The sequence below is a fragment of the Jaculus jaculus genome, chromosome 4 (assembly GCF_020740685.1).
Source record: "Jaculus jaculus isolate mJacJac1 chromosome 4, mJacJac1.mat.Y.cur, whole genome shotgun sequence".
Lineage (NCBI taxonomy): Eukaryota > Metazoa > Chordata > Mammalia > Rodentia > Dipodidae > Jaculus > Jaculus jaculus.
The window spans coordinates 108,129,979-108,418,336 of NC_059105.1; the positions used below are offsets into that span (position 1 = coordinate 108,129,979).

General features: G+C 42.5%; 1 protein-coding gene, 1 non-coding gene and 2 pseudogenes across 4 annotated transcripts; 2 read left to right on the forward strand and 2 right to left on the reverse strand.

Annotated features, from left to right (window-relative positions):
• Positions 1 to 18,624: 18,624 nt before the first annotated feature.
• Positions 18,625 to 172,365, reverse strand: Nck2 (NCK adaptor protein 2). Of its 3 annotated transcripts, XM_045148141.1 has the most exons (7): positions 172,326 to 172,344; positions 159,132 to 159,195; positions 77,465 to 77,641; positions 56,984 to 57,021; positions 49,850 to 50,091; positions 28,973 to 29,694; positions 18,625 to 19,982 (listed from the first exon to the last, which is right to left on the reverse strand). In XM_045148141.1, the coding sequence occupies exons 5-7, from the start codon at positions 50,073 to 50,075 to the stop codon at positions 19,788 to 19,790; spliced, it is 1,143 nt and encodes a 380-aa protein (XP_045004076.1). In that variant the 5' UTR covers positions 50,076 to 50,091; positions 56,984 to 57,021; positions 77,465 to 77,641; positions 159,132 to 159,195; positions 172,326 to 172,344; the 3' UTR covers positions 18,625 to 19,787. The 3 variants fall into 3 exon arrangements, with proteins under 3 accessions (XP_045004076.1, XP_045004074.1, XP_045004075.1); XM_045148139.1 differs by lacking the exon at positions 56,984 to 57,021 and having other exon boundaries at positions 172,326 to 172,343; XM_045148140.1 differs by lacking the exons at positions 56,984 to 57,021; positions 159,132 to 159,195 and having other exon boundaries at positions 172,326 to 172,365.
• LOC101600297 lies at positions 65,327 to 66,177 on the reverse strand (annotated as a pseudogene).
• An 18,404-nt stretch (positions 172,366 to 190,769) lies between the features above and the next one.
• Positions 190,770 to 190,873, forward strand: LOC123460457. Its single transcript, XR_006637016.1, has one exon. It is a non-coding gene; the product is annotated as a U6 spliceosomal RNA (small nuclear RNA).
• Positions 190,874 to 278,656: 87,783 nt separating this feature from the next.
• LOC101600007 lies at positions 278,657 to 279,495 on the forward strand (annotated as a pseudogene).
• The last annotated feature ends 8,863 nt before the right edge of the window (positions 279,496 to 288,358 follow it).

The following is a 288,358-nucleotide window of genomic DNA, read 5'->3' on the forward strand; positions in this document are numbered from 1 at the left end:
AATCACACTTCCTGATTGCAGGAATTCTTTTTGTTGTTGTTTATTTTTATTTATTTATTTATTTGACAGAGAAAGAGGGAGAGAGAGAGAATGGGTGTGCCAGGGCCTCCAGCCACTGCAAAGAACTCCAGACACATGCTTCCCCTTGTGCAGCTGACTAATGTGGGCCCTGAGGAATTGAACCTGGATCTTTTGGCTTTGCAGGCAAATGCCTTAACTGCTAAGCCATCCCTCCAGCCCTATTATTTATTTATTTATTTATTTTCAAGCAACAGACAGACACAGAGAGAAAGTGGCAGAGAGAGAGAGAGAGAGAGAGAGAGAGAGAGAGAGAGAGAGAATATGGGCGTGCCAGGGCTTCCAGCCACTGCAAACGAACTCCAGATGCATATGCCCCCTTGTGCATCTGGCTTAGATGGGTTCTGGGGAATCGAGCCTCAAACTGAGGTCTTTAGGCTTCACAGGCAAGCGCTTAACTGCTAAGCCATCTCTCCAGCCCTGATTGTAGGAATTCTCAGAGCCCCTATGTATTAACTGATGTTGTGATTCATGTTTTATGTGTATCCAGATTGGTGAGGAGAGATACATCTTGCCTCTGTGCATCCGCTGAAGATCCACCTGGAAAGATTGTGTGGGCTCTGCTCTGGGGCAGCACTTGTACCAAGGGCCCCTCCTACCTTCCACCCTCAGATTCTTCCTCTCTGAAGAAATGGCCAAAGATCCAAGGCACACCAAAGCTAGACCCACTGAGAAAACTGAGTTGCTTGCAGTTTCTGGCATTGTGCTGACTGGCTTTTGGCCAATGAACTTCATTTAATAACGGCAGAGGAATTTGCTAATACTCCACCAAATGAGACCATTGTTCCAGGCTGTTGTGCTAGTCTTTTCTCCAGATCGCAGAGGGCTTAATTGCCCTCTGATTTGTGTGATTATAAATCTCAAAAGCTAACATATACACATATACACATGCACACAATTTAACTACTGAGAGAAAGAAAAGGAGAGCACCTCATATCAATACCTGGTTCATTTAACTGTGGGAAACAATATAACCAATTTTCAATCAATGGTTTTATGACTGTAAAATGTTGTGTTCAGAATCTTACTCAATAATCATTTGTATTATTTCATATCCTGGCTCCAGTCATCCCACAGCATGGGGGCGGTAGAAGAAAAGCCCATCTTTGGCCTGGATACAATAAGCTGCAGCAAACGGAGGCTGAGTTTGGCTGGAAGGGGGCCAAGAAACTCATTTGCTTCAATCCATCATGCCAACACTCGCTGCTGGTCTTTTCCACTGTCCTTCCTCCTTGGTCTAGTCCTTCCTCCTTGGTCTACAGCTCAGTTTACCCTGACCCAGCCTCCAGCCTCTGCTTCCCAAACCTGGCTCACTCGTTAAAAATAAAACAAAAACAAAAACAAATGTCAACTGTGGGAGGTTGGTCTTTCCATCCTAGGCATTTTCTTCCTCTATTGGCTCAGGCTTCCTGGTTTTGTCATCAGTGAGCAACAATTTATTAAACAGTGTGGTCTCATTGTGACAGGCCACGCAACGTACTTCTACTGGGTGTGTATATGTAGTATCTTCCTTTAGTTATTTATGGTCAACCATAATCTGAAAACATTTGGTGGAAAGTTCCAGAAATAAGTAAGTTTTTAAAATCTCACACTGTTTTGAATAGTGCAATAAAATCTGAACTTATCCTACTGTGTCTCTCCTGGAATGCTAATTTTCCTTTTGTCCAATGTACCCATGCTGTACTGTTGGTATACATGGAAAATATTGTGTGTTTGATACATTCATATAGAAAGAGATTGAGATGGATGGAACCCATGGTTTCAGGCATTCACTGAGGTCCCAGAGAGCATTACCCACAAGTAGGGGGAACTATAGCATAAAGGAATTCTGTGGGTTTATTTTTTAATATATATATTTTTTATTTATTTATTTGAGAGTGACAGACACAGAGAGAAAGACGGGTAGAGGGAGAGAGAATGGGCGTGCCAGGGCTTCCAGCCTCTGCAAACGAACTCCAGACACGTGCGCCCCCTTGTGCATCTGCCTAACCTGGGGAACCGAGCCTCAAACCGGGGTCCTTAGGCTTCATGGCAAGCGCTTAACCGCTACGCCATCTCTCCAGCCCAATTTTTAGTATTTTTATGTATTATTTTAGAGACAGAGAAAAAGAGGCAGACAGAGTGAATATGGGCATGTCAAGGCCTTCTGCCACTGCAAACGAACTCCAAACATATGTTCCATTTTGTGCATCTGGTTTACATAGGTACTGGGGAATCAAATCCAGGTGGTTAAGCTTTGCAAGCAAGTGCCTTTAACCTCTGAGCCATCTCTCTAGCCCAGGTTTGGGTTTTAAAAGGCAGCTCTGGGCTGATCTGGTTGAATCCATTATTTCTTTCTCTTCATCTTCATGACAATTAAATGAAAGACTAACCTGTCTTGTGGTAGACCAGGTCTGCCAGTTACCTCTAGAATCCCTTTGAAACTTGCCCTTTCTTGTCTGGAAGATCACGACGGGTGCCCTTGTTCTTTTGAGAACCTGTATACCCACTCTCCTCCAGTCATTGTGGAACTGCTTTGAGTCCAGTCCCAGGGCATAACCATCTCAGGACCTGATGGACAGGTTTGAACAGGGCCAGCCTTGCAGCAGATACCTGGTTTCAGCTGACAGTCTCATATCACAGGTCAGTGAACAAAAGAGCAATTTAGTTCTTGAGAAAACTTGCAAAATTTCCATGCAAGTTTCCTTCTTGAAATCACTTTTTTCTTTGTTTTATAGAAAGGGACTCAATGAGAAATGAATACTTTCCAGCCCACACAGAACCACTGGACCCCCCACAAACAGTGTTTCTGCATGGATCTGTTTTAATTTTTATTCCCATGGTTTTTAAATGTAGAATAAATGTTTTTTCTAATCTGTAGTGCTGCTCTGTGATGATTAAGCTGCCATCCACGCTTCAATGGACAAAGCACTTCATCGATCAGTAATAAATGTGGTCCTAAGGACATAGCTGTTATATTTGTTTGACTCATGGGAAAAGAGCCAAGAGCCTTTTGTAAGTTCTCTTGGCTGTTGCTCTCCCTGAGGTTATAGTAACAGTAACTCCAATCTGGGTTATCTTTCTAATTCTCACATCCAGTGACGGGCTGAATACACAAGTACTTGAAGAGGGATAAGTGGTGAGGAAGCTCCAATTACTGATAAAATATATTCAAGGTGATGAATGTTTGCTGATTTTCTTTGCAAACCCATAATGAAGCACCTGTGTGTTCTAGGAGATGGTCGCAACGATGGAGCTGTGGTTCTCCCACAATTCTATCTTGTATCACCTACCTTCCTCTTCAGCAAAATGGAGGAATTGGATTCCTGCCAAGCCTCATAATCTAAGAATCTACTGACCACATACAGAATTAGGAAGACTGGGTGAATTTACAGTCATTGTTTTCCCCCTGATTAACAGTTAGGGCCTGTGAGAAGTCACATCCATACCAGGCTGTGCCCCAGCCCCTAGGAAAAGGGAGGGCGCATGAGCTGTCAGCATCCCATCTGCCCCATGGTTAGGCCTTGCCAGCTCTCCTATAGTTCAATGGTGAGACTCCCACCTGAGTCTTCTGACAGATGGTTCTCACGTTGCACCTGATTTCCTCAGGGTTCAGTTGCAGAGAAGAGTTCACTTGAGCTGAAAGCTATTTATCATGTACTGCTAAAATGGCATATGCAATCCTTGGGAAAACCAAAAGAACAAATTGTAGACTGCCTAGCAGAACCTGGTTCTCTTTCTCCCTCTTCTCCCCCCTCCCTTTCCCTCTTTGCAAATAAATTTAAAAAAATAAACATATTAAAGTAAAAACAATTTTAAAAAAACAAAACAAGTAAAGCCAGAAGGGACTTATTCAGGGCTTCCCTTGGTTTCAGAAGAGTGTGTCTTGCTTGTTTTCTGAACTTTAAAAGAAGAATGACTCAAAGTGTCTGAGACAGACAAACCTCCTGAAGGACCCAACCTCTCCTGAGGCACTAGACAAGTGTCATGCACAGTCAAGACATTACTAAAATATGTTTTATAAACTCACTGCTGTTGCTAATGACAAGTTTTGTAAGTTTATGTGGTAAGTACTCTTCATGGTGTTTTTTCTCCTGACCCTCCAAAATCTCACTTGCTACCTGAGTTGCTGTGAGCAAAAGGACTGTCTAATAGCCACCATCATGTCTGCACTGGCTATCATGTATACTCCACAGATGCCTACAGAAACTCCACAAAAGACTACTGTTGATTGCCTTGGCTCCTGAAAACATCACTCTATCCAGCACTGTGCTAATATTTTGCAATCATAAACCTGGATTTAGCATTTCTGTCTTGGTCAGAGAGAAAGAACTTCCCCTGCTAGAGGATCTATATTAGTTCACGGTTCGAGGCTCATTTCCCCAGGACCCACGTTAGCCAGATGCACAAGGGGGCGCACGCATCTGGAGTTCGTTTTCAGTGGCTAGAGGTGATGGCACACCCATTCTCTCTCACTCTCTCTATCTCTGTCAGTTGCTCTCAAATAAATAAAAATAAACAAAAAAGTTAAAAATAAATAAAAAAAGAACCACACAAGCCTAGGGCTGGAGAGATGGATTAGCAGTTAAGGCATTTGCCTATGAAGCCTAAGGATCCACGTTTGACTCTCCAGGCCCCATGTAAGCCAGATGCACAGTGACACCGCATGCAGTGTCGCACAAGCACACAGGGGAAGATCATGTCTGGAGTCAGCAGCTGGAGGCCCTGGCATGCCAATTCTCTCCTCTCTGTCATATAAAAAAGGCTAGTATGTTGGGCTTGCCTAAAAAAAATCATAAAAAACAAAAACATAAGCCTTAATGACTGTGATTGGTGCCAGTGGCAAGACTGTGATTGGTGAAACCAATACTTAAGATTGGCTCAAATAGCCCTCCTCAAGTTATCAAAGCAGGCTGTTTAGGTTTGTCCAGTGAATCAAGTGGGAGACAGTTTCCTTTTCTACCTCCCCTGGAGTTGCAATATCAACAGCACTAAAGTTCTATCTATGGATAAGACTTCCCTTCACTCACCTACTTTCAGGAGTGTAAACTGCACTGGAAACTGAAAGAAAGAGGGAGCAGAGGACAGCAGCTACGTGCCACTTGACAGCTCAAATAGAGACAGTGGTACCAGCCCTCAGGCAGCAGCTTGTGATTCACAGGCCGCACATGAACCTGACCATGTGGGAGCTGGGTGTATCCCCTGGAAGCTTGGCAGCCAAAGGAAGCCCCCACTACCCCTGGTGCTTGATCTGAGAGTGAGGCACAAAGTTCATGTCCCAGGGTGCTGTGCTGAAGCTCTTGAAGGACACTGAGGAAACCCGGCACTGCCCACAGTTATACTGTGAACCCACTATGACCAGGCGCTGCCCCTGAATGGCATATCACTTCTAATCCCGGATGCTGGGCTCCCAATGGGCCAGTGTATGCTGTTGAGGCACTGGAGTTTCCACAACTGCTTGACAGCTAGGGCAGACCAGTGGCCTCACTGGAATCTGGGGGCTGACACGCTATTTTTGTTACCTAGCTGTGGGCTCCCTGCTTATGACTAGCACCTGTTTTCCATGGCTGGGGTGACTTCATAGCACAGAGCACCCACGAATGTTGCTTATCTGCTAAAGAAGTGGCCTGTGGAGGACTTGGCACAACCACTGACAGCTGACAAGGTGGCCCCCGGTGGAGGCCCTGGATCTGTCCGCCCCTCCCTCAAGGCCTGAACCTGCCCTGCAATGCCTGTATAGCACAGCAGCCTACCACCACCTGCTGATTGGGCCTGAAGGCCCCATTCTGCAGGATCCCACCTTCAGTAGGAGAAGATGCCTGTGCCTGAGTGATCTTGGCAGTACCTAGTTCCTGAAGGGACCTGCAGGTACAAATGCTACCTCAACAAGCAGGTATCCCCAGTGGGCCTGGCAGTGGTCACTGAAAACTGCAGGAATAGTTACACTCTTGAGAGTGGTCATGACAAGAAGACAGAGCAGGGAAGCAGAAGCAGAGACAAGAAGAGTGGAGCATTGTAAGGAGCCAGCCAAGGGAAACTCAGGCCTTGGTTGTTTGAACAGTTCGAAAGAGCTGTCATGTTGTTAGGACCAAAGGTCTGAGATCCCAGGTTGAGAGCAGTGACAGTGGCCACTGATAAGGATCAAGGGTCCCAAAACCAAGGCCAGCACAGGGACTGTAACATGAGGGGGCGCTACCTGCTGCAGGGCCGCTCTTTCATGGTCCAGTGCTCTCCAACATTCGAAAGCTGCTAGAGACCAGCATTTTAAAAGCTTATCCACCCAGGATTCCTACCCGGGTAAGTCAAAAGAACCCTCAGGCAGCTGGCTGGTGACACTCCCATCAGAGAAAATAAAAGTATGAATTTCATCATGGTTACCTTAGCAGCACAGGCGTTTCTTCTTGTCTGTACCTTCTGGAGGCCTCAGCATCCCATCACCCCAGGCCTCGTAATATTATATCCTCTTTATTTCCAGAAGGTACAACTGCCTATGGAGAAAATTGGATAGGGAATCTTCAAAAAAGCTATTAGAATTAATAAGTTTAATATGAATGATTGCAAATACATCTTGTTAAAATTTCTCAAACCAAATTATTAAAGTAAGGATTCCCCATTGTAGTAATGGCTTTTCCTCTCACATGTTGAACTGGAAAATCAGCAGTTACTGATTTCTCAAGGATGAATAAACTCATTTTTTTGCATACATTACCCTTTGAGATGATATGGTCACTGCTTCATAAATTGAGTGCAGTAGGCCACCTCATCGTCTTAGTCAAATCCGGTTTAGCTGCACTGCAGTTCCAGACAGAAGAGCATTGCTCTGCTCCCAGTGAGCTTTCAGGTCAGCAGTCTTGAAAGTGATTTTCTGATGCAAAAATTAGTATTCAGCTCTTTGTTACTTGATGCTTCAAGTTCAGGAAGCTTGTAAGCTTCTGGACAAGGGCTGTGCCAGCAGTCCTTCAGGGTTCAGTCTCCACGAGAAATGTGGCTTCATGGGCTCCTCTCCGGCAGTCAGACACTCCAGGGATCTATCAAGCAATCTTTACTTCATTGTCTTATCAGAGATTCTGGGGTCTGCTGTATTAGGGATTTTGAGGTCTGCTACAGGCACCAGGACCACTGGTCTGCATAGCACAGCCTCTGGAAGCAAGCCCACTTATAATGTCACTTTCTCTGAACTAAAATTAGCAAATGTTTTTGACTTTTATGCCAGGCAACATTTAGGAGACAGTACATTAAAATATGAATAGCACTGGGTGTGATGGCACATGCCTTTAATCCCAGCACTTGGGAGGAAGAGGTAGGAAGATCACTGTGAGTTCAAGGCCACTCTGAGAATACATAGTGAATTCAAGGGATGCCTGAACTAGGGTGAAACCTTACCTGGAAAAAAAAATTATAGCAACATTCACTACTCATTTTTAATAATCATCAAAGACTAATCAGGAGTGAAGAAATGTATTTTATATGCTAACTTACTAACTGGTAGTGAAAATGAGTGGAGATATACACATTGGTTAAATTTTATTAATAGAAAGTGGAGGGAAAGAAGCAGACACAAGACAGTACAGCAGAGTCCATACATATAGTTTTCATGCAGGTTAAACCAAACTCTACTGCTCAGGGACATATCTACCTATGCTGAAACTGGGAAGAGTTGGGAATAAGTAAGTAATTACCTCTACAGGAGAAGAGATTTACAGGCCATGGGCTCTGTTTGCTAACCTGGGTGCACTTATGTGGGCATTTGTTTTATAAATATGCAAAATATGCATGTGTTTATGCATTTTGTGTTAGTGTATTACATTTCCCAGTTCAGAACTGTCTTAAAAAGAAAGGTAAGTATAAGACTAGTTGATACTCTTGTTCCCACCTCAGCTTAAGGAATGACACATCATCTGTACAGTCAGGCACAGTATGTCCCTTCCTGAAAATCCCTTCTCCTTTATTCAAGGTAACTGCTGAATTTGTTATTGACCATTCTGATTCATTTTGTACTTCAATTATATATATGTATGCACACATAACCTTAACTACAATGTATTCCTGTTTTGTATTGCTGTTACTTTTATAGAACTTATGTCACATGTAAGTTGTCTTTTAGTTTTCCCTCAAATAGCAAATTCATGTGATTTCTTATAGCTAGAGTCACTCATGATTATAGCTGATTATATTACTTAGTTAACTACTGTGTTGTAGGACATGTGGTTGTTTTAGCTTTCTAATCTATTATAACATTGTCTCTATGAACATGTTTGCCTTTCATGCTCTGTATGCCTCTGTGTTTGCACGTACATGTTCTGCATAAACCAGGAATTACCATCTATATACATAGAATACAATAGTTTATGGAATGATGAATATAGTCAGCCCTTGGCATTCACAAGGGATTGGATCCAGTATTTGTGGACATCAAAAGCCTTAAGTCCCTCATTTAAAATGGCTTGATATTTGCACATATCCTCTGCACATCCTCAAGTGAATACTTGAAGACAACTTTGGGACATTATCTTCCGGTTTTGTGTGTGTGTTACTTCATGGCCTCACATTACTGACATTGCCTCCACAAGACCTCCACAATACTGAGCTCATTAACATTTTGACATAGGTGATAGAGGTGGGTTAAAACAGCCACCACAATAGAAAGACTATTCAGAAAGAACATTTCAGTGGAAAGGAGGAGGCAAAGGGGGGCAATAGGAGGTATTGGAGGGGATTGTGATCAAATTGTTTAAGTATGAATATTGTCAAAAAAAGAAAAGCAAAAATAAAAAAGAAAAACATATCATACTCTCCATTACTTTAAATAGATAATAGAGTATAAGTGCTTTGCAAAAAGTTATGCTGTATTGTTTACGGAATAATGACAAGATAAAAGGTCTGTACATGTACAAAACAAACAATTCTTCCTCAACTTATTTCCAATCTGTGATTGATTGGACCCCCAGATGTGGAACATTGGATACAGAAGGAAGATTCTATTGTGGAAATATATGTACAGACATATCAATATATAAATATATACTGTCTAGATATGCCTATAAGTATGGAATTTTATAATATATTGAAGAGTGGAATTTCTTGATCATTCAGTATGGTTATACTCAGTCTTATTAGATATGCCAATTTGTTCCCAAGATTGCATCAATTTGCATTCCTGGGCTGGGAATATAGTTCAATGGTAGAGCACTTGCTCTGGGTTCAATATCTAGAACAGAAAAAAAAATTGTATTCTCAAACAACAGCACACACTGAACTACAACATCAGCACGCTATGACTGATGAGTATAAGGTAGTTCTGAAATTTGGACTTAGCTTAGTAATTCTAAGGGTGTATGGGTGTGTGCAGGCCACAGGCCCGTGTGGAGGCCAGAGACAACTGTGAGGGGTTTGGACTCTTCCACCTTCTTTGCGACAGGGCTCTGACCCCAGCTACTGCCTAGCAGACAGGACTTAATCTAGCAAAAATGCTGCATTCTGCAAATGTTTTGAAATGTAGTCTGCCAGGTCAGTATAGGAGCTGGCCAGCAGCCCACCTGTCTCTCACCCTTAAACTCCAAATGGAGCACGGACCCCTGCTCTGACCACATTCAGTCAAGAACTGGTATGGCACCACCCTGCTGTCTAGATCTTGGCTTCTGCTTTTTGTATAGGCAGAAAGAAGGTAAGGTGACCAGAAACACAGGCCAGGCCAGCAGGAGGTTGGTAGAAACCACACCCTCTGTGTTTGGGGCAGAACAGTGGAAAGAGGCCTGGGACACTAGCAAACTCTGCCCACTCAGGAGTCCAGAGGGGATGGACCAGGCAGGTACTCTTGGTGAGTCAGCTCTAGGCCATACTGCCCTCCTGCTGGCTTTCAGCTCACACAATAGCCCTGTTGTGTGTCATCGCACTTAGCAGTGGCTTGGGTTCCAACCCAGGGACACAGCCCAGGGGCTTCTAGGGACAGAGAGAAACAACTATGAGAGAACTCTTTGTGCAAATCTGTTCACAGGAAGGCGCCTCCAGAGTCACGGTCAGTGTGGCTGTGGCTGAGGAAGGACAACACACTGCAAGAGAGGAAATGGTTTCTGCCCTTTGCATGGACTGGTGCTGCAAGGGTGCTGGAAACTGAGTAAGACATTGCTGTACAGTTTCAGTGGAGGTTCAGACAAAAGTCCTGGAGTCCAAGAAAGATTCAAAGTCTCGACAATGCAATGCTATTAACTAAATGATTATTTTTGGGCACTTACTTTTCTCTTGGCATTATACACAGAACCCTATATGAGACTGTTTAAAAATAAACATTAAGGGTGGGAGTTAGGGCAGCCAAGGGTCTTTTGGAGTAATGACTCAGACTGCCCTGGAGAAAAGCTCAAACCCAATGATTTCTGATCATTTATTACTTGCAGTAATCCACTACAGGTAGAGTATCACTGTAGCACCCTTTTGACCCAGGATAGAAGGGGGTGCTAGCTTATTTCTGAGAAACAAATTTCAAATAATGCCCTTGCAGAAATATGGCCAGAACAGTTACTCTCCTTTCTTCTCTGAGATAGTAAACGACAATCTCTTGCACTCTTTTGAATCTCTAGGCTGTGTTGAAATAGTAAATGTAGGGTGACCTCTATGGACTCAGTAATTACTGAGGGCTCCACGATGTGACAGTAGCCAGGAAAACTGGTTTTTCTGACTTTACCCTGTTCATTAGCCCTGGGGTTCCACATCCACTGAGTTTCGCTTAATGATGTCCAGAGACATTGCGTGTTACTTGCTGCTTTCAGGCTTCTCACTCAAATCCAGAGTGGATCCAAGATCACATTCTTCCAATGAGGCCCTGCTAGTAACTAACCACAGCTCTATTTCTAGGGCTGCCACTCTCCTCGGCGTGTTCTCCTCTGCTGGCAAGGATAGAAATCAATGGAGTAAGGGTGGAAACAATTCTCAGAAAGAAAGAATGTTCTCTTTCTCCTTGCCTTCTTTCCTCCACCTGTATCACATTCCTTGTTGAGGGTCAGAAACACTTGTGTAAATCAATTATCTATTTCACCTCCTGTCATCTGTTCATAGGTAAGCTTGAGTCTAAATGGAAACTTAAATATGCAAGTCTCCCCTCAGGCTGGCTTCCCTTTTGGCATGGCGGTTCAAATTCCAATGCAGTCAGCAGAAACCACATCACCTTGTTGACGTCACCACTGGTTAGGCGGCATCACTTCTGCCTCACTCTATCAGTAAAAACAGTTCCGAAGGCCTCTCAGCTTCAAGGCATCTAGACTTTACCTCTTGGTGGCTGAGTGAAACTAGCCATCTTTAGAAAATGCAATTTCTACTATGCAACAACAATGTGAAAGTTAGAGTCAAGGTTGGGGTTAGAATCACAGAGGCCATTAGGAGACTTTTTTAGTAAGAAAAGGAAAGAATGGAGAGACGAAGATGTATTCCAAAGTCCTAGTCTCTAAGAGTCAGAAAGAGCAGCTCAGAAATTATGGACTTGCCAAGGGCCAGGGTCCCCTTGCCAGCAGGTAGCTGTCAGCCTGCAAAGGCCATTTCTGCTGGTGCTTTGCACTTTGGCCTCAGCACCACATTCTGTGGAGAGAGTGGCGTCTGCTTCTGTGGTCTCCATGTCAACTATACTCCCAAGAGTCCAATGTCCTTCCATTGGGCAATGACGTGCATTGCATATACTAGCTCTTCATGATGCCCACAGACCCAAACCTTCTCCAAAGGGCTGCTGCTGGGCAGCTTCTAAGAGAGAATGAGAAGGTCTGGTCCACTTCACAAGAATGCAAGGCTTCATAGTGCCCTGCAGGAGGCAGGGGAGTGTGGCTCCAAAAGCTTGGACATCATTTGGGAATCAAGATCATTCAAGATGATTCCCAAAAAGGTGCTTGTTTTTACAGGCACAACTGACATGCCTACCAAAAAAAGAAACAGAAAAAAAAGCCAGTCTGGAGCTAGCACTGCAAGGCAAAGCTGAGGATCCTTTCTTGGTGCTGTCAAGGCTGAATCATCAATACTAAAGAGCTCCTTTCCATAGTAACCCATTTGAAAATGATCTAAAGTGTTCCTTGTCATAACATCCCACTTAAATAATGGTGCACTCCAGTGGGCTGTATGAAGAAGGCTGTTGCTGTTCTTTATACTCAATGCTGTCCCAATGCTCTTCTTATGATGTTGACCCTATAACCTTTCCAAGCTTCAGTTCTATAATGTGGGAAAAGCCTGGTTCTAGAAAATTTCTAAGGCACTTTAAACTCAGGACATTCCAGGAATGTGATTCTACACTAAATAGTCACAGTCTTCTGAAGAAACAGAATGATCAGGATACAGAGATATAAGAAATTTATTTTAGAAATTAACTCAAGATTTTGTGTCGCACCTGTGAACTGGAGACCCAGGAAAGCTAGTGGCATCACTGAGTCTGACTCCAAAGTCATGAGAACCTACCTAGAAGGCTGATGACAGAAGTCCCGGAGGCTGAAAGGCTGTGTGCCAGGAGCAACATCTGAAAGACGGATGCCCCAGTTCAGGAAGAGAAAGTTCAAGCTCCTCTGCCTTTTATGAATTCATTCTGGCAATTCTGATGACAGTGGAGTCCAGAAACGTCCTCTTGTTTTTCCAGTGATCTGGGCATCCCTTAGTCCAGACAAGCAGACATACTCCTTTCCAGGGAAGTGACCAAATGGATTTTGATCACTGAATTGAGCAGAGCTCTGAACTTCATTTTTTTTTTTAAGAGCAAGAAATTTGTTGAGATCAATCCAGCTTCTTGGTGTTCATCTTTCCAGTGATACTTTTTCTCCTTGCTCACCAATTGCTCCACTTTTATTTCACACGATCCATTCTAAAGCCACAAGGGCTCACTGCACCAGTTCATTTACTTCATCTGTGATTTCCCAGTTCATCGACCCTTGCAGTTTTATCTTTCTTTATGTGAGTGGCTGGGAAATTGACCTAGGCCAGCAGACTTTGCAAGCAAGTGCCTGTAACTTCTTAGTCATTTCCTCAGTCTTTATCTTTCTTCATCTGTTCCTCTTTATTTTTGTGTAATATATCTGTTTGTCATTGTTTTCACTCAGTTTCTGGCTTGTAACTCAAAGGATCATAGACATTAAAAAATTTCCTGCCTTTACCTAACCCTAATGAAATTCTATGACCTACCTTACCTGATATTAAGACCCTTTTCATTTCAGAAGGGTCCTTCCCATGATGTGGGGAAAGAAAATTGCTCAAAGAGGGACACAGACAGACAGGCCTGTCTGGGTTTCTGTCCTACGTACCACCATCATGCCTCTGTAGTGACATCATGGTACAGAGAGCTTCTGGACAGGCCACTGGGAGGCTCCTGGAGCGTGGCAGGCCTCAGAGGTACAGGAACGACGTCCTTCCCTCTTGACCTATCCCTTTATCCACATCCTTTCCAAAAACCTCTATAGTAAACCAGCAAAAATGTTTCCGACTTGTGGAGAACCACCTGACAAATTAATTGAATCCAAGGAAGGAGGGGGTAATGGGAATTCTGATTTATAGCTGATTGCTCAGAAGCTTAGGTTAAAAGTTTTAGGCTTGTGATTGGTATCTGAAACGAAGAGTGGGCAGTCTTGAGGACGGAACCCTCCACTGGTGAGATGTGCTGCACTGTCCATATAGGTTAAGTGTCAGAACTGAGTTCAATGAGAAGATTACAGCTGGTGTCTGCTATAGAATAGCTTACTTGCTGGAAGGGAATTAAAAAACAAAACTCCAAACTCCATACTTTCTGAGATAAGAGAAGTTTTCTGTGTTTAAAGAGGAAAAACAAGGAGTTACTTTTCCCAACTTTCCCTTTCATTCAATTTAGAATTCATGATTTATCTTCCTAACTGTAGTAGAGGGTATTTTGTCCAGTGTAATTTGGTCTGGCAACTTAGGTTTTTTAAAAAGTAAACTTTTCTAAAAAGTGTTATAAGAAGTGCCAGCACCTTTTTGTAGAATCGTTCGGGTTTAAGCATGTAAGTGGTGCTCTCTCACCAACCTTGACTCGTGCTTTCCTTTCAGCCTGGGCCCGCCAGCTGGAATTCTACCTTGACAAGGAACAAAAAAGCCCCTCTACAATGTCAACTTTGGTTTCCTTTAGTGTAGAGAATAGCAAGTGACACCAAAGGACTGATTTAAGTGCACCTTTGTTTGTATAGCAACATGTGAGCAGGGACAGACAGGCGCTGGAGTACTATAAAGCTGAGAACGGAGCGGATGTTTGCTTGTCATATTCTCCAACAGCAGAACCTGGGTGAAGGCTCAAGAGCCGAGTGGAACCACCTGGTTGCCTGATCAAACCATCATGTTTCTTGAAGGCCATTGCCTTGACTTTCTTCCCTCCTCACCTCTCCACCCCCACCCCACCCAGCCTTCTCAGCTCAATGGTTTCCAGATCATTTTGTAAGCAACACCATTCCCACATGGGGGAGGGGTAGAAGAGCAATCCAAAAGATCGTGCAGTGCTGATAACTCCAGGTACACTACTAGAAGGTGGGACTATGCCCAAAGTTCCAAAAGCACTGTTAGCATAGATGGCAGCTGTGGTCGTCTAACACCCTGGACAAACATTGTGATAGGATTACTGTGACTAGATGAGTATTTGCACATCAACGTTCCAGTTTGGAAAATATTTTAGTTAGTTTCATTACTTCAGTGTCATGCTGTATTATATGCATTTTTTTTTTAAATGTGAATTCCACCCAGAGCATTTGTAGAAATAAATCCTGCTGGCATCCATGTATGATGAGATGAGAATTCAAGGCTAGGATCATTTTAATGCGCTGTAATACTACCATGAGAAGATGAGGCCTGGCCTGGAATTTCACATCACTCATTACTAATTTCATTTAGGTAACAATTTAGCACATAAACCTACTTTTTCCTTTTCACTAAGGTCATTTAACAAACTAAACACTGTACTCAGTATGGAACACATGCTTGTTCAGCCCATCCAGTGTATCTTAAGTAACTGTAAGACCATCTTAAACAGCTGCTCTGCACCATGACGTGAAGGCCACTGAGGCAGTTCTGGCACTTGTTGATGGTCACTCCACAGGTGAGGGCAAAACCTGGCCGTAACTCCTGGGAAGATTCTGAAGTAGGCAGTTTGGCTACCATGAGAGCAGAATATGTGCTTTATACAAGCCCACTCTTTAGACTGGGGAATTCTTCAAGCCACACCTTCACCTTGGACGACCGCTTATCCTCTCTCACTCGTAGCTACTTGAGGACAAGTAAATGGTGATCTGGTTCTGCCTCCAGCTGCAAGAAGATGGCCCTAGACCTGCCTTGTGGAGAGAAGGTCATTACTTTAAAACTCTGTCAAAGGTGAGCACTACGCAGGCCCATCAAGCAGTAGTTCACAGGGCCAGCAGCTGCACTGTACAGAGCAGTGGAGGCCGGGACAGACAGGCTATTGGAATGAAGGCCATGCTAGGCATTCACCACCACACGTGGTCAGAAGGAAAAGATGTGCCTTGCTCTACTCTCGCCCCATACTCAATAAACCATGGTGGTGTCAGACTCAGTAGAGACTGTTCTACACACCCCCACCCTCAAACAGAAAAAAGAAACCCCCAAAGAACCATTTCTTTAGGACATAGTCAGCCACTTCTGGCGAGAAGGTGGCTGCTGTGCATGGCAGAGCATGAACCATGGTCTTTGGTTTCTAAATGCTAAAGAAGGATGGGCTTGAGGGGTTGGTTGAAGCAACCCTTCTTAAAGCCTGTTCATGAGGAGTCCAATTAGTCAGGAAAAATGGTGAGCTGGCCCCATGACGCATTGTGAGGCTGACCATTTTTGCTAGGTTGTTCTTCCTTCATATGAGGCACCTTCACCCTGCTAAATCTTTCAACACCCTGAGAATTCCAAAGATGGATAGCAGCCCTCAGTCACTCCTGAGAAACTACGTTCCAATCAACTGGAATGCTGAAATAACATTGCTTGAAATAACAGGCCTGATAAGACAGTGTCAAGCACCTCTCAAGTGGTAAAACTACAATGACTGAAACAATGAAACAGAGGGAAAGCCTGTGTTAGCTTTCTGTCATGGTGACTGAACACCTGAGGTCATCAACCTGTAAGGAAGGAAGATTGATTTTGGTTCAGTTTTAGAGGTCCAGACTTCAGAAGCTTTATCTGTGGTTTCTGACTAGTGGCAGGGCAGCGGTCCATCATGGTGGGAGCACATGAAGGACAAGATGGTCTATTCACCTCATGGCAGCTGGAAAGCAAAAGATTAGAAGGAAGGAAGGAGCGAAAGTATGAATGTCCCCATTCAAAGGCATACTCCCAGTGACTTACTAGTCCTCACCTGAGTGTCCTGCCATCTCCTTAGTGCCATGAGCTGGGGACCTTAGTCGTTAACACCTGGACTTTGGGAGATGCTCAAGATCCAAAATTTAATACAGCACCTTATTCTGAGTTTCCAAGTAACTCTCTGGGCTGCCCAGTGTTAGGGTAGTAGACTGCAGACAATGACTAAGTGTGGGCCATGATGGTATCCATTAATGATGTTTGCTCCAACCAACTTCCCCACACCTCAGCCCACTAATATCCCTAAACCCAACCTTGGGAGATACATTTGAGAACTGCTCTCCCACCTCTATACTCCTGGCAACCTTGTGAATAGTCTTCCAGTTCTTCAAAACCATTGTTTCAGTGACTGGTACACTGTATGGTGGGGAAGACATTATACAGTCACATACTAATAAAAAATAAGTAAAAATGGTCCAAAATGGACTTGTGCCTGTGGCAAAATACTGTCAAGTACTGTATAATGCACTTTGGTCAAGATTGAATAGTCAACCACAATTCTATAAAATAATGCTGCCTGGGGGCGGGGGCGGGGGCAGTAGCCATCTTCGTTTGTGTATGTTCCCTCTATGATGCTCATACAATGATGAAATTAGTGAAGCAAGACTACAGGGTGAAACACTTAAGACTATGAAACCCTTATGAGTTCTAACTGTGATAGAAAAGGCTTTGGCATTCTGGCACTGATTAGTAGGCAGAATAGAAAGGTAGATTATAAGCAAGTTGGCACACAGAAACCTAAAGTAAAAGTTATACTGACACTATAAATAATTTGTTGGGAAATGTCAGTTTCAGAAGATACAAAAGTACAAATTTAGGATTTCAGTTTGTGATGCACCTGCCTGTGACAGTCTCCTAGAAACATTACTTGGCCATAAGCCACCTGAGAAGAACTCTCATTCAGTGGGGTTCCCAAAGATGATGTTTACATACAACAAATGCACATTGAAATGCCCAAAAAGGAGTAAGTGAGCGATGCTACCTGAGTTCAGTGTAACTGACCTGTATCGTCTTTCAACGATCTGTGCAAAGCAGCGATGGAAGGCAGAACTTGTGTTTGGGAAGCTGCAGGCATGCAGGAAGGCTGATGGCATTTGTGCCACCTGGGCAGAGCACTAGTGGCCCTGGCTTGGTCTTCCTTTCTACAGAACCTTCCTCTGCTGGTGTACTTGCCTCCAGTGTCATCCCACGGTGCTAATTTTTAAGGATACAGCTGCATACTGTCCAATGGTAGAGCATAAGACTCAATACTCAAGACTATCAAAACAAACAAAACCACAGAAACAAAACTAAACCAAATCGAAATAAATCTGGGTCTACTTTGGGCATCCAGAAGACTTTCACCAGGCAGTTTGTGACAAGATCAAAGACAACTGCTAGTAGTGATGATGAGTCTTGAAGTCCCTGAAGCCACAATGTATATGTCTTCTGTCTATTAATCACTTGTTTCTCCCTGAAGTGCTATGTGGTCTTTCTGCTACATGGGTACTTACTAGTCACAAGGTTAAAGTATAACATCTAACACCGAGACCTGACAGTTCATCAGAGATACTGCACTTCCACAGGAGAGGAAGAGAACATAAGTCTAAGGCAAAAGACCTGCTTCACGCACTGTAAACCAGGTGCTACCAATTTCAGGCATCAAACATCAACTTTCAAATGATCATCTAAGGCAACAAAAGGATACACCAGACTCCTGGGAACAGGAATGGCAAGGTGAGTGCACACTCACAGGCCATGCATTTTCCTTGTGGCCCTTTTCTAGGTTAGGGCAGAGCCCTGGGATTATGTTGCTGTGCATTCCAGGGAGCCACCTGCCAGAGCTGTGATGATATAAAACATGGGGGGGGGGGGGGTCAGTGGGAGCCACTTCCCAGGATTGTGAGGGGCAACAGAAAACACTATGCTAGGCAGAGAAAGCCCCCCATACATGTGAACTGAGCCAGCCTCCAAGGGTGCAAACCTTGTCTTTGGTACTCTGTTAATGTCTGTACAATGAACTTTCACTGTTGGAGACACACTGAGTGGGAGAACACTGCCATACAACAGCTCAGTAAAAGAGACTTTCTGACGCAAACCTTACCTGCTGCGTGCTCAGAGTTTCACTAACCAATACTCATTATATCAGCACGCAAAAATGTAGAGAAGAAAAAGCAAGCACCCAAGTGGTAGGCTCCTCTGAGAAAGTTCCAATCTGTGATGAGTTTCCTTCCCTGGGAGCCAGTTAGGTCTCTCCAAAGACAAACACACACAGTCTTGTCATATGCTTTTTTTTTATTACAATATTCAAAAAACTGGGTATGCAAGTTTAGGGGATCTCAAGACCCTTCTTCAACTGTAGGAATGTGCCATCTCAAGACTGTATAGTCAAACTATAAAGAAATTCAAATGTAAAGAAAGAAAAATGCAATTTCTTCAACATTCTATGTCTGTTACTACCAATCACATATGCTTTTATGAACCCTGAAAAAAATTTCCCTGTAAAGCAAATTTCATATATATATATATCTACATATATATGTATATGTATATATATATATATATATATATATATATATATATATATATATATACATATATATATATATATATAGTGTGTGTGTGTATATATAAAGTATTGGTAGCACCCTTCCCCAAAGATCAGCTGTTTTCCTTAGTCACCTGTCATTAGTGTCAACAAATAGCTACAGATTCATATTACTTTGAGAATTAAATACGTAATTGGAAAATTCAAACAAGCTGAAGGGCAAGAGGGAAAAAAAGCACTATGTGGATGGCACATCTGGGGGTAAATTACCAAAGCATCTATCATTCTGCGTCACTGGCTCCCTCTTGCAGACTGACTTTTACAAAAACCCTCTTTTTTATTGCAAGCACAGCCTCAAAGGCACTGGGCAGTCCCCTCACTGCCACCTCCCCAAGGGTTCCAGTATTGCTATCTGCACCACACATGCACTGAATCCCGCAGAGCCTGGATACCACATCAGGGCACAGGCCCCAAGACACAGACTGCTGGCTGGGCCCAGCATGGCCTACGGGGAGCTCTAAGCACCAACAGACACAGCTTCTCAGGTCATGTGTGCATTCGAAATTCACAGCCTCGCTGCCTTCTGAATAAGCCTGTCTTTTAATGTGTGTGTTTGTGTGTATAAAAGACAAATGAAAAAAAAAACGTGAACAACTGTGCCCCTTCTGACCCCCACTATCAGAAAGTGGCTGGGAGGTGGTGACCATGGGTGTGGCTGTGAGGGTCTTGGGGAGCTATGGGCTATGAACAGAGCTGAACAGAAAGACAGACTCAGGCTGCGGAGGTGATCCAGGCCAGATGGGTAGAGGTGGCCAACATCACTGGACTTTAGGAGGCGAAGGTGGCAGCGAGGCCGCAGTGGACAGGGCACAGGCAGGCCACTGCGCCTCCCTCACTGCAGGGCTCGGACGAGGTAGAGCTTCTCCCCATGCTCGCTGGTGAAGATGGGTGCCTTCTTGTAGTGTTCTACCAGCTCATCCATGCTGTGGAATCGCCGCTGCCCAATGCAGTAGACATTGTCCACGAGCTGCACCTTGAAATGCTTGTTCTTCCCTGACGCTTTGAGAGACACGGAGAAGTCACTGGGCTGGGGAGGAAACAGAAGGGAGTGACCACCAGGCAAAGGCAGGAAGCTGCAAAGGTGACAGCCTGACTCAATGTGACCTGCCCACTGGCTCTGCTATTTTAAAGTCTAGAACAGCATAGTCCACAGGCTAGCCCTGACCAGGCCCAGATTCTCCTGTTCTCAAATACAAATGACATTTTGCTTAGTATGGTTTCAGGGACAAATTTATCTTGGTTGTTTGACAAGCAGAAACTCATGACAGAAAAAAATGACAACCGCGTTAACCTGAAGTCTAATAGAACTTGAAATTTCTATATTCCAAATTATTTCTGATAAACTGGCTTAACATTCAGGCCAGAGACTTCACTTCTTCTATTAGAAATTAAGCTATCAAAATTATAATTATAGGCTCTATAAATAAATACTAAGGATCATATAATAAATGTTTTAAAGGCAGTAGAAAATTCTGGTGCATTTTAAATACAGGTCATAAATGAACCAAAGATGGCTTCACTATACTTCCAGCACAATTTCACATAGAAAAGTTTAAATTCTGATAATTCCAGTGCCTTATTTATGTCTGAGTATATTTTAGGAACATGCCAGTATTTTTAGTAAATTTGGTACATTTACTAAAAAAAAAAAAATGCAGGAAGGATATTGAATAGAGAATTTTTTCTTTTGCACAAAAGCATTGATTAATTTAATAAATGACAATTATTTACTGAATGCCAATTACATGCTAGGCAAGCCATGCCCTGAAAATGTGGTAAGACATCACTATGACATCTAGTGAGGACTAAGGACTACTGAACTCTATGCAGACAAAACAGTGCTCCACAGACTTCTGCGGCTGTGCTGCTCTCAAATCATCACGACTCTCAGGACCAAGTCAGATGGCTACAGGTATTCTCAGTGTTGCAATCCAAGGTAGGTGCCACTTGCTGTGTTGAAAGGAAAACAAAATAAAACAAGCACTGCCCAGCAGGTGTATCACCAGGTGGGAAGGCCCAAGCCTTAGCATCGTGAGGTGTTTCTCTGTCATCAGTCATGGAGTCATCATCGTGGCCAGCCACGTACACCGCGTTCAACAAACAAAACCATATGCAACTCAGCAATTCAACCATTTTCCCAGTGGGTCCACGTTTTCTTCAAAGCAATTTCATTTCAGTTTTGGGTTCCTCGTTATTAATTTTCTCTCAGTTATCTATGCCCTGTGCTATGGAAAGATGGAGGTGCTCTCACGCTGACAGTCTGCCAGGAGGCAAGCTCTGTGCTAATCAGACATTCTTTAACCAACCTCGACAAAGCTACTTTGTTTTCAGTGTTGGCAGAAAGAGAGTAAGTAGGTATGATGCACCTGGTGCTAAGATGACTTTTTGGATAGGGAAATTTACTTTTAATTTGAGCTCCTTAATTTAACACCATGGTGTGATTGGGCTTGTGTGCATTACATCAGTAAAATGACACTGCAAAAAAGGTAACTTTTAATTTTATGGCTTCCTTCAGTAGAAATCTTATAAGTTAAGGACACAGAAACAATTCATGCCAAGCCAGAGTACAGAAAGCAAGACAATGAACAATTTGCACTAGTGTTTATTTTTACATGGAGCTGGGTACACATCTCTTACCCAAGGTACTTAGGACCACAGAAGTGCTCTGGATCTTGGACTTTTGACTTCTGGAATATTTGCATATGCACTGAAATGTTTTGGGGGTGTGACCAAAGTCTAAAACAATGATTTATGTTTCATAAACAGCTGACACATATAGTTTGACAACACAGTTCTATAGAATAATTTAAAAAATTTTACACTTGTGGCCCATATCAACCCTCAGGACATTTCAGATTATAGTGAGAGGTACTACACATGCGCCTGTGACCAGCTCTCCATGAAGTTATAAGGTTATAGACCAGTGTTCTCTCCGAGCATGTGCTCAAGGAGAGCAGCACCAGTATCATTCAGGTGACTTTACCCAGACAGATTCCCAGGCTGGCCCCAGCCCTGCTAAGCAGAAATTCCCCTGGGGCAAAGTCTGGCCACCTGAGTGGCCTTCAGGTGATCCTGATGCAGTTTGAGAATGAAATAAAATTTGGGAAAACCACCAATAGTGTTGGAGCCCCTGATAAATGTACACTACCCCTATCCCCACCAGGAAAAGAGCAGGTGTAATTTAAGAGCCAAGCAGACAAAAGAGGGAGTAAGTCTCCCAGTAAACTTCACCAAACCTCTGTCGTGCCCTTCTGACTCTGCCTAGACATTCCTTGAGAAAAACTCCCCTGGTGGGACAGCTGAACTTGCTGGAGAAGGGAGGCTAAAGTTTGCTCCCTTCACAAATGAGCCAGGCCCAGGGCCAGTGGAGATGGAACTATTCGGCAAAGAATGAGTGCCCTGAAGGCTACTGCATCATCATCTGTGCCTGGCTTTCTGAACGAGCCACAGAGACATCAGATGGAAGAGCAGCATGCCACATGTACCCTGCTAAGAATACTGTGACACGTACTCAAAACATCACTTGTCTGAAAACCCCAACACAGAAGGCTACAAGCCTGTAGCACCTGGTGATCATTTTCAGTTTTTCCTCAGGACCAGGGAACAGCGGTAAGCTCTCCCCAGGCAACAATAATCTTTGGACTTCCTAAGCACTAACGCTGGCTGGTGAGTGGGCTTCATCCTCCGCGAACCACACTCATTAACCCATGTTTCAAAAATGCTAGGACACTGGCTCTGGCTGGTGAAGCCACTGTGCCTCTCTGATCAGGTGACATTAAGATTTTTGGAAATTACCTTTGTTGGGACAAAGTACCTTCCTAACACATCTCAAGGGCAAAACAACGATCTCTTACTGAATTTCTTTCCGAAATGGCAGAGGAACTTTTTCAGTGGATGTTGGACATGGCTCTCAGCTGTGTGGCAGAGACTGTTTAAGGAAAAGCCACATCTACTTGCCTTCCCAGAACCACATCCCTAACACTGCTCCACTTGAAGGTAGCGTGACAGCATATGGACCATGGTGCCTCCTGGAGCCATTTGATGACCTGCCACACACTTCAGCCTCTCCAAAGTAGAAAAGCCCCATGGAAGGGCCAGGACGAGTCTGCTGGGCATCATCCCCTGCACTGCTCAGCATATGTGTTTTGTTAGAGAAAACTATGGTTCACCTCTCACTGCTTATATGATTTTATCTCAGTGCAAATATAAGTGATGTGATTGTCAGACTGCTTTAAAGCCTAACTTCACAACTCTTCCATAAACCAAATGAAGATCTCAATCTATAAGACAAACATAATCAGTGTTCTCTGCAACCACAGCTAAGAACTCAAAATAGGCAAAAACAAACAATAAAATGGAAACCAAAAAACAATTGTCACTGAAGTAGACCTAAAAGGAACCCAAAATGGCCCAGGGAATTTCACGGAAGAGGGGGTGGAAGATTGTTAAGAGCCCCTAGTTGGGATGTTACGCCTCTTCCCCATAACCAATGGCTACCCCCATAATGCACGACCCACAATCCCCATTGAGGAGGGTCCCTTTGGGCAGGGGACAGGGATGAGGGTAAGGCTGTTACCAACATGTGCTATTTATACACTGAGCATGTCCATAACTAATAAAAAAATAAATAAATAAACCCCAGAAGGTTCACATTGGTGCAGCAAATCTACTAGCCACACAGACCTTCTTCATCCTTAAGAGCATTTGAACCAGATTTGGTTTTGATTTTTTTTTTTTTTAGGGAAAAAAAGAAAAACCCTTATTGTGCACCAGCAATTTTATGCACGCTCCACATAAATATTTCTAAATTAAGCTACCAATGTGAGGGATTTCAATGAGAACATTTCTAAATGCTGTTATGACTAAATTTACTGATATTGACATCTTTTCTGTCTGAAAAGCTGTTCTTTAGCTGCTGGTGAAAGTGGATAACTGACCACTTCTCTCTCATCATGCCTGTAGGCCTGAAGACCCAGTGTCTGGATCCCACAGTAACAACAGAAATTGTATTCCTGAGGTCAATAGGTCACAGTTTTGACCCAAGTCAACCAGCACATCATTCCAGCCCTACAGGGGCTGGGCCACAGGATGAACTGGGTAACTTTAGAGCCACACTGGGCTGGGTGCTGACTCCTCTTGCTAACTCTACAGGCACATTCTATATTATCAACTCACCCTTTTTAGGTGAAGAAGTTCCTGGGCTTCAATGAAAAAAAAGACAGCCAGGACAAGTTTTCTTGACACTGACTTGGCCTCTGATAGGGGCAACACAGCCAGGTAACAAGACATCCACATCCCCGTGTTAACCCCTGTTGAAGGGGGCCTGCCAGGGGACGGAGGAGCACATGGCTCAGGGATTCAGGTCAGCCAAGGCTTCCCAGAAGCAAAGGTGGCAAGAATGAGATGGGAGAGACGCATTTGCAAGGGTCAGGGCTTATGCTCTCGAGTTCCCCACACCTGGACAGGTCTGGGAAGGTGATAGCTATGTAGGAAGAGTTGATGGGAGGGTCATGTGACAGGAACTTGGTGAAGGGAGGAAACATCATGAAACATAAGACCTAAAAGGCTGGGAGCAACAGAGAAGACATCCACATGGCTGTCAGCAATCAGGAGCTGCTGGCTCAGCTAGTTCACTCACTCACCTTGTTAAAGTTATTGTTAGGTCCCCCACCCCCAAACACACACTGTTGAGTCATGTAGCCCAAACTGGTCTCAAACTCAATATATAGCCGCAGATGACCTCGAACTTCTGACCTTCCTACCATTACCTCCGGGTGCTAGGAGTACAGGAGTGTACGACCATTCTCAGTATGATGTGCTTCTGAGATCAAACCCTGGGCTTTGTACATACTAGCCAATAGAGATTCTTTTATTTCCTGACCAAGTACTGTTAAAAGGTTAAAAAAAAAAAAAAAAAAAGGAATGAAATATCCAGTGACTTTTCTTGTGGTCAGTATATACATTAATTATTTCTTGGCAAAATACTTTTCCTGCCTGAATCAAATGTGCTGCGTGACAACAGCCTTCGTACGTTATTACAGTGGGACCTGAGGCACAGATGGAGAGTATCACGTCTCAGATCTCAAGTTTCAGGGCAGCACTCCCTGGACTTCTGGCTAATACCACCCTGAACCACCTTTTCAGATGTCTTCCTATTTTGGACCTGACACCTTCCAAAGCTCTTTACAAGGATGACAGATACAGTAACTGAGCAAATTAAACAATGACAACTTGCATAGCTTCTCAGAAAATCAGTTAATTTTAAGTATAGCCTCCTAAGTAAGCATCTCCACAGACTCAATGCAGATTGCATAAGTGAATAAAGATTTATGGCACACATGCAGAGAGGCAGGCCAAGAATTCTGGATTTTCTACATCAGGCAGGCTGTGTGCACAGTGGTACAGGTTAGATAACCACACATGGAAGACAGAAAGGATATAGTTCCCTCTTCACAGCTAAGAAAAATTGAGACGTAGAGGTGAGAAAGGAAAACAAGAGGAAAAGAGGACAGAAGAAAGAACAGGTAGTAGGCATTTGGGTTCATGAGGGGAAAGAGCCAAACAGGTCTGCTTGCTTGTTCATTTATTCCTCAAAATTAGCACAGGTCCAACTGTGATCTGAAATACCCAGCACTTCCCAACCTCAGATAGTGCAGGTTGGCAATGTTTGTGTTGCCAGAAATATGTATCTCTCTCCTCAAAAACCAGACTTCCTGACACTCAGAGATGAGATTTTAATAACTAAAAGAAGAAAAACATTAAGCATTTTAAAAATTTTATTTATTTATTTATCTGAGAGTGACAGACAAACAGGGAGGGAGGGGGGAGGGGGGGGGGAGAGAGAGAGAGAGAGAGAGGGAGAGAGAATGGGTGCACCAGGGCTTCCAGCCACTGCAAACTAACTCCAGACGTGTGCGCCCCCTTGTGCATCAAGCTAATGTGGGTCCTGGGGAATCGAACCTCGAACTGGGGTCCTTAGGCTTCATAGGCAAGCAATTAACCACTAAGCCATCTCTCCAGCCAACACTAAGCATTTTTTTTTAACACAACATATCATCAATTGAGAGCCTAGCTCATTAACTTTGCAATGACTTGGGATATGAGACAGAGAAAGAGAGAGAGAGAGAAAGAAGAGAAAGGTAGAAAGAGTGGATATGTGTGTGTATGGGAATGCCAGGCCCTCCTGCCACTGCAAATAAATTCCACATGCATGCAGCACTTTGAACATCTGGCTTTATGTGGGTCCTGGGGAATCAAACTAGGGCAGATGGGCTATGCAAACAAGTACCTTTAGTCCCAAAGAATATGTTTTTAACTGGCATTTGTGTAGAAGATATGCTTCCCACACTGCTATAATTATTCAGAAGTCAGGCTTACCATGACAACCACCATCAGGTGGGTCCCAACCCCAAAAACTGCATGCGAATAAAAAAAAAAGAAAGAAAATGAAGGTATCTGCCTCAGAGCCCTGTAAGAACCTTTTCTATCCCCTAATGCCATGATGTGCAATTATTCTAAATCAGGAACCAAAGGGCTCTGGTGGTCGTCTGGGCTTGGCTGTGAAACCCTGTCTTTGACCTAAGAAATGCTGAAAAGAACAGGAAAAAAAATGACAGAAGAGGGGAAGGGAGAGGCAGTAGAACGTGAAAAAACATAACAAAGGGATCCATCAACTTGTTCACTAAAGCAGGGCCTTTACATTCACAGAGTGGACCTGAGAACAGACCAAAAAGCATCAAGTCCAAACTATTGTCCTACCAACAGAAAACACTTCACACACCCTGGAGCCCGTTGCCACCTGTCCTGAATACAAACTACAGCTCACAGCTTAAACGTGCCCGCGTATGTGGCAAGACCACTAGGACAAGCTGCTGTGCACAGCTGCAGGCCAAATGAGCCACAAACCAGTGTTATGGGGTAAGCAGAGATGCTGCTGTTTCCACCCTCTCACACGTGGAAGCAAAAAGACCTGGACACATGGCCAGTGTGTCCTACCTCAGTTTTCTAAATTAAGGTAGAAAAGGTACTATGGTTGTTTGAATGTCAAATGTTTCATGTGTTTGAATACTGGTGACCCCAGGTGGTGGCACTATTTGGGAAGGCGGTGGAGCCTTGACAGAGTAAGTGTGTCACTGGGGTCCCTCGGGGTGCTATAGCCTAGCCCCACTCGCCACACTCAGCTGGCTTTTGCTACTTCTTCCCCTGCTGATATAAAGATGTGGTGCCCAACTGTCTGCTCCTGCCATGTTTTCCCAATCATGATGAAGTTTTTCTTGGAACTATAAGAAGGAAATAAACCCTTTCCTTCCATAAGCTGTTTCTGGTTTGGTATTCTGTGCTAACAGCAAGAAAGTTACTGCTACATGTAACCAGAATAAAAGGGTTAAAACACTGCTTAGAAACAGTGTACTTGTTCTTTTATTCAATAGAGACTATGGGGTGTGTGCACATTCTGAGACAGAACCCAAATATATGTGTCTGTCCCTATCCAAAAAGATTTGCACCTCCCCCTCCAGGCTCAGAGAGTGACAACCAATTATATGTATCCCACAGAAAAGCAACAGATCTTTCTCCTTCGTTGAGAAAACCCAGGGTCTTTCTAAGGGGTAAGTACTTTTCTCTTTCCCTCAAGTTGTAGACAAAACAATGAATGTGGCTAATTCCCTCTACCATGTATTTTTGGTCCCTGTCCATCCCAAGAGGCCACTTCTAAGTGTTTCATTGGAATTAATTACACATCTATTTGGGCTCTGGTAAGCAATGTAAACCGAACACCTTATACTCTAATTGGTTTTCCAATGCTTTCTGCAAGTTTCTGCTTCAGCTAAAAGTGCTTCTGCCGTTCATTCCCCATAGGTCTAGAATCCGATCTAAGGGAAGCCAAGCACAGAGCCTCTGTGGCGTGAGAGCAATCCCATGTGTCCTGCCAGCAGAGATAAATCCTAGAGGCTTGATCAGCACATCCCTGCGATCAGATTTCAGATGCAGTGAGCGTTACCCGTCCTTACAGAACATCTAAGGCTGCCGAGCCTGCAAAGCTGCTGACACCATTAGGGGTCCAGTTCCCACTAACACAATGCCCCTTCTGCTTCAAAGAACAGACCTCAGTTGCCCTTCTCTGCAAGGGGCTGTGAACTCCTCAGATCAGGACCAGGAGTCCAGAGTGTGGATCACTCACTGTGCTGTCATCTGCACTCGTCTTAACAGTTTGCAGTTAAAACATGAAACCAGAGCCTAAGAGAACCGGTAATGTTTGAACACACTATACTGTTTAAAAATCTTGCTTGAGGGTTTGGAGGAGTACCTGTAAAGGTCTCTACAAAACTGGTTATTCCTATCCATCAAACACAGAAGAGCTGTCTGGGCCAAGCTGCCTGGCCCTTGCAGAGAGTCCCAAGGGAACTACAGCCCCCCTGCACTGGCCACCCGCTGGAAGAGGACTAGGACTGGCTGTGCCAGACTAGTGGCCTCACTGTTTGGATTTCCATCCACAGAACTCATCTCACTTGAGTACCTCACCTTTCTGTGCAATTCTGCACCTAAGTACTTTAAGAGCTTTTCAGAGAGTTTCATTGGCACTCCCAGCAAGAGAGATGACCTCAGGATTATGTAGTTTACAAAGAGAAACAAATCACCAACAAAAGGCTGCGTCAGAAGGCAGGCAGTCCCTGGCTCAACACTGTGCAGAGAGCATCAAGTACAGGCAATCACGGGGCCCTTTTATACCCACAGCCAGGAGGGAAAGGGGACCTGTGGCTTTAGAGTAAAGAGGGGAGCCTTAGGACAGGCCCACAACCACCTTCAGGTTGGGTTTGCTTTTGCCCCTCCTGCAACGAGCTCTGGATATACTGATGATAAACTTTAGCTCACAAATTAGGCATGGTTAAAGATTTAACAAGTAATAACACTGGAAAATATGAAGCTTCTAAAACACACGCCAGTTCCAACCTCTTGATTATTTACTGTGAGAATTTTGCATTAACAATTCTCCTGACCAGGGCTGGCTGCGGCACTTACCGAGGACTCGCTGTCCCTAATGAGGAAGTCGCCCTCGACGCCCCGCTCGTTGAGCGCGCACTCGGCCTGGTGCCGCGTCACGTTGCCGTAGTACCACTCGCGGCCCGCGAAGCGCCCGCTGGACGAGGGCCCGGTGTAGCTGATCTGCGGGGCGTGAGCGGGGTGCAGGGCTGGCCCGTCGCTGAGGACCACCACGTAGTTCTTGGGGACAAGGCCCACCTGGCCCCGGGCGTTTTTGCATTTCCACCACTCAGGGTCATTCTCGGGCTTTTCGATCACCTCCATGGTCTCCCCCTTGTCAAAGTTGAGCTCCTCCTCGGTGACCGAGCTGAAGGGGTACAGCGTCTGCACCACGTGCAACACACGCGCACCCTGCCCGTTGCTCAGCGTGGCGCCCCGACGCAGGCTCAGGAAGCTGGGGGCCTCGGCCGCTGCTTCGTCCGCCTCCTCCAGCACGTAGTTGGAGGGAAACCAGCCCACCTGCCCGTTGAAGCTCCCGCGCCACCAGCCGTCGCTGCACTTCTCCATGACCGTGACGCGCGAGCCCTTCACCAGGGACAGCTCATCCTCCCGCTCGGCCACGTAGGCGAACTTCACGAAGGCCGGGATGTTGAGGTCATAGATGCGGTCAGCGCCGCTGCCATTGGCGGGGTACTCAGCATCCGTACTGGGCGTTGGAGACGCATCCCGAGCGCTCGGCTTCCGGCGAGTCTTGCCCAGGCCTGCAGAGACACAGCAAGGGCTCAGTGGACTCGGGGTACACAAGGCGCACTACACCGGCTCCCGCCCTGTCAGGATATGCGCGTTTTGCACCTGGACGCAGACTGTTTTCAAACCACACTGGCTGTCTGGAAAATAAAACAGTGTTGGCTGCATGGTGTGTTGAAGTTGCGTGATCTGTCCTTTATACCCACTAAAATAATGCCAAAGCATGTATGACAATAACGAGAACAGAGGAAAGTGAAAATGTCCTGGAATGAGGTTACCTAGCTTTAGAGAACCTCTAGGCCATTCCAGCAGAAAAATAAATATTGGGGAAAAAAAAGAAATAAAATACCTGAATTCTTACTTTGGGTAAGAAGTTGGACTGAATGAATTCAAATACCTGTGGTCATTCTATATTGGATCAGGTCTAGCCAGCAGTCTGTATTTCTACACTGCACACCTTCTCCCACACAGATGCCCAGTCCTGTCAGAGATTACTGTCTGGCATGGTTTCCACAGAAAATGGCCCCAAGAACAAACCGAAGTGGAGAGAACCAATCTCTCCACTCATCACCCAAGGTCAATGTTTCCTCCAGTTCTAGAAAACGACAACTGTCCCCACATCTTCTGGGGGGGGGATGGGGGCTGAGTGTGCTGAGGCCTGAGATTTGGGGAGGTATGACAAATTATGAAGGAGGTCATAGACAGCAAGAAGGCAGGTCAGGGTGGGATTGAGGGTGTGACCTGGGTGGCAAGTATATGAAAATGGGTACATGAAAAAGCCCATGTCCCCATCTTTCCTCTACTTCCCTCTACAGCCTAATCCTGCCCAAGTGCAGAATTTGTGCAGGGTTGGCTGGAAGAGAAAGGACAAGAACCCTGGTCGTAATGCCAATGAATACAAAGCAAAATTTAATTTGTTCCATACATTTACTCTGAGGATACAGGGGAACAGGAAAAAAGTGGGGTTTGGGGGAGGGAAGAGTGGGAGTGGTTGGGCATGGTGTCTCAGGATAAGAGACAAATGAAATTACACTAAGGGTGGCATTCCTTCCTGTGTGGACAATGGTACAAATTGTAACCCTGAGCTCAGGCTAGCCTGCAATAGGACACAGTCAGGTCTGGGGGCTCCAAAACTCCTATCACATTCTTCTGTCCTGGACTTCCCTGAAGCTTTGCTATGGTTCTATGAAAACCGAGTTCACAAGTTCATGCAAAGATAAATCTGTTGTACTGTGGCCATGGCGAACCTCAGAGGAGCACCACACTCTGGGCCCTGCCGAGGCCTGATAAAGGTGTCCCCCATAAATGTAGGTGTTCTCAATGACAGGTTCTCAGCTGCTAGATATTCAGCAATTAACGTCTCCTGGACACAGTGCCTTGTTGGGGACAGGCTTACGGGTGTTATAGCCAGTTTCTCCATGCCAGTGTTTGGCACACTCTCCTGTTGCTATTGTCCACCTTATGTTGGCCAGGGTGTGATGTCCACCCTCTCTGCTCATGCCATTGTTTTCTCCTGCCATCATGGAGCTTCCCCTCAAACCTATAAGCCAAAATAAACCCCCCTTTTTCCCACAAGCTGCTTTTGGTCGGGTAATTTCTGCCAGCAATGTGAACCTAACTGCAACAGAAGCCCTGTCTAGGCTCTGGCTCCAGCAATGGCTCTAATTGTAAGGTAAATCCAGATGAGTGTATTAGTTACTTTCTTGTTGCTATGATAAAATACTGTCAGGAAGTCGAAGCTTAAGAAGGCAAAACTGCCTTAGAGTTCCAGGGGATACATTTCATCATGGCAGCAGGCCAGCTGATCAGACTGCATTGGCAGTCATGAAGAGGGTGAACAGAAAGTAAGGGGGCTCTAAAACCTCAAGTCCCGCCCCCAGAAGCCCTTGTCCCACTGCAAAGTGCCATCTCCCATAGGTTCCACAACCTTGCCCAACAGTGCCATCAGCTGCAGACCCAGTGTTCAAACACATGAGCCTAGGGGGCTATTTTATATTCAAAACAAAATGGGGCAGATAGTGACTCTCCTGCTTCTTGGTGTGTACATTTCCTATTCATCTTCCCTCTATATCACTTAAGTCACACCACCTACTTCTTCCCTTCAGAAATCCCCAGCATGTCTTTTTAAAAAAATATATATTTATTTATTTGAGAGAGACAGAATGGGTGCACCAGGGCCTCCAGACACTGCAAATGAACTCCAGATGTGTGTGTCCCCTTGTGCTGGCTTATGTGGGTCCTGGAGAATTGAACCTGGGTCCTTTGACTTTGCAGGCATGCGCCTCAATTGCTACACCATCTCTCCAGCCCTGCACCATGGTTTTAATAGGGTAGTAATGAGGATTTCTTCCCCTCACAGAATTTGACACATTTTCAACGAGAGGCAGGCTCTCATACCCATTTCTCAAAGACCCAGGCCATAATTTATTCACTATTAATAACTAACCAAAATATGGCAGATCAGAAGTATTATGCAGAGCTTCTGCTCAATCTCATTGCATCTGGGGACAACATATTTCCCGGTGTTGTCTCCAGAGTCTTGCTCATTTTGGTCTCAACAGCAAACCACAGTGCAGGTGCAGGCTCCACTGAGGACAGAAGAACCTCCCACAAGCAGGTGGCTGTGTCCAGAGAGGTGCTGGTCGCAGCTTCCTTCCCTACATATGCGGACCCTCACCCACAGAGAACATCTTGACGGGCCTCGTGCCTGACACCTTGGACCTACTGAGGCATGGGGCACCAGAATGCTGAGCCCAGGCTTTGCAGGTGTTTTGCTTTCAGTTCTCATGTTAATTATAAAACCGCTACAAATTGTGCCACAACTTCACCTGCACTTAATAACAAAATCACATGTGCACTAGGAATGCACTTCTTGTACAGTGAGCAGACAGATGGCATTATTTTAAATGGCCAACAGCTGAGCTGGATTTAAAGATAAACTATACCTTTCCACTTTTGTTACAATTTCCCAACTCTAGGCTATCAGATCTCCAACCCCGAGTTACATTTTTACTGATGATAATAGGCACATTTAACTTTCCTGAATAAAATTACATATATTAAAGGCTGAGTTCTAACAAAAGTTTGAATATGTCATACATTATTAATGCTAGTAATTTAAAAGTCAAAATCTTTCACATTCTTCTCTGAAGATGAAGGGATGCTACAACAAAAGCCTTTAAACCATGCTCTGACAATCCTTTCCCAGGTGGAGTTCAGGAAATTTAAGAGAAAATGCCAAACAAATCTGATAGTCCTGAAATATATTCAAAGTCATCTCATCTAGATGGAGTGTGCTCAAGTTTTAGGAACTCTAGGACAATACCACACAAAGTTTGCCAGATCGGATCTATAACATAAACCAGACTGAACTCAAAATTTTCCTTATACTTAAAATGCAATTTATACTAAGTTATGATTAGAGGTTATTAACTTATGGGGATTTGCTCCTCTACAGTTAGGACCTATTATTACAGTCACTAAAGATTATGAAAAGCCTTTATTAATTACTAAATGCCACATGGACCCAACAAGATTTGATTAAGGGACAAAGGAACCATAGTATATTTTCACATAAGACCAAGTATTTAATATTTTGGCTTCTAACTGCTATTTATGTCACTGTATACTGGTTTGATTTGTATCTACTTCTTGAGGCAATTCTGGTTAACATCAGCTGACACACTGACCAGAGTATCCAGTACAAAAATTTATCACCAAATACCAGATATAGGTAAAAAGGCAAAACTCCAACTTGCCAAGTATAAGAATAACACAGTGAATCTCAGTTTAACCTGATCAATGTCCCTTCTCTCTTGTGCTCAAAGGGCTTTTCCACCTGGCTTAGCAGGTACCATCTCAGCAGCATCTCTCATCTCATCGTAGCAGGTACCTGTGGCTCTCCCCCACCTGTTGTTCTATGAGCTTTTCTGGGACCATGTGGGAAATGCTGTCTCTAAGAGGCAGTGCTCAGCAGATGCCAGCAGCATACTTGTAGAGGAAGAGAGTAGGGTAAGTCCCAAAGACAGAGCCCCAAAGCATACAACATAAAACATACATTCTCGTGATGTGTGTCAACTTGAATCTTTTTCTTTTTAAGCCATGTTTCACCTGCCTTTCTGTCCTGAAAATGTAAGGTCATCCTTCCTTCTTCCTCAATCCTTCCCTCCTACCTCCTTCAATGTGCCAAACCATTGACTGTTACTTGGGAAACTGGTATCTGTGGGTGAGTAAACTGAACATAGGACTGGTTTGGGGACACCTGGGTTTAGGTGTGGCAGTGAGAATGACAGACAGACAGACACGCATGCTTTGTGGACACCATAAACCACTGCATAGTGCACATGTTGCTTAAGCCTAGAGTGCTTTGGGATTTTCTACCAGAGCTCTGTGAAAGTAGCACCTTCATTAGATCTGACCCACCACCAGACATAATCGTCTAACCCCAGTCTTCAGCCAGCTATATGATGTGATGGAAGGTGGCCTGAATACATTCACTGTGGCCATATATTAGAGTGTATCAAAGAAACCCTGTGGTGGTTCATACATGGGAAAGGCTATTTGGTGCAAAGCAATCCAAAGTCAAGTTTAAATAAGACAGGATTCATGTAGACGTGCCGTCAGTTCCTTTGGCCACACAGTTACTCAAATATGTTACTAACCACTTATAGTGGTTCACAGGCCAGGACAAGTGGGATCTGGAAGGTCAGTGGTGTTTTCCTGGCAATTGGGCCGCCTCAGCCATAGCATAGCCACCAGTGGAGGCAGATACGAAGTGGTCGAGAAGCTGCCCAGCATACCATCCTGAAGAGGGTATAAATTTACTTTCGGCTCAACCAGTGTGAGGTGAGCTCCATGCCAAGGGGGTAGAATTGCCTTTTCAAGACTTTTGGACATCAGTACAGAATCCTTCTAAGCAACAGATGGCTCTTAGACTGCAAAATCTTTCAGGAGAACTCTACAGACCATAGCTACCTGCCCCTCAATCTCTCCTGATACACTGAGCCACGTTCAGCCAGGATTATAGGGTAGAACTCTACAAATGGCACTTGAGCTGTGCTTCTTTCTTCCTTCTCTATTTTCTCAAGCAAGATGAATGACCTCCTGTCCTCCTGGGCTTCACAGATGAGTGAGTCATTTACACATTACCTAAGGTTCAGATGCCCATCAGTGGCAAGTATCATAAAGGGAAAGGGATCAGGGAAGGACCCCATGTGAATGTAGCTTTTGAGCTTGTAGGAGAAAAAGTGTCCTAGTGAGGACAGGAAGTGCCCACAGCAGGGACTACAGGCTACTCAAAGCTGTAATTGTATAGGTTTGGAGATGTGGAGACCTGGGTACAGTGTGGAGGGTCAGCACAGGTAGAGGACATGCATGGGCTTAATGGGCAGGCACACAGCAGAAGGTTCAGGAGGCCACTCAAAACACTGCAGGGAGGGGCTAGAGGGCAGGAGCAGTGATATCCAGCAGAGGCTGGCAGAACTGCATGGCTTCTCACTCCTAGTGTTCTGCTGAGAGAACATGCAACACACCAAAGTGACTAGATCTGGAATTCTGGAATCTCTAAAGAAGTTGGCCAAGTTGGAGGGAGTGCCACCTCCTTTCAGTGACCACCTCATGTCATGTCCATGTGTTCCATGCATGGAAGGCCCTTCTCAACGGGTGCTATTCCTCCTTCCCCAAAAGCCTTGAAAACCTCTTCCTAATGCTTCTTCCCTTTTACTTAGGATCCCACCATCCTCTTGCGGAACCCGAGGACTCGAACCTTACAGAGGGGAGAATGTATATCCTTTAATAGTCAGAATGTGTTAGAACAAATGAGACAGATCTGAGTGGGTCATTTGTGCCTCCAAGTCAACTCCAGCTTTTTTCCTCTTTTTAACTTTAGCTTTAAAAATGAAAGCCAGTGCATTCTTCAAAAGCTAAGTTGATACCCATATTCCCTGAGCCTGCAGGTCATGCTGAGCTAGTTGTATGATCAGAAACCCTAGGGGCATGTGCAGGATTACAGCATGGGAGGTATTCATGGGTTTTTCCTTCCCAGCAAGAGGAGTTCATCCCACAGATCTGCTGAGCCCCCAGATCTACAAACAGCATTAAAATGCAGCAGTGGAAAACCCAGCAGCAAGGGGTCCATCTTATGAAGATCCCATAGGCCCTTGGAGCACCCACACATCAAAAATGGTGCTCAATTAATGAGTTTTGCTCTATCTCATCACTGAAATTTAATATACATGATTAACCCTTCCCGACCAATGCTGGTAATTGCTAGGTGCCTCTGCAGGTCAATCGCCAGGCACAGACATCTCATGTCCCCAGAGCACACCACATTAATTCTACCATACCAGCCTTCTTCCTCCCATCCTTTAGCAAAGCTTGAGACCTCCCTGTGTGCCAGGGAAGGTGGGAAAGTGCTCTGAGGCTAGACTGTTTGGTGGATCTGCCATATAGGGCTTCCAGTCCCTTTCTCACTTTCTTTTCTCCTCACCCTGCAACTCAGATTCACATTTATTACTTCTGGGTAATGTAAACTTTATAATGAAGTATGCTCACATTCAGAGAGAAGGGTGTCACAGGTTGGAAGAAGGGAGGGAGACTTGTAAGGTGGGTGGCAACTGCCACCTCTGAGGTAAACCCATAGGGGCTGGGTGGTAGTTGTCACTACTTGTCATCTCAATGCCCAGCCAGTCCCTCTTCCAGGGAATGATGCACTATGAGCTAGCCCAGGGATGGGACGGATGTGTGGGTAAAGGACCCTCCAGACCATCACACAGGTCACCATGCACAGGGCTCTGAGTCTGAACTTCCATTCCTGGTCATAAAAAAAAAAAAAAAAAAGCCTATTCCAGCCAGGCGTGGTGGCGCACGCCTTTAATCCCAGCACTCGGGAGGCAGAGGTAGGAGGATCGCCATGAGTTCAAGGCCACCCTAAGACTACAGAGTTAATTCCAGGTCAACCTGGACCAGAGTGAGACCCTACCTCGAAAAAAAAAAAAAAAGAAAAAAAAAATGCCTATTCCTTTGTGAATATGTAAGTACAAAGACCAGACATTTAAACTTGGAAAAAATAATGAGTTAGATGTTTAGGACTTTTCACAAATGTGAACGTCAAATGGTAACACAGATGCCAATGAAAACAGCTTAAATTATTTTCATTATAATTTCTGATGAAAAATACATATTCAGTACCTCTCAACACATATACCCGATCCAGAAACATGAGCACTTTGAATATGCAAGAGTATACAAGATGTGGCACTGATCATATGTGTCATTCTTGAGCATGACTTGAAGTATCAATCCACTGGCAAAAGTTGAGCACACCCAACTTTTCAGATTATATTTGCTCTAACAACAACAACAACAAAAGAACATGGCAAATAGGATTGAACAAAGGTACAGAGTGGTCACGGAGCATCCACAAAGAGTGGCTGACACAGTCACAGGCTAACCACGCAACAATGGTGGTCTGTACAGTGGCTGAGGAAAGCACCAGGTATGGTAAACAGCACACAGCAAGAGCTGTCCTTGGGCTTGTCAGCATTTTGATCAGCTAATGTTAGAGGTGAAATTACAGGAGGATCAAGTAGAGAAAGGAAGAGGTGGGACTTTCTCAACTGAGGTGTATGCATCTATCTTTCCCCTACCATGATGGGTCACTCCCTCAGGACGTCTGGGTCAGAAGCAGCTGACATGAGAGGGTACCTGGGAATATCCAAAGCATGCTCACTCAACACAAAAGGATTTTATAGGGACAGCAAAAGGGGCCACTCCTCAGATAAAGGTGGATCTCTCAGAGCTCAGGGTGAGGCAAGTCAGGCTGATAGTCACCCAATGCTCCAGAGCACCAGGTGCTTTCTCTCTGTTCCTGCTGCAGGAGAAGGGCCCCTAAGTCCTGATGGATAGTGCTCAGTTGGGACACAAGGGGCCTTGCTTCTGGCTTTGCTGGGAAATGAGATAGTAATGTTGGCTGAACCCCAACTTCTTGATTTTCACAGAAAAATGTGTCATGGTGATAACAAGGTTTCTTCCAGGTTCATCATCAAAAGTCCATTAAACACACCAATCTAAGCTTGCGGGAAAAATTAACATTAAAGCTACAAGGGAAGTAAGGTGTCCTTTGGGTACCACATAGCCACCTTTTATCATTGCTCATTTTTTCTGATTAGCATGCAAGGTTAATAAACATTATAGATCTGGTCAACCTAAGTTAGTAGCATGACAATGACTGAATGTTTATTACTAACTCTGATCACAAATACCACTTGTAATCAGCCAGTCAACAGTATGTCCCTTAAGAGAACAAAACTACAAAAGTAGATTCTTCACATACAGCTGCCGCCCTTGGCTTCCTTGACTCTTGCCTCAAAAACTTCTAACAGCCCTGCAGGTGGCCTTCATGGTGGGGAGAACCAAGGCCAACCTGAGTATGTTCACAGAACCTGTGAATTCAGAAGCACAGGGCAAGCCTGGAGGGACAGACTTCTAAGCAAAGGTGTCATGTGGGAACATGTAGGCTGGTGAGCAGAAATACACCCAGTGCCACCTACACAGGCTGAGCACATCAACGAGACCCTGGCTGCATGTGGCCAAGCAGGAGCCCTTGATGGCCACCTTCTCTCTCCTACTGCAGTAGTGGCAGGCACACGGTAGGAAGAGAACTGATAGCAGCGGGTACTCCAAGCAGTCAGCACAGAGCGTAAGACAGTTAGCAATGCCCTTGGGAGCCTCACAGCTGCCCAGGGCTACACACACTACCTTGTAGTAGAGAAAACGAACATTTTAGACATATGGGTGAGAGTTAAAAAAAAAAAGAATTCATGCCATATGGGTAGATGCAGTACGGAGAATGGATTCACTCATTCTCAGGCTAGCTCATATCCCTCTATTCCACAACTTGAATATCTCTTTAGTTCCAAGGGGAGTGCTTTAGAAAGCTGTCACACAGTGAGAGGGCAGAAGCAACCAAAACATCAGCTTGCAGGAAAAGGCTGTCCTTCAGGGTCCTCAGGGCGTGGTCACAGGATTCCCCCCACAGACACCAAAACCCTGTTTGTGCTTGTCCCTTATATACTACATCAGAACATTTGCTTATAAAAGAACCTATGCAATACTCCCATAAACTTCAAGTCAAGTATTACCCAATACAAGGCAAATGCCATGTAAACAATTGTTATACTGTAGTATTTGCAGAATAATGTCAAAACAACAATCATCTATACATATTCACACTGATATTATTTGCCAACTATTTTTTTCTTTTCTTATTTTTTAATCGGATTTTTTTTTTTAATTTAAGTCAGCATACATATGTGTCAATCATTCTTTACCAACTGTTTACAGTCTGTTTGTGGCTGGTGAAATCACAGATGTGGAACCTGCAGATAGACATGAAGACTCACAGTACCTGACTTAATATTTGATCCTTCATTAGGACATGAAGAGCTATTGCCAGCCAGTAGGTAGAGTGATTCAGGTTTCACACAACTCACTGTTAGCTGCACCTGCTTCTTCAGTTTTGTAAGGTATACCCCCTCCACTTCTCATGGTCTCTCCTGGATTTTATCCCATTGCTAATCTTTCTCAAAACAATCTGTCTCTATTTGCTCTGTAATTATCCTCCCACTAATCTGTTATGAGTTGTTTTACATTTTTGGTTCTAAATACTGGGAAGCTTATGACATACAAAAACAAATCTGAGTTTACTTTGGAGTGTCTGGCAGCATACCTCCAAGTTTCCATAGTATTCGGGCAGTACATGTGACAGCCTGTTTCTATTGTGAACAATCTGGTGAGCCGGAGTTGTAATGAATTCTAAATTATGATGCATTATATTTAATTCATGCCCACACATGGTAGATTATACAACAGCGTGGGAGAAGTAAACCTCAGGTATTTTATGGGGCTCATCCATCATGTGGTGAAGAGGTGGCATTTTTGGAGACACTGAGCACTGAAATAGAACTGAGATATCTGCACTTCTCTTCTTACAATACAGATTCTCTGGAAGAGGCGTGCGGCCTTTGTCCTGTTCTGCAGTGAAGCGGCTCGAGTGACAGCATGCTCCAGGACAGGCAGGATGACTGGTAGGAGTGGTCTCGCTCCCAGGGACAGACAACATGGAAGCACAGAGACTTCTAAGACAAACATGCAATCAGCATCGCCTTTAACATGATATGGAGAATATTCAAGACACTGATCATCTGACCACGACTGTCATAAGAACAGACACTACAATCCCCACCTGTGTCAAGCTCAGTCACCCTGTAAAAAGAAATCCCCATTCTTCAGACTAACTGTATTCTCATCTATATCACATAATCCTCATAGTGTGTGTATATATATAAACATTTGAAAAATAAGCAAAATGGTAACTATGATTATTTCTGACTTGAGATTTGAGAGGATTAATTTTAATCTTTTCCACATATTCCAATTTTCTTAAAAGTATGCCTGCTGTTTTTAAGACTATGAAGGATAAAAACAGCTAGAACAGTGTGCATATTTACCAGGATACACATGCCATGCATGACACTTATGCCAAAATACAAATCAACTTAGGAAAAAGAAGGTAAGTTCTGGGATATTCAGCTTATAAATCATTTAAATGAATGCCTCGTATTACTCTTGACATTAGAGGACTAGATGCAATTATTAATGGGTGAATACCTTGGGCCATAGCCAATACTCACTGAAGAAGGAGCCATTTGCTAGCTCTTTGAGGGACTATAGAGTAAGGGAAGCAAGCAAATCAGCTGTTTGAGGGAGAAGGAGAGTCGGCTCACCAAGATAAACCACATGGATTCACCTGGGCAGTCACCGTATGTCCTTCACTCTCCCATGTTCCAAATTTCTGTGACTAAACAACAACAGACGGTAAAGTCAGGCCACCCTGAGTTTGAATTTCAACCCTATGATTTATATTAGGCACAAGAACTAACTACTAACTTACTTCTGAGGCTCAAAGTTTTCACATGAAAAACAATTAAGATTCATGAAATCACCTGCCACAAACTTGGGCACTTGCACAGAAATAGTCCGTGGTGCATGCTCACAGGGAAAATGTATATGAAAAGATTTGGGATCTGGTGTGGGACTTCTGCCCCATCAGCTTTCTGCTGGCCTTTGAGGTTGGCACTGTGCAAACGCAGGTGCTGAGTGGGAGAATGTGCACCCAGGACCAGCTGCCACATGTTATTGTGAGGTCTCTCAGGGGCCTTCCTGCCAGGGGGTGCTGCAGTGAGGGATGCTTCCTCCTGTCTCTCTTCACCTCTCTCTGGCATTACTCTATGGGAGCTGAACTGTTCAGAGCCACATGAGAAAGAAAAGGGAAGTCATAGGTCAGCAAGAGGTCACAGGTCTTCATTCTGGATTCACCAAGCTAGTCATGTCCAAGGAGACATGAAAGTACCCAAAAGTGGACAGAGCATCTGAGGCCAGCCCTCGAGCAAAGACAAAGGCAATCTGGCTAAAGTGCCTTATGAACTACTTCAGCATTGCCAGGTCTCTGCTGTACTCACCGCAGTGTTATTTTTTAGTCTAAAACCTAAAATTCAGGAAAACAAAACAAGTATGTATGGTGGTTTGGATCCCAAATTCACATACTGGAAATACAATCTACAGTGTGCAGAAGTGGGCCTTCAGGTGACTAGCTCACAAAGGCTCTGCTTCCATGAATGCCTCTATTCCTAGAGATCACTTGCCACAAGAATGGCTTTTTCAGGAACAAGCTGGTCTGGCTCTCTGGAGCCTGCTTCTCTGCCCCTCCACCACAGGGTGGTACAGTGCAAAGTGCCCCGCCTCTAAAACTGGATGTGTCACTGTCTTTCTTTTTCTTAAACAGGGTCTCAGTGCAAACTCCAAGAGGTCTTGTCCAGCAGTTCAGCCTTCCTGCTTTAAGAATCTGCTGGTCATTCAGGCTCAGACACTTTGAGTCATCAGTGACTTATATTTCTTTGTCCCATATACAGCTAGCAAAGTCTACAAGGGTTCCCTTCAAAATTCTCCCATGTTGACCCGAGAGCTTTAGAAGTTACCTATGGGTCATTCTGAGGACGTGTTTCCAGCCTCTGTAGACAAACTTGGTCCTCTGTAGTGCCATCCAAAAGATTAGGGTCAGGATACCTACTGTATATGCCATTAGTCATCTCCATCAACCAAGTGGGAACCCTTCAGGCCTGCTGTCCAGGGACTGTGCAGAGCAGGACCTCCTGAACACTGAGGCCAACCTGCTCTGGTGTACTCTAGTCTACTGGCTTACTGGCTGTCCTTCCACACATCTACACCATGTGGCTAGGTGGTTCCCAGGTGCAGGCTCCCTGCAGCTAACCTCTCATTTGTACTCTCCCTCTTTAACTGAAACTCCACACCAAGTTTCAATCCAGGGGAGTCATTCTTTTTTATTTATTTATTTATTTATTTATTTATTTGGGAGCTACAGACACAGAGAGAAAGGCACATAGAGGGAGAGAGAGAGAATGGGCGCGCCAGGGCTTCCAGCCACTGCAAACGAATTCCAGATGCGTGCGCCCCCTTGTGCATCTGGCTAACGTGGGACCTGGGGAACCCAGCCTTGAACCGGGGTCTTTAGGCTTCGCAGGCAAGCGCTTAACCGCTAAGCCATCTCTCCAGCCCGAGTCATTCTTTTTTAATTAAAACATTTTTATTTATTTGAGAGAGAGAGAGGAGAAAATGGGTGTGTTATGGCCTCCAGCTGCTGCAAACAAACTCCAGATGAAAGCACCACCTTGTGCATCTGGTTTACATGGGTCTTGGGGAGTTGAGCCTGGATCCTTTGGCTTTGCAGGCAAATGCCTTAACCAATAAGCCATCTCTCCAGCCCCAGAGTCATTCTTTACATGAACAATATCATTTGCTTGTCAAAACCTTTTTGAAGAGTTGAGGAGCTGGCTCATGCGTAAACTGGGTGCCATGAGAGCATGAGGACCTGAGTTCGGATCCTCGGTGCTCACATAAAATGTCCAGCATGGCGGTGTGCACCTTTACCCCCATGCTGGGGAGGCAGAGACAACAGAATCCTAAGATTTGATGACTAGCTGGTTAGTGCACTATGTGTTTAGTGAGAGATCCTGTCTAAAAATATGATACAGAGATACAGGAAGATAGCTGACATCATCCTTTGACCTCCACATGCAAGTGCATACATCCATACTTACCTGTGCCCAAATATACAACACCACACATGCTAATAAAAACCAAACCAAACAAACAAAAAAATGAGAGAACAGGCCACTTTTCCCTTATATATAGATAATGCAACCAAGGTTTGGGGAGTTCAGCCAACTGGCCAAGTAATTCAAATGTAGATGACATAGCCTAGACTTGAACACCATGTAGTCAGATTCCAGAGTCCTCCCTCTAAGCCACTATGAATGGATGGCTGCCAAACTTCACAATTCATCCCTAATGTCCAATGGGTCAGGCTGGGCCAGTGCCATGGTTTGGATGAGGGTAGTACATATTGTGAAACTGTTATTTTCCCAGTTAGATGGCAAGCTTCAGACAATGGAGGACCAGGCCAGATCAAACCACAGCTGACTAGATGCCATGTGTGATCAGAATCTATCACCTCTATCACTCTGCGCCGATCCCTCCATGACATCTGTGTCCCAACTGCAAAGCCTCTGGTTGTTTCCCAAGGGCACTTCAGCAGGGAATGCAGTGGCACAGAAGAGATTTCCAAGCTCACGCTGGGCCTCGATGACAGCGAGACTGGTGCATTCATTTCCTAGTGTCAGATCTGTCCTGAAGGTTACGCCCTGTACTAATACCTCAATGGGAAATTACCAGATTTTCTACAACCATGGAGGCCACACCTTGACCCCACATTTGCTATAACCAATGAAGACAGAACTGGCTCAAAAAACAACCTGAGGTCGGGTGTGGTGGTGCACACCTTTAATCCCAGCACTCCGGAAGTAGAGGTAGGAGAATCATTGTGAGTTCAAGGCCACCCTAAGACTACAGAGTGAATTCCAAGTCACCCTGAACTAGAGTGAGACCCTACCTTGAAAAACCAAAAAATAAATAAATAATCGGAGGCTGGGTGTGGTGGTGCACGCCTTTAATCCATGGGCGTAGGTAGGCGGATTGCTTTGTGAGCTGGGGCCAGACTGAGACTACATAGAGAATTCCAAGTCAGCCAGGCTACAGCAAGACACTACCTCAAAAAAAAAAAAATAAATAAAAAAAAATAACAAAAACAAAAACAAAAACAAAAGAAAAATCAAAACCAAAAATCAGAAAAACCATCCGAGGGGATGCAGTAAGAAGCAAGCATTCCCTGCCAGTATCCCAGATATGGAAAGAACACGTCAATGACAAAGAGCTCTGCAGCAAGTGGCAGGAGGCCCGTGAGATGAGGAAATCAGTTAGGTGTGTGGACATCTGGTGTTTCCCACACATCTTACATCCGGCTGCAGCACGAACTTGTCTCCAAAAGACCAATTCCTACTGAAGTCACCACAATGTCATAAATGCTCCCAGAGCCAGAAGCCAAAGTCACAGCAACTCCCTGACTACAAAGGAACTTACTTTGTGACCTGGGTGGTCTCTAGGCAATTCTAGAGACCTAGAATGTGCTTCCTAATGATTTAATGCACTGGAAGGTGACACAAACAGAACAAAGAATGTTATTTTCTGTGATCCCCTGAGACTAAGCTGCTAAGACCATGTTCCAACATCCCAGAAGTTCATGTGTTTCTGCAAACAAGGACATCTATCAAACCAGGAAATGTATATCAACATATAACCACCATCTAACCCTGGGACCTCATTCAAGCTTTGCTTATTAGGCCCTTGTTTTTCATGTCTAAAATGAAGAACTTGGTATTTCTGAAATTCCTTCCAACATTCCGTAAGTGCTGACTTGGGGATAGTGTCCAATCCAATAAACAAAGAGGCCTGTCACTAAATCCAGATGGTCAACTTGGCACAGGGAAAACACAGTGGAGCTGAAGTGTGTTCTAGGTCTCTGATCTGTGACAAGGGTATTTGCGGGGAAGTCACCGGGCCATACTAAGGCCAGGGTTGGTGTTATCTGCTTTTATAAAAACAACTGATCCTTTCATAAATTCACTTCCTGAATATACACATTTTGCTTACTTTCTAACCTGAACCTTTCCACTAAGGCACAAGAGCATGTGAGCATGCACTGTGTCTCAAGAGGCCCTCCAGGGACATCATCTGATGACCCCAAACCCTTTGTAGATAGAATTCTGCCATCTTTACTCTTTATATGAAAAATGCATGTAAGGAAGCTGTTTGGGAAAAGGTAGGTAGAGGACTGCATGACTTTCAAGCTGTTCTTATTCTAAGCGCTTGTGCATCCTCTCCTGATACGGCCCGTGACACCTGGCTCCTGCCCAGGATGATCTAGGACAAATCACAGAGGGGCTATGGCACCTGCTTGAAGCATCATTTGTGGAAAACAGGTATGCTTTACAACAAGTGATCTCTGAATGGCGGCAGCAGCCACTCAACTTTTGACATGGATGCCGTGAAACGAAGAAATCACCCTGTGGGTCTGATCCCCAGGTCCTATTTGGCCAGAGAGAGACTCAGAACCAGATTCACTAGTTTACTTCCTTCAAAATACATGTGGTCTCTCCATAGAGCTCGGAAAGATTATGTGTGGTGGTCTTAATGCTTAGAAGTGTAAGAAGCTGGGCATGGTGACTCTCACATGTGATTCCAGCACTTACAAGGCTGAGGCAGGAGCACTGCTGCCAAGTTCAAGCCCAGCCTAGCCTACAGAGCAAGGTCCTGTCTTGAAAAAAAGCAAAGCAAACAAACGAAGACACAAGAGCTGTGAGAATGTGTGCTATTACAGGAGACAGGCAACTATTTTTTTCTATAAAGGGGAATTCACTTCCTAAGTAAGGTCTACGATCAGACTTGATAAAGGAGTGGACAATCAGTCACAGAGCCAGGCAATGCAACTGCTCTCTTCTCCCTAAGAACTTTTACAAGTTGGTCCACAGTATTCTGGGCAACCTGTGTCTCTCCATGACTGACAGAGGTTCCTATACCAAGTAGGACCTAACCTAACTGCCTGACTGCTATTCCTCTTTAGGAGTCTTATTGACCCCTCCCATAGTGCAGTCCTTGACCCCCCCTGAATAGGATCGTAGCAAAAACAAAACAAAACTCACTATTCCTTATGTCTTCAAAGTCAGAGTATAGGGAACAGTCATCTAGGGAACACTGAAAAGTAAGCATCCTGGATGTTACCTCATCCCAGTGCACCAGGGAATTTACTGCTTTAAGTTGCCCTGACATACAGTAGCTGACAATACTAAGCTTACTACAATTCCAGGCAGGGCATGGGTCCACACATTGCCTCTTCTCACAGCTCCTCATTCCTGCCTGTGCCCCTCCTGCTAACCTATCTTCCCACCTCTCTATATGTCCTGAGTTAGGGCTCTGAGCCTCTGGACTGGACCAGCATATGCCTCTCTCCTGGGCCTCTGCTTTTCTTCATCTTCAGTTTCCCCTCAGACCTGCAACACACCACAAATAGTTCTGCTCAAAACTTCCATAGTTCATGATCACACCGACAAGGCCCAAATTCTTCAGGGGCAGTGGTGGTTTCTAACCAGAATAGGCATGCTAATGAAAAAGGCACTTCAGGAGCCTGCAGGGAACTCTTTGAAAACTCTTTCCCTATGAGCAGTTTCCCCATCTCTACAGGGTTTTTGTAAAACCCAACTCCCAACATGGCTTTATAGATCAAGTAGCAATGTCAAGGCTAGATATGGCCTAGGCTGGCTTACTGCTGAGTGCAGAACTATCAATGTCTGAACTTTCAAAAATATCAAGTGGAGCCTGCTCAACAATCACTCCCCATCTGTGGAAACATTCTCTTGACTACTCATGACAACAAGTTGAATCTGAAAGAAGATCCATTATAATAATGTTATGCCCTTGTGAAAATATGTGCCATGTTGTTTGATTCAATGATAGAGGAAAGAATGTTAATTCTATCAAAAAGAAGATCTTTTTGTCAAATATCCTGCTTTTTCTTTAAATTACTTTAGCAGTACAGTATGTAACTAAACTAAGTTTATTACCCATTTCAGTAAAGCAAAAGAATGAGAGAACAGAACAAAAGCTATACAAAGCCATAGCCATTTGCAATGGAAGGTAAACTCACAGTTTATAGGCCTGTGGCTATGAAGGGGACTTCAGTGCAACTCACTCTTAACTGGTGTTTGCCAGGGAAATCCTACCATGAATTTCAGATTTAGGTGGATTCTTATGGCAGTCAAAAATCACAGACACAAGGCACCATGGGTAATTATGCAAAGGCCAATGGGTGCAATGGACTTTTCAATGCTGCTTTCACACCTGCAGCAGAGATCTCTGCAAATTCCATCTAAAATTCAGTCTAACATTGAGGCTACATCAGTGACAACAGCTAGAAAGGGGCCATAAATACCGAGGCTCCATGTTTTAATCAAGAGATAGGTGGGAGACAGAAGGGGCTACAGAACCTTCTCTCCCATTCCTTCTGTCTACAAGCTTTGTGTGGAAGTCTGGCCATGGGGAAAGGAGATGTTCTCCATGGGGGTCGTTTAGTGAGGGTGCCTCCACTTCTTGACACTGCTTCAAAAAGGACACTGGGAAACTCAGTGGGAGAACAAGGTCCCTCCTTGTTCAGTAAGTAACAAACCTTCAGGTGAGCTTGATAAAGGCATCAAAACAAAGATGATCATAAATATTAGGGACACTTCTTCCTGATGATGGATTACTGTCCACAAAAGGCCTCTGGGCAATGGATATCAACTGCTACTAATAAATACGGTTTACTCACACACAGTTTTATTGGTGCTTTTACAATCTACAATGCTCAGTGCAAATGTTTCCAAAGAATTATGTGCCTACATTGAGACCAAAGCTCACAGGAGAACTGTTATTGGACAAGAGATTTGCTCTGCTTGGCATAGCTCTCAAGGGCAAAATAGAGCCAAGGGGAGGAAGTTAAGAAATGCAAAAATTTGATTCTATTTAAGGAAGAGCTTTCTAACAATCTGTGTTCTCCAAAAATGGAATTGGCCCACTCCAGCCCTTTAAGCATTCCAGTGGAGCTGGACGGCCATCTGTCAGGGCAGGGGAGCCGCCTGGCGCCAGCACAGGGGACACGGGCGTTCTGTGACTGGGAAGCGTGAAAACTACCAACTGATCGGAGTGCAGGACACAGGGTAAACACAGTGGGCAGAAGATGTCTTTCATAGTTTTAACTTGAAGCTCTGTATTTTCTCCTTCCAAGAAAATAAAGAAGAAAATGACAAGTTAGCTAAGTGAATTTCTCCATAACCAAGACAGCTTGCATCCCACCGGCTTCTATGTATTTGTGCTTTACTAGAATTCTAAACACATTTTTTTAAAAAAAGTTAATAATCAACAATAGAAGATATACTTTGGAAGAGGCTAAAGTTGGAATAAATAGATAAAACTAAGCTCACGACATTCCAAAACTACCCACACAGCCCTTATTTCTTCACGGCATTTAATAGAGTGTCCTGAGAAGGGAGAGAGTGTTTCATTCAAGTAACACACTTAAGCCAAGAAAAAAACACAAAGGGGATTCTTTATTGGAAAAAGAACTAGAATGTTAACGAAAAATTAATTTCTACATGGGGTTTGGGATCTGTGGTGGTAGCTGACCCAGTGTGGACACACATTCCATTTCTGTCTCCAAATCTTAGGGAAAAAGCCCTTAAACAAAAGTATTTCTCAACAATGCTTACCACTCAGTTCAGACATCTCAGGGTTAGAGAAAAATGATGATGAATCTTTTGCAAAACTCACCACACGATGTGTAAGTTTCTTTTCATTTTCCCCATGTAACCCTCTCCCTCCACCCAAAATGAAACAATTCTTGTCAGCGACAGACAGAAAGCCAACATGAACTTAGCTCGGGTGATGATACTGGCTCATTCGGATGGCAACACCCTTGACGAGCTGGCAGTGTCAGCTAGGACAACTTTACACTCACCTGAGGATGCATTACAACGCTGGGTCAGATTGCTCATCTCCGGAAGAGGCCTTACAATTATTTTCTTGGATAATCAGAAGCTACAACCACTGCTATAAATTCAACATGCACATGAAGGTCAGGCAGGGCACCATTCATGTCATGTCATGTGATGGTGATGCTCATAATGCTGGCACCAGGTGCTATGGATTAGATGTAGTTTGAATGTGCCCCTTCTGCTCCCCAGGGACCCTATATTGAAATTTAATTCTCACTGAGAGGTATCATTAGGGTGGAAACTGAATACTATTATGGTATTCAGAGGTGGATAAGATCATCAGAATAAAATGGGCATGACTGAATACCAGTGACTATTCAAGAAGAGGGAAAGAAACCAAAAGAGACTACTCCCCACATCATCTCTTGCCACATGATGCCAGTTACCACACTGAAACTCTGCCATCATCAAGACCAGCGGCAAACATAGCCTCTCAACCTTGGACCATTAAGTGTAATGCAAATTAAAACCTTTTTGTTTATAAAGTTAAAAACCATCAAACATTTTGCTACAGTGAACACAAAATGGACTAATATACCAGAGAAGAAAAGAAGCATGGGTAGAGAATAAAATAACACAGTAGCTGAACATAGCACAGGAAGGTATCTCTTTGAGAGACCCTAAGTGATTTCTGATGTCACAGGGCTGTTTACCCTGGTTACATGTTAACTAACAGTGCCTGGAGCCACAGTATGAAATGTTCTACCAATCTCAGACAGAAAAGACCTTTCTGCCTGCCCCTTCTGTGTGTATGCTTGCACAGATGGTAAGGATCTATGAGAGAAAGGGTGTGATGGGCTGACACAATTGGAGATAGGACGCTTCCAGGTGATAATTCCAAGTGGGGTCCTCTAGAGTTTTGATGACACAGATCCTGTGCAAAGTCCAAAGTACACAAAGTGTCAATTTACCTAAGACAGAGCACATGTCTCTATTTCAATGGCTTAATCCTCACAGACTGTGGAAGTCAGCTGGGAGGACATCAACCTCAAAACAAGCACACTACAAAGACAGCAAGCTCACCCTGCAGTGCAACCTGCCCCTCCCCCCCACCCCTCACTCCCCAGCAGGAGCCTAGCTGTGGGCTGTGTCCCAGGCCTGGGCAGTCACTCACCCAGTGTATCCTTGAGGTTCTTCACCAGGGAGCCTTTCTTCAGGCTGTTCTTGCGTTCTACGTAGTTGGAAGGCACGTAGCCCGTCCTGTTGGCTGCATTTCTCACCCGCCACCACGTCTTGGAGTCATCTAGCAGCCACAAGCGCTCGTTCTTCTTGATGTCAAGCTCCTGCTCCTGCTGGGCGGTGTAGTCCCACTTGGCTATAACAATGACTTCTTCTGTCATCTTTCATGGAGTCCTTCTGCCAGCAAAACATTTGAAGATGCTCATTAGCAGGTGATCTGCACACTTCGTCCTTCAATAACTTGGAGAATTAGGCAGTGACAGCTCATGTTACCCTGCTGCCACCAGTTTTCTCCAGGGCCTTGAAAGGTTCACCCTTTCAAATGACCTTTCAACTAGCTCTAGTGCTTTGCTTAGAAATAGCTCTTTAAGAACAGATACTTTTTTACTGCTCCTTGCACAATCCAGCTCATTCTACCAAAACCACATGTAAAATGCTGAAAACAAATTTACAATTAAAGTGCTCATTTCATAAAATAAAACTGGCTCCTGACAGCTGATAGGGTTACATTCTTTTTCTCAGTAGATGCTGAGGTTGTGAACTTAACTAGTGAATATAAAACATCTAAACTATTCCCATAAATTAGAATTAAAATTTTAAAAATGTAGTACTAATGCAATTCAAATCATAAAACAGAAAAAGGAAATTGAAGGAAACACTGATAAAATGTGAATAAAGTCTAGGTAATGTACCCATGTTGATTAGTTTTGACAATGCAATGTTACATTAGGAGAAATAATTTAACATTAGGAGAAATAGCTAATGTGTATACAAGCATGTTCTATACTGTCTTTAGAACTTTTCTGTAGATATAAAATTATTCTTGAAAACAGATATACACACACAATAACCTACACACAGATACTTATGGCCACTTTATTCATAACTGTCCAAATTTAGAAGCAATGAAGACATCCTTCAATAAATGGATAGATAAACCACTGTCCATCAGGCACTGTTAACTGCTAAACAGAAATTAGGTTTCAAGCCATGAAAAGACAGAGAGGAAACTTAGATGCCATCTAGGAAGGGCCCTCAATCTATGCAGGCTGTGGGTGCTAATCCCAAAGTCTTCCCTTCACCCAACTTCACTGAGGCACCTTTGAATTCTCTCCTCAACTAGTGCCTGGCTCTTGGGCATCTGGATCCACCTCTGGATCATCCAGTGTTTCCAAGAACCCGCGACACTGACCATATGATCACGTTCCTTATGACCGATGTCTGGTCCTCTGGCCCCCTTCAGCAAGAATCACATTAGGTTGGTTCAGCCGTAATCCTGCCCCATCATATTTCCTCTTAATAATCTTCCATTTGCTTCTTCTCCTGTCTACAGATACCTACTTTTCCCCCTATGAGAAGCTGAACTCTAAGAGGAGGAGGATTTTGCTGACTGCAAAATGCCACTTTGATAGCCTTCCTGAGTTGTCTGCCCTATTGTCCCTTAACCAGTGTCTTGAATAACAATTTCACTTGATGACATGCTGGGAATGGCAAAGGTATGGAGACACAAGGCTACAAGGCGTGGGTGGGGAGAGTAAGCAAAGCACAGAAGAGCCTGAGGGCAGTGCAATTATCCTGTGTAACAACAGTGAATGTATGTCAGTATATATTGTCAAGATACATGAAATGTACATCAAAAGTGAATCTAACAAAATTGCTCCACAATAAGGTATATTAAAACAACAAATACAATATAAATCTAGTAAATTCAGTCTAGGGAGTAATAATAAAAGTATACCTAAATAAATAGAATGAATATTTTTTCACCTATGTCAGCAACTCCATGCTTCTTAGGTAGGAGATAGGAAAGTGTTCTTTCAGCAGAGGCAAAAGTCAATATTCAGTCTGTCTACTGACTAAAGTTTTCCCAAAGTAATGGAAAGGAGAAATGGATGGAAAGACTCTTGACCTAAATCATACTCCTCCTCAAAGAGTACAGATGATCTTTATCCACCTGAGTTCAGGATTATAGGGGAATCTATGTTATTAAGCTCCATGGAGACATTAATACCCTTTTAACATAACATGACATTTTATACCAAATATTACTACATAAATAATACATATTCTTCTTATTTACGATTTTCTAGTTAGAGATAAAAATCTTTTGGTAAACAGAAAATACTTGTAAATCTTAAGTATAACAAAAATAATATCTAAGAAGGTAGAGGTTACACATAGCTCATCTCCAAACTGTAGACAATTTATCTTCAGTCAGAAAATCTCAAGTCTACACTTTGTATAGCTCACAAACCTGACCATTCTATCAGATCAGACATTTGAAAGTCATAAGGGAGGCATTCTTTTTAAGTAAAGGACAGGAATAACAGCAGTGACAGAAATGGGACCTAGAGAATATTCCATTTGAATACTGGGTTTGTTTCTGAATTACACAATTTCTAAAACAGTTTCTAACAGGAACAGCCCATCACTTAGATCACTCAAGACCCAGTCAACCAAAGGTATCTATTAAATTTTCTTCTGCGTGAACAGCAGTTAAGGAAGAAGCTGCCTGGGCATATTCATGTCAATGCACATTCAATATCACACAGGAGCTTATAAAATACTGCTTCCTGAGTTTTGCTAACCTTGGGATCTGCAGGAGAGGCCAGGTATCAGGACACCACTCCATCCCCAGCTTTCCAATTAACTGACAGGTCTTAGAATAATTTTTAAAAAGGGCGGGCGGGGGGGCTAGTGAATCAAATCATAACTGCATCCTCTCGTCATGGTTGTTCCTTCAGTCACACCGGTGGCCACTATGGTGATGAGGGTGGAATGGTCTGTCTAGAACTCCACTTCTTAAACTATGGGATATGAACCTACATAGTGAGTGAATGTGGGGGTTGTGAAAAGTTGGCAATAGTAAAAAGGTTTCTGAATGTGAAACCAAGAAGTCATTAAAATCAAGTGTGCGTGGGCTCTCTCACTGCTTCTTCCACCTGCTGTGGCAGAGGTGATGTCCAGCCTCTGCTCTACCATCTTTTCCCTGCCATCATGCAGTTTCCCCTCGAGACTATAAACCAAAAGTAAACAACTTTCCTCTCATCAGATGCTTTTGGTCGGGTGCTTTGTGCCAGACATGGGAAGGAGAAAACAGGACAGCTGAGTGGTACAGTGTTTCCCCCTGCTCTGGTTAGATAACAAGGCTTCCAGCTTCTGATTGGGAATAAGAAAAATGTGTGCCTCACAGCTGGTTGCAGCTTTTGCTTACAATTTCCAGCAGCAGCCTGCCGTGATATGGAAGGTGTTAATTCCCCAGCATCCACAGAAAGTCAGATATAAGGTGATACATGCACCTGTGACCCAAACCGTGCCTGTGGCCATGGGAGGTGGAGCCAGCAGAACCCAAAACTCAGGAAATTAGTCTCATGTTCACTTGCAATCTGGCAGCTCATTTGCAACAGCAGGAGACCCTGTCTCAAAGATGGAGCACAGACACCTTGAAGTTGTCCTCTGGCATTTGTATTTGCACTGTGGCATTCAAGCCCATGCACACACATATACTAAACAAAAAAACAAGCCAGGTGTAGTAGTGCACACCTTTAATTCCAGTACTCGAGAGGCAGAGATAGGAGGATGGCTGTGAGTTTGAGGCCACTCTGAGACTATATAGTGAATTCCAGGTCAGTCTGAGCTAGAGTGAAACCCTACCTCAAAAATAAATAAATAGGGCTGGAGAGATGGCTTAGCGGTTAAGCACTTGCTTGCAAAACCTAAGGACCCTGGTTCAAGGCTCAATTCCCCAGTATCCAATTAAGCCAGATGCACAAGGTGGCACATGTATCTGGAGTTCGTTTGCAGTAGCTGGAGGCCCTGGTGTGCCCATTCTCTCTCTCTTCATGTGTGTTGCTCTCAAATAAATACAATAATATAAAAAAAATATGGGCTGGAGGGATAGCTTAGCAGTTGGGGCGCTTGCCTGCAAAGCCAAAGGACCCAGGTTCAATTCCCCAGGACCCACGTTAGCCAGATGCACAAGGAGACGCATGCGTCTGGAGTTTGTTTGCAGTGGCTGGAGGCCCTGGTGTGCCCATTTTCTCCCTCCCTCCCTCCCTCTCTCTCTCAATACCCCTCTTTTTCTGTAAAATAAACAAAAACAAAATATTTCAAAGAAATAAATAAATCCTAGGTCTTTCAAGGTTCTAATCCAGTTTGAACTAGAACAACAACTAAAAAAAGCCATAAAAAATCCCATGTGTAACGAGTCCTAGGCACTCCTGGAGGTGCTCACCCACGATGCCCTCCACAACATCACTGCAGTCTTGGTTCTGAGCATGAGTGCCCTGCACATGCATGCCGTCACACCTCACGACTCCGACCAGTGCTGCCCGGTCTCAATTCCAAACCACTGTATGTTGTATAAACTGTTGTGTTTAGACTGCCCATGTGAAGTCTTCTGCTCTTATAGAAATAATAGTTTAATTATGGAAAACAAAGGCTTAAATATTTTTCTGCCATCAGTCCTTAGCATGGAAGTACCAAACTAGTTTAACTTAGTACTGTGTTATGTTAGAATGTCTGCCTTCTCAAAATGTTGTTTGAGTTGCTGGCAAGCTTCATTAAAAAAGAAAATTCAAATGAATTTTTGTTTAGGATTAGGACAGAATTTTTAACAATTTCTGAAATGGCCATAAACATGCTTCTGCCATTTATTTTGTACCATGTATCTATGGAAAGCAGTACTCAACACTGATGAATATAAAAGCAAAATATCAATAAACTTTGGAAAACTGTTAGAGATGCTCTACTCTTACAGTATCAAATATTCAGCCAAGATTTAATTCTGTATGCAAAAATAAACAAGCATGTCCATCTCGATAGGAGGCAAACTGTCACTCCAGTGATAAGGCATTGTGAATGGGAAAGGGTTAAGAAGCTCTGGTGTTGGAAGGAAACTTCAATATTTGAAGAGACTATGATGGACAACATATAATCTTTAGAATGCCTGTCTTTTCGGATGGTAGCTTTTAGGAGACCGAGGACTAGAAATTAAGTGATTTATGTACAGAGCCAGGGTCCTTGCTGGGTATGTGGCCCACGAATCTATGCTCAGAATTCTTATAACTATGTTCCAACCCATAAAATCTATGGTTCTGGGATACATGCAAACCAACAGTCCCAATGCAGCCTAGGAAAACACTAGCAATTTTTTGGCCATAGCAATGGATTTTTAACCTTATTCTAAATGATTAATGACTGCTTACATGAGTAAAAATAGCTTCAAAGAGCAGGTAAGGAACCACATCATCCCACTGAAGAACACCAATCAACAAGGACTGAGCTCCTGGGAATTGGCAGAGCTGGTAAAGTTGTATTAGAGGGCCAACCAATCAACAATCACCTTACTCTCGTGAGACTACTTCAAGGGTCAATCAGTAACCACCTTACTTTAGTAAAGGCAGCTGATCAATAGCTGCCTAGTTACAGTGCCAGTGCTTCAGAGGATCAACCAATCAACAATGGTTTGTCTGGGGGGGTCAATGGTGTCACTGGCATAATCAGACATCTGTAGTCCAAGATCAACCAATCCCTGAATATGTATGCTTCAAAATTCTTAACCTGCGCTTCCTGCACAGAAGACCAGCTTAGTGGTTAGTCTTTCCTCAGCAGACTAGGCAGTTATTCTTATTCAGAACTGTGGCTATGCAAAGAACATACTATAAAATAAGCATTCTGTTTCCCCCAAAGATGATGAGCTTTTTGCCAACATGTCTAAACAGGCCAGGTGGAAGCCCATTCCAGAAAGGAATCGCATCCCGAGCAAGAGTTAAGGTTCTCTGGAGACTGAGTTAACCTAGGTATCCAGCAGGAACACAGGTATTTTCAGTCAGGGATAATTCACTTCATTGTGGGGGCTGGACTGCCTGGCACAGGACAGAACTGGAGATGAATTACTACTCTAGAATGAGACATGCCAACTGACTTCAATATCCCAGCAGGGGGGAAAATAAAAGGGAAATATTGTAATCTACTATTCTACAACTACTGAACAGTTTATGAAGAGATGGCATTCTGATTCCGTCTAAGGAAAGAACCAGAGGGGTCAACTTCAAAACTTATGCACAGTTCTCTTTCCAGCTGAGAAAGGTAAAGAAGTTTGATTTTTGCCTTTATTAACCATTGCTATAAGTTTATCACCTGGGTTTAGCCCCTAGAGAGGAATCAAAAGACCCAAGTTTATATAGATAGAGCCCACCTAGTAAATCATGTGACCATCTACAATAGTATTTAGCAAAACTCCATGTGATGCTTAAAAAGCAGCTCAAAGACAACCTCACAAGCTCAGCTGCTAAAAACAAACAAGTTATATTTTTTTAAAAAAACCCTTTCACTGGCTCAATATTTTTCACTTAGCCCAAAATAAATGTAATCATGTGCATGTGTATGTAGTCATATCAATATATATGTGTCTATGCACAGGTAAATGATTTACAGAGCAAGTGGGAGAAGAATGGAGAGCATGTGGAAACAAAAGTCACCCCACCTCAGTTTTCAACAGTCTGAATTAGTGTCAAATAATCCATCCTGCCTCACTAAGGTTCTTCTTTTTCTTTGTACTACCTTATGTCTTCAAGGAGGAAATACAACTGACCTACTGATGGCTTTAGGTAGATGTGGCAAGCAGGTGTAAATATGCCAATGCCCCGCATCCAAAACCCATTGTACCATATGGGTAACAGTCATTTATGTTGCTAAATCACCAACCTCTTCCCCCCCCCCCTTGAGTAAGGAGATGACTCTGGATTATTCAAGAGGCTCTAGAAAACTGTGAAGGTCCCTGCTGCTAAGAGGCAGGAAAGTCAGAGATTTAATGATGCCATGTTACTGTCAAGGACTAAGCACAACTCCAGAAGGTGGAAACAACAAGGGAACCATGTCTCTCTTGGAACCTCCAGGAGTCAGCACTTAGTGACACCTGGCAAGACTTGTGTGGGACACTGATCTGTAAATATTTTAAATGGTTTATTTGCATTAAAAAGACTGATTCATGAATGAGTCTCAGAAGCAACTAAAACTGCTGATTAAAATTTCAAGTTGTATTGTAGATAGAAGACTTGCCACATACCAACTAATTTGACAGGAGTTGGCAGGACCGGTGGTTTCCTGTAGGGGAACAGAAAGGCCAGTTGGTGGCTTTTTGCAGTAGTGTTACTAATTACAGCTAATACACTTCAACCCTAAGTAGGACACAATATGGAATATAAGTTAATTAAGCTGTGACAAGTCAAGGTCTTACAATTTCCCTGAGACACAAAAACATACCATACAATGAAGAGAGAATAAACAACAGACCTTTCCATGGACAGAGGCAGAGGGCCAGTGCCGAGTTCCGTCTGTGCGGGGTGCATGGTGACACTATAAGCAACTAACCCGAGGCACGCATGACATTGTTTTACAAGGATGAGCCCATCAAATGTTCATAGGAACTTTCTGAAATAGATGTTGTGGTGGTTTGAATAGATGGCCCCCAATATATTCAGTTGTTTATTTGTAGTATGCATCTGCTGGCTACCTGGCTGGATGCAATGTCACTGGGTGGATCTTAAACTGTGGTGGTGGGTTTCAGATTTCATAAAGATATGCAAAGTGTGCCTAGCTGGAGTTCCTGAAGTGTGCTAGGTGGCTTTTGACCTTTAGGCTTGTATTTCTCTCTCTCTGCTTGGACCTGTGAAGGCAGGCCAGTTTCTTCTGCCATTATGGAACTTCCCCTGGATCTGTAAGCTTCAATAAATCCCTTCTTCCATAACTGTGCCTGGTCTGGAAGTTTATCTCAGTGAACCTGAATCTGTCTGCTACAGATGTTGTCTACAGATACATTTTATGATGAAATGGGCATAGAAATATTAAGAAGTTGCACAAATGCACAAAGCCACAATGCAACAGTTGGGATTCAAAAATCAACAGAAGCACCTTAGCACAAAGCCCAGGCTTTACTTAGTATATTTACTGCCTGGTAGTGTAACTTGACAAAATTTTGCTTCATTGGCTTAAAAATTAAATCCCAGGGGAAAGATGGACATTGATAAAGGCTACTTTCAATATTCTTCTAATAAACAATATGATTACTAAGGGACAACTAGCAATATGCCCCAATCTTCTAGGTATAATGTGGGAAGGTATTTGTTTTTCAGTATTTTTAGAGAGAGGTTCAGAGACTGGACAACTGGAACAGTAAAGACTCCCGATTACAAGGCACAGGGCTGAATGTAACAGAGCAGCTAGCTTGGTTCAATGGAGTATCTTAGAAACAGTCCTCTCATGATTTTTTTTCTGGTTTTGTTGGACATTAGCCTTCAAAGTCCCTGCTTTTGTAATTGTAAAGGTTTCCTTCACTGCTACCAACATGACCCTTTCTAAGAGTACTCCTTCCAGTTGGAGAGGGCCAGGGTTTGAAAGCCAACCTGGGCAGCACCCAGCCGGGTGGTTTTGGGGAAATGTGTTTGACAACACTGGTCTCCATGCTGTGTACAGAGGAGGTCAAAGCAGCTGCAAGGAATAAAGGAGACAGTCCACAGAGAGGAGCCAATGCCCTCCCATGCTGGGTAACCGCTGATCATTAGTGCTCTATCCATGTCCACAAAATGCAGAAAGCACAGGGTGTCTTATACTTGGGCATAATGTTTATAGGGATTCAAAATTGTGCTTACATTATAATATATATGCATCATTTAAAAACAATGAAAAGAAACTCAAAGTGTCCTAAAATAAGACACCACAGCACTGTGATGTGATCCTATTCAGGAAATTTTCAAGGCATCAGGATTGGGGTTATCCTAGCTCCCCTTCCTTACTGCTCCCACTGTGGCTAATACCAATGACACACTTGTATCCTGGGAGATTGTCACATGCCACTGTACCTACTAGAATGCACTTCACAAACAACAAAATGTAGCCAAGTCATTACTTAAAAAATAGAGTTCCAGTATTTGTTACTAGGCTAGAGAGATGGCTTAGCTGTTAAAGGTGCTTGCATGCAAAGGCCAATGGTTTGGGTTCAATTCCCCAGTACCCACGTAAAGACAGATGCACAAAGCAGAGCATTCTCTGCAGTTCATTTGCAGTGGCAAGAGGCCTTGGGTGTTCTAGCTCTCTTCCCTTAAATAAATAAAAATCTTTAAAAACAAAACAAAAAATATTTTGTTACTGTTGATTCCAGACAACCATTTAAAGTACCTGGGCTGGGTGATAATCCTGCTTCTGTCTGCATTTAGGACTTCAGGAGGAAACACTGTGCCACCCCTGGCCCCCTGGGCACACTCACACCCCAAAAACCTTTCTAATTTTTTTCCATTACATAAAAGTAACTGCATCTTCTAAAACTTAAACATCTATCTCACACACATATCCAAGGATAAATGTCAGGAGCTTCGTCAACTTTTGTGAAGGAATTCAGCTACATGAATCAAGACTTGACCTTTTCCCTTACAGTCGTATTATTCACAATGGCCTAATTCTGAAACATGAAAGGGTGAGACAATAAGCAGGGATTTAAAATGACCATACTAAATTATCCAGGTCTTACATGGTTCAAAGCCATTTTACTTCATTGCACTTATGTGATTATACCCACATTCCTAAGCACTGCCTATGTTTTAGATTTCCCTGTTTAATGGGAAGAGAGAATTCAAGAAAACTCCTTGGCACCTAACCCTGAGGAAAGCAACCCTTGTCTTGTGAGCTCAGCATGGAGCCAGGCCAGTGGCAGGGACCCAGTGCCGGCGGAGACTTGGGCTGCTACAGGGTGAATCAGCAAAGATACTTTTCCAAATGATTTTGGAGGGATAAACGGTAGCACTTTTTTTTCTTTGTAATAAAACAGCAACACCCCTCCCCCAACTAAATGAGTCTTTCAAAGAAACACTGTTATAGTTTAGCTACTGAAAGTGCCCCAAATGCTACTGTGTGGAAGGCATGACCTGAATGCCATGGAGTTCAGTGGTAAGGCTTCGTGGGGGCTCTGACTTCATGACCTCATGTATTAATTTATCCATTTATGGCTTTACAGCTTGGTGGGTTCAGGCGGAAGAGTGATAAATATATAAAAAATATTTTTAAAACAATAGTTTTTAAGCTGTTGAGCAGTTTTCTAACCTGATATGCTGCCTCATCACAGGCTTAGAAGCAATGAGGCAAAGTGACCATGGGCTGAAACCCCCGAACTATAAGCAGAATACTTCCTCCTTGGAATGTGTTTATCTCAGGTATTTTTTCAGAGCTACAGAAGGATAACTATTACTCAAGAAATCAAATGAGGAATTAAAGGCTTCCAGCATTTACCCTCAATTCTTTCAATATGCTGTTTGTCAGAGCATGTTGGCTTTATTTCTAATCAATAACTGACATTAGTGTAGTATATTTGTTACAATTAGCTAATTTCTACATTGTTAATTGAAGTATATATTTGAGCCAGAGGTCACTAATTTGCCCCTAATACCCTGTTTCTGTTCTAAGATTCTATCCAGCAACCTAGACTTGGTCACCATACCTTCTAGGTAGCTCCTAGCCCTAGGAGTTCCCAGAGTTCCGTTGTTTTGAGGAATACCGGTCAGGCATTCCATAGGACAGCCTTCTACTGGGATTCTTATGATATTTTTCTCCTCATCAGACAAGGGTTACGAGCTTGGGAAGGAAGATCACAGAGGTCCAGCTGTATTGAGGGTGCGCACTAACGGCATGACTACCACTGATAATGATGACCTTGATTATCTGACAGGTTTTTTTATCCCTGCTTCAAGATTTCTTCCCCCTTTCCACACAGTCCTCCGTGGAAGGAAGTCTCTAAGTGTGGTCTGCATGTGAGGGAGATATATGGTGCTCTACCTCCTTGGAGACAAGAAACTCCACAAATTATCCTAATTCCTCGGCATGGGCTATTTGTCTCCCTTCTTCCACTTATTAATGTACTCAATCATTTAGGAATACCATATTGGGTATTCTTCTGGGTATTTTTTTTCATTCAATGATACTTCATACTTTGTTGCTTGAACTGTCCCAACTTTGGCTACTGGGTATCTTTCAGCTGGTGACTTCTCTGGGAGCTGGTCTTTCTGGACCATCACATCTGACATACAGTATATAGCAGAGCCCTGCCCTGCCCCTCATAGCACCTCCATTCTCTGCAGCATCGCATCACTTTTCCAGTAAGCTAGCTTCCCTGCCACATCCACCTCCTCTCCCATCTGCTCTCTGATGCCTGTTAACTGGATTTTATCCTTCGCTTGTTGCTGTGTTCCCAATCAATGGTAGCAGCTGATGATCAGACCATCTGCAAACCCATACCTTGCACCAGGCTGCCTTATAGCCTCTTTGTCCACTGTTTCTTCTTAGTCTTTGGGTTGGATCTACCTGTATTTTTCTTTTCTTTTTTTTTTTTTTGAGGCAGGGTCTTACTGTGTTTTATCCAACAACTCTCTTGGCTATGAATACCATCCATATGTTGGCCCCATGTGGATATCTACTCTGCTCCAAAGTGCCACACCTCTAGACCCAGCCTACAGAACATCTCCCTGCAAATGTCCAATGGGTACTTCACATCTTAGCTGTCCACTCTGGACTCTTCCCACCAAGACAAAGAAAGCCACTGCAATAAACAACAAAAACTCCTGAGCTGCCTGCATGGGGATTTATGGCTCAATAAATGATTCACCTGACAACCACTCAGCAAGTTACTCAGGACAAAAATCCAAGACCGGGGCTAGAGAGATGGCTTAGTGGTTAGGGCACTTGCCTCCAAAGCCAAAGTACCCAGGTTCAATTCCCCAGGACCCAAGTAAGGTGGCACATCTGGAGTTCATTTGCAGTGGCTAGAGGCCTCTCTCTCTCTCTCCTCCCTCTCAAATAAATAAATAAAAATAAAATATTAAAAAAGACTCCTGACTCAGGACCCTTCTCTCTATTCACCCACTACACCAGCAAACCCTATACTGTTCCTCAAATTCTACCATTTCTCTCTCTCTACAGGTCATACATCTTTCCCCTAATCTCATTTCCAACCCTGTCACAACCCCAGCCCAGCTTCCCAGTAGGTAACTGGTGTGGCAGCAAAGAATGAAAATATCAAGATTAGCTAAGCACATGAAATATCCAGCAAGCCCAGTCTAAGACTGGATAATTTCCCTGGTTTAAAAAAAAAATCTACAGGGGCTGGAGTGATGGCTTAGTGGTTAAGCGCTTGCCTGTGAAGCCTAAGGACCCCGGTTCAAGGCTCGGTTCCCCAGGTCCCACGTTAGCCAGATGCACAAGGGGGCGCACACGTCTGGAGTTCGTTTGCAGAGGCTGGAAGCCCTGTCACACCCATTCTCTCTCTCTCCCTCTATCTGTCTTTCTCCCTGTGTCTGTCACTCTCAAATAAATAAATAAATAATGAACAAAAAATATTTAAAAAAAAATCTACAAACTCCCAACTTTTAAACATTCGAATTTATCTTTACCAACCCTACAGTTTAGAATAGGCCATGAAACACTAAAACAATACATAATGTACGAGGCCAAAGTGATAATTTTACTGGTTAGCCTTCACTGAAGCTTCCTAGGACAACAGCTGGGTGGCTGTGAGCCCAGCCTTGCGCTCTAGTGCCAAGGGCTGGGGCTCCAAAGTAAGGTATCGCTTCATTTAGATTCTAGTTTTAAAAAAAAAGTACTCATATTCGGAAAGCTGGAAGCTGCAAAAATGGAATGAACTCATACTCAGAGCTAGATTTTTTATCAAAATGACATTTCAGTGACCACAACTTTCCTGAGGGTACAGCTGGTAAAGAAGTGGAGTGCTGACCCTTCTTTGCACAGCATGCTCCAGTTCTCTGAAAGCTCACATACACATTGGGTCTCATTCCACAATGGGACTTAGGGATACATCCATTCTGTCATTTTGCAAACAAGGATTCTGAGGCTGTGCATGCTGGTGACCTGCTGGAGATGCTGCATGCAGCTGATCAAAGATAAGCTGAGCCTGCAGCCTGGTCTCCTGACCCCTAGGTTAGGGCTCTTGGGTATAGTTTCATGAAGGTACCTCCTTTGCAATCATCAGCACGATTTGCACACCTGATATTATTTCTAGTCAAAACGTTGTGAACAGGGTGCTCCATATTGGCTTGCTATGCATGTACGAGTGTGTACGTATGTGCATGACTGCGCGTTGTCACGGGGTTTTAATTATAGTGTGCTTGTGGCCATTGTGCATGACTCCTATCTTATTTTCATCTGATGAACATTAGTTCAATCTAAACTACTGCAGACTATAGTCATATGTGAAAACAGAACAGAAAAAAGTGTGAAAAGGCTTCAGGAAGAGCAGAGAAATCTGCTGATAGGAAAACCTCTTCTACAGCCACTTTGAAGTGAACACAATTTCCCAGGCCCCCATCTTGCTTCCTGCTTCCTTTTGACTTACTCATCAGCTGCTATGTAAACTGGGAAATACCTTAGATCCAAAACCAAGGGCTACTGTAAAAAGTGGAAGTGAAGTGGCTTTTTAAAGTTTTCCTTTCAAAAATGGTTTAAACTTGGATTTGGAAGTAAGTGCAATCACACGAAGTTCCAGAGGTAGCACAGAATCCCTTGAGCCTTTCACCTACTTCTCCAAGGGTTACATCTACCCTAAGGGAGCACACTCCCAGCCAGGACGCTGACAGGCCTATGTGTGTGCAAGTCAGCTCCCTGCACTTGGTTCGTACAACCAGCCCAAGCAGGAGGCAGAGACGTTCCAGCAGCACTGACCACCCCATATAATCCCACCCGGCCCTGCCCCTGGGAGTACTGCTCTGCAGCCTTCCTCCTCAATAGCTGTCCTTCTTGAAAGCTTTATATAAAAATATCCTTTTGAGGCAGACAATTTTGTTGTTCTAAAGGAAAAAGGAAAGAGTTTATTGAAGGACAGTGAAGACACTGTATTATACAGATTCTTTGATTTTGGCTCTAGATATGGTATAACACAGAATATGGGTGCTTGGAGCAGCATATGCATTCTCTGGTTGCTGGGTAGAGTACTGTGCCAGCCAGTGTTGCTAAGGGATGGTGGTGCTGAGTTCTTTTACATCCTTGCTGACTTCCTGTGCAGTTTCTCTTTCTTTCTTTTTTTTTGTTGTTGACTTAAAGTTTATTTTTTTTAAAGGTGGCTATTTTTGCAATGCCAAGGTTATAGGATTGTATGAAGAAGCAATGTATCTCCTTTTCCTTTGCCACACTTTTTTTTATCTTTCTTCACAAAGGCAAAATTTTTTGTTAATTTCATAGATAATGATATAAAACAAGTGAACAAGCTTTCTCCAAAGGACCATACAGTAAAAATTTTAGGTTTCATACCTACTTATGGTGTCTGTCATGTATTCTTTTATAACCTCTTAAAAAAGTAAAAACCATTTTTAGTTTGTACCATACAATAAAAAGACTAGGCTAAGCTTGGTCTATGAGTGGTAGTCTGTTGACCCCTGGTATAAAATATCTACTTTGTCTCGTCAGAGAAACGGCTCTCCTCAGGCAGCTATTGCCCAACGCAGAGCAGGACCTGATTTACAAGTGAGCACTGTTAGACAGAAGTAGATGTGAAGAGTCTCTGATCACTTGATTCCATCTGTTCATTTCATAAATGTGATAAACACCTACTATGTACACTTGTTTTAGCAAGATTTTTCTCCAGTGTTCTCTACAAAACAATTCTTCTAGTTTCTCTAAACCAAAACTTAGGTTTTACAGTCTAATTTTAGGTGAAATTAGGATTAAAATCAAGATGGAATACATGATTATAAAAAAATGAATCTAGCTAACAATATCTTTTCAGTCAATATAAGTACATCCTTCTTAAAGTCAGTCTACATGAGGAAAAAGATGTTAACGCTATTATGCTATTAAAAAGATACCTTTTTACCCCATACTTTATTGTGTATGTGTAGTATTGGGGATCAAACCCAGCTAGTACATGCCAAGGAAGCACTTTACCACTAACTACATCCCCAGCCCAGGTTGAAACTTTTTCAAAAAAATATTGTCACATCCATAACACCCTCAGACAATCCTTCCCACTTCCCTAATTTGCTGTCTGTCATGTCATAAAATGTGGATCCAGGCAGGGCTCTTTAACAGCCATTTCGGCCATAAACTACTACTATAGCCAAGCATGGTGGCTCATGTCTGTAATCTTAGCACTGAGGAGCCCGAGGCAAGAGTACTGTCATGAGTTCAAGGCCAGCTTGGACCTGACAGAGTGAGATTCTATCTCAAAAAACAAAAACAGATTAGATTTAAGGGCACATATTGCCTCCAAAGCAATTTGCAATTCTGCTATTTTTTATCATAGAGGGAATGAATAGACATGCTTCCTCCAGGATAAAAACTGTAACTGTTAGCTTTTTGAATAAAAAATGAGGGACACCTTTAAAATAATAAAAAGCCAGAAGGAACACAGGACCTCAGTATTAAAAAAATAAAGGTTGCCCCTATTTAAGATCTTTGGTAAAGACACTAACTATAGTTGATGGCCCACACCACCAAAACATGGCACATTTTGTAGTTCAAAGTGACTGTGATTTTCCTTTTGACTATTTAAACAGAAGGACCAATGCCTTGGGAGATCATGGGAAATATAATGGCCTTCCGTTTCTCTTAAACAAATGTACACAGAATCAGTCCGTGGGTAGAAGGAAGAGTGGGCCAGTGTTATCGTTTCCTTTCCCCTTTCTGTGTCCTTTTCTTTTCCTTTTCCTTGCGCTCCTGCTTGGCTAGTTTGTCCCTTTCTCTCTGCAGCTTGTCCCGCTCCTTCTTCCTCTGGGACTCATCCCGAAGTGAGTCTCGCTCCAGTTCCCGATCATTGAGAACATCCTCCACGTTGGTATTTCGGAATAGGGATTTGTCAGAACCACTGTTCACTGTCGAGGCACCTGAGTCACCCTTTTCATCTGCCTCCTCCTCTTCGTCTGTCACGTCAGCATACTGGGCCAGCAGGGCGGCTTTTCTCTGTTTCTCTTCTTCTGACACCATCCTGGGCTTCACAACAATCTGAGCCTGCTTCTCAATTAGGGTAGTAATGGCCTGCACCTAATCGTTTTTGTTCACTTTGGTGACAACATTCTGCGTTTCAGACCATCGTTCTACAATTTCTTTGCAGATATCAAGGAGGGAATCTTCTTCCAGAAAAGCAAAGAGGGTACCCTGCAGAGCGTCCAGCCTCTCTTCCTCTTCCTCCTCCTGCAGGACACCAAGGATGTAGGCTCTGTACACGGCTTGGTCCACTCCCAACACCTCCAGCCATCCATCCAGCCAACAACCAAAGCCCACCCCCACCCCACCCCACCCCCGCCGTCTCCCTCGCTGCGGGGCCGCCTCAGCTGCTCCACTGGGCGCCACCATCTTGGGGCCCCCTGTGCAGTTTTCCTATTTTCCATTGAAAGAGGGCTGTGGAGACCCATAGACACACCTGTTTCTGTCTAGTTTCAGTGTATCTTGCTTTGTTTATTTCACAGATCCGTTGTTAAGAAATTATTACTTCTGGAAGGCTGTCTTTTGGTGGAAAGTAATCCTTCTCTATCCCTGGTCACTTGTCTCGTAGGTGCTCTTCTTTGTGTGACACAACTTGTACTACTCAGTTTTGGTCCACGGATCTCTTGTTTCAGCGTGATGGATTTGTGGTGAGGCACAGCGTCATGGCAATGGAAGCTTGGAGGAGAGGAGGCCCTTTACCTCATGGCAGCCAGGAAGCAGAGAGGGGAAAAGAAGGAGCAGAGGGCAAATACATCCCTGAAAGTACCACCTCTTATGACCTACTTCCTACATCCAGACTCCATCTACTCCTAAAATTTCCACCACCTCCTCAAAATACCACCACCAGCTGGGTCCATGTCTTCAATATATTTCTGTCCCTTGATTTTCAGAGGGAGAAGGAGAGGAAGAGGGAGAAAAAAAGGGAGGGAGGGGAGGAGGGAGGGAAGCATACCAAAGTAAGACAGTGAGGGTGCTCTCAGAGAAAGGGATGGTTATAGGTCATTACTGGATGTAGAAAATAGAAATCCTGTGGGGATTAATCACGAATGGGTTAAACCCAGAGGACCTAGGACTCCATAAAGGAATTCCAAGCCCTTCACCATGTAATCCATTTGGAATTTGGTTCTGATCTGTGAATTTCTGGTTTATTAGTTCTATTTTGTTTTTGCTCTTTTTTACAGAGAAAATTGAGAAATTAGGTATTCTGTATCAGCTTCTTCTTCAAGTTTTCCATTCCTGAGAAAGTCCAAATGACAGGCCCCCTCATGAACGTATCATCCACACTAAAAACAAACCACTGGAGAGGACAGGCAGGGGTTACAAAATCAGCCTGCTAAAAGGGCATGGATGCAATCATTCTGGCTTATCAGAATCCTCATCAGGACCTTTAGAGCCAAGAGCCCCAGTTCTAATCACCAGGACTCCATGATACAAGAATTGCTATCCCAAAGGCCTGGTTAGGTAACTGCACTGCTAATGCCTTTGGGGATTCAATGTAACTGAGAGAGCACAGTGTGCATACATGCTGCCTTCAGTAAGGTTATAACATATCTTCTCTCCCAATGCTCTGCAGTGACCTAAATAGCTCCATCAGGCTTCATTAGGAAAAAAAAAATCCCAAAAGATAAGAGACACTGAGTGATAATATGGACATTGCTAGGTGATTTCTCTTCTCTGGGAACCCACCATACTTGACCCAGAAACACAGCAAACACTGCATAGAAAAAACATACTGGAGCTCTCATTTCTATAGTTCTAAAGTGCTATAGTATCCAGAGCTGCTTCCTGTTCTCCCTCACATTTTGTTAGATTTCTGTACAGGACTCTCCACTGGGGTTAGCACATTACCAGTATCAAAGATACAGATCACCAACAAATATGAACCAGTCTTGAACTGGGATTCTTACAGGACTAATGAATAATCTAAAATGCAACTACATGAAAACTTAGAGGCCCTCCAAGTAAAACGTCCCATGAAGGAAGACTGATGATGTAACAATGCAGAAGCCCAGGCCCCGCAAGACCACCCCAAGTTGGTCTGATGATACTGTGTCTCAAAAGAAAAGAGAAAAGTAGATAACATTCTTGAGGATGATACACAAGGTTGTCCTCTGGCCTACACACACACACACACACACACACACACGTACACCCACACCCACATTAAAACACACACAGCTCTAGCCCATCACCCTTGCCACATGCCCTTGGATAAGCTACTTCAAGCTTCAGTTTCAGCCTCTGTCCAGAGAAGGGGCTGGCAAAAGTCTCCAAGTGTCATCCAAATTCTCTGATCCTGACACACACAGCTCAGCCCCAGGGTTGGGGTTCAATGCTTCCCTTCATTGACACCAATACCTTACCACAATAGTGGTTTCTGAGCATCCTTAGTGAGCCTTGGGATGCAGCAACAGGTGTTGATGACTGTATACGGAGCTTCCAAGGGTCCTTGGAGAGCCTTTTATTTCCATTCCATCCCAAATACCCAATCCTGTTCCCACTGACCCTCCGTCGCTGCACTATGCATGCTAATGCCATTCTGCAGACCAAAGTCAGCAGTCAGCGTGTGCAACTCAGGGGGACTGCTTCCTATGTGGGACTCAGATGCCAGATGCGCCCTGACATCACTGCACATGGGACTGCAAGCACAGGCACATGAGGCATGCAGCTATCCAACCACTGAGAGAAATGGCAAACATTTTACAAAACTGTTTTAAAATAAACTCTCAAGTTAGAAACCATCCCACCCCAAAATTTAGTCTCTCACAGGCAAGAAGCCTCCATAATACCCAGGTGACAGGCAGGAAAGTGAGCAAGGAAAATGGTCCATCTCCAGCTCCTGGAATCCATGGCTTCCCTCAGTTTTCCTGCGTTTAGTCTTTCTGAAGACGCTTACCAGGGGAGGGGGGCAAAGGCTGCCTGTCCTGAGTCCTCCACACAGTCAGCCTGACTGAGGATGGGGGAATCAAGGTTGTAGGGCCCCCAGTTACTTCCCGTGAGGACCCTTTAAGGGCCCCAAGGAGAGAACAGCACTCTTGTCCCTCACTTTCTAAGATTTTGCTTTCAAGGGCTTGTTACTCATGGTCACCCAGTACAAAACACTCCTCTACTTCAGTGAAGTCTTAAGATGTTTTGAGAAAGCAAGCAGGCAGGCAAAAAGGAAGGAGACCACATTCATATAAGCTATTACACTGTATTCTCACAATCATTATTATTAGTTATTGTTGTCTAGCTCTTCACATTACTACTATATAAGTTAAGCCTTGTCACAGGTATGTATGTACTGGTAGGGTAGCTCTCTGCAGGATTTCAGGTATAAAACTGGCAGTCTTGGAGGGTGAAGGTCTGCCTCATACGGAAGTGAAGTACATGTGGACCAGGTACCCTGCTACCTGGTCGATGGGAGGAGGGGTGGTGCCTGCCCCTGACACATGAGACAACATGAAGCGGTGGCAGAAGAAACAAGCCATGTACAAAAACCACGAGAAATGTCAAGTCTAGAGACTCCCTCTATCCCCGTCCCTGGAAAGGATAAACTGAGTTCTGCAGAGAAATACCACTGCCGGAGCCCCTCGCAACCCTCCCTCACCACCTGGGCTTGAAGTCCACCCTTGCCAAGGGCAGCTGCTGACCTTGGCTTGTACACACAGCAGCCTGCATATACTGAGGCTTGCACAGGCCTTCAGACAGGAAAGTCACAGAGTGAGGTGCCTGGAAGCAGCCTCAGCCTTTCAAAATTAGGACGGTCCTTCCTTCTCACTGCTACAGTCACACTCCGAGTTCTCCAAAGAACTTGTCAGACCTATGTCAGTTAGGTGTGACCCTGAAAGGCCTGGAAGGCTCCTATCACCACAGTGATCTGCAGGCTGTCACCAGTGTCACAGACCCGGCAGCGGGACATGGTCACCTTCCACTACTGCAAGTATGAGGGTCTTATGTTTCCATCCAAAATGTTCATATTTTTCCAAATGTTCACAGAGCACCAATAATCACGCCCCTTAAGCTGATCTCTTGTGGTCTGAATCGTTCATAATGTCTTCATAGACATTTTCAATCTTGGAGCTAGAAGCATTTTAAGTCTAGCCTTTTTATCTACCCTTCAAGAGGAAACTGATTCTTACAGGAAGGAATCTAACCCTCAGGCTCTTGCAGAAAGAGCCACTAGTGGCATGGAGAGAAAGCATATTCTTAGGACCCCCACTCCCAGTGCTTCAGGACCTGCCACTGGGTGCTGAACGTGAGACACTTGTATGTGTCCTGTGTGGGTGAGTACACTGCGGTGGGATCCCATCAAGTGTTCACCTTATTTAAAGGTTACTTGCTTTATAAAAGCCTGTACCTTCTGTCCCAAGACACACACGTGTGGCAAAATACTTTTTGTTTTCCAGGAGTAGGGATATCAGGATAACACTAGTGTTTCTTAATTTGGGAACCTCAATGGCAATAATGCCGCCATTTAGAGCTCTGTGTGACCTGTTTCTTTAGAATATTTTTTATGTCCATACCATCGATGTAACTGGCTCAAGGGTTCATACAGACAGAGCAATATTAGGCTAGGGTATCTGTAACTCAACATTCAAGCATGAATCACACACCACTCACTACCCAGCTCTCAAAGAGACCTTACAGAAAACTCATGAAAATTCCCTTTCAAACTCAAAGGTCCAATTCAGAGATGCTGTAAACACCCTTGTCCTCTGAGAATATACTCCAAGGCCCCCAGTAATGTCTAGAACCATGAATAGTGCCAGTCCTGGATGCAAACACTAATATCCAACAATTGATCTAATACTGTGACATGACTCATGGGAGCTGTCCATACAGAAACACTGGGCAAAGAAGTCACCCATACCTGGCGTTGGACCAAGCAAGGTTCACTTGCACTGCTCAGAAGTGCATGCCATTTAAAATGGAAGATTGCTTATTTGTAGCATTTCTCCTTAATATTTTTCAGAGTGGTTGACTATATGTTACTCAAACTGCAGAAGATGAAACCTCAGATAAGGGAGAACTACTTCAGCTTAAAAACATAAGACAGAATGTTATTTATTTAGCTGCTATGATCTGTGGAAAAAGAAGGTAGAGTAGGCAAGGATTTGTGGTTTTAGTTTGCCAAACTGTTTCTCGAGCTTTCTGGGAAGTGAAACTCCATGAGCATTGCATTAACTAAGATATTGAGGGGAGGGGGCATGCCTCAACTTTGGTCACTACTTTAGCCTAAGAAAAGGGTTATCTCTTTGACCACGCATGAACAGGAGAAGCAGCAACGTTAATATGCTGTGCTCCAACCAGAGTGCCCCAAGAAAGGAAGTGACCATTGAACAGGTCCTGTCCATCTATAAGGATTTCTGTTACAGCAGGTCTGACCCTAAGTCAGAATCTCTAGTCCAAGGTGACCCTAGCACAGCCAAGGAACAGTGTCTGTGGGGCTGGGAAGCCAGGAAACTTGCCTTGGTCCAGCTCAAACTGCCACTTGGGTCCCTTTCCCCTACTTCCTCTTTTTAGTTTCAGAAATGGACTCTTCTAAGTGAGTTTAAGGTCAACCTGGGCAAGAGGCAGACCCTATCTTTCAAAAAAAAGTCCTAATTACTGGAGATTTTTCTATGGGGAGACAGCGTATCAAAGAAAGGTCATGTGATGGTAAGAAGGCTTTGAAACAAGAGGAAGGGGCTCCCAGCTGACTGAGCCACGAATGAGCCTGGGCCTTGGCCAAGTTGCTCTGGAGGAGCCTGGAATCTGGATGCAGAGAAATGGTAGTTACTGGGTCACTTGCAGGGTAAATGAGATAGTGAGAATGGAAGGAAGCTGAGGTAAGGCAAAGATCTAGGTCCAAATGCTAACCTGTTTCCTTCTAGCACATGGGCTAATGTGTCTGCATGAGGCCAGACACCATACAAGAGGCTACAAACCCTGTGCCAGACACCTGCTAACAGGTTCCAATTGCTTGCACTAACTGCACCACTTGGGTAACTGTGGGAAAGTAACGCTGTTCATAAAGTAGTTGTCAATATTTACTGGGCAATTACACCATTATTACAAATCTGTCCACTACAAAGCCTGGAGTATTAAAGGCTATGGTCAACTTGGGGACCTTGGAACCAACCTGGAGAGGAAGAAGAAATTGATCTAAGCTCCAGAGGCTGTGGCCCAGGACCTCCAGGAGTCCCACTGAGTAGCAGTGAGGAAACTGGAATTGCATCTCAATTTCTGCAGAAACTCAATAAGTCACTTCCAAGTATCCAGGGACCTTAAGTCCTATAGCTGCAGCAGTTAGAGTGCTAAAATCTAAAGGACTGAGCACTGAGTTTCATAGGTAAAATGTCTTTCTTAATAACCCCCCGGAAGGAGACAGAGATACTTACTAGCAATCCCCCAAATACCAACAGGCTGGATTGCACTAAAAACTACACAGCAAATTAAAACAAGTTTCCTAAATATATTGCTATGGCTTAGATACTGTTTGAGTGCCCTCCAAGGTTCATGTGGTTGAAATTTAATCCCCATTATCAGGTAAAAAGACTGAAGTTTAATGTGACTAATATTATCAGGTGGGGCTTTGTGGATTGATTAGGATTAGACAGAATTGTCAGTGTTTTTTTTTAAAATTATTTATTTATTTATTTGAGAGAGACAGACACAGAGAGAAAGACAGAGAGAGAGAGAGAATGGGCGTGCCAGGGCTTCCGGCCTCTGCAAACGAACTCCAGATGCGTGCGCCCCCTTGTGCATCTGGCTATCGTGGGACCTGGGGAACCGAGCCTCAAACCGGGGTCCTTAGGCTTCACAGGCAAGCGCTTAACCGCTAAGCCATCTCTCCAGCCCTGTCAGTGTGTTTTAAAGGTTAACTTATGTTGTGAACTTGATCTGATGAGGAATCAAGTAAAGGACCTATCTCTTGGGCGGGTCCATAAGGATGTTTCTAGGAAAGTGACAGAAAGAGGAAGAGTTTCCCCCAGAGTAGGCGACCCTTCCAGTGAACTAAATGGCAAGAAGCTCTGGGAAAACACGGGACCTTCTGCCTTGACGCTACTTGCTGGTGCATGAATCTTCCCTGTTGCTATCATCCTTCACAGACACTGGAATTCTGCTTCATCAGCCTTCCAAACTGGACTGAAGATCAGCGACTCTCCAGGAATCCTATGGGCCTTCAGAGCCAGACTGAGACAGCTAAGACTGAGCCGCAACCAGGTTCTTGGACTCTCAAGCCTGCAGACAGCTATTGTTGGACTCCCCAGCACATATCCTGTAATGGAATCTCATACCTGCCCCTTGATAATATATGTACATTTTATCAGTTCTGTTTCTCTAGAGAACTCTAATACATGGGTACAGGCCCCAAAATAAATTTTGGTAACTTTTAAAAAAGAGAAAGACTAGAAGACATATGTTTGTCTCAGGACTCTGCCAGCAAGAAGGATCTCACCAGACTTCCACAACTGTGAGTTAAACAAACTTTTCTTTGTAATGATCCCTAGCTTCTGGCCTTTTGTTTCAGTAATGCAAAATAAATTAATACATGTATAAACTCTGGAGAAAACTGTTCTCATATGAATTGAGCCAATGTGGGGCTGGAGAGATTGCTTAGTGGTTAAGGTATTTGCCTCCAAAGCCAAAAGGAACCTGATTTAATTCCCCAGGGTCCATGTAAGCCAGATGCACAAGGGGATGCATGTGTCTGTCATTCATTTGCAGTGGCTGGAGGCTCGGGAGTGCCCATTCTTTCTCTCTCTCTCTCTCTTTCTAATAAAAAATAAATAAAATATATTTAATAAATTGAGCCAATGTGAAGGCAAGTACAAGAAATATTATCAAGCAGCCTTCTGATGGATGTAAAAATGGTAAGTTTTACCTTTCATTTTCTCCTGCTTAATTATGCAAAGCTACTGCTGTCACTGTGCAGGACACAGATAGGATCATGGTTGACATTTACATCCCAAATATCCCTATTAAGAACTGACAAGTTAGTGAAATTCAGGTCTGTTTAGTTAATCCTCAGATCTTGTTACCTAAGACACTGTTTTTCCTCCCCAAATCTTTCTACCTTTTAAAAAGATACTTTTCCATTGAAAAAACTCCCAATAGCTTTTCTTTTGTTTAAAAAAAAAAAAAAGGGTTTGATTCATTTATTTGAGAGAGAGAAAGTATGAGCACATTTAAGAGCCTCTTTCCACTGCAAACAAACTCAAGATGCATGTGCCACTTTGTGCATCTGGCTTTACATGAGCACTGGAAAATTGAAACCAGGCAGTCAGGCTTTGCAAGTAAGTACTTTAAACAAAACCTGAGCCATCTCCCCAGCACTCAATAGCTTTTCAAAAGAGAAATAAAACCTTCAGCACAGCATTAAAATCCTTCACTTCCTCCATTCCCACCAAGCAATAGCCACCTCCAACAATGGAGAATTGTCAATTTTCAATAACATATAGAAGGAATTACATGCAGATTGTGCATTTGAAAATATGACAATTCTAGTATGAAGAAGTGTGCATTACTATTGTTCCAGTCCACTCCCCCAGAGTGGGCAAGTTAGGAGCGAAAGGTTCCCAAAACTCTGCTACTTCCATGGGCAGATTAGAATGCAGGACAGGAGACTGTACCTTTGGGAACAGGGTCCTGAAGACCCACTTGGGCTTCTCTCCAATGCATCACAGGTATCCATCCTTCTCTAAGTGCTCTCATCCCACACGATGTATAAGCCTGGGGTGGGGGGGGTACACATCTTGGGAACCCAGTAAGTAGGAAATGCATCCAAGTCTGCCCTCCCATCACTGTTCTCCCCAGCCAGCACTGCTCACTCTCACTTCTTTCCGACGCCATGAGGGAAAGGCTGCCCAGCCTCTGTGCTTCCTGCTGCCACACCAAAGACTACTAACAAAGAGCAATGTCTGGTCCCCACCCCACTGCTCACTGTCCTGGTCTCCAGGATCCATTCTCAACCTCATTCCCCTGGCCTGGCCTGTGTCTGTGTCTCTGCATGTGTCCTCTCATTCTTTGAAACATGTCCCAATGCAACATCCTTGGAGCCTTCCTAGACTCGTGCTGAAAGGGCCAGTGCATTACTGCCTGGGCACCAGACTGATAACAGATCTCTACGACAGGGGCCACACAGGCAACATCTCTATGTGACCTAGCTGAGTCCAGTCCATGCTCCCAGGACATGAGGGGTGTCTGCAATGGTATTATGTCTTGCTTTACAGATGCTAAAACTCAGCACTAAAACAGCACTAGGAAAACAGCCTGAAGTGGGCTGTGTTCACAATTAGTACTTATTATAAGACAGGTCACATCTTAGGATTTCTCAGTTAACATTTTCCTAAACCACAAAAGTAAGCTTTAAAAAGCAAACTGGGATTTCTGTGTAGGTCTCATCACCTTATGAAATAAAAGCAACTCTTTAACACTACATAGGCACAGATATTCATGTAATCATGCTTGTGAGATAACGCATAGGAGTCTGCCACCGCCTGGCCTGTAAAATGCGCCCGCTGCATGTGCAGCCCAGCCCCACACCAGAAGCGAGCACAGCGCTCCTCGCCACACTCTGGAAGAAGACCAAGAACTCCATATCTGTCAATGTCACCGATGATAAAGAACTTCCTCATAAGCAGTGCCTGATGAATTATTTATGAATCCTGTCAGTCAGATATGAGGATCTGTAATTTGTAATGGAAATTCCCTTGAGATTTGACAAGTGGATTAAAAGGTGACCACATCTAAAAATGACGTAGTCTAAAAAGGTTCTACTGCAGTGACTATTTTCTATATATAGATATAGATATAGATATAGATATAGATATAGATATAGATATAGATATAGATATAGATAGATATAGATATAGATATAGATATAGATATAGATAAAGTCACCAGGAGTCTGAGATTTCTTACGTAACTAAATCTGCTGGGGTTGGGATACCTCCACCCCCGGCCCCCATGCCCATCATGGGGTTGTCATGCAGACACTCAGAAAGAGAACCCTATGAAGGCCAGATAGACCTGAAGCTCAACAGTACCCCCCATGGGCAGGGCTGCAATAGCAAGCATGGGGGAGGGCTTGGAATCAAGCTCCCACATCTGAGTGTCAGTCAGCTCTTGATTCAAAGTCAGGACCTAGCTCTGAAATCATAATGAACAACCACCCCCAAATAAGCAAGATGGGTCATTTTCTCTAAAGAAAATCATCATGGGTACCAAGGGGCACTTAACTATACCTTTATGAAATAGTATATATTAATGCAATAGCACTCTGAATGCCATATTCAAAACGGGCACAACAGAAATTAAGAATGTTATAAAAGATTTTTTTTTTAATGGTGAAGAAGAAAGTGAACATCTACAAAGCATCCCAGTAATTGTTTCTGACCAAGGAAAAGAAAATTCTAAATTATACAAAAATAAATTTGTAGAAACTATTATGCCAAGAGATTTCAGGGTCTAAAATTATAGATTCACGAACATCTTAAGACAATCTGTAAACAACAGGGGCAAAATAAGGTTTCCAAGGAAAGGGAAGACTTAGCATGGGTGTTAGTCACCCCTGTAGTTCTGAGACAAGGCTGTGGAGGTGAAATCGCGCCACCTCAAATAGCACTTCTGGATGCTCATAGGGTGGGACAGCAGACTGACTGCATGCACTGCGCAGCAGTCGTCACTCACATCCTACGTCAAATAACCTCAAACTGTGGGTAAGGACCAAAAGATTTTCTTTTAATTTTTATTTATTTATTTGAGAAGGAGGGAGAGAGAGAATGGGCACACCAGGGCCTTCAGCTGCTACAAATGAACTCCAGGCACACGCACCACTTTGTGCATCTGGCATACATGGGTACTGGAGAATCAATCCTAGGTCCTTTGGCTTTGTAGGCAAGTGCCTTAACACTAAGCCATCTCTCTAGCCCAAGACCAAAAGATATGTTTTGTGGGTACAGTTGTAACATACTGGTAGAGTGCTTGCCCAGATAACACCAGGCCAGGCAACCACCCCCTCACTCCACAAGTGGATTTCTGTCACACAGCCATGTGTGTTGATCCACCAGTATCACTTATACGGGGACCCCTGGTCCCAGAATTCACTATTGCAGTGAACATTTTCTTCTAACACATGCTGAGCACATCTCTCACGTGCAGGTAAAACCTCCCTAGAAATCCTTTGTTTGCTTGTCTTTCTTCTGATGTGGACTTGCCCTCCTCTCAGCATCAGGCTGGAATCAAGCCTGACGAGGCTAAAAGCCACTCTTCTCTCTCAGTGTGCTCCCCGTCCCCACACAGGACACAGTGAGCCCCAGTTCAACAAATGTTCTAGGACCACATGTCAAGTGAGAGGAGCAGAGGCCCTGCTTCATCATATGGAAAGGAGGTGTCCACTGTTCTATACACTTCCTATGTACATTCTAATGCTAAAAGGGGTAACTCAGTGTCTGAACAATGTCACTTAAAATCTTAAATTTAAGGCTGTTCAACAAATCAGGGGCACATCTGCCATAATATTAGTTTAAAAATGAATGTGCTAATTAAGCATCTGAGGCAAAGACAACTAGCTTCTACCAAGTGTTTTACACAGAAACTGCAGGCTTACCTTTGGCACACAGTTACAAGAGGTGACTGGCAAAATGGAGAACTCTTCAAAAAGATGAGCTGATGACACCTGGAAAGTTCAAAGCTGCGGAGGTGCCCCAGACTCTCAACTCCAACTCAAATCTCAGAACAGACATATGATGTGAGACATCGCTTGTATAAAAGGAACCTATGAAATCTATAAAGACATAAAAAGGAACATGAATTAGATATGCTTGCTTCCTTGGTTTCAATTAACCATGCAATAATAACAAAAGCAACAACAACAACAAAAAAAAAACCCTGGTTTATTCGCATAAAACAAATGTTACTCCATGCTATAAAATGTCTACTCAACATTAACACCCTTACGCTTCACTGCCTTCCCTTCCTGGCATCAGGTTTACTACAGGTCCTGAGAGGGTCAAGTATGTACCATAAGGACAGCAGGTAGAGAAGGCATGGCACAGAGGGCTCTGCCAAGTGCCTCCAGCCCTCCTCTCCCTGATCTACATCCCTCAAAGCTTACCACAAACAAAAGAAAGTTTGCTAGGTACACAGGAGGCAAGCCTGGGACTCAATGGCAAAGAAGGAGAGAGCATGAAGGTGCTACAAAATGCTGTTCTCTTATGCTGCCTGGTTCTAAACGTCCACTGAGACGCTGTCCTTGGGCGTACAGCATCCTGCCCCCAGGAAATTTGAAAATAGCGCTCTAAAGCTATAAGGAGGCTCAGGGGAGAGCAGCCAGACACAGGTGAACACAGTGCCCACGACCGACCCCCCCCCCCCCCGAGCCCATGGCAACTTTGTTGCCATGTTCCTTGAGCACATAGCACTTGGGTATACGTTTTCAGTCTCAAGCAGCATTTACATGGGGATTCTGAAGTGAGCTGTGGACTTCCAAGTGAGTTCACTGGCATCTTTAATTACATTTGAAACTCAAAAGGGATCTGTCTTGACAGCTCACTCGGAGAAGATCTATTAGTTCATCTCTAGCATGATTATGACCCAAAATGTTAAAAACCTTGCAGAAAAATCAAATTCTATTTTAGTCAAACAGGAAAAGATAATTCTAGTAGGGCTATCATAAAAGTGTTACAAAGCAAGTTCATAAATTTTGATTTCAAAATGAATCCCTTATGCATTCTCTAGCATTATCTTAAACACCCACTGGATGATTTTTAAAACTGATGATTTAATGCAAGAAAAGGTGATAACCTAATGCACTAGGAATACTGGAATTGGTCAAGATTTAGCTACATTAGAAAATTATACATTTCTTTCTGTCTTACAGTATGAAGTAATGTGTTTCGGTATGATGGTCCCCTGAAATGGAAATGCTGGTATCTAGACTCAGTCTTGACCCACAGTTATTTATCACAGGAAACTATACTATCTAAGCCACTCACTTACTAAGGAAAGCAGCTACCACATGCCAATGTGCTGGGCAGCTCTGCTCCCACCCCAAACCACCTCTGAATTTGTATTTTCAGGTGCTGTTGGAGAAGTTACCTTTTTAAGATTTTAATTAAAAAGTGAATTTGCCTGAAGTCAGGCTTTCCTAGCCCAATTCTAGAGGCTACTTGGGCAGCAGTTTGAGCTGTCCATATAGGGACTTCCCTCTGTAAGTGCTGAGCCTGAGCACACGATACTGAGTCTTTCCAAAAGCCTCCCAGGGCAGACATTAATACCTGAATTTATAGAGGTGAAACTTTCCCAGTGTGTGGGCTAGACAGCTTTCTATTGCTATGACAAAATACTCTTGATAATTAACTTATAAGGAAGAGTTATCTTGGCTCAGGAACTTAAGAGAATTTAGTCCATGGCTGGTGGCTCTGGGACCTGTGGCAAGGCAGAACATCATGGAAGGAGTACGTGGTGTAGCAAAGCTGGCCACATCATGACGGCCAGAAAGTGAAGAACAGAAGTGGCCCAGCCCTTCAAAGGCATACCTTCTGTCTCCTAGGTGTCACCCCCTCCCCAAGAGTCATAGACACATGGTCTTTGAGGGGACATTTAAGATCCCAAACACAGCAGAGAGATTAAAGGCTATTCCTAAACAGACTTTAGAAGTAGGAACTCACTTGCACTCCCCCTGCCCCTCTGCTGCTATGGCAGTGGAGACATGTACACTCTGCCAACAGAAAAGCAAGTGCAGCCCAGGCCCACCTGGTGTAGACTGAGCCATGAACCTGAGTTTTCTGATACTTACTCTAGCACAGCCACTGGGGTAGTAAGGGTTGGGCACCGTGTTCTGGTGACAGCCAAAAGTGTGTCCTGTGAGCACGAAGTTGCCAGACACTACAACTCTCCCTGCTTCAGACAGGCCAACCACTTGTCTAGATGGCTGAAGTTAACAGCAAGTGGTAATCACCATTCACAAAGCTCAGGGGACCCAACTCTCCTCTTCTTGACGGACAGAAGCAGAGAACATGCACTGGCCCATGTGGCTATGCTCAAGCATCCCCAAACCACACAGCAGCCCAAGAGAAAGTGCTGGTCCTTCAGCCAGAAGCCATCCCATCAGCAAGAATAGCAACACATACTGGTCCTATTTCAAAGCCAGCATGGTCTTTCACCCTGAAAAGATCACCATAAAGGGCTACTGCCTGATACAGCCACATGTCTAGAATGTCTGCCACCATAAAGGTCAGCTTTGACTCAAACCAAGCAATACTAGGTTATATGACGTCAATAAGGGAAGACCCACACAGTATCTGGTGGGGAGGATAACAGATATAGCCTATAGTGTGTCATAACCACACCTTACATGAGTAACCCTTGTGTGAAATGCATGGAGACTGAAGTAGTACAGATTTTGAAATGTTTGCATAGATATTACTAGTTTTACATCCTCCATCCAAAGATCTGAAATTTAAAAGACATCAAAATCTGAAACTTTTTGAGCACAAGGCTTCAGATTTCCAGACTAGATAGCATGAAGAGAAGAGCCCTGGCTGGCCCTTTGTCAGAAGACAATGCTACAGGCAGGGTTTTCTTTTGGTATAAAAAGAAAAAAGAATAGCATAACCCTCGAGACACTGAAATGCCTCTCTCATCCTTCCTGAAACTTTATCCAAGTGGAGACACTGTTCCGGACACTGAACAAAGCCACCCAAGTCTTCTTGAGCAAGCGAGTGGCTTCAGACACTCAGCTCTGGCTTCACTGGTGGAAAGGTGGAACCTGGTGAGAACTGACAAACTGCTTAGAAGTAGCCCCTGTGAAACGTAAAGGCCTCCAAGCACATGGCTTCTGCTGGCTACCACCCTGGCACTGATGCTCCTGATGAGAGAACTGAGATCTACTTCCTGGTTTCAAAATCTCTAAAAGGCAACACAAAACTGTCTTCAGATGGAAAAACACCACGTGTTCCTGTGCTGGCCTAGAATTATATTGATTCAAGGAGGAACACTTGTTATCATGTTGATTAGCAGGTGATTGTGAACATGGGATTGAAAAAAACCAGTTTTAATTCTAACTCTACATGGCCACCATGACATGAGACTGAGGTCACTATTTAAGGAAGGGGAGAAAGGTTAGATTTTAAGCTCTCATATTCTATACTCTGGAATAATGCTTCTTATTTTTTAATACCCCAGGTCTGAAAAGTGAACAACACTATGAACAGTAGAATAACCACATATAATGAAGAAAAGAAAATGGACAAAAAGCAGCAGCAACCAAGCAGTGGACAAGGATGGGGATGTAGGACTCACCCACAACCCTGAGCAATTGATGAGACCCAACCACAATTCTATAATTTTATGGCAAATGGTAATTGTGGTGTTTTGATTCAGGTGTCTCCATAAACTTAGGTATGGTGAATGCTAGGTTCCCAACTGATGGAGATTTGGAATTAAAGGTCTCCTAGAGGCAGTGTGCATTGTTGGGAGTAGGCTTATGGGTGTTATAGCCAGTTTCCCCTTATCAGTGTTTTGCACAGTCTCCTGCTGCTGTTGTCCAACTGATGTAGGTGAGAAGATGATGTCCTCCCTCTGCTCATGCCATCATTTTCCTCTGCCATCATGGACCTTTCCCTCGAGCCCATAAGCCAAAAGAAACCCATTTTTCCCCGATAAGCTGCTCTTGGCCAAGCGTTTTCTGGCAGCATTGTGAACCTGACTGCAATAATGAAAGTTGGTACCAAGACATAGGATCATTGCTGCTAGACACCTGTGTGCGTGGTCATTTTCAAGTGAAATGTGGAAGGATTTGAAACCTTGGCCTAAGAGAAGCTTTGCAGTGCTGTAAGCACAGCTTGATGGAATATTCTGGTCACAGTTGAAAGATCTGAATGTAATAAGAACTATGGACTGTGAGGTTTGGCTTATGAGAGTGAGAAAGAGCTTTACCTGAATTGGGCTAGAAGCAGTCTGTGTGAGAAGCTTGCTGTTAGGCCCATGTCCTGAGAACCTGGGCAGGGTTGTTTTGTGTAGAAATGGACTAGTGAGAGCAGAGGGATATGGCACAGAAAGAAAAATCTTTGGGCTCAAACTGCTGCCTGTTCAGTTGTGATTGTAAGAAAATTACAACCTTTGAGGTGACCTGCATTGGGACAACAGAAAGAATGCAATCTTTTGAAGGGGTCATAATGCTGAAAGAGTGCCCTGTTCTTTAAAGTCTGCTTTATTCCCCCCTGAATTGTGAATTGTGGATTATAAGAAATGCAGGAAAGAGAGGGTCATTGAATTTGCAACACAATCTTGTGTTTTAGAAATAGCCATGGGCAGTGTGAAGCCGGTTTGCTGGATGCCTGCATGGAGACCCCACAGGGCCATGAGGATGAACCGTGGATTACAGTGGAGAGATGCCAGGAACACGAGATGGCTGCTTAGGAGAGCTTCCAGCCCCAGATGAAATTTTCCAAGACTGTGAGTAGCCTAGCTGGAGGGGCAGAATTGGAATACCAGAGACTTGCTGCTGGTTAGGATTACTGGACTTGGAGACTTGTCACTGAGTTATTTGACTTGGAGCTACAGAATTTGATGTTTGCCCTGTTTAAATCTTGTATTGATTGAATATTTCTTTGCTATGCCCAATGCCATTGCAGTGTGAATGTGTATTCTCTGCCATTATGGGTGTTTTGGTTTATTTTTGGTATTATAGCTCAGTTAAAAAAGACTGTAGACTATGGGGATGTTTGAACATTATTGGGATTGATAAAAACTATGGAGACTTTTAAAGTTAGAAGAAATGCATTGCATTTTACATCATGTATGGTTATCAGTTTATGGGGGCCAGGGATGGAATATAATGGTGTGATTCAGGTTTCCCCCTTAAACTTAGGTGTCCTGAATGCCACGTCCCCAGCTGATGGCAATTTGAGAATTAAAGCCTCCTGGAGGCAGTGTATTATAGGGGGCGGGCTTATGGATATTACAGCCAGTTTCCTCTTAACAGTGTTTGGCACACTCCCTGTTGCTGTTGTCCACCTAATGTTGGTGAGGATGTAATGTTCCCCCCTTTGCTTATGTCATCATTTTCCCCTGCCACGATGGAGCTTCCCCTCACACATGTAAGCCAAAATAAACCCTTTTTTCTCACAAGCTGCTCTTGGTCAAGTGTTTTCTGGCAGCAATGCAAACATGACTGCAACAATAATGGATCTTAGATTGTCAAAATTTGAATGTGTGGTACTCAGAGTTTATCAAAGCTTATTTAAAACAGCAAGAAAGTCAGAATGCTATTACTAAAACGAATCTGAACTTAAACTTAAAACTTACATGTAAGCCAGGCATGGGAGTACGCATCTTTAATCCCAGCCCTGGGAAAGTAGAAGTAAGAGGACCACTGTGAGTCTGAAGCCATCCTGAGACTCTGTAGTGAATTCTAGGTTGGCCTGGGCTAGAGTGCAACCCTACTCTGAAAAAAAAACTTAAATGTTATAATATGCCAACTAAAAATTCTAACACAAGACTTCGACTAGCAATCTTACTACCAAAGGTTTATGCATATTTCGTTCTATTTATTTAATGGTAGCCTCATACTAAACCAGACAGCATTCTGTCCTCTAGGTCTGCGAAGGTATCCATGTGCATCTTTCCACTAGTCCAAGCCTTCTCTCTCTTGTTAGTGGCAAAATGCTTGGAATACCTCCGAGCATCATAATGATAATCTAAGCACACACACATCCAGTATTTGTAAAAGATTCACCAATGTTCTTTTCCTGTTTTACTATTGTTCTATGTTTTGTGTTTTGATACTGAGGCTAGCTATGAAGTCCAAGCTGGCCTCGAACTCAAGATCCCCCTGCTGCTGGGATCATAGGTGCACCACCACTCATTATCCAGATGGGCACACACCACCAATAAACAGCATGCAGACATGTTCTCCCTCATATGTGGATCCTAGCTACAAATGTATAGATTTGTGTGTGATCAGGAACCAAAAATCAGTAGCAGGGGCCAGTAAGCTAGAAAAAGGCTACAAAGGAAGGAGGAAAGGGAAGGTCTTAAAGGGATGGTATTGTATATGTAAGTAGAAGAACAGATTACAGGCAGGAAAAGGCCTAAGTGAGGTCAGGGGAAGAGATTGTGTAAAAGAAGGACGGGGGGAAAGGGTCATTCAAAATTCAAGATATTCTGAATAAGACATATGAAAATCTACTTTCTTGAATAATGGCACATTCAGAAGCCATAGATTGTTACTAGAAAATTTTCAGGGCTGGAGAGTGGCTTAGTAGTTAAGCGCTTGCCTGTGAAGCCTAAGGACCCCAGTTCGAGGCTCAGTTCCCCAGGACCCACGTTAGCCAGATGCACAAGGGGGCGCATGCGTCTGGAGTTCGTTTGCAGTGGCTGGAGGCCCTGGCGCTCCCATTCTCTCTCTCTCTCTCCCTCTATCTGTCTTTCTCCCTGTGTCTGTCCCTCTCAAATAAATAAATAAATAATAAACAAAAAATATTTAAAAAAAAAGAAAAAGAAAATTTTCGGTGCCAGGGGTGGGATAGCTTCCAGTGAGTTGTTGGTTAGGGAGGTCCCTGTTAACTCCAAAATATGACAGCCTATTGCCAAGGCCCTTGGTTTCCCATGAGAAAGAGATGGTAACCTATTGCTGAAGACTTCATGTGCCTGAGCAGCAGAGTCACTGAGAAATCAAGCTGGTAATGAGCAAAAAACCATCTCCTTGTAGCCCAGAAAACTTAAAGCTGCACTATATACAGCTTTATGGGAGACAGAAGTCATCAGAGATGAAAACAGTAGACACTAGAAGACTCAAGTGTGGCCAGACAGGCCAAATGACTGAGTGAGTGCCATAGTGGCATGTAGGCTCTGGGGGAAGCCAATGGCTCTCTAATTGGACTGAAGGCCTGCTCTATGGGAGGGAATACATGCCTGGTACTGAAAACCCAATCAAAAGCCTAGATAAATGCATATATTATTCTCAACAAACTGCCCTGAAAGCACTAGACTTAATGTTCATATTCACATATTAATGCTACTCTCACTTCTGGTTAAAGAAGCTTCTCTTATCACATGGTGATGACCACTGGGATGGCCCAAAAGGCAACATAGTGCTGAGGAGAAGGGACAGAGGAGTGTTCAGTACTGATACATCTCACACCCTACAAGGCTCATAGTGTACTGCAGAAGGGGTGGTGGAATGAATGTAAGAGCAAAAGGAAGGATACCACTCTCTACATACAACTGCCCAGACAGAACTTGGCCATGATATCCAAGACCTTGCAGTGCCTAGCAATACCCACACAAGACCCTCATAATAAGGAGAAAAAGATGATGACATCAAATTTAAAAAGAGACTAATTGAGAGGGGGAGGGGATATGACAGAGAGCAGAGTTATGAAGAGGAAAGTGGGAGAGGGGAGGGAAATACCATGGTTTGTTGTAAGTATACAAGTTGTCAATGTGTGTGTGTGTGTGTGTGTGTGTGCGCGCGCGCGCGCGCGCGCGCGCGCGCGCTAGAGTGAGAACCTTCCTCAAGAAACAAAAAGAAAAAAAGAAAGAAAGAGCGAGCCCTTCAAAAGCATGACTGGGAAGATGCCCAGTATGGCTTCAGGGGCAGTTAAACATTGTTTTGCTTGGGTTCCTTCAACATGTCATGGCAATTCCTCCACTGCAAAGGTTTGGGGATACCATTTGCTGTGAGCTCCACTGTGACTTCTCCAAAAGTCCCATGTTTAAGTTCTAGCTCCCAGTACTTCAGAATAGCAGTGGACTTGGATCCAAGATTTTTTTTAAAATTTTTTTGTTGTTCATTTTTTATTTATTTATTTGAGAGCAACAGACATAGAGAGAAAGACAGATAGAGGGAGAGAGAGAGAATGGGTGCGCCAGGGCTTCCAACCACTGCAAACGAACTCCAGACGTGTGCATCTGGCTAACGTGGGACCTGGGGAACCGAGCCTCGAACCGGGGTCCTTAGGCTTCACAGGCAAGCGCTGAACCGCTAAGCCATCTCTCCAGCCCGGATCCAAGATTTAAAGAGGTAATTAAATTAGAATGAAGCACATATGGCAGACCCTATTCCAATAGGACTGGTGTTTTTAATGGGCAGAGAAAGGAAAACTATGTGAAGACAGCAAGAAGGTGGTTAAGGACAGAGGTCCCAGAAACAAATAATTCCGATGACATCTTGGTCATGGACCTCCAGCTTCTTGAGCTGTGAGAAAATAGATGCCTGTTGTTCAAGCCCTCAGTTCCTGGCACTTTTTATGGCAGCTTAAGCCTTTCACGAGAATGTCAACTGTGAAATCTCATGACATGGAACACAGGGAATAGGAATTTTATAACATTTCATGAGTGAATTCAGGAATGAACTGTTGGGGGAATCAGTGTCAAAACTGGACCGCCCAAACCAGATTATCACCTAACTCCTTCCTCCTGTACACAAGAAGGAAGTTATTCACTAGTTCTCCACACCTATTTACTCTCCCACACCCAGTTTAAGCAACAGCACCTGAGAGAGCCCAACACTGACTCTCTTCCTTACCCGTGAGAAGCTGTGGGGTACCATCCTTCACCACTGTACCATAATCATGCTGCTTTTCATTATAATGACAGTGTTTGCCCAAATACAAAAGTAGACCCAATATATGTGTATTCCATATACACTGTCACCCACCCTCAGCAATTACAAGTGCATACAACATCCCTCACCAAGTAACTTCAAAACAAACTACATGCACAATATAGTTTGCATATAAACACCTCAGTACAGACCCCAAAAGATTAGTATAACTATTATCACATCAAAAATATTAATGCCTTAATATAAATCTTACATCTCTACTTTGTGTCCTGATTTTCCCATCTGTCTTGTAAACATCTTTCTATAATTGATTATTTGAATGAGGATTCAAATTATCCACAAACTACAATTTCTAGTATATCTCTGAAGTCATTTTCAACCTACTTTATTTGTATGTACATGATGGCATGTTTGTCATGTAGAAGGTGGGGCATTCTGTACTATGTGAATTCATGCTTGCTGGAGTTTTCCACATGGTCCCTCAACCCCTGACATTTCTAGTAAGGTGGCAGCTGTACTTAGGAGACTTAATCTCAAAGGCAGGGACCCAATGCTGACAGAGTGCCAGGCACTGAGAGTTTCCACTTACTCAGTGGTTCAGTAAATAGAACATGTTGGAGGTTTTCTTTTTTAATTTTCTTCCCTTCCCCCCTTCCCTTCCTCTTCCTCGCCTTTCAACATAGGATCTCTTTATTGAGCATGAAGCCTAGCCTTTTTCCTTAGGCCTGTCCCCAGCTCCTATCCTCAAATGAGACTTTCCCCAAGGGCAGGCGCTGTGCTTTCCCCCAACTTTGGAGGTCTTTCTAGAAAGAAGGAATATCTTACTCCATCATCCCAACTTGGAAAAGATACATAAAATTTAATGCTAAAAATTATGAAGACGGGCTGGAGAGATGGCTTAGCGGTTAAGTGCTTGCCTGTGAAGCCTACGGACCCTGGTTCGAGGCTCGTTTCCCCAGGACCCACATTAGCCAGATGCACAAGGGGGCACATGCGTCTGGAGTTCATTTGCAGTGGCTGGAAGCCCTGGCACGCCCATTCCCTCTCTATCTGTCTTTCTCTCCCTCTCTCTCTCTGTCACTTTCAAATAAATAAGTAAAAATGAATAAAAAATATTTAGAAAAAAATTATGAAGACGCTTGAAGCATTGAGTGAGTATGGAGTCTTCAGTTCTTAACTATCTTGAGGGGCAGATGAGCCTCTAAGGGGCTGGAAGCTTACAAGGAGTGGCTCGAACGAAGTGTCACTGGGGACAAGCCCACACCACCCTGGGATGTACACATGTCCCCAAATACCTCTACTGAGAAACCAAACAAGATTTTATACTAAAATTATATTTTGATTAGCTATGTACAGCTAAAATTCTTTTCTTTTTCTTTTCTTCCCTTCCCCCCTTCCCTTCCTCTTCCTCTCCTTTCAACATAGGATCTCTTTATATAGCTTAGGTTGGCCTTCAATTTGCCACATCACCCAGGCTGGCCTCAAATCATGATTCTCCCTCTGCCTCCCAATTTTAGGGATCACAGGTATACCCATGCCTGGCATTCGCTGTGGATTTTTTAAATTTTTTTATTTTTATTTTTTTGTTTTTCAAGGTAGGATCACACTCTAGCCCAGGTAGACCTGGAATTCCCTGTGTAGCCTCTCAGGGTAGCCTCCAACTCACAGTGATCCTCCTACCTCTGCCTCCCAAGTGCACCACCATGTCTGGACCTTAGTGGCTTTTCTATGAAAGAAAAGTGCTATTTTTATTTTTCCATGTGATGAATATTTTATTGCTTTTATAAATCCGAGTTTTCCCATCACCCAGTTTATCAAATCAGAACCTATTTCCTCTCCCCTTCCACTACAGCACCTGAGTGTTATTTTAGAGCCACATTAATTTTAGCAAGACAATGAACCTGTGAAGGCTTTCATTCACACACTTCTGCATCACAGGATGGAAATATCCAGAGAGCTGTTCTGGCCAGGGCCACTGTTCCCTTCAACTCAGGATTAAGCCACTGTGTTTACAGGTGAGGAAACCACAGGGGCTGATGCAAATCTCTTATGTCAGGATAGGAAGTGCTATTAGACTCCACCCTTACTCCCAAAGATCCGGCTGGCTACTAGAGTCTGGACCATTATGTTCATGGCTTGTTTTCTAGCTTGGCATGAAGGAATTAGTAAAGACTTTAAGAGGTGAGATTTGGTGGCAGGTCTTTAGGTCACTGGGGCTGTGTCCTCAACAGAGATTGTGAGACCTCAGCCCTTTCATCGTTCTCTCTTTCAGGTATTGGTTTTGAGGTGGTCAGTTTGACTTTGATGGTGATATGCCACCACAGTCCCAAAGCAATGGTACCAATCAACCACAAACTAAATTCAAGCTGTGAATCTGAACAACCCATCTTATCAGGTATTTTTTACAGTCTGGAAAGCCTGTCTGTTAAGAAATAGAACAGAACTATCAACATCAGGATCACTTACAGCAATGAGACAAGGGTATGATGAGGCTCAAAAGACTGAACCACCCCACCTTTGGCATCTGAGAAGTCCCTGAGTATATAGAATGTCCAAAATCTGGAACCAAGGCTGCAGAAAGTTTGTCAGAAGGCTGTAGGAATATCTCCTTAATTACAGAAATTACTGGTGACTGAAAAGGCTCTGCAGAATGGACTTGCTTCTAAGAAACTGAAGGGACAAAAGCCAAAACACATTATCCTCTCCTGCCTCTGGGGAATACATTAATTGAATCTGCTTTCCCAATACTTGAGTAGGGATGGTAATATAGTGCCCCATAAATATACTCCATCCCCGAGTAGAGTTAACACTATAGTACTCCATAAATACACAGCATCCTTAGCAAGGCTGGTATTCAGGAGTCAATAAATATATTCTATAAAGTTATACAAAATGTGGAATGACATAGAAATTCAAATTTTTCCACAAAAAAAGGTAGTAACAACATGAAAACCATGCAAGTGTCCACTGAGGTATAAATGATAACAGAACATGAGACAAACACACCAGAGTTATTACTCAGTCCTATCAATGCAGGAAATGGCATCACTTGCTGCAGCATAGATGAACTAAGAGGACATGATGAAATAAATCAGGCACAGAAAGATAAATAGTGCATAATCTCAACTCAAATAATACAGAGCAAAAAGTTGGTTGCTAGGGACTTTGGGTAGGGAAAAAAGAAGATTCATCTAGTCAAAAGGTACAATAGTTCAGTTAAAACTCTAAGTTCTGGACTGGAAAGATGGCTCAGTAGCTAAGGTGCTTGCTTGCAAAGCCTAAGGACCCAAGTTCAATTCCCCAGTACCTATATAAGTCAGATGCACAAGATGGTATATGCATCTGGCTAGAGTTCGTTTACCATAGCTAGAGGTCCAGGTGTGCCCATTCTGATCCCCCCATCTATCTATCTTTTCTTTTCCATATATATATATAGGCATGTATGTATATTTAAATGTATATTTAAGTAAGTTCTATAAGCCCAATTTAATTTCTTTTAATGAAAAATATGATGGAAAACTTTAAAAGCTCATAGTTATAAAAATTTAACACATAAGATCTAATTATTGTAAATGAATTAAATTTTAATAGCACTGTGCTTTTTAAGTACTTTTAGGTATTTTAAATTAAACCTAAAATGGGGGTAGAAAGATAGCTTACTGGTTAAGGCACTTGCCTGCTAAGTCTAAGGTTTGATTCCCCAGTACCCACATTAGCAAGATGCACAAGGTGGCACATGTGTTTGGAGTTCGTTTGCAGTAGCTAGAGGCCCTGGTGTGCCCATTCTCTCCCCCCCCCCCCACCAATCTCTCTCAAATAAATAAATAAAATTTTTAAAAATCTCTTAAAATTATCCTAAAATTACCAGAGCACATCACCCACACTCCTTCTACATGTGAGTCTCTTTCACAACCACGTACCTGCTATGCACACCAACCATGTTATGCCTGCTGTTCTGGCATTTTCCCTCTCTCCTAGAAACCTTCTGTTCTTCAACTTCAGTGCTACCGTCTAAACAAATCACACTCACTGTTGAGGTATAAATTCAAATGAGTTATCTTCTGGGAGACTGACCTCTATCCCCACAGAAGTAACTATTTTACAAAGCTACCGCCTGACATTTATACAACTATCCAGATAGGAAGAGCATCCATGAAGGGACCTTGATTTTAAAGTGCTGTTGATCATGTGGGAAGGCTCAACACTCTGAATAAAATAAGTTATCATATGTTTATCATTAAACTTTCACTTCATTTGGTGGTTGTTTGGAGGCAGGGTCTCACTCTAGCCCAGGCTGTCCTGAATTAATTATGTAGTCAGACAGGCCTCACCTCAAACTTGGTCCTCCTACCTCAGCCTCTAAGTGCAGGGATTACAGGCATGAGCCATCATGCCCAGCAAACTTTCACTTATTAATTACATCCCTAAGATTTGTTATAATTACCCAAGGGCCTTGTAGCAGATAGCTTCAGGTTCACTGAGATGAACTTCTAGACCAGGCACAATTATAGAGGAAGGGATATTTATTGAAGCCTACAGATCCAGGGGAAGTTCCATAATGGCAGAAAAAGCTGGCCTGTCTTCACAGGCCCAAGCAGAGAGAGAGAGAGCACAAGCCTAAAAGCCAAAAGCCACAGCACACTTCAGCAACTCTTGCTAAGCACACTTTTACATGTCTTTAGACTGAAATCTGAAACCCACCACCACACCTTAAGACCCATCCAGTGATACTGCCTCCAGCCAGGTGTCTACAGATGCAAACTATAAACAAAGAACTGAATATATTGGGGGCCATCTATTCTATTCAAACCACCACAGACCTACAGCAGTAGGTGCCACATGAGGCCCCAAATCCTTTCTTTCAAAATTTCAGTCCAAAAGATCTCACATCCTTTAGAGAACTATATCTCTGAGTCATCCCATGAATATCAACAGGAACCTTAAATCCAGACAATAATACAAATAGACAAAAGAAATGATAGGTCCATTTCCTCAATTCCAGGGTTCTATATTTCCTAAATATTTCTTCTCTCAACTTCCTTTCTCCCTCCCCCCCTCCTTCCTTTCTTCTTTCCAATGAGGGACTTGAGACAATCTCACTTTGTAGCCTAGACTGGCCTAAAACCCCCTATGTAGCTCAAGCTGACCTCAAACTCAGAATCATTTACTGCCTCAGCCTCTCTGAGTTCTAAGACTACAGGTATGAACCACCATGACCAGTAGTGTTTCACTTATTAATAAATTAGCCATGAGCAAATGAAAGAGACTGAGTCAGAGTACTTCTAAACTTTATCCCTCTCCCTACCCCCCCCCCTCTCTCCGTCCCTCCCCCCCCCCTCACACACATACACACAAGACTTCTAATGGCAGCTGCTCAATTAATGCAATCCATACAGAGTCATTCAAATTCTGTCTGGGCTGACATCCAATTAAGCCATTCCTATCTGAATATCCCCCAAAGAGCCACCCACTGAGTTTGAAGTGGAAATGATCATAAATGCCAGATTCTCTGTGTAAGCATTTCCACAGCTGACATTAGAAAAGAACACAGAGATATATATGGCTAGCCTTTTAACTGGACACACAGAATAAAAAGACATTTGAGTGACCATCTGGCACAAAGTCAGGCCTGTTCCTTGTCCTACCAGGTCTTCTCAGACAATCGTCATCCAGTGTAAGCAGAGTGAAAAGTGAAGGTCTGTTCTCTTACACATACTTTGAAATGATCAACTTCAGCCCCACAACTCAATGCTGTGTACCAGAGATTGGCTGGGCACAGGTTTCAAATTTCCTCTGAATTAAAAATTTTTGTAAAAATATTTATTTGAGGGAGGGACAGAAGATGGGCATGAATGGGCAAGTCAGGGCCTCAGGCCACTGAAAATCTCTAGACATATGCATCCCTTTGTGCATATGGCTTTTCATGGGCACTGGGGAACTGAACTGGGACCATAAGGCTTTGCAAGCATGTGCCTTTACCTGCTGAGCCATGTCTCCAGCCCACAACATTTTATTCAATACCTCCTATAGTGCATTCTTAAAATCAGTAAATCCTGAAGCTCACCAATGCCTTTTGCATATAATTTGTCCCATAAATGCATATGCAGAGCAGAGCCAAAACCTCACAGAAAGTCAAAGGGAGGGGATGGACTCAACCAATAAGTTCAATTACTCCTTTGGTTTACAATCATGATTAAGATTTACCACTAGCAAGACAATGCCTGAAGGTTAACTATAACAGCAGAGTACTGGCGTGCTCAGATCCAAACACAGAAAGGCTTCCTTCCAGGCTGTCTTCATCCTGAGCAGATCCTACCTTATACAGAGTAAGAACCACTATTGCCAAGAAGGAAAAAGGAGAGGGAAGAGGAAACAAGAGGAGGAAAGGGAAGGAGAAAAGAAGAGGAGCTGTTGCAGTTAGGTTCACATTAATGATAGAAATCACCCAACCAAGAGCAGCTTGTGGGGAAAAGAGGTTTATTTTGATTAATAGGCTCAAGGCAAAGCTACACAATGGCAGGAGAAAATGATGGCATGAGCAGAGGGTGAACATCACCCCCTGGCCAACATAAGGTAAACAATAGCAACAGAAGAGTATGCATGAGGAAACTGGCTATAAACACCCATAAGCCTACTCCCAACAATCCACTGCCTATAGGAGGCATTAATTCCCAAATCTCCATCAGGGGCGAACCTGGCATTCAGAACACCTATGTTTATAGGGGACACCTGAATCAAGCCACCACGTTCCGCCCTGGCCCCCATAAACTGTTAACCATCCATGATGTAAAATGTGATGCATTCAGTCCATCTTTAAAAGTCCCCATTGTTTTTATTAATCCTAATGATGTTCAAACATCCCCATAATCCAAGATCTTTTAGCTGAGCAATAATACTAAAAAAACACCCCAAAGTGGCAGAGAATAAATATTCATACTGCAAGAGATGGCACTGGGCATAGCAAAGAACTATTCAGTCAACAGAAGTTTTAAACAATCAGGGCAAACATCAAACTCTGTAGCTCCAGGTCCAGCAACTCTAGTCAGTGACAAATCTCCAAGTCCAATAATTCTAACCAGCAACAAGTCTCTGGAGTTCCAATTTGCCCCTCCAGCTAGGCTACCCACAGTCTCAGAAAACTTCATCAGGGCTGGCAGCTCTCCTAAGAAGCCATCTCGTGGTCCTGGCATCTCCACTGCATCTTCACTGTAATCCATGATCCTCATGGCCCCATGGGGTTTCCATTCAGGCATCCAGCAAACCTGCTTCACACTGCCCATGGTCATTTCCAAAACACACCACCATGTTGTAAACTCAATGACCCTCTCTTTGCTACATTTCTTATACTCCATAAAACCAGGTAGGGTGCCAATTTGTTAATCCAAAGGGGAATGAAGCAGACTTTGAAGAACAGGACACTCCTTGAGCAATGAGGCCCCTTCAAAAGAATCTACATTCTTCCTGTTGCCCCAGTGCAGGTCAGCTGGCCCAATCTTAAAGGTTTTAATCTCTCATATAATTGCAGCTGAACGGGCAACAATTCACCCAAAGATTTTTCTTTCTGTGCCATACCCCTTTGCTCACACCAGTTCATTTCTACACAAAACAACCCTGCACAACTTCTTAGAACACAGGTATAACAGCAAACCTCTCACACAAACTGCTAGCCCAGTCTAAGCAAAGTCCTTTCTCACCCTCATAAACCAAACCTCACGGTCCATAGTTCTTACTGTATTCAGATCTTTCAACTCTAAGTAGAATAGTTAATCAAGCTGTACGTATAGCATTGCAAGGCATCTCTTAGGCCAAAGTCTCAAATCCTTCCACATTCCTCTTGAAAATCAGCTCCAAAAGGTCAAAGCCACACAGTTAGGTGTCAGCAATCCCACTCCTCGGTACCACTTTACTGTTGCAGTCAGGTTCACATTGCTGGTAGAAATTACACAACCAAGAGAAGCATGTGGAAAAAAGAGGCTTATTTTGGCTTATAGGCTTGAGAAGAAGTTCCACGATGGCAGGGGAAAACGAAGGCAAGAGCAGAGGGTGGACATCACTCCCTGACCAACATAAAGTGGACAATAGCAACAGGGGAGTGTGTGAAACAATGGCATGGGGAAACTGGCTATAACACCCATCAGCCCACCCCCAGCAATACACTGCCTCCAGGAGGTGTTAATTCCCAAATCTCCATCATCTGGGAACCTGGCATTCAGAACACCTAAGTTTGTTGGGGACACCTGAAGCAAACCACCACAGGAGCCAATTCAAGAAACCTTCAAAACATGAATGCCAGGCTGCCTGCAAGAAGACCCACCCAGGTGAGGAGACTGGCGTTCTTCTGCGTGGGACGCAGAGGATGCCCAGACTTGGGCTGCTAATCCCAGCTCTATGTCTCACAGCTATATGATGTTGAGGTATTACTTAACCTCAGAGACCAGGTTTCTTCAGAAATACATCTGTCACCTTGTTGGTTAAACAAGTCATCCTTACTCAAGGCAAATGTATTGCACACCTGCCAAATGCAAACATTATACACAAGTAAGGTATAATACAGTCACTGCCCTTCTTAAATGACCCAGATCAATGGCGGTCAAAGCCAAACAGGAGAACACTCAGAAGGACTTTATTTACTTCAAGAAAATGTCTATGAAAAAAAAAAAACAACCCAAAATGTTATGGAGAGATTCTAAACTAGTAAGTGTTCAAACTACCAGCCTTAAAGTAATGCATTTTATGGAGTCAAGGCTAATGACTGTTTATATTTTACAACATTTTAGATAAAAACTAATTCGAGACAGTAGAAAGTATGCCTAATCGTGCTTCCCAGAGACTGATCTACAAAGCAAGAGGAGCTATACATGTCCTTCTCAAAGAAACCTCTTCCTAACTTGACAAGTGAAAACAGGGTTGCCCATGTCACCAACTTAACCCTATTCTTGCTACAGATAACTTCACATTAAGTTCATCCAACAAGCCCTTATTGAATGTTGCGTGTTAGACACATAACAAAGAAGGTTGTTATCAGTGTCATCCCCACAAAGCATCCAAAACAGAAGAGGTCAAGCTGTCACATCCACAGCTGTGTGAGTCACATGACATCACAGTGGTGTCCAGCACAGAACATGGAAACAAGGTTGCTACAGCATGTTAGTGATGTTGGCAGAAGCTAGGCCAGCCTTCATGCTGTGCCTTGGAAGATATCTGGATGGAAAAGAGAGGCGTATGCACATCACATCATCTCCTCCGCTTCAAGTCAGTTTCAGTCTGTGGTCCTGTGTTTCAAGAGTTCTGGGATCTGACTCACTCAAGAATGATCCCACCAGTACCTTCACTGGTCACATGCAAATCTGGTGAGCAGGTTGCCAGGTCCTTACCCAAGCTATGTACAAATCAATGTCAGTGTACATTTTGAGACCATCCCCAAAGATCAGCAGATGGGAATCTGTAGATTGACTAGTCAGCCCTCCTGTGTGCAGCAAGGTGAGCCTGCCACCTGCTACAGTGAATGAAGACAGGCTCTGGAGGGAACATATACATTGCTATTACATGTACAGCTGAGTTGCGGAGCTCAGCTTCCTCACCTGTGAAGTGGAAGATAAAGACTGTCCTGCAGACTTTTTGTAAACATTAAGTAACATAAAAGGAACCAAGAAATATGTCATTTACATAGTAGGTTTTCAAAGTAAATGTCTCTGTTCTCACAAGCACAAGTAGAGGTGCTTCTCACTATAAAGGGAGACCCAACTTAACTCAGACCCCCATGGAACACCAAGAACAACCCGCGAGACTGCTCGCTCAGATAAGTAACAGTACAAGGGGGTTAGAGGTCAGAGCATCTGCTCCTTCAAGCTCTCCTCTTCCCTTCTCGTTAACTAAAACAGACTAGTAACAAAAGTCTCCCCCATGCTGTGTTTCCTAGTCTTTCTCTTTTTTTTCCTGATAATATTACACTACTTTTTAAACAGATGCTATATGCTAAAACAAGAAGCAAATGCCACCACCCCCACCCCACCCCCGTTCAGGTACTCTGAATACTTATTCAGAATACTCAGTAATATGGAGAAAGGGAAGGAAGGTAACACAAGAGCCAAGGGTGGAAGGTCTCACAGTGACAGGCTGAGAGTAGATGATCCCAGACTTGTCCTTGTCCCCAAGGAGACAATGGTGCAGTGGCCTCCACAAAGTAGCAAGAGACAGAAGCATGGGCAGGAAGGAGGTCCAACCTAACCTGGACTCCCTGTTGGTCTCCAGCCAGTGTGAGGAAATGCCGAGAGGCTCAAGGCTCCCAGCTTCATGTCCACTTATAATCTGCCTACGTGTCTCTTCCCTGATTCTGCCTATTCTCCACTAAGAAAATTGGAATATTTGCACACCTCCAACCTCCTGGCATGTCTTTTTCCATGGCCTCTTGGAGAATACTAACAGTATGCTGCCCTGTACCAGAATCTTGGGCTCTGAAGGTAAAGTACAAGGGCCCTCCTACTGATGCCCACTCCAACCTCATAGTCTTCAATGCCTTCTCCATGACACCTGTTCTGCACTCTTTCTATAAACAACCACGCTCTGCAGCTGGTCCTATCAGTTGCATCTAACTGACTCTCTTAGTCCACCTGTCTCAGACAGACTGTACTAGTCAGCTTTTTATTACTGTGCCAAAACACTTGAAAAAAGTAACTTTAAAGGAGGAAAAGTTTATTTTTGACTCATTTCTGTCCCATGATTAAAAGGCACATGGCTTTAGGGCCTGCAGAAAGACAGTATACCATGCAGAGGCATGGGGCAGAGCAAAGCTACCTACCTCATGGCAGGGTGGAAGCCAGGGTTCCTATATCCCCATCAAGGGTAGGTCTCTGTTGCAGTCAGCTAAGAGTTGCTGCACAAAGAACCTGACCAAGAGCAGCTTCTGGGAAAAAAGAAGTTTATTTTGGTTTATAGACTCAAGGGGAAGCTCTAATGGCAGGGGAAAATGATGGCATGAGCAGAAGGTGGACATGACCTCCTGGCCAACATCAGGTGGACAACAGTAGCAGGAGAGTGTGCTAAACACTGGCAAGAGGAAGTTGGCTATGAAATCCATAAATCCACCCCCAACAATACATTGCCTCCAAGAGGGTTCAATTCCCAAACTGCCACCAGCTGGGGACTTAGAACACATAAGTTTATGGGGGACACCTGAATTGAACCACCACATTACAGCCCTGGCCCTCATTAACTGATAATCATTAATTATATAAAATGTAATACATTCAACTTTAAAAGTCCCCATAGTTTCTATCAATCCCAATGGTGTTCAAGCATCACCATAACCCCAGGTCTTTTAACTGAGCGATGATACTTAAAAAGAAAAAAAAAAAAAAAACTCATAATAGCAAAGAATAAACATGCACACTGCAAAAGATGGCACTGGGCAACTGGGCATAGCAAAGACATATTCAACCAATATAAGACTTAAAACAACCAGGGCAAACATCAAACTCTGTAGCTCCAAGTCTAACAACTCTAGCCAGTGACAAGTCTCAAAGTCTGATAATGCTAACCAGTGAGTCTCTGGAGTTCCAATACTGCCCCCTAGGCTACTCAAAGTCCAGGAAAACTGCATCATGGGCCAGCAACACTTCTTGGCAGCCATTCCACAGTCTTGGTCTCTCCACTGGTTCTCCACTGCAACCCACAGTTCATCCTCATGGCTCCATCAACCACCATGCAGATAATCCAACAAGCCTGCTTCACACTGCTCATGGCCATTTTCAAAAAACAAAACAACTATTACAATTCAATGAGCCTCTCTTTCCTGCATTTGTTAGACTTCACAGTACCATATGGGCTACCAACTTGTTAATCCACGGGGGAATAAAGCACACTTTGAAGAATGGCAAACTCCTTCAACACTGAGGTCCCTTACTTGAAAGGAGTCCAAATTCTTCCTGTTGTCCCAGTGCAGGTCAGCTAGCCCACTCTCAGTGGTTGTAATCTTTCAAACAACTACAGCTGAATAGGCAGCAATTTCAGCCCAACCATTTTTCTGTGCCATATCCCTCTGCACACATCGGTCTGTTTCTCTGCAATGCAACCCTGCACAAATTCTCAGGACACAGGCATAACAGCAAAGCCTCTCACACAAACTGCTTCCAGCCCAGTCCCAAGTAAATCTCTTCCTCGCCCTCATAAGCCAAACCTCATAGTCCATAGTTCTTACTACATCCAGGTCTTTCAACTCTGACCACAGTAGTCTATCAAGCTGTACTTATAGCACTGCAAGGCTCCCCTTAGACCAAGATTTCAAATCTTTCCACATTCCTCTCAAAAGACAGCTCCAAAAGGCCAAAAGCCACACATTCAGGTATCTAGCAGTAATGATCCCACATATTAGTACTGATTTCACTGGTACAGTCAGCTTCAATCCAGTTGCTGCACAAAGAACCTGACCAAGAGCAGCTTCTGGGAGGAAGAGTTTATTTTAGCTTACAGACTCAAGGGGAAGCTCCATGATGGCAGGAGGAAACAGCGGCATGAGCAGAGGGAGGACACTACCTCTTGACCTACATCAGATGGACAATAACAACAGGAGAGTAGGCCAAACACTGGCAAGGGGAAGCTGCTTTAACACCCATAAGGCCACCCCAATAATACACTGCCTCCAGGAGGATTCAATTCCCAAATTTCTACCAGCTGGGGGCACAGAACATAAAAGTTTATGGGGGACACCTGAATCAAACCACCACTGCCTCCATTCTTCCTCTAGCTGCCACCTCCTCCCAGTAGCACCCCAGGCTAGTGGCCAAGTCTTTAGCACTCAGTTTTGGGGAGACACTTCCAAACCATACAATAGACCCAATTTTTCAGACAGAATTTTCCTCTTAGGCATTGGAACTTTAATGCTAACCCAGGTGAACAAGGTTCTGACACTCGGTGTGCTAAATCACATGCATACATGACCCTTTCCTGGGTGCTGGTGAACCCAGGGCCTCATGCATGGCCACTCCCAGATATAATTTTAAACTACCATAAAACCATTGCCAAAGTTTCACTTTCTGTGGTTTAAATTACTCACAATTAACCAGTGTAAAAATTCTATTTGTCTTTATTCTTTTAAGATACAAGACATTCAAGTCACTTTTATTATAGAATGTACAATTATTTTCATTATTGCATTTATAGTGGTAAATCTCTTATTGTGCCTAATTTAGAAGTTAAGCTGTAAGTGTATATAAGAATAAAACATATTTTATATGAGGTCTGGTACTATCCACAGTTTCAGTCGTTGGTTGGGCACCTTATAACACATTCCCTAAAGACAAGGAGGGTGACCATATATCCAAGTTTCCCTTGCCCCCAGTGCTCGAGTATAAAGAGAATTGCACCAGCTAAAGAGCAGACATACAATGGTGGTGACATTCATTTACTGAATACACAGTGGGTGGCACAGACAGGTTAGACACTTGTCATGAATTATTATGTTCAGTATGTTCAGTCCTAATGGCAGGAGGGCACCTCACTATATTCATTCACAGTGGAGAATTTAAAGAATGTGAACAGGGTAGAAAGAAAACAAGTTGCACAGTCATAATGTAGAGTTTGCCATATTTTGAAGTCCATGGCCTTGAATCAATGGTCTTTGGCTGGAGAACAAGGCGGGTCCGACCCCACAGTACAGCTGGAGACCACCCATGGCAGTGACAGCAGGGTCACTGCAAGCACCCCTCCTTCACAGAGCCTGTGTGCAGAGAGGAGGAGAAAACATGTAAGGACTTCTCTCAAATGCTAGTACAGAGACACCTAATGACATCTTGCAAACACTGTTCCTAAGTGAGAGATTTCCTTGTGATCTGCAGCCAAACTTACTACAAAAACTTCAAGAAAACCTTATGCACTCTCCAAAATGGTTGTTTAATTTGGTTTTGGATGCTTTGTTGCTTTCTCGAAAGTATTATGACATTAATAATTTCCAATTAAATTTCTTCCTGGTTGCCTTAACTTGCCTGTTATAGACAAGAGGGCAGCAAGAAGGTTGGGGGGTTCAGTCCTGGTAAGGGCCAGTGGCTTCATGCAGTGAATATATGTGACCCATTTTTACACTTGAGCTGAAGATACCCATCTGCCCCTCTGTCCCATGCTAAGCTAATTCAGAGGCCTTTAAGCCACTATTGCCTGACTTTCTTACAGGTCATGATAGCACAGTTGCTCCTTAGCATTCATGGGGGGCTGGCTCGAAGACCCCCTCATCTATCAACATCTGTAGGTGCTCAAGTACCTTATAAAAAATAGTATCTCTCATCATATTTGCACAAAACCTATTTACATTCTCCCTGATATATTACATCAACTCGAGGTCATTCATTTAACCTAATACTGCATAAATCGTTGTTCTACTGTACTGTGTAGGAAACAGGATAAGAAAATGAAGTCCACACATGTTCGGGGAGATGCAGCTTCTTTCCCACAGTGTACTGAACTGGTTGAAGCCAAGGCTGGGCGAACCTGAGGAGGCAGAACTCAAGAGACCAATAAACACGAATGGTAGCCATCTGGTAAGAAAGGTGGGACCATTAGCAAGAGGAACACTAATCCATCTACAATTTATACTGGGGAAAAAAGCATAGAAAGAACACTGGGGATGCTGTTGAAATCTATGACTCAAGGCCCAACCACTATACAGGAAAATTGAATTCAACTACAGAAACATAATGTTTTAACATAGCAAATACACTATAAGCAGATTCAAATGGCATATAAAAAGCCAGGAAAGGGGACTGAAGAAATGGCTTAGTGGTTAAGGTTAAGTGGTTAAGTCAAAGGATGCAGGTTCAATTCCCCAATACACACATAAGCCAGATGCACAAGGGCACACGCATCTGGAGTTCGTTGGCAGAGGCTAGAGGAACAGGCATGCGCTCGCTCGCGCTCTCTCTCTCTCTCTCTCTCTCTCTCTCTCTCTCTCTCTCTCTGCAAATAAATAGACAAAATTTTAAAGAGCTAAAACAAGTAAATAAATAAATAAATGAAAGAAAAAAGATTTTTTTTTCTTTAACTTAATTTATTTATTTAGTAATTTTTTTAATTTTTATTAGTATTTTCCATGATTGTAAAAAAAATCCCACGTTAATTCCCTCCTTCCCACCCCCCCACTTTCCCGTTTGAAATTCCACTCTCCACCATATAACTCCCCATCACAATCATTGTAATTACATATATACAATTTCAACCTATTAAGTATCCTCCTCCCTTCCTTTCCCTTCCCTTTATGTCTCCTTTTGAACTTAATGGCCTCTGCTACTAACTATTTTCATTCTCACGCAGAAGCCCAGTCATCTGTAGCTAAGATCCACATATGAGAGAGAACATGTGGTGCTTCGCTTTCTGGGCCTGCATTACCTCACTTAGTATAATCCTTTCCAGGTCCATCCATTTTTCTGCAAATTTCCTAACTTCATTTTTCATTACCAGTGAGTAGAACTCCATTGTATAAATGTGCCACATCTTCATTATCCACTCATCAGTTGAGGGACATCTAGGCTGGTTCCATTTCCCAGCTATTATAAATGAGCAGCAATAAACATGGTTGAGCACATAATTCTAAGGAAATTAGATGAGTCCTTTGGATATATGCCTAGGAGTGCTATAGCTGGATCAGATGGTAGATCAATCTTTAGCTGTTTTAGGAACCTCCACACTAATTTCCACAAGGGCTGCACCAGACTGCATTCCCACCAGCTGTGTAGAAGGGTTCCTCTTTTCCACATCCCCGCCAACATTTATGATCATTTGTTTTCATGATGGTGGCCAATCTGACAGGAGTGAGATGGAATCTCAATGTAGTTTTAATCTGCATTTCCCTGATGACTAGTGACATAGAACATTTTTTAGATGCTTATATGCCATTTGTATTTCTTCCTTTGAGAATGCTCTATTTAGCTCCAAAGCCCATTTTTTGATTGGCTTGTTTGATTTCTTATTATTACATTTTTTGAATCTTTCTATATCCTAAATATTAATCCTCTACCAGATATATAGCTGACGAAGATTTTTTCCAATTCTGTAGGTTGCCTCTTTGCTTTTTTCACTGGGTCTTTGGACTGAAACATCGTTGTAATTTCAAGAGGACCCAGTGATTAATCTGTGGTTTTATTGCCTGAGCAATTGGGGTTGTATTCAGAAAGTCTTTGTCAAGACCAATATGTTGAAGGGTTTCCCCTACTTTTTCCTCTAGCAGATTCAGAGTTTCAGGCCTGATATTAAGGTCTTTAATCCATTTGGACTTAATTCTTGTGCATGGCGAGAGAAAACGATCTACTTTCATCCTTCTGCTGATATATATCCAGTATCCCCAACACCATTTGCTGAAGAGGCTGTCTTTTCTCCAATGAGTATTTTTGGCATTTTTATCGAATATCAGGTGGCTATAGCTAATTGGGCTTACATCTGGGTCCTCTATTCTGTTCCACTGAACTACAAGTCTGTTTTTGTGCCAGCACCACGCTGTTTTTGTTACTATGGCTCTGTAGTATAGGTTGAAATCAGGTATGGGGATACCACCAGCCTTATTTTTGTTGCTCAATATTATTTTAGATATCCAAGATTTTTTTGTGATTGCAAATGAATTTTTGGATTTTTTTTTTATTTCCATGAAGAATGCTTTTGGAATTTTGATAGGGATTGTATTAAATGGGTAGATTGCTTTTGGTAAAATTGCCATTTTCACAATATTGATTCTTCCAATCCAGGAACAGGGGATGATTCTCGACTTTGTAGTGTCTTCTGCATTTTCTCGCTTGAGTGTTTTAAAGTTCTCACTGTAGAGATTCTTTACACCCTTGGTTAGGTTTATTCCAAGGTACTTTATTTTTATTGATGCAATTGTCAATGGGAATGCTTCTCTGATTTCATCTCCTGTGTGTTTGTGGTTGCCACATATGAATGAAGGCTACTGGTTTCTGTGTATTTATTTTGTATCCTGCTACATGGCTATAAGTTTTGATCAGCTCTAACAGATTGCTAGTAGAGCTTTTAGGGTCCTTTATGTAGAGTATCATGTCATCTGCAAACAATGATAACTTGATATCTACCTTTCCAATTTGTATCCCTTTCATGTGTGTCTCTTGCCTTATTGCTATGGCTTAGACTTCCAAAACTATATTAAGTAAAAGTGGGGACAGTGGACAACCATATCTTGTTCCTGATTTTAGTGGAAAAGCTTCCAGTTTATCCCCATTTAGTAATATGTTGGCTGTAGGCTTGTCATAAATAGCTTTTATTATATTGAGATATGTTCCTTCTATTCCCAATCCCTGTAGGACTTTTATCATGAAGGGATGTTGGATTCTGTCAAATGCTTTATCTGCGTCCAATGAGATGATCATGTGATTTTTGTCCTTCCACCCATTTATATACTGTATTACACTTATAGATATGCATATATTGAACCATCCCTGCATCTCTGGAATAAGGCCTATTTGGTCAGGGTGAATGATCTTTTTGATATACTCTTCTATTCTGTTTGCCAATATTGTGTTGAGAATTTTTGCATCTATGTTCATGAGGGAGATTGGTCTGTAATTTTCTTTTTTTGTTCTATCTTAGCCTGGTTTTGGTATCAGGGTGATGCTGGCCTCATAGAAGGAGTTTGGTAGAAATCCTTCTTTTTCTATTTCCTGGAAGAGCTTAAGAAGCAATGGTGTTAGTTCTTCCTTAAAGATCTGGTAAAATTCAGCAGTGAATCCATCTGAGCCCAGGCTTTTGTTAGTTGGGAGATTATTGATAACCGTTTGGATCTCCATGTTTGTCATAGTTCTATTTAAGTGATTAATCTCATTTTGATTTAATTTAGGTAGGTCATATAAATCATGGAAATCATCCATTTCTTTCAGATTTTCATACTTTGTGGAGTATATGCTTTTATAATATGTCCCTAGGATTTTTTTAATTTCTCTGGAATCTGTCGTGATGTTAGCTTGTTCATCTCTGATTTTATTAATTTGTGTCTCTTCTCTCCTTCTTTTGGTAAGATTTGCTAAGGGTTTATCAATCTTGTTTATCCTTTCAAAGAATCAACTCTTTGTTTCACTCTTTTTTTTTTTTTTTTTTTTTTACTTTCTTCGTTTCATTTGTCTGCACCTCCCGCACCTCCCCCCACAGTCTTTTGGATGGTACCATCCACATTCAGGATGAGTCTTCCCTCCTCAGTTTTTTTCATTTTTTTTTAATTTTTTATTAATATTTTCCATGATTATAAAATATATCCCATGGTAATTGCCACCCTCCCCACCCCCACACTTTCCCATTTGAAATTCCATTCTCCATCATATTACCTCCCCATTACAATCATTGTAATTACATATATACAATATCAACCGATTAAGTATCCTCCTCCCTTCCTTTCTCTACCCTTTATGTCTCCTTTTTAACTTACTGTCCTCTGCTACTAAGTATTTTCATTCTCACGCAGAAGCCCAGTCATCTGTAGCTAGGATCCACATATGAGAGAGAACATGTGGTGCTTCGCTTTCTGGGCCTGCATTACCTCACTTAGTATAATCCTTTCCAGGTCCATCCATTTTTCTGCAAATTTCATAACTTCATTTTTCTTTACCGCTGAGTAGAACTCCATTGTATAAATGTGCCACATCTTCATTATCCACTCATCAGTTGAGGGACATCTAGGCTGGTTCCATTTCCCAGCTATTATAAATTGAGCAGCAATAAACATGGTTGAGCACGTACTTCTAAGGAAATGAGATGAGTCCTTTGGATATATGCCTAGGAGTGCTATAGCTGGGTCATATGGTAGATCAATCTCTAGCTGTTTTGGAACCTCCACACTGCTTTCCACAATGGCTGGACCAGATTGCATTCCCACCAGCAGTGCTGAAGGGTTCCTTTTTTTCCACATCCCCGCCAACATTTATGATCATTTGTTTTCATGATGGTGGCCAATCTGACAGGAGTGAGATGGAATCTCAATGTAGTTTTAATCTGCATTTCCCTGATGACTAGTGACATAGAACATTTTTTTAGATGCTTATATGCCATTTGTATTTCTTCCGTTCAGAATTCTCTATTTAGCTCCGTAGCCCATTTTTTGATTGGCTTGTTTAATTCCTTATTATTTAACTTTTTGAGTTCTTTGTATATCCTAGATATTAATCCTTTATCAGATATATAGCTGGCAAAGATTTTTTCCCATTCTGTAGATTGCCTCTTTGCTTTTTTCACAGTGTCCTTTGCGGTGCAAAATCTTTGTAATTTCATTAGGTCCCAGTGGTTAATCTGCGGTTTTATTGCCTGAGCAATTGGGGTTGTATTCAGAAAGTCTTTGCCAAGACCAATATGTTTAAGGGTTTCCCCTACTTTTTCCTCTAGCAGTTTCAGAGTTTCCGGTCTGATGTTAAGGTCTTTAATCCATTTGGACTTAATTCTTGTGCATGGCAAGAGAGAAGGATCTATTTTCATCCTTCTGCAGATATATATCCAGTTTTCAAAACACCATTTGCTGAAGAGGCTGTCTCTTCTCCAATGAGTATTTTTGGCATTTTTATCAAATATCAGGTGGCTCTAGCTACTTGGGCTTACATCTGGGTCCTCTATTCTGTTCCACTGATCTACATGTCTGTTTTTTTGCCAGTACCATGCTGTTTTTGTTACTATGGCTCTGTAGTATAGGTTAAAATCAGGTATAGTGATACTACCAGCCTCTTTTTTGTTGCTCAGTATTATTTTAGATATTCGAGGTTTTTTGTGATTCCAAATGAATTTTTGGATTTTTTTCCTATTTCCATGAAGAAAGCCTTTGGAATTTTGATAGGGATTGCATTAAATGTGTAGATTGCTTTAGGTAAGATTGCCATCTTCACGATATTGATTCTTCCAATCCAGGAACAAGGGATGTTTCTCCACTTTCTAGTGTCTGCTGCAATTTCTCGCTTGAGTGTTTTAAAGTTCTCATTGTAGAGATTCTTTACTTCCTTGGTTAGTTTTATTCCAAGGTACTTTATTTTTTTTGATGCAATTTTCAATGGGAATGCTTCTCTGATTTCATCCTCTGTGTGTTTGTTCTTAGCATATATGAAGGCTACTGATTTCTGTGTATTTATTTTGTATCCTGCTACATTGATGTAGGTTTTGATCAGCTCTAACAGCTTGCTAGTAGAGTCTTTAGGGTCCTTTATGTATAGAAGCATGTCATCTGCAAATAATGATAACTTGATTTCTTCCTTTCCAATTTGTATCCCTTTTATGTGTGTCTCTTGCCTTATTGCTATGGCTAAGACTTCCAAAACTATATTAAATAAAAGTGGGGACAGTGGACACCCTTGTCTTGTTCCTGATTTTAGTGGAAAAGCTTCCAGTTTTTCCCCATTTAGTAATATGTTGGCTGTAGGCTTTTCATAAATAGCCTTTATTATATTGAGATATGTTCCTTCTATTCCCAGTCTCTGTAGGACTTTTATCATGAGGGATGTTGGATTTTGTCAAATGCTTTCTCTGCGTCTAATGAGATGATCATGTGATTTTTGTCCTTCAACCCGTTTATGTAATGTATTACATTTATAGATTTGCGTATTTTGAACCATCCCTGCATCTCTGGGATAAAGCCTACTTGGTCAGGGTGATAAACTCTTGTATGCTGTTTGCCAATATTTTGTTGAGAATTTTTGCATCAATGTTCATGAGGGAGATTGGAGTGTAATTTTCTTTTTTTGTTCTATCTTTGCCTGGTTTTGGTATCAGGGTGATGCTGGCCTCATAGAAGGAGTCTGGTAGAATTCCTTCTTTTTCTATTTCCTGGAAAAGCTTAAGAAGCAATGGTGTTAGCTCTTCCTTAAAAGTCTGGTAAAATTCAGCAGTGAATCCATCCGGGCATGGGCTTTTTTTAGTTGGGAGATTATTGATAACTGTTCGGATCTCCATGTTTGTTATAGGTCTATTTAAGTGATTAATCTCATTTTGATTCAATTTAGGTAGGTCATATAGATCAAGGAAATCATCCATTTCTTTCAGATTTTCATACTTTGTGGAGTATATGTTTTTATAGTATGTCCCTATGATTTTTTGAATTTCTCTGGAATCTGTTGTGATGTTACCTTTTTCATCTCTGATTTTATTAATTTGTGTCTATTCTCTCTTTCTTTTGGTCAGATTTGGTAAGGGTTTATCAATCTTGTTTTTCCTTTCAAAGAACCAACTCTTTGTTTCATTAATTCTTTGGATTGATTTTTTGTTTCTATTTCATTAATTTCTGCCCTAATCTTTATTATTTCTTTCCACCTACTGATTTTTGGTTTGCCTTGTTCTTTCTTCAAGCCTTTAAGGTGAAACATTAGGTCATTTACTTGCGATCTTTCTAATTTCTTAATATAGGCACTTAAGGCTATAAATTTACTTCTTAGAACTGCCTTCATTGTGTCCCAGAGATTTTGATATGTTGTGTTCTCATTATCGTTTGACTCTATAAAGTTTTTGATTTCCTTCTTGATTTCTTCATTGACCCATCATCATTTAGTAGTGTATTGTTTGGTTTCCATGATTTTGTGTATGCTCTATAGCCTTTCTTGCTACTGATTTGTAGTTTAATTCCATTGTGGTCAGAATGCAAGGAATTATTTCAATTTTCCAGAATTTATTAAGATTTGCTTTGTATCCTAATATATGGTCTATTTTAGAGAATGTTCCATGTGCTGCTGAAAAGAATGTATATTCTGCAGCCATTGGATGAAATGTCCTGTATATATCTGTTAGGTCCATTCCTTCTATGACCTCATTTAGTCCAGATGCCTCTCTGTTTCTTTTTTCCTGGGATGACCTGGCAATTTGTAAGAGTGGGGTGTTAACGTCACCCACCACCACTGTGTTTGATGTTATCTGTGACCTTAATAGTGTTTGTTTGATGAATTTGGTAGCACCCATATTAGGTGCATATATGTTTAAGATTGTAATGTCCTCCTGTTGCAGTGTGCCCTTAATCAATATAAAGTGACCTTCCTTATCTTTCTTGACTATGGTTGGACTGAATTCTACCTTGTCAGATATTAGGATAGCAACCCCTGCTTGTTTTCTACGCCCATTTGCTTGAAACACTGTCTTCCAACCTTTCACCCTAAGACAATGTCTATCCTTTGTAGAAAGTTGAGTTTCTTGGGGACAACAAATTGTAGGATCCTGCTTTTTAATCCAGTCTGCAAACCTATGTGTTCTCGTTGGGGCATTGAGGCCATTGATATTAAGAGATATTATTGAAAGGTGTGTATTTATGTTTGCCTTTTGTGTGTGTGTATGTGGTTCTGGTTCTACCTGTGCTCTCTTTTGTTAACTAGTATTTGAATATTGCTTGTTTTTTTCTAGGTTCCTTATATGTGTGCTTTTCCTTTTCTTCAGCATGGAGGATTCTATCAAGTATTTTATGTAGAGCTGGTTTTGTCTTCAAATACTCCTTTAACCTGCTTTTGTCATGGAATGTCCTTATTTCTCCATTTATTAGAATGGATAGCTTTGCAAGATAAAGTAACCTTGGTTGACAGTTGTTATCTTTCAGAACTTGGAATATATCACTCCAAGCCCTTCTGGCTTTTAAAATTAGTGTTGAATAATCTGCTGTAATCCTGATGGACTTGCTTTTGTAGGTAACTTGATTTTTCTCTCTAACTGCTTTCAATATTTTTTCTTTGGTGTGTGTGTTTGGAAGTTTGATTATAATATGGCGAGGAGAGGTTCTTTCTGGGTTTTGTCTGGCTGGGGTTCTAAAGGCTTCCTGTGTCTGCATTGGCACCTCTTTCCCAATTTGGGGGAAGTTTTCTTCTATGATTTTGCTGAAGATGCCTACTATGCCTTTGGAGTGGAATTCTTCTCCTTCTACTATGCCCTGAATTCTTATATTGGATCTTTTCATAGTGTCCCAAATATCTTGAAATCCCCACTCATACTTTTCTGTAAGTTTGTCTTTCTCTTTGTTGGACTGTATTAGATCTGCCACCTGGTCTTCTAGCTTAGATATTCTGTCCTCTCCTTCATCCATTCTACTGGTGAGATTTTCTACAGCTTTTTATTTCATTAACTGTGTTCTTCATTGCTAGTAATTCTGACTGGTTTTTCTTTATTATTTCTATTTCCTTATTTATGTCTTGTATTGCCTTCTTTATTTCATGAAATTGGTGTCCTGCGTATTCTTTGATTCCTTTGATTTCCTCTTTGAGTTCCTCCTTGACTCCTTTGATTTGTTCTCTGACTTCTTTGAACATATTTACAATCATTCTTTTGAAGTCTTTCTCAGGCATTTCCTCTAACTCATTCTCACTGGAGGTCATTTCTGATGCATTAATACTTTTAGGTGGATTTATATTGTCTTGCTTTTTAGTGTTTCTTGTGTTATAATGTTTATATTTTTGCATCTTGGATTAAGTTAATGCTTGGATTTTCTAGCTAGCTTGGTATTCTTAGCTGTATCAATTGATTTGATGTTATATGTTTTCAGGGGAGTAGCTTAAGGTGTTAGGTGTGGCTGTTAAGACTCTCAGTGTATCTATGAAGGTGTTCCTAGGTGTTCCTAGTTTCCCTGTCATGGGAGTATTCAAGTAGGCTGAGTGGAATAAAATACAGGTAGATTCTAAAAGTTAACTAAACACCTATACCCATTCAATCAAAATCAGCCCCAAGTATGTATGCCAGAGTAGTTATTATAACAACCAGATCCTCTATCAACATAGAGGTTAAGATTTCTGGTCTGTTGAGGGATTTAAGTCAGCTTGTGACCAAGTGAGACCCTTCCCTGGTGCAAACCCAGTTACCTTGGATGATTTTGGTCTCAGTCAAGTTGCTGCCTGATCGTCGGGCTGCTGTTCTGATTTCTGGAGCTGGGCACTGGCTTTTCCTGCGGGACAAACCAGGCCTGGCAACTGTGACCCTGCAGATCAGCACTCCCGCTGCTGGAACTTCTGCTGCTAAAGCTGCCACTGCTGGGTCTATCAGCAGCTGAAGCAACTGCTGCTGGGTCCACCGCTACTGCTGCCTCTGCTGCTGCTGCTGTATTAGCTGCCACTGCTGGAGCCGTGCTGCTGCCTCTGCTGCTGCTGCTGGGTCCACTGCTGCTGCTGCTGCTGCTGAGTCTGCAGCTGCTGCCACTACTGGGTCTGCTGCTCTTGGGGCCGCTGTTACTGGTCCTGGAGCCACTGATGTTGCTGCCGGACTCTGCTCCTGCTTGGGTCCCACTCTTGGCTCAAGTTGGCATGGCCGCTGTTCTGTTCACTGGAGCTGGGCTCAGACAGTGGGGGAGGGGAGGGAGCCACAGCTGCTCTGCTTCTCTCGCTGTTCCACATGTTCTTCTACCTCGTGGTCTGCTCCTCCGCTGCTCACTGCCGCTCTCCCTTCACGTTTCCTGAGTTGCGGAGAGCGCTGGTGTGAGTGGAAGCTCCCACACCTGGCTTTTCCTGCGGCTGGAGCTGAGCCTGGCAGCTTTCTGTTGCGCTGCCACGGTTGGAGTAGCTGCCGGGGCCGCTTTTGCTGGCCTGTGTGGGCTCTGGATGCTCTGCATCTCTTCTACTTCTCCGCTGCCATTTCAATTTCCTATACACCTCACATTTTAGTAAAAGTGTGTATTTTGCTGAGTTTTTTGGGTCTTTTTCCGCCCTAGGCTGCTTTGGCATGGCACCTACGCCACCATCTTAACCGGAAGTCCCTGTTGTTTTTTTTAAAAGGCCAGGAAAGGGCTAGAGAGATGGTTCAGTGGTTAAAGGTACTTCTTTATAAAGCCTGTGTGCCTAATTTCAAATACCCAGTATCCACAGAAAGCTAGTATCCACATAAGGCCAGATGCACAAACTGGTGCATGTATGTGGAGTTTGCAGTGGCAAGAGGACCTGGTACTCCTATTCTCTCTCCTCACAAATAAAGCCAAGAAAGGGCTGGAGGGATGGTTTAGTGGTTAAGGCACTTGCTTGCAAAGCCAAAGGACCCAGGTTCAGTTCCCCAGGATCCCTGTAAGCCAGATGTACAAAGTGACACATGTATCTGGAGTTCGTTTGTAGTGGCTAGAAGCCCTGGCCTGCCCATTCTCCTGTCTGCCTTTCGTACACGCGCGCTCTCTCTCTCTCTCTCTGTCCATCTCTCTCTCTCTCTCAAATAAATAAATAAAATTTTTTTAAAAGCCAGGAAAAAGTATGCCAATAAACGGATCAATAAGAGCTTATTAATGTTGTAAATAGCAATAATAAAACAGATGAACAAGCCAAGCTGGAAAGGCAGCTCAGTTGGCAAAGTGCTTGCCTGATTTCAGTCCCCAGAGCTCACATAAAAACGTCAGGCAGGCATGGTGGTATACATCCCAGCACTGGGAAGGCAGACACAAGAGGAGCCCTGTGGCTTCCTGGCCAGCCAGTCTAGTCCAGTTGGCAAGCTCCAGGCCACTGGGAAGCCCTGTCTCAAAAATGTTGGCAAAATGGCTCAGCAGGTATGAATACTTGCCATGCAGGCAGGAGTACCTGAGACTACCTGAATTACATTTCTTTACCCCTCACATAAACAGCTGAGTGTGATCACACAAAATGTAACCCCAGTCCTGTGGCAAACAGAGACCAAAGAATCACTGGAGCTCACAAAAATGGCAAGTTCTAGTATCAGTGAGAGACCCCTGACATTCTCCTCCATCTTCCACATGCACAAACAGGTACATACATCTATACACACAAGTACATACACATATACATGCATGCACACAAACAGAAAAAAAGAAAAGTGGATAGTGCCTAACTCAACCAAATAAAGAATGATGTCCTCCAGTGTCTACATACAGACACAGAAGTGCACATGGATACCCCCTACACACATGAACACATACACATACACATACACATTTATGTACTCACATATGTGCATAAAAATAAGCAATCCAAAATACACAAAGAGAAATGGAGAAAGAAAACACATTCAACAGGAGATGAGACTGGGCCAAGGCACAGTACAGAGAAACTCTGAGACCACACCTCTCACCTGTCAAGCTGGCAGAGATGAGGTGTACCAGTACCACATCAACGTAGCAGCTGGACTCTGTTTATTTAAAGTCTTGCTACTTACAATAGCAGGTGGGGAGAAGGTAAGAATTCTTTGAGTTGTTTCAGCAACTTTTTGTATGTCTAAATCTATTTCAAAATTACAAATTAAAAGAATAAACAAAAAAACTGCATGAAAAAGAACACACCGTCCAAGCTGTGGGGATGCAGGTCTCCTATGCCGGTGGAAGAAAAGCAGATCTCAGAGCAGAACTTGTCCGGGGAGCGTGATTTTGTGGGACAGATCAGCATGGAAGAGTCCAATACCCATTCACGACAAACAGACAAATTATACCTACATACTGAACTACTACTCATAGGGAATGAACCCAAAGCTAACTTTACTCATCCTGTGTTCCCCAAATTTATTTATCGATGAAGATATATAACTTTGCCCCCTGGTTATACGGCATCATGGTGTATACCCAAAGCCTACTTTCACAAGTATTTAACTATAACTTCAATGAGTTTAACCTAGGATTCCCTTCTGAGCAATCCATTAAAAAAAAAATCTAAGCTACACAGATCTCTGGGGGTGGGAGGGAATCTCAGTATTCACAGTTGATGATACAAACATGAAAATAATATTAAATATGGGTTCCTTATTCTTAAATCAGCCTCTAAATCCAGATGCTACCTTTTTGCCTTTTTATTAAATTTAAATGTTATTCACATAGCATAAAAAAACAGCATTTTAAGACAGGTGTGGTGGTACATACCTTTAATCCCAGCACTTGGGAGGGAGAGATAGGAGGAACAGAGGATCGCAGTGAGTTCGAGTCAAGGCCACCCTGAAACTACATAGTGAATTCCAGGTCATCCTGGGCTAGAGTAAGACCCTACCTCAAAAACAAAACAAAACAATAAAACACACATTTGAAAAAGTGTACAATACAATAATTTTATCACAAGTTGTTACTCTTTGAAAGAGAATGTTTTAGCAACAAAATAGCCAGATAGCCAGCAGACAGCCAGAGTGGATGGGAGAAAACAAATTTTTTCAGCAAGCTAGCATCAGCCTCAAGTCATTTGGCAGAACATGAAACCCTAAAGACATCTATGTTCAAAACACATCTTCCAGAGGTAGGAGATAATCTAATATCAGCTCTAAAATAGATGAATAGAGACCATAATTTAATGAAAATGTAGTTACAATTTTGTTCTCTCAGGAAATGAACTGAATCAGATTAATATGCCCGTCATCCTACTTGGATGATTAAAACTGCTTGAATCTGCAGGTTCTGCTAGGAGCTTAGGAAAGCTGTGAAACCATGAATTAATAAGCAGAGTTCACACCAAATTACTCAGAATTTATTATGAGTGCCACATTTATAAACCAGTGTTCTTTTCTTGGGGCATGGTGTTTGTGGAAAGCAAAGGCAGATAGGAGGCTACCACCAAGACCTTGTTTTAACTGATGTGTGGCTAGGAAAGATCACACTGGCTAAGCCTCTCTGTGAGAGAACCTCAATGAACGATCTCAGGAGTTCTAGAATCAAGGACTTCTCTCTTCACTGTAAGGCCACGTCTCTCCTATGGAACCTAACAGAAGACCAACAAAACAGGACCCTCACCCCTCCCACCCATCCTGACCCTAAAACAGAAGCACAGAGCCCTAAAGAACCAACCACTTCCACTTGTCCTTGCAGCCTGACAGCCTCCTGACTAGCCAGGAAGACTTCTTTTCCTTAGAGCAGCCTGGAGGTCACTTTTGTCCTTACACTACCATGGACCTGCCTGGTTGATAAGTCTGTCATTCTAGAGCTGCGACATGAACATTCAGGCACTCAGCACCCAGAAATAGTATAAGCTGGCTTTCATTTCCTGTGTAGGGAAGACAGATCAGTAAGGCTCCTAAACCCTGTCATACTGTAAGCCCTTTCACCCACCCATCACAGGGAGAATCCAGTGTACCAAAATTGGTGAGACAAGGTTTAGAAATCAATGTCAATGTTTTATGGGACAGGTCAGGAAGGAAAATACTGAAATAAAATGTTTGGTAGATAAGCTAGGAGTGAAAGGCCTAAAAAGGGTAAAAAAAAAAAAAAATGGAAAGTGGGGGGGGGAGGCGGGAGGGAAGTTATTACCATGGGATAGTTTTTATAACCATGGAAAATGTTAATAAAAATTATGAAAAAAAATAAAAATAAATTTTTAAAACTAGGTTAAGGAGCATAAATTTAAAATCCAATTGGGATTTTGAGAACTAAGTCCATTTCCAAAAGACTCCCTCATAGCCACTCACTAACACACTGAGGTCACAAGGGTGCTGAACCACCCACAGAAATGCCTACACTAACCATCCAAATGCTTCTTGAAACTTACACCAGAAAACCAGTTCCTGGGTCTGGGTAGCTAACTCAGTGGATAAGGTGTTCGTTTTGTAAACATGAAGACCTGAGTTCAATCCCCAGTACCCACATAAAATCCCAAGCTTGGCAACATCTGCCACACAGCCCTGGGGAGGCAGAGATAAGAGAATCCTTGGGGCTCACTGACTAGCCAGTCTAGTTTAATCGGTGAGTTCCAAGCCAATGAGAGACCCTGTCTCAAAAGCAGGTAGGTGGTGTCCCTGTGGCTGAGGGAAGAGCACCTGGGAGTAATCACTGGTATAGTGAGCCCCACTGAAGTGCTGCTTTGGGTCTCATGCTCTGTAAGTAAGCCTCACCCTGAGGCTGAGGGAGGAGCATCTGAGGGCTGCTCTGTGGTCTCACACTCCTGGACAGGGACAAGGAGCTTCTAGAAGCAGCCACAGGGGAAGTCATCATTCAGGGTGAATGAGGAATCTCAGTGGTGCGGCTCCTCTGGGGTCCTGATGCTCTGGAAGTAAGCCCTCATCCTGAGGCTGAAGGAGGAGCATCCAAGGAGTAATTCTGATACAGCAAGTTCCATCAAAGTGGCTGCTCTGGAGACTCCACATTCCTATAAGTAACCCTTCTCTTTGTGCTCTGTAAATAACCCCCCAGTATACTCACTGGTTCACTGAACAAGCATTGGTGTAACCATACTCTGGTCTGCTATGTGAGCCCTATTTGGAGTGACGACGTGTGTTTGCCACTTCCCAGGAGAGAAGTTTCCTACACATGCACACATGTACCCACATACAAACATACCCACACACACATGCAAGCATGCATACACACATATAAAAATAAATAAATAGGCCCTCCTGAAAAGGCAAATAACCCCATGAACTGTCACCATGAACGTTGGGTCACTACTTGAGTTGTATGCATCTTCTTCTCAGAATCAGTACTGCATTTTACTTTTAGCAAAGAGAAAGGCTAACACCCCCCCCCCCACTTCACTGAATTCTCCTGGTGGTTCAGAAAAGGGGAAAGAAGATATGTGCTGCACAGTACCCCAAAAATAACAGTAACTCCTGGTTGCTCTTCTCCATCACCAAACACAAAGGGAAAACAATGTCTCAGAGTGCTCTGGAGGCTGACTGCCCCACACAGGTGTGTCCTATCATTTTGGAACAGGTAACTCTCTGTTAGGAGACATTCCTCCAGTATTATGGAATGCTTATCAGCAACCTCCACCCTCCTTTGGGAGCAATCAAAAATATCTCCAGACATTGCCAGATATACCTTGAGGCTTAGAACCTTCCTGGTGAGCACCACTGAAGTAAATTACAAACAGAAAACAAGACAGGAATATGCATGTACTTTCTAACTATCTCAGCATATGATTAAAGTATTCAGACAGCAGTGCCTGTAATTACTCCTTCTAAAATAACTGAATAAACAGGCATGTTAATGTGACTCAATATCATGATTATATGAATTACAAAATGCCATATAGTTAGGAAGCAACCTGGGAACTCCAGCCTGGGCAAAGTACATAGAGTTTGCCATTATTTCTTTGTAAAATGTAAAATATTAAAAATACAACTATTATGTATTTATTTGCTTATATTACAAATCAAAATACCAACTAAGCATGGTGATGCACACCTTTAATCCTAGCACTTGGGAGGCAGAGGTAGGAGGATTGCAATGAGTTCAAAGCCAGCCTGAGACTAAAGAGTGAGATCCAGGTCAGCTCCAGCTAGAGGGAGACCCTGCCATAAATAAGTAAATAAATAAAGAAATAAATAAAAATACCATACATCTTCCCAATTCCGTGAAAGACAGACCCACAAAAGTGAAGCCTAATGTAAATGATTAGCCCTAGGTGATAACAGGTATCAATGAATGTCCATCAGATTTAACAAATAACACCATGCTCTCAACAATAGGGTAAGGGACAGAGATGCTCAAGTTCCCAATATAAAACTTGTCTCTGAATATAGCCTATGGACATTGTCCTCACAGATATTTTGAATCATTCCTAGATTAGAGCTAATGCCATGTAAATACAATGTGAATAACTGTTACACTGTCTAGAAAATGACAATCAGTGTGAATATGTTCAATATAGAAACAAACATATGCCCAATGACACACAGTACAAGTCAGCAACAGCGTAATTTTTCCATCCACAGTTGGGTGATTCCAAGGATGCAGAACAGACACAGAGAGCTGACTGTACTATGAAATGAGACTTCTCTATGACTATACCTTGTTGGATCTGGAACCACATTATTTACATAATTACCTAGTATAATATTAGCTTTCTTAACGTCTCCAAATTAAAAGAAGACTAAAGCAAATAACTAAATTATATACTAAACTGGTGGCATAAAAACAAAGAGGAATTATTCTGAACAACCTGAGGTACAATAATTAGATGATATTTTCATCGTTCAATAAACCCTAAGGACACATTTTCAGCTATGTTCAGTATGTTTTGTTTTTTCTGAGGCAAGCCCAATAGACTGGACATTGTTTTTCAATGCAAGAGAGCAGGAGAGAGGGAGGGAGAGAACTGACACACCAGGGCCTCTAGCCACTATAAGTCTAACTCCAGACATGTGCACCTCCTTGTGCGCATGTGCAGCATTGAGCAAATGTCACATGGTGCATCTGGCTTACATGGGACCTAGAGAGTTGAACATGAGTCCCCCAGGCTTCACAGGCAAGCTTCTTAACCACTAAGTTATCTCTCTAGCCCATGTTCAGTATTGGTATTATTAGTAATGATGTCAATAGTTATTTCTAACATTTACATGTGCTGTGTGTAAATAGCAAGGACAATCAAGCAAAGACATATGTAAACATACCTACAAAGATTTTCCAAAGAAAAACAGGCTGAAATACAAAAATCACAAATTCAATATTTTGTAATTCTAATTGTGAATTATAAATACCTATGTGGATATATAAGAGATTATGTTTAAAAGCAAACCAGGGGCTGGAGAGATGGCACAACAGTTAAAAATATTTTTTTGTAAATCCTGATGGTCTGGGTTCAGTTTCCCAATACCCACGTGAAATCAGGTGCACAAAGTGACACATGTGTCTGGAGTCCATTTCCAAAGGTAGGAGGCCCTGGTGTGCACATATATACTCACTCACTCTGTCTGCCTCATTCTCTCTCTCTCTCTCTCTCTCTCTCTCTCTCTCTCTCTCTCTCTCTCTTAAACAAATAAATAAAAATTATTTTTTGGCTGGGCATGGTAGCACATGCCTTTGATCTCAGCACTTGGGGCAGGAGGATTGCTGTGAGTTCGAGGCCATCCTCAAACAAAATCCAGGACAGCCTGGGCTACAGCAAGACTCTACCTCAAAAACCCAAATGTATGTACATACATACATACATGCATAAATACATGTGTGTACACACACATACACACACCCCAAAACAATCATAAAAAAAATCCCTTTCAGCTCAAAAAGCCCAAAAGCAATGACCAGTCCAGGGGCAATGAGCCACCTAAACTCGAAACAGTGGTCCTCAAATACCATTTCTCACCAATAGGACCACAGTTCCTCCAGGAATGCAGGCCCCAAAATGCTGGGTTCCCTTTAGACGTCCCTGGAACCCACACTTACCTGCCCTGTGTGACCTTAGAAATGAAGACATGAGGCAGATGAACAGGGAAGGCTACTTTGCAGCTCTCAGGGGCCAAAGCTGGGGCTCTCTGAGCAGCAGTAAAGGTCAACTTCAGTAGATGAAAATACTTCACGACTACCTTAAACACTAAATTTACATTCTTGATTTATGATGAGGCTAAATAGGCCGCTGTAAGTTGAAAATACTGTGAGTTCAAATGCAGTGATCATGGCTACCACAGCACACTGTGTAGTTGAATTGCATGGCGTGTGGTGCAGCCCAGTTCTGCAAGGGGGTCTTGTGCAGAACCACTAGCCCCATAGAGACTCACATTCAAAATTCATAGCAAAGTGTCTACTCACTGTGTATCATTTTCACCGTCTCAGAATCAGAAGTGTTGGAATTAATGAGTTCTAGGTCAAGGAAACTGTATTCTTCAAAACAAATGCATTTTTGCTCTTGGAAGATACTGGGAGTCCAAAGTGCTCTGGAAGCTTCCAGGCAGGGAGAAGCTTTCCTGTAAGACTGTATTTCTGTGTTCTCCTCTGGCTAGGAAATGGGAACAGAATTACAGGCGCTGTGGCCATTTTGCAATCCTCCTGAATGAGGACCATCCAGATTGCCCACAAGCACCATCCTGACAGAGACTCTGCACCCCACACCTTTTCACACACTCGCACTATGGAAGACAAGATGCCAGAAAAACAAACCAGATCAGCCCTAGATCTGACCAGTGATTTGCTGGGAGGAAGTCCAAGGATCCACTCAGCAAATACGATGGGAGACCCAAAGAAAAAGATGTTGTTTCTCAAAACAATCTGTCAGCAATGGAAGAAAGAGGTAGTGAACATATCAGTGGACCATCCATCAAAATTGGATTCTGGTTTGAGTTAAACCATAAATAAGTAGTTTTGAGGTCAGTTGAAGAAATGTGAACATTTCATAGTTGGTAATAACAAGAAATAACTGTTTTTGAAATATAATTAAAATTTACACGATATGCCAGGCATGGTGGAACATGCCTTTAGGCAGAGGTAGGAGGATCGCTGTGACTTCAAGGCCACCCTGAGACTCCATAGTGAAATCCAGGTCAGCCTAGGCTAGAATGAAACCCTACCTCAAAAATCCAAAAGAAAAAAAATTACATAAAATGAATTGGTGTCTGGGATTGACTTTAAAAACAATTACATATGGGTTTGGTTGAAATAAGACTGAAAAGCAAAAAGAAAAGAAAGTAGCAAGACTGGTCACTAATTGATAACCGCTAATACTAAAGGATTTACTCTGATTCTCTCTGCCTTAAAAACCCACATTGAATACGATAACTGATAGCTAAGAAATCACAACTTACAATGAGAGTCAAGGTTACTGGAAACTGTGACAGCTTTAAGTTAAGTACCTTTAGAAATCACCAAGTTGCAAGGAACCTTCCTTCTACTCACGTACAGCAGTGAAGCAACATCCCCCCCCCCCAGAGCAGAGCTGCAGCTGGTGGAGAGGCTAAGATGGGAACCCTAGAGTTTCCAAACTCTCATCTCCCTCCAATCATCAAGGCATCAGGTGTGACAAGGGCCAGGAAGAGGAAGAGGCTAGGGATGGTCTCAGGTGAGTCTGGATGGAGCTCCTGGCACACTTCTGGTTACCAATGCAATGAAACTCTTCCTTCTGAATATATTCCTACAAAAACAATCTTTTGGTAGTCTGGACCCCATTCATCCCAGACAGGATAATTAGTTCACTACAGTCTTGAGAATTTATTCAAGTGTTAAAGACAACAGAGAGGCAGGTCACTTAGTGGCCTAGCAAAGACCGGCTACCAGCTGCAGTCTTGTCATTTCTTTCACATAGATTAAATTACACCCACAACTCACAGGCTGTCACAGGTTTGCCTGAATTACTGAGCAGCAAAATCCTGTATCAGTACCAAGGTGCTTGTGATCAGTTCTGTTATGAACAGGTCAATGAAAAAATGCTCCTTACTAGGCTGGGGAGATGGCTCAGCAGTTAAAGTACTGGTTTGATGCCTTACTCCCCCTTTCTTAAATAAATAAGGAAGGGAGGGAGGGAGGGAAGAACTGCTTCTTACTGTAAAGGACTTTACCATAACAAACAAATGAATCAACAGAGAGCTGTATGAACATACAGTCCACTGCTACGTTTGAGAATACACAGAAAGAGAACACAAAGAAAGAGCATGGACATCCATCCCAAGGGCAGGAGGAAGCAGTCGGTCACTGCTCTGCTGTTAAAATCCTCTTGTTCTTGCCTGCCCTACAGAGTAGTCTTCCTGAAGCTCCCAGAACCTTCCAGCACACTAGTCTTCCAGATAAGAAAACAAAAATGAAGGCTCACAGGGCTATAGAAGAGACAAAAAAGAATGGCCTGTTTCTTCTCAGTCTGGCTGTAATTTACATCACTTCCTCAGGCTTCTCTACATGAAATGTATATTCCCTCAGAAATTACTAGATTTTAAATCCTGAAGGAAAGGATTAAAGATTTCAGCTCTAACCTCTTCATCTAGTGAATGAGAAAATGAGGCAGCAGAAATAATGGATCCTGGGCCACCCGGAGCCAGGGTGGCTCCATTATGCACTAGCTGCTCTTTCAGTTACGTTATTCAAGGTTATTTCTGGATTTCAAAAGTTTTCTGAGCTGTAGCCGACAAACCCCAAAACACCCACAAATGGTAATACCCAATTCTTACCAAATAGGAGTACTAGCAAATGTTTTTACCAAGAGCAATGGCCCTGAGGTTTCTAGCTGAGGCTGATGGAAAACAACAGCCTGGGTTTGGGCTTGTTCTTTACCAAGGTCTGCATCTAGGGCATACTTGGCATCCATGTGGGGTTCAGGATGACTAGCCAGATCCTTCGAGGACAACTCAGAAACCAACATTCCACTCAAGTGCTTCTAATCAGCTGGAAGCAAGAGGAGGTGGAGCCCCACAATGCCAAACTCCATCTCTGCATACTTCACCTACAGGTGTGCCTAGAGGAGACTGGAGAGTAGGAGCTGTAACAGCCCACCCTGAATGAAGACAGATAGGGTACATGGCCTGAGGCACTTCTCAAGGGACCAGGGAAACAGACTCTAGCTGAGGCACCTCCCAGGTGGGTAGAGGCGAGCAGGGTCACACTCACATGCGCTCCACCTTTCACAGAACACGGCCTGCCTTGAGAGCCTGACTACCTGCCAGCCCGTGCAGTAAGTTCCCATTCTGAGTCAGCCAGGCAAGATGGACTAAAAATAGGTGGTAATTCCACAAGCTGCAGGAAGTCCAGACACGACAGTGTCCATCAGTGTAATCTGATCAACAGATTCTATGACAAGAGCACTGTTTCCTCCTAGCAGTTTGCTTTTATGCCCACATGTTCAGGTCTATTTATGAATTTTGAGGAAGGAAAAATGACTTGCATATTTTTAGCTCACAAATCAACCTCTAACTCTTCCTGCTCTATAAACAAGAAACAACATTCTATAGAAGAAGCAAGAAAAATCATGATGTTTCACTGATAAGTCAGTTCTGCATCCTGGGAGTCAATATTAGAATATACCACACTGTTGGACTCACAGCCTCCTCTGAGGAGTTGAAGGCACAGTTCAGCATCCATTTACGGGAAGTTAGTTAAGGACTGCCCATGTCCACCCTGCTCTTCAGCATCTGATGGAAGAATGGTGGTGCTCCACGCGAGCCCCGCCATCACCTGTGAACATTACAGAAATGCAAATGATTGGGGCCCACTCCAGAAAACTGAAGCAGGAACTAGCAGCAAGTGGGTGGGCAGCAGCAACCTGTGCCTTCTAAAGCCCTTCTGATCTGGAGCAAATCCGCCATGGGAGTTCCAAACTACAGTCCCGAGCCTCACAAGCAGATCATGACAGGCAATATTTGCTTCACAACCTGACCCTCCTACATGTTTTACTGACCTATTAGGATGTGACCTACCAAGAGAATCGTGTCCTCCCCCCCACTGAAAAGACTGCAGGAAGGATTTCTGCAATTAGAAAGAACTCCTAACCTGAGATCAAAAGAAATACGTCATTTCTTAAAGACCAAAAGTTGTGAGACCTGGGTGCAAGTGATGCTTAAAACAGCTACGTTGGCCTCTCCCTCCCCCACAGGAAGTGGTCAGTGACCCGAGGGAAGTGTTCTCAGTGCCTGGGACGGTCTGTATGTATATCCAGAGGCTGGAGGTGGGCGAGGAAAAAAGGGTAGAGAAGTTCTCACGAAATGCATCACAGTCATATTTTTAAAATAACACTGGTCTATATCCATTTAGAATTCTAAAATGATGAATACAACTAGAATAAATGTTTAAAAATTCAAACCAGAAAAATACCCTGCCTTTGATATTCCTGTGAAAAACACAACAGCACTAATATAATATTTTTGTCTGAAAGCACAAAGTACTGAATTATAGTAGCTGGTAGCCAAATTTAATTTATTTAAGAATGAAGAAACAGGGGTGCCGGAAAGATGGCTTAGCAGTTTAGGTGTTTGCCTGTGAAGCCTAAGGACCCAAGATCAATTCCCCAGTACCCACATATGCCAGACACACAAGGCAGCACATGTGTCTGGAGTTTGTTTGCAGTGGCTAGAGGCCCTAGGTCACCCATTTTCTTTCTTTCTTTCTCTCTCTCAAATAAATAAAAATAAGGAATTTTTGTTAAAAGAAAAAGAATGAAGAATGGCAACAGAAGGAATCTAGAGGGAAAAATGCACTCGATGAATAATTAACATTCAAAGATGACAAATAAAAAAGTTAGAAAAGCCCAGGAGAAAGCACCTGAGGGGCAAGCAAGCTATGCAGAGCCAAGTGCAGCATCCCAAAGGAAATGGAGCAGGAACAGGTAGCACTGTGAGGGTGCAGACCCCTCTGCAGATTCATGGTGACCTATGCAGGACCAACCCCAGCATCTCCCAAGTGCTGCGGCGGGAGCAGACAGCACTGTGAGGGTGCAGACCCTGCGGTAGATACATGGGACTACTACACTCCCCTACTGCTTAGATTACTCAACAGGAGGACCTGGAGACAACAGTAATTTCCGAAAATCTATCCCTATTTGCTATTACAAATACAGAGTCCCCAGTTTAAAGTAAGTTCAACTTAGTGATTTTTTTTTAACTTTAAGATGGTATGAGAGTATAACTACCCTCACAGGAGTGAAAAGATTCCTGTTGGACCTAGAGAGGCCCGGGCCGAGGCCTAGTGGAACTTCCTGAGGCTAGCTGAAGTTTGGTGATCTGCCAGCCAGGACTCAGCAAGACGCCTAATGGCTTCTTGTCTGCTAGAGTTCAAATTATCATTTCAATAGTCACAGTTTACTATTGACCCTTACCTTTCCCCCATCCTAGAATCCCCACCTTCGTTCTCAACATTATAAAGGCAACTGCTTATAACAATAAAGCGAGTTCCTGCTTCGACAAGGCTCCCTGTGGTTTTTCTCCAGTGACTAGGAGAGGTTCATCCTTCTCCTCAAGCCCTTGGGAGGAGCCAGCGGGCCTGGTCCCTCCTCAGCACTACCTGCCCACCGGGGAGGAGCCCGGCAGATTCCAAAGAGAGCCCTTCCCTAGTTATCACACTACTGACACAGTGAACCCCACAAACCTGGAATTTCCTCCGAGTCTCATTGGCTGAAGTCTGGAGTCAGCCATATGGGAAGCTTGTCTCCCAGAAAGAGGTTTCACAGCTCTGACAACCTGTCACTCTGCCTTGCAGGTGAGACTGGAGTCAGGACAATGATGGGCAGAATGACACCCTGACCAGGACTGCTGAGCTATGCATGCCTCTTGCCCCTTTTTTAAACCTAAATCTCACCTGAGGACCCTGAAGATGGGCTTGGGAATCTGGACCTCATTGTTTGTTCCCCTTCCCAATGTAGCCACACTAAATAAATACATCCTCTTTCTGTTCTTCCTTATCTCAGGGTGTGGTGGGGAGAAGGGAAAACAGCTACCTTGTTAGGACTGCCAGGACCCAGGCTCGGAGATTAATAAATCCACTGAGTAGGATTTTCAAATCTTGATCTTTCCCAAGCCTACCAACATGCAATAGGATCCTCTCTGGGAAGCTGGGCAGCAGCCATCCCAAGGGGAAAACACACCGACACAGCATATTGCTGCATTGCCAGCATTATTTTGGATGAGGTGTTCCAACAATTCTACCAGCTATTCAACACTTAATAAAACAGGCCATGTGGTAGATAAGATGCCACTCTTGGCTGTTGTGAGAGTTCTGAGCATGTTCAAGGCAGTTGAGGCTAGGATGTCAGGAGGGAAGGTATGTTCAATCCATTTTCAACATACATATGCTCTCTCGGATTATGATGGGCTCAGTGATCTAGACTCTAATCAATGAAGACACTACCTATTTTTAAAAAAGGAAATGGACAAGAAAGTTAGCATCTGTATCACAGTGGACAGGATTGGAGTAAAGGCTCCCTGGCATTTAGCCTGCCTTTTATGCAATGGCTTTATTCCACTGCAGACATCTGCAGGGCACTTAGGTTTCCAGAGCACTGAAGTCCTTTAAACCAATGACAGCAATAGAACCAAGGATCTTCCAAGTTCCAAAGTTATGGTCAGATATGGGAGTCTCACTGTCGGCAACAGTGATGTGCTGTGTCCGCGGACATTGTTGGGCTGTGCCGGAGGGCCACAAACACTTGTTTGGATAGAAATTTTTCCTCTGGTCTTCTCAAAAGGAATATAAAGACTATCTGCCTTGAGTTAAATCTATGTAAAAAATAATGCCAAACTCCAATGAGCTGTTGCTTGTGTCAATCTTTAATGTTCATTAACAATAAAGTGATAAATTTTTAAAAAGCTTCAAGGGTTTTCTAGCTTTTTCCCCAATAAATATAGCTGATAAAAAAAAGAGACACATGTTATTCAGAATTGGCCACCTGCCTCCCATACTCCCAAATTTCTATCCCTTTCTAGTAATTCTGATAAGCAAAAATGAAAAGGAAGTAAGAGTTTAGAACTCTCAAAGCAGAATTTATTTTCCTATTCAAGAAGCTGACACGTGCACTCATGCCCCATGATAACCGATAACCCCACTGAGGAGGACCCTCAGTAGAATGAGGGAAAGGGAACACAAGAGTATCACCTGATGGGGATATGACCCAAGGTCACTGGCTGGTAGCAGGTGGAGATCAGGGAAGGAAGGAAGAAGAAAAGACCAGCAGAAGTCTCAGGATCATTTAGCCCCCAGGATAGTGTCAGGATCTATAGCTTATGGGTCTACATGTGAGATTATCTTAGACTGAGCTCCACTTACATCATAACTATATATCAAAAATAAAATGGGGCTGGAGATATGGCTTAGTGGTTAAGGTACTTGCCTGAAAAGCCAAAGGACCCAGGTTCAACTCTTCAGTACCCATGTAAGCCAGGTACACAAGGGGGCACATGTATCTGAAGTTCATTAGCAGTAGCCAGAGGCCCTGGCACACCCATTCTTTCTCTCTCTCTCCCTACCCATCTATTTCTCTCTCTCAAATAAATAAAAATAATTTTTTAAATGTATCCTTCTCATCCTACCTCCTTAATCACTGTCATCAAGGAGACAGTAGGGTTAAATTTCCCTGTGTGAAGAAGCCTGACCTTGAAGGATTCCCTTGGGCAGATGCCACCAGTATTTCAACACCCATTAGGCAGTGTCTCCACCACAGCAAAGGACCAGGTGGGCCTTATTACCTTGGTTAGCTAAGGCTGTCGTAACAAAACATTGGGGGCTTGGCCAAAGTCATTTATCGCATTTCCAGGCTGAGGGATCTGAACCTGGATCACAAGGTGGTCTTTTCATGCATTCTCAGTGGTACAAAGACAAAAAGCTACCCTCCGACGTGACTTCTTAAAAATCTAGCAGGACATAAATAACTGGTGCTCCCAGGTAGAAGAGACAGCTGAGGCTTTAGGGGTCAGCTTTTCAAAGAGGAGTGGGGGAGGGTTGAGTCCATACTTTCTGCTCGGTGAACTAAGGCTCTTTCAGTGTGGGTCAGAGAAGAACCAACCGAAGAGCACCAAGTGCCATAGGGCTGAGCCCTAGAAGTGAGGAGAGCAGTGGTGGGGCACCGGCCCAGCGTCCTTGCCAGAGTCGGGCGAGAAGCAGGACTAGGGAGGGATTCAATCAGAAGACACACCTCTAACACAGCCCAAAGACGATACAAAGTCACCAAGGCTGGCCATGCACCATCTCCTACCTGACACCAATCCTACTGGCATGGTGCGAGCATCCCCAGAGATGAGGAGCTGAACAACAGAGGTCGGACCAAGACCAGCAGCCTTGAGAATGGGACAGAGGTGTTCAGAGACATTTGAGCCATAGGTGGAAGGAGGGAAGGAAGGAAGCCAAGAAAGGAAGGAGGGGCATCCAAAGAAATGACAGTGGTGGAGATAGGAAGCAGAGTTTTGGACCCACCACGGCACAGCCACCACAGGCTTTCACAACACATGTTAACCCTTCTTCAGCCACCACCCTGAGCCTCTTACCAAAGCATTTCATTACTAGGGGCTCATTCCCTCCCTATAGTGGCCCTTTATTCCTTTCCCTAAATGTATGGATAAGACTGGGTTGAAGAACCCACTTATAGTGACTCGTGCCTAGGGAGGGACAGACACAGACCCTAGAGAAGATCGGAGCCAATTCTAAGGCTAGGGCCAAGACTCCAACACAGATACCTAACCACACCAGCTCAGCTTGCCAAGCCCTGGCCTGGCCAGCTCCTCCTAAGGCTGATGGAATGAGCCAATGCTTAGAGCCAGCCCAACCGGCAGCGAGTGCTCAGGTGCTGTGCTGACTCACAGCGGGTGGCCCCTGACCCATTCTTAGGGCCATTTGTATGTTTGTTTCTTCCTGCACTGGGTACAGAGGCTGTTTACAACTGACCACTCTGTCCAGAACACCAATCACAGTGCCCTCTACAGAGCAGAGGTTCAATAAAAGGCTGGCTGGATGAATGGATTAATTAACTGGCAGACATGCAGTGGTAGGGATGTGAGAATAAGGCAGAAGATGAATGAGAAAATTTGCAGTAGCCGGAGGCCTTGGTGTGCCAAAAGAAGATCCGAGTATATACACTTATGTACATAAGCAATATGCACAAGTGTAGAGACACAAGTATGGGTCTATAAAACAATGCAAGTATATACACTCATATACATAAGCAAAATGCACAAATATAGAATGAGGTGTGGCCCAGGTTAAGAAATTTTTGTCTCCCCAGAGCATCACGTGAACCAAAAGTACTGCAACCACTACTAGCTGTAATATTTACTTCCCTTGGCACAATGGATATGAACAGATAAATAAATAGACAAAACCCTTACAAGGAATTACACATCCTGCACTCAGACTTCTTCTAAGCCTCAGAGTGACATTTGTGTGCAATCGAGTTCTCTCAAGCCTTGCTTACCAAGAACAAAAGCAAACATGACCATGCACACAGCCACCCAGGACTACCAAGGGTGCAAGATCACATGGTTTCCACTCGGTTGTGCCACCGAACAGGGATTCTCTTCCCCTGTGCTCGTGGCAGGTCTGTGGGTGCATCTGGGTTCTGAAGGCTCACAGTACACAATGAAATAGGATTTTCTGCTGTCACCTTTTGGTCAACACTGTGGGTTCCCATTTCAACTTTATCCTTTTCAACAGCAGTGACTACTCAAGGATCCCCCAATGACTATACTAGGGCTTTCCCCTATGTCTGTTTCCATGGACATCACAGAGGACAGCTGCTTCTAACTAGGCTCCTTGAAAGACCTCTTTTATCCTAGGTGGGCCCAAAGAAAATGGAGACCTCAGGCTCCAAAAAACACTATAAAGAACCAATTGCCTGCCTCAGAAGACATTTTGAATTATGAGATGTTGATCGCACCCATGTGTGCTTAGCTCCACCTGTGTGTCCTGGGGGATCAGTACTTAAGATACACAGGCATAGTAATATTACAATGTGGAAATGGGACACATCAATAACACCTCTGGTCACTCTGGACCTGCAACAGCTGCTAGATTGCAGGCCTGAGCAGAGGCACACTGCCCCTTCCAGGGTCAAACATCTTTCCCTTTACAAGTTCACCAGACTAAATGAGAACTTCTTGTGCAAAGCTCTCATAAGTACTAGGCCCACAACACACTTGACTTCAATGATAGTGATTAGCAGAGTACAGATAATAACGATAAGAATACATCTATGCTCCCCTACATTATAAAGACCAAACCCGGAAACCATTCTAGGCTGTAAATCCTTCACCATCCCCAACAGCACTGGGAAGGCAAACAGTATGCATCTCTCTTGCTGTGTTCCCAGCACAGTTTCCGGCATGCAGTGGAAAGACAGCTGTTTCTGGAATTTGACATGGCCTTTTACTTCAGTAAAACCAGAACCAGCACATACTGGCCTAGAAAGGCAGCTTTTGACAGCAAAGTCTGCACACAATTAGGTCTTTGCCTCTAGTTCAGTGTAAGTCCATGCACTCAACAAGTGGGAACTCTGCTCCTTGAGGACCCCACCAGAGTGGGGCTAGGGATGGAAAATTTCTGTTCAAAGTAATACAGTCAAGGATCTCCTGACCAAACATGGGTTGGATCATTGCCATAAGCCACACACTAAGTTGCAAGGTATAGGCAGCACAGCACAGGTCACAGAAGGGAATCACTCTCATACTGAAGCAGGGCCCTGATCATACCAAGTGAGACGAACAGCAGTCCTCTAGGTCTGCAGAATTCCAAATCTACCTATAGTTCAGTTATAAGGCAGCAATACACAGGGAGACAAGAACAGACTCTGTTCGGGGAAGGTTCCAGCAGTGAATCCTGATAGATCAGCTGGGATGGAACAGACCACCCTGCCCTGCCATTTCAATCCCCTTGAAAAGCATAAGGCTTGGAGAAGAGGTGATATAAGAATAAAACCTTTTAAAAAAAAATAAAATTTAATTTAAAATAAAAGAAAGCATGGTCTTCATTTTTAGCTTTTTCCTGGGGGAAGAGAATCTGAGCATATTTATATAGGGCTCTTAATAAGCACATTATTGGGTTTCTTTTTTCACTTTTTTTTAAAGCAGGGTCTAACTCTAGCCCAGGCTGATCTGGAACTCACTCTGTAGCTCCAGGCTAGCTTTAAACTCATAGCCATTCTCTTACTTCTACCTTCTGAATGCCAGGATTAAATGTGTGCCCAGCTGTATTGGGTTTCTTCATATCCATACATTTTACAATCCTCAAAGGAACAAGCTGGGGAATAGTGGTAACTGTTCCCCACTAGTAGCTGCACCACCAGTAACTGCCCCCACTATACAAAGTACTGCAGATCAGCACTGGCCAGGATGGACCACAGTCCAGCCATGCTGAGGGTGGGGATGTAATCCAGTCCAACAGACAAATGGGCCTTCACCTATTCTTGCTAAGCAAAGAGGATGTTCTCCGTGAGCTGCATAGCACTGGCCAAAACACAGGTACCTCACCACATCTATCTCTATCTTTTCATGTGCCAATAGCAAAGCAACATTATGTACAGTGACCCTAATGGTGACGTCTCAGTGGGACAGATACACACACACACAGGCTCCATCATCTTTGCCAGCATCCTTTGACGCTCCTGGCTGGAGCGTAAGTCCATGTACAAAACCTTTCTTCCTCCTTCAGCTTGCCATCAAAACCATCACCATAACCTTAGTTCTTCTTGTAAAATACTTGGGATACTTCACTCTCTTTCCTGTATCTGCTGTCAACATCATTTACAAAATCCCCAGCAAATAAGACAGGGCCCCCAAGAATGAAGAGAGCAGAATGGGTGTGCAGTGGATTGCACACATTTCCTCCACACTAGGAAAATGGGCTCGAGAGAAGACAGGGGGTAAAGTATGGGAAATGACCAGGAAGGCAACCTGACCTTAAGCCACCTGAGTTCATACCCCATCAAGTCTGCCCAAACCTCTACTGCTCCTCCCAATGAGTTGTCACCACCCAGAAGACTGGACACAAATCTGTTCTGAGAATACTCGCTGACTCGACTGCCCACTCTTAACAGGCCTAAAAGGTTTCCCCCGCCCTGATAGGCTCCTGTAGTAAACAGCTTTAGGTTCATGGAGATGAACTTTAAGACCAGGCACAGTTATGGAGGAAGGGATGTTTATTGAAGCTTACAAATCCAGGGGAAGTTCCATAATGGCAGAAGAGCTGGCCTGCTCCTACAGAATCAGGCAAACACAAGCCAAGGCCAAAAGCCACAGAGCACACCTCAAGAGCTCCAGGTGGAACTAGGCACTCTATATATCTTTAGATTAGAATTTCAAACTCACCACCACACCTTAAGATCTACCCAGTGAGACCTTCTCCAGCCAAGTGGCTGCAGATCCAAACTATAAACTAACAAAACACAGAATATATTGGGGGTCATCTATTTACACTACCACATTCTGCCCTGGGCCCCCAATAGATTCAAAACCATTACACATTGTAAACTGTATTTAGTCCAATTTCAAAGGTCCCCACAGTCTTGACCAACTTAAGATAGTTGCAAAGTCCCAGGTCTCCTCTGAGATTTAAGACTAACTCTTAGCTTTGAGCTCCTGTAAAATCAAACACATTTCAACATATAAAGGCACAGAGTAAACATTTTCAACTGCTATAAGGCATAGCAAGAAAGGACTAGAACAATGTAAACTCAAACTACCATCAGGCAAACATCAAACTTCTGCAGTTCAATTCCAATATTACCAGAGACTGACAGTCTCCAGATTTTCCAATTCCATCCCTCCAGCTGGGCAGAGCAGCCAGGGAACACTTCCATCCTTAGCTGATAGCCTCCATGGTAGCCCTTACACAGGTCTCCATGCAAACCACGGTCCATCTTTAAATGGCTTTTCTGCCTATCAGCCTGCCTCATGCCACATTTCAGCAGCAGCTTCTGTAATCATGTGAGTACTTCTTGACCCACTCTACGTATTTTTTATGCTTCTAAAACCATTACCTGGTACAGGACACAACCATATTTTAAATTCATGAATGAAATAAATCATAACCATGAAAAGCAAGTTTCTTCTCTTGTCAACTCTTTCTCAAAAGAGTTTGTATTTCTATCATAGTCTTTCCTCAGGTATCTTTTCCATTGTTTTAATGTAAAGCAGCTAGGCCATCTTTCTTGAGATCACTAATGTGTTGACAATAGCAACTTCAGTAACCTAAAACAAGTCTCAGTGCCTGTAATTTTAACTTACTTGAGGTTTTCCAACTTAAAATCATAAATCTCAGTCCAATACCTTTAGCTAAGCACATCAGTCTATTAAAAATTTAATCTTGATCAAACTCTCTGCAGCAGAACGCAACCAGTTGTTATGCCAATAGCCCAGCTCCAACGAAGTCCTCTGCTATCTTAACTTCCTCTTGAAAGCTCATAAGCCAAGCCTTCAAGTTCAATTCTGTCTGCACTTAACCTTCACAAACTCTCATCAGAATAACCCATAAAACTTAGCTTACTGCTCCAGAAGATGTCTTCAGTCACAAGTACCAAGTCCATACCCATCTCTCCAAAAACAAAAGTACCAAAAGACAAAAATCCACATAGACAGATTTATCTCATCCCACACCTAGTACCAATTTCTGTAGTAGACAGCTTCAGGTTCACTGAGATGAGCTTTCAGACCAGGCACAGTTATGAAGGAAGGGATATTTATTGAAGCTTACAGGCCCAGGAGAAGTTCTATAATGGTAGAAGAAGCTGGCCTGTTCTTACAAGACCAGACAGAGAGAAGCCACAAGCCAAAAACCACCCAGCATACTTCAGGAACTCCAGGTTGAACAAGGCACTTTGTATATCTTTAGATTGGAATTTCAAATCTACCACCAGACCTAAAGATCTGTCCAGTGACACTTCCTCTAGTCAGGTGTCTGTATATCCAAACTACAAACTAATAAAACACTGAATATATTGGGGGCCATACCATAGCTCCTATAATACATAATGCTCAGCACAGGGTCCTGGCAAGACAGTCACTGAGAAGGGACAAATGGTATCCCTAACTGTGAACAGCCAGGGCCACATAGGGATCATATGCACAAAGTGCTGTCATCCTTCAGTATTCATAGAGACTGACTCCAGGATCCTTACTCCGAAGGTTCCAAAATCCACAGCTATTCCAGTGCCTCATTTGAAATGGCATATTTGGCCCAGGACCTACATATGTCCACCCATGTTTTACTGGGTCCCTACATACTTTATACAATATGCTTGACACAGTGTAAATGCCACACAGTTATTACACAGCATTGTTTATAGAGAATGATGACAAAAATTAGATAGGCTGACCATGTTCAAAACAACTGTAATTTTATTATATTTTTTTTTAATCAGGACAGCACAACTGGCCAGAACAGCATCAGAGTTCCAAAGAAGGGGAGAAAGGGAAAACAGAGAGCCTGCTGCTGTATCAGTAGATAAATACACAAGTGTCCCTCTAAAAGTCACAGCAGAGCAGAAGGGGTCTCACACAGACAGAGGGAAGGAGTGGGCAGAACCTGCCCACTAATGCCCACAGGTTAGCTACAGACCAGGAAACGCCTTCAGGGATAGAGAAGTCCAACCAGGCAAGGGGGTAGGAAGCAGCAGGCAAAGGATGCAGGAGCCAAACAAGCCAGGCTCAGCATGAAGCCAGGCAGAACAGCAGCACTCAGTCTGGCACTGAGGCAGGTCATCCTCATGGACTGCACCTAGGTGACTTCTGCAACTGAAACACAGCCCTCACTAACTGAAAATGGAAAGAAAAAAAAAGGAATCACTGAATGATTTCTAAGGGGTCCTTTAACTCCTAAACATGTCCAGGCTTCCTTGCAGGGAAGGCCTGGCATCACCCAAGTATGAGAAAGGTGTGTTTCCTATGAGCAGAGTCTCAGCTCTTTCTAAACCATAATCATCAAGTGTTCATTCACACATAAGTGCTCTTTTCAGAAAGTGCAAGTTACAAGTATATCTTCAGCTCTTTTGATGCATGGACACAAATACTTATTTCTGTTGCTTGCTGAAGACCAAATGAGCTTAGATGCGGGCTTGTGAGTAACAGGTCCACGTAAGCGTCTAGAACCCACGATGATCAGGTCATGAGGACAAGGCTGGGGGGAGGAATGTCAGCCAGCCCTTACAGCAAGAAAGTAAACAAGACAAACCATTTTGTTAACTGTGATACTTTTATTTTCAGCAAAGGAATTTATCTACCAACACTGTGACAGATTCATAAAGTTGCCAAAAATGCTTCTCTTCTAACAGATGGAAACTGGTCTTTTTCACACTCTATTTGAAATGACTCAGCACAGCTATGGTCTTCAAATTTACCTGCCACAGAGCAGCTGCACTATCTACCCTACAGACAGACCAGTACTCAACAGCTGAGCCATGGGCTCCGACAGAGACAGTTGGTAAATATCACTCTATTCTGGTTTACTTGTAAGAACATGGTCATGTGAGCACTGATACTCAGTGGTCTATCTGCAAGGAAAAGGCCAGAGCTGACTAGGAAAGCACAAGAGGCAAGGGTGAGTACGAAAGCCTTCTCCCTACAAGAGAGAGGGACATGAGCCTGCAGGCTCCCTTATTCTCCAACTTAGCTGTTGAATCATCAAGGAAGAGAAATTTTGTACTGTGATGGGCCATTAACCAAGCCTCGCCATCATGATGAGGATTTAGATGAATTTGAAGATGCTACCCTATGGGTTAAAATTTCTGGGGATATTGAAATGGGGCTGTTCCCAGCACTTTTTGTCATGCCTGCCTATGAAACAAGGACAGCAACTCTGTGGGAAGCAAGAATTTCCAAGGCAAGCTAGTGGCCATCCCTCCCAAAGATTCCTGTCCTGAATGTCACTCAATACCTTCACAGTCCAGCATGTGGAGGACCTAAAAGCATCAAGAGGTCAAACAAGCAGCAAAGAAGTAATCCATTTTCTCTTCAATTCAAACAATTTGAGGACTTTTCACAATGGTCCCAAGTTCAACAAGGAAGGGTAAAAAGTTTCTCCTATTGGTACTCCACAGTGTAAGGCATAGTACAAATGAAACACCTGTCATCAGGTGGTTGCTTTCACAACCCTGGGAAAGACATTGCAACCATGGCCACACTGCAAGCAGTGTGGAGTAACGTGGCTCCCTGTGGAGCTTATGTTGCCCTTAAGAAATACCAAGAGAAACAACTCAAGCACCTAAGAGAAATTTGAAAGCTTTAAAAGGAAGCAGTCAATAGAATATTATCTCTAATGATTCGGTATACAAATGCAAACACCACTGGCTTCCTGTGACCAACTACCTATAGTGATATGGGGCACTGACTTGGTTTTCCAGCATTATGAATTCCTGAGACAACCTTCTTGTACAGAGAAAAGGTTTATTTTGGCTCACAATTTTAGAAGTTTCATTGCTGATGGGTTGGCCCCATTACTTTGGGTCTTTGGTGGTATATCATAGCAAAAAGATGTAGCAGAGCCAAACCATTTTTTCCTGTGGCCAGGAAGAGAAAGGAAGGGCAGACAGGTGTGGTGGTGCACACCTTTAATCCCAGCACTCAGGAAGCAAAGGTAGGAGGACCACTGTGAGTTCAAGGCCATCCCGAGACTACATAATAAATTCCAGATCAGCCTGGGATACAGCCAGATCCTACCTTGAAAACCAAAGGAGAGAGAGGAGTAGGAAGGACTGAGGTGGTGGTATCCCTTTCAAGGACATGCCTACTGTAATCAGCTGACTTAACATTTCCATCACCACCCCCCAATGGAGCCAAGTTGGGGCTTAAGCTTTCAACGCACGGATGGGCCTTTAAGAGATACTTCTAAACTCTAACAGATGGTGGCTACAGGGAAAACTGGGCATGGGATATAAGGAACTATTCTCTGTCCTATCACTGCAACTTTGAAAGTTAGTTTTGTTACACTGTTAAAGAGTAATATTAACAGCACCAATAACAATTACGAGTATACATGATTTATACACACAACAGACATGAAACACACAACATAGAACAACTTATAAATTCCAAGCACTTATCAGCAATGGTGAGAGGGAGGTAAACTCATCATAACCTTCATAGGCCCTAAACTGTCAGCTCTTTTTTCCAACAGCTCTGTCCCACACCATCCCACACTACCCACCCACCTGTGGGGAGAGGAGGTTGTTGTGGAGAGGATGACATGGTCCCGGACGATCCACACTTCACCTTACTTCCTACCCTCTGCCCCCATCCTCCATCAGCAGGTAAACACTCAACACATGACTGGTATATTAAATCAGCAAGTTGATACTGGTTTCAAAATACCCATGGGAGTCTTGTTAACACTCAGATATGATGTTAGTAGGTACATCCAGTGTTTGGTAGATTGGAAGTCTATTCCTCAAATCTTAAGAGACAGTGGGATGATGGGAGGGGTGAGCCCCTCAAAAGGAATAATATTCTCATGAACTCCAGATTAGGTCTAAGAGAAAGAGTTGTTTGAAAAAGCAAGTTTTGCCAAGCTCCAAACTTGGTTTCCCATCTCTCTATGTCATTTCCCTCTCATGTGTGCCTTCTGCTGCCGTCAGGTCCTCACCAAAGGCTGAACAAATGAGTCATCCTTTCAGCCTCCAGATCTGCCCCCACCAGGTAAACCCTGAAGTTGCTATATTTCTGATCACACTCTACATGGAAAAGGGGCTGACTCAGCTGCCATTTCAGGTCTATGGGAAATACCATGGGTCTTCCTTGATTTAGGACAACTTAGTCTTTCAAATGTATGACAGAATGAAATCATCTCAAGTGACAATGTAAGGGGCTCCCAAGCAGGTCACCCACTTGAGTGAGGCTTCAAATCTCACTCAGAATAACTTCATGGTCATTGCTTCCCATTTCCATTAAGTGCTACACAGCACCTTAAAGAAACCCCAAAGTTAAGCTTCCATATTCTGAGTACTGATTCTGGAGCACTGAAGACATAGTCTCATCCTGTGAGGTGAAGGGCCCCAGGAGAAAGCAAAGCAGAGCTCAAGGCAATCTGGAAGCTGCCTTTCAGAGCTCTTACCACCTATAACTGTAACTTGCTTATAAGTCCCCAGAGGCAGCTTCCCATCTATCTTGTCCCACAACTACAACCCTGCCAGCGACCCTCCTGGAAGACCCACTCCTGAAGGGGGTAGACCACGGCCTTACTCGTCCATCTGGGCTGCCTTTAGACTGGGTAGCTGGCAAACAACAGAGGATATTCCCCACACATCTGAGGCTGGAAGCCCAGATCAAAGCACAGGAACACTTTCTGTCTGGGGAGACTGCTTCCTGGTTCCCAGACAGTTCCTCCTAGCTGTATCTTCACACAGGAAAGGGTCTCTCTGGTCTCCTTTAAAATGGACAGAAACCCTTCATAAGAGCACCTTTCTAACACCAACACCTTGGGGTTAGAACTCTAAAGGACAAAATTTCAGATCAAGTAGAGTCCACTATCTCCAATTTATAACCTTTTCACCATTGGCAATAGTTTTTCAAGTATAAAAGACAAAAATATATAAATCCCCTTATCAATATCTATTTGAACTTGATGGCAGGCTTGAAAAAAAATGATTTCAGGATAAGCATTAAAATTTAAATTCATGGGCTAGAGAGATGGCTTAGTGGTTAAGGTGCTTGCCTGCAAAGCCTAAGGGCACAGGTTTCATTTTCCAGGATCGATGTAAGCCAGATGAACAAGGTGGTGCACATGTCTGGAGTTCGTTTGCAGTGGCTGGAGGCCCTGGCATGCCTATTCTATCTCTGCTTCTTACCTGTCTGTGTCTGTCTGTCTGTCTCTCTCTCTCTCTCTAAGTAAATAAAATTAAAATATTAAAAAAATTAAATTCAGGACTAAAAGATGGGTCAGTAGCTAAGATTACCAGAGGAGCCTGAGCGACCTCTAGAGCTTACCCTCAGGAGGCACATAAACAGCTACGCTTACATACAACCCAAGTTCCAAAGATAAGCAGAGGCACAAAAATCAACAAAATTTGCAAAATAATGGCAAGGTCTAGGATAACAGGGTGGTGGGGTGGGGGGCAGATTTGGAGAGATGGCCTAATGGTTAAGGCACATGCCTGTGAAACCTAAGGACCCAGGTTCAGGTTCAATTCCCCAATATCCACATAAGCCAGATGTACAAGGTGGTACATGTGTCTGGAGTTTGTTTACGGTGGCTGGAGGCCCTGGCATGCCCAGAAGTGTGATAACGTTTGGGGAAACCCGACACTCCACTTCAGCCACAGCAAGCAACTACACCCTGCTTCACATGTGTGGAGGGGGGCATTAATCTAAACACAAATGAAAATAGTATATTTCCATAAAATTGAAGCCCATTATTTTATATAATTAATACATGCTAATTAAAAAAAGAAAGGTGTATTTTTCCTTTGGGTAAATATACATGTATGGAAACCAAATTAAGGAAATGAACCACAGCTGTTATCTAAGTAGCTACAAGTAGCAGGCCTCAGGCTCCAACTAAACCTACAGGCTAAAGTTTTCTTTTTCTTTTTCTTTTTGTTTGTTTTTTTGAGGTAGGGTCTCTCTCTAGCCCAGAATTAACTATGTAGTCTCAGGGTGGCTTTGAACTCTCAGCAATCCTCCTACCTCTGCCTCCCAAGTGCAGGGATTAAAGGCATGTGCCACCACGCCTGGCTAAAATTTTCATTTTTAAAATTTATTCAAAAGAGTCTATAACAAATAATTACTATTCCGGATTAATTTTGCAACCAAAAACTTAAAAGCATGTCTTGTTTTTTTAATACATCCAAAATACGATTACTTAAAACAATGTCCTATAAGGAAAAGTTTGAACTGAACCATGAGAGGGGATAGTCTGCATGAAGAGTTGGAGACATCGTAGACATGCAAGTCTGTGAGGTCCCATGCATTTGCTCCATGATGAAATGTGTGGATATGTGTAGGACATCACGTAGGAAGCGGGCAGGGAATGGCTTATGCTGGTTCACAGAGCCACTGTTGTCCTCATACTGTTTGCCCAGGTGAATTCCACCTTTTCTACAGCCAAGGAAATAAATCCCATCATACAAAACACAGGAATCCACAGACTATAATCTATACTAGGGAGTTACTATGGGAGTATGCAAGAGTGTGAGATTTAAACCATGAACTAACAGAGGTCCAATTCAAAAGCTGTGTGATAAAAAACTGTAGTTCTTTGTTCCTCTCCCCTACATATACCAAGTTTGGGGAGGAAGATGCTTCTCTCTTCTCCCTGCCCACCACAAGGGCAGGCATGGAACACAGAGCATGAGTAACCCCGCCCCCCCCAGGTCCATACTCTAGGGCTGCATCCTGCCCTAGAAATCACATTCAATAGGAATGCTGCAGCCCATCATTTGAGGGGGTGAATGGGTGCTGCCATGTTCTGAGAGGTAAGGCCTCTATGTGGCAGTCAAACATCCCTTTTGCTACGGTTTAAGTATGTCCCTTGAGGGCTTGGGTGTTGAAATTTAATCTCCTTATTGTGAGGGACTGAGAAAATGGAGACTTAATCTGATCATGATGTTCAGAATGGAGTCTTTGGGAAAAGATTAGGATTAGATCGGATCATCACCATGCGGTCCCTGTGGCTGAATCATGGTGACTTTCTAAGAAAAAGAAAAGGATGGGAACACACGCACATTCTCACAAGGTGTCCCTCCATGCTGTGTCCTGCACTAGACCCAGGACCACCCTGGGGCTCTGCCATCAGGACATCATCACCAGACTGGCTCCTTGAACTTCTACCTCTAGAACCATGATCCAAGAGCAGCTTCTTTTCTCATAACTCACAGTGTTATTACAGACCAATATAACCTTAAATTAAGAGCAGTCTCTGAACTTGGGCCTTTTGTTTCATTCATTAGAGATTCCAGTATACATATTTTACTATTTATCCTAAATAAGAATTATTCTTAATATTTCTTAAATTACTATTCTAAGAAAATTGAATTTCTGAGTTTAAAAGAATATGTTCTTGGAGCACATTCTTCAAGCTCTTATCTTAATAACCATGATCTGAATAGACACACGTCCCTAGCACACTATGAAAGGTGCAAGCTCTCAGCTTAGAACCTCAAGTAAAGGTGCCAATGACTGGTAGTCCCTGTATTCTCTATTACTTGTGGCAGTTTCCTCTGCTGGTAAATCCCAGTAGACTCTGCCTGAAACTAATGGATCCTCTACCTGCCACCACTGCCTTCCCCCTGGTCCTGAGCAAAGAGTGACAATTACATACATTCTTACAAAACATCACCCTCCTCCCCAGGAAGCGTAGTCAGCTGAATATCTCCTAGTGGGCTATTGACTGAACTGGGCCAAAGATGCCCTGGCCCTGGGGATGGATTACCAATTGGGAATATTCCTGCCTCTACTGGACACAGATACCTCCATGCTGCAGATGGAGGCTACCTTCAACCACCTGTCACTGGAAGATAGACTGCCAGCTGCAAAGGGTAGAGAGGGTGGCACTGAGTAGCATGGGCTTCCCCTTCAAGCCCTTGGACCCTATGTCAATGGCCTGTCAACATCCCTTCACAGAACATCTTGACTTGAGGCCAAAGGCCTATCTTGTTTCAGAATGGTGTCCTGCTACCAGCTGTCCTGTAACTCCTGTGACACAAACCAAGAAGTTGGAAAGACTCCCAAAGCCCAGGTCCATAGCAAAAGAGATTTCTATGATGCAAAGACAAGACTGAATAAATATGTGAAACCAATTTGCTGCTGGAGGAATATTGTTAGCTGTCATCCCAGTGTCAACTTCCACTTCAGAACAGAACTGAAAGGAGTGCTTAGCATGTTCAACATCACCTATGTGTCACCTGTGTCCTCCTGTAACCGGGATAAGCAGCCTATACCAATTCCGAGAGTGACTGTCCCTCCACCCAAGACCTATGTCCTAAAGATACTTTGACACATGGTACCAGGTAGGAGAGGCTCATCATGGTGTCTAGTCACCATTCCCTGGAGCCTGACTGTGGATCAAGTGAATAATTGTTCCCATTGATCAAAATGGCCCAAGTTAGATTTTTGTTTTGTGTTTTTCTATCTTGACAGGCTTGCATATGTGCATGATGAGTGTTATTTTTGCCAGTCTACTTCTACTGACCCATAAAATGATGAACAGCAGCTACTGCCATTTGCTCACTGCAGTCCAGGTGGTCAAACACTGGGTCATCAATTCCACCCACACCACAGAGTCAGCACCAGATGTGCCTGCTGGTGTCAGGGCACACATGCTTTTCTCTGTACATCCTGGGCTGAAGACAACATTCCCCAGGCCCTTGACAGCTGCATTCTGACTATGTCTGCCAGAGGCCCTGGTGTGATACTGAAAGCCAGAAGGGAGAGAAAGACTTGCCTTCCCACTCCACCTCCACTGTGGCTGCAGGGACAGCAGGTTCATGCAGAAGTGGCAGCAGCAAGGAGCTCCAGGCTCTGGCTGCACCCTAGAGAACCAGGCCTTCATGCTTGGTGCCAGTGGCAGTGGGACCCCCTAAAAGCATCTAGGAATCCCTATCCTTGTTGGAAAAGTGGTACCTTCCATACTTTCTGATGTCTGGTTCCACCAGCCTTTCACAGTCTTACAACCACTCCCTGTACTAGAATGCCTGTACGAAGTTGCTTCAAGGATTCCACTCACCAGCAGAGGCCAAAGGGGTAAAGGAGAGGTCATCTGAAAACTGAAGCTATAAATGGTGACTCATAAGTAAGTCAAAACAGAAAGTAATTGGGGGCTGTGTCATTTCTCAGTCACCTGCGGTGTGACTGAAAAAAAAAACAAAAAAATTCCTGGAACCTGGGCAAAAGTCAGCCCTGCTAAGGTGGTTGAGCTGGAACCAGCCAGGCCAGATGGAGGAGGCAGGCAGCTGGCTAGCCTGCTCAACTGTCAGCTGAACACTGCAGAAAAATTCACAAGTTCCTTTTTCTAGTCATGTCAAAATGTCAGAGACCCCCAGGTGGGCCAGGGAACACCCCAGGGCAGTCAAAGTGTGGCAGTTCTCTGGTGGGCAGGTGGCATAGCACAGAAGTAGCCCTTCAACTCAGTTGGAAAACTGCAACCCCTGGAGAGCAGCCACCCTGCACTGCCCCAGTTTCCGGGACAAGGTCCCCTCCCCCAAACTCTCTGTGGCTGCTTCCAGAGGTGCTGAAATTGCTAGATAAGTGGAGTACTTGTGGAAGTAAAGGGCAACAGGGAGCCAGGTGAGTGTGCTGCACCAGCTCACACAGTTGCCACAGCTGCAGCGGAAGCCGGGGGTCCTCACCTAGGGCACCGACAGTGCACAGGAAGTGGGAGCTGATGACAACCACAAGGAGCAGAGCAGACTCGGGTTCCTTTGGGCAGGATGGGGACCCACAGCTCCACAGCAGCTTCTCACTAGAGAAGGGATAAGGGACAAGCACAATGCCAGCCCAAAGAGACCAAACCAAAACATGCCGAGTGCATCTCTTCAAGTTATTTCCTATCAGAAGCCAGCAACTCCATAAGCAACCGATGGCCAACAATCATGCCTTCCACTGTTTATTCTTTGTTTTTTAGTAAGCAAAAGGAAACTTTTGACAACTAGCTATTTCTACCTTCTCATTTACAGATGAGGAAATGATAAGCATGATTTGTGTACAAAGAAAAGAAAAATGGGCTGCAGAGATGGCTTAGTGGTTAAGCGCTTGCCTGTGAATCTTAAGGACCCCGGTTCAATGCTCAATTCCCCAAGACCCACGTTAGCCAGATGCACAAGGGGGCACACGCATCTGGAGTTCGTTTGCAGTGGCTGGAGGCCCTGGTGCACACCCATTCTCTCTCTCTCTCTCTCTCTCTCTCTTTCTCTGTCGCTGTCAAATAAATAAATAAACAAAAAATGGGAAAAAAAAAGAAAACAAAAATTCACAACTGAAGAATCAAACTGGTTCAGCGTAGCTCTGACAGCCTGAGAGGAGAGAGGGCAAAGCTCCAGCTGAAGAGAGCCAGGCTAGAGGATGAAGAGAACAGGAGATACACTAATTTTCCAGTTATAATGAGCTGATCCTTCTCTACTTAGAAAGCAGTGCAAGACAGACAGTGCCTTTGTCTATGCCAGAATCTGTTTAAGTTAAGCTGTAAAGTCATAATGCCTGAAAGCCAACGAGGAGCCAGGAAGGAACAAAGTGCTACAATGACAACTGGGAAAAATAAGTCATAGAAAAAATATGTTCAAATAAAATCCATGTGAAATCAAATTTATAGACTATACTCTGGCTAAAAATTGTATCACGACATTACACAGCACACAGACCTGAAATTTGTTTTAAATACAGGGCAGTCATGGTGGCACACGCCTTTAATCCCAGCATTTGGGAGGCAGAGGTAGGAGAATCATGGTTGAGTTAAAGGCCAGCCTGAGAGTAAATAGTGATTCCAGGTCAGCCTGGGCTAAAGCAAGACCCTACCTCAAAAAACCTTAAAAAAACAAAAAACCCTGATTAGTACACAGAGGTGGGGCAGAAAGCAGAGAGAGGAAGATGAGACAAATCTGAACATGATCTCCGTATGCTCCTGTCCTGAAGGATTCGGGACGCTTCATAAACTGACACCATTAAGAAAAGTGAAAAACACACAAACGGGCAGGACACAGCCACATGCCACACACAATGTGAACTCCTTTAACACAGAACTAGAACATAAACCCCACCCCTCAAAAATTGTCACAATCATATGTTACAAAACCATGTTAACATCAGATGTCAGTGTACTCAGACAATGTGGCATGATTTGAATTCTAAATGAACCCATCTGGTAATGATTTTAGAAAGCTTTTTTTTTAAACAATTATACTCCATGTGAAATATCTTGGGCCACATTTGTTAGATATACAACTCAAAAATAAGGGTAGCTTTATAGGTAATATACACAAATACCCCAGGATGTCTTCAAGAGGTTTGTTTCAGGACACCCTGAAACACACCAAAATCCCAGTGTCCAAATTCCTTAGATAAAATGGCTAGTATCTGTATAGAACTTACACTAATCCCCCCATATACTTTAAATCACCTCTAGATTACATGTACGTAACACAACATAAATGCTCTATAAACAAAGTTTTAAACGGTATTGTTTCAGGAATAAGGACAAGAAAAAGTCTGCACAGATATACAGCAAAGCAATCATTTTAGATCTCACTACATGCTGGTCATAACAGCACGACATTTTAAATCTGAGGTAGGATTCGAAGGGTTTAAAGGGCAATGACTGTAGTAAGTGCTGTTACAAGACTTTCCATGAAAAGAAGGAGCGATGTCCTTGTTTGACAAGCACAGATGACAGACAGACACCATGGGAGTCATTCCATGGAAACTGTGTTTACCTCCCCAATGGTTCCCAATGCGGGTAATCGACAGAGGAGGTAGGAAACCAAGAGGCATCCAAAGATGAAGCCATGCCATGAGGGAGGGCTCAGGGCAGATGGAACCTTCATGCTTACAGACAAGACAACAGATTTGCTTAGAGTAGGCAGCTGGGAATGAAAGGGGAGGAGGGAAACCATGCTGGAGGAACCAATGGAGAAGCAAGTGCATTTGCTGGAGAGTAATGAGAGGATGAAAGCTAATTTATGGAAAACGTCCCCGGCAGTAACTGAAAGGAAGGTGAGTACTCACATGTTAGGAATGTGCTATGGAGGCAGAGGTGGCCAAGGAAACCCAGGGTGGTGGGAGCCAGGCCGGAGGAGAGGACAAGAAGGACTTGGGCTTCAGGGTCTCCGTCTAAGGCAATATTTTTGTCACTGTCCTCTATATCGATGACTAAGCATACAGTGACATACAAATCCTAACTCAGCAATGCCCAAAGTATAAAGCCAATCCCAATGCTGGGGTAGGAGAGAGAGGCAAGACCCTGGTGACTCTTGGAGAAGGGAATCTGAGCCCTGGCCACCTACCTAAAGATGAACTCTAAGCAGGGCTAGTGTAAAATCCAGGACAATACCTGTGTCAACTTTACCCTGACTAAACACAAGCAGAGGGTAGAACTCTGTGCTTGTTAGGCACTGCAGGGCTGTGGGACCACATAAGCAAGCCAAGTACTAAAAGAGTCAAAGCTCACAGCCCAAGTAAGGCCACAGTTCTCAAACTATGGTAAGAGAAAGCAAGCGTTCCAAACAGGCACTAAGAAACTACTGGGAAGAAATCAGAAGAAACTGCCAACCAGGAATCTGTTCCTCAAGGCATCATTGCTGGGACCATCCATCTCAGTAGGTCCCCCATCCGCCTCCATCTCCAGCAGAATGACAGCAGGGAGCAGTCTACAAGTCAGACAAGCCATAGTCCCCAAGACTTGGTGGCTAGGTCATTTCCAGACACTTCCACAAGGCCTAATTAAGAGAGACCTTGGAAAGTAGAAGGAGGAGATGGAAAATTATTCTTAGTACTGCCCAGGGAGGGGGAAGTTGTCAGCCTGAGGAGGCTCTGGGAACAGCTGAGGAGAAAATATAGATGTGAATGGCAGGTGGGCCTACCAGAAGAAGGCGGCTCTGAGACCAGAGTCTTTTACTTCAGACAGAAAAAAGGGTTAGGGTCACTGCTGGTAGCAATCATACATTTTCTAGAAAGGTTTATGAACTTAAGTCTCAATTATCTCTTTATGAAAAGGATTAGCCTTAAAAATTATCTTTTAGTCATAATAAAAGAACATTTGTTTCTTACCTAAAGGACATGATGAATGAAAGTGAGAAAACACTCTTTAAATATTTGTCCAAATTAGGTCCCAAGGTTCTTACTAGAAAGTCAGAATGAAAAATGTGAAAAAGGACAAAAATCTTGCCATCAACAGGATCAGTAACACTGGAAAAGAAACAATAAGTAACCTAAAACACCAAACTATTTCACGAAACTTAGTTTGCTGCCCAAAATGACTTCCTTGACTGTCCAAAATATTTTTAAAAGCTAAAAATAAGGTTTCAATTTTTTTTATCTCAACCTATTAAGAAAAAAAAAAACCTTAAGTTTAAAATAATGACAGTTCAATCCCCCAGTGCCTATGTAAAGCCAGTTGCAAAGTGGAGCACGTATCTGTAATGCCAATGCACCTATGGCAATGGGAGGTGGAGCCAGAAGAATGTGGCAGCTCATGGGCTAGCTAGACTGGCGCACACGTAGTGGCTAAAACAAGGACGACCTGTCTCATGCAAGGTGAAAGGGGAAGACAAACATTCTAGGGTTATTTTCAAGCCACCACATGTGCGCTGTGGCACACACGCACTCATGCACACACACTTCATGCATGCATACACAGAATTACAAAACACTTCAGATGACTATTGATGTACCTATCCTTGACAGAACAGCCTGCTGTGAGATCACACACAGACCAAATTTTGATCATTCCCTGATCAATTTATAGATAAGTGGCCTCTGAGAGCAAGTTTACACTAAAAAATAGCAGACTCAGTAAGCGTCCTCCTTCTATGGAAACTAGTTTAAGTAAAATCATCTATAAAAATATACACACTCTAAGTTTCATGCTTTATTTTTTTGTTGGTATGTATGTGTGTGTGTGAAATGTGTGTGCCCATGAAACACCTCATGCACTCGCCTGCAGAAGGGTGCGCCCACCAGCGATGGCCAGAGTAGCAAATCAATAGACCCATTTCATCTCTCTACTTCCTGTTCTCATTTGAGCTGGAGTCTCCTACTGATCTTCGAGCTTGCCATTTTTTTTTCTGGCAATTCTTGGTACTCTGCTCCCCTACAGGATAAGAGTTCCAGATGTGTGTGGCCACACCTCGCTGTTTATGTGGGTCGCGAGAACTGAACTCTAGCAGTCTCTCAGGCCTCCTCAGGCCCTCATGCTTGCACAGGAAGTACTCTTAACTGCTGTGTCATCTCTCTAGCCCCATGCTTTCTTTAGTTACAGAAAAACAATGAATGTATCTAACCCATAAGGAAGATAAAATGCCAGATGCAAATACCATTCTTCACAAAAACTGAATTAGATATGTCATCAAGTTCGCTTTTATCCAAAAGCATACCACACTTAACAGGCATTTCAACCAGGCTCTTCAATTCTGTAATGCCTATAACTGCTTAGAATACAGTTTATTTACTTGGCAAGCAGAGTGAGACACGATAGAATGGGCACATCAGGACCTCCAGCCACTGTAAATGAACTGCAGGTGCACATGCCACTTTGTGCCTTTGGCTTTATGTGCATACTGGGGAACTGAACCCAGGTCATTAGGCTTTTCAGGCAAGGGTTTTAATGACTGAGCCATCTCTCAAGCCCAATAATATGAATTGTTTTAAACTTCTGATTCCCAGACATTCCTTTAACAAAGTCTACTTGGTTCCTAGAAGGTACTCTTACCACTTTCTTTTATTCTTGCAATATTCCTTCTCTTTACTTTGTTAATGTTATGAATTATGAAACAAAACTAGGGCAAAAATAAGGTGGGCATGGTGGTGCACGCCTTTAATCCCAGAACTTGGGACGAAGACGTAGGAGGACTGCTGTGAGTTCAAGGCCACCCTGAGACTACACAGTAAATTCCATGTCAGCCTGGGCCAGAGTGAGACCCTACCTCAAAAAAAAAAAAAAAAAAAAAAAACCTAGAGCAAAAATGCTTAATGTCATGCCAGGCACATGGCTTACTTCGCTTTTGGGTTTGTGGTACTGGGGATAGAACCTGGGATCTCATATATGCTCAACAAGCTTCCACCTTTAAACCACACCCCAGCCCTTTCCATGTTTTAACTCACTTCATACATTGCTTTTTCTAGTGAAGACAACTAAAGAATCATCAAGAGGTGAGAAATCCACCCGAGTGACAAGCAGAATGGGAAACAAGATCTGAGCCCAACGCGAGGCTCCAGAATCCTGCCTCCAACTCAGACATAAAACCTAAAAAGAAAACATTAAAAATCAGGTGTAGCTCAGTGATAGAGTTTTCACCTAGCATGTACAAGGCCTTGGCTTCCATTCCCAGCTCTGGGGGAAAAGTATACAGACATACCATACAAAACAGGAAAGGAGGCAAGTGACTACACTCAAAACTGAAAATTCCTGTTACACCAATTTTACCAGCAGTAGCTCAGCACACATATGCCTCCCACACCTGGCTGTACAAGGCCAAGTATCCTCATGATGCCTGAGCTGCCTGTAGGGCCTGCTCCCCAAATCAGTCTGACTTATTTGGAACCACGTGTCCCATTTCTCAGAAAACCCGCAGGACGGGACCTATCATCTATAGCTCAGTTAATCTTCTGCAAGTTATTGTAAGCAGAGTCACAATGCTACATTTAAACATCCCTAGAAATGTTACTATATTTTTCCTGCATTTGCTTCCTGAGAACCAAGATCTGTGGGAGTTACCAGCACAGTGACAGTCATGATTAGTCAGACAAGGGCAGAAGAGAATGGAAAACAAGAAGGTCTCAGCTGCTCACAGAGAAGTATTTTAAATAGGCCTTGCCAGCTGGGTATGGCCTGGGGAAGGTGCATGCCACAGGCAAGAGCTGCTTCATCCTGAAATAAAAAAAAGATCTTTGGACTTTGTTCCTTATTTCTAGTACTGAGCTCCTGAGAACCCCTGGAATTTCCTGCGTGAGAGTCTTTTGTGGTCAATAAGTCTTACTGGATTACAGCTGAGTCTGTACCCATGAAAAGACACAGGATGGGTCCACAGACAGCTTCAGGAAGAGCTGCTCACCAGAAAGCCTCGTCCCTTGGAAGAGGATGGCAATGGTGACTGGGTTATTAAAACTCTTGAACAATGGAATTTGAATACTGCCTGGTTTGGTGAGTCCAGGGTGGTGATGCATGTGCTGGAAGACAGAGGCCCCTGGGAACAGTATGGGTATCTGAAGGCCGTTCTCTTTCCCAACCTCATTTAGTGAGGCTGTGCTGGGTGCATCCTTGCTCCTTTGCTGCTCCTGAGTTACAGGCTTCATAATAAAACCAGTGTCAGTGGCTTCTGTGAGTTGTGGTGCTGGGGATGGAATCCAAGCCCTTTCCTGAGTTGTGAGCATCATCATAGCAAATTGCTAAGCATGAAGAAGTCATGGGAACTCACTCACAGCTGATTATTAGAAATACAGGGGGCTTCTGGGACCTGCAACTGGCTTCTGAAATGTGAAGTCTTGTTGAACAGTGCTTACAGCTTGTGAGGAAGGCATCAGCTCTACACAGAGGCTGGACAGAACTACAAGACACTGGGCTGGTGTTAAGAGGATGAGAGACCTGAGAGCACTAGAGGAAAAAATACTTGTGGCAAGTAAAAGATGGAGAAAATGCATGGAGTTCTTCCTCACATTTTCCAGTGGCTCTCAGGACCACCCACACCCCGAGAAGGGGCACTCATACACCATGGCCACACTGCTGGTTCTGAGGCTTTTCACACCCATCTTTTCCTACCTCTCACTGATTTCCTCCCTTCTTTATCCTGTCATTTCTGTTAAAAATCTATTTAAAAGGAACTCTACAAAGTAATTTTACTATGCAATTAAATCAATTCAGAAAATGTTATAAAAACCTAATAGGGTTGGAGAAATGGCTTAGCAATTAAGGTGCCTGCCTACAAAGCCAAAGGACCCAGGTTCGATTCCCCAGGACCCATGTAAGCCAGATGCACAAGGTGGCACATGCATCTAGAGTTCGTTTGCAGTGGCTGGATGCCCTGGCATGCCCGCCCTTCCCTCCTTCCCTCCTTCCTTCCTTCCCTCCCTTCCTTCCTTCTTTTCTCCCCCCCCCCCCTTAAATAAGTAAATAGAAATAAACCATTAAGAAAAAACCTAATAAAGAATTAGGGTGAGAATTCTAAGAAGTCGTGCTTGTAGCAGACACTGACCAAGTCTGGGTTATGGGTGTCTCAATGACTGCCTCATGTTCTGTTGTGCAGTTCCATATATCATGACCCTAGGATACACACAGACACTCCATCCCTTCTAGGTATGTACAATAGCTATCTGGATTCATGTTATCATCTAGGTTTATGCAAGTACACTCCGATGTGGCAAAAATGATAAAATTATGTATGATAACAATTTCACAAAACACATCCTATCATTAAGTAAAATGTGGCTCCAAGTGCAACTATTGTTGAAGGGTCTTCAAAGAATAGATTACCAATTAAAAGGAGAGTGAGCTCTTAGTCTCACTTGGCCTGTGACTGAAAACACAACAATCCAACTCCACCACAACCTTCTGTCCCAAACAAGGCTCCAGAAATAGTTCACCAACAACAAGCGTCACTGGTACCAGCAGAAGACATGACACGGCTAAGAGCTTTCCATCTGCTGTCAGAGTCGCTTCAAAGACACCTGTCCACAGTCACACCTGCTAGAGCAGGTCTGGGAGACCATCACCAAGACAGAGTACTGGCCCTGAAATTCAAGGCTGTTTTAGAGGCAGCCAGTTTTAAAGGACACAGTCAAATGGGCGTGTACAAATACTGGTCGGTTTGTTGGAAAGCAGCAATGGCTTTTTTTTATAATCACTGAGATAGGATGCTCTAAAATAGAGGAAATCTCAAAATGTCTCTATGGAAGGTCCATTTACACTCTTTTAAATGCAGCACAGTGTGGATAAAACTGATACTCCTAGACCCCGGGAAATTGGTGCAACCCATTCGGGGACACATCATGACAAGATAAATTAAAAGCCATAAAGATGCCCAATTCAGGAAATTCTGCAGCCCCCTCTGAGGAAGTTGTGCCAAGGAAATGATTCTGCTTAAGAAAAATATGTATAGACACCTTGTTTACCAGGGCAAAAGTTTAAATATCTGGGTACATGGTTTACACAGGGTTGGAACTGACTCTCAACTCTACTGGTCATCTCAAAATAAATAACATTTTAAAATTATTTTAAAATCTAAAATAAGAAACCTAGGACAGACATAGTAGTGTAGGCCTTTAATCTCACCTTAAGGGAGGCAAAAAGAGGTAGGAGTATTGCCGTGAGTTTGTGACCAGCCTGAGACAACATAGTGAATTCCAGCCTGGCCTACAGGGAGACCATACCTCAAAAAAAGGGGGGGGGCTGAAGAGATGGTTTAGCAGTTAAGCACTTGCCTGTGAAGCCTAATGACTCCAGTTCGAGGCCAAATCCCCATGCTCCTAGTGCGGCACATGCATTTGGAGTTTGTTTGCAGTGGCTTGAGGCCCTGTCGTGCCCATTCTTTCTCCCTCCCCCACTCTTTCTCTGTCTGTTGCTCTCAAATAAATAAATAAATAAATAAAAACAAAAAAATAAACAAAAAAAGTCTTTAATCCCAGCACTTGACAGGCAGAGGGAAGAGGATCATTGTGAGTTCAAGGCCACCCTAAGACCCAACCTCAAAAAAAGAAAAGAAACAGGGCTGGAGAGATGGCTTAGTGGTTAAGGCACTTGCCTGCGAAGACAAGGACCCAGATTTGCTTCCCCAGGACTCACATAAACCAGATGTACAAGGTGGCACATGTGTCTGGAATTTGTTTACAGTGGATGAAGGTCCTGGCACACCCATTCATATTCATTCTCCCCCCCTCATCACGCCCGCTCGCGCTCTCTCTCTCTCTCTCTCTACCTGTTTCTCTCGCTGTGTCAAATCAATAAAATAGAATTTTAAAAGGAGCCCGTTGTTCATCATGAATGGATTGCCCAAAAATGAAAGGAAGGAAAAGAAAAGACAAAGCCAGTCATATGTAAAAGTTGGCACATGTATCTGGAGTTCTTTTGCTAGAGGCATGTCCATTCTCTCCTCCCTCTTTCTGTTTCTCTCTCCAAAAAATAAAATAAAATTTTTAAAAACAAAAAGAAAGAAACCTATGTCTAGGAGGGATGTGGCTCAGTAGTAAAGTACGTATCTAATACTGAGTTATGCCTGAGGCTCTGAATTCCATTCTTAGCAATGCAAAGGGGGAAAAAGGAGATGGAGGAGGAGGAAAGAAAAAAAGAACAAAAGAAAGAAAGAAAAAAGGAAGTAAAGAGACACAGAGAGAAAGAGAAGAGAGGAAGGAAGAAAAAGGAGAAAGCAGGAAATAGAGAGGATAGATGGGTCCAGGTCTCAATAAAACACTTGTGTATTCAATTTGCACTTTCAGATCTCTTTCCTTGGCATTGAGACAACCAAAACAACTAGGATCATTTTGATCCTTTTCCTGACAAACGGACATCAGACTCACTGTGTCTTGTGCCTGAGCCCTGAAGCAGCACAGCAAGCTGTAGCTCCTGCAGTCAGTCCTGAGAGGGTGGCCACTGACTGACAAGGAACTCTAATACCTGCAGAGAGGGGTATGCCCCCTTTACGTGCACAGCTAAAACAGGGGAGAAGAAAATGGCTGCCTTCAACATGGCCCCATTAACCCGGAGAATGCAGGTACAGAACCAGCCTATGAATCCAGGTTGGAGCTAACACCAAGCATGGCTGGTACACACGAGCTAATATAACACATCCACAGGAAACCTCTACAAAGCAAAGCTGCCAAGACCAGCACTTGGACAGATTGCTTAGGCTCCTGAGTTGACCACTTCATGTGCCAAACAGAGGTAAGGGCAGCCTTGTAGGGTTGTTGAAAGAGTCAAATTAGACAACATGTATGAAATGCCAGGTCACATTAAGTGCTCAATAAATATCAGCTACTACTACTGCCGAGCCAGTGCTTTAAGAATGTACCTGCATGCAGGCTATCACTGAAGGGAATTTCTCGCAGTGGGCATTTACAGTTCCACATGCAGGGAGGCACGATGCAAGTCCTATGTGAGGCCATTCCTATTCCCACTTTATAGCGTAGTTCCTTAAACATGGGCTCCAAAACTCCAATACCACTTTTCCACAACACCTCTGAAAGCCAAACTCTTTAATGCATGAGATTTTTTAAGTTACTGACATTTTCCTGATCCTGAAAGTTATCATACACCCTTAATTATCCCATCCCACACAGTAATCCACAGATTGCCAAACACAAATTTGCACTACTGTTTTAGCTAATAAACAGCATGCATTTTCCCACTTTGACAACAAATAATTGGTTATAAGAACAAAACTAGACTTTTCTGCAATTTAAATAAAGTTCTATTTAGATTTTCCTTTAGAGAACATATTTTAGCTACTTGAGCACAGATAAAATGTTGCAGGCCAGAAAAGAGTTCTCTTATAGAACAAAACTGGGATATATTTCTGTAAGGCCTACACAGATGGCCTCTAGCTTGTGGTCCAGGGAACTACAAGACACATGAGGACACCTGGTCAGAGCCAGGCGCCACCCTCTGGTGCCCTAAGCCCCTCCAAGGTGGCAGAACACGGAGAGCTACGGTCTCCTACATAGGCATGTGGTGGATGCACTCATCTCTGGGCTTCCAAGAGCTCACAAAAATAAAAATGTATGTTTTTTCCACTCCAAGTCCATGGACTTCTGTGAATTTACCACCTGGGGGCCTTAGGTTAAGTAAGACCTTTCTCTATGGAATGACCCAGAACTTTATACTACATTAGATGGTTACAAGAGAGACTAGGCCTCTTTCAAAACAGAGAGGTTCTGAATTTCTGCAACTGTAAGGATGGAAAGCCATAAGAAGTCTGACCTAGGGAGCACCCAGGCCTCTGCTAGGCCCCTGCTTAATGATGCTATTTCTTTTGGCCAGGCCTCACTCACAGTGAGAGTGTAGATGGGCAGAGATTCTTGGCTCAGCCTTACTCTTTCACATAGCTGGACAGCCATATAACAGGAAAGCCCCAAGCAGCCGGTCCCAGAAACCAGTCTTGAATGGTTCCAGCCAAGCCAGTATCCTAGGAACACATTTACAACTTAAACTTTTAGTCCAAACAAAAATCAGAAGGGTGAGCTGAAGAAGAGATGGCTCAACAGTTAACGTGTTTGCCTGCAAAGTCTAACAACGCCAGTTCAATTCCCCACCTATTCTCTCTAGCTGTTTGTTGCTCTTCTACCTCTCTCTGCTTGCAAATAAATAAATGATATATTTTTAAACCATTTTTTTAATTAGAAAGATGACTTTTCTTTAAAAGACTGTCAGAAATCTAGCCAGGTATGGTAGCACATACATGCAGTGCCAACACCCAGGAGCGTTGTTTGACAGCTGCCTTAGCAAACCAGAGATAAGAGGGAAAGAGACAAAGAAAGAGACAGAGAAAAAGAGAATATGTATTAGACATCTGCAGATCAAAATGGAAGGCAGCTCTTTTAGCAACTAAACTAGCAACGCCTCACTGCAGATCAAAACAGAACTCATCTGTAACAAAAAGGCATGGACTGAAAAGGATATTATGTACTCAACCCCCCCCAAAAAAAAGCACGTTTGCATACAGTTATTCTGAATTAACAAAATGCAATAATCATTCCCATACATTCCCATAAATCGATGCGATGATGCCCTCTAACCTATGTTTTTTGGGGGACAGTTGACTTCTAAGTTGTTCCTCACTCCCACCGGCCCTTCATCCCCATCCTCAAAAGCTTTCATTATTGGAGGGTGAAGAAAAAAAGAAATCAGCTGCTGGCTTTAACTATGATCTTATATGCACTCAAGAGAAGACAGATTACGAAAGAATCTTCGATCAACAGGCCACTGGAGTTAAAAGGGGCCTTTAAGTTGTTTCCCAAGCCACTTTCTAAGCCAACTCCTGGCCCACCCACCCCTGAAACTTCTCACAGCATTGGTCAGGACAACTGTGGCTCAAACGCTGGGTGGTTATAGCAGAATCAAGCCAGTCTGCCTCACATCGATGGAGGGGCTAGGTCTCAACACCAGATTGAGACATCTGTGTGGAGCTATTCCCACCCACGGATTCCACAGGCACTGTGTGGAACAAAGGACACCCATAATTCAAGGCTGCATGACAGGCCACAACCCACCTACTTTGACCAGGGGATTTGCCCAAGAGCTACCAGACCATCCCAAAACAAAACCACCAGAAACACTTGCAAGTAGAGATTTGCTAAAAGGTTTATGACTTGGATGAACTGAATAAATGTCTATGGTGTGTCTAGGTGTCCCTCTGTGGTGGTTTGAATAGATGTGTTCCAATTGATTCAGGGGTTTATTAAAAGCTTGTAATTTGAATCTCCAGCCGCCTGGCTGGAGGAGGTCTCACTGGGCAGATCCCAGGGTCCAACCCTAAGGTGTGGGGATGGTTTTGGAATTCCAGTCTAAAGATATGCAAACTGCTTGAACTTTGCCTAGAGTTCCAGAAGTGGGCTTGTTTGCTTTTTGGAGGTAGCTTTTTCTCTCTGCTTGGTCCTGTGAAAGCAGGCCAGCTTCTTCTGCTATTATGGAACTTCCCCTGAACCTATAAGCTTTAAATAAATCCCTTCCTCCTCCCATAAACTGTGTTTGGTCTGGAGGTTCATCTCAGTGATGTGAGGCTGATTGCTACATTCTCTCTTCCTTGAAACAAAGCCACTAAGCTGGCGGAGACCTTTCCACAGATGGGCTCTCAGCTGTCCCTCTAGTTTCTCCCTTTACTGCAATTCTGAGGCCATCAAACTGAAGGCCAGCTGTCTAGAAAGCAAAGGAAGGCATTTGGGTTCATACATAGGGAGCCAGACACTCAGAAGGAGCTACCCAAGAAGAGGAAGTTAGTGTGAGAAGGGAAATCAGAATGGAAGTCTTTGCATGGAGTCTTAGGACTTAACTCCACCAGTGAGAAAGGGGTGTACACAGCAGGGTAGGATGTCCCACATGGAGGGGAGGGAAGGGGAAAAGAGGACATTTCCAACTTCAAAATCTATCAGAGTCACCGGGAAACTTGTCCAACGGGAACCATTCCAAACCCACTGGTCTAAGAGATTTGAGTTAGGTCTCAATCAGGTCTTGGGAATTTGCATTTCTCCATATCCCAGGTCCACATTCTAGAAATACCATGTTGAAGCACCACCCTTTTACTTCCACCACAGAACTAAGGGGCTGGGCTATTAGACCTTCTACCTCCACCCCTTGGAGTACACACCACCACCCACACAGAATTCCAAACAGCAATCTCAGACCCAACCCCTCTGAAGGGGAAACAGATCTCTCAGCTCCATAAGTGACTTTTTTCCAAAGACCAGGGAGGGAAAGAAGGAAAAAGATCAACATTAGAGGGGAGAAACTTTAAATATTGCCTCAACCCAGTGACCAAGATCAAGGTAACAATGGAAAGCCATGCTGATAGTGAGTGTGTACCTGATATGAAGGAACTTCGCCTCTGGTCATAATCCCAGTCTGATCATGAGGAAAACATCTAACAATTCTCAAGTAAGGGAAAATCAACAAAGCACCTGGCCAGTGTTCCTCATGTCCAGACCAGAGGAGCTAAGGTAACACAAGGATTAAATGCACTGTGGGATTCTGGGACAGGAGAAAGACATTAGCACAGATTCCATAAATCCAAACACATCATAGGCTTTTGTCAGCAATAGCTCTCTATCAGCTATGACTAATGTCCCACCATAATGTCAGATGATGAAGTTCGGGAAAGGTGGATGCTGACTACATGAGAGGTCACTGGGCTAGCTGGAACTTTTCAGCAAATATAAAGCTATTTTAAAGGCTTATCTAAAAATATTCATGCAGACAGATGTGGTGACACACTTTAATTCCAGGACTCAGGAGGCTGAAGGAGGATTTCCAGTTAGAAGCCAACTCGGCCTACACAGCAAGTTGTGTTACATGTTATGAAAAATTTACATAGTGTCCAATAGTTAACTTAGAATAATAAACTGTACTTTGGTAGTTAGTAAATAATTGTTGTCAAGAAAACGAGAGGTCTGGGAGTATAGCTCAGTGAGTGGGACCTTTGCCTAACATGCTAGAGGTCCTGAACTTGATTCCCAACATTGAAAATTTAAGAAAGAAGAAAAGCATGCCTATTAGTTAGCTTAACATACCAGAAAGAGGTTTTTAACATGGCTGAAATCAGGTAGAAGTTTTGTTCTTTAAAGAGAGAACAAACAGAACTGAAGAGGTGCTTTAGCGGTTAAAGGTGCTTGCTTACAAAGCCAGATGGCAGGGTTTGATTCCCTAAGTACCTACATAAAGCCAGATGCACAACGTGGTACATGTGATTGGAGTCTGTTTGTAGTCCCAAGGGGTCCTGGTGTGCCCATTCTCTTCCCTTCACCCTCTTCCTCTCTTGCAAATAAAAATATTTGAGAAAAAAAAAAGCGCTGGGCGTGGTGGTGCACACCTTTAATCCCAGCACTCCAGAGGCAGAGGTAAAAGGATTGCTGTGAGTTCAAGGCCACCCTGAGACTCCATAGTGAATTCCAGGTCAGCCTGGGCTAGAGTGAGACCCTACCTCGAACCATCCCCCCCAAAAAAGAGAACATATTATATCCTCTGTTTGTGATTATGTAAAATGATAAACACACTTCATGGTCTTGAACCTTTCAATGAAACTGAACAGGGACTTACTTGGCTCAGCAAATTCTCTCCTTCTCAATGTCCAACAATCATGAATCTAAGCATTATTTTACTTTTAAAATTGCATCACAAACCTCGTATCTCAAATTAAACTTGTCTTACTCTCAAATTAAGTTCATGAGAACTAGTAAGCATTAATTACAGTTTATCATTAATTAATTAATCATAGTAGTTCACAAAACCATTTTCCACTAATCCACATCACCGAACACTAAAGGACATGCAGACTGCTTCTGAAGGAATCAGGAGACTCACTCGTTACAAGTGTACTAGTTTGGAAAACTAGCATTAATTTATTCTCAGATGCTAAACAGCTTAAACATAAATTCTGACATCTGTCCACCTTTGGAAAATAGTTATGTAATGTCTTACTGTCAAAACACCTCTCTAGGGGATAGGGAGACGGCCCAAAGGTTCAAGACACTTGCTTGCAAAGCCTGCAAGCCCAGGTTCAATTCCCAGCTACCCACATGAATCCAGACAGGTATTTATTTGCAGTGGCAAGAGACTCTGACACAGCCATACACACATATAAATAAATAAACAATAATTAACAAGCAATCTTTTTTTTAAGCAAAGCACCTTTATGCTCCAAGCAACGTATTGAGAAACAGCAGTAGAAAACGGCGTGTTTAAAAATACAAAAATGGCATCACTGAGCCCCTGGGTGCAACCCCCAGTACAAAGAGAAGAATCTGGGAGTACAAAATAGTTTATGTTTCAAGGCAAAAACATTCCAAATTAGGCCAAGGTGAAATAAAACAAATCAAAAAAAAAAAAATGACTGCAGAGGACTGATACCCTATCCATCACTAATCCAGGAAAAGCTGCAATTTAGTTAAACATTCTCTAGATTAAAATGTGAGGGTATAATGCATTTATGCCATTACCAACCAATACAGGGAATCAAAAATGGCTGTGCTAAACCGGGCATGGTCGGGAGGCACAGGTAGGAGGATCGTGGTGAGTTTGAGGCCACCCTGAGACTCCATAGTGAATTCCAGGTCAGCCTGGGCTACAGTGAGACCCTACCTCAAAAAACCAAAAAAAAAAAATAGCTGTGCTACCTGAGGCCAGCATCCCAGTAAAGCAGCAGTAGGAAGTTCTAATTCTTTAAGGACTAAACACCTTAAGTAAATAAGCAACAGACAAGTACAGTTCGCATTTTCTGAAAGGACAGGCTGGCTGACCCCAAAATCAAGTGTTCCTCCATGCAAGCAGCTGGTCTGATGGAGGGTGCTTGCCCCTGCTGTGGCTGCTACCAAGCTTCACAACTGACACCGGGAATGTCTCTGCTCCAGGAGCTCCAATGCACTGAAGTTTCTGAGGAACTTGTAAAAAGCACTCTAACCTTCTCCAAAGAACAAGAAATAAAATTTAACCAGGGTTTGGGTGGGCAGGTGAGGGGTGACTTCCTATAGTGTTTTCTCCAACACAACATATTAGGAACAGTGGCTTTATATACTCGTTATCAGGATCAGAGTTGACTGTGGACACAGAAAAACTCTAGGCTGCTTTACAACCTCCCTGAGGCCAGATCTTAGTCAGGAACCCATTGCCCCTGGCACACAGCTGATATCAATTAAGTATTAATTGAATGAACACAATGTAGTTAAAATACAATCCTGACAGCAGTTCATCCATGGGCAAAATCAGGATTTTGAGTACAGCTTTGTCAGCCACACACATCCACACTCCAGCACAAATAACAGCAACCTATATTGGCTCCATAAGTCACTTAACCCATGCCACTTCTCAGGGAGCACTCTCTCTAATCATCAAAGAACTGTATCATTCCTGACTTGGCAAAGTCACAGCTATAAGAGGGCTTAAAGAACAACAGTGGCCCTTTGTTTCACAGGGCAAGACAGGTGACAAGAGAGGGTAAAAATAACTTCTATAATTAGCTAAATCAGCAACAGAAGAAAACTACATCTCTACTCATCAAAGAAATCAAGATTTCTGAAGTTCAAATTTAGATGAACCATTATTCAAGTTCAGGATCATAGAATTTACTACAGCTCCCATTACAATGAAGAGTCAAGAAGCCCCTGACTAAAGGCAGCCACTTTACCGGAGGAAGAAACTGCAATCAAGTCACTGCAAAGTCATAATGGACAGGAAAGTCTGCAGCTTTCGGTTTGGGCACCACCACCCAGCCTATGCCCACCCCAGCCTATGCATATGCTGCCGAACTCTCCCCAAAGCCCCTCACAATTGGTATGCTTATAAGCCTGCCCTGAACCCTAGTGAACTATACTGTTCTTATCTACAAAATGGCCAAATCACAACACTGGTCTCCTTCCATCAGATTGGAAGAATGAAATACTAAAAGCCCACAAGTAACAAAAGGTTACATACGCTGTTTAATAGCTTGCAACTTCAGACCGGTCCATTCTGCCCCAAGAGGTCTTTCTCTGTTCACCTGAAAAGACGGATTATACTGTTAAAGACCTCAAGAAGCTTGAAAATTCACAAAATGCTGACTTTGTAGTTATCCTAGTAACCGCAACAGGAAGGGAGGTGATAAGAAACAACACAGTCAAAAAAGGAAGAGCGTCAGAACAGGAAAGAATTGACCAAACAGATCACTATAAAGCCAAGGAAATTTGCAAGTGCCAGGCCTCTGCATCTCTAGGTCTTACCTACTAGATCAAGCACGAGCCTATTTACAAAAAAAAAAAAAAGCTTCAGACAGAAACATCGTATTCTAGGCTGGCTAATAGGTAGTTTTGCAGACATTGGGAGTCAGCAACTAACAGGCAAATGAGAATTTTTCCTTGCCTTCGTAAGGTCTAATTTGTGGTTGTTTTTTTTTCTCTCCGCTGAAGAGCATAAGAAACGTACACAGGATATAGAACAATCAAAAGCAAACATATGTGCCCAGCTCAAAATTTATCAGGCTGAACAGAATAGGAAAAACTTTAGGAATATCAAAAATCACCAATGTAAGGCTTCTAAGAAAACAGGTGCCTTTGACTAGACTAAACTCACCAAATCTGTTGACTATTTGAAGTTACTGATATATGTCCCCTCCATCCCTCCGATGTTAGTGGGCATTCTAAGGTAAGTATACTTTAATCACATCTCAGCCAAGATTTCCTACAAAAATCAGCTACCTAGGAAACTATGTAGATGTTACAAATATACTGAATTAGAAATTTTAAAAAGCAGTATATGGCACACTTAAACCTAACATCACTGTGGGCAATAAACAGTTCTATCATTTACAAAGTATCTCCTTTACACACTGAACTGCAGAGATGTACAAATGGTATTTAGTGGTTCTAAAAATATTATCACTTCCACTATGTTAATTAACATGGAAGAAGGAAACTGATCTCCAAAAAGCAACTGTGTAACATACACTGTCACTGACTTAAAACATTTGCTAGGCAAAGCAACATTCACTTATCTCAAGGGCCCTACACAAGACAGGACAGGACAGGACAGGACAGGACAGGACAGGACAGGACAGGACAGGAGTCATGAGACTGACCTTCTGAGCTTGTTACTTTGCCATGGGGACCAGCCTATGTACTATAGGATGTGCAACAGCACCCTGCTTTGCACCGACTAAATGCTGGTACCTCACAGGCATGCCAATTAAAAGTGTCTCCAGACATTTCCTAATGTCCACATGGGCAAAACTGCCCCAGTTGAAAACCATTAATTTCTATATTCATGGGTGGAAGAAGTTCAAGTCTCAATCATGTTTTTCAAATATTAACCTTGAAAAAAGCATTGTGGGGCTGGAGAGATGGCTTAGCAGTTAAGCGCTTGCCTATGAAGCATGAGGACCCCGGTTCGAGACTCGATTCCCAATACAGAACCCAATACAGCCAGATGCAAAAGGGGGTGCACACATCTAGAGTTCATTTGCAGTGGCCAGAGGTCCTGGTGTGCCCATTCTCTCTTTATCTGCCTCTTTATCTGTCTGTCGCTCTCAAATAAAAAATTAAAATTAAAAAAAGCATTTTAAAGAAAAAAGTATTGTGGATTTACAAAGTAAACTGCTTCTGTTTCTTCATTCAAATCTAATAGATAATTAGATCCGAAGATGAATGAGCAGCTGCAGATTATTCTGCAATATGTTAAAAACATTATCTTCCTTAGTTGTGAGCCCCTTACCCACCAAGCCTATTCATAAACTGGATGTCCACTTATGCAGAGGACAGACTCAACTTCTTCCCAGGGTGCATGAGCACATCAGGTGCCTGGCCCCATCACTAAAAAAAGCATCACTAGACCTGATTCATGGATGATTAAGTATGCAAGACAAGGTTCCCAAGAAAGCTTCAAAATAAAGATTACAACAGCTGAGGGTCCCATCCCTTCACATCTAGTTTTTTGATGATGCCATCATTAATTTAAAGTTACTCCTAGATCTTGTCCCTGGCTCTTGTCTACTAAACCCCACATCACAGACCTCATAAAGACAGCAGGAGTCAGGACGGAGCGCTTCAACTGAATGGACAAAAATGTTGTACAGTAAAGCGAGGAAGGTCCTACAGAGATATGACAAACACATAAACAGGGGAAGCACGAGTGTAGGTAAGAGGCCACATAGAAGACAGGCTAATTATCAGATATGATAAAGAATAGAGAGAGGCCATACAAACCCCATACTAATGGGAAAAAATGGGAAAATCCAAGAGTATGCAAAACAAAAATGAGCAGAAAGGAAAAATCTGGTTTTCTATCTTGCTAGACCCTGCTAAGTTCATTTCTTTTTAAAAAGTCATTTGAATGATAATTATTCACCCTTATCAAGTTTCTGGGAACTTTCTAGGACTTCCTGAATCCCATGTTATTTCTTGCAACACAACAACAACAAAAAAAAAAAAAAGACGATGACGACATCTCTTAAGAAGCTTGTGGTTTTTATGTCTATGTCCCCAACTGGCTTCTATCACTCAGAGCAGTAGAAAAGAGCAGTTTGTCACCAACTCTGACTACCCCTCTCACACAGAGACTTGATATAAGCTTTTAAAGAGATTATCCTCAAAACGGACACAGCTGGAGAGAAGGAGAGAGAGAAACACAGCAAAATGCTCTCCTCTTTCATAGCCAGACTCCTAGGTGACATAATTAAAGTATCTGTTGACTTGAAGACATACGTAAATAGCCAAAACTCATACGTTATTAAGCTGAAGCACATCCTTAAGAGAAAAACCAGTGAGTGCATGGGCAGACTTTATCCTCCAAGAGAGCCACAGGCACCTGTCTGTACCATTTATTTATTTGTTTGTTTGTTTGTTTGTTTGTTTGTTTATTTATTTATTTATTTATTTCCCACCTGCTCAGAGACAACTTCACACCCAAAGATGGCCCCAACATACTCCAAACAATGATGGCTAGGTTTAGGATGGCCCAGCACAGACAAAACTCTCTTGGAATGGCAGCCAATATCACAGTTCCCATAGGGACTTTGTAGCAGCTGCTTCCAAAAATGCAAATTGAGAAGACAACCTGGCCTTTGGTGATGGGAGATGATGCCAAAGCTGTGTGGGAATTCTTCAATTCCTTAACAAGTGTCCTTAGGACACAAGGGAACGGGTTGGTAGGGTGGGCTCCAGAGCTGCAGCAAGCCTGCACGTGCCCGCCTTTGTGTGACCAGTGTGACCCAGAACGACACCACCACACCAGAGAACAGGAGAAAGGGGCATGCCAACAATTTGAAGGTTGGAGACCAAAAGGAAGGAGAAAAGACCCCTGATTCCTTGGTCGTCACTGGGGTAGAGAGGAGGTGGGTCCATCACAGAGCTGCTTCCAAAGAAACATATCCATCATACAAGGCAAGCCACCCATGAGTTACCATGCGGTTAATAAGTTGCACACATCTAATGTGAAAGTGTGCAATCTGAAATCATTTCCCACCAACATAAGGTCACACGTGGAAAATTTTACCCTTGACTTCGTGTGATGAGTTGCAGTCAAAACACAGGTAAACTGTACTGGATAAATTTCTTTCCAACTAAATATATAAGGAGTACATGAAGCATATGTGAACTTCATGGCTAGTCTTGGGGCCCATCCCCACAATACCTCAAGTTTTCAGATAAAGGAAACTCAACAAGCACAAAAGAAAAGCCTTCCCACATTTGTATGACAAGTCCCTCCAGCAGAGATCCTTAAAGCCTGATGCCTGTCCCAAAACAGGCACCCTGAGAATTCATTGGAACAGTCAATTCGCAGGCTCCATCCCAGACTTCTGCATCAGATGCCCGAGTGGGACCATCCCTTTGGAGGACACTGATGCTCACTTAAGAGGTGGAGTTTAGAAGGACAGATGCGGCAGCCTGGGGGCAATGGAGAGCATCCAGAGCAACCGTATGGCTAACCTTAAATGGTCACTGTGGGCCATTATTTACTGTGTCCTTCCAAAGTCAAGAGGATATCTAAGCTCCACTCCCTAACCAATGATTTTTCTATTAACGTTTCTCAAATATTAATCATCATAAAAGTTTATGCTCTATTTTATGCACTTCCAGACACAATGTGGCCTACCTTAGAGAGTGAGGTGGTCAGATTTGAGCTCCAGACCTGTCACTGACTAGCTGTGGACCTAAGATAGCCAACCACTTCCCTTCCTTTCCTTTCCAGGATAAAAGCAAACAGTGCCATGCTCAAGTGTGGTGAAAGTAAGTATATTGTGTATAACATGCTTAGAATGCCTGGTGTATGTGTCTAAATGTGAGGGGGAAAGCCAATGATTACTCAAAAGGATACAATTTTTAGCTTCTCTGCTTACGGGTCAAAACAGTGTAAAATTTGGCCATTTAGCCTCTAGAATTGAAAACACATCTGCAAAAAAAAATGTAAACTACTATGCATAAGGCATTTTGATTAAATGTTCACTTTTAACCAACTCTGATTTCAGTATTCTAAAGGTGGTTTAACAAATGACATAAATTATTCCTTATAGTCGGGCGTGGTGGCACACACCTTTAATCCCAGCACTCGGGAGGCAGAGGTAGGAGGACCACCGTGAGTTCAAGGCCATCCTGAGACTACAGAGTTAATTCCATGTCAGCCTCAGCTAGAGTGAGACCCTATCTCAAAAAAATTTTTAAAAATTATTCCTTATAAATCTTATAAATTATACCTTCCTCAGAAAAACAATCATAATTCTACCATTGTCCTCCTGAATTTTTCCAACTATCTTAGCTATCTTTTTATCTCTTAAATTTGAAAATGCAGGCTGAATGATTCTCAAAGTATTCAAAGTATGTAGACATGCATTTCCTAAAACTGCAGTCACTCAGCTACTAACCATCCGAAATGGACCCAGAAGTGAGATGCTGCAAATGTACAATGTGTGCTGGATCTAGTAACTTCAAGGAAGTAAAAGAATTATGATGGCACATTATGTTACATGTTGATTTTACACACAAATCAAACTACGAGATTTGTTAGGTGAAGGAAAATATGCGCTTATTTTTTTTTTTTTAGTTTTCTTTTTGTGTATTTATATGATGGGTATGCATGCATATGTATGTCTGTATGTGTGTATGTATATGCATATGTATGTGCACAAATGTATATCTGCACTCGTGTATTGAAGCCAGAGACTGCTGTCAGGTATCTCATTCGAATGCTGTCTTGTCACTGAGATAGCATCTCTCTCTCACTTGAGCTTGCTGTTTGGCTAGTCCACCCAGCCAGCTTGCCCCAAGGACTCCCTTCCTGAGTACTGGTGTTACCATGTCCACTCATTACTCATGTGGGTACATGTGGGTACTGGAGGCCTAAACCCTCATCCTCATTCTTGCATAACAAGTACTTTACTGACTTAGCCATCACCCCAGCCTACTCTTTCCCTATGTTTGATGTGGTCACAAGCACATTTGAATGCTATTATATGTGGGCTTTGCATTGGTGGCTGGCATGGTATTTCAATGGATCTCTACCACTCCTGACAAATGATGGCTTCAAGGGGCACTTACAAGGAGACTCTCCATGTAAAAAAAAAAAAAAAAAAAAAAAAAAAAACCACACACACACACGCACACCCACTCACACACCATTTTCTGAAGACAATCACTTTTCCCACAAGGGAGAGCCAGGCTTCTGCTGAGTTTTATACAATGCCATGACAGTGCAACAAGACCACTGCTGTAAGGACACATGTGAGAAAGCTGACCAGACTGTTGTTTCAGTCACTATCAGCAAACTGCTGCACAGTGTGTTGCCACAGACTACTGTAGAAGGGAATGGGGACTCAGAAGCCAGGAGTAGCTAGAACAGGAACACCTAACCAGAATTAGCCTATGTGAGAGAAAGGGTTTGTTGGGGGGGGGGGGGGGATTTCATCACGGTGGGGAAAGCATGGCAGAAGCAGATACCTAAGCATCACATCTCCACAGCAGCAGGGAGGAAGTGAGAGAGCAAATATGCTTCCTGAGTGCAGCAAGTAGGACTGAGCTAGAACCACCCTAAAGTCCACTCCTAGCAACACACTTCCATTAGCCTGGCTCCATCCGCCAAAGGCTCCACCAACTGGAGAGAAGTATGAGGCTTAATTGCAAACATATGAAGCTACAGAGGTCATTTTACATGCAGATACCACTAGCTGTTTTGATGTCCAAGTTTAAAACAAATGTAGAGCAAAGCTCCAGAGTAGACGATCTTGGGGAGGCAAAATTAATAAGGCTGATAACTGTATTTGGGAGGAAAGGGAAATTTCAAGAAGAATGGGTTGACTGATGAAGAAGGAAAGAGGCAAACCAGGAGATGGCACCATTTGGGACACTTGGACTTTTAAAAATGATCTTGAAGAAAATGATTAATTTGAGTGAATGAATGAATGAATGAACTGAAAAAATGAACAAAGGAGCCACATACTTATTTGGATATAGAGAACTGCAGTGAGGGAAGGACCCCTGCCTTGTATGGACACCAAAAACAATACAGACAGGCCTTGGCCAGAAACACAAAGAGCTCACTGTGCCCTGCATCAAACACCACCATGCACAGCCCAGGAGGAACACTGTCATCCCCTTCCTGAGGCTTGTTCACCACAATGGCAGGCCCTCCCCTCAGTTTGCTCCTCAGCAAGAGTCAGCAAACGCTTTCCTTCCCATGCCAAACAAACCTACCCTGCCTCTGATGCTTTTGGAGTTTATCACATTCCTCACAAAGCAGAACACACAAACCACAGCAAGAGCCCACAACCAAGGACAGGCATCCCTAATAGACTGGGTCAAGACTTTTGTCTCAACTGCTCTGCTTAACCTTATAGGCCAGTGCCAACGCTTCTTCCTTGCCATAGGACTTGATGGCTACAATCAAAGCTGATTGTCCTTCCTCACTTCTGACTCTTCTGAAGCAGTCCCAGGCAGGTGTCCTCAGATACAACAGATTTCACACCTGGCCAGTGAAAGCAAAAGCACATCCTAAACTCAGCCTTGTTTGAGAGCACAGAGTTATACACTGTTATGGATGTAACTGTGTCCCAAATTCATATTTTAACACCCACTAACAATATAACTGCCCCTCAGTAATACAGGAGATTAGTTTCAGAAACACTGAGAGTACCAAAATCCTCAGATGTTCAAACCCCTTATATAAATAACATTGTACACAGTGTTTGTATATCACTTACATAGTTCTCTCATATACTCTAAGTCATTTCTAGATTATTCATAGATCTAACACAATGTAAATGGTATTTATATTGAATAGGGGGTTAATTGCCAAAAAGAACCCATACATTTCTACAGATATGTACTTTTGGTGTGGTTATGTGTGTATATGTTTGGTGTGTGTGTGTGTGTGTGTGTGTGTGTGTGTGTGTGTGCATGCGCGCACAGGTGCACGCATGTCACAGTATGCATGTGGGGGTCATTGACACTCCCTTTACCTGCCTCACCTCAAGCTGCTCATCTTTCAAGAATCAACTGCCACACAGAATCTGCTCCCATCAAGGTCTGTACACACCTGAGTCATGGCAAGGTACACACCCAAGAGTTAGGATACTGCTCCACCCAGTGATATTCTGGCTGCATCTATTGCCTACTTAGTAATGACAAGGCTCTGAGTAGAAGGTCTCAAAGCCAAAGTTAAGTTCAGTAATCCTTGGTATTATACCCAAACCCATCTTCTCATACAGACATATGGCTCAGACTCATGCTATTTAGACCACTAAATATGGCAGTTGTGAAAACTACATTATAAACTATAAATAGAATTAATATCTAATTTCATTATGGCAGCTTATGTCTGCCAACAATGGTTGGTAAATGCATCTGTTTTCCAAAGCTGTCTTTGAAAATATATATATATTGTAGAGCTGCAGAGATGGCTTAGGATTTAAGGCATTTGCCTGCAAAGCCAAAGGATCCCGGTTCCACTCTCCAGGACCCATGTAAGCCAGATGCAAAAGGGGGCGCAAGCATCTGGAGTTCGTTTGCAGTGGCTGGAGGCCCTGGCATGCTCATTCTCTCTCTCCCTTCCTCCCTCCATCCTTATCTCTCTCAAATAAATAAATAAAATACATTTTTAAAATATTGTTCGTGTGTGTGTGTGTGTGTGTGTGTGTGTGTGTATGTGTATATGTGTATATGTATGTAGCGAGTGAATTTCCTTTATCCAAAAGGCATAAGACCATAAACATTCAGACTTTGGAGTATGTGTATACACATACTAATATATGTATATGTCAGCATGAACTGGAAATGTAAGACAAACTGTGGTTGATCCTCTGGTAAGTTATTTATTGTTACCCTACTTCCTTCCACAACTTGGATTTGTAATTCTCTTAGAAAAGTAAGACCCAAGTCTAAACAAGAAATTCATTGGGTTCTTACATATTTTAAACATACAGCATGAATGTGATTTTATACAGTATATCTAGTGCATTGGAATTTTGACTGAAACTTGTCATATATGGTCAGGGGTAGAATTTTCTACTTAAGGCATTTTATTGGTGCTCAGGAAGCTTTCAATTTAATTTGAGAACACTTCAGATTAGGGATCCTCAGTCTGTGTAAGTATGTTTGCAGATTCTCTTCTTAAAAACATTACCAGTACAAAAAGCAAAAAGAGGGAGAATGACTCTAAATAACTAACGTCATAACAGCATAGCCAACGTTTCACACACAACTGTCATTTCTGGCTTATGTGGACAGACTCATCTCTACTGCCAAGTTCACCATGCAAACTTGGAGTGGGCAGCACATACCTACAATTGCAGCACTCTGGAGGATGGGTTAGGAGGATGGTGAGTGTGAAGCCAATCTACATTACACAGCAAGATCTGATCTCAAAAAATAAGAGTCAAAACTCCAGCCCACCAGTGGTTATGAGGATGGGTCTGTTGGACTGGCTGCAGACAAGGCAAGTGCACAAAAAGGGTTATACATGATTACCTTCAGGATGTGTACATACGAGGTAGATGAAACATAGGTGCACTTTATGATTCTGTTTTTAAGATTAGCTTCAGAACTACAAATGACTTATCTGACAGAGAAACTTACCAAATGGAGACGTCACCAGACCAAATTTCCCACCTATCTGGAAATCCAGGGACCAAACTATGCACATTGTGACCAAGGTTTAAACAGAAGTATAAGGATTCTGGAGCTCTCATTACCAACCCTCTGAAATAAACAGCCTCAGGTTGCTGCAAAGAACTTCCAAGTCAAGCACAGTTATGGAGGAAGTGATATTTATTGACACTTATGGATCCAGGGGAAGTTCCATAATGGCAGAAGTTGGCCCCCTCTTACAGGACCAAGCAGAGAGAGAAAAGCCACAAGCCACCACCAGCAAACAAGCACACTTAGAAACTCCAGGCAAAGCTCAAGCACTCTGCATATCTTTAGACTGAATTCCAGATCCACCCTTACACCCCTAGGATCTACCCACAGGGATACCTCCTCCAGCCAAGTGGCTGCAGATCTAAATTACAAACTTTAATAAAATCCTGAATATATCAGGGGCCATCCATTCAAACTACTACACCTTCCATAGGAAACAAACACCTGAACAACACAGACCAGAACCCAATATTGGTATATTTAATAAGTAGGTGTCATACATGAACTGAGTAGAAGGCAGTACACTAAGTAGCAATCCTTTCCAACCCTGGAGGGGCGGAGGGGATAGCTTGGGAAAAGATGAAAACAAACCATTGGGAAGAATGTCACAAATACCAAATGAAAGACACAAAGAAAATCCTGTGGAGATTCAAGGACAAAGTCATTGCCTCCTCTTTGGTAGGTTGGTAAGATGTGGGAAAGAAATGGCCATTGAGAAAGATGAAAACTCAAGACACCCAAAGATCCCAGGAAGGGGATGAGATTCCCTTTGGACTAGCTAGTCACAAAGAGGCTAGTCAGAGATAGAAAAGACCACTGTGGCCCTGCCATGACACTGCCATGTCACTCAAAAGAACTTTTGGGCTAGGAAATGGCTCAGCCGTTAAAGGCACTTGCTTGTAAGACCAGAAAGCCGGGGTTCAATTCCCCAGTACCCACACAGTGACATGCACAGTGACGCGTGTTTGCAGTGCAGGAAGCCCTGGCACGCGCATGTGTGCCAGCAGTCTCTCTGCTCTCACTCCTCCCTTGCTATACCTCACTCCCCCCCCCCACGCGTGCACTCTGGCAAATAATTTTGCAAACAACTTTTCTTAAAAGACTTTTTCCACTTCCACAGCCTGGAGGACTGAGACTCTTGAGACGGGAATGCTTTCATCATGTGTATGTGGGGGTGGGGGGAGAGACTGATGCACGTATGCACTGGGCTAAGAGTGTAACTTGCTAATACTGCTTTACCTTCAAAAATAAATATACTCTGGGATTATCCAAAGTGAAGTGTGGAAAAAAGTCTATTTTTTTAAATTACACTACTACAATGGCCTAAAGAAATGGCAAATTATTTCTAGTACTGCTGCACACCTTCAATAGCCTATTAAAAGGCTGTCGTGACTTCCTTGTGAGCTGCTTTATCTCGGGCATTTGACAGTACAAATGGTTATCCCTTTCTCACTCAGGTCCCTTGAAAGTACCCCAAAACATGTTTCCAACACTCATCTTAAACAACAGAAGCAATTTAGAAATGCCATTTGCAGTCTCTCTGGATGGGAAAACTTAATTTCCTAAGTCTCTGGGAGGAGTTGGTGGGAGTTTCCAGTTCATTTGTGTGAAAACTTAGTATACTAGTTTTCCCAAACATCACTCACCACCCTCCCCTGCAGCTCCAGCAAGCAATTTTGAGTTCTTCAGTCATAAAGCCTCATTTTTAATGTAAGAAAACCACTTCCATAAGCCCTGTCACCTCCCCTGCCCTCCCCCCAGTGCACACTGCAAGCCAGTCTGGGCATCTGGTAGCACGTGGGTCGCCACAGAGCAGCCCAACCTGGTCTTGCAAGGGGCGAATTAAGCTAACAAGTGTGGAGGCAAAGAAGCCCATGTTGCTCCATGCCACCTGTGGGCCTCCAGGCATTTTCAAGGGTTAATCATTCTGTGCACATACGAGACTGCCATAGGGTGGAACATGGATGGCAGCACATTCTCAGAGATGGAGAGCTGTTGTCTGTTGGAAATGCTCTGTACGCCCTGATGTACATTACAGACGTTGGGACTATGACAAAGTCAAACAGCACAAAAGACAGAAACAAAACTCCACCTGGAAACCAACCACAGGCACTTGGAATGCACCTTCTGCAGGCTCCCCCCTCCCCCCCCCCCCCGCCGTTTTAGAAGGGTCAGTCTCTCCACAGGTAGGGTCAGATGGACATGGACGGCAATGGAGTGGCTAGCTCCCATAAGGCAACTCTCCGCCCAGTTGAATACTTGCGGTGTGCATGATCAGCCTATCACATGCACAGCTAAGAAGCTCAGGACACTACAGGAAGTGAGCAGGGGCTGCTCACAGTTTGTAATTTCAGCCTGGGAATCACCAGGCCACTGGAAGCTTTTCGTTCTTCAATCAAAACTACACCCAACCTACCTAGAGAAGATAAACAGTAAGATACAGTAGGGTCGATCCTACGGTCACTACCTCATTAGGAAATCCCTGTCCCAAAAGTCTAAGAGACTACAACCAGATCCCATCTCCAGTGAACCACATTCTTCTTTCATGTGTCCACCGGCTGCCCTTCGCTTTATGTAAACTTCGTACATGCCTGAAAGTCCTGTTATTTATTCACCCGTTTTATCTATGAAAGCTTCATAAGTGAATTAAGGGAATGCTGGCAAACACAGTTTAGATCTGTTTTGATAACTTACAGCAGTCACCTCTAAGACTTGAAAAGCACTGTTGATAAGTATATCAAAAGCCTGAGCATGAAACACTTCCAGAGGAAATTCGTTGCTACTCAACTCCAGCAGAAAAGCCTGGACTTGGCTAGGCTCAAGAAAGGATTCCCCTACCTGAAGGTCTCCACAAGCCACACCCACTAGCCACAGGGTTAGATTTTTTTTGGGGGGGGAGTCAACTAAGGAGCAAGCCTGGGCACCTCCATCCCAGACTGGGGCCTACTTATCCCATGACACAGACATAATCTTGGCAGAATCCACTTTAAACCTGTTAACAGAATAAGCAAAGCCAAATTAAGAGGAAACTGTCGACCTACATGGACTGAAGCGGCGCAGCCAACCCCACTTAGGACCCTGCTTTGTCCCTGAAGCGCCTCACAATACTAGTGTAAGTCACGCCTGGTGTCCATTAGTCAGTGACCTGGCCCCAGCATCCCGCGCATACCCTCCAGGAGAACCTATTGTCTACAAATTAAGGCGTTTGGAACACCGAGCCCCTCTACACAATGCAATGTCAAGCTAACTGCACTCAGGAGAGTTACCGTCAGTGCATTAAAAGTCACCTAACAAATTCTTCCAGAACCACTTACTTAAATCGTCCAAAATAAGCCGGGAGGGGCAGAGCGGCTGGGAGAAACTTTGGTTCAGGTGGTTTTAAGTACTGCAAATGCAGGACAGGAAGCAGAGCCTAGAACCCTGCACAAAAGCGCCCTTCGCAAAGGCAAGGACCTCTTTTATGAGGTGTGACAGCAGCTTTGTGCGGGATCAAAAATAGTTCTAATAAATACATTAAGTTCTCCCAGGGCATCGTGGACTGCCGCATCTCCGGGCTAGGGACCTCCGAGCTCCTCTATTCTTCTCAGGCACACGCGCCCGGCGACACCGGCCAAAGCCCGGTCCCACGCACGCCCCGAGCTCCGCGTCCGCGCCGGCCCGCAGGCCCGGGGCCGCCCGCGCTCTCCGGAGTCCCGAGCGCCCGGGCCCCGCCGCCCGCGCCCCAGCCCGCGACCCGCGCGCGCCCTCGGGAGACCCCCCCACCCCCACGCGGCCCCGAAGTCGGGGGTTCGGGCACGCGGGCAGAGCAGCCCGGGGATGCCTGCGGCCGGCCGGGCAGCGGGAGACTCCCAGGCCGCGGCCGGCCGAGGGCACCGGCGGGGCGCGGACGGGACCCGCAGCCCCAACCCCGTGCCCGGCGCGCCCCGACCCGCGGAGCCTGCCTGCGCTCCCAACTCCCGCGAAGGGCCTCAAGTTTACGGCCCCCGCCCAGAGCCCGCGCCGCCGCGCTTACCTCGCCGCGGGCCGTCCGCCGAGGCCGGAGGGCAGCGGCGCGGGTCCCGGGGCGGCGGCTGCGCTGCGCCCGCCCCGGCGCCGCTCTTTGTCTCAGCGGCTCCCTCCTCCCGCCGCCGGGCGGACGGACGTTGCCGGCCCGGGCGGACCCCGCCGGCCCGGGCGCCGCGAGCCTCCGTGCTGCCGAGTCCTGCGCGCCGCCCGCGCCCGCTCGGCCGCGCGGCTCCGGCCTGACGATCGCGGCGGCGGCGGCGGCGACCCTCCCCCGGCGCGCAGCGCCCGCCTCCTCCGCGCTCTTCCTCCGCCTCCCGCGCTCCTCCCGGGCCGCGCCGTGACACCGCCCAGAGGCTGGCTCAGGCGGCGCGCGGGGCGGGGCGGGGCGGGGCGGGGACCGGGACCCACCTGGGGGCGCCCGGGGCGCCGTCGAGCCCCTGGCCCCGCTCGGGGTCGCGCGGCCGGTCCACACCGGACTCCGGAAGGCGCCGCCTGCGGGGCACCGCGCGAGACGCGTGCGCGGGCGGCCGGGAGAGTCCCCACGCCCGAACCTGCTCGCGCGCGGAGTGGGGGGCAGGGTGGGTGGGGACGAGAGGAAAAATGCCGGCAGCAACTTCCAACCCCCAAGCACGGTCGGGTGGTCTTTGCATCCTCTTTTTTTGTTGTTGGGTTTTTTTGTTGTCTGTCTGTTTGATTCTCTTATCACGACGCGCTCGTTGTTTGGCGGCCGTCCCCTCCCGGAAGCATTCCCATGGCACTCTTAGCCAAGCTGGCCTGGTGTCCATCAGAAAAGTGACTTACATGAAATTGTCATTTCCTCCCAGTAATTGCTTGTGGGCATTTTTATTTATTTGCCTTGAATCTATTTACTTTCCCAACCAGACACGTTTTTTTACTCCATCCTCCCGGACCCCACCACTTCCTAGGGAGAGTAGAGGAAACCTGACCTCCATTGCCTCGCGGGCTCTCAGCCAGATGGTCAGATTCGCCTTGCAAAACTTAGGGGTCTGGATAGGCGTTTATTAAGAGCTCACACTATAACAGCGTAACCCTCCACCCCAGCCATGCTTGGAGTAGTCACTCACCTGTAAGCAAACATGCAAGATTAGAACCCTGGACAAAGAGAAGGACGCATTTCCCTTTCAATCACAAGGATCCAAATGTCGCTTCAATCTCCTTCCCTCATGGTTTCCCAAAGGAAATCCTAATAATCAAATGATTCTGATTTCCTGATAGGGTAGCCCACATCCATGTTAATGAGATTCCATCCTGGGCTGCTTGCTTCTTCATAAGACAGAAACAATTCATCCAAGGTGACCAGGCAGTATTATTGGATTTACTCCACCCCTGACACTACTTAAAAGAAAATACAGAAACACTGGTGACCTGAGGTAGTGTGGCCCTGTAGTCACTTCAGGATTTCACTGTGGGCTTTCTGACCTATGCCGCCTTGTGCAGGTGTTTCTTAACCTTTCTTGAGTTTATCAAATGAAATAATATTTGCCTACCTCCTGTGTAAATTACCTGGCTCACTGCCTCGCAGTAGAGTGGCCTCAGGAGCTCAGTAGGCGGAAGGAGGCGCAGGCATGGAGGACAAGATCAGCACAACTGACACTCTCTTCCTGTTAGGAACTTGGGAAAGACGCTACTTCCAGTCTTCCCTTCGTGCAAATCTCATCTTACTAATATCTAGCTTCACAGTAAGGAAAACCGAATTCTGATCAATAGTCTGGCCCCATTTAAGATACGTTTACTCAAAATAGTATAACTACATAGACCAGTTTTTAATATGTTTGCTTTGAATTGTGGGGTTGGTTGATTGGTTGTTTGTTTTGAGGTAGGGTCTTGCTGTAGCCCAGGCTGACCTGGGATTCACTATGTAGTCTCAGGGTGGCCTTGAACTCGTGGTGATCCTCCTACCTCTGCCTCCCAAGTGCTGAGATTAAAGGCCTGCGCCACCACACCTGGCAGAATCATGGTTTTTACACTCTTTCGCTTACTGAACCTTTGTAAAGTCCCCAGTGACATACTCTAAACTCAACACCCCTTTAAATCTATCCTACCTAGTTTTCAGGCATGGTATTTTTTGCTATTCCCTGAAACTCTTATCATCTTTTCATTTATGTAAAGCAATTGATTCTTGTTTTTGTTGTTGTTGATTGTTTTGTTTTGCTTTGCTTTTTTTCAAGGTAGGGTCTCACTCTAGATCAGGCTGACCTGGAATTCACTATGTAGTCTCTCAGGGTGGCCTTGAACTCACAGTGATCTTGCCACCTCTGCCTCCCAAGTGCTGGGATTAAAGTCGTGTGACACCACGCCGGCTCTTACTGTTCTTTATGACCAGCCTGTCTCTGTCTACCTATCTGGTGTAAGTTCTTCCCTGCCTCTACATGTGGTAGTCCCACATCTTTAAAAGAGTTGGTCATCTTCTGTACTCCCAGTCAAGCAAAAGGCACAGCGAAGCCCCAGCCTGTCTGCAGTTCCGGAAGGCTAGCCAGTTCTTTTAAGGTCACCCACACCCGATGAAACTGATCTCCTTCCAAACCAGCTCTTCTTCCCACAGACTCTACATCAGCTCCCAGGAGAAAGCAGTGGGCTCTTCCTGCACGTCTGCAAGTCCCCTACCTTCCTGGACAGGAAGCAGAGGGCACTAGGTGACTGCAGGACGCCCTTCCGTGGAAACTGCATGGCTCTGAATGTTCACGATTCTTAACCATCACTGCAGTTGTGCTTTCCTTTCTGTTTCCAGAGCTGGCATCGTAATGTTTACATCAGACTTAGTAGTACTTACAGTGAAAATATACTGTTTTCTTGACACCTGTCCACTCCAATTCACACGCAGAAGTCTCACCCCTGTTTTACAGCTGCACAAACCAAAGCAGTAATTGAAAGAAAGAGCTAGGGCAGGAGTACACGTAGCTGCCTCCACAGCACTTGCTCTTCCCAGCACCTACTGTATAGCGTGGTGGTACCCCATGTCTTCCCCTCCTCCACATTTGTACTGAGGGCAAGGGAGCCTTTCTAGGTGCTAGGTAGGCAATAACTCAGGAGCTAGGGTGCCAGACACTCATGGTCACACAGAGCTTCCAATGGGTTAGTGGCCTCTGGTTTCTTCTCATATGGATTCCTTCAGATGAAGCCCACAGACCAGAGGATAAAGATCAGAAAAAGATTTAAAGATTATAGAGCTTTAAAAGAGGGAAAGAATGCTGAGTTCTTGTCCAAAAAGAGTTCCAGAAAATAGGAAATCCTAAACAGAGACCCAAATTGGCCTCCTCATGGAAGTTTACAGGATGGGGCTGAACTGGTAGGCCCAGCACTGACTGTCGTTGTCCAGGTGCTGCCACGCTTCCAGGAAGGGGACTGATCTCATCTCTGCACTTTCTTTCCTTGGAAAGAAAGAGAGAAAGGAAAACCAGATTCTTCCCTTACATCCCTGGCCTTGAGCAATATGGAGACTGCAAGAACTCCCTTAGCAGGGAGAGATAACGACCCAGATTCTCCCCCTATGGGCTCAAGGACATTCCTCGAGTTTTAGAGGCCCCATCACCCCTAAATTATCTCAATACTGGGGATCAGCATCATCCTAACCTTCCTAAAAATTCTTCCCACCTATGCTCCTTCCTTGCTGAAGAATTTCATGGCTCCCATGACCAGCCACAGTGTCCTATCAAAAGTGTTCTCTTCTCTTGGCAGAAAACTGGAGCATTTGTTCCTGGGAAAGCTGAAGAATTAGCCCTCATGGTGATCCTCCTACCTCTGCCTCCTGAGTACTGAGATTAAAGGCGTGTGCCACCATGCCCACGCCTGGCTTGCACTGGCATTTGTTAGAGAGGAAATAACCAACTAGGGTGGAGAGGATGGGTGGGGAAATGGAGAGACTCAATAGGGTTCAGCAGCTAATTGTGTATGGGTGGTCAAAGAATGGAAGGGTCAATTCTAACCTGAGTATTTGGATGCTGGTAACTCTAAAATTAATGGTTCTGGTTTCTGGAATATAAAGATCAGGGAAATTGTGCTGTGAAGTATAAGTGATTTTGTACGCCCCATTATATTTAATAAATATGCATTGCTAACTTCCTGCACAGAGTACTCTCCAGGAGGATAGGTGAGTCACATTTCCTGCCCTCAAGTGACTTTCTGTTAAAAAAAAGAAAAAAATTACCCATGCTGCCTTAAATATAAGCCCTCTAGGGCTGGAGAGATGGCTTAGCAGTTAAGCGCTTGCCTGTGAAGCCTAAGGACCCCGGTTCGAGGCTCGGTTCCCCAGGTCCCACGTTAGCCAGATGCACAAGGGGGCACACGCATCTGGAGTTCGTTTGCAGAGGCTGGAAGCCCTGGCGCACCCATTCTCTCTCTCTCCTTCTGTCTGTCTTTCTCTCTGTGTCTGTCGCTCTCAAATAAATAAATAAAAAATTTTTTAAAATATATAAGCCCTCTAATTGTGCCATCCATCTTAGCATTGATCTAAACACCTGAGGGGGCTTGAGAGAGGGTCCAACACTTAAGGTGCTTGACTGCAAAGCTTGAGGATCCTGGTTCAAATCCCCAGTACCCAAATAAAGCCAGATGCACAAGGGGGTATGAGTCTGGAGTTCATTTGCAGTGGCTGGAAGCTCTAGTATGACCATTCTCTCTCTCTCTCCCCCGCCCCACCACCCTCTTTTTCTGTCTCTCTTAAAATAATAAATAAATAAAATCTTCCAAAAGGAACTGTCACAAAAATAAATAAGCACTCTGAAGGCAGGGATGAAGGCTGATTTTCTTGCATAGCTCCTGGATCTTCCTATGTGTACAGGACAGAACAGTTTGTCAGTCTTTCCTAGTGGATAGAAATTCCACTCTTAACAGTGAAAAGGGGAGCAAAGAATTAGAAATATTACTGATGAGAATTAAAAAAGGTCAAAAGATTTTCCAAAGGAATACTGGTAAATATGTACATGTAGGAAGGGACAGTCACATGAATCTTAAGGTGACATGGTGACTTATGACCCCAATGGATTATATAATTTTTTAAATGACAAGGGGAAAGACTAAGAAACTATAGAATTGACTATTATTAGGGCAAAAAGGAATGTCTGTGAGTTCAAAACTAACATGTCTTTCAGTATATATTTTTGTCAAACATTTGTTGTGATAGTAAACATTATATATCATAACTTGAAGGCTAATTTACTCTGAAAAATAAAAGTGATCAAAATTAAATTATTTTGGATGTGGAAAGCAGGGCAAAATTCATTTCAGATAGGAACAGTTTGGAAAGAGCTCTGTAGCATTAGAAAGGCTAGGAGGATTTTATTCAAATTTCCATTTTGAAATCCGCCTTCAGGTTAACATTACATATGAGACATTTCTGTTAGCTGTAATCAGTCCTCAATTAATCAGAGTTCCCTGGAAGGGCTGTTCTGAGAAATTATATTTTCATATTGGTTAAAGATTAACCAAAAAGTTCTGTTAGCTAGAACCTAAGTTGAAAGTTTAAAAATAGATCCATTACTCTGGCTGGTAAATCCAAGGCCCAGAGTTGGGTTGCCCCCCACCACCACAGTGAGCTGTTGGCCAGGGAGACCTATAAGGTCCCCCAAACAATGTAGGACATTATCAAAACACTTGATCACCTACCATAGCTAAAAGGTAAGACCCTATTGCTAAAAGACACCATAGGCTGTGGTCATAGACCCTCGAAGTATCATGTTGGAACTAAATGGACATCTAGCTCCCTCTTGGCCTACTGGTCTCATAGTGTTAGAAAGCTCTAGGGGAGCCACTGGAGAACAATAGTCATTAGCAGCATGAATAAGCAGGGGACCTTGTAGACTATGACATCAACCAGCCAAACAAGAAGTACACACTTGTGCAATAGTGGCACGCAGCCTCTGTGAGTAAACAACTGTTCTCTCATTGGACATGAGGCCCGCTCAGTGGGAGAGAACTTGGTACTGGAAACCAAGTCAGAACCCCATGATCAGGAAACCCAGCGGAGCCCCCACTGTTCTCTGGAAAAGAATGGGCTTGGGCACCAAAAAGTCTCTCAAATAACCTTGCATACCCCCTTTAACCCAAGCCACTCTCACTGTTGGTTGAAGAATCTGTTTTAGTTTACAGATAGCAAAGAAAACAGAAGAGAGTCAAGATCCATTGATAAGATAAGAATATAACCGACTGCCTACTATGAGACAAATATCACCTCTACCATATCTGCCAGGGCCCAGGAGAAAATGCAAAGGAACCAGTGACATGAATACTACTGTTACTGCTAGCCTGACAGCCAGCTCCAGGGCAATAGTGACCAACACAGTGAATAATTAAAACCTATCAAAGCAGAAATCCAGAGGCTTAAGAGAACTCAACACTAAGTCAGACTGCCAACAGGCCTGCCGTGGCTCAGGGAACATTGCCAAAAAAGGGGCAGAAAGTAAGAGCCAGAGTGAGTAGGACTCCTCAGCCATGGTACCCCACTACCCCACAGGGACTGACTGAGGCCTTCATGATCCCACAGTGAATACCGTACCACGACTGAGGTGGGCCTCAGGATAACAGGAGTAGGAACAAGTGTATGAGTGCAGCTTGTTATAATATATACAAAATAATTTTTAAAATATTTCCTATTGACCTACAATTCAAATAAAAGAAAACTTCATCCATTTCAAGCCGATAGTGTACCCTAGGAGCAATGGTATAGTGAGGAAAGGAGTCCTTCTCTGATGTGGGTGATCCTCTGTGTCTGGGAGTGTTCTCCCTCATTCTCCCGAGGAGCTCACTGTACAGCAGTGTTGGATCTGCTTGAAATCAGAGGCATGTGAAAAGACTGCTTTTGAAAGAGTTAACAAAATTAAGCAGGTGGGGTGAATCATGCCTGTCACCTCAGCACGTGAGAGGTTGAGGACTGTGGTTTCCAGGCTGCCCTGGGCTACCTAGCAAGACTGCCCCCCCAAAAAATCACAAATAAAACAAAAAGTTAATAAAGTCCACTTATTTCTCTACAGTTGGTATTTTTTCAAAAGTATTGAAAAAGTTCCTTTGAAAGAAGATTCTAGTTAGTCAAAAGAATGTTTATTTCTTGCCAGCATGCATATCTTTAAGAGAGATGACTTCTGCACTGGAAACACCAGCCAGAGTACTCACCAATGGCCTGGCACCTTGATTGGCCCCATTCTTCTCTAAAGAACAAATAAGTTAGTGGGAAGGTGTGATTTAGCGATGCTGTGATGTGGCCTTTTCCCACTTTGCTGAGTGCAGTGCCTGCCCCAGAGCAATGACAGCTAATCCGGTGGAAAGTTTCTAATTGCAGATGTGCTGTTTGAGAATAATTGTATAGTGTTTATTGCCTGGTTATCTGGACCCTCCCCACTAGACAGCATTATGTATTCACTGAGATTCAGCAAGTTCTCTCTCTTTCATCAGTGTTCCTCTTACTCTCTGAACCTCTACAGGGCACATAGCCAAAAACGACTTATTTTCTAGTTATTTATGTCTTTTGATAGTCCAGGATCACATGCTGATGAGAGGCAAAAATGATTTCTTTGGATCTCAGGAGTATCTTATTAACCTTGCACAAAAAGTTGGAACTTAATAATATTTTTTGAAGGGAAAATGTGAAACAAAAACCAACTATTGAGGAATGCTTTTGTGTTGTTATTATTGTTTGGGGTTTTTTTGAAATAGGATTTTACTATGAAGTATTGGCTGGTCACAAACTCATAATCCTCCTATCTCAGCCTTCTGAGTGCTGGAATTATAGACATGTCAAGCAAAACATCAATTTGCTATTTATTTATTTAAAAGAGGAGAGAGAGAGAGAAAAGAGAGAGGATGGGTGTGTGAAGGCCTCATGCCTCTGCCAACAAACACCAGACACATGCACCACCAGCTGTGTGCATCCAGCTCTACATAAGTATGGGGGAATAAAACCCAGGCTTCAGGCTTTGCAAGCAAGTACTTTTAACCACTGAGCCATCTCTCCAGCCCCCAAATATCAATTGTAAATGTAAATACATTTAGATATGTAGTGCAGATTAAAAATCAGTATTCTGAAAAACCTGAAACATTTCCAACACCACAACAATGCTATAAATTCCGCACCCAACTTCATAAGACAAGTCACAGTAAAAATTCAAACACTAATAATATTGTATACTACTACCTTGGAGCTCTTAGTATAAGTATTTGTGATACACAGATGTGTGTGTATTTAGATTTAGATCCCTTCCCATGACAACTCATTATATGCACAAAGATATCCCAAAATCCAAAAATTCAAGGTCCTGGTCCTAAGAATTTTGGACAATGGAGGTTCAACTTGTGTTATAAGTTCTTATTAACACTTTAGTTATAACACTCCCTGTGTCCTTCCTCTTAGCAAGCATATTGTCAAACCCTTATACCCAGTGGGTGAAGGAGAGATGCAGATAGCCATTTTATAGATAGACACACATTCAAACTTCTCTCAAGACACATTTACAAGTGGCTGTCCTTCTTTTCATGGTCTCTCCAATGGTTATGTAATATTGGTTGAAAAGGTGTCAGAGCCACACAACAAAGAAGAATTACAAATGGCACTCATTTCAATATCCTACTGAGTCAATTTTTGCTGAATTCTTTTTTTTTTTTTCGAGGTAGGGTCTCACTCTATCCCAAGCTGACCTGGAATTCACTATGAAGTCTCAGGTGGCCTCGAACTCACGGCAATCCTCCCACCTCTGCCTCCCGAGTGCTGGGATTAAACGCGTGCACCACCATGCCCGGCTATTTTTGCCGAATTCTTAAAGTTACTGATTCTTCTGTTTTTTGTTTGTCTTTTGTTTTTTGAGGTAGGATCTCACTGTAACCCAAGCTGACCTGAAATTCACCCTGTAGTCTCAGTTTGAAATCTTGACACTCCTCCTACCTCTGCCTTCCAAGTACTGGGATTAAAGTCATGCACCACCATGCCTGGCTTCTTCCTCATTTGTGTTACTTTGTTTAATGCATTGGATGCCCAGCTAATCTAGGGACCATGAGGAAAGTAAGGTATCAGGCTGGGCTGGCACCCTCTCTTACATTGACTCAGATCCAAGCAAAACACATTGCTTGCCCACTCAGAACCAACGCAGAAAGGGCGCTAGTTCCTAGTGCTGTGTAAAAAAATCACCACAGAATTAGGAGCCTATACAATCAAATGTTTTATAAATCACTTTGCCTCTCTCCACCGCATTTCTGCTGTCCATAGACTCCATGGGGCAATCAATTTCTTTGCCTTTTCCAATTTCTAGAAACAACTTGCATCCCTTGGCTGTTAGTCACTTCCCTATCTCCAAAGCCAGAAATGGTATTTCTTTCTAAGTCCAAGTCTCTTGTTTCTTCTTTCAAGTCCCTTCTAGGCAGAAAAGGCTGTCATCTCAAGAACCACATGATTACAGCAGGCTTCTTGGAGAAGCCAGTCATCTCTATACCTCAAAGCTCATATCAAACTCACCTCAGCCAAATACTTTTGCCAAGTATGGTGATATAGTTACAGGTTCAGGGATTAGGAATTGTGACCTTTGAAGGGTCACAATTCCAGGATATTTATCATAGAACAAACTAATGCTGGAGGAACTTCAGAGAGAACTTAAGGCAAGATGAGGACGCTGTGTGCTCAGGAGAGAGGGTCAGAAGTGTGTTGTCTCAGGCATATGGTGGCAATGAACTTCTAAGTTAAATGAAAGGACATCTTAAAGGGAGTGCTTCCTGGAACCTCATGCTCCACAGCATTATGGAATAGGTGAGTGAGGATGTGTTCTTTGCTCTCTTTCAGGAAGTCTACCCACCATCCATAGTTATACATCCTGCCTCAAAGCTTCTTGGAGCACCTTTAGCAAGGAAGCATCACAAGTAAAAAAGATGTTAGATCTAACCACAAAATTACTGGAAATGCAAAAGACAGAGAACAAGTCCAGCTATATTAGGAATTCAATGAGCAAAGTCTAGATGGTTAGGACATTGAAGGAAAAAAGGCCTATCTCTTTCCACCAATATCGCTAAGAAAGTAGAAAGAGATGATAATGGAAACTTACCAGTTAAAAAACATCAACATTGACATTAGCTACACTTGTGTAACAGTAAATTGTCATAATTAGCTACACACACTTCTGGACCAAAATAAAAAGAGAAAGAGCTGTCTCTGGGGAAGAAGATGGAGCTCAAGAGGTAGCTTTTGAGTTTCCCATAAAGGACTATGGCTATAAGAGCATGCGTGGGTCAGCCTTTCCTTAATGCTGCAGGACAGAAGACTGAGTATACATAAAGAAAATGGGTTTGTTTTGGTTCATAGTTCTGGTCCAAGGTTGACGAGCCACATTAGTGGTGGCTCTATTGCTAGCAGAGTACTGAGGTGTCTCAGGACACCACATGGCAAGAGATAAGGCAACATGTATGTGTGTCTTGTGGTCTCTATCCCTTTTCTTGCAAAGCTACTGGGATTCAATCATGGGCCTCTAAACATTACTCAGAGACTCTTTCTTAAACACTGGTCAGATCAAGCCTCTATCCCCTTAATACCTCACAATGGAGGTTAGATTTCAATGCAGGAACTATAGAGGACACACTCAAACCACATACAGACCACAGCAGGTTGTTTGAGCCACAATAGTTCATTTGACTAAACACTTTACGTGGTTTTCTATAGATGTGCTGTTGTATTGATACAATAGGAGATTGGACATAGGACAAATGCAGACAGCTATGGGGACAGACAGCTGTGCGGGTCATGATCTAGGGGTTACATGTGACTGGTAGCCTATCCCCATGGTGGTCACCATAGAAATGGGAAGAGAGGCATGTGTATTGTCCAAGCAACACTTGACAGGAGTCAGTGATTAGATCCACATTGAGGCCAAAAGAGGGGTGTGTGTTCTGTTGTTCTCTTTTCCCTAGAAGTAGTACAAGTGCTGGGCATGGTGGCGCATGCCTTTAATCCCAGAACTCAGGGGGCAGAGGTAGGAGGATCGCCATGAGTTCAAGGCCACCCTGAGACTACAGAGTTAATTCCAGGTCAGCCTGGACCAGAGTGAGACCCTACCTCAAAAAACCAAAAAAAAAAAAAAAAAAAAAAGAAGTAGTACAAGAAGAACCCACCCTGACCTATGGAGACCCAGCTTCATGGTTTGCCACTTGAGCCCACTCTGTCTCCACAGGAGTCCTTCAGCAGCTTTACCGGATGTCTTGACCTGGGTTTCCCGATGTGGAGAGCCTGTGGAACAAGAGCATCCATGCAAGGAATGTGTTGGAGGAGAGACACTGTGAACTGCAAGAGGACTGAGGGGCTGGAAAGTGCTGGGCATGGTGGAGCTTGCCTGTCATCTCAACACCCACGAGGCTAAGACAGCAAGATTCTACAGAGCAGGTTAAAGCTTCGCCTGGGCTATATAATGAGATGTGTCTCACAGAAAAGGGGGCAGCTAGGGGCTAGAGTTCTGTGATGTAGTGCTTGTCTGGCGTGTGCATGACCCTGGGTTCTAGTCCCAGCTCCATTTTTATTTATATGCAAGAGAGAGAGAGAGAGAGAGAGAGAGAGAGAATTGGCACAAGTCAGAGCCTTAGCCACTGCAAATGAACTTCAGACATGTGTGCCACCTTGTACACATGTGTCACCTTGTACATCTGGCTTATGTGGGTTCAGGAGAGTCGAACCTGGGTCCTTAGGCTTCATAGGCAAGCACCTTAACCATTAAGCCACCTCTCCAGTCCCTGTAATTTTTTTGTTGATGTTGCTATTAAAGCTGGCCAAGTGTGAAATTCACAGTTAGGGAAATCCTACCCTTGACACTGGAACAACTTCCTCACTGCCTCCATAGCTCCCATGCTTTTCCTCTTTTTTTTTTTTTTTTTCCTTCATGGGTTTCTTCAGGATGTGAGTCCAGAAACCATCTGAGCATCAGTTGAGAAGAGAAGAAAAACTGCATCTTCCTTCATTAAAGGAAATGGTCCCCTGCAGCCATCACATTTTCAGACAAACCTATAATTTCCAAAAACTTTTGAAGTGAGCTCTGCATGGGCTAAAGGTGAGGGTCTCCACTTGAGACCCTCATATCATGTCTGAGTGTCCCATGCTGCTGATGCAGAGCAGGGAGACAGTTTGGAAGGGAGACTAGAAGCTAGCTGGAGACCAATATCAAAGTCCACGGTCCTTCTCAGGCCCCTGCCCTCAGACCCCATGGCACCTTGTCTGAAAGCACCAGCCCTCACCCTTTGTAACCCAGACTGCTTTAAACTTCTAAACAAACCTTTGGATTCATATAACCTGCTGCACACATGTTTCTAATGTGCTGTGCCTTACACTCTGAAACCTCTAAATGCTTGTTATTTATAGATGCTTTCGAAAAATAGCATAAAAAATAACTAGCAGAGGGCACTTCAGTAACTTATCTTTCCTATGCAGTTAATATGAACACAGGACAAAAATGGGATATTGTTGATGAATTCAGTCTAAAAGCTATACTAATTTATAAACCAAGATGACCTTGGGAAAGACAGCATGTTGTTTAATTCAGATTACTGACAATGCCGTCAACACTCTCCATGCTCTCCCTATGGGTGATGAGCACCATTATTAGACAGGCCTTTCTTTCCTCACATGTCCATGGCTGCCCATCTCTAAACTTGTTGTCCTCACTGAGGCCTCCTTTGACCACAGGAAGGTGCATGGCCCTCAGAGAGCATGGTAGGGAAGTCCCTGAGAATAATGTAACCACAGGAGAAGGTTTTATTTTAATGTTTTTTATTTAATTAATTTATTTATTTGAGAGTGACAGACAGAGACAGAAAGAGGCAGAGAGAGAGAGAGAGAATGGGCATGCCAGGGCCTTCAGCCACTGCAAATGAACTCCAGATGCTGTGCGCCCCCTTGTGCATCTGGCTAATGTGGGTCCTGGGGAACTGAGTCTCGAACCGGGGTCCTTAGGCTTCGCAGGCAAGTGCTTAACCGCTAAGCCATCTCTCCAGCCCACAGGAGAAGTTTTTCTGTTGGTGGCTACCCAGCTTCTTCATCCATCCTTCATGTGGCAACTATGAGGTATATTCTGTGGTCTCTCACAGGCTTCCCAAGTAGGACTGATCCCAATTGCTTACAGCTGGGACTCTGGCTATATTTTGTCCTTCCCTTTCTCATCTCTTACTCCCTGGTACTTCCTAGGCCACCTGCTGTATTAATTTGCATGGGCAGCCGTTATACAGCACCACTGAGTAAGGAGCTTAAACAACTTTTTGTCTCACACTTCTGGAGACTAAAGTCCAAGATAAGGTGTTGGTAGGGTTGGTCCCTACTGAGCCCTCTCCTGGCTGAGTCCTCATGTGACCTTTCCTCTGTGCATACATGTCTCGTCCCTGGTATTTCTTCTTTTTCATACAACAACATGAGCCCTATTTGAGTAGAGTCCACCTTTATGAGTGTATTGAACTTCAGTCATCTCCTTAAAGACTCTATCTCTGGTTGTAGTCACCTTGGAGGAGGACTTCAATATATGAGTTTGATGAGTACTTGGGTTGGTTGTGAAGGTTCCCTACAGATTCATGTGTTTGCACACCTGGTCCCCAGCTGGTGGTGCTGGCATGAAAAGTTGTGGCACCTTTGAGGCTGTGGCCTTGCTAGCAGACATAGCTTGCTGGGGATAGACCACGAAGGTGTTCTCTGCTTCTGTTTCCAGCCAGAGTTTTCTACTTCTTTATCTGTCACTATGTGAGTGATCTAGGCCCCAAGCCTCTGCTGCCTTGAATGGGCACTGCCAGCTACCATGCCTTCCCCATCCCCATGATATCCTGACCCTGAGCCAGGCTAGACCTTTACAAATTCTCCCATCATGGTCATCTTCAATTTGGGGCTCATCTCACTCACCGTGTTGGGTCCCAGAATCAAGCTTGGGTTGGAGCAAAGCTCACTTCTTGGATATGCCTGAACTGCTATTTTTCAAGCATATGCAGTACTGTGGTGGTGAATAAAATGAAAATTCATTTTACAGGGCTACTGTATTCATTGCAGCTTTTTATTTTTAATCAGAAGATATTTAAGCTACAACCTCTAACACATGGTATTCGCCAAAACCTATTGTTTACATAAGAAGGGGTCTCCCAAAAGGTTTTGAAGTCATTGTTCTTCTCTGTAATCAAGATCCATGTCTACTACCTCAGCTGAGTCTCCTTGGCCAGGGCCTCAGAACAGAATCTGTAACCCACCTCCTGGGACAGCCCCTTCTGCCTTGGAGTATCCTAGGGCAGAGTTGCTGGTGCCTGTGGCTCTTTGTCCTGGCTGTTCTCTCCCCTGCTCCCTCCTCTCTGTTTTGCTGTCCTCTCCAGCCACTATTTTTCATTCTGTTCAGGTAGGTTTCCTCCTTGGCTTAATCATGTCCTTCTGCATTCTTTGCCCCTTTCTGTAATCCCATTTCAGGAAACAGCCATCTGAACTCCATCTGCATATACATTGGCAGCTTTGCAGACCTTCTGATGTGGAGGTACAGAAGGAAACCAGGGCAGGTTCTGGTAGTTTTTTATAATTCCATACATGTATATGTCGTATTTAGAGCACATATACTCCTTACCCTCTAGACCACCCTCTCACTACAGGTGAACCCCTCCATCACTGCTGAAGGAAACGACTACCCTTCCCCCAGCACCCATGAGCTGCTGTTAGCTCCTCAGGAGGGATGCTGATTTTAACAAGTGCTTAGCCCAGGGGAGTAAATGCAGCTAGTGCCACCCTCCTTGCACTGCAGTTCCCACATGTACCTACTGTCCTGTGGCCCCATCTGAAACTCTCTCTGCCCAACACAGTTTAGCAGAGTGCATCACAGAAATGTGGGACATCTGTACCTCCCAGGATTGTCTCAACAAAGGTCTGATGGGATATGATGCTTGATACATATTCTAACTCCCTCCTCCTGCCTTGAGTAACTAAGATGTATAGTCCACACTGGTCCAGACTTTCCCAGTAGAGTTAAAAGTTAGGTATTCTCACTAGTTACCTGCTTGATAACAAACCTTTGATTTTCCCTCTATTCTTTCTCTACATCTCTCCTGTACTTGACCGGCAATGTTTCCTGGGATTCCTTCCCAAAAGACCTTCTTGGAGTCTATGCTTTGTCTACGCTTTGTCTCAGAAATCACTTATGAAGGAAATCACTTATGGAGGAACCCGAATGAAGATATGCTCTGAAAAGCTAGTTACTCTTATGCAGTTTAAACCATTCATTTCTAAATGAGAGAGTATATTTTAGCTGTTGTCTAGGAACACTTGAATTTGCAATTCTATTACTTAAAATTGACATTTGAATTGCTGGGATCCAGTAGGCTAGTTCTCTGTGCCTCAGTTTCTTTATTATAAAGCAAGGGTTTGTACCAGAACAGTGGTTTTCCTCAAATAGTATTCCTCTGAAATACTTGAAGGATTCTCCAGGCAAAAGTGAAATTTGAAAATGAAAAGGCATTTATAAAGTAATTCACATTAAATTATGAAATTGCAGGTGATGGGGAAGAAAACACCATTGACAGTTGTGAGATGGTTCTCCACAGAGCACTTATGTTTTCACACATCTTAAGGCAGATGCATTGGGAACCTTTCTTCCAGACTGACTTTTAAAAATATTGTACAGGATTAGGATGTTTCTCAGCTGGGAGAGTGCTTGTATGGCATGCAAATAGGCCTACGTTTAATCCTTAGCCCCACATAAAAGTAGTTTGGTGGTATGTGCCTATACTCCCAGCACCTGGCATGTGGAAGAAAAGTATCAGAAGTTCAATGCCATTTTCCTCCACATAGTAAGTTTGAGGTCCACTTGGGATACATAAGCTCCTCTCTCCCTCCCTCCCCCCCGACACACACACAAACACACACACATGACAGCAAAGAGCCTTGGGAAACAGGTGATACCCCCAAATCACCAATGCTGGCTAAATGCACTGTCAAATGTAATAAAAATAAGCTTTCTCTCTAGTGTGATGGTTGTACAAGCTGAATCATTTCAGTCCATTAAACTTATTAGTAAAGGGGACTGGAGAGATGACTCAGCAGTTAAGGCACTTACCTACAAAGCCAAAGGACCTCAGTTCAATTCCCTATGACCCACATAAGCCAGATGCACAAAGGGCACATGTGTCTGGAGTTTGTTTGCAGTTGCTAGAGGCCCTGCCATGCCCATTCTCCCTCTCTCTGTATCTCTCCCTCTCTCTGCCTCTTTCTCTCTATCAAATAAATAAATAAAAATAAAGTTTTTTAAAAATTAAAAAAAATTAATAGTAAAGTTCTCTGAGCTCTGGTTTCCTCAGGGGTGATATAAAACCCTGGACATCTACATAGACCACTCTGTATTACCTCATGCCACTCAAGACGCCTGGCAGTCAATGCAAATATAAAGCTCACATTACTTGTAATGTGAGTACTAAAGCCCTCTGTCTGTTATTCAGTAATCTTGTGTCTTCATCCCAACATTGATGGAACTATGGGACATTCACTCTGTAAATTCAAGTCAAACAAAAATTCAGCCAGTTTCTCAATGTCATGATCCCCCTGTTACAGCTGGAATACCGCAGGTATGTACCACCATGTCTCATTTCTGTTCTACACACATTTTAGACAGAAAAAGATATCATTATATAAAACATTAGTTACAAACCTATTAGGAGAAGGAAAATTTAAAAGATCAGGACATAACACATTAGAAATAATTATATTGAATTGTAGCAGTGGTTAAAAATATGCAAGCTTGGGCTGGAGAGATGGCTTAGTGGTTAAGCACTTACTGTGAAGCCTAAGGACCCTGGTTCAAGGCTCGATTCCCCAGGACCCACCTTAGCCAGATGCACAAGGGGGCATATGCGTCTGGAGTTCGTTTGCAGTGGCTGGAGGCCCTGGTGCACCCATTTTCTCTCCCTATCTGCTTCTTTCTCTCTCTTTGTCGCTCTCAAATAAATAAATAAAAATGAACAAAAATATGCAATGTATTCATACAAAAATTATTGCCAGCTGGGCGTGGTGGCACACGCCTTTAGTCCCAGCACTCAGGACACAGAAGTAGGAGGACCCCTTTGTGTTTGAGACCACCCTGAAACTACATAGTAAATTCCAGATCAGCCTGGGCTCAAGTTAGATCCTACCTCAAAAAACAAAACTAAACAAAAATATAAAACTCTCTTTATTATGGATATAATTTTTTTCAAGGCAGAGTCTTGCTCTAGCCCAGGCTGACCTGGAATACACTATGTAGTCTCAGGCTGGCATTGAACTCACAGCAACCCTCCTACCTCTGTCTCCCTAGTACTGGGATTCAAGGCATGTGCCACCATGCCTGGCAACACTCACTTTTTATACTGGAGTTCACTGGTTATACTGATGTAATGAACCAGTGCAGTTACTTCACCTGAGACAAACATGACTATTGGGTAATAGATGCACTTTTAGTGAAAATTCCTAAGGACAGCATGGCTACATCAGTATGCCATCTTAGTGATACTTCTAAAGGACTAACTTTGGCAGTGTGAGGTCCCTATGTTACTAGGACTAATATTACAACTAAAATGTCATCAATGAAACAGATAAGCAATATAAAGTTTGTGGCCAATATGTAAAGCAAAGGAAATTAGACTCTTCAGAAACATTATGTTGTTAGCAAACCATACACTGTGTATTATTACTACATCTGAATGTTAAACAAATATGGTTTATATTTTATATGGCCTGAATATAACATTTGAAAAGTATCTTCTTCACAATGGTTCAATAAAACTTGACACATGTATTTTTTTTTTCTTTCTTTCTTTCTTTCTTTCTTTTTTTTTTGAGGTAGGGTCTCACTCTAGTGCAGGCTGACCTGGAATTCACTATGAAGACTCAGGGTGGCCTCAAACTCATGGCAATCCTCCTACCTCTGACTCCTGAGTGCTGGGATTAATGGTGTATGCCACCACGCCAGGCTTTGACACAGGTATTTAACCATAATTTAGCAGCTATCACATGAGACATAGCAGTATTTATATGCCATTGTTCAACACAAAATTTCTTACTATTTTTCCATCAAGTCTCTGAGTTAGGCTGGGTGTGGTGTTGCGAACTTGTACTCCTACCAAAGGGGAGGCTGAAGCTAGTGGATCAGGAGTTTGAGGTCAGCATGTTCAAGACCAGCCTGAGACACATAGTGAGAACCTGCCTCAAAAAGATCATTGTGTATAAATTAGCTTAATTGACAGGCACCGTAGATTACAAGGTAGCCTGCTTTTGACTCTGTTAACATTACTGTACAAATATTCCAAAAGGGATATGGAGCCCTCTTGCTGTCCGTATGTCCTTATCCCTACATTATTGTATATATATATTAATGTTATCAATGAATTTCATTATGAGTAAATGTTATGAATTTTAAAGTATAAAATAAATTTATGCTAAAATAATATAATTTCTATTATGCATAATATAACTCTAACATGTTGATTTTGTAAACGTGTCTGTATTATGCTCGCTTCGGCAGCACATGTACTAAAATTGGAATGATACAGAGATTAGCATGGCCCCTGAACAAGGATGACACACAAATGTGTGAAGCATTCCAGTGCCAGGGTGAAGGAGACAGACACTGAGGATACTCAGCACATATGAAAGCTGAAATCCAGAAACTCCTGAGAGCTTTTCACTGGAGGGGTTGGGTCAGGGAATTTTGTAGAAAAGGGGGCAGAAAGCCGGAAAGAGCTACAGGTTGGGATGTCATTCCCAGAGGCATTACTCTCCTCCCAAAGGACTAACTGCTGCTCTCATAACTCATAACTCACAACCTCATGCAGAATACCAGCACTCCCACTAATGAGGGCCCTTAGTGGAATTGGGGCAAGGAGGAGGGAAATGATGGTACCAACACATGATGTATCCATCCAAAGTATATTCATAATAAAATAAAAGAAATTTCATTCAAGTCCAAGGCTGAGGTTGAGAGGAAAGCTCCAAGGCACTTTGGCCTATAAACCAAAATGCATGGTAAATTTGAAAATGTAATTTTAATCAATGTGTGGAATAAGATCAGGGTTAAACTCAATTCATAATAGAAAATTATTAAAAAGACCACAAACTAAAAAAAGTTTCTGTGGATAAAATGTGTTTTGAAAATACTAGAACTAATGGATTTTTAAAGTTTTTTTTTTTCATTTCTGTAGACTTGATTCTTTTAATTTGAACTTGAACCAAATTGTATATTTTCCCAAAGTGAACATACAGGTTAAGCATCTTTAATCCAGAACACAAAATTCTCCAAAATCCAAAATTTTCTGAGCACCTACGTGATACTACAAATGGAGAATTACATACGTAAGCTCTTGTGATGAGTCACAGTAATCAAAACTAAACATATAACTAAAGTGTGTATAAGAGACTATATAACATGACCTTCATGTTGAGTGCATAAGGTGAATTTTGTGTTTATACCTAGTTTCCATCCCAAGATATAAGGAATATGCAAAATTTTCAAAACCCCCAAATCCAAAATTTGCTAGTCCCAAGCACTTTGATTTAGGAATAGTCAACCTCTATATCCAAGACATACATACGTGCATGCATACATGTCTTATCCTGCCTCTACTTTCTCTGATAGCATCCAATGATATTCCTTAGTCACAGTCTGAATTAGTTGCAACATGTTTTCTGATTGTCCAGTTCATAACTCTCCTTTTCTCTTCCATTGGCTTGTTGTTTTGAGTTTGTGTTCTCAGTGCACTGTTCATGTCTGCTTTTGCTAGAAGATGAATTGAATAATTCTCATATAACAACAAAAATAGAAACCAGAAAATTAATGAAAATCAAAACATTTTATAATTTTTTAACTCTACCAAAAGCTTTTATGGAGGAAACATTTAGAATTACTGCTGGAATAATATGTTAGCCTTTTTTGCTGCTATATAAAGATATCTGCAAGATAAAATATTCTGGGCTGGGGAGATGACCCAGTTAGTACATCTTTCCCCAAACCCACATAAAAATGCCAAGTGTGGAGGCACGTGCTTGTAATTCTAGTGCTGGGGCGGCAGTGGCAGGAGAATCCCTGGGGTTCCCAGTCTAGCCAGTTTAACCTAATTGACAAGTCCCAGGCCAATGAGAGACTCTGTCTTTAAAGGAAAGGTAGACAGCATTCCTGAGAAGTGATATTTGAGGCTGCCTCCGGCCTCTACATGTATGCATGCATGTGCGTGTGCACGCACACGTGCATGCACACACATACATGAACAGAAGCATGCACCCACACATAGGTGTGCACTTAAAATGAGGTCCTGGAGGAACTTGTTTCACACAATTGAAATACTCTATTTCTGATCATAATATCGTGTCAGAATAAGTATCAACCCTGATGTGTAGCAAATTATCCCCAGAATGTAGGGCTTAAAGCAAGACACATGCTTTACCTCACTGTTTCTACAGGTCAGAATTCTTTGTGTAGCCCAGCTGGATGCCTCTGGGTACAGATCTCCATAAGGATGGCTGTGCTGCTGGCCGAAGGTATGGCCTCCACTCAAAACTTTTCTAGCACTGAGGGGCTACTTCTATGCTGAACATGGGCTTGTTGGCAGGATTGAGTCTCAACCCAGGCTGTTGAACTGATGAATGGCTATCCTTCAGGGCCTGCCCTCAGTTCCTCTTCAAGTGGGCCTCTCTGTAGGCCAGCTTGCTACATGGCAGCTGAGTTCCCTCAGAGAGAACAAAAGAAGACCAGAAGATAGTGTCCAGATCAAAGTCACACACTTCCTATAACTTATTAGTGGAAGTCAGACCTTATTATGTAGTTGATAGATGCAAGTGAACTGTTCAACCCATGCTCAGGGGCAAGACATACATACATAGGTCTCAGAGGATATAGATCACCGTAGGTCATTTCAGAGACCACTTACGTAGACAGTGTTATGAAGACCTCTTCTGTAATCCCCACTCTCATGTTCTATCCAACTTCCTGTCTGTCAGATAACAAGTAAACAAGTCAAAGAAAAATTTGCTATGGTTTGAATGTTCCCTTCAAAACCCAGACTTGGGGCTGGAGAGATGGCTTATCAGTTAAGGCACTTGCCTGTGAAGCCTAAGGACCCAGGTTCAATTCTCCAGGTCCCATGTAAACCAGATGCACAAGGTATCTGGAGTTCGTTTGCAGTGGCTAGAGGCCCTTGCCAGGCCCAATTCCCCCGCCCCAACTTGTCCATGATTGTCAGATCATTACCACAAGGCTCTGCATATCAACTAATCTTGTAAGGAAAAGAGCATATTTTTTCCCACATGGAAGTTGGCATACAGCATTTAGCTACAGCTGAGCCTTCCCCACCCTGCTTCACTCCTTGGTGATTTGGGGATCTTGATAACTGCTATGCCCAGCTTTGGGGCCTGTATACTCCTCAGCTGCTGCTGAAAGTGACCACATCTCTGGAAGGCCCAAGTCCCCATTTTCTCATTAGCAATAGCTGCATGAAAACCACCTGGGTGAGTTAAAATCACCTGTCAGCTGCCATTCCTAATAAAAGTAGCATCTGTATGATGGGCTCAAATAAAGTACTCCATATATATATATATATATATATATATATATATATATATAACAAAATGTACATTTACATGGAAATACTGGTATTGAAAAATTAACTGGTTTTCTGATGTGCAGAATGGACAGCGGTGGACAATGCAAAACAAAGAAAGGCTCTAAATTCCATCAATTAACTCTATCATTACAAGTGAAGGGTTTTTTTTAGAAGTTAAATTTGGATTTCAGGCTTTGCCAGACCATATGACACCTACGTTCTGGGTCCCCAGAGCTTTGTGGAAACGTGGTGACTGCAGTAGCAGCAGCAATTTGACTCTGAGTGAGATTTGAGCGTCTCCCCTCCTTAGCACAAAGTGCAGGAGAGGAAGAGTTCTGTCAAGAGCTATTTTAAGGCTACACACATGACTAAAGAAGCAAAACTATTCTTAGCTCAGGAGCACAAACTTGCATTACCATAAACTAAAGCTTGGAGAGCAGAAGGATCCCTTCTCTTCCGCCGAGAGTGCAGTTTCCTTTCCAGGCTTTAGAAGTCACTCTGGCACCAGCCTGGGATGAACTCTGAACTTTGGCAAATGGCAGTTACTTGTGCAAACAGTCTACAGCGAAAAGCCTCACTCAGGTTCACAATAAGAAGCCACCGTGATTTTAGAATTCTTTAAGCAGCACTCTCATACATACTTCATTGCTGACTTCTCACCTTTTCCAGAATACAGGGGACATCTGGCCCTCCTGGTCTCTTGCTAAAAGCTCTGGGGATGTATCACTTTACTTTGAATGAAACCTGGCAAACAAAAGCTCAAGGAAAGGACCCAGAGTGATGACCTGAGAACTGGACGGTAGGGCACAGGGGCGCAGGGCATTCTGGAGGCAGACACAGAACATGGCTGGGTTGATTCCTAAACATCTCCATTTGTTGCTTTATGATCAAAAAATATTCCCAGAACAAATATATCTTTGTTTAATACTCCATACTCCTTTTAAAATCACTATGATAAGCAAAGCTCAATTTTTCATCACTGACAAAATGGAGAATTAGCTTTTTGTTGTTTTCTGGTAACTGAAATTGTTCTTCGGCTGTAGTCTATGGTGCATTGATAGCTAATGTCAGTTTCCCACCAAAGTCTGCATTCAGTATGCTGAAGATGGCCTTCCCATGGAAAGCCTCATGATGGAGATCAATGGGTAAGTGGTTTACAATTGATGTAGTTGTGCTTTATGAGCTACAGAGGGGAAATTGGCCTGTCCACAGTGCAAGAAAAGGCACAGACAAGCATGCATACATAGGTGCTAACCAAGACCCTCGACCCTTTGCCCTTCTTCCATTGTGCCCCCACATTCTGTTATATAGGACATTCACAACAGATGGGAAGTACTGTGCAGTAGAACACAGGGCAAAGTGCAAAAATCAGAGGCAACTCTGGATTAACTGTTAGATATAGAAGTTTCTAGAATGGCTTCCTGTTTCCAGCAAATGAAAGGTACAAGAATTGAGTGAACAATGGATAAAGTCATAAATCAAGTATCTGCTGAGCTTACCCGGGGAGTGGGGCTGTGAACTCCATGGAGTTTTGAAACTAGAGGTCTCTTGACTCCTTTTCCAAGGTGGTGCTCTAGGAGCTGGTGAAACACCTCATCTATGGGCATTGTGATGGAACAGTCATTCCTCTAGAGTGCATTGCATAGGAATGCAGGAACAACATGTTTGTCGTGTACTGCAGAGCAGCTGCGTGGGTGCCAATAACAGATGCCTAGCCCTGAGGGGCCTGGAAAGCTCCAGTGGGACTCAAGAGTGAATGCTCAAGTGGGAATAAGTGTTCCTGCAAAGCCACCCTGGGTAAGTTTCACCATCGAGACTATGCCCTGTGTTTCTCTTGATCTGTGTGTACAGATCAACCTGACGAAAAGTGTGTGTGTGGGGGGAGTACGTGAGTGCATAAATGTGTGAGCATGTGAGTGTGTGACCATATACATGACTGTGCACATATGTGACTGTGTGCACATTACACATACAAGTATGTGTGTACTCCCCACATAAATGTGCATGTGAGCTTTTGTATGTGTACAAAGGCATGTGAGAGTGTTACTGTGGCTAAGTGTGGGTAAATGTGTGAGTTTGTGATTGGAGGCACATTGCTGTCATTAAGGTTAACTTTTCGTCAGCTAGGAGTGCACCCTCCAAGGAGAATTCAGTTCAGTTGTACACTAATGAGACCGTGGATTTCACATGTGGCTGGCTGTTACAGCCATCTCCTGCAAGTTCCCCAACTCTCTAAAAACCACACAAAGCTGATTCTAAAGCAATATTTGCATGTCAGTTCAGAGGATGTTTACCGTGTATTACAAAACCACATTTTATACTTTTAACAGCTTTCTTGAGGTCTAATTGACATTACATTTTACAAATTTTAAGCAATAAAAGTTGATAATCTTGATATGTTTATACAATCAAGAAGCCATCAACACAAAGAAAAGTCATGTCCATCATGTTCTGAAAGCCTTTAGTGAGCCTCTGCAGCAGCTAGAAGGTGGCATGACAGAATAAGAACTAGACCTCAGGGACATAAATGCCCTAACCCTCTGGAACCTGTGACTGCTACCTCCCATGGTGACAGGGGTGGTTGAAGATGTGATTCAGCTAAAGGGTGTTGAGACGGGGAGATTATTTTGGGTTACCCATATGGGCCCCAAGTGTAATCATACAAGCTTTTAAAGGAGGGAGACTTGACCATAGGCAGGAGAAAAGATGTGTGACCCTGGACGGAGGGAGATGCTAAGGTTGGTGTACCTATTGACTTGGAAGGACATGAAGAAACCAAAGAGTATAGAATACAGAGGAAAATGCAAGGCAATGGCTTCTCCCCTCCAGCTTGCAGAGGGAACTCAATCCACCTACTCTGTGATTTTAAACCATGGAAGACTCACTTCAGCTTTTGGCTTCCAGAACTATTGGAATACACACTTCTGTTGCTTTAAGCCATTATACTCACAGTGACTTTTTTTTCAGCAGTCTGATAAAATCAATTTCTGAAACTTATCTGAAACAAAAATTAATAGAAATTAGACTTCCAGTTAAGATGGCAGCTTACGTACCAGCCAAAGGAGCCTGGGGGGGGGAGGGAAGGCCAAAAAAAACTCAGCAAAACACACACTTTTAGTAAAAAGTGAGGTGGATAGGAAATTGAAACGGCAGTGGAGAAGTAGAAGAGATCCAGAGCATCCAGAGCCCACACAGGCCTGCAAAAGCGGCCCCGGCAGGTCCACTGACCACAGTGGTGGCAGCGCAACAGAAAGCCGCCAGGCTCAGCTCAAGCAGCAGGAAAAGCCAAGTGAGGGGAGCTTCCACTCACACTGGAGCTCTCTGCAACTCAAGAAATGTGAAGGGAGAGTGGTAGTGAGCAACGGAGGAGCATATCACAAGGTAGAAGAACACGTGGAACAGCAAGAGAACTAGAGCAGCTGTGGCTCCCGCCCCTCCCCCACCACTGAAGCCCAGCTCCAGAGAACAGAGCAGAAGTCTTGGGACCCCGCCACGCCAACTTGAGCGAACAGCAGGACCCAAGCAGGAGCAGGGTCCCGCAGCAACATCAGTGGCTGTGGCACCAGCAGCAGTGGCCCAGCAGTGGCAGATCCAGTAGCAGCAGCAGTTGCTGATCCAGCAGCAGCAGCGGAGGATCCAGCAGTGGCAGCTAAAGCAGCAGCAGCAGTGGCAGCAGCAACAGTGGACCCAGCAGAGGTGACAGACCCAGCAGCGGCAGCTTTAGCAGCAGTGGCGGTTCCAGCAGCGGAGGTGCTGATCTGCAGGGCCACAGTTGCCAGGCACAGTTTGCCCTGCAGGAAAAGCCAGTGCGCAGCTCCAGAAATCAGAACAGCAGCCCAACGACCCAGCCAGCAACTTGACTGAGACCAAAATCATCCAAAAAGAAAACTGGGACTGATTGCACCAGGGAAGGGTCTCACTTGGTCACAAGCTGACTTGGATCCCTCAACAGACCAGAAACCTTAACCTCTTTGTTGCTAGAGGATCTGGTTGTTATAATAACTACTCTTGCATAAATATTCAGTGCTGTTTTTGATTGAATGTGTATAGTGTTTAGTTAAATTTTAGGATCTACCTGTATTTTATTCCACTTAGCTTACTTGAATACTCCCATAGCAGGGAAACTCAACCCCTACGAACACCTTTGTAGATACTCTGAGAGCCTTAAGAGCCACACCTAAAACCTATATATGATATACAAGATATATAACACCTAAAACCTATATATGATATATAAGATATATAACATCAAATCAATTGATACAGCTAAGAATACCTAGCTAGCTTGAAAATCCAAGCAACAACTTAATCCAAGATGCAAAAATATATACATTATAACACAAGAAACACTAAAAAGCAAGATGATATAAATCCACCCAACAGTATTAATGCATCAGAAATGACCACCAGTGAGAACGAGATAGAAAAAATGCCTAAGAAAGCCTTCAAAAGAATGATTGTAAATATGTTCAAAGAAGTCAGGGAACAAATCAAAGGAGTCAAAGAGGAACTCAAAGAGAAAATCAAAGGAATCAAAGAAGATGCAGGACACCAATTTCATGAATAAAGAAGGCAATAAAAGACATAAAAAGGAAATAGAAATAATAAAGAAAAACCAGTCAGAATTACTAGCAATGAAGAACACAGTTAATGAAATAAAAAACTCTGTAGAAAATCTCACCAGTGGAATGGACAAAGGTGAGGACAGAATATCTAAGCTAGAAGACCAGGTGGCAGATCTAATACAGTCCAACAAAGAGAAAGACAAACTTATAGAAAAGTATGAGTGGGAATTTCAAGATATTCAGGACACTATGAAAAGATCAAATATAAGAATTCAGGTTATAGAAGAAGGAGAAGAATTCCACATCAAAGGCATAATAGGTGTCTTCAACAAAATTATAGAAGAAAATTTCCCCCAAATTGGGAAAGAGGTACCAATGCAGATACAGGAAGCCTTTAGAACCCCAGCCAGACAAAACCTGGAAAGAACCTCTCCTTGTCATATTATAGTCAAACTACCAAACACACAAACCAAGGAAAAAATGTTGAAAGCAGTTAGAGAGAAAAATCAAGTTACCTACAAAGGCAACTCCATCAGGATTACAGCAGATTATTCAACACAAACTTTAAAAGCCAGAAGGGCTTGGAGTGATGTATTCCAATTTCTGAAAGATAACAACTGTCAACCAAGGTTACTTTATCTTGCAAAGCTATCCATTCAAATAGACGGAGAAATGAGGACATTCCATGACAAAAGCAGGTTAAAGGAGTATTTGAAGACAAAACCAGCTCTACATAAAATACTTGATAGGTTCCTCCATGTTGAAGGAAAAGCACACATATAAGGAACCTGGAAAAAACAAGCAATACTCAAATACTAGTTAACACAAGAAAGCAAAGGTAGAACTGGAACCACACACACAAAAAAATGGCAAACATAAATACACACCTTTCAATAATATCTCTTAATATCAATGGCCTCAATACCCCAACAAAAAGACATAGGTTTACAGACTGGGTTAGAAAGCAGGATCCTACAATTTGTTGTCTCCAAAACTCACCTTTCTACAAAGGATAGACATTATCTTAGGGTAAAAGGTTGGAAAATGGTGTTTCAAGCAAATGGGCCTAGAAAAGAAGCAGGGGTTGCTATCCTAATATATAACAAGGTAGACTTCAGTCCAATGTTGATCAAGAAAGATAAGGGAAGATATTGATTAAGGGCACACTCCAACAGGAGAACATTACAATCCTAAACATATATGCAACTAACATGGGGGCTCCCAAATTCATCAAACAAACACTATTAGAACTAAGGTCACAGATAACACCAAACACAGTGGTAGTGGGTGACTTCAACACCCCACTCTCATCAATTGACAGGTCATACCAGGAAAAAATAAACAGAGAGGCATCTGGACTAAATGAGGTCATAGAAGGAATGGACCAAACAGATATATACAGGACATTTCACCTAAATAATGCAGCATATACATTCTTTTCAGCAGCACATGGAACATTCTCTAAAATAGACTATATATTAGGACACAAAGCAAATCTTAACAAATTCAGGAAAATTGAAGTAATTCCTTGCATTCTTTCTGACCACAATGGAATTAAACTACAAATCAGTAGCAAGAAAGGCTATAGAGCATACACAAAATCATGGAAACTAAACAATACACTACTATATGATGAATGGGTCAATAAAGAAATCAAGAAGGAAATCAAAAAATTTATAGAGTCAAACGATAATGAGAACACAACATATCAAAATCTCTGGGACACAATGAAGGCAGTTATAAGAAGTAAATTTATAGCCTTAAGTGTCTATATTAAGAAATTAGAAAGGTCTCAAGTAAATGACCTACAACTTCACCTTAAAGCCTTGGAAAAAGAAGAACAAGGCAAACCAAAAACCAGTAGATGGGAAAAAATAACTAAGATTAGGGCAGAAATTAATGAAATAGAAACAAAAAATCAATCCAAAGAATTAATGAAACAAAGAGTTGGTTCTTTGAAAGGATAAACAAGATTGATAAACCCTTAGCAAATCTGACCAAAAGAAAGAGAGAATAGACAAAAATTAATAAAATCAGAGATGAAAAAGGTAACATCACAATAGATTCCAAAGAAATTCAAAAAATCATAGGGACATACTATAAAAGCACATACTTCATAAAGTATGAAAATCTGAAAGAAATGGATAATTTCCTTGATTTATATTACCTACCTAAATTAAATCAAAATGAGATTAATCACTTAAATAGACCTATAACAAACATGGAGATCTGAACAGTTGTCAATAGTCTCCCAACTAAAAAAAGCCCAGGCCCAGATGGATTCACTGCTGAATTTTACCAGACCTTTAAGGAAGAACTAACACCATTGTTTCTTAAGCTCTTCCAGAAAATAGAAAAAGAAGGAATTCTACCAAACTCCTTCTATGAGGCCAGCATCACCCTGATACCAAAACCAGGCAAAGATAGAACAAAAAAAGAAAATTACACACCAATCTCCCTCATGAACATAGATGCAAAAATTCTCAACAAAATATTGGCAAACAGAATACAAGAGTATATCAGAAAGATCATTCACCCTGACCAAGTAGGCTTTATCCCAGAGATGCAGGGATGGTTCAATATATGCAAATCTATAAATGTAATACATTATATAAACGGTTGAAAGACAAAAATCACATGATCATCTCATTAGACGCAGAGAAAGCATTAGACAAAATGCAACATCCCTTCATGATAAAAGTCCTACAGAGACTGGGAATAGAAGGAACATATCTCAATATAATAAAAGCTATTTATGACAAGCCTACAGCCAACATATTACTAAATGGGGAAAAACTGGAAGCTCTTCTACTAAAATCAGGAACAAGCCAAGGGTGTCCACTGTCCCCACTTTTATTTAACATAGTTTTGGAAGGCTTAGCCATAGTAATAAGGCAAGAGACACACATAAAAGTGATATAAATTGGAAAGGAAGAGATCAAGTTATCATTATTTACAGATGACATGATTCTATACATAAAGGACCCCAAAGACTCTACTAGCAAATGGCTAGAGCTGATAAAAAACTACAGCCATGTAGCAGGATACAAAATAAATACACAGAAATCAGTAGCCTTCATATATGCTAACAACAAACACACAGAGGATGAAATTAGAGAATCACTCCCATTCACAATTGAATAAAAATAAATAAACAAATAAAGTACCTTGAAATAAACCTAACCAAGGAAGTAAAGAATCTCTACAATGAGAACTTTAAAACACTCAAGCAAGAAATTGCAGAAGACAAGTGGAGAAACATCCCTTGTTCCTGGATTGGAAGAATCAATATTGTGAAAATGGCAATCTTACCAAAAGCAATCTATACATTTAATGCAATCCCTATCAAAATTCCAAAGGCATTCTTCATGGAAATAGAAAAAACAATCCAAAAATTCATTTGAAATCACAAAAATCCCTCGAATTTCTAAAATAATACTGAACAATAAAAATAAGGCTGGTGGTATCACCATATCTGATTTTTACCTATACTACAAAGCCATAGTAACAAAAACAGCATGGTACTGGCACAAAAACATTCATGTAGATCAGTGGAACAGAATAGAGGACCCAGATGGAAGCCCAGGTAGCTATAGCCACCAGATATTTGATAAAAATGCCAAAAATACTCATTGGAGAAAAGACAGCCTCTTCAGCAAATGGTGTTGGAAAAACTGGATATATATCTGCAGAAGGATGAAAATAGATCCTTCTCTCTTGCCATGCACAAGAATTAAGTCCAAATGGATTAAAGACCTTAACATCAGACCTGAAACTCTGAAACTGCTAGAGGAAAAAGTAGGGGAAACCCTTAAACATATTGGTCTTGGGAAAGACTTTCTGAATACAACCCCAATTGCTCAGGCAATATAACCACAGATTAATCACTGGGACCTAATGAAATTACAAAGATTTTGCACTGCCAAGGACACAGTGAAAAAAGCAAAGAGGCAACCTACAGAATTGGAAAAAATCTTCATCAGCTATATATCTGATAGAGGATTAATATCTAGGATATAGAAAGAACTCAAAAAGTTAAATAATAAGGAATCTAAGAAGCCAATCAAAAAATGGGCTTTGGAGCTAAATAGAGCATTCTCAAAGGAAGAAATACGAGTGGCATATAAGCATCTAAAAAATGTTCTATGTCACTAGTCATCAGGGAAATGCAGATTAAAACTACATTCTGATTCCGTCTCACTCCTGTCAGATTGGCCACATCATGAAAACAAATGATCATAAATGTTGGCGGGGATGTGGAAAAAGAGGAACCCTTCTACACTGCTGGTCGGAATGCAATCTGGTCCAGCCATTGTGGAAATCAGTGTGGAGGTTCCTAAAACAGCTAATGCTTTATCTACCATATGACCCAGCTATAGCACTCCTAGGCATTTATCTGAAGGAATCATCTCATTTCCTTAGAAGTATGTGCTCAACCATGTTTATTGCTGCTCAATTTATAATAGCTGGGAAATTGAACCAGCCTAGATGTCCCTCAACTGATGAATGGATAATGAAGATGTGGCACATTTATTCAATGGAGTTCTACTCAGTGGTAAAGAAAAATGAAGTTATGAAATTTGCAGAAAAATGGATGGATCTGGAAAGGATTATACTAAGTGAGGTAACCCAGGCCCAGAAAGCCAAGCGCCACATGTTCTCCCTCATATGTGGATCCTAGCTATAGATGATTGGGCTTCTGCATGAGAAGGAAAATACTTAGTAGGAGAGGCCAGTAAGTTAAAAAGGAGATATAAAGGGAAGAGAAAGGAAGGGAGGAGGGTACTTAATAGGTTGGTATTGTATATATGTAAGTACAATGATTGAGATGGGGTGGTAATATGATGGAGAATGGAATGTCAAAGGGTAAAATGGCGGGGGGGAGGGAGGAAGGGTATTACCATGGGATTTTTTTTATAATCATGGAAAATGTTAATAAAAATTAAATTAAAAAAAATTAATAGAAATTAAATTGGATCTGAAGACAAAATAGGCCGAATAGGTTTAGGGTCACTTGAGGTATTTAGCCAAGTAAGGGCAGTCCTTGTAAGCCCAGCACACTGACCTAACTTGGAAAATCATTATTTTTCTTTTTCTTTTCTTTTTTCTTTTTTTCTTTTCTTTCTTTCTTTCTTTCTTTCTTTCTTTCTTTCTTTCTTTCTTTCTTTCTTTCTTTTTTGAGGTAGGGTCTCACTCTAGCCCAGGCTGACCAGAAATTCACTATGTAGTCTCCGGATGGCCTCAAACTCATGGCGATCCTCCTACCTCTGACTTCCAATTGCTGGGATTAAAGGTGTGTGCCACCACACCTGGCTCAATCTCATTTTTTAATTGTTTTATAAGCCTTACATCAAGTACTTTTAAAATAGTGACAGGTGAGCCCAATAACCACTACCATTCTGGTTTATTTTTCTTCCAGTTATTTTTCACTCAAATGAATATTACTTTAGTGTTCAATTATGCACTAGTATCTGAATGTGGACCCATGAAGTTCACATGTTGAAAACTAACCACCACAGTAATAATACTCAGGAAGGTGGGCCTTTGGGATTAATTCCTGAAGGTGATGGCCCCTCGGGCAAGATTAATGTATGTGCACTACACTGTAGTGCTCTAACAAAGTACCACAGGCTGGGTCACTTACCAGGTGAAAAGACTTAGCTTATGGTGTAGAGGCCAAAAGTCCAAAGAGCATGACATTGGCTCTGGCGAGGGCCCCTGGCTATGTCACAACGCAGAGGAGAAACAGAAACAAAGCAGCCATGTGCAGACCAAATATGGAAGTGGTCTTGCTTTACAACAATCTACTCTTGAGGTACTACTCTAGTCCTGTGAGAGTTAAACATTCAAGAATCAGAACCAATACATTTATGAGAGAGACACCCCATGGCCCAACTGCTTCTCCCTACACCCCACTCTTAAAGTTTTAACACCTTTTTGCCTGTCACGTACCAAGCTTGCACACATGAACCTCAGGAGACAATGTGTAACTATATCCAAATATGGTGATGACCTCTAAGAGAGGTCCAAGGGAGCCTGCTTCTCCTCCCCACTATGTAAGAGTAGAGCAAGACATAGGTCTTACCTAAACACTGACTCTTGAAATGCCTGTAGAACTGTGTAAAATAAATGTTTGGGTTTCTTTTTATAAGATTCACAGTTTATGGAGTGTGTGTTATAGCACCCACAAGAACAAAGACATTGTGTTTTTATTGTCCATACAATGTCACACCATTTGTTTTACTCAATGATATTTTCTTCTTATTGTTTGGCAGTCTTCATAGTTATAGCTCAGTGCATAGATTGTACCACTAAATGAATAAGCCAGAATCCACCTGTTAGACATTTCCCTAATGTAAGTAAACCATTCAGTTAGTATCCTCTTGTATGTATGTTTTTCCATATTTAGAAATAGCACCTCAAGCTAAAATTTTATAGGTGAGGTAGACAAGGTGATGAAGTTTTTACTCTTTATATACAAGACCCTTATTTGGCATATGTGTGTGCATATGTATATGTGTGCATGTGTATTTGTGCATATACAAGTGTACATGTGTACATGTGTGTGAGCTTGTATGTGCAGATGTATGAGTGTGTGCATGAGTGTGTGCATATGCATGTGTGTGCACATGTGAGTGCTTGGGTGTGCAAATATATATGTTTGCATGTGTGTGCATATGTATCTGTATGTTCATGTGTGTACATGTGTCTATACACATTTACCTGTGCATATGTATGTTCTTATGCATGCGAGTATGTGTGTGCACAGGTGCACATGCTCGTGTATGCACATGTGTGTGAAGATCAGAGGTTAACTTTGGATTTCTCCCTCAATGGCTTTCTGCCTTACTTTTTGAGATAGTGTCTCTCAATGACCAAGGAGCTCATTGGTTTGGCTAGGCAAGCTACTCCCAACCCCACTCCTGTCCCTGCTTCCCCACTGTTGTGATTTTAAGGACATGCTGCCATGCCCAGCATTAACATGGGGGCTGGGACTCCAAACTCACGTCCCCAGGCTTGCATGGCAAGCACTTTATTGACTGAGCCATCTCCTCAAACTCTCAAAGTTCCTTTTGAAAAATAGATTATAATAACAATGAATATGTAAATTTCACTCTGAATAGAATTGTGTAGTTGATAAATACTTTAATTCAATACAGAATGACAAAGTCACTTTGTAGTTTAGCAGACTTTGACTACAAGTTATATTATTACTTCTGTTTCTCTCTTATGACATGGATCTTACATGACCCTTCACCTTCTTATTTCCCAGCAGCTACAAGGCAAGATCTTCCCATGCAGAGCCCCACCATGATAAACTGCCTGGCTGTGAGTCCACAGTAAGAGTGTCAAGTGACATGAACCGAAACCTCAAAAACCATGAGCCAAAACAAATATAAGTTCCTTTTAAGTTGATTTTCTCTGACATTTGTTCAGGTGGTAAAATCTGAATAACCACCCACCCCGTATTGTCTGTGTGATATTTGCATGTAGTTATGCAGGCTACACAATTGTTATTAACTCACTGGATACATTATCTAACAAATATGTTGAGCATTTTTCTATCAAAGTCTTCTGAATCTATCAGTTGCTTTCTTTTCTTGGGCTTTTCATAAAAGTATGAGTGCTCATAGTAAAACTTTCCTCTTAGCTGGGAATGGTGGCCCATGTCTTTAATCCCAGCATTTAAGAGGCAGAGGTAGACGGATCACCAAGAGTTTGAGGCCACCCTGAGACTCCATAGTGAATTCCAGGTCAGCCTGGGCTAGAGTGAGACCCTACCTTGAAAAACCAGAAAAAAAAAAAATTTGCCTCCTATAATCTGTATTATTTCTAATCGTAAGAAACTACTTTTTCCTCAGGATTTAAAAAGAGAGAAATTGAGAGAAAGAGAGAGAGATAGAGCGCACACACGCAAGAGATTGAGAACCAGGGCCTCTCGCAGCTGCAAACAAACTACAGATGTATGTGCCATGTGCCACTTCACACATTTTACTTTATGTAGTTACTGGAGAACTGAACCCTGGCTGGCAGTCTTTGAAACAAAGTACCTTAAACTGCTGAGCCATCACCCCAGATGTTCCAACATTTTGACAGGTATTCTCTTCATGTATTTAAGGTTCTTTTGTGTTTAGACAGTTATTACAATTTCTAGGCTCTCAAATGAAATCTGAAATAAGTGACAGCACATTCTGATTTCACTGACTCATCTCTGGGGATGGTCTGCTCCCTCCTCATCCTCTTTATTGTGTGTCCATGTCTATGCCTCCCCTGCTTTTGAGCATAGATGATGGCAGGAAAAGAAAGAGAAAGGCTTTGGGTGGGCTATCCCTTCCTTCAGCCTTCTTTGTACTCTCTAAAAGAGGTACTTGTGTTGGTCTAACTGTGTCAGAAAGCACTAGAACATTCTGGCACAGACTTTAGGTAGCAACACCAGCAGTTTCTAATTTAAGAACAGAGAGGTGCAGATGGCAGCAACAGCTGTGAGAGCCATGCCTGAAGCTTGTCTTGGTCCCTTTAGTTGAGAAGATTATTCCATCGGTTATAGTGGCTCTATACAGCCTCCACTGAGGCACAGATACAGTTGAGAACCCACCTGAGGTGCTCTGGCCCACAGGTGGTCCTTTAGTGCTCTTACCTTCCTGGAATATCTCAGGTCCCCAAGTGAGGAAAACTCCACCAGTCATAAAAAAAAAAGTCTTATAAATGACTGTTCTCTTAAAAGCTTTAAAAAGAACTTATCTCCCCATTTCTCTCAGAGTTTAATGACTACCCTGCCCTAGGACAGCATGAGAAATTAGGTGACATCTCAAGTCATTTTCAAGAAGTGACTTTAGGGTATGTAAAACCATTTGTCCACATTGGAGACAAGGAAGAAAGATACTAATTGGCTAAATGTGGGGGAAAGTCCACAAAGTTAGAAGGGTATTTTTTTTTTTTTTACTTAGTTCAGGAAATTATTTTTTCTTACTTTCAAAGATCTAAAAAGGTCTCAGCCTGCAGCTGTACTCATCTGTGCATGGATAATTAATGAGTTCCCAGCAGTAAAGCCCCTCCCTCCTTGCCTGGGACCAAAAGCATGTTCCCTAGGAGCAGTGGGAACTACAGCACTTAAAGGCAGACCTGAAAACACAGAAAAATAAAGATATTCTGCTACATGTCTAAGTGAGTACTCACTTCCTCAAATTGTTAGACACTCATCTCTACCATTCATTAAATAAGTCATGCCTTTTCTCATTGTTTTCTCATCTCTCTATGTAGAGAGGACCCTCTATATATCTCTATCTATCTATCTGTCTATCTATCTATGTTAGTATTTTTCTGAATTTTCAGTATTATATATGTTTGTGTATATGCATATGTATATGCAAATATATGTGTGAGATAGACCTCTCTCTTTCTCTCTGTATATGTGTGTGTGTGTGTTTTGAGGTAGGGTCCTCTGCAGTTCTGGAATTCACTATGAAGACTCAGGCTGGTATTGAACTCACAGTGATCCTCTTCCCTCTGCCTCCTTAGTGATGGAATTAAAGACATGGGCCACTATGCCCAACTTAATGTATATTTTTATTTTAACTGGAACATGGTACACATTTATCAGACATGTGAAATACTTCAATAGCTGCATACAACATATAATGATGGGGTCAGGCTGATGTATCCATCACTTCAAACTTTTATCATTTCTTCATGTTGCAAGCATTCAAAACCTTACTAATTAGCTACTTTGAAATACACAATTACTGCCAACCATCATTCCCTCACTGTGCCATATACAGAACAGTAGATGTTATTCTTGCTATCCAGTTGTACCTTAGTCCATGTTATCCACCCTCTTTCAAAACTTAATTTATTTTATTTTACTTATTTGCAAGGAGAGGAAGAGAAGAGAAGAGAAGAGAAGAGAAGAGAAGAGAAGAGAAGAGAAGAGAAGAGAAGAGAAGAGAAGAGAAGAGACTGACAGAGAGCATGAGCACGCCAGGACCCCCAACTGCTGCAAATAGACTCCAGATGCATGTACTTTGTGCATCTGGTCAGGAGTTTGTTAATCTTGTTTATTTCTTCAAAGAACCAGCTCTTTGTTTCATCAATTTCTAAAATTGTTTTCTTTGTTTCCAATTCATTAATTTCTGCTCTAATCTTATTATTTCTTTCTGTCTGGAGCTCATTGGGCTGTATTCTTCTTGCTTTTCCAGTGCCTTTAGGCGGACTGTCAGGTTATTTATTTAGGAGCTCACTCTCTTTGTAATGAAAGTATTTAGGGCTATGAATTTTCCCCTTATGATTGCCTTCATTGTGTCCCGTAAGTTTTGGTAGGTTGTGTTTTCATTATCATTCAATTCTATCAATTTTACAATTTCTTCTATGACCTATTCATTATTTAAAAATGTGTTGTTTAGTCTCCAGGAGCTGGTAGAGTTCTTGATGTGTCTCTTGTTAATTTCTTGCTTTAAAGCATTGTGATCTGACATGATACAGGAAGTTACTTCAATTTTCCTGACTTTATGAAGGCATGCTTTATGGCCTAGTACATGGTCAATTTTGGAGAAGGTTCAATGGGCTGCTGAGAAGAATGTGTATTTTGTAGAGTTGGGGTGGGAAGTTCTGTAGATATCTGTTAGGTCTAATTGATCTATGATGTTCTTAAGCTCTATTATTTTCCTGTTGATTTTCTGCTTGGATGATCTATTGATGATACTGGAATATTGAAGTTTACTATGATGGTGTTGGTGTTTATTTCTGTTTTATTATTGGGTATATTTTGTTATATAAACTGTGGTGCACCTGTGTTAGGCACATATATATTAATGATCATGATGTGCTCATGTTGGATCATTCCCTTGATGAATAACAAGTGGCCTTCTTTGTCCTTTTTGACTACTTTTGGTTTGAAGTCTATGTTATCAGATATTAATATAGCAACATCTGCTTGGTTTTTATTTCCATTTTCTTGGAATATCATTTTCCAACCTTTTACCTTAAGAAGGTATACCTGTCTTTAGTGGTGAGGTGGATTTCTTGAAGACAGCATTTATAAGGGTCCGTTTTTTTGGTCCATGCTGATAACCTGTGTCTTTTGATGGGTGAGTTAAAACCATTAATATTTAAGGTTATTACTGTGAAGTTTGAATTAATCCCCGCCATGATGAGGTGTTTTATGGGGTTTTCTGCTTTCTTGTGTTTTGTACTATTTTGATACTGGTCTATTTTTGTTATTGTGATCTTCTTCTTTTTGGCTCTTGAGATTGGTTGTTTGACTGTTCTGTGTGGAGTATTCCCTCAAGTATTCTCTGCAGGTTTGGCTTTGTGTTCATATACTCATAACATTGACTTTTTTCATGGAAAATTTTTCTTTCACCATCTATTACGAAGAATACTTTTGCTGGGTAGAGTAGCTTGGATTGGAAGCCATAGTTCTTCATACTTTGAAGTGTTCCATTGCAGACCCTTTTGGCTTTCTGCGTTTACATTGAGAAATCTTATGTAATTCTGATGGTATTGCTTTGTATGTGTGAATTGTTTCTGTCTTGGTGCTTTTAATACTCACTCTTTGTTTTCATTAAGAGTTTTTACTATGATGTGTCTTAGTTCTTTTGACCTGTCTGCTTGGTGTTTGGTGGGCTTTTTGTATCTGGATTGGTCTCTCATTTGAAAGATTCAGAAATTTTTCTTCAATAATTTTGTTGAGTATGTTCCCTATTCCTCTGGCTTGGATTTCCTCTCCTTCTGGTATACCCATGACCTGGATATTTGGTCAGTTTTGGGTGTCCCCCCATTCCCTCATATTCTGTTCACTTGATTTTTTGAACTTAGCAAAGATTTTGGCCTCCTGTTCAATTTCATCTGTCTTTTCTTCTAGGTCAGAGGTCTGTTTTTCACATGAGTAACACTGTTGGTGAGAGGTCCTAGAAGTGGTTTTTATAATTTCTATTTGATCTTTGTTTTCTGTTGTGGTATTTTGCATCATGTCCATCTCTTTTTTGAGGTTTGTTTTCAATTTGAGTTCTGATTTTCCTGGTGCTTTCTGGAGTTCATACTTATATTTGATAAAATCTTCATTAAGTTCAATCAACCTATTGTTGAGATCTCCCATTTCTTGACTTACCTTTAATTTCTTCATATTGCTTTAGAGAGTTCTAGCATTTTCTTCAATCAAGTTAAGCTTAATGTCAAAGATGAATGCTCTAGGAGATGATTCTGTTCAATTTTCATTGGTATGATTGTTCTTTGATAGTTTGCTTCTAGTTTAGCAATATTTTTGATCAGGGTCTCATTGGTTGGTGCGTTTTCATTTTGGGAATGAATTTCTGTTGTTTTTTATGGTTTCATTGGAGGCTTCTGTTATAGGACTAGGCATTCTTGGTGGAGATTTCTCAGTTTTCTGACTTACGTTGGCATTGTTGTCTACCCATTTTAGGAAGATTCTTTATTTTATTGAGGAGGAAGCAAGTTTTTGTCCTTTGACCCATGCACCCTCTGACTCAGGTGAACAGGAATGTTGTTATCCTGTGGCCAGTCAGGATACCAGAGAAAAAGGCCTGATTCCACAGCTCACCCAGGGCCAGACCTCCTCAAGGAAGGTATAATGTGACCTACCAGGACCAGGGGCTGGATGGAGCAAGGGAATAAGAATCTGGCCTACTTCATGCTGCACACTCTAGCACACAGAGCAGGATAGGGAACCCAGACCAGGGAGGTGGGAGGAGCCTATAAACAGGGGTCTGCATTACTCATTCCAGACAGGCCATGCCCACCTGCCTATACACTGTCCATGGAGGCAACCCAGCCTACATTAATATTTTAATGGCTGTTTGTGGTAGTTTGATTTAGGTGTCTCCCATAAACTTAGGTGTTCTGAATGCTAGGTTCCTGACTGATGGATAGTTGGGAATTAATGCCTCCTGGAGGCGGTGGATGGTTGGGGGTGGGCTTATGGGTATTGTAGCCAGTTTCCCCATGGCAGTGTTTGGCACACTCTTCTGTTGCTATTGTCCACCATATGTTGGCCAGGGAGTAAAGTCCAACCTCTGCTCATGTCATCATTTTCCCTGCCATCTTGGAGCTTCCCCTTGAGTCTGTAAGCCAAAATAAACAGTTTTGTTCTTCCCCAAAGCTGGTCTTTGTCAGTGATTTCTGCTAGCAATGTGAACCTGACTGAGACAGTAAGTTTGGTACTTAGGAGTGGGATTGCTGCTAGATACTTGACTATGGCTGTGGCCTTTTGGAGCTGATTGTAAAGAGGAATGTAGAAGGATTTGAAATCTTGGCCTAAGAGATACCTTGTAGTGCTATAAATACAGCTTGATGGACTATTCTGGACAGAGTTGAAAGACCTGAATACAATTAGAACTTGGACTGTGAGGACTCCCAGGTAAGATGGCAGCTTAGGAGCCATGCCAAACCAGCCAAGGGAGGGATTTAAGCAAAACCCCAGCAAAATATACTCTTCTTCTGAAAAGTGAATGAGTATAGGTTATTGTTAGACACAGCAGAGAAGCCGGAGAGACCAAGACCAACCAGAAAGGAGGAAATTGGCCAGAGTCCCACTGAGGCAATCACTGCCTATGATCCATTGTGCACCCACTCGGGACAGCCCTGTTGGGCATGCTGGGTGATGGTAGCAGCAGAGACCAAGCAACAAATTTTTCAACTCCATCAGTCTTCTTGCAAAGTTAAGAAATCTGAAGGAAAGGCAGCTGAGATCAGCTAAAAAGCTATTAAAAGTATGAGCAACTCCAGAAGTCTGAACTCTCCCATCCCCCACCATCAGAACCATGAACCTCCAGCATTTAGCACCCAGTGGTAGCACAGCCAGCAGAGCTGATCAGAGGTACAGCTGCACAGCACAACACGGAGGGATCTAGGCAGGCACTCAGCATTGGTGAGATTGGAAGCCACCCCAAAAGGTAACCAGGCTGGTTGACAAAAAAATAAAACAAAACAAACAACAACAACAATCACAACAAAAAACAGGTACACAGTCCTGCAAGAGCTAATCTCCCTTTTCTTGTCAGGGAAGGTTATGGGGTATATATTCTTGGTTGGCTTTAACATTTTCAAATAACCTGTATTTGGGAGTTGAATTTTATTGCCTTTGGTGATTTCATATATATAGGGCCTTTGTTTTTTGCTTCTGTCATTATTGGGGGCAAGGTCTGATTTAGATCCAGGTTGACCTGAAACCCAATTCGGAACAGAAATATCTACCTCCAAGCTGACAAGATTAAGGGTGTTGAACAACACACACCCTTAGGGATTTTGGCTTTATATGACTGTTTCTTTTAATCCCCACAATTTCATACATTGTGCTGGATTTTATTGATTGTGTATGTTACTAGGTTGTAGTTTAGAATTTGCCAGTAAATTATTTGACCCAGTCCACTAGAATACTTGCTTATCAATCAAACTCAACACCTAGGATTACTTCTGTGGCTGGATTGGTGGACAAGAGCTACACCTGGCACCTTGAACTCATATCTTAAGGGAATATAGTGGTGGATTCCCACATTTGAGAACACTGCAGATAAGTAGAAAACACAAGCATCAAATCAATTTAGGATGCAAAAGTTGCTACAATGTAATGCAATAAACTCAAAGAATCAAGGCACTAGAGTCCCACCAAAAACTATAAATCCCTCCGAAATGATGATGTTTTAGATGAAATGCCTGACAAAGATTTCAAGAAATTGATGGTATCTATGCTCAAAGATATCAGAGAAGAAATGAAGGGAATCAAAGAAGAAAACAAAGGAATTAAAGAAGGAAACAAACTTCTGAAAGAGAACTCAGGAAACCAGCTTAATGAAATAAAGAGGTCATTACAAGACATGAGTAAGGAAATAGAAATACTGATGATAAGCCAGGCTGAAATCCTGGCTCTGAAGAATATAGTCAATGAAGTAAAAAACTTGGTGGAAAGTCTCACCAGTAGAATGGATGAAGAAGAGAACAGAATATCTAAACTAGAAGACCAGGTGGCAGATCTAATACAGTGCAAGAAAGAGAAAGACAAGCTAATAGGAAGGTATGAATGGGAATTTCAAGATATCCGGGACACTATGACCAGACCAAACATAAGAATTCAGGCTATAACAGAAGAAGAAGAATTTCAATCCAGAGGCTTAGTAGGTGTTTTCAACAAAATCATAGAAGAAAATTTTCCTCAAATTGGGAAAGAAATGCCAATGCTGATGCAAGAAGCTTTTAGAACACCAAACAGACAAAATCTAGAAAGAACCTCTCCTTGCCATGTAATAATTAAACTACAAAACACACAAACCAAAGAAAATATATTGAAAGCAGTTAAAGAGAAGAAGCAAGTCACCTACAAAGGCAAGCCCATCAGAATAACTGCAGATTACTCAACACAAACTTTAAAAGCCAGAAGGGCTTGGAATGATGTATTCCAAGTTCTGAAAGAGAACAACTTTCAACCAAGATTACTTTATCCTCCAAAGCTATCTATCCAAATTGATGGAGAAATAAAGACATTTCACAACAAAAACAGGCTAAAGGAATTTATGACAAGAAAACCAGGTCTACAGAAAATACTTGAAGAAATTCTTTTTTAAAAAAAACTTTTATTTATTTATTTGAGAGTGACACACAGAGAGAGGGAGAGACAGAGAATGAACACGCCAGGGCCTCCAGCCACTGCAAACCAATTCCAGATGCGTGCATCTGGCTAATGTGGGTCCTGGGGAATAGTGCCTCAAACTGGGTCCTTAGGCTTCACAGGCAAGTGCTTAAGTGCTAAGCCATCTGTCCAGCCCTTGAAGGATTTCTTAATGCTGAAGAGGAAGCTAAACACACACAGGAGGAAATAGGAAAAATTAACCACATTCAAACAACAAATGAGTAAAAGGAAAGCAAGAAACACTACAAAATAAGAAAAATGGTGAGAATAAATGCATATCTGTCAATAATAACTCTTCATATCAATGGCTTCTATGCACCATGCAAAAGACAGAGGCTTGCAGACTGGATTAAAAGGCAGGATCTTGCCATTTGTTGCCTCCAGGAAACTCATCTCTTAATAAAAGATAGACACTGCCTTAGGGTGAAAGGATGGAAAATGGTATTTCAAGCAAATGGGCCTAGGAAACAAGCAGGGGTTGCCATCCTAATATCTGATAGCATAGACTTCAAACCAACATTAGTGAGGAAAAAAAGAGAAGGTCATTTTATACTGATTATTAGAACACTCCAGCAGGAGGACATTACAATCCTAAATATATATGTGCACCTAACATGGAGGCTCCTAGTTTCATCAAACAAACACTATTAGATTTAAGGTCACAGATAATATCAAATGAAATTGTAGTTGGAGACTTCAATACCTCACTCTCATCAATTGGCAGGTCATCCCAGCAAAAATAAAATAAAATAAAATAAAATAAAATAAAATAAAATAAAATAAAATAAAATAAATAAATAAATAAATAATAAACAGAGAAACATCAGAATTAAATGATGTCATGGAACAGATGGACCTAACAGATATCTACAGAACATTCCATCCGAATGCTGAAGAACATACATTTTCTAGCAGTACACAGAACATTCTCTAAAATAGAACATATATTAGGACACGAGGTTTCCACAATTACAGGAAAATAGAAATAATCCCTTGTACTCTATCACATTGGGATTAAACTGCAAATCAGCAACAAGAAAAGCTACAGAGCATACAGAAATTCATGGAGACTAAACAGTACACTAGTGAATGATCAATGGGTCATTGAAGAAATAAAAAAGGAAATCAATAAATTCAAAGAATTAAATGGTGGTGATAATACAACATACCAAAACCTTTGGGACACAATGAAGGTAGTTCTAAGAAGGAAATTTATAGCTCTAAGTGCCTATATTAAGAAATTAGAGAGTTCACAAATAAACAAGGAAAACCAAAAAGCAGTAGATGAGAAGAACTCAAAAAGATTAGGGTATAAGTTAATGAAATAGAAACCCCCCCAAAATCCAAAGACTCATTGAAACAAAGAGTTGATTCATTGAAAGGATAATCATTGAAACAAAGAGTTGATTCATTGAAAGGATAAACAAGATTGATAAACCTTTAGCAAATTTTACAAGAACAAAGAGAGAAGAGAGAAAAATAATAAAATTGGAGATGAAAAAGACATCATTACAACAGATAGTAAAGAAACTCAGACAATTATAAGGAAATACTTTAAGAATATATATGCCTCTAAGTTTGAAAATCTGAAAGAAATGGATGATTTCCTTGATTTATATGACCTACCAAAATTAAATCAAGATGAGATAAACCATATAAATAGACCTATAACAAGTATTGAAATCTAAGCAGTTATAAAAAGTCTCCCAACTAAAAATAGTCCAGGTCTAGATGGATTCACTGGTGAATTTTACTAGACTTTCATGGAAGAACTAACACCAATGCTTCTCAAACTTTTCCATAAAATAGAAAAGGAATGAATTCTACCCAACTCCTTCTATGAAGCCAGCATCACCCTCATACCAAAACCAGGCAAAGACAGAACAAAAAAAAAAAAAAGAAAACTACAGGCCAATCTCTCTCATGAACATAGATGCAAAAATTCTGAAGAAAATATTGGCAAACAGAATACAAGAATATATCAAAAAGATTATTGACCCTGATCAAGTTGGCTTTACCCAGGGATGCAGTGATGGTTCAACATATGCAAATAAATAAATGTAATACATCATATAAATGGTTTGAAGGAAAAAAAATCACATGATCATCTCAATAGATGCCCAAAAGACCTTTGACAAAATCCAACATCCTTTCATGGTAAAAAGTATTACAGAAACTAGAAGGAATATATTTCAACATAATTAAAGCTATTTATGACAAACCTACAGCCAACATAATACTAAATGGTGAAAAACTCAAAGCTTTTCCACTAAATTCAGGAACAAAACAAGGGTGTCAAGTGTCCCCACTTTTATTTAATCTAGTACTGGAAGTCTTAGCTATAGCAATAAGGCAAGAGACACTCATAAAAGGGATACAAATTGGAAAGAAAGAGATCAAATTATCACTATTTGCAGATGATATGATTCTATACATAAAAGACCCTAAAAACTCTACCAGCAAACTTTTAGAGCTGATAAACACTTTTAGCAAAATAGTAAGATACAAAATAAATACACAGAAGTCAGTAGCTTTCATATTTACTAACAACAAATGTGCAGAGAATGAAATCAGTGTATCTCTTCTATTCACAATGGCCTAAAAAAAAAAAAAACCTTGGAATAAACTTAACTAAGGAAGTGAAGGAGCTCTACAATGAGAACTTTAAAACACTGAAGTGAGAAATTACAGAAAACATAAGGAAATGGAAAGATATTCCATGTTCTTGGATTGGAAGAATCAATATTGTGAAAATATTAATCTTACCAAAAGCAAACTACACATTTAATGCAATCCCCATTAAAGTTCCAATGGCATTCTTCACAGGAATAGAAAAAAAAAAATCCAAAATTTCATCTGGAAGCCCAAAAAGCCTTGAATAGCCAAAATGATTCTGAGCAACAAAGATAAGGCTGGTGGTATCACCATACCCAATTTTAAGCTATATTACAAGGCCACAGTAACAAAAATAGCATGGTATTGACACATAAACAGACATGTAGATCAATGGTACAGAATAGAGGGCCCAGATGTTAACCAGGCAGTGACAGCCATCTAATTTTTTAAATTTTTATTTATTTATTTGAGAGCAACAGAGAAAGAGTGAGGGAGAGAGAGAGAAAGAGAGAGAGAGAGATAATGGGCAAGCATGGGTGTGCCAGGGCCTCCAGCCACTGCAAACGAACTCCAGATGCGTGTACCTCCTTGTACATCTGGGTCCTGGGGAATCAAGCCTTGAACCGGGCTTCACAGGCAAGCACTTAACTGCTAAGCCATCTCTCCAGCCCAACAGCCATCTAATTTTTGACAAAAATCCCAAAAATATTCATTTGAGAAAAGATAGCCTTTTCAACAAGTGGTGCTGGGAAAACTAGATACCTATATGTAGAAAGCTGAAAATAGATTCTTGTCTTTCTCCATGTACAGAAATCAAATCCAAGTGGACCAGGGAGCTTAATATCAGACCTGAAACTCTGAAATTGCTAGACAAAAAGATAGGGGAAACCCTTCAATATTGGCATAGGTAATGATTTTCTGAATATAACCCCAGTTCCTCAGAAAATAAAACCACTAATCAACTACTGGGATCTCATGAAATTACAAAACTTTTGTACAGCAAATGACACTGAATAGAGCAAAGAGACAACCTATAGAATGGGAGAAAATCTTTTCCAGTTACACATCTGACAGAGGGTTAATATCCAGAATATACAAGAACTCAAAAAACAGAACAATAAGGAATCAAACAACTGAATAAAAAAAATGGACTATGGAACTAAGTAGAAAATTCTCACTGGAAAAAATACAGATGGCATATAAACATCTAAAAAAGTGTTCTACGTCCTTAGCCATCAGGGAAATGCCAATTAAAACTACCTTGAGATTCCATCTCTGTCATTTCAGAATGGCTGCCATCAAGAAGTCAAATGATAATAAATGTTGGCAAGGTTGCATTAAAAGGGGAACCCTTCTACACTGTTGGTAGGAATGTAATCTGGGACAGCCATTGTGTAAATCAGTGTGGAGGTTCTTGATACAGCTAACATTAGATTTGCCATATGATCCAGCTCCTAGGATAGCACTCCTAGGCATATGTCCCAATGACTCTTCTCACTACCTTAGAGATACTTGCACAACTATGTTTATTGCTGCACTATTCACAATAGCTAGGAAATGTAACCAGCCTAGATGTCCATCCATAATGAATGGATAATAAAGATGTAGTACATCTACACAATGGAGTTCTATTCAGTGATAAAGAAAAATGAAATTTGCAGGGAAATGGATGGATCTGGAAAGGATTATACTAAGTAAGGTAACCCAGGCCTAGAAAGCCAAACATTGCATGTTCTCTCTTATATGTGGATCCTAGCTACAAATGTATAGACTTATGTGTGATCTGGAACCAATAATCAGTAGCAGAGGCCCATAAGGTAGAAAATGGCTATAAGGAATTGGGGAGATTGAAGGTCTTAAGGGGATGTTATTGTATATATGTAAGTAGAAGAATAAATTACAGGGAGTGAAAAGGCCTAAGTGAGGTCAGGGGAAGATTGTATAAAAGAAAGATGGGGGAGGGTCAATCAAAATTCAAGATATTCTGAACAAGACATATGAAAATCTATCTATGTTTTCAAATAATGGTACATCCAGAAGTCATACATCGTTACTAGAAAATTTTCATTGCCTGGGATGGGATAACTCCCAGTGAGTCATTGGCCAGGGAGGTCTATGTTGCCTCCAAAACACTATAGGCTATTGCCAAGGCTCTTGGTTCCCTGTGAGAAAGAAATGGTAAGACCCTATTGCTGAAGACATCACATGCCTGAGTAGCAAATCAATGAGAAATCAAGCTGGTGCTGAGCTGAAAACCTTCTCCCTGTTGCCCAGCCCACTGAAAGCTGGAAAAATCTGTACTGTATGTAGTCTTATGGGAGACAGAATCATCAGTGGTGAAAACAGTGGACACTGGAAGCCTCAAGTTTGGCCAAACATGCCAAATATCTGAATGAGTGCAATAGTGGCATGTCTGCTCTGGGGGAAACTAACTGATCTTATTGGATTGAAGACCCACTTTCTGGGAGGGAATATGTGGCTGGTACTGAAAACCTAATTAAAAGCCTATGGCGCCGGGCATGGTGGTGCACACCTTTAATCCCAGCACTCGGGAGCCAGAGGTAGGAGGATCGCCGTGAGTTCGAGGCCACCCTGAGACTACATAGTTAATTCCAGGTCAGCCTGGGCTAGAGTGAGACCCTACCTCGAAAAAGAAAAAAAAAAAAAAAAAAAAAAAAAAAGCCTATGGCAGGAGATGTCATGATCCTTAGGGGTATAAATCCTGCTCTTGTCTGGATAAATGCATATATTACTCTCACCAAATTGCCCCAGAATCACTACACTTAATGTTCATATTCATATATTAATGTTACTCTCATTTATGGTTAGAGAAGCTTCTCTTTTCAGATGGCGATGACCACTGGGATGGCCCAAAAGGCAACATAGTGTTGAGAAGAAGGGACAGAGCAGTGTCCAGCACTGAAACATCTCACACCCTCCAAGGTTCAGGGTCCATTGCAGAAGAGGTGGCAGAAGAATGTAAGACCCAAACGAAGGGCACCACTCCCTACATACAACTGCCCAGAGAGAACTTGGTCATGATATCCAAGATCTTGCAGTGCCTAGCAATACCCACACAAGACCCTCATAATAGGAGAAAAAGATGATTACATCAAATTAAAAGAGAGACTAATGGACAGAGGGAGGGTATATGATGGATAGCAGAGCTATGAAGGAGAAAGTGGGGGAGGGGAGGGGAGAGAAGGGAAATACCATGGTTTGTTGTCTGTAGGTATATAAGTTGTGAATAAAAATATATAAAATAAATAAATATAAAGAACCTGGACTGTGAGGTTTGGCTTGTGAGGGTAAGGAAAGGTTTTCCTGGACTAGGTAGAAGCACTTTGTGTGAGAGTTTTGCTGTCATGTCCTGAGAATGTGTGTAGGGTTGCAATGCATAGAAACGGACTGGTGTGTACAGAGGTATATGGCACAGAAAGAAACTTTGGGGCCAAAACTGCTGCCCGTTCAGCTGAAAGTGTATGAGAGATCACAACCATTGAGATTTGGCAATTTGAAGTGCATTGAGACAAGAGAAAGAATGCGATCTTTTGAATGCTGAAGGAGTGTCCTGTTTTTCAAATTCTGCTTTATTCCCCATTGGATTACCAAATTGGCAGCCCAACTGACATGGAGTATAAGAAATTCAGGAAAAAGAGGGTCATTGGGTTTGCAGTGTTGTCTTGTGTTTTGGAAACAGCCATAGACAGTGTGAAGCAGGCTTGCTGGATGCCTGCATGGAGATCTGATGGAATCTTGAGGATGAACTGTGGATTGCAGTGGAGACCGAGTGGAGATGCCACAAGCACGAGGTGGCTGCCAAGGAGAGCTGCTGGCCCCAGATGAATTTTTCCAGGGCTGTGAATAGCCTAGAGGGACAGAATTAGAACTCCAGAGACTTGTTGCTGGTTAGAGTTATCAGACATGGAGAATTGTCACTGGCTAGAATTGCTAGACTTGGTGCTACAGAGTTTGATGTTTGTCCTGTTTAAATCTTGTATTGGTTGAATATTTCTTTGCTATACACAATGCCATCTTTTGCAGCGTGAACGCTTATTCTGTGCCATTATAGGCTTTTTGAGGTTTTGTCTTTCTTTCTTTTTTGGTATTATGGCTTAGTTAAAAGATCTTGGACTATAGGGATGTATGAACATCATTAGGATTGATAAAAAATATGGGGACTTGGATGAATGGATTGCATTTTACATCATGTATGGTTGTCAGTTAATGGAGGTGAAGGTGGAATGTGGCGGTTTGTTTCAGGTGTGCCCTATAAACTTAGGTGTTCTGAATGTTAGGTTCCCAGCTGATGAAGATTTGGGAATTAATGCCTCCTACAGGCAGTGTATTGTTGGGGGTGGGGCTTCCCCTTGAGTGTGTAAAACAAAATAGACCCCTTTTATCCCCAAAAGCTGCTCTTCATCAGGTGATTTCTGCCAGTAACATGAACCTGACGGCAACACTGTTGTTTTCTTGACAAGATGGGTGAGAAATTTTAAACTGTCTGCATGAGGATTTAATTTAATTAATTTATTTATTTTGAGGTAGGATCTCATTCTAGCCTAGGCTGACCTGGAATTCAGTATGTAATCTCAGGGTGGCCTTGAACTCATGATGTTCCTCCTACCTCTGCCTCTCGAGTGGTGGGATTAAACGCATGTGCCACCACACCTGGCTTTCATGAGGATTTCAATCCATTGGGATTAAATATCTTACTTCTGTTGAGACATCTATAAAAAGTAAATGTTCTCTCCTTGAAAAACAAATAATTTAATTTGTGTAATTTAATGATAACCTGCTTATGCAAATGTAATAAATTGGAAAACTGTAAATCCCTTTGATAAGTATTAACAAGTAATGAGAACAGTATAATAAAGATACTATCCAAAAAATAAAGCTTTTATCAAAATCTGTATCATGTTAAGAGAGGGTCCTTTGTAAACAATGAAAAAAGGCATGTCTTATTTAATGAATGGTAGGGATGAGTGTCTAGCTATCTGAGGGAGTGAATACCCACTTAGACATATAGCAGAGAGAAGTGACTTATCTAGGTGTGGAGGTATGAATGTATGGCCCCATAGACTCAGGATTTTGTTTTTTTTTAAATTAAGATTGAGCTTGCAACTTGAGTCTTAAGTGGGTGAGCCCTGCTGGGGAGGAGGATATGTCACTGAGAGCATATCTTTTTTTTTTTTTATTATTAATTAGTTTTATACTTAGAGAATGCAGTCAGTTTGGTACCATTATTAGGCTCATCTGTGACCTACCCCCTCCCCCTGGCCCCTCCTTGTTGAGGTATATGGGTCATGCATTGTGGAGTTAGCCCACAGTTATGGGTAAGATAAATGTTTCTGCATATCATGACCCAACATGTGGCTCTGACATTCTTTCCATCCCCTCTTCCACAAAATTTCCCTAAGCCATGTTGGGTTCATTTTTGGTCTGCTTCAGTGATGAGCTGTTGGGGGCCTCTGGGGCTCTGGCTTTCTGATTTGGTAGGCGTTTATTTTTCTCTGTGTTGATTTCCTTCACCATATACCATATTCTCGTCCTCCAAAAGTGTTGCACACAATTGCATCATGTCAATATGTTGGAATATGTGCATTTCACAATAATGTTGGCATGAAATGGAGCAGGTACAATGATGCACTCCTGTCTTCACAGCTACGGGGAGAACAAGGAAGAAGGATCACTGGAGCACAGAAGTCCAAAGTTCAAGGCCATTGTGGGCCATAGAGTAAGAGTGTGTCTCAAATAAGTAAGTTAAATAAGCAAATACATAAAATAAGAAAGAAAAGAATTGTGAAATAAATAATTGAACAAAGAAGCAAAGGTCACAACTGAAAGATACAAGTAGTTCATAGGAAAGAAAGTGTGGATTTACTCTTCATTAAAAAAAAAAAAAGAAAAAAAAAAAAGGACCTGGAGAGATGGCTCAGCCATTAAGGCACCTGCCTGAAAAGTATAACAATACAGGTTCAATTCCCCAGTACCACATAAAGCCAGGTGCATAAAGTGGCCCATGCATTTGGAGCTCATTTGCCATGTGTGACTAGAGGCCTTGGTGTGCCCATTCTTATCCCCCCTTTCTATCACTTTTCTATGTCTCTCTCTTTCTGTCAAATAAATACTTTTTAAAACCCCCAAAACCAAAACAACATTTTAAGCTTCTTAGATTGATAATAGTTAATACAAATTGGTAAAAACAATAAGTTTTGAGGCTGTGAAGGAGGCTCAGGGGTTAAAAGTGCTTGCTTGCAAAGCCTGATGGCTGGGGTTTAAGTTACAAGCCACCATATAAACCAGATACAAAATGTCATACAAGCATCCGGTGTCCATTTGCAGTGGCAAGAGGTCACATACAAATAAATAAATAATAAAAAAGAAAACAAAACAAAATAAGCTTCAAGGAACTAAAAGAGAAAAGAGCATAAATAATAAGCATATGGAAAAGGAAATACACAGAAAGTAGTGTGTCAGCATTTCCAAACATTAATCGTCAGTATTGCCAACATTATTGTGAAATGCACACATCCCAACATATTGACATGATGAAACTGTGTGTAACTCTTTTGGAAAACCAGGAAATTTTTTTTTGTGCTAACATTTGTCAGTCTATTATAATGGAATGCTCCAAAGTACAGCAAAGGTTGTATTCATGAAAACATTCTCAATACCATTCTAGTAGTGAATAGTTAGAATCAAAATGTCCAACAAAAAAGGACATGGTTATTACATACCCACTCAGTGGAACCCAGAGCAATCATTTAAAGTGTACCTCCTGAAAACTGCCACCAATGACAAGAAGATTGATATTGTTTTCAGTATTAAAAAAAGCAAGCTTTGAAACTACATTCATTAATTTTGTTGTCACACCTCTATGCCTACACTGTCCACTTTGCATCTTCAGCCCCATTCTCTGTGTAGCCTAATACTGGATTTAAGACAGCCGTCTCTGTCTGAATATGTCTCACTGTTCTCCAGTAAATCTTTACTTCTTCCAAATTAATTTCTTCCCTCTTTGTCCAACAAACGCTGATTGAGCCATACTCATTAGCCAGCAGTAGTTCCAGAAGTGTGGGCTGCTTTATGACAAAACAAAGGTCTGTGGTCTCAGAGCTCCTACTGTGCTGCGTCTTGCATGAGACCAACAGTAGCAAGAGTCAGTAAACAGAAGCATAGCTAAAGCATTTTGGGGTTTGCATCTGGGATGGGGGCAGGAAGCCACTTAAAATAGAATAGGAATTCCCGGGAACGGAAGACCAGCACAAACCCCGGATGGCAGCAGCGGGGTTGGCTCAGTGCATGCTTGAAGGAAAGCATCCAGGCAGAGGACTAGACCTTCAAGGGGCATCGTGCCCACCATGTGGAAGGGCCATGGCGACTTCTGTGGCCGGAGGGCACTGAGGGAGGGAGAGTGCCAAGACTGATGGGATCAGGTCATGCCAGAAGAGCATGGCTCCAATGTGAGGTGGAGAGGGCAGCACTGTGCAACTGAGCAGGTGAGTGGCTCCTCTGTCCTGGGCAAGGAGTGCAATGAAGGGAGTAATGGTACGAGTTGGGACGAATGGAAAGACATTTCTAGGTGTCAGGGAAGGAAGACATGAGTGGATTCAGAACAGCTTTTGAAGTAGAGCTACAGAATTTGCTGATGATGCCTGTGAGTGAAAAGGAGAAAGGATATTGGCTATTTGCTTAAGCATCTGGAAGGATGCAATGGTGGCCACCTGGGGGGGGGCATGTGAAGTCTGAGGGATGCTGGGTATCTTAGTGGTGATGTTAAGCAGAGAGGAATCTACAACATGAAAATAACATCTGCAATGTACTCTTATTATTTTTTTTGTGTAGGGCATCTTGATTCTAACTATTCAGAATGTACATGGTCTCACTATATCCCAGGCTGTCCTTGAACTTTTAATTTCCCCACTTCATCCTCCCAAATACTTGCTGGACACTAATTAACATCAGGCTTATGCCGCCCTCTATCACTGTGGTTTCTCCTTGTTTCAGAGTGAGCCTTTGGCTTTCTGGTCTCAAAGGTCATGTAGCATCTGCTCACCTGGATGCTGTGTTTATGGTGTACTCAGTGGACCAGCAGAATGGACAGTGCCTGTCCCCTTAAGACTTGCACTATTTCAGCTCAACCTTCCTCCAATATTCCATCTCAACCTCTTCAGCTCACCCAGCCTGGCTTATCATGTTTGCTATTCATATGGCAAACTCCTTGAAATCAAGTAATTTATAAGGAAACAAGTTTCATTTTGGGGTCATGGTTTGAAGCTGGGAAATCCAAGAACAAGGCAGTAGCATGTGATGGGCTTCTGATGAGGACCTCATGCTTCATGAACTCAGAAAAGAAAGTTGAAGGACAAGCAGGTATGTGCAAAACAGAGAGAAGTGGCCTTGCTTTCTAACCACCTATGCAATCACTAACCCAGCCTGAGAGTGGGCACTCACTCATGAAAGGAAGGCACTGGCATCCTTCATGTGGACTGAGCTCCATGACCCAAACTCTTCCCACTAGTCCCACCTAGCCCTTCACACCACTGTGTTGCAGAATTAAGGTTCCAGCCTACCTGTGTCAGGCACATAGTAGGACTGTAATGGAGCCCATCTCCCTAAACTTCTCTAAATAGTGATGGTGCTTACACTTTGTTCACACTGCTCAGGACCACCCAAATGTTGTGTCTTACTTCTCTAGTCTTATTAAATGTTTGTCAATGGAAGTTCTGACAGCAAATATCCCAAAGTGATAGACACATTTCTTCATTTTGACATCTAATGTATTTATAAACTTAGAGATAATAAAACTACACAGAATGTATGTGTAAGGACTTTGAAAGTTTGGAATATATACATGTGTGACAGACCACACCCTCACTAAATATTAACTTCCCATGTTTACTGCACATTATAATAACGTGGAAGGTGCTGTTGATCCAGTAACTTTCCACACTGAAGTGGCTTATAAAGATTATGTACATATCAATTATGCTTCGACCCTCATCTTGGTTTTCATACTACCAGGCTGAGTATTTGTGTGACAAAAGCTGATGATTACAGACACTAGTCCACATATAATGAGGAAGTATGTCCTCATTGTTCATGTACAATCATAGGAAGTAGGATTCCTCTAGTCCACAGGCAGGAATTGCAGGAGTGGCAGTTATACCTTGGAGATGGATCAGCCAGTAACTACAGAGGCAAGGTGTGAGCCTGGTTGCCTGGGCCTCCCCACTCCACTGCACTGCCTTTCCTGAGCATCTATCTCCCCAGAACACTCTCTCCTCGAGGCTGTGAGCAGCCCTATCAACAGCCACCCATATCCTAATTGCACAAGCAGCTGCCGCTGAGTCACCCCTGTGGACTAGGTCCGTGCAAAGGTCTTAACTCACTGTGACTCTAACCCAACAATATCATCCATCTGGGGTGATGATTGTACTCATAAGGACATTGGCAAACATTTGGCTTGGAAGAAAAGAAACACTCCTGGAAGCTACATTTGCAGCAGGACCATCAGGAAAGAAATAGCAACCAGGTGCTCCCCTCTGCCCTGCTGCACACTATCCCCCAGAGTGATCCCAGAAAGAACTAGCCTTAATTCCATTGCTGTACTCTCTGCCAAGTCACATCTTGTCATTGTGGCACCAGCAGCCAGACAACTCAATGCATTGAGTCATCCCACAGAGGAGTGTCAGCATGCCAAAGTCACTGCCTTCTGCTGGAGGGTGTTCCATTTCAGAGTATTTTTGTAAGGACTTTGGCCAGATCTGTAAGGCTTTGAAATGTCAAGGCCCTGTATTCATCTCTTTTACCATCACTGTTATCTGACCCATTGGAAATTGTCTCTGAACATTGTTCAAACATTTGAACTCCTCCATCTTATTGTTTCTGGTGTTCAGAAGAATGTCAACAAATAGCACTGATCCAAAGACTACGTTGGCTGTCCATGCACATTGTCTCCTCTGCCCAGATCCTCTTGAAAGTCCACGTACAGACAGAAGTCTGTCCAGAGCTTCCAGCCTTATGAACACAGGAAGGCTGTGGGGGCATGCTGGATGATGAAACTGACTTCTTCAGAGATGGAAGGTACTCTCCGCTCAAGAAATGCTGAATGCCTGAGATCACTTGCTGCAGGAAATGACAGTTTGGGCAGAGAAAGAGGAGGAGAGTAATTTGCTAAATTAAAATTGTGACCAGCTGTGATGTTCACACAAGTGCAATAGTGGCACCCAGCCATGGTGGGTAAACCAACTGCTAACAGATTTGCTCAGTGGAAAGAAACTCATATCTGGAACTGGGAAACAAGTCAGAATCATATCCAGATAATGATTCTGCTTTCCAATATCAAGCTCCCACTAATCTTGGGCTACAAGAGGGTCTATACCCATTAAATTCTCTCTAAACTAATAATAGTTATCCCATTTAACTTGTCCTGACTTCACTCTCCATTGGAAAGTCTGCTTCTTTTTTTCAGGTGGGAGCAGGACCTGAGGAAAGAAATGACCCATCACACTTCACCATAGCTCCAGATGAAACCACAGAGGAATTGGGGAACTGAGCCAGAGTGCTGCTATCTCTGTAAACCTGATATCAGCACATGGGTGAAGGAGATAGATCTCAACATCTACCAAACCAACGATCCGAAGGCTCCTAAGTGCCACTGAAGTAGACTTAATTTTTTTAATTATATATATATATATATATATATATATATATATATATATATATATATATTTTTTTTTTTTTGACAGAGAAAGAGAGAGAGAGAGAGAGGGAGAGAGAGAATGAATGGGCATACCAGGGCCTCCAGCCACAGCAAACCAACTCCAGACCTGTGTGTCCCCTTGTGCATTTGGCTAACATGGATACTGGGAAATCAAACCTGGGTTCTTTGGCTTTGCAGGCAAATGTCTTAACCACTAAGCCATCCCTCCAGCCCCGAAGTAGACTTAAAATGCACCCAACATGGCTCAGGGAAATTTGCAGAAGAGGGTCGGAAAGATTGCTAGAGCCACATGTTGGGATGTTATGCACAGAGACATTGCCTCTTCCCCATAACTGATGGCAGAACCCACAATGCATAACCCACAAACCCCATGGGGATGACCTGCATCCCCAACAAGGAGGGCCCCTTTGGAAAAGTGGCAGGAATGAGGGAAAGGATGGTACCAACTTGTGTTGTTTACATACTAAGTATGTCCATAACTAATAAAGATAAAATATTTTTTTAATATTTTATTTTTATTTATTTATTTGAGAGAGAGATACAGAAATAGGCAGGTAGACAGAGAGAATGGGTGCGCCAGGGATTCCAGCCACTGCAAATGAACTCCAGACGTGAGCATCCCCTTGTGCATCTGGCTAACGTGGGTCCTGGAGAATCGAGCCTTGAACTGGGGTCCTTAGGCTTCACAGGCAAGCACTTAACTGCTAAACCATCTCTCCAGCCCAGATAAAATATTTTTTAAAAATTGTGATCAGCCAGGTGTGGTGGTGCATACCTTTGATCCCAGCACTCAGGAAGCTGAGGTAGGAGGATCACTGGGGGTTCAAGGCAAGCCTAAGTCTAATTCCAAGCCATCCTCGTCTAGAGCAACATCCTACCTGAAAATAAATGAGATCAGAGTTCACAGCTTTTCCTGTGTGAAACTCACTCTTAAGTCAGCACCTACTCTGGGGATCAGAACATTGCCTGGCTGGCATTTGCATTACAGCATGCCTATTTGCCATTGATTTCTGTGTGCTCAATGTTCTGGAACCTGAACACAGTGCAACAGATGATCTCCTCACAGCAGGAAGGAATTATCAACCCTGGGTCTCACTGTGAGTGATCATTGAACTCCCTCAGTAGACATTAAAGGTGGATGCTCAGCCTGCACCCAGAACCCATGAGTTAAAAACCTGGGGCACAACCTACAAATCAGCATTACTGACATTCCCAGGTGATACTGATGGTACTGGTCCACAGGCCACACCTGCAGGACCACTGATGTACACAAACGCAGACTGTCACCTTCTCATACTTATAAATTGACAAGAGCTCGATAAGGTATAAAGATTGACTTTAGAAGAATACATACCTGAGCTGAAAACCTAGCTCTGACAATTACCAGTGTGAAAACTGGGTGAGGCTGGCAAACTTCTAAAAGCTTCAGTTTCCTTACCTGCATGGCTACAAAGACTATGTAGTTTGGTATCCACATGAGTCAGAAAGAGCTTGACCTCTATCCGACCTTGCTCTCAGCATGAACCTTGCTTGCTTGATGTTGAAGTTCTCCACAGTGCCCAGCTTCTTTTTTTCAGATGGGAGCAGGACCTGAGGAGAGGAGACACATGATCTGTGTCTCACAGGACATGAATCTGTATGGGGATGATTTGGATTCAGAGCCATGTTAATACAATGTTTTGGCAGAGGTTGTTCTTTAACAAGAGCCAGCATGGGAGGCTAGAGCTCCATACTGACTATGCCTATCAGAAGAGAATGTCCACCCAAACCGCAGTGACAGTTGGTCTAGATGGGGGTACAAGCATGCTGAGAATGTCAAATATGTTGTAGGTCAGAGCTGTGTCTGAAAGTTGTCAGTGTCTCAGTGGTAGCAAGCAGACCATTCTTTTGCAATGTGTTTCTAGCTGATTCAGTATTTGTTAGGTTTGTCACGAAGGAGATTCATGAGCAGAAATGTCATCAGGCTCCCCCAGATAATTCCCCTCTGTGATGATCTCAGAAAGAAATCAGGAGCCAGGCCAGCGATGAGTCAATGTAATGACTAAGAACAGAGGTCCAGACATGTGACCATATCCCTCTCTGGTGGTCCGGGTAGCTCTGTCATTTTTGTATCCCATTTGGTTAAATGCCAGTACCCATTAGGAGCCTTGTAGATATTATTCAAATTCTTATTTACCTCCTCTCCAGCCCCACCTGACACTACACAGCAGCTTTCTCCACAAGAGCCAAAGGAAGGAAGCAACTCAAATGCCCACTGGTGGATGAATGGATAAGCAAAATATTGCATGTAAACACACTGCAAGATGGAGGCCTAAAGTCTGTGAATGTGTGATCTTTGAAGTGAAGTTCCCTTAAAAATCAACTTGTGAATATTATCTCAGTGAACTAAGTCTGTCACTAAATGATTAATACAATATGGTTACACTTTGTGGTGGTTTGATTCAGGTGTCCCACATAAAATAGGTGTTCTTAATGCTAGGTTCCCAGCTGATGGAGATTTGGAAATTAATGCCTTCTAAAGGCAGTGTATTGTTGGGGGCGGGCTTATGGGTGTTATAGCCAGTTTCCCTTTGCACACTCTCCCCTTGCTATTGTCTACCTTGTGTTGTTCAGGGGGTGGTGTCCACCCTCTGCTCATGACATTGTTTTCCCTGCCATCATGGAGCTTCCCCTTTGAGCCTCTATGCCAAGATAAGTCTCTTTTTCCAAAAAGCTGTTATTGGTTGGGTGATTTCTACCAGCAATGCGAACCTGACTGCACATGAGACATCCTGAACAGTCAAATCCATACGGATGTGGTTGCCAGAGCTGGGAGAGAGGGCAGTTAGTTTTTATGCAGAGAGTTGGAAGTCAGAGAAAGGATGTTAGTGTTTCAGATGTGGTGTATTGGTTTGGGAAGATGAAAGCACTCTAGAGACAGATGTTGGTGATGGTTATACAACACTTTGGATGCCCTTAACACCACTGAATGCACACTTAACACTGGCGAGGATGGAGCTGAGGAGATGGCTAAGTTACAGGCACTTGTTTTCAAAGCCTGACAGCCAGGTTCAATGCCCCAATACTCTTGTAAAAGCCACACCACAAAGTGGCACATGTTTTTGGAGGTTTTTTTGCAGTGAGAAGAGGCCCTGGGATACCTAGTCACTCTCTCTCTCTCTCCTAAATTCATAAATAAATAACACATAGAGAGGAAGGGAGAAAAAATGAGTGTGTCAGAGCCTCTAGCCACTGTAAGCAAACTCCAGACACTTGCATCACTTTGTGTATCTAGCTTTAGGTGGGTAGTGGGCAGTCAAACCTGGGCCCTTTGGCTTTGCCAGCAAGCACATTAACTGCTAAGCCACCTCTCTATTATTTAAAATAAGTTTTTTAAAAATGGCTGGATAAATTGCTTAGTGGTTAAGGCACTTGCCTGCAAAGCCTAAGGACTCAGGTCCAATTCCCCAGTATCCATATAAACCAGACACATGAGGTGGCACATGTATCTGGAGTTTGTTTGTAGTAACTGGAGGCCCTGGTTGCCCGTTTTCTCTATCTGCCTTTCCCCCTCTCTCTCCTTCTGTCACATTAATTAATTAATTATTATTAAAAACTGGTGAGAATGGTATATTTTGTTATGGCTATTTTACTATGATGGAAAATTAAAAGCAAAACTTAAGTGAATTCAGCTCAAAGGAATTGCTAGCTAAAGTTGGAGAAAAAGAGAGTCTAAGTTACTATGTACTGTGAGCATCAGCCTGTCATGATGTCTGGAATCTTCCCTGCCTGAGTGCCTCTTTAAATCCATATTCCAAGCAAACTGCCGAAGCAAATAGCCAGAAAGAGGTAAGGATAGCATTTGGATGACAACATTAGGCATGCAATATAATATGGGCATGGCAAATAAGAGACCCAGAAGTTTTTCTAGTGTTTCTGAGACAGAAGAAAATAATTGAAAGATGGTGGGAATTTAGTGATTTTTTTTCTCCTGTGTAGCTCAAGCAATGCCTTTCTTGCATTCATAAGCAGATTATGCTTCATATAATTGAATATATGGGAAGTCCTTCACTGTTGTATAAAATGACTTTTACTAATGAATTTATTTTACAAAAGCTGTGGAAGGAGGGTCTGCTTCCAGCTTCCCCTTCAGGTTGAGTGAGCTCTTAGGTAGCAACAGTGAAAACTTCAGAATCTCCCCTGTGTGCCCAGTTGTGCCCACACCTGTCTCTGTGAACACTTCCCTCCCCTCATTCATATTCCTTCTTACTTAGGCACACAGCATTTTCAGGTAACCAGCTATCTTCTGATTAGACATGAGGCCCATCGAGTGGGGGAGAACTCATACCTGGTACTGGGAACAAAGTCAGAATTCCTTGACCAGAAAACTCATAGACTCCATAGAGAAGCCCCTATTGTACTCTGAATAAGGAGGGTGGGCATACATATCAAAAAAAATCCAGACTGGAGAGATGACTTAGCATTTAAGGCACTTGATTGTGTAGCCTAAGGACCCATGTTCAACTCTCCAGGTCCCATGTAAGCCAGATATATAAAGTGATGCAAGCATGCAAGGTTGCATATACGCTCAAAGTTGCCCACACATCTGCAGTTTGATTGCAGTGGCTGGAGGCCCTGATGTACCAATTCATTCTCTCTCTCTCTCTTTGTCACATTAAAAGAGTGGCCAGTCTATTGGGCTTGCCTCAAAGTAAAATTTCTCAAATAACTATGCAAATCCCCTTTAATCCAAGCTACTCTCACTCCTGGTTGGAGAATCTGCTTTATTTTACAGATAGCAGAGAACACTGTGGGAGTCCAGGATCCATAAATATGACATGAATAGGTGTGCCAGGGCCTCCAGCCACTACAAACTCCAGACACACATGCCACCTTGTGCATCTGGCTTATGTGGGTACTAGAGAATCAAACCTGGGTCCTTTGGCTTTGCAGACAAGTGCCTTACCCACGAAACCATCTCTTCAGCCCAAGAAAAGATTTTTATTTATTATAGAGGTTCAGATCCAAACAGCACGGTCCAGACTCTGGCAAGGGCTGCTCTGTTCTGCATTTACATTATAGCAGAAGTGTCTCTGCCTGTGTAGTTTCCCTCTTCTCATTTTAAGACATCAGGATTCAACCATGAAGGCTCATCCCTAATGACCTAATTTAATCGAGAATAATCCTTCAATTTCCTAAGATCCCACCTTGAAACACCATAGTAGGAATAAATTTCTACTATCTTTATACCATTTACATAATACTCCAAGGATTAAACTCTTGCATGAAATTGAGGGAACAACCATAGTCAACATCTAGTTTTAAGATGATGTTCTGAAGATCTCTGCATTTCATTCTTCCTTTAGGAAAGTCCCAAAATAAAAGGAGAACAATATAGTACAAAGAGACTTTTGAAAGGGAAGTATAAATATTAGTGAATCCTATTTAAGATTTTTGATCAGAAGCTATGGAATGCAGGGAAGATAAATCAACGGTGAGATAAGACATGGTGAGAGGCAGGATGCTGGTTTTGCCCATGGGGGACTCCATAGAAAGCAAGTCTCCAAAATGGTATAAGTAGATGCAGAGATCTCAGTTTCTTATGCGCATTTGTTTTTCCCATATGGAAGTGGTGGCAGGGAACTTACAAAGCTGCCATCTTTGTAGAGGGTCATGTGGAGGTAAGGCTGAGCAGTGAGCTACATTTCAAACTCAAGAGCTTCTGCCTTGCGTGGTTGATTAAAATACTTCTCTCTCTTTCTCTCCTCTCTCCCATGTACCCAAACATGCAATCATACATTATCAAGACTTTCATTTTGAGCCAGGTGTGGAGGAGCACACCTTTAATCTCAGCACTTGGTAGCAGAGGTAGGAGAATTGCTATGAGTCTGAGGCCAACCCAAGACTACATAGTGAATTCCAGGTCAGCCTGGGCTAGAGTGAGACACTACTTTGAAAAACCAAAAAAAGAAAATTTTGATTAAGGTGCATGTTTGCCACCTTAATGCTCTTTGTCCCTCAAGAATTTTCTGCAAATAATACATAAAATATAATAAGATAAATAGGAGTAGTAAAAACATAAAATCTCCCAGCTAATTCACGAAGCAATAGGCCTGGGATATATTATAAAAGAAGTTGAATCAGTATTAAAAAAAAATCTTCCCACAAAATCAGCATTAATTTAATATGGTCATATAGATACTTTCTAACATATATTCAACATATTTCAATCTTATGCAAACTTTTTCTTTTTTTAAAAATTTTTTTTTTGTTCATTTTTTATTTATTTATTTGAGAGCGACAGACACAGAGAGAAAGACAGATAGAGGGAGAGGGAGAGAATGGGTGCGCCAGGGCTTCCAGCTACTGCAAATGAACTCCAGACACGTGCGCTCCCTTGTGCATCTGGCTAACGTGGGACCTGGGGAACTAAGCCTTGAACCGGGGTCCTTAGGCTTCACAGGCAAGTGCTTAACCACTAAGCCATCTCTCCAGCCCTTATGCAAACTTTTTCTGAAACTGAAAAGTGGTATCTTCAATCAGTTTTGAAAGTATGCATGGGATACTGAAATTTGACAAGACCAGCACAAGAAAGGAGTCATTATAATCTATTAACATAGATATTTTAATTTTATTTATTTGAGAGTGATAATCAAATACCTATATTATTATTCAATATCCAGTTATATATATGTTATATGCATTCTTAGCAAAATTAAGCTATGTAAAACTTGTAACAAGCTGGGTATGGTGATGCATGCCTATAATCCCAGAAGTTGGGAGATAGAGGCAGGAGGATGGTCTCAGATTTAAGGCCAGCCTGGGCTAAAAATCCAGTTCCAGGCTAGCCAGTGCTACCCAGACAGATACTGTTTCAATATAAAAATAAAATTTATGGTTTGGAGGGATGAGTTAGCAGTTAAGGCACTTGGCTGTGAAGCCTAAGGACCCAGATTCAATTACCCAGTACCCACGTAAGCTAGATGCAGTTTGGCACATGCATCTGGAGTTTGTTTGCAGAATTTAGAGGCCCTGACTTCTCTCTCTCTTTTCCTTTTCCTCTCTTAAATAAATAAATTAAATATTTGAGAAAAACAATTTACAACCTTGTATTTATTTACTGGTGATACTGTATAAATTTTGCTTTAAAATTATAAAGAAGTGTATTCATGATTATTGTTGTAAGGTACATTGTACTAAAAGACCCAACCAATACAACATGAAGAGTAAACAGGGAGCATGAAAAAGAAAAAGTATGACTTCATTCACATGATATGAAAAGTGCAAAATAAAAGATATATATTTTAAAATATTTTATTGCTATATTATACCAATAAGCATAATATACTAAAGATGGATGTTATTTTCAAAGAACAAACTTATAACCAAAAATAAATGAAGCAAAAATGTACAAAAACAGTGCAGAACAAAAAAAATAGAATTTTATTGAAATATTCTATAGAAGACCCAACAAGTCATGTCAGATCCCCTCTCTGAATTTTTACTGTGGGGAACACTGGACTGACTCAGTGGCAGCAGCCCAGCTGACACTGTTCAGAGGGCAGTGGATGAAACAATTCTTGAATAACTAAATTGCCAAACATATCTCCATGAAGACTTACTGAGAGCAGGAAGTGTGTGGCGGCCAGGGATTTCACAGATCTCCAAGGGACAAGCTTAATTTCAAAAGTGTTAGAGCTTGATAAGGAGAATAGATCAAAATATATTATATACATATACAAAAATGCCCAAACCAGAAAAAGTATAAAATTTAAGTAAGTGTCAGAATTAGAAGAAAGAAGAAAGAATATGCATGTAAGCAGCCTGACCAATGGCCCGGGGTAGAGAAACAGAGACAGGTAAAACCCTTTCGTTGTCAGATTGATAAATGCTTATTTTTTCTTCCTGTTAGAAAACACTACTGTAACATCATTTTAAGTAATGGAAGCATTTTACATAATCCATAGAGCCAATTTCTTCTTACACATTTAAATGGTTAAGTTGGGCTGGAGAGGTAGCTTAGTGGTTAAGTGCTTGCCTGTGAAGGCTAAGGACCCTGGTTCGAGCCTCGATTCCCTAGGACCCATGTTAGCCAGATGCACAAGGGGGCTCACGCATCTGGAGTTCGTTTGCAGTGGCTAGAAGCCCTGGCGCACCCACTCTCCTCTCTCTCTCTGTCTCTTTCTCGCTGTCTGTCGCTCTCAAATAAATAAATAAAAACAAACAAAAAAATTAAAAAAATGGTTGTTTCTTTCCCTTATAATCAGTCTTTAAGCACTCAACTATCTCTCCAGCCTTGCCCATTTTTTAAACTTTCCTCAAGTTGTAATGATACTCATACCTGAAAAGTATTGTTTGTTCCTCTATTTTATTTACATTAGTTTGTCTTTCAATTTTCTTTTCTTTTTTTCCACATATATTGAATCTTTCCATACACACATTTGTATAATTGTGCCAGTATCTCTACAATGTAAATTCCTGCAAATAAAAATACTAGGTTGAAGAGTAGGTGCATTTAAAATATATATAGCTGTTGCTAATTATAGGTAATGAGTATGGATTATATATGGATATAGGAATATGTGAATATGATATATGAATGTTAGTATACATGAATTATTTGTATAATGAGTATGAGCAAAGTACAATGTCATACATGTATGAAAATAACATAGCAAAACATTATTTTTTAAATTTTTGAGTTATTTATTTGAGAGAGCAAGAGAGTGAAAGACACACAGAGAGAGAGAATGGGCACACCAGGGCCTCCAACCACTGCAAACAAACTCTAGACGCATATGCTACCTCGTGCATCTGTCTTATGTGGGTCCTGGGGAATTGAACTGAGGTCCTTTGGCTTTGCAGACAAATGTCTTAACCACTAAGCCATCTTTCCAGCCCCAAAACTCATTATTTTGTAAATTAATTAAAAAAAACAATGAAAGTTGTTGATGCCTATTACTACTTACATATACATGTGTAAATCCTATTTTACACTTGCAAGAGTCCAGTGATATAACTACCAGTGTCTCCTTGACATAGATGAGGAAAGTGAGGCTATCCTAGTCACATTCCCAGTGGAGACTCAGCTCGGGATGGTTTCAGAATGGAGACAAGTTTGACTCTGGGCCATGGCATATACTCTGGTATTTGCTGCATGACAAAACAACACTCCATTTGCAAGACCTCTAACTTTTCTTCTACTGGAAGTGAGTTTTGTAGAGATCAAGGTCAACAGTTAATTATAAAGAAACATCAAATGAGAGCATGGCCCAAGTGAGGGAAGGGAAATGGAACCTTGTGAGAATAGGTTCTGACTGAAGGATGCTTACAGTGTGTGCTGCAGCAATGCAACCAGTTGCTAAGAACAGGCATCAAGATCTACTTTGAGAGGATGACCTCTTCAATGTCAGATCATAAAACACACATTTCTACATCTTTAGTATTTTTAATGGCTCTAACTACTTTGAACTGGTGGGGAATATTAAAATAAAAATTATAAGGATCTAAAAATAAATTTATATTCTATATTCATATCCATAGTAAAACAGTTTAAGACGAGAATGATTGAAACTAAAAAAGATTTAAGCTCATGGGTAGCAGAGAATAAGTATGCATATGTCTCATGAAGAGGTTAGGGACTGAACTTGACCAGCCACATGTCTAAATCTATGAAAGACCTCTCTCCCTGGAAGGGTCCTGGCTGTTTGCGGAAAAATAGTTCTGTGGAACTAGGCAAGAGAGATAAGAAATCAGATCATCTTTGATTTCTTGCAAGAGCAAACTTTGCTGCCCTTTTTACCTTTAGGGGGGTCCAGTCACCCTAAACCTACCCCCTCACATTGTTATTACTCCCTTTTCAATTGAGAAACAATGTGGCATTTCAAAATGCTATAGCATTGTGAACTTTTCCTTCATGGCAGGTAACTTTAGCTCTCATCACTGAAGTAACTGTGTATTTCAGACAAGTCCCCAGAAGGACTGGTAGATATTAACAACGAACTTGACCACTTTAAACACTGTGCCTTCTACTCTGTTTTCTGTGCTACAACCATACATGGTAAAGACTTCTGTGTCTAAAGACAATGGAAACTCGCCTTTAAAGAATGTAAACAGCTCTCTGAGTGCACAGAAACCCAATCAGGTGTAATGGTTCCGGCAGCAATAGAATGACAGCACTGCTATGAAGTCACATTCTGGCTCCAAGTCCACAGGGGATGAGCACTGTAGGAAAGGCAGGGTAGTGTGCAGCTCACAGAAAGAAAGTCACAATGGCCAAATCTCACATGGTTTTTATTTTATATATTTACTTTTGTAATTAATAGCTTCCATGACTATAAACCATATCCCATGGCAATTCCCTGCCTCCCCCACTTTCCCCTTTGAAACTCCATTCTCCATCATATCCCCTCTCAATCAGTCTCTCTTTTATTTTGATGTCATAGGAGGATCTTTTCCTCCTATTATCATGGTCTTGTGTAGGTAGTGTCAGGCACTGTGAGGTCATGGATATCTCAGTCATTTTGTGTCTGGAGGAGCACATTGTAAGGAGTCTTACCCTTCCTTTGGCTCTTACATTCTTTTCACCACCTCATCCGCAATGGACCCTGAGCCTTGGAAGTTGTGACAGAGATATTGCAGTGCTAAGCATTCCTCTGTCACTTCTTCTCAGTACCATGATGCTTTCTGGGTCATCCCATGGTCACTGCCTTCTGAAAAGAGAGTTCTCTAATGAAAAAGTGAGAGTAGCATTAATTTATGGGTTTGAACATTCAGAAAAATGCTTACTGGGCAGTTTGATGAGCATAGGATATACATTTAGCCAGACATTATACTCCTAAGGCTCATGACTACCCCTGTTGTAGGTTTTCAGTATCAGGGATGTACTCTCTCCTATGGGGCAGGCCTCCAGTCAAATTAGAGGGCAGTTGGTTTCCCTCATAATAGATGTGCCACTATTGCACCTGTTGGCTCATTTTGCCTGGTTGGCCAAATATAAGGCTTGCAGTGTCCACTGTGGTGTATCTTCACTGGTGGTTTCTCTATCTCTCGTTGAACTGCATGCAATACAGCTTTCTCTAGCTTTCTGTCAGCTGGTCTACATGGAGGAGTTTTTTGGCTCAATTCCAGCAGGGTTTCTCAGTGACCTTGCACAAGTATGTGGAGTCTTGAGCAATAGAGTCTTATCATCCATTCCTGGTGGGAAACCAAGGGTCTCAGCACTGACCTGTAATGTTTTGGGGGCATCCGGGATCTCCCTGGCCAACAACTCACTGGACGGTATCCCATCAATGACACTGAAAATTTTCTAGTTATAATCTATGGCTCCTGAGTGTCCCATTGTCCAAAAAGTATGATTTATTTATAGCCTCTTAGATTTTGATTAGCCCTCCTTCCATCTTTCTTTTACTCAATCTCTTCCCCTGACTTCACTTAGGCCTTTAATCCCCATTAATCTGTTCATCTACTTAGATATATACAATACCATCTTATTAAGTCCTCCCTCCTCCCTTCCTTTCTATTCCCTTTATATCTTTTCTAGCTTACTGGCCTCTGCTACTTCATTTTCTTCCTACTCATATAGAGGTCCAATCATTTGTAGGTAGGATCCACATATGAGAGAGAACATATGATGTTTGGCTTTCTGGGCCTGGGTTACCTCACTTAGTAAAATCCTTTCCAGATTCATCAATTTTCCTGAAAATTTCATAACTTCATTTTTCTTTCTTTCTTTCTTCTTGCTGAGTAGAACTCCATTGCAAAGTCAGATGGTTTTGTGTGGGAACAATGATGACACTGTGGTATACATTACAACCGATGATACCTTCTGCTTGATAGCTGGCCAGTTTATTAGACATTATTTTTCTTCCTTGATGATATAAAAAACAATGGCACAGCTTTTAATGTGTATCATCCAAAGAAATTGAGGGTGAATGCTTATGACATGCAATCAAAGGACAGAGACTATCATCGTAGAGTTGGTGGCATCATTCATACTGCAGCCACTGGTTCATTATGGTCAAAGGATAGGAGCCTAACACATAGACTTTGATGTAAGGCTAAAAGGAGGCTACATGTCGAGGAAGAGAAAGAAGGGTGAGACAATTGTGGGGCTGTTTTACTTGTTAAACTGAGAAGAGACAGTCCTAACTCATTGTAGAACACTGTCACAATACGTCCTTTCCAGAATCAAGGAAACAAATTGTTCTAATATGCACATTCTTGTTCATTCACATTGCAGCCTGAAATCATGGTTTTGATGAAAAATATTGTATTGTTTTGGATGCAGCATGTAGGTGTAGATTGTGATTTATAACAATGAAATTCAAATGCAATAACCAAATAAAACACTCTGTCCTTTATGATGGTAGAATCAGTTTTCCACAAAACATTCTAAAGGGATGTGGAGTTTCGTAGCTAGGTAGATGTAAGGAAGTAGGTTTAGAATCTAAACTGGGATCAGTGCCAGGGTTTTTAATCTGGAAGAGGGATAGCAGATCACAGGACTGTGGCAGCAGCAATGTCTCTTGAGCATGCACCTTCATTATCCAACCAAGTGTGTGAGAGGACTAAGGTTTTTGCAAATACCCAGGTAGCTTCTCATATGTCATTGTACAGTAACATCACCTGGCCTTACTGCTGTCACATAGGCAAGGGGAAGGAACATGCCACAAGGGAAGAAGGAATGACAAGTCTTCAAAGGACTGAGATTTAAGACCTGCCATTGGGAAGGGAAGGTTGCAAAAGTTCCTTGGAAAAGTCCATTAAGATGGACTTTAAGGTTGGTTCTGATGAGCAAAAGAAACTTATGGGCATATTCCACTGAAAAGGATCATCATGTGTGAAGGCAAAGTGGCAGAGAAGGTGGCCTAGGTACGGTAGCTCTTAGTCACACTGTAAGCCAGAATCTTCTGAAAAACTTGGAAACAGCAGCTCCTGGGCTAGGGGCTCCTGCCTCTCTAGATGCTATCAATCAGGCCTTCTCTGTTGTCTGAACATGCAGCACTTCCCCAGCCCTACACCCACTGTGCAGGCTCAGATAGTGGGGCCCATGCACTGATGCCTAAATTTTCTTCCGGTGATCCCAGTGTGCAGCCAGAGCTGAACACTTTGACTTTTAGATAGTAAGCAGAAAGGGATCACTGAAAATCAGGCTGGTGTTAGGAAAATACAATAAAAGAATGCCAAAGATTGGGGTAGCTTTAAGGAAGGATTTGTATCTATTATGTTCTATAAAGAGACAGACAGCCTCCCAGTCAATCAGCTTAAGGGTCTTGATGATTCATGGAGGCTGTGGACACTGCTGGGATTCTCAGGTAAAGCATGCAGATTGTGTGAGCAGAAGGAAGCCCTTCACCCGAGCTTTGTTGAAGGAAGGAGAAAAGAATGAGAGACACAGGAGTCCAGTGAATGCAGGACCCTGGAGGAGGGACCACGCAGCAGGGCTGGCATATTGGAGGAACACAGCTATTGCCAGGAACATGTTCCTGAGCAGGGAGGGTGTTCGTGAGAAAAACATGCCCTGTCCTCCCACTTGTCAATGTTTTTCATGCTTGTTCCTGTTGATTAAACCCAGCCCAAAGCCACAGAATGAAAATGTCCAAGTGCACAGTGATCAGCTCACAGAGAGCAAAGATAATTATGGGGAGGAGGATTGTATGTGGCAAGTAGGGTGAAATCATAGGTGAACATAAAGGGTCCCAAAAGATACTTAAGTTCAGTATTAGCCAGATTTCTGTGTGTGACAAAATGCTTGAGTAAAGTGACTAGAAGGAGGAATGACTTGTTTGTACTCATGGTTTCGGTGGGTTCAGTCCCTGTTGTGTTTGGACCTATGGCTCAACAGTGTATACGGTGGGAAGCCCATGGTCAAGGAATATGAGCACCTCATGGTGTCTGGGAATCAAAGAGAAAGAAAGCAAGGTGTAGAATCATTATTGCTTCATCAAGAATAAATAATCTAATTTCCTTCCATTAGCCTTGCCATCCTCCAATAATGCCACAGGCTGGCAACCCTGCTGTAAGCCTATATCCTTTGAAGGACATTGAAGATACAAACCACAGTAAGTTCCCTATATGAAATGGTGTGGGATTAGCATAGGATCTCTATACATCTCTAGATCATTTATCATACATAACACAGTGCAAATACTAGGCAAATAGTTGCTGGGCTACATTGTTTAGAAAATAATGACAAGAACCCTATTCTATAAGGTAAGTTTTCTAATCCAATGTAACTGATGCCCCTATATGAAGAGAAAATTAGGACACAGACACACACAGTTAGAAGATGACTATCCATCCAAAAGCTAAAGGAGAGAGTCCTCATGAGATAGCTAACTTTGATTGTCAACTTGACAGGACTTGGAATCACCTAGGGAAAAAAAAAAAAAAAAAAAACACCTCTGTCCTTGTCTGTAAGAACATTTTAGAAAAATTTAACTGAGGAGGGAAGGCTCATCCAGAATGTGAATGGCATGATCCCATGGCCAGGTATACCGAACTGAATAGAAAGGAAAAAAGTGAACTGTACACCAGCATTCATCTCTCTCTGCTTCCTGACTGCAGACACAGTGTGACACAATGCTTCCTGCTTCTGCCACCATGACTAGCTACTACAAGGGACTGTACTTGAAAATTGTGAGACAAAATAGACCCTTATTTCCTTAATTTATCAAGTATTTTGTCATAGCAATGAGAAAAATAAATAAAACACCCCTAAAAGAAAAAGACCTTACTGACACCATGATCTTAGGGCTAGAAAGCCTCTGGCACCATGACACAGATAATTCTGCTGTGTCAGCCACCCAGTCTCACCTGGTCTGGATTATTCACTATTTCTATACACTGGTTTATATACTACATTCTATTTGATTTGAAAAATTTAAAAAGTATAATCTCCAGAGCACAGAATAACACTAAGAATAACAAACCTTGGCTTTTAAAAACCTAGTAGAAGACTTGGGTCACAGCCACTTAGTACTTTTCTTCAATAATGGAAAAGGAAGACATTATTTTCAGGATATGCTCATTCACTAATGATACCTGTTATGGGCTTTCTGTGGGCCAAGAACATCACATCAAAGCCACAGGTATGGTCAGTTGGCTCACTTAGAGAATACAGAGTACAGCAGGAAGCCAACTAGAATCACCCAGCAGATAGACAGGCAGGTGGCCACTGGGTATCTGGATATTAAGGCGTAGAGGTCAATGGTTCTTGTGTAGAATAGATACCTGACTTTCCTCTGCAACCCCATCACTAAAGCCAATGGTGAGAAGATTCTGAAGTAGACAGAACTAAAGTGGTCTTCCACAGGAAGTGAAGTGATTGGAGCTATAAGCAATGGTATGTTCTCATTGGTTTTGGATGCCCTGGCATGTGCCAAGTGTCTGTTGTGAAAAAAAAACAAACAAACAATGATATCTTAAGGAGCTTTTTAACCTTTTCATTTTATATATGTTGGAGGACAAATAATTTCACAAGAGAGTGATATAAATATAGAAATAGGTTGGCCTGGTAGGAAGTGGTTGAAATAATTCAGAACTGAGAGGCTATGCATCCATGTTTGACCATGTAGGAAGAGCAAGAAAGAAGAGTTAACATAATGAACACCAGTGGCTGTTAGGATCCTTTCTATAAAGCTGCCCTGCTGATTTCCCCATGAAACTGGGCTATATGAACCCCACCAGTACCTCCTTTGTCCCCTGGCAGGTGGCTTGGTTTTTTCCATAGGGACTCCAGCAGGAAATGAGGAGAGTGGAGGACACGAGTCAGCGTCTGTTTGTACAGAAATTTCCCTGAGTGGACTCAGTTGAGTGCGCACTTGTAGTTACCTTTTTGTTACTATCACAAAGCACCAAACCAAAAGCAGCTTATGGGAGGAAAGAGTTTATTTTTGCTTACAGACAGGAGGAGAACCTTTATGATGGCAGGGGAAAACATGGCATGAACACAGACTGGATATAACTCCCTGGCCAACATCATATGTACAATTGTAGCAGGAGAGAGTGTCAAACACTAGCAAGAGTGAACTGGTTATTATACCCATAAGCCTGCCCACAACAACACACCTCCTTCAGCCAGGCTCCAGTTCCCAAATTACTACCAGCTAGAACTCAAACATTCAGGACACATGAGTTTATGGGTGACACCCAATTCAAACCATTGTATGTGCTATTTTTTTTTTATTCCTCTTCGTGATCCACAGAAATTGTATAACTGGATTTTGTCAATGACAGGTATTTTGAGAGACCAGTGCATTTCAGGATGTGCTTGAAAGTGAGTCAGATTGTTTGGTATATGGCCAGCCTGAACAGCTTCTTACAACTTAGGATTTTCACTAAAATTCCATTTGCAGGAAGAATTTCACACTATGACTCAGCTTGAAAACCTCTAGCAAAAAGAAAACATTGCTCTCATTTTAAAGATGAAATAAAAAATTTGAAACCCTCACTCAGTTCTTGCCACAGACCTCAAGTAACCTGGGGCCTGCTCACAGTCTTGAGCTGTATGCCACAGTGTACAATGAAATTGAGTTTTGGCACTGTTCCATGTTATTTGATAAATGTGTGCTACTAACAAGGTTATCCAGTTAACCTGTCTATATTAATCAAATCAGTTGGGCAATGGCCAAATCTCCACTTCTCTTTGTATCACTTAGGACTAAGATTGAATGTGAGAGAGGAGTGGAAGGACAGGAGTAAACTCCTTCAACTGCATCTTCATAAAGGTGCTGTAAGATAAAGCCCACACAGGCATGCCTCTCAATCCAAGAATCTTCCAGTTACTCTCAAGTCTGAGACCCAGAGAACCTGTGCATCTCCAAGAATAGATGCTTTGATGAAAATTATGATTTTTGATGAAATCATAATTTGTAGGGGCCAAATTATAAGGATCTAAAACCATCTTCTCCCAAGTATGCTTCAGCTGTATTCAGCTATCAAGGCTGTAATCATCAAAATGAAATGCAAAAACTTTAAATTCAGTAGTTGACATGAAAAAACTATGTTCTGTCAAGTGTCATGAGAAATGTTAGCACCTGCACTCAATGAGCAAGACAGACTAGAAGTGAAAGTGAATAGAAACAGCAGAGGTCAAGGGTGTGGAGAAATGGAAATTCTCAGAGATTATTTGTGGTTAACGTGTAGCGTCTTAGATATTTTGGATTGTGTTGTTCAAAGTGATGCCTCTAATTTCTAAAAAAAATAAATAAAAATAACCCAAGTTTCTGCTCTACAAGGTACAAGATGCATGAAGCGTGGAGGTCTGCCCAGAGCAGGTCACCAGGGCAGCTCTGGCCGGTGGAGCCCTCCGAGTGCCAGGTCAGCAGTGGGACTGAGAATGCAGCCTCTCTGAAAAGAGGTCAATGTGTGAGGGCTGCCCACTCCACCACTCTAAGTTGTCTTAGGATCTGTTCTCACCAGAACAAGGATGTGGAAAAAGAATGTCTGTGGGCCTCAGAAGAGCTGGTGAACCTCCTATATGGGTGGTCACTAGAGGGGCAGGAGAGGCTAACAGCAGATTCTCTGGCATATCTTCAGAAGGAAATACAATGAGTCAGGACAAGACATCTTTATTCTGGATAGAGCTCAATGTTTCCAAGCGAATTTCAACATGAAGGCATGTGACAGGGAAGAATTCATGAATACAGGACCCTCCTGAGAGGTGTGTTTTGACTTTGACTATGAGAGAATAAAGAGGTCCACAGAAGAGGGGCTTAAGGAAGGAGAAAAGGCTGCATCTCACTGGGCTTCTGCTCCCTCTCTGGAGGGGGAGGGCTTGGGTTATAAAAATTTGTCTTTTCAGTAGTTCTGCTTCACAATTTTAAGGTTTTACTCACCCATGAAGCTCCAATTCTTCTCTTTGAACAAATTAACCAGGAAAAATGAGAGTTCCTAACATACTAAGTAATCTTTCTTTTTCTTCCATTTAAAGAAATGGAAAATTAAAACATAAGTGACTGATTTTCATGTACAACTATTCTCAATGTTAACTTTTTATTCTAACTTCTAGCCACAGGCAATATGTGGCTTTGAGTTGCATTTTATACATAACACTTTTTTTTTTTAATTTTTATTTTTTATTTATTTGAGAGTGACAGACACAGAGAGAAAGACAGATAGAGGGAGAGAGAGAGAATGGGCGCGCCAGGGCTTCCAGCCTCTGCAAACGAACTCCAGACGCTTGCGCCCCCTTGTGCATCTGGCTAACATGGGACCTGGGGAACCGAGCCTCGAACCGGGGTCCTTAGGCTTCACAGGCAAGTGCTTAACCGCTAAGCCATCTCTCCAGCCCTTTTTTTGGTTTTTTGAGGTAGGGTCTCACTCTAGCCCAAGCTGACCTGGAATTCACTGTGTATTCTCAGGGTGGCCTTGAATTCATGGTGATCCTCCCACCTCTGCCTCTAGAGTGCTGGGATTAAAGGCATGTACCACCATGCCTGGCTTATATAACACATTTTTAATGGGTAGTATTTAAGACAGATAAGATAAAAGGATTACCTCCTAGACTTTAATAATTTCACAGATGAAATAAAGTTGTAAGTATTTCTGTGTTTGGCAGACTTCATCTAAAAATCTGAAGGACAATATTTACTTAGAATCCTAATGTCTGGACACACTCTTTGAATGTTAGAAAAAACCAAGGTGGAATTGTTCAGAAGGTACAGACTATATCTCTGCCATTCTCACAGGATACATAAGCATCAGTCCAGGATGATCACATCAAATTACCTGCTTTGTTTTCCTGGCTTAAATGCCACAGGTGAGAAGGACAATTTCACTCCCTAAAGGTGGATATAGCCCTAGATACTAAAATGTTAGTACCTAAATTAGAGACTAAACCAGGACATTTGGAAATGCCTTCATACAAAAGCAAAATACTAGCAGGTCTTCAGGCAATGAAAAGTCCACAGCTTGAAAAAAATGTTAAGTAAGAAACCCTAACCTTCAAACCATAGACCAGAGAGATTTGCTCAACAATGTTTGTAGTGGCTCAATTCGTAATAGCTAAAAGCTGGAATCAACCCAGATGTCCATCATTAGAAGAATGGATAACGAAGATGTGGTATATCTACACAATGGAAATCTATACAGCAGTAAGAAAAAACAACACAAAGAAATTTGAGGAAAAATGGTTGAACCTGGAGCAGATCATTCTCAGTGAACTTACCCAATCACAGAAAAAAAAAAAAAAACAACAAAAAAAAACGACACATAGTCTCACTCATCTACAACACCTAACCTGAATCTACCCAAGATATCTTACATACCCAGCAAGCACCGCATGGACTAGAAAATAGGATGGATCAGGAGGGCATAGAAGGGTGGAAAACAGTAATCTGGACCCAAACGGCAATGGTACCATAAAATCCTACTTCCTAAAAGACCAAATGGCTGAACCTTCACTAGACCCTTACAGGAAACACTTGAACCACAAGACACTGGAAAGGGTAGGATCAAGACCAACCTAAATCTTCTACATCTTCCCTCCCTCCCTCTCCCCCTCTCCCCTCTATCTCTCTCCTCTCTAACTCTTGTATATTAGTTATGTTTTTCCGCAATTTCTTAGTGGGCACTGACCTGTAACCCCCACTACCAACTTGGGGCTATCATTCACAATGAGCTTTTGATCAGAGAAACCTACAGGGTTTCCCAAAACAATGACAGACTTCTGTCATAGTACTTGATGACCCACCAAAGGCCAGTGGTAAGACCCTATTGCTGAAGACTCCATATGCTGCTGACATGTAAAATGGAATGGCATGGCTGGAAGCCAGGAGAGAGTTAGTCCCCAGACAGTCAGCGTGTCTAGTGCCAGAAGGTGCTACATGGGAGACTGGGGGAAATGACCAATATCTGTCCAAGCAACTCATTGTCTAACCTAATTAGCAACAACCTGATGTGATGCCCACACAAGTACAATAGTGGCACAAAGCCATGGTGGGGAACCAACTGCTCTTGATTTGGCTAACTGATCCCCTCAGTGGTATGAGACCCATAGCTGGAGCTGGGAAACAAGTCAGAACCATACCCAAACATAAGCCCACTCTCCAATATCAAGCTACCATCAATCACGGGGTACAAGAGGGCCTACACCTATCAAACTCTCTATCAAAAAAGTAATTGTTATCTCAATTTTCCGGGTGCTAACTTACTTTCCATTGGAGAATCTGCTTCTCTTTTTCAGATAGATTTAGATCCTAAGGAGAGAGCTGCCCCAACATACCTCAAAAGGGGCCCGACTGAAACTAAGGACAATTGGCGAAACAAGCAAGGGTGATGTTTTCCTGATGAACTGGATACCAGCACAAAGGGGAAGGAGACCAACAAAGAGAAAAATCAACTCCTACCAAATCAGAGAGCCAGAGCCTCAGAGGCCCCCAACACCTCAGCACTGAAGCTGACCAAAAATGAACCCAACATGGCTCAGGAAAATTTTGCGGAAGAAGGGGCGGAAAGAATGTCAGCGTCACATGTTGGGTCATGATATGCAGAGACATTTATCGTACCAATAACTGTGGGCTAACTCCACAATGCACGACCCATTTACATCAACAAGGAGGGTCCAATGGGAGGGGGTAGATCATGGATGAGCCTAAACAACAGTACCAAACTGCCTGTATTTGCTGAAAAGAAAACTAATAAATTAAATTTAAAAAAAAAGAATAAAAATTACCTCCCAAATCTATAGCATCAAGTAAGGCAAAGCAAACAAAACAACCAAACAACCTTGAGGTTTAGCATTTAGGTCATGCCTGGCTCTCATTCTCAACCATACAAAGACAAATGGTCCTTAGGAGTGATGTTTTACCAGGCTGGTAGAGCAACTTAAGAAATGCCAGAAGCCCAAAGAACTGACTGCAACGTGAGGAGAGGCCATGGTATTAGTGACAGAAACTGGATTGGAGGGGTTCTTAAGCTCAGCAGCCTTATGTCATGACTTTAAGTGAGCTGCTAACACCAAGTCTCTTCCAGACTTTGAAGGAGACCATGATTAAATCATTCTGAAAGTTGATGGCATGGTATAGTAATTACAAATAATTCCATTCTCCTGTGGAGTAGAGACCACAGCATTTTTAGTGAGATTGCTTGTATCAAACCATCTGTCTTAGTTGTGTTTGTACTGCTGTGACGTGTACTTGATGGAAACAGCTGAAGGGAGGGAAGATTTATTTTGGTTCATGATTCTAGTCCATCATGGGAGGAGAATATGATGGTGGCATCAGGAAGTAGAGGAGGAGGCTGAAAGTATGGGGCAGTCTGTAATATTAAAAGGCCTGTCCCTGGTGACCCTTTTTCTAGCCAGCGCCACTTCCTAAAGATTCCACAACCTCCCAAAATTTTGTCACTAGCAAGTGTTTTAAACATGAGTCTACTAAGGATATTATATCTAAATGGTAACAAGAGTCGAAATTGAAATGCAAGATATCCAGAGTCTGAAGGACAAGTAACACAGGTCAGAGTCAAATATCTACACAGAAGCTTCTAGTAGCCAAATTTGTAAAGGAAGTGTTCTAAGATCCCTAACAGATGTCTGAAACCATGGACAGAACCAACTTATGAATATATCTACAATAAAGGTCTTGGATTTTTCCTATACACACATATGTGAAAGTTTATAAATCAGACACAATGAAAGGCTTATAATAATATAAAAAATAGAACAATTAGGATCATATAATGAAACAATATATACTGTTTGTTTCTGAACTTTCTACTTAATATTTTTGAATTGTAGTTCATACAGACAGCAGAAATACACATAAAGTAGACTGCCATATTCCTTTCACCTTTTAGTCCTCTCCATGAGGCCTCCCGTTTCTTGTGGTCAGCAAGGAAAGAAGGAACTGAGGCAAATTTCAAGACTTCAGATCTCAAAGGACTGATTCAGGTTGATCACACTTGCTGGGTTTTCTTAAGTAATGCTCAGTGTTCTGTGCAAAGGTGAGCTGGTCTGTAGAGCCAGCAGGTGCACACAGACTGTCCCTGCCCAGCTGCAGATGAGTTGCTCTCCCAAGGGAGGGCTTCCAGCAGAATGGCTTCCTATGGTTCTTGCATGTGAAATAGCAATGGATCTAAGTAGAGACCTTGCACTTCATCTCCCCTTTTAAATTTTACTTGTATTTGGTTGACAATTTCATAAATTGTTAATATATATATATATATTCACCCCATTAAAAGTTATTACCCTCTCTCACTTCTGCTGAACTCTTTCACCTTCTCACTTACTCTACTTCTTACTTTTGTCTCTCTCTCTCTGTCTGTCTGTCTGTCCCTCTCTCTCTCTTTGTGTGTATGAGAGAGACAGAGAGAGAGAGAGAGAAAGACCACCCCTCTTAATTTGGGTGCCTTGCATGAGCATAGGTGGGGGGGTTACTTATTGGAGTATGGGAAACTTATCAGTGCCTACAACACTCAAGAAAGTGACTGCCCCTCTCCAAGCAACCATTAGCATGAGATCTGATGAGTCCTGCTCCACACGTGATGGGATGTTGATGAGCCTAATTGTGCAGATAACCACACATTCTGTGAATTCATGAGCACAATGATTATGTCAGGTCTGGAAGATAGTGTACCTTAATACTCCTCCCTATTCTTCAGTTCTAACATTCTTTCTATCCCTGCTTCCACTCCTCCCCTTTTCAGAGTTACCATGGGGTGGGCAGAAGGCAGGCATATCTGATCAGAAGTTGGCCTTTCTTCTCACTTGAAAGTCAGGGTCATTAACTTACTCCATCTTTCCAACTGTCCCTCTCTATTGCCTCAAACATTCCAGAAACCTCTTAATTCCACCAGCACCTGTATTTCACTAATTCTAATCCTAATTCCTTTTTAAAAAATATTTAAAGAAAAAATGAAGTTATGAAATTTGTACGAAAATGGATGGATCTGGAAAGTATTATACTTAGTGAGGCAACCCAGGCCTAGAAAGCAAAACTTCACATGTTTTCTCTCCTATGTGGATCCTAGCTACAAATGATTGGACTTCTATGTGAGTAGGAAGAAAACTCAGTGGCAGAGGACAGTAAGATAGAAAGGACATATAGAGGGAATAGAAATGGAGGAAGGGGGACTTAATAGAATGTTATTGTATATATGTAAGTAGAAGAACAGATTAATGGGGGTTAAAAAGACCTAAGTGAGGTCAAGAGAAGAGATTGAATAAAGGAAAGGTGAAGAGAGGGCTAATAAAAATCTAAGAGGATATAAATAAGTTATATAGAAACCTGCTTTTTTTTGACAATGGAACACACAGGAGCCATAGATTGTTACTAGAAAATTTTCACTGCCAGGGATGGGATACCTTCCAGTGAGTTGCTGGCCAGGGAGGTCCCTGATGCCTCCAAAACATTACAGGCCATTGCCGAGGCCCTTGGTTTCCTGCCAGGAATAGATGGTAAGACCCTATTGCTGAAGACAACCACATACTTGGGCTGCAAGGCCGCTGAGAAATCCTGCTGGAACTGAGCTGATAAGCTCCTCCATGTAGACCAGCTGACAGAAAGATAAAAAAGGCATGCAGCATGCAGTTCAATGGCAGGGAGAGAAATCACCAGTGAAGATACTCAACAGTGGACACTACAAGCCTTATATTTGCCAGCCAGGCCAAATGAGCCAACAGGTAAAATAGTGGCACATCTGTTATGGGGAAACCAATCGCCCTCTAATTTGACTGGAGGCCCACTCCAAGGGAGAGAATACATCCCTGATACTGAAAACCTACAACAGGGATAGGCCCTAGGGGTGTAGAATCCACTGCTGTCTGGCTAAATGAATATACTATGCTCACCAAACTGCCTAATAAGCACTTCTCTTAATGTTCATACCCATATATTAATGCTACTCTCATTTTTGGTTAGAGAAGCTTCTCTTTTCAGATGGCAGTGACCTTGGAATGACTCAGAAGGCACCATGGTGTTGAGAAGAAGTGACAGAGGAGTGCTTAGCACTGAAATACCCCAATCACACCTTCCAAGGCTCAGGGACCATTGTGAAAAAGGTGGCAGAAAGAATATAAGAGCCAAAGGAAGGATAGGAGTCCTTTCAACATGCTCCTCCAGACACAAAATGGCCTGGATATCCATGACCTCACAATGCCTGACACTACCTACACAAGAGCGCATCATAATAGGAGGAAAAGATAATGACATCAAAATAAAAGAGAGACTGATTGAGAGGGGGTGGGGATATGATGGAGAGTGGAGTTTCACAGGGAAAAGTGGGGGAGGGAGGGAATCATCATGGGATATTTTTTATAATTATGAAAGTTGCCAATAAAAATAAATAAATAAAGAGAGAAATAAAAATACTTATTTATTTGAGAGACAGAAAAGAGAGAGAGAGAACAAATGAATCAGGGCCTCCCTCTTCTCATGTCATCGTTTTTCTCTGCCATCACAGAGCTTCCCCTCAAGTCTGTAAGCCAAAATAAGCATTTTTTCCCCCATAAGCTTCTCTTTTTCTTTTTTTGGTTTTTTGAGTTAGGGTCTCACTCTAGCCCAGGCTTACCTGGAATTTGCTATGGAGTCTCAGGGTGGCCTCGAACTCACAGAAATCCTCCTACCTCTGCCTCCCAAGTGCTGGGATTAAAGGCGTGCGCCACCACGCGCGGCTAATCTTCTCTTGATAGTATGTTTTCTGCCAGCAATGTGGACCTGACTGCAACAGTAAAGTTGGTACTGAGAAGTGGGGTCATTACTGCTAGAAATCTGACTGTGTGGCTTTTGGCCTTTTGGAGCTTATTTTCAAGAGGAGTGTGGAAGGATTTGAAATCTTGGCCTAAGAGATGCCTTGCAGTGCTATAAGTATAGCTTGACGGACTATTCTGGTCAGAGTTGAAAGACCTGAATGTAGTAAGAGCTATAGACTGTAAGGTTAGCTTACGAGTGTGAGAAAGAGGTTTTCCTGGACTAAGATAGAAGCAGTTTGTGTGAAAGACTTGATGTTATGCCTGTGTGCAGGATTCCATTGCATAGAAATGAACTGGTGTGAGCCGAGGGATATAACACAGAAAAAATGAAGTTTTGGGGTTGAAACTGCTCCACATTCAGTTGCAATTGTTTCAGAGATTATAACCATTGAGATTGGGTCAGCTGACCTGCATTGGGGCAAGAGGAGGGACACAAACTCTTTGGAAGGAGACCGAATGCTGAAGAAGTGTCCTGTTCTTCAAACTTTTCTTTATTCCCCGCTGGATTAACAAATTAGCAGTCCAACTGATATTATGGAGTATAACAATTATAGGAAAGAGAGGGTCATTGAATTTGCAAGGCAGTTTTGCTTTTAGAAATGGCCATGGGCAGTATGAAGCAGGCTTGTTGGATTACCTGCGTGGAAACTCAGTGGAACCATGAGGATAAACCATGGGTTGCAGTGGAGAACCAATGGAGGTGCCAGGACTATGGGATGGCTTCAAAGAAGAGCCACTGACAACCAGAGTTGTTGGACTTGGAGCTACATAGTTTGATGCTTGTCCTGTCTAAATCTTGTATTGGTTGAAAATATCTTTGCTATGTTCAAAGCCATCTTTTGCAGTGTGTATGCTTATTTTGTACCATTATGGGTTTTGGGAGTTTTTTTGGTATTATGGCCCAATTAAAAAATCTTGGACTCATGCCAGGCGTGATGGCTCATGCCTTTAATCCCAGCACTCGAGAGGCAGAGGTAGGAAGATCACCATGAGTTCGAAGCCACCCTGAGACTACATAGTAAATTCCAGATCAGCCTGAGCTACAGTGAGACCCTACCTCAAAAAAAAAAAAAAAAAAATCTAGGACTCTTTGACTGTGGGAATGTTTGACTATTATTGGGATTGATTACAAGCTATGGGGACATTCAGGCTCCAGAGATGGCTTAGCGGATAAGCACTTGCCTGTGAAGCCTAAGGACCTGGGTTCGAGGCTTGATTCCCCAGGACCCATGTTAGCCAGAAGAACAAGGGGGTGCACGTGTCTGGAGTTCATTTGCAGTGGCTGGAGGCCCTGGCATGCCCATTTTCTTTCTCTCTCTCTCTTTCTCTCTCTCTTTCTATCTGCCTCTTTCTCTGTCACTTTCAAATAAATACATAAAAACAAACAAACAAACAAAAAACTATGGGGACATTTAAGGTTGGGTGAATGCATTACATTTTACATCATGTATTGTTATCAGTTTATGGGGACCAGGGCAGAATGTGGTGGTTTGTTTCAGGTATTGTGAATGCTAGGTTCCCAACTGATAGAGATTTGGTAATTAACCCCTCCTGGAAGCAGTGTATTATTGGGGATGGGCTTATGGGTATTATAGCCAGCTTCCTCTTACCAGCATTTGGTATACTTTCCTGTTACTGTTGTCCATCTGATGTTGGACAGGAGGTAATGTCCACCCTCTGCTCATGTCATCATTTCCCCCCGCCATCATAGAGCTTCCCTTTTAGTATGTAAGCCAAAATAACACCCCCCATTTTTTTTTCACAAGCTGATCTTCGTTGGGTATTTTCTGCCAGAAATGTGAACGTGATGGCAACATGTTTCAAGAATGCATATTAGAAAACCCTTTTTATCTCGTATATAACAGGTTATACTCTTCCATCTCCTTGTCCCTCCCTAGTGGTGCCATGGTATTCACTGTGCGGCATGAAGGCCTCCGTTAGTCCCCGTGGTGTAGCAGGGCAAGTGTGTCTCGAGGTTTTCCTACCCACACTGTGGCGCTTACAACCTTTCCACCTGTCTTCCACAATGTTCCCTGAGCCATGACATACCTGTTGGCAGTCTGATTTAGTGTTGAGTTCTCTGTAGCTTCCGGATTTCTGCTTTGGTAGGTTTTGATTGATCACCATATCTGTCACCATCACCCTAGAGCTGATTGTCAGGCTAGCTGTAACAGCAGTATTCATGCTACCTCTTCTGCTGCAATTTCTCCTGGACCCAGCAGATGTGGTAGAGATGGGAACTCTTGTGGTGGATAACAGTTAGCTACTTTCCTGTTTTATTGATGAATCTTGGCTCTCCTCCATTTTCTCTGCCATTTGTAAAATAAAACAGGTTCTCAAATCAAGAGCGAGAGCAGCTTGGTTTGAAGGGGATATGCAAAGTTACTAAGAGATTTGTGTGTGTGTGTGTGTGTGTGTGTGTGTGTGTGTTGTGTACAAGCACCAACTTCAGAGCAATTGAGGCTGTTCTCTGATGTCTGAATTTCCTGACCATGGGATCCTGACTTGGTTTCTAGTACCATGTATGAGTTCTTTCCTACTGAGCAGGCCTCATGCACAATCAGAGAATAGTTGGTTACCCACAGAGGCTGCAAGCCACTACTGCACAAGTGTGTACTTCTTGTCCTTCTGGTTGACTTCATAGTCTGCAGGGGCCCTCACTTATTCATGTTGTTGGTGACTTGTTCTCCAGTGGCTCCCAGAAGGCTTTCCAACACTATGAGGACTAGCCAGGGGGGAACTAGTTTCTCATTCCATTACAGCATGGTGTTTGATATCCTGTGATTGCACCATTCACAGCTGGTGTCTCCACTTCCAGCGCACACACAAGTTTGAAGACAGTGTTCCTATGTAAAGGGACTGTATCAATTTTCAGTTTGGGTTTCCAATGATTATTATTGCTGTTAATTATAAGAAACTGTATTTTATCCAAAAACTCACAAAAAGTCAAATTAATGTTTCTGTTTTTACTGTTGTTTCAGAAGCCTCAGAACAGTTATCAATAGTTAATTTGTGTATTTTCATGATGATAAAGGCTTAGTTTTGATAAATTACATCCATAATTTCCTAAAATAATTGACAGGAAGGTCAATGAAGTAGGGTAAAGCACAGCTATAAACCCACATAGTTGTAGCCACCTGACTTTTGGCAAAGATAACAAACAAATGCACTGGGGAAAATCATCCTCTTTAACACATAGTAGGTTTCAATACATATGTAGAGGAATGAAACTAGCTTGCTATCTCTGACCCTGCACAAACATAAACTCTAAATGGATCAAAGACCCAATGTTAGACCTAAAACTAAAACTTTTAGAAGAAAAAGTGGGGAAAATACTTCAAGATCTAAGAATAAACAAGTACTTTCTTCACAGGATCACTAGGAAATAATGCCAGTTACTGACTAATGGACACTCATTAAATTCAAAAGCATCTGCACAACAAAGCAAACAGTTACTCAAAGGAAGAGACAATCTAAAGAAACTGAGAAAAAGTTTATTACCTATACATTTGACAGAAGATTAATTTCTAGGATATACAAAGAACTGAAAAAAACTAAACATTAAGAAACAACCCAATCAATAAGCAGGCTGAAGAAATTGACAATTTTCAAAAGATCAAATGTAAATGGTCAGTAAACACATGAAAATATTTTACCCTCTCATAGCCATCAGAAAAATGTAAAGTAAAACTTTATTATTGAGTGAACCGGCTTCGTTGAGTTTGGAAGACAGCATTCCAAAGCACTCCTTTGGCTCTTACCTTCTTTCTGCCACCTCTTCCATCATAGTCCTGTTCATGACCTCAGAGCAGCTGTCACTACCTGCACAAAACCTGTATATTATTGGACCGGTCAACAGATTTTGTGGAAGATGAAAGAAGACAAAAATAAATAAATAAAAGGCATCAAAATAGAAGGAACAGTAGGAGCGAAGAGAGTGTTTGTGGTGGTACTGAGGAAGATGGTGATGGAGGGGCTTATGTAGATTTTTAAAGAAAGTTTTTTACTTTTTATATTTTTAAGAAAGTTTTTAAATTTAATAACAAAAGTATATATTAAGATTCTACCTCATGCTAAACAGAGTGGCAGTCATTAAAAAGTAAATAGACAGTAATAAATGCTGGTGAGGTTGTGGATGAAAGGGAACCTTTATACATTGCTAGTGGGAATGTAAACTAACCCATCCACTATGGAAATAAGTATGGAGCCTTCTCAAAAAAATAGAAATAGACTTAGAATTTGCTATGCTACACCTATGTATCTATCCAAAAGCCTCCAAATCAACATGTCCTAGAGAAACTCAGCAAGGTTTTGTAGCAATACTCACAGTAACTAAGTTATGAAACCAAGATATGGTTTTATAAGAACAGAGGAATGGATAAAGAAAATGTACTATGTACATGTAATAGAATCTTTCAGCCATAAAAATGACAGTTATGTTGTTTACATGAAAACAGATGCAACTGGAGTTAGTCATATTAAGTTAATTAAGCCAATGTCAGAAACATAAGTATCACTTGTCTTCTCACATACATACAAAATTCCTAGATTTTATACATACACATAAAACCATGTATGTACATATAGTATGGAAGTAAAAGCAAAACTCTGTAGGGGGTAACTGTATAGGATAAAACTCTATAGGACAGGGAGGGATAAATGGGTATGGCTGGGAATAGGTTCAACATACAATGTATACTTATATGAAAATGACCTTATGTAACACAGTACTTTGTGCAATGAAAAATTTAAAAATTTAAAGTTGAAAGTTGGTAGAACAAAACATGATAAAATTAAAGTTAAAAAAAAAACACAATATTTCTGCAGGGCATGGTGGCTTACACATTTAATCCCAACACTCTGGAGGAAGAGGCGGGCAGATGGATGTGAGTTTAAGGCCAGCCTGGGCCTACAAGCACTTTCCAGGTTAGATTGGGCTAGAGTAAGACCCTACCTCAAAAATAAAATCTTTCATTTAACTTTTTAAAACATAAATTGATCATATCTTTTATGTGTCTTCTTACTTGCTCTCTCTCTCTCGACCTAATTTAAGGTTCTAATATTTATCACTTTCTACTGTGATATCTCAAAGGCATTTTGATTTGTTCTGTTTATTACTGTTGCTTATCATCCCTGTTCACCTATAAGAAAACTACATGAAAAGCAAAGATTTGGTGCCTGTTCTGACAAATCCTAAACATCTAGAGCACTGTTCTGTACTGTGTAGGCACGTGGCTGGCACTGGGAAAATTGAATGCACAGATGGCCCTGCAGAGGTATCAACACTGCATTCTGCTTTGGAATTGAACAAAACTACACCTGCAGAACTGATGTGGATGTGCATACTTCTTTTTGAACCTTCTGTGGGTTTGTGTCAAAATACCAGTCACAGAGCCGGGCGTGGTGGCGCACACCTTTAATCCCAGCAATCGGGAGGCAGAGGTAGGAGGATTGCCATGAGTTCGAGGCCACCCTGAGACTCCATAGTGAATTTCAGGTCAGCCTGGGCTAGAGTGAGACCCTACCTCTAAAAAACAAACAACCAAACAAACAAACAAAAATACCAGTCACAGGGCTGGAAAGATGGCTTAGTGGTTAAGGTGCTTGCCCAAAAAACCTACAGACCCAGTTGATTGCACAGTACTCACATAAGCTAGATGCAAAAGGTGGTGCATGTGTCTGGAGTTTGTTTGCTGTGGCTAGAGGCCCTGTTATGCCCATACTTTCTCCCCCTCTCTCTTTGAGCCTCTTTCTCTCTTTCAAAATAAATAAATAAAAAGACCAGTCACATCCCTGTAAATATGTTTTGTGACTAGCAAAATTAGATTCAGAGTGTGACTTAGGGGTGGCCATTTTCCTCTCTTGTCATTGAAGTTATAATTTTCTTAGAATGCATAATTTCCACAATTGTTTGCTTTGTGTTATATCTATGCTTTGTGTTAGTATTGAGGTGCATGAAATCAGTTAACCATGCAAGAGATCATTTTATATCTATCTAGTTTCTATGAATAGGCCAACTAATCCTGGTAGGTCTTTTTCCATGATCTTGTTGAGAGGAAGGAAAAAGCATCTCTCAGGACATCAGCACTCACTCTTACTTACAGGCCCAGGAAACATTCACAATAGCAGAGCTGCAGGTGGACAGAGTCTGAGAAGAATGGATCTAAATTTATTTTGAAGACACGTGATGAAAAATTAAAAGCCTGATAGAAACCCCACACAGTCCTGATTTACTATACAGGAACATGTTAATTTGCACACATCAATTTAAGAGGCTCATTTAAAATGAGAAAAACTGGCTTTTTCTTTTCATTTTCTACACCAGACACAATGCAACAAATCACTTCCGATGGTACACAAGTATCCTGTTATGTGGAGAGAATGTTACTAAAATTAATTTTCTCAGAAATGACTGATTTTTAAAAATAAATAAAAGCACCTGGTATCTATATAGATAGGCTTCTGCCAGTTGCCTTTAGTCTTCATCCAGCCATTCTGTGTTGGTTGCTGCAGACAGTGTGGTGCATGAGGTGGTGAGTAAAGTGGATATATTACTCTTGTCCTCTTAGAGCAAGTAGAGGACATACTCTAGAGAAGTTGGCATAAGTAAATTTCCCACGATAATGAAAAGAATAAAGGAGTTTCACGGGATGTGAGCTGCCTGGTGTCAGTTAGAAGCCACAGCTTAGAGCTTAAAGCACAGTGGGAGGCAAAATGCTTCTAGTCCTCATACACTCCTCCAATGTATGCGAACACAGGGCTGGAGCTATGGCTTGGAGGTTAAAGGTACTTACTTGTTTATGAAGCCTGATGACCTGGGTTTAGTTACCCAGTACCCATGTAAAGCCAGATTCACTAAGTGGTACATACATACGGAGTTGGTTTGCAGTGGCTGGAGGCCCTGATGCATTCATACCCTCTCTCTCTCTCTTCCTTTCTCTTTCCTTTCCCTCAGATAAATAAATAAAAATATTTTCTTGACAAATACAAACACAACATACACATAATCAGACACACATAAATGATATACAATACTCGAAGCAGTCACACTCATAAGTACACATACATAGAGCACACACATCATCTAAAGCCAGCTCTTGTGCAAATCATTTACACACAAAGGATACGCACATATAAATCATAGGCACACTTGGGCCTCTGGGTGTACTAGGCTTTTTATAAGAGACTTTTCCCCATCTCCAGGGCTTTCAGAAATCTCTGGTAGGACCCTAGCCCCTCCAATATTACATGGGCAGCCCCCATGGGTCAGCAGGTGGTGAGAGGGGCCCAACAATTTCCATAGCTCCAGAGAAGTAAGCCCAGAGGTCAGAGAGAGCTGGAGGGTTGGGGCTGAGCCAAGAGTAATGACATCCTTCCTTGGCTAAGTGGAGGAGGGCACAGCTGTCTTCCCACTTCATAAAAATTGGATGAAGCAGAAAACCACCCTAAAGCCACCTCTGCTCAATAGCTCTGCCATGCTTCTACTCTTCCATGTCTCTTCTTTGCCTGTTTCATGTGGACTTTCAATTTCCAAACCTTACATGTTAAAACCAATGACCACATCACTCTTCATAAACATGCCAAATTGGGATCTAAATACATCATGATTTGAGGCCTATTTTTATCCATTGCAAACAGCCAGGCAAACTCTTCATTAATATAAAGGAAGTTTATGCTGTTTTCTTTTGGCTTCAAATGTCTAACAAACTTTCTTCACAGCATTATGTCCTAATGTATTATCTTTATGTTGGTCTCTGTTTTGTTTCTTGGAAGAAAAATCTCTAGAAACTGAACTTGTAGAAAAAGTCTGTGGAAACTGAACTTATTTAATTTCCTTTTAGCGTTGAAAATTGCGATGTGAGCAAAGGAACCACTGATGTGCCAGAGGGCCAGGGGAGGACTATGGGAGAGCGGCAAACACTAATCCTTCGTCTCCACACAGGCCTGATGGAAAGAAGTAGGCATATATCTGGCTGGCTCCCGATTATGATGCTTCGGATGTTGCCAACAAAATTGGGATAATCTAAACTGGATCCATCTGGCTAATTATAAATACACTTTTTTTCCACTATAAAAATTGTGATGTGACAATAATTGCTAATACAGTCAAGTGTTGCTTAAGAACAGAATAAGTTCTGAGAAATACAATGTTGGGCTATTTCTTTGGACCTAGTATACCATACACTCACACAAACCCAGACAGTGGCTGTTAACCACTCTATATGGACCTGATGCAATGAAGAAACACAGTAAATACAAAATGTGTGAGGCACAGCACAGAGCCCTCTTTTATTTGTGTGATAGAGGGAGCCCACTGAGATAAAGAAAAGTATTGCACAGTGGCCACAGAAACCAGCAAGTCATCTGGTCCCATTGTCAGGATGATGCATGTACAGAATCCATTGCTGTATTTTTACCCAACTGGTGTTATGACAGACTTGTTTCTACCAATACCATCACCATGTGAGGAGCGCACTGTCCTAAGATCTCTTCAGGTAATAGCAATTGTCCAGCTCCGTTATAGTTGCTTGAGGCCACTATAGCACATGCAGAATGTCAATGACCAGTGTTGTGGTTACCTTTGTGTTGATGGAACAAAACACCTTACCAAAAGCAGCTGATGGGGGCAAAAAGTGTTTATTTCGGTTTATAATCTCAAGGGGGATTTTTCATTGTGGCAGGAAGAGATGGTATAACAGAAGATACATGTTACCTATTGCACAGCAGCTGGCAGAAATCAGCAAGAGTGAGATAAGTTTCTACTAGCAAGGGAAACTGACTGTAACACCCCAAAGCCCACCTTCTCAGCACACCTTCACCAGCAAGGATCCACCACCCAAATTGCTACCAGATGGGGACCAAGCATTGAAAACATACAAATTTATGGGGAACAACTGATTCAAACCACTGCAACCACAATATTGTTCCTCAGCTTGAGATTGAACCACTCAATACAATATATGTATATATACATAGTCAGATGGGAGCAGTATATGCATTTTATATATTTTATATATGCATTTTATAAGAAATGCATCTCTAAATGAGGTGATTCCAAGGAGGTCAGCAAATGGACACTGGAGGGAAAAACTAGACTGGGACCTGACTAAGAGATGGGATCTGGATAGCTCTCAAGGGTCAGTGAAGCCTTTAGTTGGATGTATGAGTGTGGGGAAGAATAGTTCTGCCAGTTCTGGTCACAGGGAAAAACTGAGGTCAGGTCTGAAGCTCTGTGGTGCCTTGTGGCTACATCAAGGGATTCAGCTTTATTACAGGCACAGCGGGAAGCCACAAGGAGGGGGCCATGGTATAGCACTTCAAATTATGTAAAATACTTTGACTGCATTGTTGTTTTCCTGTTCATACCACAGTAAGGAAGAGTCAGGCTCTACTTTCAGGAGAATAGTCCATAGGTCCTATTAGGCAATAAGAGTTTAATTTTGCCAGTATTTGTAGGATTAGAAGACAGTGTCTTTCTTCTTTATCTTATTTTTTGAGGTAAAGTCTCTCTTTGAACCTATAGCTTACTGATTCAGACAGCTAAGCTAGTCAGCAAGCCCAGGTACCCCCTGTTTTGGTCTCCCGAGTGTTGAGACTACAGGCATGTGTTACCATGCCTAGCCTTTAAGTAGGTGCTGGGACTCTGAACTCAGGTTCTCAGGCCTACAGGGCACTTTACCCATAGGGCCATCTCCTCAGCTCCCTTACCTCTGTTTTTATTGAGGTATAACAACAAATAAAATTGCATAAGTTTAAGTACAATGTAGGTGAATTAATGTCAATGAAATATTGCCACAGTCATCTAATTATTGCATTAATTCCATCACATAGTTACTAGTTGAGTTTTTTTTTTGGGGGGAGGGTATTGCTGCTGTTAGGTTCTGTGATGCAAACACTTCAGATCTACTGTTTCAACAAATTTCAAATACACAAAACAGAAGTGGCAACCAGAGCCACCCTGCTGCAACCAGACTTGGGGGATTTAGTGATCCCTCAGTACTGGAACTTTGTCCCCTTGTTGAGTGCGTCTCATTCTCCCCCTCACATGCCCAGCAACCACTCATTCCATGCTCTGTGTCAGAGGTAAAACTTTCCATGTCATTCATTGCTTCAAAACAAAATACAGTAGTGGTAATAATTCTCACAAAAGAAGATTTAAAACATAGATATTAGGTACCATTCATTATTATTTGGAATTCCCAACATATGCCATGTCAAAAATATTAAAATCTATTTACATTCATATTGAATGTACATGCTGAGTTATAAAATATCAAAAGCTCTTTTTTTGTTGTTGGTTTTTTGAGGTAGGGTCTCACTTTAGCTCAAGCTAACCTGAAATTCACTATGTAGTCTCAGGGTGCCTTTGACCTCATGGTGAACCTCCTACTTCTAGTTCTTAAATGCTGGGATTGAAAGCATGCGCCACCACACCTGGTAAAAGCTCATATTTATAATTCTGCTTTTGGAAATATTTATTTATTTATTTTTTATTTATTTATTATTTATTTATTTATTTTTCCCCATTTTTTTTTAAATTTAACTTATTAGTTTTCTTTTCAGTAAATACAGGCAGTTTGGTACCATTATTTAGGCTCATCTGTGATCTACCCCCTCCCATTAGACCCTCCTTGTTATTGAAAATGGGTCGTGCATTGTGGAGTTAGCCCCCAGTTATTAGTATGATAAATGTCTCTGAAAATCATGACCCAACATGTAACTCTGACATTCTTTCTGCCCCCTCTTCCGCAAGATTTCCCTGAGCCATGTTGGGTTCATTTTTGGTCTGCTTCAGTGCTGAGGTGTTGGGGGCCTCTGAGGCTCTGGCTCTCTGATTTGGTAGGAGTTGATTTTTCTCTGCATTGATCTCCTTCCCCTTTGTGCTGGTATCCAGTTCACAGGAAAACATCACCCTTGCTTATTTCGCCAGTTGTCCTTAGTTTCAGTTGGGCCCCTTCTGAGGTATGTTGGGGCAGCTCTCTTCTTAGGATCTGCATCTATCTGGAAAAGAGAAGCAGATTCTCCAACGGAGAGTGAGTTAGCACCCAGAAAATTGAGATAACATTTACTTTTTTGATAGACAGTTTGATAGGTGTAGGCCCTCTTATACCCCGTGATTGATGGTAGCTTGATATTGTAGAGTGGGCTTGTGTTTGGGTATGGTTATGACTTGTTTCCCAGCTCCAGCTAAGGGTCTAGTACCACTGAGTGGATCAGTTAGCCAAATCAAGAGCAATTGATTCCTCACCATGGCTGTGTACCACTATTGCACTTGTGTGGGTATCACATCCAGTTAATTGTTGCTACTTAGGTTAAACAATGTGTTGCTTGGACAGATCTTGGTCACTTCCCCCAGTCGCCTATGTAGCGCCTTCTGGCACTAGACACGCTGACTGTCTGGGGACTGACTCTCTCCTGGCTTCCAGCCATGTCATTCCATTTTACGTGTCAGCTGCGTATGGAGTCTTCAGCAATAGGATCTTACCACTGGCCTTTGGTGGGTCATCAATTACTCTGACAGAAGTCTGTCATTGTTTTGGGAAACCTTGTAGGTTTCTCTGATCAAAAGCTCATTGTGGATTGTAGGCCCAAGCTGGAAGTGGGGGTTACAGGTCAGTGTCCACTAAGAAATTGAGGAAAAAGATAACTAATATACAAGAGTTTGAGAGGAGAGAGATAGAGGGGAGAGGGGGAGAGGGAGGGAAGGAAGATGTAGGAGATTTAGGTCAGTCTTGATCCTACCCTCTCCAGTGTCTTGTGGTTCAGGTGTTTCCTGTAAGGGACTAGTGAAAATTCTACTGGCTCTTACATTCTTTTCACCACCTCTTTCACAATAGATCCTGAGCCTTGGAAGGTGTGATAGAGATATTGCAGTGCTGAGCACTCCTATCACTCTTTACAGCACCATGATGCCTTCTGAGTCATCCCAAGGTCACTGCCATCTGAAAAGAGAATATTATCTGCCAAAAGTGAGAGTAGCATTAATGTAAGGGTATGAACATTAAGAGAAGTGCTTATGGGCAATTTGATAAGCATAGTATATACATTTAGCCAGATAGCAGCAGACATTACACCCATAGGACTCATGACTACCCCTGCTTTAATTTTTCAGTATAAGGGATGTATTCCCTCTCATGGAGCCAGCCTCCAGTCCATTTAGAGGGCAGTTGGTTTCCACCATGACAGACGTGCCACTATTGTACCCATTGGTTCATTTAGCCTGACAGGCCAAATATAAGGCTTGCAGTGTTCACTGTTGAGTTTCTTCACTGGTGATTTCTCTTTCTCCCATTGAACTGCATGCAGAATGGCTTCTTCCAGCTCTCTGTCAGCTGGTCTACATGGAGGAGGTTCTCTGCTCAGTTCCAGCAGGATTTCTCAGTGGCCTTGAAGTTCAAGTATGTGGAATCTTCAACAATAGGGTCTTACCATCTATTCCTGATGGGAAACCAAGGGCCTCGGCAATGGCTTATAATGTTTTGGTGCATCAGGAACCTCCCTGGCCAACAACTCACTGAAAGCAATCCCAAACCTGGAACTGAAAATTTTCTAGCAACAATTTATGGCTCCTGAGTGTTCCATTCTCCAAAAATTCCATATGATTTATTTATATCCTCTTAGATTTTGATTAGCCCTCTCTCCACCTTTCCTTTACCCAATCTCTTCCCCTAACCTCACTTGGGCCTTTTCACCCCCATTAATCTATTCTTCTACTTAAATATATACAATACCATCCTATTAAGTACCCACCCTCCCTTTCTATTCCCTTTATATCTCTTTTCTAGCTTACTGGCCTTTGCTACTGAGTTTTCTTCCTATTCACGCAGAAGTCCAGTCATCTGTAGCTGGGATCCACATATGAGAGAGGTTGAATGCAGGCTTTGTATGACAACTTCATATACCACCACTCAACTAAGAAGAACAAATGTAAATTTAACTCATTATGTCAGTATGAAACCATGACACCAGCATGGACACAGGAGGCTGGAGTACCAGGAATCATGAAGGAGGGATCTGGGGATATAGTATTCTGTTGCCATGAGAAAGTTAAGTAGCAGTGACAAATTCCTTTGGAAAATTTGATGACAAAAAAAAAAAATCTAGGAGTTTATTGAAGTCTAAGTGACCTCTGTTACTGTATAAATGAGCTAACTTAAATTCAAAGTCAACAATTCATGTGACCAACATCATATAACCCTACTGTTTGGTAAGGGCTAGGATGGGATGGGACCCTATGTGCCCTAAAGGCAGTTGTAATCAACTCCAATCTCTTCTTTTCCCTCCCTCCACAGCAGAAATGGAGTGGGTTTAGATAGCCAGCACAATTAACATGGATATTCTGCATGTGATTGTCTTTCAAAATATAACCTCAGCGGGACCACTTTTTTGGTATGTGTGTAGTGTGGATGTAGTATGTGTAGTGTTTTTGTGTGTCTAAAATGTATGTGTGTATATGTATGTGTGTGTGTATGTTTGAGTGTTACTGTACATGTGCCATGCTGCATGTGTAGAAGCCAGAAAGCACATTTTGGGTGTGGTCTTTGTCTCCCACCTTGTTTGAGGCAGGGTCTCTCTGTTGTTTGTCACTGCATTTGCTAGGAAAGGTGATTCCCCTGGTTCAGCCACCCTTCTCACCACAGGCATGCTGGGATGATTATAGACACATGCTACTGCCCCTGGCTTTACTTTTTTGAGGCAAGCTCAATGAGAGAGAGAGAGAGAGAGAGAGAGAGAGAGAGAGAGAGAGAGAGAGAGAATTGGTGCACCAGGGCCTACAGCCACTGCAACTACATGTGAGACACATGCACTCCCTTGTGTACATGTGTGACCTTGTGTGCTTGCATCACTGTGTGTCTGGTTTATGTAGGACCTGGAGAGTCAAACATGAGTCCTTTGGGCTTCACAGGCAAGCGCCTTAACTACTAAGCCATCTCTCCAGCCCTGCACCTGGATTTTAAGTGTATACTTGGGATCTGAATTCTAGTACTATGTTTGTATAGCAAGACCTTTCTCCACTGAGCCATCAGCCTAGTCAGCAGTACCACTTTTAATTACTTTCCCAGCTTCACTCTAGTTCAACCATCGTGCTTCGAACTTCCTATGGGATTTCTTTGATTTCATCCTACCTTCCAGTGGAATGGTCTCTGTGCGTGTGACCCCATTTAATCATGTATTAGAGTATCTCATGCTGTGCTCAAGCCTTGCAATGACTTCTCTTTACCTATTCTACAAAGACAAGCTCTTTCCTATAACTTACAAAATCCTAGGGACCTGATCTTCCATTTCAACTGGACTTTACTTCCTGGAATCTTACCCTGTTCTCCAGACTTCATCTAGATTGATGTCTTCCATTGCACAGAATTTACAGGCAGCTACATGAAAGACCTTTCCACATACTGGTATCCCTTCATGGTGCCCTGTCCTCAGAAGCCTGTGTGGCCTTCACTGCCTTTACTTTAGGACTTTACTTCAGTGGTACATCCTTGATGAGACTTCTCTGATTATTCTATTTAGCCTTGGACTATCCATTAATCCCAAATCACTTTGCTTGCTCATCCTCCTTTGAGATTCTAGAGGACATAGTTTTAACCTTTTAATTCACAGCTTAATCCTAGCACCAATAATAGCATCTTCAATTGTAGAACTCATAACATAGTCACCTCTGGGTATCTGAAGGGATGGACCTAGAAGACTTCATGGATAGCAAAATTCACAGATGCTTATCCTTTATTTCAAATGGTGGTATGATATGCTCACTGGTTCAATAATGGCATGACTATCATGGGGATATGATTGGATTTGAGACTGGCTCCACAGGAAGAAATTAATTCCTGTACTGCAAACCTACTCAAAAGTCTATGGCTGGGGAGGTCACAGACCCTAGGATGGAAGCTACTGTTTTTGTTTATCTAAGTGGATATGTTGTGTCTACCATATTATCTTCTAAATATTTATGTTTATGCTCAATGATTGGTGCCTGTACCTTCTTGTTACTGGAACAAAACGCCTTCCCAGAATCAGCTTATGGAAGGAAAGCATTCACTTCTAGATTTTAATTTTGAGGGGGAAATATAATAAGAGCAGACAGCTGAGTATCACATCTCCATAGCAGCATGGAGGAGTAGAGAGAGTGAGCTTGCTGTGGCAAGTGATGCTGGGCTATAATATCCCAAAGCCTGTGCCCAGGGACATACCTCCTCCAGCCCAGCACCAACTCCCAAAGACTCCACCAGGGGAGGATTAAGTATGAGGCTTAATCACAAACACATGAGACCACTGGGGATGTTTTACATTCAAACCACAGGTGTCTCTCTTGCCTTTGGACAGAGAAGCTACCTTTTGTTGTTGGCAATGACCACTGAGAAGACTTAAAACTTGCCATTATAATCTCATAGCAGCTGTGATGACCTGCACAATATAGGGTATTCTGTCATGGATGGCTGAAAAACGGGGGAAAGGCGTCAAGGTAGAGTAGTTGGAAAGAAGACGGGGCTTGCTCCATGGTGGAAGGGGACAGTGGCAATAGGTGTATGGCCTACATTTAGAAACTGATGGACTGAACAGTCAAGTGCAAGCTTATGCTACATGGAAGCCTGTTTTCAAAAGTGACTCAGATGAGAAAAAAAAAAAAAAACAGTCCTAGCACTTAAAGATTATTGCCACTTACTACCATCCTAGAATGAATGAATTACCCCCCCCCCCTTGCATAGTGGGAATGAGAATCTCACAGCTGCAAATCATCTGTTGTGAAAGTAATAGCTGGATAACCTAAATGTCCTCCCCTCCTCACTGGGGTCTGTTTATGCTGAGCAGCACTATGACATGACAAGAAAATAAAAGGTCATTTTCCTGGGTAGTACATACATTGATGGCCATTGTTGATACTGGCAGTGAAGCCTTGAACATTCCTGGTAGCCAGTTTCCATGGTCACATGGAAAGGGATACTGTGGTACCTCAGCCACTGTGGAACAGGTATTCATGGTGTGAGACAGCAGCAGGGACAGGAAAGTGTGCATTTCAGTGTAAGCTGGCCCCCTGAAGGCTGTGGAGAACATAGAATTAGACAAGAGTGACAGACTGGGTAGCAAAGAAGGTGAAAGAATGGATCACACACACACACACACACACACACACACACACACACACACACACACAAAAGTATACAAAGAATCCTCCCCAGGCCCATACATCCTGGAGGCTAACCTTAATGACACAGGTCATCTAAATTCAGTGACAAAAAAATGGATTTCATTATCTTCCCTTTACCAAAAAACTTACTTTCTTCCTGGTTTCTTAGAAGATGCAGCCACCCTCCCAGTCACCAGCATTAGAAACCTGGGAAGTATATTCAGAATCTTTATTGCTCCCAGCATGCCCCCCACCCCGTATGCACAAGACACTGTGGGCTCCTGCCTCACACCTTTCTCCCCAAGCTGGGGCTCAGGTGATTATCACCTCTTATCTGGAAGGAGAAAGCTGGATGTTGCTTGCCTTCTTGAAATTATTTCCGGCTTCTTCCCCGTTTTTGCTTCTCTGCAATGAACTATTTGCAGCTGCGGGATAAAAGAATTTTTTTGTCAGTGGCTAGAGACCTAATATACCACATGAGGATGAAGTTAATAAAATTGCATTCTGTTGGGGACTCTCGCATAAGCAGACTTTAGAAGCTCTTGTTACATACACAAAAGTGACTAAGTTAGTTGAAATATGGAGGAGTTCCGTTCTTGTTGCTGGAATAAAATACCTGACCAGAAGCATCTCATGGAAGGGAAGGGTTGATCTCAGCTTACAGATTGGAGGGGAAGTTTTATTATAGTGGGGAACGCATGGCAAGAGCAGGAAGCTGGCTCACATGGTCATATATCAATCAGTAAGGAAGAAGTAGACAGAGCGAGCCAGCTAGAACTGGCAAGTGGGGCCAAATTATGAAATCCCGAGGCCTACCCCAGTGTCACACTGCCTCCAGCAGGAGCCCACCTCCTGCCAGCTGCTGTTAAGTATGGGACTTAGTCACAAACACATGAGGCTATGGGGGACATTTCACATCAAAACTGCTATATTACGTCAACAACATCTGTTTCATCATATAACACATTGAACTGTCTAAATGAATACAAAAATATAACATTACATGGCAAACCTTAAATTCACATGAAATATATTTTAAAAAGAACAAAAATGTTCACCAAGAAAACAGCACTCTTGCTTGTCTCCTGGTGAACATTTTTATTCTTTTTAAAATAAATTTTGAGGAGGCTAACAATGATATCAATTTGACTGTATTCACTGAGTTCAAAAGTAATAACAAAAGAATAAAAATATTTCTTATATTTCAATGCTGTGCAAGCACCCCAACCTCTAAGATTTCTTTCTCACCTAATGTTCTCGTTTGAATGTGGTTTTTGAGTTGGACACCCCAAAAGGTTCATTGCTGGAATTTTAATCTCCATTGTGAAGCACTTAGAGGATGAAAACTTAGTCTTACTTAGAGGTGGAGTCTTTGGGAAGTTAGTAGAGTTAGATCAAGTCATTAATGTGTAGTCCCATGACTGAATCCTGGTGATTTTCTAAGAAGTAGAGACTGATAGAGAAGATGCACAGGTGCTTCCTATCTCTTATCCTGTGAAGCCTCTTCCAGCAAGAAGGCCATCACTAGGTGTGAACCCTTGAACCTCCAGAACTGTGAGCCAAATAAGCTTTTCTTCATAAAGTTACCCAGCCTCAGGCGTTTATTTCATTGAAGTAGCACAAAGTAGATCAATACACTTGAGGTTCACTAGTTGCTTCTGCTCATTCTCTAAGACTGAATGTTCCATAAAGTCTTCCTACATTTTCTAGGTAAAGGAGAAGCTGCATTCTCTTTGTCCCTGTGACTTCATGAATGCATGCTAGAACTCTTCATCTATAGGCAACATGTGGAGAAAGAGGAATTCATCTTAGAGATAGTGTTTTGTTGTTGAGCATAGATTTTGAAAGAGGTTAACCTGGCTCTAACTTTTATTTTAAGAATAAAATAGGCTATGAGTAAGGTTAGACAATGAATGTGTTAATGTGAGTAATGCTGAGTCCAGCATTTAGCACATAGTCAATGCTCCATAGATAGTATCTACCACTCTTAGGTAAGAACTCCACTTTTTGTACCTTGCTCTGTGCCAGGTACAGTACAAGCATCCTCGAGTATCTGTGGCAAAAGGGTTCTAGGAAGCCAGAAAATGTCCAAGTTCAAGGACATCAGGTCCCTTATAGACCATGGTGCAGTGTTTGCATAGAATTTACGCATCTTCTCCCATGCAGCTTGTCATCTATAGACCCCTTACAGTATTAATACAACATAAAGACCATGTGAATAGCTGCTATACTATATCATTTAGGGAAAAAGGCAAAAACATACCTGTGTATGTTTAATAAAGACACTATTACATTTTGTTCACCTTTTCTGAACCCACAAGTTCAGAAACCACAGATACGGAGGGCCTGCTATTACACCAGGTGTGGTATGTGACAGTCAGTCTGCTGTCCATCCATTCTCCTATTCTCCTCATAGAACTTTGTTTGTTCAGAGAAGCTCAGACACAAGTCTTCTTCTCCTGTTTCCGTGGCTAGGCAGCATGACCCCTCTGATGCTATAGAAAACCATAGGGCAGGGCTTCATCGGAAGCATTGAACTTCTTGCCCTGGCTGCCAGTTATATGAGAGCACAGCACATTGAATTATATATAGCAATAGCACTTAATAATGGTAGTTGATGACAGATTCTGTTGACATATTCACTGTATAGTTTTTATTATTTCACAGTGCACTCATTCTCCCGTCATGCCCATAAAACAATGTGCTGCATTACCCCAGAAGCAGCTGCACATGCCTTGTTCTTACCTCCACCTGACAGGTGCCTGATGTTCACATGGCAATAAGATCACTTCATGACGGAGTAGCTAGGCCGTGCCTCATTGCTAAGTGATGCACAGCATGTTAAGCAACATGTCCCTTCCTCCTGACACATCTACTTCTTCCTACTAGTGTCATCACAATTGAGCACGTGAGAATGAACAGGTGCATGGTGCCACCGTGTGTCCTTGCCACCCCCACATGCTGCGGGCACTCCGACCATGTTAAACAACAGTGCTCCATGGGCCTGTGGGGAAGGGCTCATTGTTCCTCCATGTAGCCTCCAGGAAAATTACAGTTTGGGGCACCTGCCAGCAAGGTCAGCTGATATGAAAGCAGCAATAATTCAGTGATACGACTCCAGGGATACAACATGCACATGGGATAAAAGGAAAGAAGGCATGGAAGAACACAGGCTGTAATTAAGAAGAACAATAGTGTATGAATACAGCAAGAGGGATGGTAACAGGAAGTGCCGAGGACAGGTGAACACCTTCATTTAGGATGACATCATTGGAAAACCTTTTTGTATAAAGGTTCCCCTCCTACATACCCATTTTGACCACTGCCCCACTTGTCAGATGGAGCTGCTGGTGCCCAGCCTAGACAGGACAATGTGATTAAGGGACCACAAGCCACCATACACCAACCTGACGATTTGTCTTTATTTTAATTTTCTTTCAGTTTTGTGATTGAATCCAAGGCCTCAAGCTTGTTAGGTAAGTACTCTATTACTGAGCTACATTCTCAGTCCAAGAAATGAGCACAATATGCAATAAAGCCAGAATTTTAGGGCTCAGATGCGTTAAACAACTTGTGTCTTTTTAAAATAAAAACCGGTGTATAGAAATGGGGTCAGCATGGTGATGGACCCTCTTTTAATCAGGTTGGCCATGCATTAGAACAGGCCAGCATTACCTCTGAGCTGCATTTTCTCTCTGGAGTAGTTATCTCACACAGGTGCAGGGTTTTCGCCTTGCCTTGTACTGATTACTCAGGGTGCCTGTGTACCTGATCCTGCCCCTGCCCCCGCTCCTGCGTGGGATTCTGGTGAGGCTCAGGAATAGAAATTTACATCAAGGCCTTCAGAAGATTCTCATACACATGCAAGCCCTTCTGCTGCCTGCTCCGTAGGTTTTCAGTTTACTTGGGAACCTAGAAACACACCTAAGAGGCTCTGGAGAAGAGAACAGAAGGGGCAGGGATGGGAAAAGTTGCCAAGGGAGGGAAGCAAAAGAAAGGAGAAAAAAATCCTATTTCTCATAGCATTTTCTTTTGAACAAAACATCTTTTTTATTAAACAACCACTCTGTATATATAATAGTTTACCTGACCATCAGCAGATGCATATTTCCTGCAGATGTGCTGGAAAATTCTACCCTGGGGTACATGTGGTACATGCTGTGCAGAACATCTGCCAGAGATATGTTTCTTTATCCCCTTTTTTACTACTGAGATGCATGCTATAGAAACCCTTGGGACAGGCTGGCTACAAACTGCAGAGTACAGGTTTTCTGTCACATGTCTTCATGTACAACCTGTGACACTGGGCTGCCAGTGCAGCTGGTACTATGGGCATTAAGTAGTTTCCTCTAAACACATTGTTGTAATTATGATTCCTATTAAAATCGAATGGTGTTAGCTACGTCTTACCCCATCTTTACTTTAGTGGTGCGCATAGGAAGACGTTCTCAGCAGGATATGCTCATTTGCTGGTCACTTTGTATATGGAGCTTTGTGTGGGCCTGGCCAGCAGATGCACTTGTCAACATGTACTGTATCCATCCTGTGGGATGGTGCTAATGTGTATATACTAACGGGGTGCCATGAGCCTTGGTGCCTTTACAAGGATGTTATTACAGCCTCCTAGCATACATCCTCATGGTATCAACACAGCAAGCTCCATCTAGGCTGCCCTCTTATCCACCATGTGGGTTCCTTTGCCAGAACCCTCAGTTCTGTGATCTAGGGACTGGGGCATGGCCACATCCTTTCTGCAGGCAAGTTTCCAGCAGTCTTCCAGGTGGCATGTGTCAATAGGAAGCATTAGAGGGAAGTTGGCAACTGGGAGCAGTGAGAAGGTCTCCTGTCCTTGATGTCAGCCTTGACGTGCAGTAGTAGATGAGGATGGGGACTCAACTCCCCTCAGCAAAGAAACGTGCATTCCTCAGTTTCCTGATCATCAGCCGTCTGGAGATGCCCTGCCAGAGCCCTGACCCCAGCACCTGATGATATCTCACTACGATATCTCCCTTTCCTTCGCCACCTCAGTGTCCCCTGCTTGCACTCCTATGCTCCCACTGCACACATGACCCGCTTCCCATGCTGCCTTCTCTGGATATGAATTATCTAACTAGCTGTTTCTCTTATGCTGAGTGAGTTCTGATTGGTGTTTCAGTTGGATTTGTAAGTCTATGCAGGTTGGCCTTTTCTTTCTTTCTTTCTTTTAATTTTTTGCACAACCCAGGCTTTATTCTGAGATATAAGACACCAGACGCAGAGCATAAAGAGCTATGGCGGACTGGATACACAAGCAGGCCACACACAAAACACGCCGCAGCCTGCCCACTGCCCAGCCAGCTGTCTTACCACTGACACTGCACCTGCTGTGTGCAGCCAGACCTATAGGAACTCAGACCACAGTCTCAAGCAGAAATCCAGAAAGCCAAACCACGTCCCTGTGGTAACTAACCCAAACAAAAAGCAATCTAATGAATAACTACCAACTTCCTCAGTATTTATTTCTACTTCCAATTTAGAATTAACTGGAAAAATAGCTCAGCAGGCCCCTGTAACCAGTCACATAGGAGACCCCATTTCTAATTAGCCTTGTTCTAGCTTCCCCATCCGAACAGCCATCAATTAATGCTCATCCTGACACTTCCCCTTTCTCCATCCTACATTCCCCACTCCTCTGCCTGCTTTTGAGTGTCTTTATTAATGTGAAAGATGGAGTAGTGCGCTCTCTCTCTCTCTCTCTCTCTCTCTCTCTCTCTCTCTCTCTCTCTCTCCTCTGAATAAAGAGCTTCTCTGGCTCTTATTTTAATGGTTCTTGTTTTCATAAAATAAACTTTGGTGTTTATGGCCAAGACCATAGAACAAAAAAGAACAAGGATACAGCAATGGTCATCTGCTCTCTGAAAAGAAAACAAGAGCTGTCCTGAAGCCACTGTCCTGAAGAAAAGGATGAGGAGGCAACTCATGGAGGCAGCAAATAATGGGGTCCTGTGAGAGAACCTCCACAGCTTGCTTGTCCTGAGGCAAGACTAGTGGGAGGATGCAGTGAAGTTTTCAGGTACTTTGAGGGAATTACTATCTTCTCTTATTCTTAGGGTGTGTCCTGGGAGGTTGCAAGTTTCATAGAGAAGTATTCTTAATTTCAATCTTGGCAAAAGTTTCTTAGTAGGACCTCTTTCCTCTGATGGAGGCAATGACAAGACCAAGGACACTGATCCTGTGGACCCAAGGAAGCCATAGAGCAGGTCATGGGGGCTTGGGAACTAGAGTGTGATGACGTGAAATTTGGGCATGATGAACTATAATGGCATAGACAGCCATGGCATAACATTGCTCTGACACCTTCTGATGTCTAGCACCCATGCCTCAGGAGCATAGTCGTCCCCAGGGAGAGAGTAAAGGAGAAAGAAAAGAGAAGGAGATTCATTATTCAAATTTAGGCTGAACTTCCCACATTTAAAATAAACAGGCTTACCTTCTGCTACTTGCCAGATCTACGAATATGTAATTCAAACTGGGCTCAGGCATGGGTTTCATATAGTGAGAAACAGCAATGAAAGCACATCACGTTTGTGTATGTATGCACCTTTTAAGCACATAAAATGAGACAAACAAGTCACTAGTGAGAGCAATTTTCCAATCAAAATAGTCTAGACATCCCTTTTGTTTTATAGTTTAATATAAAATTACTGTATTTCATTACTTATGTTATCAACTTTTGACATTTTGGTAGCTTCTCCTGTTTTGATATTACAGGGCTTTAGCCAACATTGCAGTAGAGCAGGTCCTAAGATGGTTTCCAAGGCTGCCCTGCCCCCATGGACAAATTTTATTATCCTCTACATTAGATTGTGGACAGGAGCTATGTTAAGACCACCAATCAGCTGGTTTGGATTTGACCAGAAGGAAATCTGCCTGGGTAAGCTAGACCTCCTCAGGCCAGCCTTTCAAAAGAAGGTGAAGCATCACAGAGATATCCTCCTGTGGTCTCAAGAAGAATGTTACTATAAGTTCTGCTCCACAAGGAAGTATGTTCTCCTGATGAGATGGAGATCTGAGCTCCAGATTTCCCTGGCCAACACTTTGACTCAAGCCTTGTGAGACCCTGAGGTAGACTCTGTTTCAATATGTTCAGGCTTCTGACATTGTAGACACTGGTAAAGAGGTAAATGGGTGCTGTATTAAGTCATTAAAATTGTAGTGATCTGCCAGGCGTGGTGGTGCACACCTTTAATCCCAGCACTCGGGAGGCAGAGGTAGGAGGATCTCCGAGAGTTCGGAGCCACCCTGAGACTACATAGTGAATTCCAGATCAGCCTGAGCCGGAGTGAGACCCTACCTCAAAAAAACAAAAACAAAAACAAAAACTGTAGTAATTTCTTGTGTAGTAGAAATAATAGAAACATACTTGTATGTAACTTTTATAACACCCACTAGTGTTGATAACATGTATATAGCTATAACCTTGGGAAGCATGTATGTAGGTTGATTTTTTTTTCCTTTTTGCTGTTTGTTGTGAGGATCTCTTTCATATATGTTAGCATGATCATGCTCTGTAGAAAGCTGGCAATCAGGCAAATTGTTGAGTTACTCATACTGGACTAACCCTTCCACAGATAACAACAATAAACTCTGAACAAAATATTAAAGACCTACTTTAAGTCACTATAGAGCAATCAATCAATCATAGAAAGAAATGTAAAAGGATTTTAGTTTTTAATGAAGGGAATGGTGGGGGGTGATATCTGTGTACATACAGCTTCTTTCCAAAGAAGTGCCCAGTTCCTGAGCTGGCAGTAGCAAGCAGCTGTAATCTTGGCTATATATTAGCTTAACACATCTCAGTCACTTATGTAGCTAGAACTGAAGGAAGAAAACTAGAAAGGAAGGAGCCACAGATAGATGAGTCCTGTTCTATAGATAAACTCCCCTCAGATCCTTGACTGACCATTGAATACTTCATGGAGAGTTACAAACCAATAGAAGGCAACATTTGGAAGGCTGAAAGAACTGGCAGGGGAGTTTACCTATTGTCCTTGAGGGTGACAAGTTTTAGAATTTTATTCTTGCGTCAATCAGTTTTGCAATGTTGTGATAAACCCTTGAGAAAAGCAACTGAAAGGAGGAAAGATGGATTTTGCCTCATGGTTTCAGATGTTAGTTTATGCTCATCATGCTCCATGTTTCTGAGTTAAGACGCAGACCACGGCAGCAGGAGGGTGCAGCCGAGCAAAGATGCTCGTCCCATGGCACATGAGAAAGAGAACAGAGGGTATCTAAATGGGGCAAAGGACAAGATGCATTTTTCAAAGGCAGGCCTGAGTGAGCTACTTTCTCCAACCAGGCTGCATCTCCCATCCCCTTCCAATATTGCCATCAGAATATGAATCCACCAGTAGATTAATCCATTGATGACATCAGAACCTACATGATACCTTTACCTCCCAAGGATTAAGTCCACAGTTGGGAACCAAGCATTGAACACATCAGCCTTTTGTAGGATATTTCATAGCCAAACCCTAACAAATTGGGAAGGGTTGGTAAAGACCTTGAGCTTTCCATTGAAACCCTCGAAAGGCCATGCCTTTGAAAAGAAACACTATGTTCCAGGACATACAGATTCACTCTAATATAACAGAAAAACCATAACAGATTTGCTATAACACAGCATGAAACCAAGTCTCAACAAATTCAAGATGATCATCCTGTAATTTAATTCTCTGTTAAAATACAGAATCTCTACAAAATATCATGTAAAATGCTTACTATAGAATTTTAAAATGTACTGGGCTTATGAAGAAGCAAAAAAATGTGAACCATATTTAAAAATAAAAATAATCACAGGAAATAAACCTGAAATGCGGCCGACACTGACATTAGCAGTGAATGACTTTAGACACTTTAGTCTAAAAATGTTCAAGAAGCTTCAAGGATATGATCCTATGAATGAACAGATAAACAATCACAGCAGAGAACTGCAAGCTTAGAATAAACAGGAAATTCTCAAACTGAAAGGTATAATTTCAGAAATAAAAATTCAATAAATTTTCTTTTAATGAGACAAAGATGAGTAGCCAACCTTAAGCCCAGAGATGAAAGACTATAGTAAGTGAGATCTCAGTGACTAAATGGGTCATAGTTGGACAACTTAGTAGTGTATATTTAGAATGCCAGAAGGATAGATGAAAGAAAATGAGGCAGGAAAAGTACTTAAAGAAATAATAAAAGAAAATATCTGAAATTTGACCAAAAACTCCATGTAGAGTTCTAAGAATCTCACTGAAACATCATAAACACCTCCCTAAACATATATATATTTATATATATATATATATATATATATATATATATACATATATATATATATATATACATACATACATACATATATATAAAACAAAACACAAAATGCATTGGCACATCATAGTAATACTTGCTGAACACTACAAATGAGAAAATCTTGGAATCAGCTAAGAACATAAATTACATGTTGCTGCTCTTAACCAGCAACTGCAATGGTTGGGTCACAATGGAGCTATGCCTCACCAAAGCCAGAAGTAAACAGCTAACTGGGAAGTCAGCATTTGCATCCAGCGAAATCCTGTTTCTACAAATTATAAATAAATAAAAAATTTCTAGATGACCTAAAACTGAGAGAACTTGCTTTTCGTAGACATATTCCTAAGAAATGCAAAAGGAGTCCTATGGGCTGAAGGGACATGACTCCAGATTAAACTAGTATCATATTTATGGAGAAGAAAGACAGAGGATACTGGAAAGGCTAAATATGTGAGTGTATCTTTTTTGAAGACTACTTCATTAAAAGAAAAGTGCTAAGACAAAAATCATAGCACTGTGAGATTTTCTTTTATGTTGATGTGGAATACATGACTGGGACAAACAACACTATTCAACTCTTTTCAAGATTTCTGAGAAATGGCACAATATTAGATCTATGTGGACTGTAGACACATTTCATTTTCTACAGGAGCTAATGAAACATAAGAGAGGCAAAGAGGAATTAAAATAAAAAACAAAAAATACTCTACTAGCCCCAAAGAAAGCAAGAATATAGGGCTTAAATCACATGGGACAAATTAAAAACAGACAGCAAAATGGTAAGCTTAGAGCCCATCCTATTACTAACTTCGTTCAACATAATTGATCTAAACATTAATTAAAAGGCAGATAATGAGACTGGATTAAAAATAAAATCTAACTGCGTAGTATTAGAAACGCACAGAAGCCCCTTTGCTGGCCTCTCCAGCTAGTGCGCAGTCAGCAGAGCCTGAGCCTCCGGCGGTGGCGGCTTCTTCATGCCGGGGGAAGGACAGGGAAGAGCTGGGAGCGGCTCTGCAGGACTGGCAGCTCTCACTTGCTGTTGGCTGCGCTGGAAGAGGAGGTCTTGTCCAGTCATCCTCTGCAAGCAAGTCTCTATAGTCTTTCCAAGCATTCAGGGAACTTATTGAAATGCTGGCGGTTTCAAGAAACCAAAAGTTGTTACAGCCTGAAGAGGAAAACAAGGTCCTAGGATTGTTAATTTGCAGAGATGGGGAAATACAAGAACTAATGAAATTGGCACTTAATCAGGGAAAAGTCATCATGAGATGCAAGTTTTAGAAAAAGAAGTAGAGAAGAGTCAGCAGCTGCAGAAACAGCTGAAGGAAGCAGAACAAATACTGACCACAGCTGTTCACCCAGCAAAGGAGAAACTCAAGTCAATAGAGAAAGCAAGGGAAGGTGCTATCTCCTCTGAAGAAATAGTTAAATATGCACATAGGGTTAGTGCAAGCAATACTGTATGCGCCCTTTTGACCCTGCATCGGGAGACCCACAGAGACCATGCCCCCCTGTCTGAGATGAGACGTGGATGACTGGGTCAGGTCAACAGTCCTTCCATGAATGGTGGGAATGGCCATCTTCTAGGGGACACACTTGCAGCAGGTAGACTGCCAGATGTCTTCGCTCCATAGTACCCATGGCAGTCAAATGACATGTCAATGAATATGTTGCCACCAAATCATAGCAATGACTCCTTGTTGGAACCTACTGGACATAATAAAGAAAATGAAGATTATGTTGAGGTTCATCAGCAGACTCCTCAAGCAGTAGTGGCTGATGAAATCAGGTGTGGCGGCACACTGAAGCAGATACTACAGAGTGTGTCCAAGAGTAGCCGGAGCAAGAGACTGCACTCTCAGGGAGTAGCCCTGAAATATCGAAATAGTGGAATTGTGCAGCCTGGTAAAAAGCAAAGAGGGTTTTCCTTTTATAGCCAGGAAGCATGGTTTTATTTCTAACCCAGTAAGCAAATGTTTGGGGTCTTGTCAAAATTTACCATTGAAGAAAAGACGATTCAGTAAGAAGCTTGGTGCTGCTTGACCTTGTCAGCTGTGGGATTCGTTCACAGTAGTTTGGTAGTAAGATTTCACGGATGTGACCAATGCACATGGCACTATCAGGCAGGCTTCCAGAAGTTACTAAGAAAAAGTGTTTCTTAGGAAAGGGCAGTCACACCTACAATCCCAGTACTTAATTGGCTGAGGCAAGAGGATTACTGAGAATCTGTGACCAGTTTGGGGTACATAATTCCAGACTAACACTTTCTTTGTCTTAAAACAAAAAAGCAGTGAATTTTTTAATGTACTATTTCAAAATAAAAACAGTATAAAGCTAGTCTTGTGGATTCTGTTGTAGCAACAGAAAAACTTTTACTATTTATACTGTTTGTAGTTACTGTAATTTTTGTAAATAAATTTGCTTTTGTTTGTCCTTTAAAAAAATAAAAAGAGGGCTGGAGAGATGGCTTAGCGGTTAAGTGCTTGCCTGTGAAGCCTAAGGACCCCGGTTCCAGGCTTGATTCCCCAGGACCCACGTTAGCCAGATGCACAAGGGGGCGCACGCGTCTGGAGTTTGTTAGCAGTGGCTGGAAGCCCTGGCGCGCCCATTCTCTCTCTCTCCCTCTCTCTCTCTCTCTCTCTCTCTCTGTGTGTGTGTGTGTGTGTCTCTTTCTCTCTCTGTCACACTCAAATAAATAAATAAAAATGAACAATTTTTTTTTAAATAAAAAGAAAGAAATGCACCAGAGACATCCGCAGGCCAAGAGAAAGGATGGAAAAAGATACAGTGTCAAGTGAGGAGCAAAGGAAGCCAGGTGACCAGAACAGAGATGACAAACTTCCACAGGGATTATTTCTAGGAATGAAAGAGTGCATTTCATGAATGTGTAGGCATTTAATGATAACAGATCAAAATCTATGATCAAGTGGAAGGGTGAAACAGAAACTGCACAATCCTATGTGGAGATCTTAACATCCTTCTCTCAGACCCTAATAGAACTGGACAAAAGTCAGCATAAACCTAGTGGCTTTGAACATCCTGACTTAAGTTGACAGTGACTGTAGCATACACATTGTCTTAAAGTGCGCATATGTATGAAACTAAATTATATGTTGGGATAAAAATTAAGGCTCCACAAATTTCAAATGGTTAAAAGTATTTTTCCCTAATCACAATAGAATTAAATTAGAATATAAAAAAGATCGCAATTACTTGGAAATTAAATTTGACATATTTCTACATAACCCATGTGCCATAGAAATCACAAAGGAGATTCACAAAACACTTTGACCTGACTGTAAATACTTTGAAATTATGACATATGAATTGTGGGGAAGCAGCTGACATTGAGCTTAGAGGTACAAGCATAAGTTAAGTCTCTCTGGTACTGGGAAAGAAGAAATACTTAGCATTAACTGCCTAAGCTTGCACCATAAGAAAGCCATAATATGAGGAACAAATTAAGCTAAGACTTGTAGCACAAGTCTGTAATCTTAGTGCCTTGGGAGGCTGAGACAAGGACATCAAAAGGTCAAGACCTAAGAGGGCTACAGAGCAAGTTCAAGCCCAGCTTGCTTTAAAATAAAAATTAAGCTGGGCTTGGTGACACATGCCTTTAATCCCAGCACTTGGGAGGCAGAGGTAGGAGGATCACCTTGAGTTCAAGGCCACCCTGAGACTACATAATGAATTCTAGGTCAGCCTGGCCTAGAGTGAGACCCTGCCTCAAAAAACCAATAAACAAATAAATAAATTTTTAAAAATTAAATTAAATTTAAATTAAAAGAAAAGTGGGCTGGAGATGTAGCTCTATGGCAGAGCAGTTGCCTACCATGTAATAAGTAGACTCTAGGTTTAACTATCTAGTACAACTAAAATAGTGGGCTGGACAGTAAGACAGACAAATAATAGATAAATGCAGAAGTTGGGCTTGAGAGATGGCTTAGCGGTTAAGCGCTTGCCTGTGAAGCCTAAGGACCCTGGTTCGAGGCTCGGTTCCCCAGGTCCCACGTTAGCCAGATGCACAAGGGGGCGCACGCGTCTAGAGTTCGTTTGCAGAGGCTGGAAGCCCTGGCGTGCCCATTCTCTCTCTCTCCCTCTATCTGTCTTTCTCTCTGTGTCTGTCACTGTCAAATAAATAAATAAATAATTAAAAAAATACATTAAAATAAATAAATGCAGAAGTCAATGAAATACAAAACATAAATAGTGAAAATAAAGTTACAAGTTAGTTCCTTTAAAATTGTTAAAAGTTGCTAAGTCCCTGGCAAGATTAGCCATAATGAAATGATATGAAATCAAGGCCACCAGTAATATTGCCATTATGAAACCTGTCAACTTTAAGAGATAATAAGGAAATATTATAAGAAATATCATGTTAATAAACTTGATAACTTGGATGCAATAGTCAACCTCCGTGAAAGAGTTAGTACAAAGTAACTAACATAGAAAGAAATAGAAAACTCGAAACAGTTCTATAAATACTAAAAGAGTTTGGACCCATAATCTAATATGTGCACACAAAAAAAAATATTCTCTAGCCTCAGACAATTCTCTGAGAAATTTTACCAAACATTTAAAGTAAAATGGTACATATCTTAAAGATGAGGACAAAGAAGAAAACTTTTCCCAACTTATTTATGGGTCAGTATAATACTGACATCAAAATTGACTGACAGATTACATGAGGAGGAAATTGCAAACCAATAGCCCTCGTAAATGATATAAAACATCATAAAACATTAGTAAATCAAATCCAGCACTGTGTAAAAAAAATCAGTTACCATGCTCAAATACTATTTGTTCTACTTTGTCTAACATTAAAAAAAACTGAGCTAGTGTAATTCATCATATTACCAGGGTGGAGGAGAGTGCCCAGATGGTCATACTGATAGAGACAGAAGAAGCAGTCTCCAAAATACAAGACCATTCGTGAAAAAAATCCTCAGCAAACTAGGAACATGAAAGAACTGCCCTTAGTTTTAAAGTGGCACTTAGCAAAAGCCCATAGCTGGTTAATGGTGTGTTGCAAATGTCCAGAGACAGGCCACCTTTTTGTTGCAGGTGCCAGCTTCTGCGACAATGAAAGAAAAGAGTTAGGCAGCCCAGATTGAAAAGGAAGTACAAAACCAACTGTAATCACGGGTGATGCCATGTAGAAAAACAAAGCTACAAAACAGCTGCTAGAAGGAACAAGTAAATAAGCAAGGTTATAATGCAAAGTTAACATACCAAAGCAAATTTTTTGTAAATTTTTTTACAACTTTATCGTCCTCTACATATTGTTCATTTTATTTTTCTACAAAATTCTACCTGAAAACAGAAAATGCTTTAGGCCATTTAACGAAAGAGTTTAAAGGATATCCTGCTAAAATACCTTAATTACATAGGTAAATTGAATTAATTGTCTAAACCGGGCGTGGTGGTGCATGCCTTTAATTCCAGTATTTGGCAGGCAGAGGTAAGAGGATCGCTGTTTGAGGCTACTCTGAGACTACAGAGTAAATTCCATGTCAGCCTGGGCTAGAGAGATCCTTCCTTGAAACCACCCCCCACCAAAAAAAAATTATCTAGACAAATGGAAAGATTTTTTTTTCTGTTCATGGATTGGAAGAATATCTGTATTTTAGTCTACTAAGTCAACCAGACCTCAGCCAAAATACCATAGACTTCTTTTTCTATTTTATAAGGTGGTTCTAGACATAGAGACTAGAGTAGCCAAATTCTTGAAAAAAAAAAAAAAGGAACATCACGCAGTATCTGATTTTGAGATTTTTATGAGCTACATTGATTAAGACAGTATAAGACTGACATTATGATAGTTAAAGAGATGAATGGAACATAATTAAACACAATTATGTAGTTAATTGAATTGTAAAAAGTGTATCAAAACAGCACACTGGGAGAAACAGTAGTTTCTTTTTTTAAAGAAAAGAAAGAAGTTGGGCTGGAGAGATGGCTTAGGGGTTAAGGTGCTTTTCTGGGAAGCCTAAGAACTTGGGGTAGAATCTCCAGGTCCCATATAGCCAGAAGCACAGTGACATAAGCACATGCACACAAGGGGGTGCACACATCTGGAGTGAGTTCACAGAGGCTGAAAGGCCCCGGTGTGCCTATTCTCTCTCTCTCTCTCTCTCTCTCTCTCTCTCTCTCTCTCTCTCTCTCTCTCTCTCTCTCTCTCTCAATGAAAAGAAAAAGAAAAGAAAGAGAGAAGAAAAAAGAATGAAGTTTAGCAGATTCTGTGAGATGACAGTTCGTATTCTCTAATGACATTTAAGATGTTCTGGGCCTTCTAGTCTATTCCATTCATCTTTGGTGGCTATCTATATGCAACTACAACAATGCTTTAGCTATCACAACTTTTAAAATCATGAAGTACAAGACTTGGAACTTTGTTATTATTTTTTAGGATTTTGGAATTTTTTTTTTGGAGGGGGTGACTATTCAGGTTTCTTTGGATTCTGTATGGATTTTAAGATAGGCTTTTCTGCTTTGTTTCATTTTGCTTTCTTGAGGTAGTATCTTGCTTTAGCCCAGGCTGACCTGGAATTCACTATGTAGTCTCAGGGTGGCCTTGAACTCATGATGGTCTTCCTATCTCCACCTCCTGAGTGCTGGGATTAAAGGCATGCACCACTATGCTTGGCAAGATAGGTTTTTCTATCTCTCCAAATAATTGCACCTATGATTTTAATAGAAATTGCATTGAATCTATAGATTCTTTGGGGAAGTACATAAGATATCTTTCTGTTTACTGTTGTCTTAATTTCTTTTAACCATGTTTTCATCACTCAAGTCTTTTGTCTCCTTGATTTAGTTTATTTCTAACTAAGTCTGTTTTTTTTTGGGGGGGGTGCAGTTTCTAGGTAGGGTCTCACTATAGCTCACGCTGACCTGGAATTTCCTATGTAATCTCAGAGTGGCCTTGAACTCATGGTGATCCTCTTATCTCTGCCTCCCAAGTGCTGGGGTTAAAGGCATGTGCCACCACACCCAGCAAGTCTGTTATTTTTGACTCTACTATAAATAAAAGTTTCTTAATTTACATTTTGTATTGTGTACTATTGGTATATACAACATAATTGAATTTTATTGATTGGTTTGAGGTCCACAACTTTGAGGAATTTGAGGTTGTAGTTCTGACAGGGTATGTGCCTTCATTCATTTATAATTCATTTATGCATATCATATGCATATGTGTGCATGCATGAATGCATGTGTTGTGTGTATGTGATCTTAGGGAACTTCATATACAATCATGCAGTCTGCCTGAGAGACACTTTTCCTCTGCTTGTCCAGTAGAAATATGATGTTTCTTTTCCTGGCTTAATTGCTCTGCATAGGACTTTGACAAATGTAGTGAATAGTGAATAGAAATATTGAGAGTGGGTATTCTTGTCTTACTCTGATTGAGTGGAAAACTTTCTCATTAAGTATGGCATTAGCTGCGGAGGTTGCATATGTGGCTGTTATTATGTATAGGTAGACTTTCTATTTCTAGTTTGTTGATTGTGTTTTAACAATGCAATGTGTGAAATTTGGTTAAATGCCTTCTTTTCAGCAAAAGTGAGATGTTCTTGTGGGTTTTTCTTCATTCTGTTAATGCAGAACATCATGATGGGTTTTTGTATGTTGAAACATATTGTGTTCCAGAAATAAGTCTCATTTAGTCATAGTGCATAATTTTCCTAAAAATTGGAGTTTTAAAAAAGAAAATGTCTTGAAGATAGTGATTGCTGACTTAAAAATAAAAACAGACTGTGGAAACAATAAGGAAGAAAAAAAACATATTCTTTTTAATGCAAAGGCTGCAATTACACAATGAAAGCATGTACTCTATCCAAAAAGCAGTGGATGTAATGTGCCCTAACGTCTGTCATGGCTTCCTCTGTTAGCTTTCTTTGTGCAGTGTCTGCTTCCTCCAAGTCCTAGCTTTCCAATTTTCCCTTTAGGTTAGGAAAGCTATCATCTAGCAAGATCAACACAGAAAAAAATCAATGGTTTAGAAACTTTTGCCCAGAGGGTTTTGGTCAAGATGGTGGACTCATAACCATGCTAGAACTTCAGTGGAGAAAGGAGGTAAGGCTTTGGGGCTCCAGTACTACTGCAAGAGGCACACATGTGCAGAAAGTCTCACCCAGGCATGGGGTGAAGTGGTGCCAGTGGAGTGTGGCTGGCAAAGTGTGGTGGGAGGACTGAGTTGGGACCATATCCATGCACGTTGGAACAAACTATCAGCCTAGGGCCACCTGTGTGTGCTCAGTCATAGCTCCATTACTTAAGGGGCTTGGGCACATGCAGGGAGCTGGGAGTTCTTGGGTTGTGGTGTGTAGCCCAGTCTCCATGCTGTGCCCACAGGTGTGGCACAGCTGGGGACTCCTAGGCTGAAGATCTCCCTGACTGGCTGGTGCTTGCTGGGGGCACCCCTCCAGCTGTCTACCAGGCAACCTCCACAAATGGCCTAGTTGGGACCACAGCAGCTGAAGCTGCCAGATAGCCACACACTGTCCTGTTGAAGCACACAAACAGGCAACCTGCCTGAATCCCACACAAGGACCAACAAATCACAACAGCATGCATAAATGAAGACTCTCTGAAGCACTCATGTGATGTGGTCCTCCCCAAAGCACCAGAGCTTTCTGCACACTCCATGAGTCAGGACTGGATCACAAGCACAATCCCAGACCACCCAAAGAGCTATGTGAGCCAGACCATCAGGCTTACTCCCTAATTATGGCCCAGCCCCAGGAGTGGGGTCTCCCTCCTCCTTCAGCCTGCTACTAGCAGCTGTAGCCAACCCCAGCACCGAGAACCACCATGGGGAGAACAAGACCCTGCTTGGCTGCAGACTAGGTCAGGCCTCCCAGGGTCTTACCCAAAGCAACTAAGATACAATAAAGACTCTCTCCAGACCCAAACGAACCAACCCAAAACCTGTGGATATAACGTCAACCCACTTCCATCTGGACGAAACCAGAAGAGATCACTCATTGTCCATCCCACATTAGCTACCATTTGATACATCCCAAATCAAAAAGACACTTACTCCAGATGGGCAAACACCAATACAAAAAAACAAAACAACAGCAAAAAATATAAGACAACCCAAAAGATCTCCATCAAAACATGCCTAGGATCTCCATGGAAGTCTCCAATAAAAACAGAGAATAAACCAGACACAGAATTCCAAAGTGAAAGAATGGTAAGCTTATTAAACAAACTTAATATGACCATGACCAAACAGATAGCAGAACTGGAAGCAAATCATCAAAAAAAAAAAATTACATAAATGAAATGCAACAGAATCATCAGTTACAACAAACACCACTCATCACTTATCTTAACATAATTGAAGAAAATCAGAGAGTTTACAAATTGAAGGTGAGTCAACAAATAGATGATCTCAATAATCGGCTGATTAAGCTTAATTAAGACATAATCAAATCAAGTATGAATTCCATGAAACATAAAAAAATAAAATCTGGAGGGATTTCCAGTTAAGAGGGCAGCATAGGAACCACGCCAAAGCAGCCTAGGGGAGAAAAAGCCAAACAAAACCCAGCAAAATACACACTTTTACTAAAAAGTGAGGTGTATAAGAAATTAAAACAGCAGCAGAGAAGTAGGAGAGAACCAGAGCATGCAGAGCCCACACAGGCAGGCCGAAGTAGCTCTAGCAGCATGGGCTCTGGCTCCGGCTCTGGAAGCAACAGCAGTGGCTCCGGCCCCGGCAACAGCGGCTCTAGCAGCTACGGATCCAGCAGTGGCAGCTTCAGCAGCAGCAGTGGCGATTCCAGCAGCGGCAGCGCCAGTCTGCAGGGCCATAGTTGCCAGGCTTGGTTTGCCCCGCAGGAGAAGCCAGTGCCCAGCTCCAGAGAAAAGAATAGCGGTCCAGCAACGAAGCCACCCTACTAGACTGAGACCAAAATCATTGAAAAAGGTAAGTGGGATTGCACCAGGGAAGGATCTCACTTGGTCACAAGCTGACTTGGAACCCTCAACAGACCAGAAATCTTAACTTCTTTGTTGATAGAGGATCTGGTTGTTATAATACCTACTCTTGCATAAATACTAGGTGCTGTTTTTGATTGAATGTGTGCAGTGTTTAGTTAAATTTTAGAATCTACCTGTATTTTGTTCCACTCAGCCTCCTTGAATACTCCCATAGCAGGCAAACTCAACCCCTAGGAACACTTTTGTAGATACTCTGAGAGTGTTAAGAGCCACACCTAACATCTTAATCTCCTACCAGCTAACTAGAAAATCCAAGCATTAACTTAATTCAAGATGCAAAAATATATACATTATAACACAAGAAACACCAAAAATAGAGACAATATAAATCCACCAAAAAGTATTAATGCATCAGAAATGACCTCCAGTGAGAATGAGTTACAGGAAATGCATGAGAAAGATTTCAAAGGAATGATTGTAAATATGTTCAAAGAAGTCAAAGAAGAAATTAAAGGAATCAAAGAGGAAATCAAAGGAATCAAAGAGGAAATCAAAGGAATCAAAGAAGACACAGGACACCAATTTAACTAAATAAAGGAGTCAATACAAGACATAAATAAGGAAATAGAAATAATAAAGAAAAACCAGTCAGAATTACTAGCAATGAAGAACACAATTAATGAAATTAAAAACTCTGTAGAAAATCTCACCAGTAGAATGGATGAAGGAGAAGACAGAATATCTAAGCTAGAAGACCAGGTGGCAGACCTAATACAGTCCAACAAAGAGAAAGACAAACTAACAGAAAAGTATGAATGGGAATTTCAAGATACTCGAGGCACTATGAAAAGATCAAACATAAGAATTCAG

Bases quoted from the DNA above. Each gene is read 5' to 3' on its own strand.
- Nck2 (XM_045148140.1), bottom strand. From the start codon at position 50,075: ATGACAGAAGAAGTCATTGTTATAGCCAAGTGGGACTACACCGCCCAG. The intron at 29,695-49,849 runs GTGAGTGACTGC...GTGTCTCTGCAG, and splicing joins GAACCTCAAGGATACACTGG to GCCTGGGCAAGACTCGCCGG. The intron at 19,983-28,972 runs GTAAGTGCCGCA...TTTCCTCCCCAG, and splicing joins TTAGGGACAGCGAGTCCTCG to CCCAGTGACTTCTCCGTGTC.